Source organism: Rhinatrema bivittatum, chromosome 1 (genome assembly GCF_901001135.1).
Source record: "Rhinatrema bivittatum chromosome 1, aRhiBiv1.1, whole genome shotgun sequence".
NCBI classification, from domain to species: domain Eukaryota; kingdom Metazoa; phylum Chordata; class Amphibia; order Gymnophiona; family Rhinatrematidae; genus Rhinatrema; species Rhinatrema bivittatum.
In genome coordinates, this window is record NC_042615.1 from 830,373,416 (window position 1) to 830,640,915 (window position 267,500).

General features: G+C 46.3%; 1 protein-coding gene and 2 long non-coding RNA genes across 7 annotated transcripts; 1 reads left to right on the forward strand and 2 right to left on the reverse strand.

Annotated features, from left to right (window-relative positions):
- Positions 1-7,227: 7,227 nt before the first annotated feature.
- Positions 7,228-134,904, forward strand: LOC115079368 (leucine-rich repeat and coiled-coil domain-containing protein PF07_0014-like). 4 transcript variants are annotated; one of them, XM_029582893.1, is made up of 14 exons: positions 7,228-7,328; positions 20,318-20,403; positions 39,191-39,214; positions 40,548-40,571; positions 42,790-42,813; positions 46,767-46,790; positions 51,753-51,776; positions 55,967-55,990; positions 76,444-76,470; positions 87,422-87,451; positions 105,013-105,039; positions 115,557-115,583; positions 129,002-129,028; positions 134,703-134,904. In XM_029582893.1, the coding sequence occupies exons 1-13, from the start codon at positions 7,277-7,279 to the stop codon at positions 129,014-129,016; spliced, it is 408 nt and encodes a 135-aa protein (XP_029438753.1). In that variant the 5' UTR covers positions 7,228-7,276; the 3' UTR covers positions 129,017-129,028; positions 134,703-134,904. The 4 variants fall into 4 exon arrangements, with proteins under 4 accessions (XP_029438753.1, XP_029438772.1, XP_029438762.1 ...); XM_029582912.1 differs by lacking the exon at positions 87,422-87,451; XM_029582902.1 differs by lacking the exon at positions 51,753-51,776.
- Positions 42,690-46,476, reverse strand: LOC115079383. The gene is made up of 3 exons (XR_003853275.1): positions 46,431-46,476; positions 45,784-45,787; positions 42,690-42,737 (listed from the first exon to the last, which is right to left on the reverse strand). It is a non-coding gene; the product is annotated as an uncharacterized LOC115079383 (long non-coding RNA).
- A 26,098-nt stretch (positions 134,905-161,002) lies between the features above and the next one.
- On the reverse strand, positions 161,003-247,884 carry LOC115079387. Of its 2 annotated transcripts, none has more exons than XR_003853276.1 (6): positions 247,870-247,884; positions 206,848-207,120; positions 198,430-198,488; positions 182,141-182,164; positions 168,092-168,118; positions 161,003-161,201 (listed from the first exon to the last, which is right to left on the reverse strand). It is a non-coding gene; the product is annotated as an uncharacterized LOC115079387 (long non-coding RNA). The 2 variants fall into 2 exon arrangements; XR_003853277.1 differs by lacking the exon at positions 247,870-247,884 and adding an exon at positions 213,563-213,600.
- Positions 247,885-267,500: the final 19,616 nt, after the last annotated feature.

The following is a 267,500-nucleotide window of genomic DNA, read 5'->3' on the forward strand; positions in this document are numbered from 1 at the left end:
TGCGACTCCGTTCCTGCCTAAGACTTGTGCTCTTCCGTGCTCAAGTCTGCGATTGTCTGGTCTACTTGCGCTAACCTGCTCTGCTTCAGTTCCAGCTTGCTTCCAGGTACCAGTAGCCAGTCCTGCTTCAGTTCCTGTCTGGTTCTAGCAGCCAGTCCTGCTTCAGCTCCTGTCTGGTTCCAGTAGCCAGTCCTGCTTCAGCTCCTGTCTGGTTCCAGTAGCCAGTCCTGCTTCAGTTCCTGTCTGGTTCTAGCAGCCAGTCCTGCTTCAGCTCTTGTCTGGTTCCAGTAGCCAGTCCTGCTTCAGCTCCTGTCTGGTTCCAGTAGCCAGTCCTGCTTCAGCTCCTGTCTGGTTCCAGTAGCCAGTCCTGCTTCAGTTCCTGTCTGGTTCTAGCAGCCAGTCCTGCTTCAGCTCTTGTCTGGTTCCAGTAGCCAGTCCTGCTTCAGCTCCTGTCTGGTTCCAGTAGCCAGTCCTGCTTCAGTTCCTGTCTGGTTCCAGTAGCCAGTCCTGCTTCAGTTCCTGTCTGGTTCTAGCAGCCAGTCCTGCTTCAGCTCCTGTCTGGTTCCAGTAGCCAGTCCTGCTTCAGCTCCTGTCTGGTTCCAGTAACCAGTCCTGCTTCAGTTCCTGTCTGGTTCCAGTAGCCAGTCCTGCTTCAGTTCCTGTCTGGTTCTAGCAGCCAGTCCTGCTTCAGCTCCTGTCTGGTTCCAGTAGCCAGTCCTGCTTCAGTTCCTGTCTGGTTCTAGCAGCCAGTCCTGCTTCAGCTCTTGTCTGGTTCCAGTAGCCAGTCCTGCTTCAGTTCCTGTCTGGTTCCAGTAGCCAGTCCTGCTTCAGTTCCTGTCTGGTTCCAGTAGCCAGTCCTGCTTCAGCTCTTGTCTGGTTCCAGTAGCCAGTCCTGCTTCAGCTCCTGTCTGGTTCCAGTAGCCAGTCCTGCTTCAGTTCCTGTCTGGTTCCAGTAGCCAGTCCTGCTTCAGCTCCTGTCTGGTTCTAGCAGCCAGTCCTGCTTCAGTTCCTGTCTGGTTCCGGTAGCCAGTCCTGCTTCAGTTCCTGTCTGGTTCCAGTAGCCAGTCCTGCTTCAGTTCCTGTCTGGTTCCAGTAGCCAGTCCTGCTTCAGTTCCTGTCTGGTTCCAGTAGCCAGTCCTGCTTCAGTTCCTGTCTGGTTCCAGTAGCCAGTCCTGCTTCAGCTCCTGTCTGGTTCTAGCAGCCAGTCCTGCTTCAGTTCCTGTCTGGTTCTAGCAGCCAGTCCTGCTTCAGTTCCTGTCTGGTTCCGGTAGCCAGTCCTGCTTCAGCTCCTGTCTGGTTCCGGTAGCCAGTCCTGCCTCAGCTCCTGTCTGGTTCTAGTAGCCAGTCCTGCTTCCACTCCTGTCCGGTTCCAGTAGCCAGTCCTGCTTCAGCTCCTGTCTGGTTCCGGTAGCCAGTCCTGCCTCAGCTCCTGTCTGGTTCTAGTAGCCAGTCCTGCTTCCACTCCTGTCCGGTTCCAGTAGCCAGCTCTGCTCCAGTCCATGCTTGCTGCAGTCCTAGCCTGCTTCAGTCCCCGCCTGCCTTCTGACTCCTGCTTGTCTGCTCCAGCCTCAGTTCCGTGATCTCCTAAGTCCCAGTGGCCGGGCTCCTAAGGGATCCTCCCGGGGGAGTGCCGGCTTCCAGGGTGAATCACCTAAGTCCCAGTGGCTGGGCTCCTACGGGCTCCTTCCGGGGTAGTACCAGCTTCCAAGGTGAATCACCTAAGTCCCAGCGGCTGGGCTCCTACGGGCTCCTCCCAGGGGAGTACCGGCTTCCAGGGTGAAGCTCACCTCCAGCTCCTGCCTGGTATCCACCTCCCGACCTGTTCCTCTCGAGAGACTATAGTACACCTCTCCCCAGTCTCTCACAGGTCGGCCTAAGGGTCCAGTAAACGCTTCACTCACAATAGAGAATGCAGGATGTTCTTGCTTCTAGAAGACACCACAGCTGGGATGTCCCAATTAATATCCAGCAGATATTTCTCCTTTCATAGCAATCCTGTGAATATCCTCCATTAATACGCTATCCACCTCCTCTATCTGTTTTGGAGGTCTGTATATTACAATAATATCAACTAGGGATGTGAATCGTTTTTTCACGATTTAAAAAAAATCGTCCGATATTTTTTAAATCGTCAAAAATCATTAGAGTGCGCGATACAATAGAAATTCCCCCGATTTATCTTGAAAAATCGTTAATGGGTTAGTGTCCACTAACGGGAGTTATTTGGGAGGAGGGCGGGAAAACCGGCATACCAAAACAACCCCTAAATCCACCCCGACCCTTTAAAACTAAACCCTTACCTTCCCCCACCCTCCCGAACCCCCTCAAAACCTTTTACGAGTACCTGGTGGTCCAGTGGAAGCCCCGGGACCGATCTCCCGCTCTCGGGCCATCGGCGCCATTTTGGCTGCCACTAATAAAAATGGCGCCTATGGCCCGATAAAAAAAAACAAAACCACCGACCCTTTAAAAATGATCCCTTTGCTTCCCCCCCCCCCCCCCAAACCATTTTAAAATTACCTGGTGGTCCAGTGAGGGCATGGGGAGCGATTTCCCGCTCTCGGGCCGTCGGCTGCCACTAATAAAAATGGCGCCGATGGCCCTTTGCCCTTACCATGTGACAGGGTATCCGTGCCATTGGCCGGCCCCTGTCACATGGTAGGAGCACTGGATGGCCGGCGCCATCTTTAAAAATGGCGCTGGCAAAAGGCCATTGGTACCATTTTTATTAGCGCAGCCGATGGCCTGAGAGCGGGAGATCGCTCCCCGCGCCCCCACTGGACCACTAGGTAATTTTAAAATGGTTTTGGGGGGGTTCAGGAAGCAAAGGGGTCATTTTTAAAGGGTCGAGTTGGGTTTTTTGTTTATCGGCTCGGGCGCAGCCGATAAACAAAAAACCAATCGTGCCGGACTATAAAAATTGTAAGATTTGAATCGGAACCGGAACCGAACCGATTCTGGTTCCGATTCACATCTCCTTACCTTTAAGTCCTGTAATTCTGTTGCTTTAATACTATATTTTATATATAATTCTACACCTCATACTTTCCTTCCTTTCCAGTCCTTCCTGAATAGATAGTAACCCAAAATAACTATATTCCAGTCATAGTTTTCTGTATACCAAGTCTCGGGTACATCCACTATATCTAAATCAGCTTTTTCAATTACTATCTCTAGATCCGGGACTTTATTTTCCATACTATGATCACTAGTATAGATAGCTTTCCAGATTTTACTTATTATTCCATTTCTATACAATTGTTTAATGCTTTACTTACCTTAGGGTTTTGTTCACCCATCCCCGATGATTCTAGTTTAAAGCCCTCCTCAGTAGGTTTGCTGTCTGTGCAGAAAAAGGCTGTGCTCCCAGATCTAGCTCTTCTGTCATGCTAAGAATTTCTCCCCCAGTACTGCATCTCTTCCTTGGATTTTGCAGCCTAAATGCAATAATGCATGAAGCTTTGCTAGGATAGGAGCATCATCAGAATTACTGTAATTATTTGCCAAAGCATTTGTTCCTGGAACTATTTTAGTGACTAGAAAGGAGTGAGTGAGAGTTTATCCCTCCGAATCCTCTCAGCCCCCTCTTTTCAACAGAAGATCATTCATTTACTTTGCAGCACCCCTGAATCTTCAGAGGGTATCAGAGGGTATATTCCCTATTATGGATGCAAGTAGTTGAGTGCCAAATCTTCAGTGGAACAAGGTTTTGCTGAGCTGTTTCAACCCTCAACTACTGGTGAAAGAGAGACTGCTTGAGTTCTCAGCAGGGCCACTGGTGGCAGGAGATGATGTCTGTGCAAGGCCCGAGGAGAGAGCTGATTCCCAGGCAGACTCCGCTGAGCCCACTGGGGTTGTGACTGTGTTGCCACTGCAAGAAAGTGAGTGACAGGGAGAAACTGAAGGAGAGCTAATCTTGCTTTGGTGGAGAAAGGATCAGACAGCTCTGGGATATCGTTGGCTTCATAGCTTCAGGTCTTGGTTCCTTTAACGGCTCAAAAATCAGTTTCTGAGATGATTAAACCTACAGTGGTTATCCTTGGCACTATTTGGAGTGTACTGGTGAGATGAGATGCATCCTTGCATAACTGCTCCATGCAAAATAATACTTTCTCTGAAAATCTGAAAAATGTTGCTTCTAATCAGTGTTAGGATTCATGTGTTTCGTGGACTCTTGGCCTGAGTTGAGGGTTGATACCATGTGTGGGGAGAAGCCGCACAGTTCCTCACCATCGAAAGGTGAGGGCAGCTGCAGCAGGAGATAGAAGTAGTGGTAGAGGAGCAGAGCATCCTGCATCAGAGCCACGTGATCGCAGGAACTGGTAGAGAGAGTACTGTGGGGGATCCCGAGGAGCGGGGTAAGAGACACAGTCCAGAGAGAGAACCCACAGTACACAGGCAGGACTGGAGAATCAAGTACCAGAGCAGGAACCTCTGAGAGAGAAGCACTAGGCAGGCCCCAAGGAGCGGGGAGCGCGAGACAGGAACTTCTGGAGGTACACAGCAGAGACTGTCCCAAGAGGTGGGGATGCATAGCAAGAGAGGCTCTGGTGTGATGACATGGGCTGTCCCATGGAGAAGGGAAGCCCGAGTCAAATCTCTGAAGTAGTGACACCAGCAACCCCGAGGAGTGGGGCTGCACGTGAAGGAGTCTCTGACAGAGAAGCAGAGGCACTGCACAGAGGAGCAGGGAGATGCGGAGTACAGTCACTTGATGTAGAACGTAGGCACTGCCCCGAGGAGCAGGGAAGCACAGGTACAGTCACTGGTGTAGAACGTAGGCACTGCCCCGAGGAGCAGGGAAGCACAGGTACAGTCACTGGTGTAGAACGTAGGCACTGTCCTGAGAAGCGGGAAGCACAGAGTACAGTCACTGGCATAGGCACTGCTCCAAGGAACGAGGAAGCACAGAGTCGAGTCTCCAAAGCAGTAAGGCAGTTCTGAGGGACTACCCCGAGGAGTAGGGATGCCGGCAGGTAGGACCTCTTGAAGGCGCAGGGCTAGTCTGAGGAGCAGGGGTCTCCAACTGGAGCGCAAGCAGACCCCTTAGGAGCGGGTACCCGAGCCAGAGTCCAGAGTCAAAGGTAGAACCGATACAGGAAGGAACTTGTTGCCAAGTCAGCTAGCAAAAGGTGAAGGCAGTGCTTAAGAATCCCAACCTTGTGATGTCATCAGTCGGGGATACCCCTGAGGTTTCCGCCATTGGGCCTTCAAAGGAAGGAGTAAGGCCCGGAGTTGGCATGGGTGGCGACGGCGTTCCGGCTGCCATGAGGAGTCTTGAGAACCCTGAGGTATGCCGCGAGTAGGCCTGGAGAGGAGAGCAGGGCAGCACATGACATGAGTTGAATCGGTCGCAGCTGTCTGTGACCGATGGTCAATACAGTACCCCTCCTCTTAAGGCCCCTCCGGGGGTTTGGGTTTTCAAGGATGTGTGGCATGGAACTGCCTGATAAGGCCTTTGTCCAGGATATTGGTGGCAGGTTCCCAACTGTTCTGCTCAGGTCCAAAGCCCTCCCAAGAAAGGAGATATTCCCACTTTCTATCACGGTTCCTACGTCTAGGACATCTTGGACTTGATAAGTGATGTCTGCTTCAGATGACAGTGGATGAGGCTCCGGTGGTTTTTTAGAGAAGCCAGACAGTACCAAGGGTTTTAGTAATGAAATGTGGAAGGCGTTGTGGATTTTGAGAGAGGAAGGCCCGGAGTCGGCGTGGGTGGTGGTGGTGGCAGCATCCTGGCCGCCATGAGGAACCTTGAGAACCCAGAGGTATGCGGCAGTAGTGGTTAGCCCCAGCCGCGAGTAGGCCCGGAGAGGAGAGCAGGGCAGCACATGATGTGAGTTGAATCAATCGCAGCCGACTGGGATCGACGGTCATAACAATCAGAAAGTTATTAACAAAGTCTTCAGACAGATTAGACACTTTAGAGAAGGATGTCAGGGATAGTAAGACCTTCAGTGTAGCGATTGCTTAGGATAAAATTAGTCTTCATAGAAAACTGGAGCAGATGGAGAACCAAGCAAGTTATTTCAACCTTTGAGTAATAAATTTCCCTAAAACCTCTGGTGTGGAGCTTCGGGAAGCTTGGTAGAAATACCTTGTGAAGGTTCTTGGAGTCTCCTCAGAAGCAATTCCTCCTTCGAATAAAAAATATTATCCAATTGGGAAGAAACTCAAGAGCCTTGAGGGGCAGGCCAATTACTGGGGTACAGCTTGGATGTAAAATCTTTTTTTGAATAGTAAATGGAGAAAGAATGTAATAGGGCCACCTTGTTAGTCCCTTTCATTTTTCATCAAGATTTCATTTTGGAAACTCTTCAAAAAATTTTTTGGGTCAGAAAATATGGATGTCCCCTGATTTAGCTAAATATACACAAGAGACAAGAAAATGGTCCCTAGCTTTGTGCCAGGAGGTGTGAGACCTTGGTGCTACATTTTCCTTCTATACCCATATAAATGTTTTGTATTCTGGTGTGAGTTATATATTTTTTGATGCAGAACAAATGATATCTTTTCTAGTAGCAAAATGTCAAGCCAGTTCTACTCCATTAGCTGTTAGAAGGGATTGATATTTGGTCTTTATATTTAAGTAGTTCAAGGTTATTCATGCCTAGTTGCTTTTTCTTATCAGCGCCTGATGGGTCTATAATAATCATTGGAGAATTTCCATGTATGTGTAACCCTTGGGCTGAGGTCCTCACTGTACAGTCCATGGGACACCCTCAGATATTCAAACTGCGCTGCCTCCCCCAGATGTTCAGTGAGTGCTCGGCGTGTACACAGGCACTTAGGGAGGGAGCCTGCTAACTCAGAGCCTCATTATAGCCACACTGTGGCTGGAAACTCCACAATATAGAGCCCACATTCCTTTATAAGCTCAATGGCCCCAGAAGATACTGAGAACACTCAAGTAGGTCCAAGATTGGGGGTTCAAAACCTTGACACATTGGGGTCATCCCTGTAAAGTTTCCAGTTATGTTCATCTGTCACCTGTTAAAAATCAGGGCAGAGAATTTCATGTGATTTATACACGTGTCCTTCCTTGGATTAATAATGAGCAAGTGACAGTTAGAGCACTTAGGGATGTTGGCACATGTACAAGGCTTGAAGCTTGGACTCCCAAGATGTCACAGATGACGGCACCAGGTGAGCTGTCACCTGAGATCCTGGGCGGAGTAAGAGGGACACTCAGTGTATAAATGAGCTCCCAGCACTTTCTCTGCTCAGACTCCTCTGAATATTGTGGCTCAAGACTCAATATACAGCCAACGCAACCATGAAGATCACAATTGCCTTTCTGGTGGTGGCTCTAGTCTGCTTCTGTCAGGGTAAGAAACCTTTAAATTAGTAAAGAATATTGAGCAGAAATCTCCATATTTACTGAAATTTGACCTTTCATGCTTTAGGATGCAGAGAATTCCTGAGTGAACGCTTGATATTCTCTTTTGCATGCAAATATCCAGGATGGTTTGAGTCTGGTATCCGTGCCCTGAGAGCAGGGAGTATGGGGCAGGCAGATTAGCTGAGAAGGTACTGGAAGTCAAACTTTAGCAGGATGCCCTCTGAATATTTATAGCACTGAACAGGATGGCCAGATTTCTAGTTTTGAGATGGAAATTCCTCCTATCAAAAGCCCAGTTCAGGTGTCTGGCACTCTCCTGACTCCCTTCCCCATCCTCCCCCACCGCTGCACTGTCAAGCAAAAAAAACAAACAAAAAACATTAACATAAAATTACAGACAAATCTCTGGTTCTGGGTCTGGTCCGTATTATTCCTGGTCAGAATTCATTTCTGGTCTGTGACTTGGAACTGGGATTTGAGTCTTGCAATGCGAAGGGCCTTGAAGGTTTGCTTTCCTGCTGCTCAGGGAGCCCTGATATTTTAACATTATGGGTACATCCAGCCCAGGGTTTACACACTTAGAATAATTGTTTTCTCCTATACATTCCTGTCCCTTTCTGCTTTGTTGCCCAAATGCAAGACTCTGTAATAAATCTTAGCTGGCAGATTTTAAAGCATTTCCCAAGCTTCACTAGATCCTCGTGTTTTCTACACCTTCCTGAGACTCTACCCTGTTGCTGATTTTGTTATAATTCACAAAAGTCAAAACTTTCCCAATAGCCCTTCTGCAATATCGCTTATGAAAACTTTGGAAAGAAGGTGTCCAAGGTTAGAAACACCATCAGTGTGGATAATATGTTGAAATGAAATCTTCTGCTCATTGTTCAGTGTGGCTAAGATAACAAATAAAATGGCTATGAACGATTAAGAAGGGAATGGAAAATAAAACAGAGAATATCATAATGCCTCTGTCACTGCATGGTGAGGCTGCACCTTGAGTATTGTGTGCAGTTCTGGTAACTGCAGCTTAAAAAGACAGAGCATGGCCGCCGAGCTGTAAGGGCGTGAAGGCTGCTGTCTCTGGCTGTCGTCGAATTTTTTTCTTGAGCTTCCTTATTTCCTTTCTCTTTTTTTTTTTTTGGGGGGGGGGGGAGGAAAGACCATGCCACATACTAAAAGGAAAGCCTGAATACGAGATATTACCTCAACCCCGGAACGGGACATTCGACAGCCGAGGATTGATGAAGCTTTCACCAAAACGCCGATAGTCAACCCGGATACTGAAGTCGCTGCAGCCGGTAAGGAGCAGCTACTAAGCCCCTTGACTCTGGAAATATCGCTAAGCCCGGGTGTACCAATAATACTGGACCCACCCCGGGGAATTACCATGTTTGGAACGGCTGTGCAAGCTGCGAGAAAATCCTATAGACAATTCTTTAATCGCAGCTGGCATCCAGAGAAGAGAGGAGAGTTACTCCGACTCTTCGGTAAACCATGGGAGACCGGGTTCCAGGAGCCATAAGAACCGGGAGAAAGAGCAATGCCCAGAACAATAGGGAAAAAGTGGTGAAGGCCTTATGGAGTCAGGAACTGTGAGTAATAATAATATTACCCTTTACATCGTTACTCCAGCTCTCGCGCCTTCCTTAGAAGAAATAAGGAATATTTTGATTTCTATGCAGAAGTCGATTAACACACTAACTGTTACTGTCCAAGAAACTATTACCAAAATGCAGGTAGTAGAAAAAAAAGTGGTGAAGGTGGAGAAACAAATAGAAGTAATGCATGGGAAAGTAAAAGAGATTGAAAACTGTTATGTTCAGGCTTGTGAACCCTTGGACCGATGGGAGGATGGTATACCTTAGGAGGTGGATCTGTAGGTTCTCCCATCGGGTTGCGAGGCAGAACAGAAGATGCGACCAGTGGACCCTCGGCACAGGAGACTGAGATGGCTGTGGAGGCAGACGAGGAGATGTGACATTGAGGAAACCACTGAGTCTTCGCCACTGGAAGCCCGCGGTCCCCCTGGAGGAGCCCGTAGGGACCCGGGCCGCTGGGACTTGGGTGGGCCCTTGGAGACGATGGTCCAGAGGAAGTCAGAAGTCAAGTGCCAGAGGGTCGTCACTTACCAGGCCGAGGTCGCACACCAAGGGATCGCCGCTTGCCAGTCCGAAGTCACACACCAGGAATCACTGCTTGCCAATCCGAAGTCGGGAACCAGGAAATACTAAGACTATACAGGAACCAAGAGGCAAGGGTCCAAGGCACAAGAAGACTCACCGAAGCAAGCAGAGACAAAGAACGCTGGAAGGACGTTGGCAAGTCAAGGAATGAGCAGAGGAAGCCTCCTTTTATACTTCCTCTGCTCTGGCTCATTGGAAACAGCTGTAGGTAGTTAAAGGGACCTGGTCCCTTTAAATCTGGTGAGGAGGCGCGGCCTCGCATCTAAGATGGCAGCGGCCATCTTGGATTTTGGCCGCGGAGGAGAAGCTGCCTGATGCCGCACGGGAGGAGCAGGAATGGCTCCCAGCCCGGCAGTCAACCCGGAGGCCCATGCCGGTGCATGGGAACAACGGACACCGGATCAAGGCTTCTCTCCCCAATGCTGCCGCGGCGGGTCGCCGGCATGGTCAGGAAGGGGGGCGCGACCACGGTCGTCCGCGGCCCGCGGAACACAACAGTACCCCCCCTCTCTAGGGCACCTCCCTGGAGGCCTGGGTTTAGACGGATGGAATCTGTGGAATTGCTTAAGCAAGTCCCAGTCTAGTATGTTGGCCAACAGCTCCCAGGTGTTTTCTTCAGGGCCGAACCCCTCCCAGGCTAACAGGTACTCCCATTTCTTTCTATGCTTCCGTACGTCCAATACCTCCTGGACTTGATAGGTGAGGTCGTCTTCGGAGGCAATAGGTTGGGGAGTCGGAGGCATACTGGAAGGCCAAGATAACACCAGGGGCTTCAAGAGGGAGACATGGAACGTGTTGTGTATCTTGAGTGAAGGCGGTAGACGAAGCTGATATGATACCGCACCAACCTGTTGAATGATGGGAAATGGCCCAATAAATCGAGGGGCCAATCGCGCTGATGGTAGCTTCAGGCGGATGAACCGGGTGCTCAGCCATACCTTTTGACCCGGCCTCAGAGGCGGGTATGACCTTCGTCGCTGATCGGCATATCCTTTTGCCACCTGACTTGCTTTGATCAATGCGCGCCGTGTGGAAATCCACAGGCAGTGTAGCTCGTCTGCAGAGAGTTGGGCTACCGGGGACGTGACTGAAATGGGAACTGGCAGCGGCAGGCGTGGCTGCTTCCATAGACTATCCAGAATGGCGAGGATCCAGAAGCCGTGGAAAGATGAGAATTGAGTACAAATTCTGCCCATGGCAGCAGACTTGCCCAGTCATCCTGTTTCTCATTTACGTAGATACGGAGGAACTCCTTTAAAGTTTGGTTCGTTCTCTCCGCTAGACCGTTGGTCTGCGGGTGGTAAGCAGAAGTGTAGCCCAGGGTGATGTCGAACTTCTGGCAGAGAGCCCTCCAGAATCTGGCAGTAAATTGAGGGCCTCGGTCTGAGAGGATACTTCGTGGTAGACCATGTAGTCTAAAAATGTGCTGGACGAACAGTTGGGCCAGCTGTGGTGTGGACGGCAACCCTGGGAGTGGCACGAAGTGTGACATTTTACTAAATCGGTCGATGACCACCCATATGACCGTGTTCCCACTGGATGATGGCAGATCGACCACAAAGTCCGTTGCAAGATGTGTCCATGGTTCCTAATGAGCTGGTAAAGGCTGAAGCAAGCCTGGGGTCGAACCTGGAATCCTCTTATGATGAGCAAATGACTGGCAGGACTCTACATATGACCGGACATCTTGGCTGACCTTAGGGCACCAATAGTATCGGCGGAGTGTCTGTAAGGTCCGAGATTGTCCCGGATGACCAGAGCAATGGGAGTCATAAGCCCATGCCAGGACTTGTTTCCGCAAGTGCGGCAGAACCAGAGTTTTCCCGGGAGGGACTGTCGTGGTGGCGGACAGTAGGACACGTGACAGCTCGATGATGAACTGAGGGTCATCAGAAGTCTCAGTATCCTCGAAGACACATGACAAGGCATCAGCCTTGAGATTCTTCCCGGCAGGTCTATAGCGGAGGATAAAGTTAAATCAGGAGAAGAATAACGCACAACGTGCCTGTCGAGGGTTGAGTCATTGTGCCCAATGCAGGTACTCAAGATTTTTATGGTCTGTATAGACCGTAAACTGGTGTTGTGCCCCCTCTAGCCAAGGACGCCATTCTTCTAGGGCCACCTTTATGGCTAAGAGCTCCTTGTTGCCAATGGCGTAGTTCTGCTCTGCAGGAGAGAACTGACGGGAGAGGAAGGCACACGGGCGTAACTTGTGAGTTTTGGAAGTCTTGCTCAGAACGGCCCCTACGCCTTCTGAGGATGCATCCACTTCGATGACATATGGCCGTTGCGGATCCGGATGGCGTAGGCACGGCTGTTGCAGTAACGCCTCTTTGAGGCGATGGAAGGTGGCCTCTGCTCCCAGAGGCCAGTTCTTAGGATCCGCACCTTTCCAGGTCAAGGCTGTCATCGGGCAACGATGGACACATAAGGAGGAATAAAGGAGTGGTAATAGTTGGTGAAACCCAAAAACCGTTGGAGTGCCTTCAGTCCGGACGGCTGCGGCCATTCCCGAATGGCTTTTAGCTTCTGGGGGTCATAAGAACATAAGATAAGAACATAAGAAAATGCCATACTGGGTCAGACCAAGGGTCCATCAAGCCCAGCATCCTGCTTCCAACAGTGGCCAATCCAGGCCACAAAAACCTGGTAAGTACCCAAAAACTAAGTCTATTCCATGTTACCATTGCTAATGGCAGTGGCTATTCTCTAGGTGAACTTAATAGCAGGTCCATACGGAATACTTAATAGCAGGTCTATACGGAATCCCTCACTGGAGACAATATACCCCAGGAAAGGAAGGGACTCCTGCTCAAAAAGGCACTTTTCAAGTTTCACATACAGTCTATGTTCTCTTAGACGTTGCAATACTTAGACGACGTGCTGGCGGTGAGTGGTCAGAGAGTCCGAGAATATCAAAATGTCATCCAGGTACACGACCACACACCAATACAAGAGATCACGGAGTATCTCGTTCATGGTGTTCTCAAACACCACTGGAGCATTACAGAGCCCGAACGGCATCACCAGATACTCATAGTGGCCGTCTCGGGTGTTGAAGGCCGTATTCCATTCGTCACCCTCCTTGATGTGGATCAGATTATAGGCCCCTTGGAGATCCAACTTGGTGAAAACCCTCGCACCTTGCATCCGATCGAAGAGCTCGAGATGAGGGGCAAGGGGGTAGTGGTCCTTGACCGTTATTGCATTCAGGCCCCGGTAATCGATGCAAGGGCGAAGAGTTCCGTCCTTCTTCCCAACGAAGAAGAACCCAGCCCCCGCTGGGGACATTGACTTCCGAATGAAGCCCCTCTCCAGGTTCTCTTTGATGTACTGAGTCATGGCTTGCATCTCTGCAGGTGAAAGGGCATAGGTGCGCCCCCAAGGGGGCGCAGTGCCAGGAAGGAGGTTGATGGTGCAATCGAATGGTCGATGAGGCGGCAGTATCTCGGCCTTTTGCTTTGAGAAGACATCCGCGTATGAGGCATAGGAGACCGGCAGGCCCTGAAGACTGGTGAGGGCGCTGGAGCATGAGACTGGAATCACTGATTGGAGGCAATTGCCGTGACAATTCGGCCTCCAGTGGGATAATTGAAAAGTCTTCCAGTCGAGCTGAGGACCGTGTTCCTGGAACCAGGGAAGACCCAGAACGACAGGGTGTATGGAATGCTCCAAGATATGGAAGGACATCCGCTCACAATGTAGGAGTCCAACCCTCAACTGGACGGGTTCTGTGATGTGTGTCACACATCCCGGGAGGGGTTTCCCTTGGATCGATGAGATAACCAATGGAGCTGGAACACGGATCTGTGGGATCTTCAAGTGCTCCACCAGGCTCTTCATACTGAAATTGCCGCCAGCGCCAGAGACTACCAGAGCTAACGTGTGGAACTCACCAGCTGCCGACGTTAGCGCCACTGGTAGAGTTAGTGGAGGTGCAGGTGAGGTTAGGCCCAGGAAGAGACCTCCTTCAGGTCCTAGGCCCGGGAGTTTCCCGGCTGCACTGGGCATGCGGCTATTTGATGACCTGCCGCGCTCTTGCGTGGAAAGTCTCCCACTGTCCCAATTCCATGGGCTCTTCGGCTGGTGTTCGGGGGGTTCTCGATTCCTTCTTGGGAGACAGCGAGGACCTCCTTCCTGCCTTCCCTTCAGGAAGACGAACCCGCATGCGACGATCCACTCAATTGGCCAGGTCTATCATGCCATTAAGATCATCTGGGAGTTCCCTCGCTGCTAGTCCATCCTGGAGGCACGGGGCTAGCCCTTGCAGGAAGATTCCATGGAGGCAATCCTTCCTCCAGTTTAGCTCTGCGGCCAAGGTACGGAATTCTGTCGCATACTCGGCCACTGTCCGAGTACCCTGTCGCAACCGGAGTAGTAGTTCCGAAACAGCAGTAGGTTTACGGACAGGCTGATTAAAAATCTGTCGAAAGGCAGACAGAAACTGGTCCAGATTTCCAAACACCGGGTCTCTTCTTTCCCATAGGTGAGAGGCCCAGATCAAGGGCTTCCCATTGAGCAGGGACATAACATAACTAGTCTTGACCCGGTCGTTAGGGAATTGAGCGGGCAACAAGGAAAAACGGACCTGGCACTGGCTAAGGAATCCCCGACACAACTTCACGTCTCCGGCGTATCGAGAGGGCGCCTGGGAGTTGCGTGGGAATTACCTGCCCAAGATCGCCCATGGTAACCTGCACGGGGCCCTGACGAGTAGAGAGGCCCCTGGAGCTGCAGGCGGGGTCGGCAGAGTGGGGTTCATGGGCCCTAACACCTCGAGGCATTGGTTCAGGCCCTCCACTGCAGAGACATGGGCATCCAGGGTCTTTTGCTGGTCCATCAGATGCTGGGCCATTCCTGGAATGCCTGGCGGGCAGATACCTCCGCCGGGTCCATGGACTTGGAAATCTGTTATGCTCAGGCTTGTGAACCCTTGGATCAATGGGAGGATGGTATACCTTAGGAGATGGATCCGTAGGTTCTCCCATTGAGTGGCAAGTCAGAACAGAAGATGCGACCAGCGGACCCTCGGCGCAGGAGACTGAGGTCGCTGTGGAGGCAGACGAGGAGATGTGACGTCGAGGAGACAACTGAGTCTTCGCCACTGGAAGACTGCGGTCCCCCCTGGAGGAGCCCATAGGAACCCGGGCCGCTGGGACTTAGGTGGACCTTTGAGAAGTCAAAAAGTCATGAGGTCGGTGCAAGGACTAACTGGAGCTTCACCCCTGGAAGCCCGCCGTCCCCCCCGGGAGGAGCCCGTAGGGACCCAGGCCGCTGGGACTTAGGTGGGCCCTTGGAGACGATGGTCCAGAGGAAGTCCGGTCAAGTGCCAGAGGGTCGTCGCTTACCAGGCCGAGGTCACACACCAAGGGATCGCTGCTTGCCAGTCCGAAGTCACACACCAGGATTTACCGCTTGCCAATCCGAAGTCGAGAACCAGGAAACACTAAGATGAGACAGGAATCAAGAGGCAAGGGTCCAAGGCACAAGAAGACTCACCAAAGCAAGCAGACTCAAAGAATGCTGGAAGGACGTTGCCAAGTCAAGGAATGAGCAGAAGAAGCCTCCTTTTATACTTCCTCTGCTCTGGCTCATTGGAAACAGCTGTGGGTAGTTAAAGGGACCCGGTCCCTTTAAATCTGGTGAAGAGGTGCGGCCTCGCACCTAAGATGGCAGTGGCCATCTGGATTTTGACCGCAGAGGAGAAGCTGCCTGATGCAGTGTGGGAGGAGCAGGAACGGCTCCCAGCCCGGCGGTCAACCCGGAGGCCCGCACCGGTGCGCGGGAACAACGGGCACCCGACCAAGGCTTCTATCCCGATGTTTCCGCGGCGGGTTGTCATCACGGTCAGGTAGGGGGGCGCAACCGCGGTGATCCATGGCCGCGGAACACAACAAAAACATCCAATTTAACCTGATAAAGTCTGATAAAATGATTGAAAATAAGATGGAAAATCTTGAAAATCTATCAAAGAGAGCAAATTTGAGGATTCTAAATTTTCCTAAGAGAAAATTATTGTCCCCAATGGAATTATTTAAAAGTTATCTTTTAAATATACTGAAATATTCATCAGATGCACTACCTGAAATATCAACTATGTATTACGTGCCAACAAGACAACCAGTGGGTGGAAGTATACCACAACAGGAAAATCAAGAAGAATTAAATTTGAACTTAACTGATTTTCTGGAAAAATCTTTTGAGGCGGACATAAAGTCAAGAGCAGTGTTATTGTGCAGTTTTCTTTTCTAACTGAAAGGGATAATGTAATGAGACATTATTTCAGGTTTCAAAAGTTAAAATTCTATGGGCAAACAAACCAAATTTTCCCAGAAATTGCGAGGACGACACAGTTAAAGAGGAGGAAATTTCTCATGATGAGGCGGGAGTTGATCGATAGAGGAGTAAAATTTATGTTACATTTTCCATGTCAATGTATATTGCTTTGTGGGGATACTAAGTATATTTTTAACGATCCAGAACAGCTTTATTCCTATTTGGATGCTAGTCCATGTTCCTGAGATCCTCCCTAAGGTATTGGTAAAAGGAAAGATTGGCGAGGCCCTACAGCTGTGAGTGTTGCAGTTGGACACTGCTGGAGAGATAGTGGACCCTTGGGCCGGCCTACCTAGGGTGACAGGGCAGGCCGGGGGGCGGAGCCACAAGCAGGAGGTGTTCACCCAGGAACCAGGGACCCCCCGGGAGGAGCTTGGATTAGAGGCAGAAAGTCCAGGGGCTGAGATAGGCTTATACCGGGACCAGAGCAAACAGGAAGGATAGGAAGTCCAAGGTGCCCGGGAAGCAGGGGACCGGCTGTACAGGACCGAGGGCCGGCTGAAGGCAGGGCAGTGGGCGGCAGCGGAGTCTGTAGCAAACTAGAGGCTGAAGCAGGCTGTAGGCTGAAGCGGAGTCGGTAGCAAACAGGAGGCTGAAGCAGGCTGTAGGCTGAAGCGGAGTCGGTAGCAAACCGGAGGCTGAAGCAGGCTGTAGGCTGAAGCGGAGTCGGTAGCAAACCGGAGGCTGAAGCAGGCTGTAGGCTGAAGCGGAATCAGGCCGGGGTCAGAGGCTGGCTGCAGGCTGAAGCGGAGTCAGAGGCAAACCGGAGTAGGAGGCAGGCAGCAGGCAGAAGCGGAGTCAGAGGCAACCGGAGTCAGAGGCAGGCAGCAGGCAGAAGCGGAGTCAGAGGCAAACCGGGGTTGGATGCAGGCAGCAGGCTGAAGCGGAAGTCATAAGCAAACTGGAGTCAGAGGCAGGCAGCAGGCTGAAGCGGAGTCGGAAGCAAACCGGAGTCAGAAGCAGGAAACGTGGAGATCACCAGGAACGCAACTAAGAACAACTATGGAGTTGTGAACCTCGTTGCAAGGCGATGAGAGAGAGTTTGAGAGCCAGTTATATCGGGGCTTGGGCATGACGTCAGCAGCATGGGCGGGGCCAGGCTTCTGGGAGTTGAGCGCTCAAGACGGGCGTCCTCGTGCGCGCGCGCGAGACTGACGAGAAGCAGGCACGTAATGGCGGCCGCCACGTGGAGTGAGAGAAGCCCCCAGGGTCCAGAGCGGGTGGAATGCGGTGATTCCTGAAGAGGAGGTAGGCGGGTTTGAGCCCTAAGCGGAGGGAAGTGGTAGAGACCGCAACAGTGAGCATGTTAGGAAATATTTATTTCCTTAAGTATTCTGCTATAATTTATTTTTCTTGGTCTCCACTGTTTCTTTATTAGATTCAATGGGGTAGATTTTAAAAGCCCTGCGCGCCTATTTTGCATAGGCCGCCGGCGCGCGCAAAGCCCCGGGACGCACGTAAGTCCCGGGGCTTTCTAAAATGGGCGGTCCGGGAGGGGCATGTCTGCAGTCCGGGGACGTGTCTGGGGGCGTGTCTGCAGTCCGGGGCGGTCTGGGGGCGTGGCCGAGTGCCCCGACACAGCGGCCTGTGTCGGGGCCTGGCCAGCCGGCGCGCGCAAGTTACACCTGCCAGCGGCAGGTGTAACTCCAACGAACAAGGTGGGGGGGGGGATTTAGGTAGGGCCAGGGGGGTTGGGTTAGATAGGAGAAGGGAGGGAAAGGTGGGGGGGGGACAAAAAAAAAGTTCCCTCTGAGGCTGCTCCGATTTCGGAGCGGCCTCGGAGGGAACGGAGGCAGGCTACGCGGCTGGGCGTGTGCAGGCTGCCGATTTTGTGCAGCCTTGCACGCGCTGACCCCGGATTTTAAAAGATACGCGCAGCTACACGCGTATCTTTTAAAATCCGGCGTACTTTTCTTCGCACCGGTTGCGCGAACAAAAAATACGCATCGCGCGGTTTTTTTAAAATGTGCCCCAATGAGTTTTGCATTCAGATTATGATAATTGGAATTGTCAAGAATTCATATATTGATGGAAAGTTATTTTCTCAATCTGTTTTTTTGTATATCACATTGTTAAGATTCCTGTATAAACGAAAAAAAATGTAATAAAGTATAAATTAAAAAAAAAAAAGAGCAGAATTAGAAAAGTTTCACAATGACACTTTTGCACATTCTTCTATCCGTAACATATCTAAAAATAGTTGTACTCTGAATGAAACGTCACTGTGTTCTAATAAAAAATATCACTGACCATTTTAGCTACCTTCTGGTTTGAATTTATCTAGTTATTTTTCTTTTGAAGGCATGGACTCCAGAATATATTATTCCAATTGAGGTTCCACTGGGGACTTATGGACAATATTCTCTCTTTTTTTTCTTCTGACCACTCCTTTCCCTATGCACCCTTCTGAATTTTGCCTTATCCACTTGTTTGGCAATCTTAAGATCATCAAGTATGATCACCCCAGATCCTGGTCTCGTTTCATTCTTAGGTAAAGACCTCTTTGGTTTTCTATCAGTGTAAAATGAAACCACTTTTTGTTCTGAGAGAAAAGGTGCAACTACAAAGGTTAAGAGTACAACAGGCATGGGCATTGTTTAAAAATACCATCTTAGAAACCCAATCCAGATGTATTCCTTGCATTAAAAAAGGTAGAAAGAAGGCTATATGACTACAGGAATGGTTAAAAAGTGAGCTGAAAGAGGCCATTTTAGCCAAAAGAACTTCCTTCAAAAATTAGAAGAAGGATCCATTTAAAGAAAATAGGAAAAATCATAAGCATTTGCAAGTTAAATGTAAGACATTGATAAGAAGAACTAAGAGAGAATTTGAAAAGAAGCTGGATATAGATTGAAAAAATTTATAATAAAAACATTTAAAAATATATCTGATGCAGGAAGCCTGTGAGGGAGTCACTTGGACAGTGAGAGGACAGAGGGGTTAAAGGGGCACTTAGAGAAGATAAGGCCATTACAGAAAGTCTAACTGAATTCCTTGCTTCGATGTTTGCTGATGAGGATGTTAGGAGATACCTCTTACTGAAACACTTTTCAAGGGTGATGATTCAGATTAACTGAACCAAATTATGGTGAACCTAAGAGATGCAGTAGGGCAGATGGACAAACTGAAGAGTAGCAAATCTTCTGGACCAGATGGTTTACATCCCAGGGTTCTGAAAGAATTAAAAAATGAAATTTAAGATCTATTACTAGTAATTTCTAACCTTTCATTAAAAATATTCATTATACCTGTTGACTGAAGGGTGGCCAATATAACCCTGATATTTAAAAAGGGTAGATATTCAAAAGCCATTTAGATGAATAACTCACAAGTTATGCATCTAAAAGGGTCATAGGGCATATTGAGCCGGATGTAAAAGGGGCGTTTTGCTGGCGTTCAGGGCGGGGTCCTGTTATCCGGCCTTGTGTGAGCAGATACCTTCAGACTTAACTGGATATAGGCACCATTTAAAAAAACACCTCAGACTGCCTGTGCCCCACCTCCCTCCCACCGAGTTGGAAATGCCGTATAGGGCCAAACTTACCACCCTCCCAAAACAGCCCGTCTATTGTTAAAATAGACCAGGATTCCCAGGGCCAGGATTCCCCTCTTCTGCATACCCTGCTCCTATCTCCCCTTAGAATTAAAAACTAACATATTGTGGGATCCAGACCCCCCCCCCCTCCCCCAAATGCCCACCCCAACCTTTTCCCTTTTACCCCCTGCCCCGTACCTTTATCTGAAGTTACTCTCCAGGATTGCAGTAGCTGCCGCTCACTCCCCCACCCTTGCCTTTCATTATAAATCTTTAACCAACAGCAACACATCCCAAACAAAATATGTGACTTACTGTACCGTTGACCCTTTACATCCTGGAGGTCCCAAAACACAATAAAGAGTGCCCTTCCTGCCAGATTGACCTAGGTTTTATGCCTCCAAGGCTACTCCCCCACCAATCAGATCCCAGTACCTATTTAAGGGTAAATCCACAGCAAACATAACCCTAACAACATCCAGGTTACAACATCTCAGGACAGCCCATTGTTCGACATGAGGACACCTGCCCTCCAGTGGTCACTTAGGGGTACTGCTAGCACAATATACTTTCCTCTGTAACACTCAGACCAAGGATATCCCGGGGTCTCCCCCACACAAATCTCCCATGTACAACAAAGTGAGATGGGGACACAACTAGTGAATCCTCCCCCCAACACACACACATGTAAAACTGTCGTGCCAGCAAAGTTATCTGAGTATGAGACGTCCATTACTGTGAAATGCTGCATCTCTAATCTTAAAATAAGTTCCTTTCTTACTGATGATTCATCGTATCCATACTTTCTGTAGCTAAATTATTTCAGTGACAACAAATGTAAGAAGTGTCTGTGAACATGCAATCTTCAGTTACACAACTTGTTTTCTCTTTCTCATCCACATGTGACTGCCGACACTGTAGGAGCTACTGCGGCTGCTATTACTGCTGCTATTACGGCTGCTGTCACTGAAAATGGAGAACCTAATGACAGTGTGACCAACGCTTCGGTAAGTGTGCGTGAGTAACATTAAAACAGGGCAGGTAAAGAAACGCGTGGTTTTAAGTTCCCTTTTTTCTTGCTATTATTACAAACAAAGCTCAGGCTGTAAAGATTTAACAAGGGGAGCTCCCATCCCCAAGGCATCAATCCACACTCCCTACCACCATGGCCTCGATTCACCACTGAACCCCTCGAACCCCTACCTCTACCTCCTCCGGGCCGCCTCTTCTTCTCACCCCCAATGCTCCTCTGTCACTTGTTGCCTGCTCATGGTGCTCTCTAAGGAGGGCATGTACAGCTGTTACCTGTGCATACTTACTTCTGCCATTTATTTATTTATTTATTTATTTATTTTTAACTTTTGTATACCGATCTTCTTGCATGAGATACAAATCAAATCGGTTTACAGTGAAACAATAACCTTGCATGAGAGCGTTACATAGAACTTGAAAAAACATCACAATAAAACTTTGAGTAACCTAGCATGAGAGTTAAATAACGTCGAAACAGTTTTGAATAAAAAAACATTAAAGTTAAAATAACAATCGAATAACATTAATCAGTTTGGGCTTAGTTGCAAAAAAAGGGTGAGCGGAAGATAGAAAGACATAGAAAAGGGGTGAGCTGTGTGAAACGGCAATAAGGGTCAGTGGAAGAAAGAGGAGGTGCATAGGGCTTGAATGAAAGAAAGACATGGAAACAATACCAGAGGGTATATGCGCCATTATCACGGGAGAAAAAGGTGCCTAGAGAAATTGAGAGCAAAGTATGATGTACCATACTTGCGAGTAGAAAAAGAAGTATAATCAACCATACTTGCAAGAAGAAAAAGAAAGGATTTGGGGAAACTATGTTGAAAATGGATTAGCTAACATGCGGGTTCAGGAAACACTAGGCTGAATAGCCATGTTTTGAGTTTTTTCTTGAAGGAAATTGGGCAGGGGTCTTGTCGGAGGTGTGGTGGGAGACTGTTCCATTGTGTAGGACCTGCCGTAGAAAGGCCCCTATTCCTTAGAGATGTTTTAGTTTGAGGGACGAAAAGAGTGCCTTGGTATGCTTTTCTAATCGGTCTGGTTGAGTTGTGAGTGCGCAGCTGGAAAGTGAGCTCAGTTGGGACAAGGTTGTTTAAGGCTTTGTGCATGATAGTCAGGACTTTGACTATCAAGGGTTTCTTGTTAATTTATCAGGTGTAAGTGTGAAAAGAGCTCTTTATACACCAAGCAAAAGGATGTGCCCCATGAAATTTAGTTCCAGGAAGTGAACTATATCATAAAGTCTTCACAATTCAAAAGGTTTTTTAAATTTACAAGAGCATAAAACAGGTTCACATTATAAGTTCAAGGAACACTAGGTTGGATATGCTCCTCTCATAATTTTATTTTATCATATAACGACTCAGCTGTCTCTTCTCCAAGTGGGCCCACAAAACAAAAAGGTAGGTGATCTATAAAAGCCGTGAGGAAGTAAAAAAAAGAAACAGATGCCTGACGTCCGTCAATTAACATTTATTTCAAAGGAGACAATAATAATAGAGATGTGAATCGTGTCCTCGATCGTCTTAACGATCGATTTCGGCTGGGAGGGGGAGGGAATTGTATCGTCGCCATTTGGGTGTTTAGAGTATCGTGAAAATCGTTAAAATCGTGAACCGGCACACTAAAACCCCCTAAAACCCACCCACGACCCCTTTAAATTAAATCCCCCACCCTCCCGAACCCCCCCCCCAAATGCCTTAAATTACCTGGGGGTCCAGCGGCGGTCCGTAGCTAAATCGGGGGAAGGGGGAGGGCAGGAAAACCGGCACACTAAAACACCCTAAAACCCACCCCCGACCCTTTAAATTAAATCCCCCACCCTCCTGAACCCCCCCCAAATGCCTTAAATTACCTGGGGGTCCAGCGGGGGTCCGGAATGGCCTCCTGCAATTGAATTGTGTTGTCTTCAGACGGCGCCATTCTGCGCCGCCATTTTACAAAATGGCGGCGCAAAATGGCGGCGGCCATAGACCAACACGATTCGACTGCAGGAGGTCGTTCCGGACCCCCGCTGGACTTTTGGCAAGTCTTGTGGGGGTCAGGAGGCCCCCCCAAGCTGGCCAAAAGTCCCTGGGGGTCCAGCGGGGGTCCGGGAGCGATTTCCTGCCGCGAACCGTTTTCCATACGGAAAATGGCGCCGGCAGGAGATCGACTGCAGGAGGTCGTTCAGCGGTCATTCCGGACCCCCCTGAACGACCTCCTGCAGTCGATCTCCTGCCGGCGCCATTTTCCGTACGGAAAACGATTTGCGGCAGGAAATCGCTCCCGGACCCCCGCTGGACCCCCAGGGACTTTTGGCCAGCTTGGGGGGCCTCCTGACCCCCACAAGACTTGCCAAAGTCCAGCGGGGGTCCGGAACGACCTCCTGCAGTCGAATCGTGTTGGTCTATGGCCGCCGCCATTTTGCGCCGCCATTTTGCAAAATGGTGACGCAGAATGGCGCCGGCTGAAGACAACACGATTCAATTGCAGGAGGCCGTTCCGGACCGCCGCTGGACCCCCAGGCAATTTAAGGCATTTTGGGGGGGGGGTTCGGGAGGGTGGGGGATTTAATTTAAAGGGTCGGGGGTGGGTTTTAGGGTGTTTTAGTGTGCCGGTTTTCCTGCCCTCCCCCTTCCCCCGATTTACGATTTTTTGACGATAAATCGGGGGAATTGGTATTGTATCGTGGCCCTAACGATTTTTGACGATTTAAAATATATCGGATGATATTTTTAATCGTCAAAAAACGATTCACATCCCTAAATAATAAAACACTTTAAAAAGCCCGACTCTGGCCAAGTTTTGCTCCTGTCTTGGAGCTGCTTCAGGGGCTTAATGTGCTTTATATGAGTTACACTGTTCAGCTAGAGGGAATAGGAAGGATGGCACTTTTTCCTCAATCAGATTTGCAGAGTCATCGGATGCGATGTCTAGGAACAGCTGATATTAGAAAAAGAGCATTAATCAGCATGGGTCGTAATGCGCAGCTTAATGAAGTAGGATGCTCTTACTCTCAGTTTTACAGTATCGGATGAGCTGTGCAACATGGTGAGATATTTTTCAATAAAACCGGGTTGTATGTCAATGATGAACTGTCCGTAGTTATTTCTTTGATAAAACCGACCAACGTTTTCCGTGGAGACTAAGCACAGCACGTCGGATATCTGGAAGCAGCATAGGTCCAGCGGGAGCTTATAGCAGCTGATACCTGGTTGGTTTTATCAAAGAAATAACTACGGACAATTCATCATTGGCATATAACCAGTTTTATTTAAAAATATATCACCTCATGTTGCACAGCTCATCCAATACTGTAAAAGATTTTTCAAGGGGGTTAATCAACATGTGGATAGAGGTGAAGAAGCAGATTTAGTGTATTTGGATTTTCTGAAGGGTTTGACAAAGAAACCCATGAGATACTTCTAAGAAAATGAACAAATCAAGGGATAGGATTCAATGTCCTTTTATGGATTGCAAGTTGGTTAAAGATAGGTGGAACCCAACCGCTTTTTTGATTACCATTAAGCCCTGGGATTGATTAGATTAATGGATGGGGAAGGGACCCATTCAGATCCAGTCCCTCCCTTTGAGGGACCTGGGAATCACTTTCCCCCTAGAAGGCTTTATTACGGATCTCTCCTGAAGGTCTGGAGGCAGCCTTGCATAATCTCTGGAGAGCTAGGAGGTAGCACATGCTTACATTTTGCTGAATTTTCAGGCTAACCTAGGCTGGGAGCAGGGAGCAGGGACCAGGGACAGGAGGGCAGGCTACTCCCTAGCTGGATTACATACCCCGCCAAGTTATTTTTGAGATATACCTATTTATTTATTTATTTGGGTGTTTTATATGCCGTCATTCCAAGATAAGATCACAATGGTTTACAAAGTCATCGTTTGGTTTCTGGGTCAACATTCCCATTTTAGGTCAGCATTCATATTCTGGGTTAATACATAGTCAAGGTCATATGCACCTGTTATCTAGTTTTTTGCCTTATCTAGTATTTTACAATTATAAATACTAATTCTATGTCAACATAACAGCATCACGTATGTGTTAATTAAGGTGCTATTTAATTTCATTGTCCTAAGTGCCTGTTACGGTCCTGGTCGCGTGTGCCACAACCAGGCCCTTACCTCCATGTTCATGGTCCCGCTCCTGGTTCAGCTGGCGGAGTTTGCGGCCTGTGTGGCGGCGTCCCCGCGGGGGCGACGCCGGTGGGAGATCTTCGGTGGACGCCCTGTCCCTAGACGTGCGCGCACGCAAGAAGGACACTTTTGTAGGCCTGTTCCCGCCATTCAAAGCTCCGCCCGCTTCCTGACGTCAGACGCCGCGGCCTATGTAAGCCGGCCGCGGACCCTCAGTCTTTGCCTTGCAACGGGGTTAGTTTGCGGTTCCCAGTTGCTCCGTGCCCCAGAGTGTGTTACTACTTGCCGGTAGTTGCTCCGTTCCAGTCTGGTTCCTGCTTCAGACTTTGCTCCAGTTCCCTGCCTGGTTCCAGTTCCCAAGCCTGCTTGTTCCTGATCCAGCTACAGTACTCGCCTAAGTCCCAGTGGCTGGGCTCCTATGGGCTCCTCCTGGGGGAGCACTGGCTTCCAGGGTGAAGATCATCGTTTGCATCCTGCCTGATATCCGCCTCCCGGCCTGCTTGTACACTGAGACTATAGTCCACCTCTTCCCAGTCTCCTGCAGGCCGGCCCAAGGGTCCACTAAAACCGTTAATCCATAACAGTGCCAAACTCAGAATGTAGTCTTTTACATTTTATATCGTTCAATTATTTTTTTCTCAATTTACTAATATTGTTTAAAGATTTGATAGTGATGTTGTCAGATTTTGACCTTTTCTTGGAAGGAGCCTTGTTGGACACCAGGGCCTTTCCTGGATTCAGGAAATGGGGAACCCTGTGCTCAGGATGCCCGGGTTTATGCAAGAGCTGCCCAGCTGAGGTGGTGACCCCCTGCAAGGGAAAGCTCTGGTGGTATCCTCGGTTAATGGAAAAGACTATTAAGTTAGATGTTCTTCTGCTGCCCCTTCCTACCTGCAGAGGAGCAGGGTAATAAGAGCTGCTTCAGGGGATCCCCCCATTGGCGTCCCGAAGAGAGTCAGAGACTGAGATAAATCTAAAGAAATGATAGAGCCTGCTAGCCGTGAGAAACAGAACTGTGAGGATCCTAGAGGACGCCCATCAGGAGGCTTCAGCCCCTGGGGGGAGAGAAAAGTGCCCTCTGTGTGAAGCAGGATCTTTGGCCATTAGTCAAAAAGGGTTTCCTGAGCAGCTACAAGGTTACCCTGTCCATCAGGACCTCCATCCCACCTAATCCAGGAGGTAGCACTGGCTAGGATCCCTTGCCTATTGAAAGATTTCTGCACAGATAGAGGTGAATCTTGTAAACAAGAGAAGAGAGACTGGGGTGCTGGAAACATATTTAATGTGCCACCTGCAATTATTTCATTTAGTGCACATAAGTTTGGACACTAATACAGTGCATCCAGTGTGTTCATTAGGAAACAGCACTCAAAAAGCAGACAAGTGACCTCTCTCCCAGGTTTACCTACATGGATGGTCAGCTATCCCTGCACTGAGCCCTGAAAGGACACCTCCCCACGCCAATCAAAAGGCTCCATACCCTGCAGAAGGGGCAACAGAGAAGAGGTACTCAGGGGTCCTGCTCCAAAGAACTTACAAATATTTTTTATGGCCCAGCCATGCTTGGCACACTTGCTGGGGTGTGGGAAACAGAGAGTAGGATTAAATGGTCAATTTTCTCAGTGGAAAAGGGTAAACAGTGGAGTGCCTCTGGGACCCGGTGCTTTTTTATCATCACCCTTGAAAAATGTTTCCAGAATCAGTATCTCCCCAATATCCTCATTAGTAAACACCGAAGAAAAGAATTAATTTAAGGGCGGATTTTGGAAGCATTACGCACATGGTCGGGCCTTGCGAGCGCCAGGTGAATCTTCTTTATAAAATCTACCCCTTAGTCTTTCCACGATGTCTTTCTCTTCCCTAAGATCCCCTTTAATCCCTCAATCAATCATCTAATGGACCAATCGACTCCCTCACTGGCTTCCATCTATATTCTGAGTTTTTGCCTCTACAGCCAACTTCATTTCACATTCTCTCTTCGCCTGTGTTATCAATGTTTACACTTAACTTGACAATGCTTATGTTTTATCCTATTTTCTTCAGATGGATCCTTCTTCCAATTTTTGAAGGATGTTTTTTGGCTAAAATAGCCTCTTTCACCTCACCTTTTAACCATGACAGTAATCGTTTTGTCTTCCTTCCACATTTCTTAATGCGCGGAATTTGAAATGACAGGCACCAGGAAGTGGATCCCAACTTTAACCAAAGAAAACCTAAAAACCTAAAATCCCCTCCTCCCGAAGCGACTGGACATGTAAAATATGTAAAATTTAAAATCCCCTCCTCCCGAAGCGACTCGACATGTAAAATATGTGAATAAGTATAACCAACTTACTTTTTGTTTCTTTCTCAGCCCTTTCAGCCTTCTCTGCCGTCCTCCGGAGGAGGCAGCCGGCGGGGGCAGCCGGCGGCAAAAGCAATTTCCAGCGGCCCCCACCGGCGAAGACGGACAAACGCACGCCCATAGTGCACGGGCGTTTAAGCCAGCGAAAGCACATGGACAGGCATGCATGACTTACGCCGTGACGTCACGCACGTGTGTTCATGTGTTTTAATTGCCTTGAGCGCCCGTCAATTTGGGCGCTCTAGCCAGCGAAGCGCATGACTTCACGGCGTACGCTTCGCTGGCTAGAGCGCCCAAATTGACGGGCGCTCAAGCCAGCGAAAGCACATGGACGGGCGTGCGTGACGTAAGCCGTGACGTCACGCACGCCCGTCCATGTGCTTTCGCTGGCTTGAGCGCCAGTGCACTACGGCGTGCGTTCGTCCGTCTTCGCTGGCGGGGGCCGCTGGAAGCCGCTTTCGCCGCCGGCTGCCTCCTCCGGAGGACGGCAGAGAAGGCTGAAAGGGCTGAAAAAGAAACAAAAAGTAAGTTCACATATTTTACATGTCGAGTCGCTTCGGGAGGAGGGGATTTTAGGTTTTACATATTTTACATGTCGAGTCGCTTCGGGAGGAGGGGATTTTAGGTTTTTAGGTTTTACATATTTTTCATGTCCAGTAGCTTCGGGAGGAGGGGATTTTAGGTTTTACATATTTTACATGTCCAGTCGCTTCGGGAGGAGGGGATTTTAGGTTTTTAGGTTTTCTTTTGGGGGAAAGTTTGCCGTCTACCCTTACCCCTGCCTCTAACGCATGGGTAGGGGTAGGCGGTAAATTAGCAGGTTAAACGTGTGGCTAAACTGCAGGTTAAAAAGGCGATAGTCGGGGCGCACGTTACTGAATGGGGGGGAATAGCTAATCCGATCGTTTACATCTCATATACATGCCGCGGGCGGAAAGGGGTACCCGTTGATTTAAAGAAGCGGTAAGGATGGTTAAAAGGGATAGTGAATCGCGGGTTGGGCTAACGTGGCCAAATTGTGAGTAGAAAGTGAGTTAGAAGCAGGGTAACCGTGACCACACTTTACTGTATCAGCCTGATAAAGTGCCATCTCACTCCCACCACCACCAAGTAGATCCTACCTAAGTGATATAATTTGCACCCTGCTATAAGTGTCCCATTTGTTATCCTCCTAGTAGGTCTCTGAGATGCCAATTGTGTCTACCTCTTCGTTCAGTGCTGTACACTCTAACTCTCCCAACGTATTTATTTATTTATTTATTTAGAAATTTGTATATACCACAACAATAAGACATTTGCATATCCGTCTAGGCGGTTTACAAATATACATACATAATATTAAAACAAAAATGACACAATATAAATTTAAACAAATAAAAGTCTGTTGGATTTAACAAATCGATAACAAGATGAATTTGAAAGCATTGTTAGCCGCACTACAAAGGACTGTTTCCACAAACTCCAAGTGTTGAAATGGATAAAACCGCTTTTCCATTTTCATGACTTTAGAACAATACTACAAGCAATAATCTTCGCAAAGTTAGATTACTACAACGCTATCCTACTAGGACTCCCATCCTCATATACTAAACCTCTGCAGATGGTCCAAAACGCAGCGGCAAGAATACTCACGAATACCAGAAGAAGAGACCACATCTCACTCATCTTAAAAGATCTCCATTGGCTCCCTATTCACTTCAGAATCATCTACAAATGCATTACCATCATATACGTCCATCCACCACCTTACGTCACTTGACTTTCAATACCAGCTCAGCCCACACAACTCCCTTAGATCGACCAGAGAAGCCTACAGAGGATCCCTCCAGATACCCAATACGAAATTCACGCGGCACATAACCTCAAGAGAATGGGCTTTCTCAACAGCCGGACCATCACTCTGGAACTCCATCCCCACGAACCTTCACCAGGAGCCTTGCCTGCCAACCTTCCGAAAAAGATTGAAAACTTGCCTATTCAAACAAGCCTTCCCTGACCACACCTGAATCACAACCTATATACTCAAAGAACGTAGCCACTCCGGTTCTGTAAATAATTATTAATTTAAGATGTTAACCTTCTTCTGCTTTTTTCTCTCCTGTCCCAGTTCTATTACCCCTGTTTCATTGTAACTGCAACTCCTCTGCACTAGATTCAGTTATTGTATTTTCTGCACACCTTGTTCGAATGTAAACCGGCATGATGTGATTTTATCATGAATGCCGGTATATAAAAAAACCTAAATAAATAAATAAAATAAATAAATTATTAAAGTTGTGTTATACTGTATGCATCATTAAATAAGTATGTTTTTAACATTTTTTTACATTCTTTGCGGTTTGATATAAGTCGAAGGCTTTCGGGAAGAGAGTTCCATAAGATTGGTCCTGCTACTGAAAAAGTTATTTTTCGGATTAAGGCTAGGCTAACAGTTTTGACTGTTGGTATTTCTAATAGACATTTGTTCATAGATCTTTATTGTCTTGGGGGTTTATATATACGTAACATGGAGCAAAGCCATACTGAGTCAACATTGTAGAGTAGGTTATGGATGGTAGACAAAATTTTATATCTAATACGGTGAGTTATGGGAAGCCAATGTAAATGTTGTAAAGTAGGTGTTATGTGTTCTTTGCGAGGTAAATTATATATTATTCTTGCAGTGGCATTTTGCACGAGTTGTAATGGATGAATTGAAGATAGTAGTAAACCTAGGTATAATGTGTTGCAGTAGTCTAAATTTGTCAATATCAGAGCTTGAACAATTGTCCGGAAGTCAGATGGTATTAGAAGTGGTTTAAGCTTTTTAAGCATATGCAGTTTGAAAAAAGATTTTTTAACAGTCTCAGATATGTGCTTGGAGAGGGATAGAATCGAATCAATGGTTATTCCTAAATTCCTTGCATAGGATTTTATGGGTATTTGTTGATTATCAAATGAAAAGGTTTGAGGAGGTTGATGAGTGGAATCTGGTACTGTTGAGAGATAGACTAGCTCAGTTTTGGCTGCATTTAGTTTTAATTTATTATGAGATAGCCAAGTTTTTATAGCTGTTAGATATATTTGCAACAAGAAAAATGTTTTAGACCAGGAATCGGAAAAAGGTATGATGAATTGAATGTCGTCGGCATATATTTTGAAATTTATGTTAAGATCGTCAAGAAGGTGGCATAATGGTAAAAATATATATTGAAAAGAAGTGCAGAAAGTGATGATCCTTGTGGAACTCCTGTTTTGGTAACATACCACTCTGATTTGCATTTTCCTAGAGTAATTCTTTGCGGCCTATTAGATAGAAATGTAGTGAACCATTGGAGAGCTGTCTTAGTAATACCAATTTGTTGGAGATTGGCTAATAGAATGGTATGATTTAAAGTATCGAATGCTGCAGATATATCTATCAGAACAAGTATATAGTTTGTATTAGAGTCAAATCCTCCTTCTGGCATTGGCATACAGACATTTCAAAATGTGTTTTTTGTTTGGATTAACAACCTGCTTATCAGTCGACAAGGATAATTTGTAATCTTTTAACTCAGGTGGTTCTTCACTTATAGCACATGGGTTACTTTTACTTTTATTGAAACCTTTCTAATTCTTCTGTTTCATTAGTATCCTTCTAAGATATACCTTATCTTTTTATTGTTTTTTTTTTATCTTATATTGAATTTAGTCATCACCCATATCCTGGGCGATGTACATAAAAACAAACACAGCAGTAAACACAGCAGTGAAACAAAATAAAAAAATTCAAAAGATGGCAAGACAACAAAGACCATCTGTGGACTTAGTAAAAAGCTTGTCTAAACAGCCAAGTTTTTAGCTGGGTCTTAAAAGCCTTAAAACTGTCGGCTGTGTGAAGGGCTTCTGCGAGAGAAGTCCAAATAATCAGAGTGGCCACAGAGCAGACACAGTCTCTGGTTATGCTCAGCCTGGCATGCAAGGGAGAAGGTACGTCTAGCAGGCCTCATTTTCGCGCACTGGTTAGTACCGGTAATAAGTGGCACTGCGGCATTTAGCAGTAATTGGAGAGGTTCAAGTATAACTGCAGGGAGGCCTAGGAGTGTGGAGTTACAATACTCTATCAATAGTAGAATGGAGGTCTGTACCTCCCTCCGAACCATGCACTGCTGAGCGACTGTCGTCTTTCCCCTCTGTTCTAGTTTAAAAGCCGCTCTATCTCCTTTTTTTTTTTTTTTTTAATTCTTTATTTCTTGATTTTCACTTTTCAAATATACAGAAACATTTTACTTATATATCCTTGTAAACCTTGTTATCTCAAAGAAAAAAGAGATACAAATTATACATTGTATATCTGAAATTCAAAGATATCTAATCATTAACAGAGAAAACAATAGAGGCTAATTAAGGAATAGGATCCTTCGGAGATATACATAAGGAAATCATTATAATTAACAAGCTTTACATATTCAAGCTGGGTTACTATTTAATACAGCCACATGACATCACTCAATACTCTGTAACAACTCTCCAGATATGTTTAAATTAGGAAGGGGTGTAGATGCAGTAGGTTGTTGAGCCTCTAGAAACTGATTCAATTGTTCAATTTAAAAAAAAAACATTCATATTCCCCTTTTTTGATCTCGCATCTACAAGGATAGCGCAAAAAGAAAGTAAAACCTAAAGAAATTATTTTTGATCTTAACAGGAGAAACTCTTTGCGTCTAGTCCTTGTTATGGGAGCCAAGTCTGGGTACATTTTAACTATCTGACCGTGAAATGTGGTTGGAAATTTTTGGAAATATTTTTTCATTATGTTACTTATATCTTTGGCTATTATAAAAGAAATAAGTAAGGTATTTCTATGAATCACATCCAATGTTGAGTCTTCCAAAAAATTTGTTAAATTTGTAGGTACTGGAGACCTTTTTAGGAAAAATTGACAAACATTAATAGATGGAATTTCTTCCTCTGAAAAAGCCAGTACATCTTTAAGATACCTTTTAAAAGATGTAAGATGTACCGTTTCAAGAATCCATAAGCGAATCCTTGCAACGCTGGGAATCCTGCCTTACCACCATAAGCACCTTGTTATCTGAACTCCATCTAGCTTTAAACACCTCTAAAACAGAATTACTTATCATCTCCAACCAACCTGAACATTTCACCCTCCCCATGCAACAGAACACTCCTCAAAATACAACCACAACCCTCTCCCAGACCCAGTCTGTAAGAGACCTGGGCGTCTTCATAGATCAGCACCTAAGTTTTAAACCCCACATCAAAACTCTACTTAAGGGGGGTTTCTATAAACTTAACATCCTAAAAAAACTCAAACCCCTCCTCCACACCAATGATTTCCGCACAGTCGTACAGACCACCATGCTCACGAAATTAGACTACTGCAACTCCCTGCTACTAGGACTCCCCGCCACCACCATCAAACCCCTTCAGATTCTACAAAACTCCATGGCCAGAGTCATAACCGGTACGCGCAAAAGGGACCACATCACCCCCATACTAAAGGACCTACACTGGTTGCCCATCTCCTTCCGCTCACAATACAAAACCCTCACCATCCTCCACAACACCCTACATAAACACAACCACACCTGGCTCGATGAAATGCCTCATTACCGCTCCTCCAACTGCCCCACTAGAACAACCCATACAGGCACTCTCCACATCCCATCCCTCAAAGCAGCACACTCAACTCACACCAGAGGGAGAGCCTTCTCTGTCGCAGGCCCCACCCTCTGGAACTCCCTCCCCACCCTCCTACGCCAAGAGACATCCCTTCACAAATTTAAGAAAGGAGTCAAGACATGGCTTTTCCGACAGGCCTACCCCGACACAAACCAAACTTAATATCCCCTTTAGCCCCCCTGCTCTACCTTATACTCCTTGCCCCCTCTTTTCCCAGGTCATTCCACTGAAGAAAACTTTTTACCCCAGTGAATACCGCCTGCTTCACCTCTTCCATAATCCTACTTAATTAAGCGATTCCATGTGCATTAGCCATCTGTACATAGTATTCCCTCTTTTCTGCCTTTCTCTCCCCTTATTTCTTCAAACAAGTCTTTTCTCCCCCTCCCTTCCTTTCCCCTTCCTCTTCCCCTATTTCCTCAATCTATACCTTCTTCTCCCTTACTTATCCCCCTTTTCCCACCCCCTCCTACCCTCTACCCCTTACCCTCCCCCCCCTCGCCCTACCCCCTGCCTACCCTCCCCCCCCCCCCTCTCCCTCATCTACCCTTCTTTCAAACCTCCACTCCTCGTTTTCCTTTAACATTGTTTATTTTGTTGTATTTTGCCTTTTGGTTTTTCTGTTTGTTGCTTCTCGTTTTTAGTAACATCCTATTGTTTCAATGTCATTTTGTTATATTGTTATACTGTATCTCCCAATTGAGTTCTTTGTAAACCGGCATGATGTGCTTCACGAATGTCGGTAAATAAAAGTTAATAAATAAATAAATAAAATAAAGAGGAGACTCACCCAAAACCTGGGGAAAGTTTGTAATTCTAATGTTCAAATGGCGAGCTCTATTTTCCAATAGTTCTAAGCGATGCGAAGATGATAATTGGTCCTTAATGACCATTAAATTAATTTTCTGCAAAGCTTGTACATTATTTTCATTTTCATTTACTTTCCTAGAGATTTCATCATATTTAACCTGATTAGTTTGAACATTTTTTTGAAAGTCCAGAGACATTAAATCTACCTTTTTTTCCAACCTTATTACAGCACTGCTCATACCTTTAACCGCATCCCAAATAGCCTCAAGGGTAACTTTTTCTGGTCTTGTTGTCAACTGCTCCAGCTCTTGCAAATTCAAGGAAGAGGCACCCTCCTGCCGTACTTCCTGCTCATTATCTAGAGCAGGTAGTTGGGCTGACTTTTCCTCATTGGAGCGTTGGACCGGAGGAGGTCTGGTGTCCGGGCTGAGGGAAGCCTCTTCCAGGGAGCTTCTTGTATCTCCTACCAACGAAGCTCCAACGGGTTCATTGACGTCCTTTTTCCCCAGCTGAGTCAAAAACTTCTGAATTTCCTGCTGCGTTGAGGTAGAGGGCATCGGTTCCGGAGGGAATACCCGGATCTTCCCCTTTCTCTTAGCAGGCATGATGGTGTCATAGGGATGTGAATCGTTTTTTGACGATTTAAAATATCGTCCGATATATTTTAAATCGTCAAAAATCGCTAGGGCCATGATACAATACCAATTCCCCCGATTTATCGTCAAAAAATCGTAAATCGGGGGAAGGGGGAGGGCAGGAAAACCGGCATACTAAAACCCCCTAAAACCCACCCCGACCCTTTAAATTAAATCCCCCACCCTCCCGAACCCCCCCCCCAAATGCTTTAAATTACCTGGGGATCCAGCGGTGGTCTGGAACGGCGGCGGTCTGGAACGGCCCCCTCAATTGAATCGTGTTGTCTTCAGCCGGCGCCATTTTGCAAAATGGCCGCCGCAAAATGGCGGCGGCCATAGACCAAAACGATTCGACTGCAGGAGGTCCTTTCGGACCCCCGCTAGACTTTTGGCAAGTCTTGTGGGGGTCAGGAGGCCCCCCCAAGCTGGCCAAAAGTTCCTGGGGGTCCAGCGGGGTTCCGGGAGCGATTTCCTGCCGCAAATCGTTTTCCGTACGGAAAATGGCGCCGGCAGGAGATCGACTGCAGGAGGTCGTTCAGCGGCAGTCCGGAACCCCCGCTGAACGACCTCCTGCAGTCGATCTCCTGCCGGCGCCATTTTCCGTACGGAAAACGATTCGTGGCAGGAAATCGCTCCCGGAACCCCGCTGGACCCCCAGGAACTTTTGGCCAGCTTGGGGGGGCTTCCTGACCCCCACAAGACTTGCCAAAAGTCCAGCGGGGGTCCGGAACGACCACCTGCGTCGAATCGTTTTGGTCTATGGCCGCCGCCATTTTGCGGCGGCCATTTTGCAAAATGGCTCCGGCTGAAGACAACACGATTCAATTGAGGGGGCCATTCCGGACCGCCGCCGTTCCGGACCACCGCTGGATCCCCAGGTAATTTAAAGCATTTGGGGGGGTTCGGGAGGGTGGGGGATTTAATTTAAAGGGTCGGGGTGGGTTTTAGGGGGTTTTAGTGTGCCGGCTCACGATTTTAATGATTTTCACGATAGTTTACACACCCAAACGGCAACAATACGATTCCCTCCGCCTCCCAGCCGAAATCGATCGTTAAGACGATCGAGGACACGATTCACATCTCTAGTGTCAGATATTCAGAAAATCTTTGCTCTATGTTGCAATTCCTTAACCCCAAAATTTAGGATAAATTTTTCAGGGGGTCAATCAAATCAATCGAAGTCAGGCGAAGTTGGGCAAAGCCGCGCGCGCCCAAGGGGCGCGCCGGTTCGGCGACACACCTCAAGGATATCGCAATTTATATCAGTTCTTCCGGTGCCTCCTTGTGACGTCGGGGGAACCCGGCGTCCGACTTTCCCACCACAAAGGAGAAAGAAAAAGATCTTTACCGCCAATAGTCCCAGGTAATATTCGGGGTAGCCTCTCTCTATCTCCTTTTTAAAGGGTAGCGCCATCAGTCTGGTTCCACCCTGGTTAAGGTGGAGCCCATCCCTTCGGAAGAGACTTCCCCTTCCCCAAAAGGTTCCCCAGTTCCTAACAAAACTGTATCCCTCTTCCTTGCACCATCGTCTCATCCACGCATTGAGACTCCGGAGCTCTGCCTGCCTCTTTGGACCTGCGCGTGGAACAGGGAGCATTTCAGAGAATGCTACCCTGGAGGTTCTGGATTTAAGCTTTCTACCTAAGAGCCTAAATTTGGCTTCCAGAAGCTCCCTCCCACATTCTCCTATGTCATTGGTGCCCACATGTACCAAAACAGATTTGGAAGTGAATCCTGTACTATGGTCACATCATTTTCTCATCTCTTTTAGCTTTTCTGTCCCTTTGGATTTAAACAAACCGATTAGAAAATGTAAGATTTCTCTAACTGGGTGAATGGCTTATAATACTGAAAGATTATGATAGAATTTATTGCAAATCTGTATTCAGAGACATCTGCATGACACTGCATGACATCGGGACAGAGCCCTGTCCCGATGTCATGCAGTGCATGATGCTATTCATGTTCTTGTGTCTTGCCTCCTCGTCTCTTTGGTGATTCCTTGTTTCTTCATTGCCTTGTCCTTTAGTTGCCCTGCTCCTTGTCTAGTTCTGAACATTTGTCTCTGCCAGTCTCCTGGCTCTGACCTCAACCTCAAACCCTGACTACTCTCTTGCCTGCTGCCTGATAAGGACCTCTGCTACAGAATTCAGCTGCTCCTTGGACTTTTGTCTGCCCTGACCTCGGTCTGCCAGCCCTGACCACTGCCCATATCTGTACTCTGTTTGACCGCTCCTTATTGGAAACTCGCCTAAGCCCTGCTGGCACTTGGAACCCGAGGGTTCAACCTTCGTGAACAGGGCTGGAATAGGTGAAGACCCAGCTCCAGTCCCAGTAAGGGAGTGTCCACCAGCTGTCAGTGTGGGCCTAGTAGGTTCACCTATTAGGCCACATCCACCATGCCACCACCCAAGGGCTCACTCCCATGATAGAAAGGTTAAGAACATAACATAAGATTTGCCATACTGGGTCAGACCACAGGTTCATCAAGCCCAGTATCCTGTTTCCAACAGTGTTTGATCCAGATCACAAGTACCTGGCAGGATGCCAAGGGGTAGAGAGATTCCATGCTGCATATCCAGGAATAATCAGTGGATATCTGCAGCTCCACCTTAATAATGGTTTCTTTATGGATTTTCCTCCAGGAACCTAGCTTGATGGACTCTCCACGTGGGTAACATCAAGCTAGGTGGAGAGAACATTGCCCAAATCTCATCTTGGAGTGAGTTTCCTCACGCCGAAGGCCATCAAATCTTCACAAGAGACCACTGTTCTGTTCGTACGTCTCACGTAGAATGTCAAAGTGGCCCCTAACCCCCTACACTAATACCTAAACCCCACCTCGAGTTACTAGGTGGGCCTCCCATAGGGATACAAATACCTACCTATGGGGATGACATTATGGCCAGGTGCTCTCTCTCTCTCTCTGACTCTGACTTTCAATTCCCCTGAAATAGGCCTAACAGGAGACATCACAAACAGTGATGAAACCTTACCACATGGATTCAAAGAGGTGTAGTTAAAATCAGCATTATGGCTGTGTGATAGCTCTTCACAGACAGGCTAACCCAGTCCACCCCTAACTCCTCCTATTTTCTGAATTTGCATCGCACCATACGATATGGTGCGATCGCATGCGTTAAACATGATTTTGCATGAACGCATGCGAAAACACCTTATAGCACTTTGATAAATGAGGGGGTAAGTTTGTTAGAATCAGTGCTTGTGTGACTGTACAGAAATCGGATGATAATAACAGAGGTTTGAGTTTTTTGAGCATGTGTATCTTAAAAAAAGATTTTTTAACTGTTTCAGAGATGTGATTAGTCATTGATAATTTTGAATCTATGATCATATCTAAATTTTTTGCATGATGTTTTAAGGGTATGTGTTGTCCATCGAATATGAAAGTTTGCGGGGGTTGGTGATTAGAATCTGGTACTGTAGATAAATAAATTAATTCAGTTTTCGCTGCATTTAATTTCAGTCTGTTGTATGATAACCAAGTTTTTATTGTCATTAAGTAAATTTGTAGTAAAGAGAAAGTTTTGACCCAGGAATCAGAGAAAGGGCTTCAGCTTGAGCAACCAGAAACAGGCAGATGTCTTGGCACAGGTACTTTCCCTTCATTGCTGGGAGGGGCAAGGGTGATATCTCGGGCATTGTCAGATGTTGTTTTCCCTTCGCCCAACCCTTCCTTAGCCTCTTTTGCAGGCCACTTTAACCAGGCAAAGCCTGAATATGCAAGAGAACTCATGAATAGTAAAGCAATGGGATAGAAGGGTTCATATTTCCTCCAGATGGCTGGTCCCCTCTTTTTATCAGGGGGTGCACTGCTCCTGCTGCGTAGAGACTCAGACAAGGTCTAGAGTTCTTTCACATTTTGACTACTGGGAATCCAGTGGGAGCACCGAGAGGAGAGGATTACCTTGCAGGTGGCTGAAAGAATCAGTACGTACTTCTTGGAGAAATGTTCAAAACTCAAAATTATTGGGGAGAACTAAACTATAGGGGCATATTATTTTGTTTGTTTATGTGTTTTGATTTAAATAGGTAATCAGAAAGGCAGGCAACAAAAAGAAGTTTGAGTATTTTATTTTAAATAGGTAGTCAAACTCAGGCAACAAACAGAAGTTTGGGTGTTTGTTTTTCCCAACCCTCCCACCTGCCCCAGCTCATAAAAAATAAAATAAAATAAATCATCCTTTTATTTTAAACTCATAAATTACCCATAACTTATAAAGAGTTTGATCACTACCTTGTAGGTTACTACCAGATATACAGGTCGATACAGTAAGGCCGCGTTAGAAAGAGTGCGGCAGTGCCGGGCGCACCCTCGTTTGCCCCACGCACTGTTCTGATCACATACCGCTCGATACTCTATTTAAATTGCATGCAAATGCAAGCCACGTATGCAAAGCATTAGGCGAAGCGTTAGGCCCGCGCAACCCATTTTACTGTATAGGCGCTTAATACAGCGCCTATACAGTATCCTGGGTGCGCTGGTGCCTGTCATTTCAAATGTCAGGCACCAGGAAGTGGATCCCAACTTTAACCCAGGAAAACCTAAAAACCGAAAATCCCCTCCTCCCAAAGCGGCTCGTCATGTGCCAACTTACCTTTTGTTGCTTTTCAGCCCCTTCCCTTCTCTGCCGCACTCCGGAGGGGGCAGCCAGCGGCGAAAGCGGTTCGCAGCGGTCCCCTCCCGCGCAGGTCCCGGTTCTCCTGGCTCGGCGTGAAGTGCCCTCTCCGGCACGAGCAAAGCGAAGCGTTCTTTCGTTGGCCGGTGCGCTTTTTTACTACAGAACGGGACCCAGAATCCAAATGATGATAGGAAAACCAGGAGAGGGTGAGAGCATCTGCTGCGGATCTTGGGGTTTTACTTCTGATCCTCAGATCTGGGTCTGATATCTCCTGATGTGGGACGTTACTTTTACATGGAGATCACATCGTGTCATGCACTGTAACACAGATCCCACTGTGACTCTCTCACCCGGAGGCTCTAATCAGGAAGGTTTTAATGCAAAAGCAAATCCTCAGACTGGGCAGAAGTCTCCTGGTGATCAGGAGTTTGTTTCTCACCCTGGGGTCTCCCCTATAAAGTGACTTTGCTATTCTGTGACCTTCCCGGGAGAGTTTCTTCCCTAATATCACTGCTCTCTTTCTTTTATTTAGGACGATACAAGCAATACTACTCAGGTAAGCCTAAAGCTTAGCTCCTGGTAATTATTCACATTAATTGCTGTGAGGTTTAAATTTCTGTTTCTGTCTCAGAAAATGTATTTTTCTAACCTCTGTTTCTATTCTCTCCTGTCCGTTGGCAATTAAACACCAAAATGGCTGGTAAAACCAACTTTTTGATTTTACTAATTTTAAAAGTTTGTATTCATTACAAATATTTCTGTGCTGAAATAATAAATATAGCAGGTAAGGATCATTGCCCCCATCCCCCCTTCTCAGCTCTGATTCTCTGCCATTTTATTTTTATTAAGGTGATCATAAAACTTCTCACTCACAAACCAGCACTGGCTTTAAATCTCCAAATGTTACTGCAGGGAGTGGCAACTACTACCCTTAGCAGTAACATGGGTGTAATCTGCACAGAACAGCAGTTATTACCTTTAATAGTAACACATGGGTAACCTGCCCAGAGCAGCAGTTATTACCCTTAATAATAACATGGGTGGAACCTGCACAGAGCAGCAGTTATTACCCTTAATAATAACATGGGTGGAACCTGCACAGAGCAGCAGTTATTACCCTTAATAGTAACACATGGGTAACCTGCCCAGAGCAGCAGTTATTACCCTTAACAGAAACATGGGGGTAACCTGCCCAGAGCAGCAGTTACTTCCCTTAACAGTAACATGGGGGTAACCTGCACAGAGCAGCAGTTACTTCCCTTAACAGTAACATGGGGGTAACCTGCCCAGAGCAGCAGTTACTTCCCTTAACAGAAACATGGGGGTAACCTGCACAGAGCAGCAGTTACTTCCCTTAACAGAAACATGGGGGTAACCTGCAGGGAACAGGAGTTATTACCCTTAAATGTAACATGGGGGTAATATACAGGGAGAGGTAGTTACCACCCTTAAGAGAAGGCATTGGGATGAGGATAGGATGGAAACAGAGGGTCTTATACCTGAGGCAATGAAGGAGAACTGACGCCCAACATCTCGAGGAGCAGGCACTAGGATATGAAGGTTGGATTGCCCGGTTTGTAGCCAAGTACTCTAACCACTAGGCTACTGTTCCAGTATAAAGATGGCTGTTCACGGCTCCAGGCTACTTTAGTACAGATATTTACACACTTAAAACCTAGTTATGTGCAATGCATATGCTTAAACGAACTGATTAATAGGATATTTTACTACAGATATTTGCACATACAAACTAGGGATCTGAATCGTGTGCCCGGTGATCAGGAGTTTGTTTCTCACCCTGGGGTCTCCCCTATAAAGTGACTTTGCTATTCTGTGACCTTCCCAGGAGAGATTCCCCCTAATCTCACTGCTCTCTTTCTTTTATTTAGGACGATACAAGCAATACTACTCAGGTAAGCCTAAAGCTTAGCTCCTGGTAATTATTCACATTAATTGCTGTGAGGTTTAAATTTCTGTTTCTGTCTCAGAAAATGTATTTTTCTAACCTCTGTTTCTATTCTCTCCTGTCCTTTGGCAATTAAACACCAAAATGGCTGGTAAACTCAATTTCTTGATTTTACTAATTTTAAAAGTTTGTATTCATTACAAATATTTCTGTGCTGAAATAATAAATATAGCAGGTAAGGATCATTGCCCCCATCCCCCTTGTCAGCTCTGATTCTCTGCCATTTTGGATAGGTGATCATAAAACTTCTCACTCACAAACCAGCACTGGCTTTAAATCTCCAAATGTTACTGCAGGGAGTGGCAACTACTACCCTTAGCAGTAACATGGGTGTAATCTGCACAGAACAGCAGTTACTACCCTTAAGAGTAACATGGGGTAACCTGCACAGAGCAGCAGTTACTTCCCTTAATAATAACATGGGGGTAACCTGCACAGAGCAGCAGTTACTACCCTTAACAATAACATGGGGGTAACCTGCACAGAGCAGCAGTTACTACCCTTAATAATAACATGGGTGGAACCTGCACAGAGCAGCAGTTACTTCCCTTAACAGTAACATGGGGGTAACCTGCACAGAGCAGCAGTTATTACCCTTAACAGTAACATGGGGGTAACCTGCCCAGAGCAGCAGTTACTTCCCTTAACAGAAACATGGGGGTAACCTGCACAGAGCAGCAGTTACTTCCCTTAACAGAAACATGGGGGAAACCTGCACAGAGCAGCAGTTATTACCCTTAACAGTAACATGGGGGTAACCTGCCCAGAGCAGCAGTTACTTCCCTTAACAGAAACATGGGGGTAACCTGCACAGAGCAGCAGTTACTTCCCTTAACAGTAACATGGGGGTAACCTGCACAGAGCAGCAGTTACTTCCCTTAACAGTAACATGGGGGTAACCTGCACAGAGCAGCAGTTACTTCCCTTAACAGAAACATGGGGGTAACCTGCACAGAGCAGCAGTTACTTCCCTTAACAGAAACATGGGGGAAACCTGCACAGAGCAGCAGTTACTTCCCTTAACAGAAACATGGGGGTAACCTGCACAGAGCAGCAGTTATTACCCTTAACAGTAACATGGGGGTAACCTGCCCAGAGCAGCAGTTACTTCCCTTAACAGAAACATGGGGGTAACCTGCACAGAGCAGCATTTACTTCCCTTAACAGAAACATGGGGGTAACCTGCACAGAGCAGCAGTTACTTCCCTTAACAGAAACATGGGGGAAACCTGCACAGAGCAGCAGTTACTTCCCTTAACAGAAACATGGGGGTAACCTGCACAGAGCAGCAGTTATTACCCTTAACAGTAACATGGGGGTAACCTGCCCAGAGCAGCAGTTACTTCCCTTAACAGTAACATGGGGGTAACCTGCACAGCGCAGCAGTTACTACCCTTAACAGTAACATGGGGGTAACCTGCACAGCGCAGCAGTTACTACCCTTAACAGTAACATGGGGGTAACCTGCCCAGAGCAGCAGTTATTACCCTTAAATGTAACATGGGGGTAACCTGCAGGGAACAGGAGTTATTACCCTTAACAGAAACATGGGGGTAACCTGCCCAGAGCAGCAGTTATTACCCTTAAATGTAACATGGGGGTAACCTGCAGGGAACAGGAGTTATTACCCTTAAATGTAACATGGGGGTAACCTGCAGGGAACAGGAGTTATTACCCTTAAATGTAACATGGGGGTAACATACAGGGAGAGGTAGTTGCCACCCTTAAGAGAAGGCAGGGGATGAGGATAGGATGGGAACAGAGGGTCTTATACCTGAGGCAATGAAGGAGAACTGACGCCCAACATCTCGAGGAGCAGGCACTGGGATCTGAAGGTAGGATTGCCCGGTTTGTAGCCAAGTACTCTAACCACTAGGCTTCTGTTCCAGTATAAAGATGGCTGTTCACGGCTCCAGGCTACTTTAGTACAGATATTTACACACTTAAAACCTAGTTATGTGCAATGCATATGCTTAAACGAACTGATTAATAGGATATTTTACTACAGATATTTGCACATACAAACTAGGGATGTGAATCGTGTGCCCGGTGATCAGGAGTTTGTTTCTCACCCTGGGGTCTCCCCTATAAAGTGACTTTGCTATTCTGTGACCTTCCCAGGAGAGTTTCTTCCCTAATATCACTGCTCTCTTTCTTTTATTTAGGACGATACAAGCAATACTACTCAGGTAATCCTAAACCTTAGCTCCTGGTAATTATTCACATTAATTGCTGTGAGGTTTAAATTTCTGTTTCTGTCTCAGAAAAAGTATTTTTCTAACCTCTGTTACTATTCTCTCCTGTCCTTTGGCAATTAAACACCAAAATGGCTGGTAAACTCAATTTCTTGATTTTACTAATTTTAAAAGTTTGTATTCATTACAAATATTTCTGTGCTGAAATAATAAATATAGCAGGTAAGGATCATTGCCCCCATCCCCCTTGTCAGCTCTGATTCTCTGCCATTTTGGATAGGTGATCATAAAACTTCTCACTCACAAACCAGCACTGGCTTTAAATCTCCAAACGTTAGTGCAGGGAGTGGCAGCTACTACCCTTAGCAGTAAGATGTGGGAAACCTGCAGAGAGCAGCAGTTATTACACTTAAGAGTAACACGAGGGTAACCTGCACAGAGCAGCAGTTATTTCCCTTAATAGTAACAAGGGGTAACCTGCACAGAGCAGCATTTATTACCCTTAATAGTAACGTGGGGTAACACGCACAGAGCAGCAGTTACTACCTTTAACAGTAACATGGGGTAACCTGCACAGAGCAGCAGTTATTACTAGGGGTGTGCATTCGTTTTCAACGCACGTGTAAAACGCAACGTAATTTTTTTTTTAACTTAAAAAAGTGATGAGGCGAAAACGATCGGATTTCCAACGTATTCAACATAGATATGTTGAATACGTTGGAAATCGCGATTGTTGATCCTAAATAAAAATTTAAACCCCTCACCCTCCTTAATCCCCTCCCAAGACTTACCAAAACTCCCCAAGCTGGCCAAAAGTTCCGTTTGGGTCCAACGATAAGTCCGGGAGCGGACGCGTGGGGAATCACGTGACGTCGGCGTCACTCCGACGTGACGCCGACGTCACGTGGTCCACCGCGTAAGTCCCGGGGTTTGGCGAGGGGGCGTGTCGGGGGCGTGTCGGGGGCGGGCCCGGCCGGCGTGGCGTTTTGGGGGCGGGTCCGGGGGCGTGGTTACGGCCCGGGGCGGTCCGGGGGCGTGGCCGCGCCCTCCGTACCCGCCCCCAGGTTGCGTCCCGGGGCGCTAGTGGCCCGCTGGCGCGCGGGGATTTACATCTCCCTCCGGGAGGCGTAAATCCCCCGACAAAGGTAAGGATGGGGTTTAGACAGGGCCGGGTGGGTGGGTTAGGTAGGGGAAGGGAGGGGAAGGTGAGGGGAGGGCAAAAGAAAGTTCCCTCCGAGGCTGCTCCGATTTTGGAGCAGCCTCGGAGGGAACGGGGGTAGGCTGCGCGGCTCGGCGCGCGCCGGCTATACGTAATCGATAGCCTTGTGCGCGCCGATCCAGGATTTTAGCGGATACGCGCGTATCTACTAAAATCCCGCGTACTTTTGCTGGCGCCTGATGCGCCAGCAAAAGTACACGAACGCGCCGTTTTTGAAAATCTACCCCAAAGTATAATTGATTAATAGCCATTAATGGACTTCTCCTCCAAGAACTTATCCAAACCTTTTTTGAACCCAGCTACACTAACTGCACTAACCACATCCTCTGGCAACAAATTCCAGAGCTTTATTGTGCGTTGAGTGAAAAAGAATTTTCTCAGATTAGTCTTAAATGTGTTACTTGCTAACTTCATGGAATGCCCCCTAGTCCTTCTATTATTCGAAAGTGTAAATAACCGATTCACATCTACTCGTTCAAGACCTCTCATGATCTTAAAGACCTCTATCATATCCCCCCTCAGCTGTCTCTTCTCCAAGCTGAACAGCCCTAACCTCTTCAGCCTTTCCTCATAGGGGAGCTGTTCCATCCCCTTTATCATTTTGGTTGCCCTTCTCTGTACCTTCTCCATCACAACTATATCTTTTGTGAGATGTGGTGACCAGAATTGTACACAGTATTCAAGGTGCGGTCTCACCATGGAGCGATACAGAGGCATTATGACATTTTCCGTTCTATTAACCATTCCCTTCCTAATAATTCCTAACATTCTGTTTGCTTTTTTGACTGTCGCAGCTCACTGAACCAATGATTTCAATGAGTTATCCATTATGATGCCTAGATCTCTTTCTTGGGTGGTAGATCCTAATACGGAACCTAACATTGTAGCATGGGTTATTTTTCCCTATATGCATTATCTTGCACTTATCCACATTATATTTCATCTGCTATTTGGATGCCCAATTTTACATTTCTCACAAGGTCTTCCTTTTTTGAGATGCGGCGACCAGAATTGTACACAGTATTCAAGGTGCGGTCTCACCATGGAGCGATACAGAGGCATTATGACATTTTCCGTTCTATTAACCATTCCCTTCCTAATAATTCCTAACATTCTATTTGCTTTTTTGACTGCTGCGGCACACTGAGCCGACAATTTTAAAGTATTATCCACTATGATGCCTAGATCTTTTTCCTGGGTGGTAGCTCCTAATATGGAACCTAACATCGTGTAACTACAGCAAGGGTTATTTTTCCCTATGTGCAACACCTTGCACTTGTCCACATTAAATTTCATCTGCCATTTGGATGCCCAATCTTCCAGTCTTGCAAGGTCCTCCTGTAATGTATCACAGTCTGCCTGTGATTTAACTACTCTGAATAATTTTGTATCATCCGCAAATTTGGTAACCTCACTCGTCGTATTCCTTTCCAGATCATTTATATATATATTGAAAAGCACCGGTCCCAAAACAGATCCCTGAGGTACTCCACTGTTTACCCTTTTTCCACTGAGAATATTGACCATTTAATCCTACTCTCTGTTTCCTGTCTTTTAAACAGTTTGTAATCCACGAAAGGACATTGCCTCCTGTCCCATGACTTTTTAGTTTTCATAGAAGCCTCTCATGAGGGACTATGTCAAACACCTTCTGAAAATCCAAATACACTACATCTACCGGTTCACCTTTATCCACATGTTTATTAACCCCTTCAAAAAAATGAAGCAGATTTGTTAGGCAAGACTTCCCTTGGGTAAATCCATGTTGACTATGTTCCATTAAACCATGTCTTTCTATATGCTCTACGATTTTGATCTTGAGAATAGTTTCCACTATTTTTCCCGTCACTGAAGTCAGGCTCACTGGTCTATAATTACCCGGATCGCCCCTGGGGCCTTTTTTAAATATTGGGGTTACATTGGCCACCCTCCATCGGCGCCATTTTTGAGTGCAGCCAAAATGGCGCCGATGGCCCGAGAGCGGGAGATCGGTCCCCGCGCCCCCACTGGACCACCAGGTACTCGTAAAAAGTTTTGGGAGGGTTTGGGGGGGGGGTGTGGGAAGGTAAGGGATTCAATTTTATAGGGTCGGGGTGGGTTTAGGGGTTGTTTTCGTGTGCCGGTTTTCCCGCCCTCCCCCCAAATAACTCCCGTTAGTGGACACTAACGGGAGTAACGATTTTTCACGATAAATCGGTAAAATTTCTATTGTATCGCACACTCTAACAATTTTTGACGATTTAAAAAATATCAGATGATTTTTTAAATCGTCAAAAAAGATTCACATCCCTAATACAAACTCAGGTTACAAACAAACATTTACACAAACACAGCCCCAGTCTTTTTTACTACAGAATGGGACCCAGAATCCAAAGGATGATGAAAGGAAAACCAGGAGAGGGTGAGAGCGTCTGCTGCGGATCTTGGGGGTTTTTACTTCTGATGCTCAGATCTGGGTCTGATATCTCCTGATGTGGGATGTTACTTTTACATGGAGATCACATCGTGTCATGCACTGTAACACAGATCCCACTGTGACTCTCTCACCCGGAGGCTCTAATCAGGAAGGATTTAATGCAAAAGCAAATCCTCAGAGTGGGCAGAAGTCTCCTGGTGATCAGGAGTTTGTTTCTCACCCTGGGGGCTCCCCTATAAAGTGACTTTGCTATTCTGTGACCTTCCCGGGAGAGATTCTCCCTAATCTCACTGCTCTCTTTCTTTCATTTAGGACGATACAAGCAATACTACTCAGGTAAGCCTAAAGCTTAGCTCCTGGTAATTATTCACATTAATTGCTGTGAGGTTTAAATTTCTGTTTCTGTCTCAGAAAATGTATTTTTCTAACCTCTGTTACTATTCTCTCCTGTCCGTTGGCAATTAAACACCAAAATGGCTGGTAAAACCAACTTCTTGATTTTAATAATTTTAAAAGTTTGTATTCATTACAAATATTTCTGTGCTGAAATAATAAATATGGGAGGTAAGGATCATTGCCCCCATCCCCCTTGTCAGCTCTGATTCTCTGCCATTTTGGATAGATGATCATAAAACGTCTCACTCACAAACCAGCACTGGCTTTAAATCTCCAAACGTCACTGCAGGGAGTGGCAGCTACTACCCTTAGCAGTAACATGGGGTAACCTGCACAGAGCAGCAGTTACTACCCTTAATAGTAACATGAGGGTAACCTGTACAGAGCAACAGTTATTACCCTTAATAGTAACATGGGGTAACATGCACAGAGCGGCAGTTACTACCCTTAACAGTAACATGGGGTAACCTGTACAGAGCAGCAGTTATTACCCTTAAGAGAAAAATGTGGGTAACCTGCACAGAGCAGCAGTTATTACCCTTAACAGTAACACATGGGTAACCTGCACAGAGCAGCAGTCATTACCCTTAACAGTAACATGGGGTACCCTACACAGAGCAGCAGGTATTACCCTTAACAGTAACATGTGAGTAAACTGCACAAAGCAGCAGTTATTACCCTTAACAGTAACATGGGGTAATCTGCACAGAGCAGCAATTACTACCCTTAACAATAACATGGGGTAACCTGCACAGAGCAGCAGTTATTACCATTATCATTAAGACGTGTGTAACCTGCACAGAACAACAGTTATTACCCTTAACAGTAACATAGGGTAACCTGCACAGAGCAGCAATTACTACGCTTAATAGTAAACTGGGGGTTACCTGCAGAGAGCAGCAGTTACTACCCTTAACAATAACATGGGGTAACCTGCACAGAGCAGCAGTTATTACCATTATCATTAAGATGTGTGTAACCTGCACAGAGCAGCAGTTATTACCATTATCATTAAGACGTGGGTAACCTGCACAGAGCAGCAGATATTATCTTTAGAAGTAACACAAGGGTAACCTGCACAGAGCAGTAGCTATTACCCTCAATAGTAGCATGGGATAAACTGCACGGAGCAGCAGGTATTACCCTTAACAGTAATATGGGGTAACCTGCACGGAGCAGCAGTTATTACCCTTAATAGAAACATGGGGTAACCTGCACAGAGCAGCAGTTATTACCATTAACAGTAACACGTGGGTAACCTGCACAGAGCAGCAGTTATTACCCTTAATAGTAACACGTGGGTAACCTGCACAGAGCAGCTGTTATTACCCTTAATAGTAGCATGGATTAACCTGCACAGAGCAGCAGGTATTACCCTTAACAGTAACACGTGGGTAACCTGCACAGAGCAGCAATTATTACCCTTAACAGTAACATGGGGGTAACCTGCACAGAGCAACAGTTATTACCCTTAACAGTAACACATGAGTAACCTGCACAGAGCAGCAGTTACTACCCTTAACAGTAACATGGGGGTAACCTACACGGAGTTGCAGTTACTTCCCTTAACAGAAATATGGGGGTAACCTGCATGGAGCAGCAATTATAACCCTTAAAAGTAACATGCGGCTAATCTACAGGGGCTGGAACTTACTACCCTTAACAGAAACATAGGGGTAACCTGCAGGGAACAGGAGTTATTACCCTTAACTGTAACATGGGGATAATCAAAAGGGACCAGCAGTTATTACCCTTATCCGAAACATAGGGGTAGCATACAGGGAGAGGTAGTTTCCACCCTTAAGAGAAGGCATGGGGATGAGGATAGGATGGAAGCAGAGGGTCTTATACCTGAGGCAATGAAAGAGAACTGACGCCCAACATCTCGAGGAGCAGGCACTGGGATCTGAAGGTAGGATTGCCCGGTTTGTAGCCAAGTACTCTAACCACTAGGCTTCTGTTCCAGTATAAAGATGGCTGTTCACGGCTCCAGGCTACTTTAGTACAGATATTTACACACTTAAAACCTAGTTATGTGCATATATATTTAAACAAACTGATTAACAGGCTATTTTACTACAGATATTTGCACATACAAACTCAGGTTACAAACAAACATTTACACAAACACAGCCCCAGGCTTTTTTACTACAGAATTATTTATTTATTTTATTTTACTTTTTTTTTTTTTATACCAATATTCTTGTAAACATGTTACAAATCACTTCGGTTTACATTGAAACAAAAAAACAGACCATAAGTTATCATTATGCATTACATTAAACAAGGAAGAGCAAACTTGGAAAAATAACAAAAAAGTAACAACCAGGGAGAAAATTTGAGAGCCATAACTGGAGAGCTGGAGAAAGGAACAGGATATAGTAAGTGCCTAATTGAGTGGTAAAATAAAATGAATTCGAAGGTACAGGGTTTAGCAGGAGTCTGAAAGAGGGGTAATATAGCATAAACTCGATTGCAAAAAGGTGGGAGATGTGGACTAGCACATTAGAGTTCTTCTAAAGCATCATCTAAGTAGAAAACAGGTCAAGAGGATTGCGAGAAGGCCTGATTAAACAACCATGTTTTGAGTCTCTTTTTGAAGGTGATTGGGCATTTTTCACGTCTGAGATCTGGAGGTAGAGAGTTCCAGTGTAATGGGCCAGCAGAGGAGAGGGCTCTCTTTCTTAATGAAGTTTTGATGGAGGGGGCCTGGAGGGTGTCTTTGTACACAGATCTTATCGATCTGGAAGGTAAGCGAGGACGAAGAGGGATCTTAAGTTCCAGAGGGGTGATGTTGTAAAAGGCTTTGTGGATGATAGTTAGAACTTTGTACAAGATTCTGAATTTGATTGGGAGCCAATGCAGACTGATCAAGATGGGTGTAATGTGGTCCCCTTTTTTGGACTTGGTCAGAATCCTAGCTGAGGCATTTTGCAGCATCTGCAAGGGTTTAATGGTATTGGCGGGCAGGCCGAGCAGAAGTGAGTTGCTGTAATCTATCTTTGAGAAGATGATTGCCTGTAGCACTGTACGGAAGTCCTGGAAGTGGAGGAGAGGTCTCAATCGTTTTAAGACTTGAAGTTTGTAAAAGCAGTCCTTTGTAGTGTTGTTGATGAAGCATTTGCAATTTAATTGATTATCCATGATGACGCCTAAATTTCTGACTTGTGGGGAGAAAACTGGAAGGCTAATGGTAGAAGAATTGGGCAGCGGGTAGTTTCCTTCTTGAGTGATCAGAAGGAGTTCCGTCTTGCTTGTGTTCAGGATAAGGTTGAGGCTTGTTAGCAGGCTGTTTATAGATTGCAGGCAGGAGTTCCAGTAGTCCAAGGTTTCTTCTAATGATTCAGTGATTGGTAATAGAATTTGTACATTTCCAGCGTATAAATAAAAGATTAGATTTAATTTGGCGAGAAGGTGGCAGAGAGGGAGCAAATAGATATTGAAGAGGGTAGGGGACAAAGAGGATCCTTGAGGGACTCCCACAGTAGAACAGACTGGATGTGACTCTTTATTGTTGATTTTGACTTTATAAAACCTGTTTTGGAGGAAGGATTTGAACCAGCTGAGAACTGAGCCTTTGATGCCTATGTCTGATAATCGATCTATGAGACAGTCGTGGTTCACCGTGTCGAAAGCCGCTGAAAGGTCCAGGAGAATGAGCAGACATGGTTGTTTTCTGTCTAGATTCAAAAGGATCGTATTTGTTAAAGTGATTAGTAGGGATTCAGTGTTTCTGGATTTCCGGAAGCCGAACTGTGACGAGGAGAGGATATTGTTGTTGTCTAAGAATTCCGTGAGTTGCCCATTTACAATTCTTTCCAAGATTTTGGAGATGAACGGCAGGTTTGCTATTGGGTGGACGTTGGATGGGTCGTCGGGCGAAAGATTTGGTTTTTTAAGAAGTGGTTTTATGATAGCAAGCTTAATGGGGTCAGGGACAATGCCCTGAGATAAGGAGCAGTTTACGATCTCTGCGATCGGCTTGGCGATGGTTTTCGGTATGGCCTTGAGAAGATTAGATGGGATTGTGTCCATAGGGTGAGAAGCCGGTTTGAGCTTCCTGAGGATGTTCTTGATTTCTAATGAGGAGGTTGGCTCGAACCTTTCCCAATTTGTGGTCTGATGTGTCGGAGAGGAGGCGGGGGATGGAGGCATACGGGCCTTGCTATCCTTGAGAGGAGCAATGAGTTTTGAGATTTTATTATTTTGCTAGTTCAGCAGCTTTGCTTGCAGATTGATCATCCGGAATAGTTGTAGGGGATGGATTGGTGAGAGACGAGACAAGAGAGAATAAGGCTTTCGGGTCGAAGATGAAGTAATGAATTTTTTGTGCGAAGAAATCTTTCTTTGTGCGGAGTATGGAGATCCTGTAGTGGTGCATGATGGATTTGTACGCTGCTAGGTTTGTTGAGGACTGGTTCTTGCGCCAAGTGTGTTCTCTGCTTCTGAGTTCTCGCTTGATGGTTTTAAGTTCTGGTGTGTACCAAGGTTTTCTGTTGTCAATATTAGATTGCAGGACTTTAGTGGAATGGGACCCATAGTCCAAATGATGATGACAGGAAAACCAGGAGAGGGTGAGAGCATCTGCTTCGGATCTTGGCGGTTTTTACTTCTGATCCTCTGATCTGGGTCTGATATCTCCTGATGTGGGATGTTACTTTTACATGGAGATCACATCATGTCATGCACTGTAACACAGATCCCACTGTGACTCTCTCACCCGGAGGCACTAACCAGGAAAGATTTAATGCAAAAGCAAATCCTCAGACTGGACAGAAGTCTCCTGGTGATCAGGAGTTTGTTTCTCACCCTGGGGTCTCCCCTATAAAGTGACCTTGCTATTCTGTGACCTTCCCGGGAGAGTTTCTTCCCTAATCTCACTGCTCTCTTTCTTTTATTTAGGACGATACAAGCAATACTACTCAGGTAGGCCTAAACCTTAGCTCCTTGTAATTATTCACATTAATTGCTGTGAGGTTTAAATTTCTGTTTCTGTCTCAGAAAATGTATTTTTCTAACCTCTGTTACTATTCTCTCCTGTCCGTTGGCAATTAAACACCAAAATGGCTGGTAAAACCAACTTCTTGATTTTAATAATTTAAAATGTTTGTATTCATTACAAATATTTCTGTGCTGAAATAATAAATATGGGAGGTAAGGATCATTGCCCCCATCCCCCCTTTTCAGCTCTGATTCTCTGCCATTTTGGATAGATGATCATAAAACTTCTCACTCACAAATCAGCACTGGCTTTGAATCTCCAAACATTACTGCAGGGAGTGGCAGCTACTACCCCTAGCAGTAACATGGGGGTAACCTGCACAGAACAGCAGTTATTACTCTTAATAGTAACATGGAGGTAACCTGCACAGAGCAGCAGTTATTACCCTTAACAATAATACATGGGTATCCTGCACAGAGCAGCAGTTATTACCCGAAACAGTAACACATGGGTAACCTGCACAGAGTAACAGTTATTACCCTTAACAGTAACATGGGGTAACTTACAAACAGCTGCAGTTATTACCCTTAACAGTAATATGGGGTAACCTGCACAGAGCAGCAGTTACTACCCTTAGCAGTAACATGGGGGTAACCTGCACAGAGCGGCAGTTACTCCCCTTAATAGTAACAAGGGGTAACCTGCACAAAACAGCAGTTATTACCCTTAACAGTAACATGGGGTAAACTGCACATAGCAGCAGTTATTACCCTTAACAGTAACATGTGGGTAACCTGCACAGAGCTGCAGTTATTGCCCTTAACAGTAACATGGGTAAACTGCACAGAGTAACAGTTATTACCCTTAACAGTAACATGTGAGTAAACTGCACAAAGCAGCAGTTATTACATTTAACAGTAACATGGGGTAACTTACAAACAGCTGCAGTTATTACCCTTAACAGTAATTTGGGGTAACCTGCACAGAGCAGCAGTTATTACCCTTAAACGTAACATGGGGGTAACCTGCACAGAGCGGAAGTTACTACCCTTAGCAGTAACATGGGGGTAACCTGACAGAGCGGCAGTTACTACCCTTAATAGTAACAAGGGGTAACCTGCACAAAACAGCAGTTATTACCCTTAACAGTAACATGGGGTAAACTGCACAGAGCAGCAGTTACTACCCTTAATAGTAACATGGGGGTAACCTGCACAGAGCAGCAGTTATGACCCTAAACAGTAAGGTGGTGTAAACTGCACATAGCAGCAGTTATTACCCTTAACAGTAACATGTGGGTAACCTGCACAGAGCTGCAGTTATTGCCCTTAACAGTAACATGGGTAACCTGCACAAAGCTGCAGTTATTGCCCTTAACAGTAACATGGGGTAACCTGCACAGAGCAGCAGTTATTACCCTTAACAGTAACATGTGGGTAACCCTCACAGTGTAGCAGTTATTACCCTTAACAGTAACATGGGGGTAACCTGCACAGAGCAGCTGTTATTACCCTTAATAGTAACATGGGGTAAACTGCACAGAGCAGCAGTTATTGCCCTTAACAGTAACATGGGGTCACCTGCACAGAGCAGCAGTTTCTACCCTTAATAGTAACATTGGGGTAACCTGCACGGAGCTGCAGTTATTACCCTTAACAGTAACATGGGGGTAACCTGCACAGAGCAACAGTTATTACCCTTAACATTAACACATGGGTAGCCTGCACAGAGCAGCAGTTACTGTCCTTAATAGTAACATTGGGGTAACCTGCACAGAGAAGCAGTTATTACACTTAAGAGTAACAAGTGGGTAACCTGCACAGAGCAGCAGTTATTACCCTTAACAGTAAATGTGGGTAAAATGCACATAGCAGCAGTTATTACCCTTTACAGTAACATGGGGTAACCTGCACAGAGCAGCAGTTATTACCCTTTACAGTAACATGGGGTAACCTGCACAGAGCAGCAGTTATTACCCTTAACAGTAAATGTGGGTAAAATGCACATAGCAGCAGTTATTACCCTTTACAGTAACATGGGGTAACCTGCACAGAGCAGCAGTTACTACCCTTAACAGTAACATGGGGGTAACCTACTCGGAATTGCAGTTACAACCCTTAACAGAAATATGGGGGTAACCTGCAGGGAGCAACAGTTACTACCCTTATCAGTAACATTGGGGTAACCTGCATGGAGCAGCAATTATTACCCTTAAAAGTAACAAGGGGCTAATCTACAGTGACCAGAACTTACTACCCTTAACAGAAACATAGGGGTAACCTGCAGGGACCAGCAGTTATTACCCTTAGCAGAAACATGGGGGTAACATACAGGGAGAGGTAGTTGCCACCCTTAAGAGAAGGCATTGGGATGAGGATAGGATGGGAACAGAGGGTCTTATACCTGAGGCAATGAAGGAGAACTGACGCCCAACATCTCGAGGAGCAGGCACTAGGATATGAAGGTTGGATTGCCCGGTTTGTAGCCAAGTACTCTAACCACTAGGCTACTGTTCCAGTATAAAGATGGCTGTTCACGGCTCCAGGCTACTTTAGTACAGATATTTACACACTTAAAACCTAGTTATGTGCATATGTTTAAACAAACTGATTAACAGGCTATTTTACTACAGATATTTGCACATACAAACTCAGGTTACAAACAAACATTTACACAAACACAGCCCCAGGCTTTTTTACTACAGAATGGGACCCAGAAGCCGAGCGATGATGATAGGAAAACCAGGAGAGGGTGAGAGTGTCTGCTGCGGATCTTGGGGGTTTTTACTTCTGATCCTCAGATCTGGGTCTGATATCTCCTGATGTGGGATGTTACTTTACATGGAGATCACATCATGTCATGCAGTGTAACACAGATCTAGGGATGTGAATCGTTTTTTGACAATTTAAAATATTGTCCGATATATTTTAAATCGTCAAAAATCGTTAGGGCCACGATACAATACCAATTCCCCCGATTTATCGTTAAAAAATCGTAAATCGGGGGAAGGGGGAGGGCAGGAAAACCGGCACACTAAAACCCCCTAAAACCCACCCCCGACCCTTTAAATTAAATCCCCCACCCTCCCGGAAACCCCCCCCCAAATGCTTTAAATTACCTGGGGATCCAGCGGTGGTCCAGAACGGCAGCAGTCCGGAACGGCCCCCTCAATAGAATCGTGTTGTCTTCAGCCGGCGCCATTTTGCAAAATGGCCACCGCAAAATGGCGGCGGCCATGGACCAAAACGATTCGACGCAGGAGGTCGTTCCGGACCTCCGCTGGACTTTTGGCAAGTCTTGTGGGGGTCAGGAGGCCCCCCCAAGCTGGCCAAAAGTTCCTGGGAGTCCAGCGGGGTTCCGGGAGCGATTTCTTGCCGCGAATCGTTTTCGTACGGAAAATGGCGCCGGCAGGAGATCGACTGCAGGAGGTCGTTCAGCGGTGGTCCAGAACCCCCGCTGAACGACCTCCTGCAGTCAATCTGCCGGCGCCATTTTCCGTATGAAAACGATTCGCGGCAAGAAATCGCTCCCGGAACCCCGCTGGACTCCCAGGAACTTTTGGCCAGCTTGGGGGGGCCTCCTGACCCCCACAAGACTTGCCAAAAGTCCAGCGGAGGTCCGGAACGACCTCCTGCGTTGAATCGTTTTGGTCCATGGCCGCCGCCATTTTGCGGTGGCCATTTTGCAAAATGTCGCCGGCTGAAGACAACACGATTCTATTGAGGGGGCCGTTCCGGACCGCCGCCGTTCTGGACCACTGCTGGATCCCCAGGTAATTTAAAGCATTTGGGGGGGGGGGTTTAATTTAAAGGGTTGGGGGTGGGTTTTAGGGGGTTTTAGTGTGCCGGCTCACGATTTTAACGATTTTTCACGATAGTTTACACACCCAAACGGCAACAATACGATTCCCTCCCCCTCCCAGCCGAAATCGATCGTTAAGACGATTGAGGACACGATTCACATCTCTACACAGATCCCACTGTGACTCTCTCACCCGGAGGCTCTAATCAGGAAGGATTTAATGCAAAAGCAAATCCTCAGACTGGACAGAAGTCTCCTGGTGATCAGGAGTTTGTTTCTCACCCTGGGGTCTCCCTATAAAGTGACTTTGCTATTCTTTGACCTTCCCGGGAGAGATTCTCCCTAATCTCACTGCTCTCTTTCTTTCATTTAGGATTATGGTTTAGGTGGTTATGAGGTAAGCCAAAACTTTAGCTCCTAATAACTATTCACATTAATTGCTGTGAGGTATAAAACTCTGTTACTGTCTCAGAAATTTAATTTTCTAACCTCTGTTTCTATTCTCTCCTGTCCGTTGGCAATTTAACACAAAAATGGCTGGTAAAACCAACTTTTTGATTGTAATAATTTAAAATGTTTGTATTTATTACAAATATTTCTGTGCTGAAATAATAAATATGGGAGGTAAGGATCATTGCCCCCATCCCCCCTTGTCAGCTCTGATTCTCTGCCATTTTGGATAGATGATCATAAAACTTCTCACTCACAAACCAGCACTGGCTTTGTATCTCCAAATGTTACTGCAGGGAGTGGCAGCTACTACCCTTAGCAGTAACATGGGGGTAACCTGCACAGAGCAGCAGTTACTACCCTTAATAGTAACATGGGGGTAACCTGCACAGAGCAGCATATACTACCCTTAATAGTAACATGGGGGTAACCTGCACAGAGCAGCAGTTACTACCCTTAATAGTAACATGGGGGTAACCTGCACAGAGCAGCATATACTACCCTTAATAGTAACATGGGGGTAACCTGCACAGAGAAGCAGTTACTACCCTTAATAGTAACATGGGGGTAACCTGCACAGAGCAGCATATACTACCCTTAATAGTAACATGGGGGTAACCTGCACAGAGCAGCATATACTACCCTTAATAGTAACATGGGGCAACATGCACAGAGAAGCAGTTACTACCCTTAATAGTAACATGGGGGTAACCTGCACAGAACAGCAGTTACTACCCTTAATAGTAACATGGGTGTAACCTGTACAGAACAGCAGTTACTACCCTTAATAGTAACATGGGGGTAACCTGTACAAAGCAGCAGTAAATACCCTTAATAGTAACATTGGGGTAACCTGCATGGAGCAGCAGTTACTACCCTTAACAGAAATATGGGCGTAATCTGCATGGAGCAGCAGATACTACCCATAACAGTAACATGGGGATAAGCTACAGGGAGTGACAGTTATTACCCTTAACAGAAACATGGGGGTAACATACAGGGAGAGGTAGTTGCCACCCTTAAGTGAAGGCATGGGGTTAACCTGCATGGAGCGGCAGTTACTACCTTTAACAGAAACGTGGAGGTAAACAGCAGGGAGTGGAAGTTACTAACCTTAACAGAAACATGGGTGTAACATGCAGGGAGCAGCAGTTACTACGTTTAACTGAAACATGCGGGGAAGCTGCACGGAACAATAGTTACTACCCTTAACAGTAGCCACAGGGATAACCTGCTCAGAGCAGCAGTTATTTTCCTTAACAGAAACATGGGGGTAATATTCAAGGAGCAGTGGTTACTATGCTTAACAGTTACATGGTATGGGGGTAATATGCAAGGAGTGGCAGTTACAACTCTTAACAGAAGGCATAGGGATAATATGCATGGAGAAAGAGTTACAACCCTTAACAGAATGATTATTGGAACCTGCAAACAGCAGCAGTTACTGTCCTTAACAGACACATAGGGAATACCTACAGGGAGTGGCAATTACTACCTTTAACAGTAACATGAGTGTAACCTGCAGGGAATGGCAACTACTGCTACGCTTAACAATAGCATGGGGTAACCTGCAAGGAACGGAAATTACTACCCTTAAAATTAACGTAGGGATAAACTGAAGCAAGCAGCAGTTACTACCCTTAACAGTAACATCGGTGTAATCTGCAGGGAATGGCAGTTACTACTCATAACAGCAATGTTTAATGCATAGGGAGCGGCAGTTACTACCCTTAACAGTAGCTTGGGGGTACCCTGCAGGGAACTTCAATTACTACCCTTAACAGAAACATGGGGATTACCTGCAGGGTGTGGCAGTTACTACCCTTAAAGGAACATAGAGGTAAGCTGCAGGAAGCAAGTATTACTACCCTTAATATTAACATGGTGGAAACCTACATTGTGCTGTAGTTAGTACCCTTAACAATAAAATGGGGTAACCTGCATGGAGTAGCAATTACAACCATTAAAAGTCATCATGTGGCAGTGACGCCCCTTAACATAAAGATGGGAGTAATCCTCATGGAGTGGCAATTGCTACCAATAACAGAAAGATGGGTGTCAATTGCCCAGAGCAGCACTTACACAGGACTGGATGGAGAAAGTAGGAAGATGTGGGTAAGCTGCAGGAATTGGCAGTTATAACCCTTTATAGTACCATGGGGTCATCTTCTGGGAGTGGCAGTTACTACCCTTAGAAGTCATAAGAACATAAGAACATGCCATACTGGGTCAGACCAAGGGTCCATCAAGCCCAGCATCCTGTTTCCAACAGTGGCCAATCCAGGCCACAAGAACCTGTCAATTACCCAAAAACTAAGCCTATTTATTTATTTATTTGTTTATTTAAAGGCATTTATATACTGTTTTATAAAAATAAATTTGTCAAAACGGTTTACAAAAAATAAAATAAAACTGAAACAAAACTAAAATTAAAATTTAATATATACATAAAATTTCATGTCACCGCTGCTAGGAATAGCAGTGGCTATTTTCTAAGTCAACTTAATTAATAGCAGGCAATGGACTTCTACGCCAAGAACTTATCCAGTCCTTTTTCAAACCCAGCTACACTAACTGCACTAACCACATCCTCTGGCAACAAATTCCAGAGTTTGATTGTGCGTTGAGTGAAAAAGAACTTTCTCTGATTAGTTTTAAATGTGCCACATGCTAAAATCATGAAGTGCCCCCTAGTCTTTCTATTATCTGAAAGAGTAAATTACCGATTTCCATCTACCTGTTCTAGACCTCTCATGATTTTAAACTCCTCCATAATATCCCCCCTCAGTCGTCTCTTCTCCAAGCTGAAAAGTCCTAACCTCTTTAGTCTTTCCTCATAGGGGAGCTGTTCCATCTCCTTTATCATTTTGGTGGCCCTTCCCTGTACTTTCTCCATCATAATTAAATCTTTTTTGAGATGCGGCGACCAGAATTGTACACAATAGAGTTGTGAATCATGTGCCCGATCGTTTTAACGATCAGGTTCGGATGGAGGGAGGAAAAAATTGGATCGTTAGAGATGTGAATTGGAATCGGTTCCGATTCCAATTCACATCTCTGCACTAACCACATAGTTATTTCTGCATTAACCACATAGTTCTCTGCACTAACCACATAGTTATTTCTCCTTGTTTTTTGTAACTTTCTCACATCCTAAATATTGTTATAATATTTTTTAAGTTTCATACTATATTTGAAGTTGAATTGGGAATGTTGATTACTAAGTTACTCTCTGCCTTTACACACATTGTTAATTGTAAACCGGGTTGATGTGATTCCAATCATGAAACTCGGTATAATAAAAATAATAAATAAATAAATCCTCTGGCAACAAATTCCAGAGTTTAATTGTGTGTTGAGTAAAAAAGAACTTTCTCCGATTAGTTTTAAATGTGCCCCATGCTAACTTCATGGGGTGTCCCCTAGTCCTTCTACTATCCGAAAGAGTAAATAACCGATTCACATCTACCCGTTCTAGACCTCTCAGGATTTTAACAGAAACATGGCTGTAATGTGTAGGGAGCAGCAGTTGCTCTCCTTAACCGTAAACTGGAGGTACCCTGTAGGGATGTGCAGAGGGTACGGATTCCTCCGATTCAGTATTCGTATTAGTCGGCGGGCAAATACATTGCATTCGTTCAGTGGCACCTCCCGATACATTGATATGTGCATTCATTTTCCGGTTCCCATTAAAGTCAATGGGGGAAGTATTTGCAGCCTATTTTTGGCTGCAGAATTGGAGTTTTATTATCAATTTTGATGAAACTTCTGGGGAGCAATCATCAGAACAACAAAACAGCTCCTTTGTAGGACCATTAGACTGTAGCAAAGTGGCATGAATAGTCTAAGGTACTTTAAAGGGGCAAAGGGGTACCAGGAGTGGCAAGAATGCTTTAATAGAGGCACAAAGCAGCAGCGAGAGTGTCAAAAACACACCACAGCTTCAAAAGAGAGCACCGATAACAGATGTATGAGCCCTCGAAGGCAGCACGACAGGAAAAAGTGGCAAGACAACTGGCACTGACATCCTACAGCACAATGAAGGGGGAACATAGCAAGCAGAAAGACTAGCACCAACACACTGAGGAACCATGAGAGTGGCAAGAACACCACAAGGAGTTGAGTGAGTCATCTGGTGTATGGCAGCAAGGTACAGAGGCAGAGGGTAGATACAGGCTGGCTACACCCGGGAGAGTTCCCTTTCCTTTGTGCAGGAAAGGGCTCCCTAGAATGGGTTGGCATCTAGAGTGGGGTGTTTCTGTTGGCTTATAGTGAGCTCTTGCTGGTCTTTTAAAATCTGGTGGAGTTAGCAGATATTCAAATGAGAATTGTCAAGGCCGAGGCAGAGGAGGTTACCATGTAAACAGCGGTTCAACATGGGTCAGAGGATAGATACAGGCTGGCTATACCCAGGGAGAGTTCCCTTTCCTTTGAGCTGGGAAGGGCTCCCCGGAATGGGTTGGCCCCTAGAGGGGAGCACGAGCCTTCAAAGCGTGACGACCTGGAGCAGGGTCTCACTGTGAGCATGGTCTCACTCTGTTTGCCACAGTCTAAGTACTTGGAGCTCTTTTCTCATTCTGAACATGGGTCAACAGGTGCTAAGAGATTGGCTGCAACAACAGGGAGAGTTCCCTTTCCTTTGAGCAGGAAAGGGCTCTCTGGAATGGGCTGGCTCAGAGAGTGTATAATGGTACAAATTGTTAGGATTTAAGCATTTGCAAACAGATCATGACTTCATAAGCAAGACGGAGGAAGTTCTCTTCTCTGCCCTGAAACTAAAGAAAACTGTTTGTTTTATTTAAGGATCCATGCTATGAAGGATTACTAGTTTGAATTGCAGAGACTGAGGTTTCCCTTTGCAAGAAGGGTTCAGCCATTAGGACTGGACATAAGGCCTGGACGGACAGGCACAGCAGTCGAGGACAGAGGTCAATCCCACCTAGGGACATAAAGCCTGGATGGACAGGCAAAGCAATTGAGGTCAAACCCTTGTAGGGACATAATGCCTGGACGGTCAGGCACAGCATTTTAAGACAGGGGGCAATCCCACCTAGGGACATAACGTCTGAACGGACAGGCAAAGCAATCGAGGTCAAACCCTTGTAGGGACATAAGGCCTGGATGGTCAGGCACAGCATTTGAAGACAGGGGGCAATCCCACTGAAGGTCATAATGCCTGAAAGGACAGGCACAGCAGTCGAAGTTAAACCCTTGTAGGGACATAAGGCCTGGACGAACAGGCACAGCAGTCAAGGTCAAACCCTTGTAAAGACATAAGGCCTGGAAGGACAGGCATAGAATTTTTTATGTATTTATTTATTTATTTTTAATACGCTTTTCCTGCTTTTACAGCACTTCAAAGTGGATTACATTCAGGTACTGTAGGTATTTCCCTATCCCCAGAGGGCTTTCAATAAGTCAAACCCTTGTAGGGATATAAGGCCTGGACGGACAGGCACACCAATGGAGGACAGAGGTCATTCCCACCTAGGGTCATAATGCTTGGATTGGCAGCCACAGCAGTTGAGGTCAAGCTCATGAAGGGACATAAGGCCTGGACGAACAGGCACAGAAGTCGAGGTCAAACCCTTATAGGGACATAAGGCCTGGATGGACAGGCACAGCATTCAAGGACAGAGATCAATCCAACCTTGGGTCAAAAGGCCTGGAAGACCAGGCACAGCAGTAGATGTCAAACCCTTTTAGGGACATAAGGCCTGGACGGTGAGGCAAAGCAAACATTTGTAGTGACATAAGGCCTGGACGGACATGCACAGCATTCAAGGACAAAGGGCAATCCCACCTAGGGACATAAGGCTTGGATGGACAGGCACAGCAATTGAGGACAGAGGCCAACCATCTAGGGTCATAAGGCCTGGACGGACAGGCACAGCAGTCGAGGACAGATGTCAATCCCACCTAGGGACATAATGCCTGGAAGGACAGGTACAGCAAACGAGGACAGAGGCCAAGCCGATGTAGGGACATAAGGCCTGGACGAACAGGCACAGCAGTCAAGGTCAAACCCTTGAGGGATTTAAGGCCTGGACAGACAGGCACAACAATCAAGGACAGAGGTCAAGCCCACGTAGGGACATAAGGCCTGGATGAATAGGCACAGCAGTCGAGATCAAACCCTTGTAGGGACATAATGCCTGCACGGATAGGCACAGCATGCGAGGACAGAGGTCAATCCCAACAAGGGACATAAGGCTTCGAAGGACAGGGTAGCAGTCAAGGTCAAACCCTTGTAGGGACATAAGGCCTGGATGGAAAGGAACAGCACTCAAGGACAGAGGGCAATCCCACCTAGTGACATAAGGCCTATACAGATAGCCACATCAATCGAAGTAAGAGGTCAATCCCACCTAGGGTCATAAGGTCTGGAAGGACAGGCACAGCAGTTGAGGACAGAGGTCAATCCCACCTAGGGACATAAGACCTGGACGAACAAGCACAGTAGTCGGGGTCAAACCCTTCTAGGGACATAAGGCCTGGACGGACAGGAAAGCAATTGAGGTCAAACCTTGTAGGGACATGAGGCCTGGATGAACAGGAGCAGCAGTCGAGGTCAAACCCTTGTAGGGACATAAGGCCTGGAAGGACAGGTACAGCAATTTATTTATTTTTAATTTATTTATATTCTGCATTTCACACTTTTCCAGCAATTCAAAGTGGATTACATTCAGGTACTTTAGGTATTTCCCTATCCACAGAGAGCTTACAATCTAAGTCAAACCCTTTTAGGGACATAAGGACTGGACGGACAGGCACAGCATTCGAGGACAGAGGGAAATCACAGCTAGGGACATAAGGCTTAGACGGACAGGCACAGCAATCGAGGACAGAGACCAACCACCTAGGTTCATAAGGCCTGTATGGACAGGCACAGCAGTCGAAGTTAAACCCTTGTAGGGACATAAGGCCTGGACGAACAGGTATAGCAGTCGAGGTCAAACCCTTGTAGCTACATAAGGCCAGGATGGACAGGCAAAGCAATCGAGGTCAAACACTTGAAGGGACATAAGGCCTGGACGAACAGGCACAACAGTTGAGGACAGAGGGCAATCCCACTTAAGGACATAAGGCCTGGAAGGACAGACACAGCAAACAAGGACAGAGGTCAATCCAATGTAGGGTCATAAGGCCTGGACAAACAGGCACAGCAGTCGAAGTCAAACCCTTGCAGGGATTTAAGGCTTGGACAGACAGGCACAGCAATCGAGGACAGAGGTCAAGCCCACGTAGGTACATAAGGCCTGGATGAATAGGCATAGCATTAAAGGACAGAGGGCGATCCCACCTAGGGACATAAGGCCTAGACGGATAGCCACATCAATCGAGGTCAAAGTTCACTCCCACCTAGGGTCATAAGGCCTGGAAGGACAGGCACAGCAGTCGAGGACAGAGGTCAATCCCACCTAGGATCATAAGGCCAGAACGAACAAGCACAGCAGTCGGGGTCAAACCCTTGTTGGGCCATAAGGCCTAGATGAACAGGCACAGCAGTCGAGGTCAAACCCTTGTAGGGACATAAGACCTGGAAGGATAGGTACAGCAATTTTTTATTTATTTATTTTCTGCTATTCACACTTTTCCAGCACTTCAAAGGGGATTACGTTCAGGTATTGTAGGTTTTTCCCTATACCCATAGGGCTTCCAATCTAAGTCAAACCCTAGTGGGGACATAAGGCCTGGCCGGACAGGCACAAAAATCGAGATCCAACCCTTTAGGGACACAAGGCCTGGACGGACAGGCACAGTAGTCGAGTTCAAACCCTTGTAGGGACATAATGCCTGGATGGACAGGCACAGCATTCGAGGACAGAGGTCAATACCACCTAGAGACATAAGGCCTGGACGGACAGGCAGAGTAATCAAGTTCAGAGGGCAATCCCAACTAGGGACATAAGGCCTGCACAGACAGGCACAGCAATCGAGGAAAGAGGGCAATATGAGCCAGGGACATAAGGCCTGGATGGACAGGCAGACCAGTCGAGGACAGGCAAAGCAATCGAGGTCAAACCCTTGTAGGGACATAAGGTCTGGACGGAAAGGCACAGCATTTGAGGACAGAGGTCAATCCCCCCTAGGGACATAATGCCTGGAAGGAAAGGCAGAGCAATTGAGGACAGATTTCAAGCCGACGTAGGGACATAAGGCCTGGAAGAACAGGCACAGCAGTCAAGGTCAAACCCTTGTAGGGATATAAGGCCTGGACAGACAGGCACAGCAATCGAGGACAGAGGTCAAGCCCACGCAGGGAAATAAGGTGTGGATGAGCAGGCACAGCAGTCGAGGTCAAACCCTTGTAGGGACTTAAGGCCCTGACGGACAGGCACATCATACGAGGACAGAGGTCAATTCCTCCTAAGCACATAAGGCCTGGACAAATAGGCACAGCAGTCGAGGTCAAACCCTTGTAGGGAAATAAGGCCTGGATGAACAGGCACAGCTGTCAAGTTCAAACCATTGTAGGGACATAAGGCCTGGAATGACAGGCACAGCAATTTTTTTTTATTTATGTATATTCCGCTTTTCACGCTTTTCCAGCACTTCAAAGTGGATTACATTCAGGTACTGTAGGTATTTCCCTATCCCCAGAAGGCTTACAATCTGTCCAACCCTTGTAGGGACATAAGGCCTGGGGAAACAGGCATAGCAGTCAAGTTCAAACCCTTGTAGGCACATAAGGCCTGGAAGGACAGGCACAGCAATTTTGTTTTTTAATTTATTTATATTCTGCTTTTCACGCTTTTCTAGCACTTAAAAGTGGATTACATTCAGGTAATGTGGGTATTTCCCTATACCCCTAAATCCAACCCATGTAGGGACATAAGACCTAGATGAATAGCCATATCAATCGAGGTCAGAGGTCAATCCCACCAAGGATCATAAGGCCTGGAAAGACAAGCACAGCAGTCGGGGTCAAACCCTTGTAGGGACATAAGTCCTGGATGAACAGGCACAGTAGTTGAGTTCAAACCTTTGTAGGGACATAACGCCTGGATGGACAGGCACAGCATTCGAGAACAGAGGTCAATCCCACATAGAGACATAAGGTCTGGATGGACAGGCACAGCATTCGAAGTCAGAATAAAATCCTAGCTAGGGTAATAAGGCATGGACAGAGAGGCACAGCAATTGAGGAAAGAGGTCAATCCCAACTAGGGACATAAGGCCTGAATGGACAGGAACAGCAATCGAGGACAGAGGTCAAGCCCACATAGGGACATATGGCCTGGACAAACAGGAAAAGCAGTCCAGGACAGAGGTCAATCCCACCTAGGGACATAAGGCCTGGATGGACAGGCAGAGCAGTCGAGGTCAAACCCTTGTAAGGACATAAGGCCTGGACAGACAGGCACAGCAGTCAAGCTGAAACCATTTAAGGGACATAAGGGCTGGACAGAAAGGCACAGCAGTCGAGGACAGAAGTCAAGCATACCAAGGGACATAAGTCCTGGACAAACAGGAGCAACAGTGGAGGTCAAACCCTTGTAAGGACATAAGGCCTGGATGGACAGGCACAGCAATCGAGGACAGAGGTCAATCCCACCTAGGGACATGCCTTGACGGACAGGCACAGCAATCGAGGACAGAGGGCAATCCCAGCTAGGGACATAAAGCCTGGATGAACAGGCACAGCAGTCGAGGACAGAGGTCAATCCCAACTAGGTACATACGGCCTGGACAAACAGGCAGAGCAGTCGAGGACAGAGGTCAATCCTACTTAGGGACATAAGGCCTAGACAAACAGGCACAGCAGTCGAGGTCAAACCCTTGTAGGGACATAAGCCTAGACGGGCAGGCACAGCAGTCAAGGTCAAACCCTTGTAGGGACATAAGCCTAGACGGGCAGGCACAGCAGTCAAGGACAGAGGTCAAGCACACCAAGGACATAAGTCCTGGATAAACAGGTATAGCAGTCAAGGTCAACCCTTTGTAGGGATATAAAGCCTGGATGGAGAGGCATAGCATTCGAGGACAGAGGTCAGTCCCACCTAGGGACAATGCCTGGATGGACAGGAACAGCAATCTAGGACAGAGGTCAAGCCGATGTAGGGACATAAGGCCTGGACGAACAGGCACAGCAGTCAAGGTCAAACCCTTGTAGAGACATAAGGCCTGGTCAGACAGGCACAGCAGTCGAGCTCAAACCCTTGTAGGGACATAAGGCCTGGACGGACAGGCACAGCAAACAAGGAGAGAGGTCAATCCCACCTAGGGACATGATGCCTAGACAGACAGGCACAGAAATCGAGGACAGAGGTCAAACCCATGTAGGGATATACGGCCTGGAAAAACAGGCACAACAGTCGAGGGCAAACCCTTGTATCGACATAAGGAATGGATGGACAGGCAAAGCAATCGAGGTCAAGCCCTTGTAGGGACAAAAGGCCTGGACGAACAGGCACAGCCGTTGAGGTTAATCCCTTGTAGGGACATAAGGCCTGGACAGACTGGCACAGCATTTGAGGTCAAACCTCTGTAGGAGTATAAGGCCTGGACAGACAGGCAAAGCAATCGAGGTCAAACGCTTGTAGGGACATAAGGCCTGGATGGACAGGCACAGCAGTCAAGCTCAAACCCTTGTAGGGACATAAGGCCTGGACGGACAGGCACTGCAGTCGAGCTCAAACCCTTGTAGGTAAATAAGGCCTGGATGGACAGGCACAGGAGTCAAGAACAGATGTAAAGCACTCCTAGGGACATAAGGCTTGGACGAACAGGCACAGGAGTCAACGTCAAACCCTTGTAGGGGTATAAGGCCTAAACGGACAGGCAAAGCAATTGAGTTCAAATGCTTGTAGGGACATAAGGCCTGGACGGACAGGCAAAGCAATTGAGGTCAAACCCTTGTAGGGACATAAGGCCTGGACGGACAGGCACAGTAGTCGAGCTCCAACCCTTGTAGGGACATAAGGCCTGGATGGACAGGCACAGCAGTTGAGGACATAGGTAAAACACACCAAGGTACACAAGAACTGGAAGAACAGGCACAGCAGCCGAGGTCAAACCCTTGTAGGGACATAAGGCCTTGACGGACAGGCACAGCATTTGAGGACAGAGGTCAATCCCATTCTAGGGACATAATGCCTCGATGGACAGGCATAGCAATCGAGGACAGAGGTCAAGCCCACTTAGGATTTTAGGCCTGGAAGAACAAGCACTGCAGTTGAGGTCAAACCCTTGAAGGGACATAAGCCTGGACGGACAGGAAAGCAATTGAGGACAAACCCCTGTAGGGACATATGGCCTGGGTGAACAGGCACAGCAGTAAAGTTCAAACCCTTCTAGGGACATAAGGCCTGGAATGACAGGCACAGCAATTTTGTTTTTTAATTTATTTATATTCCGCTTTTCACGCTTTTCCAGCATTTCAAAGTCGATTACATTCAGGTACTGTAGGTATTTCCCTATCGCCAGAGGGCTTACAATCTAAGTCCAACTCTTGTAGGGACATAAGGCCTTGAAGGACAGGCACAGCAATTTTTTTTTTTTAATTTATTTATATTCCACTTTTCACGCTTTTCCAGACCTTCAAAGTGGATTACATTCAGCTACTGTAGGTATTTCCCTATCCCCAGAGGGCTTACAATCTAAGTCCAACCCTTGTAGGGACATAAGGACTGAAAGGACAAGCAAAGCAATCGAGGACAGAGGTCAATCCTACCTAGGAACAATGCCTTGACAGACAGGTACAGCAATCGAGGAGAGAGGGCAATCCCAGCTATTCACATAAGGCCTGGACGAACAGGCACATCAGTCGAGGACAGAGGTCAATCCCACCTAGGAACAATGCCTGGATGGACAGGCACAGCAATCAAGGGCAGAGGTCAAGCTAACGTAGGGACATAATGCCTGGACGAACAGGCACAGCAGTCGATGTCAAACCCTTGTAGGGACATAAGGCCTGGACAGACAGGCACTGCAATCGAGGACAGAGGTCAAGCCCACGAAGGGACATAAGACGTGGACAAACAGGCACAGCAGTCGAGGTCAAACCCTTGTTGGGACATAAGGCCTTGATGGACAGGTAGAGTAGTCGAGGTCAAACCCTTGTAGGGACATAAGCCTGGACATACCTGCACAGCAGTCGAGATCAAACCCTTGTAGGGACATAAAGCCTGGATGGACAGGCACAGCAGTCGAGGACAAGCACACCTAGGGACATAAGGCCTGGATGAACAGGGACAGCAGTCGAGGTCAGACCCTTGTAGTGGCATAAGGCTTGGACGGACAGGCAAAGCAATCAAGGTCAAATACTTTAGGGACATAAGGCCTGGACGAACAGGCACAGCAGTCGAGGTCAAAGCCTTGTAGGGACATAAGGCCTGGACGGACAGGTACAGCATTCAAGGACAGAGTGCAATCCCACATAGGGACTAGGCCTCGATGAACAGGCACAGCAGTTGAGGACAGAGGGCAATCCCTGCTAGGGACATAAGACCTGGATGTACAGGCACAGCAATCGAGGACAGAGGTCAATCCCACCAAGGGTCATGAGGCCTGGATGGACATAAACAGCAATCTAGGACAGACGTCTAGGCCACATAGGGACATACGGCCTGGAAGAACAGGCAAAGCAGTCGTGGACAGAGGTCAATCCCACCTAGGGACATAAGGCCTGGATGGACAGGCAGAGCAGTTGAGGACAGAGATCAATCCCAACTAGGGACATAAGGCCTCCACAAACAGGCAGAGCAGTCGATGTCAAACATTTGTAGGGACATAAGGCCTGGAGGGACAGGCAAAGCATTTGAGGTCAAACCCTTGCAGGGACATAAGGCCTGGACGAACAGGCACACCAGTCAAGGTCAAACCCTTGTAGGTACATAAGGCCTGGCAGGACAGGCACAGCAGTCTAGCTCAAACCCTTGTAGGGACATAAGGCCTGGATGGACAGGCACAGCAGTCGAGGACAGATATCAAGCATACCAATGGATATAATTCCTGGACGAACAGGCACAGCAGTCAACATCAAACCCTTGTAGGGACATAAGGCCTGGACAGACAGGCACAGCAATCGAGGACAGAGGTCAAATCTATGTAGAGACATAATGCCTGTTTGACAAGGCACAGCAGTCAGGTCAAACCCTTGTAGGGGCTTAAGGCCCTGACTGATAGGCACATCATTCGAGGACAGAGGTCAATTCCACCTAGGCACATAAGGCCTGGATGAACAGGCACAGCAGTCAAGGTGAAACCCTTGTTGGACATAAGGCCTGGACGGACAGTTAAGCAATTGAGGTCAAACCCTTGTAGGGACATAAGGCCTGGATGAACAGGCACAGCAGTTGAGGTCAAACCCTTGTAGGGACATAAGGTCTGGATGGACAGGCAAAGCAGTCATGGTCCAACATTTGTAGGGACATAAGGCCTGGACGAACAGGCACAGCAGTCAAGTTCAAACCCTTGTAGGGATATAGGGCCTGGAATAAGAGGCACAGCAATTTTTTTTTTAATTTAAATTTATTCCACTTTTCACGCTTTTCCATCACTTCAAAGTAGATTATATTCAGGTACTATAGGTATTTCCCTATCCCCAGAGTTCTTACAATCTAAGTCAAACACTTGTGGGGACATAATACCTGGACGGACAGACACAGCAATCGAGGTCCAACCTTTGTAAGGACATAAGGCCTGGACGAACAGGCACAGCAATTGAGCTCAAACACTTGTAGGAACATAAGTCCTGGATTGACAGGCACAGCATTCAAGGACAGAGTTGTATTCCACTTTGGGACATAAGGCTTGGACGAACAGGCACAGCAGTCGATGTCAAACCCTTGTAGGGACATAAGGCCTGGACAGACAGGCACTGCAATCGAGGACAGAGGTCAAAGCCCACGAAGGGACATAAGGCGTGGACGAACAGGCACAGCAGTCGAGGTCAAACCCACGTAGGGACTTAAGGTCCTGACGGACTGGCACATTATTCGAGGACAGAGGTCAATTCCACCTAAGCACATAAGGCCTGGATGAACAGGCACAGCAGTCGCAGTCAAACCCTTATAGGGACATAAGGCCTGGACTGACAGGAAAGCAATTGGGCGAAACTCGGCCTGAGTCGGGCGCCGTTACATTTTAGTCTTCAATTAAAGATCGGAATTTGGACATATTGGCTTCTAATCTTTCTTTTGTTGCCCCAACGGCTTTGTTAGACAGCCTTCATAAGAACATAAGAACATAAGAAAATGCCATACTGGGTCAGACCAAGGGTCCATCAAGCCCAGCATCCTGTTTCCAACAGAGGCCAAACCAGGCCACAAGAACCTGGCAATTACCCAAACACTAAGAAGATCCCATGCTACTGATGCAATTAATAGCAGTGGCTATTCCCTAAGTATAATTGATTAATAGCCATTAATGGACTTCTCCTCCAAGAACTTATCCAATCCTTTTTTAAACACAGCTATACTAACTGCACTAACCATTATATCTTTTTTGAAATGGGGTAACCAGAACTACACATGATATGCACAGTGGGGACACACCATGTATCAAGAGACATTATGATATTCTCATTTTTAATCTCCATTTCTTTCTGAATAATTCTTAACTTTTGATTTACTTTTTTGACCATCGTCTAAGACTAAAGTGAGGATTTTAATATACTATTAACCCCAACAAGAAGTACAGTGACAATCAAAATAACTGTACAAAAATGTTGGACAGTGAGCTAAGAAAACAGGAGAGGCAAGGTATTAGAAAGGAGTTGAATATAGAGCAGTTGACAAGAAAAGAAGTAGCATTTTGGATTTCAGAGGACGGAAATAAGATAAAAAATCCCTAGGCCTTTTTGGTGGGGGAAAGAGGGAGTGAACTAAGGTGCAGGCAGAGAAATGGTCTGTAAAGCTGGAGAAGAAAACATAGCTACGGAAATGTGGGAGGTCAGACCACATATATGTTTGTAAGTACAAGTTAGAAGCTTGTGCATGAATCAGCATGTGACAGGAAAACTGCATCGGAAGCACATTATTTTTTTTTTATTTATTTAGCATATTTTATATACCGAAGTATAGCGGAGTTGCCTTCACTCCGGTTTACAGTTACAACAACTTGATACATTTAAAGTGAATTAACAGCAAACACTGTAAACACTGTAAAAACTGGTATGGAACATTAGCATAACAGTAATATATGGTGTAATATAGGAATAGTGAGGGAGACAGCGAAGACAGTGAGCAGCAGTGTTTCATAAAAGTTGCAGTGGGTAGAGTACAGAATCAGGGAGGCCAGAGTAGAGAGCTGCAGCACTTCAAATGTTAGAAAAGCAGAGCATGAGGGAAGTATCTAAAATAAATTGAAGATGAGAAAGCTCAATTTAGCAGGTGTTGTAAAGCTAGCAGTAGAGGACTGTATAGAGGGAGCTGAAGGGCAAGGACAGAGCTCGGGGGTTAAGCCCAGACCTTTACCATTGTTCAAAAAGACAGGAGTAAAATCAATTGCGAGAAACCCACTGAAAGGATGAGGGTCTTCAGGAGTAGCAGGAATAGACTGACAGGCTAATGAATTCTGGAATTTCAGTAGTTTTTAAATACAGTATTTGAGGGATAGAGTGGGATCTCACACAATATCAGTACAGGCAATTTGGGAGGTGTCAAATGGGGTTTCTGTTGCTTTCTCAACCCATACTTTGTGGGGACATAAGGCCTGGACGGACAGGCATACCATTCGAAGACAGAGGTCAATCCCACCTAGGGACATAAGTCTTGGATTGACAGGCAAATCAATCGAGGTCAAACCCTTGTAGCGACATAAGGCCTGGACGGACAGGCATACCATTCAAGGACAGAGGTCAATCCCACCTAGGGACATAAGTCTTGGATTGACAGGCAAATCAATCGAGGTCAAACCCTTCTAGGGACATAAGGCTTGGAAGAACAGGCACAGCAATCGAGATCAAACCCTTGTAGGAACATAACGCCTGGATGCACAGGCGCAGCAGTTGAGGACAGAGCTCAAGCACGCCTTGGGACATAAGGCCTGGACGAACAGGCACAGCAGTCGAGGTCAAACCCTTGTTGGGACATAAATCCTGGATGGACAGGCAGAGCACTCGCGGACAGAGGTCAATCCCACCAGGGACATAAGGCCTGGACGGACATGCACAGCAGTTGAAGTCAAACCCTTGTAGGGGCATAAGGCCTGGATGGACAGGTACAGTAGTCGCGGTCAAACCCTTGTAGGGACATAAGGCCTGGACGTACTGGCACAGCAGTCGAGATCAAACTCTTGTAGGGACATAAGGTCTGGATGGACAGGCACAGCAGTCGAGGACAAGCACACCTAGGGACATAAGGCCTGGACGAACAGGGACAGCAGTCAAGGTCAGACCCTTGTAGTGGCATAAGGCTTGGACGGACAGGCAAAGCAATCAAGGTCAAATACTTTAGGGACATAAGCCCTGGATGAACAGGCACAGCAGTCGAGGTCAAAGCCTTGTAGGGACATAAGGCCTGGATGGACAGGTACAGCATTCAAGGACAGAGGGCAATCCCGCATAGGGACATAAGGCCTCGATGAACAGGCACAGCAGTTGAGGACAGAAAGCAATCCCAGCTAGGGACATAAGACCTGGATGTACAGGCACAGCAATCGAGGACAGAGATAAATCCCACCTAGGGTCATGAGGCCTGGATGGACATAAACAGCAATCTAGGACAGATGTCTAGGCCACATAGGGACATATGGCCTGGAAGAACAGGCAAAGCAGTCACGGACAGAGGTCAATCCCACCTAGGGACATAAGGCCTGGATGGACAGGCAGAGCAGTTGAGATCAATCCCAACTAGGGACATAAGGCCTCCACAAACAGGCAGAGCAGTCGATGTCAAACATTTGTAGGAACATAAGGCCTGGAGGGATAGGCAAAGCATTTGAGGTCAAACCCTTGCAGGGACATAAGGCCTGGACAAACAGGCACACCAGTCAAGGTCAAACCCTTGTAGGGACATAAGGCCTGGACGGACAGGCAAGCAGTCGAGGACAGATATCAAGCATACCAATGGATATAAGTCCTGGACGAACAGGCACAGCAGTCAAGGTGAAACCCTTGTAGGGACATATGGCCTGGATGGACAGGCACAGCATTCGAGGACAGAGATCAATCCCACCTAGTGACATAATGTCTGGACGGGCAGGCACAGCAATTGAGGATAGATGTAAAGCCAACATAGGGACATAAGTCCTGGACGAACAGGCACAGCAGTCGACATCAAACCCTTGTAGGGACATAAGGCCTGGACAGACAGGCACAGCAATCGAGGACAGAGGTCAAATCCATGTAGAGACATAATGCCTGGTTGACAAGGCACAGCAGTCAGGTCAAACCCTTGTAGGGGCTTAAGGCCCTGACTGATTGGCACAAAAGAGGCAGACTGGGGATTTCACTGCACAGACCGTCCCAATAATAAAGTTCAATCTGTGAAACTACCCATTGCCCACTGTCACGGTGCCTTGCAATGCACTAATGTAATGTGTGTGGTGTGCCTACACACGCAGCTTGCTTGTAAGCACAAAAGAGGCAGACTGGGGATTTCACTGCACAGACCGTCCCAATAATAAAGTTCAGTCTGTGAAACTACCCATTGCCCACTGTCACTAATGTAACGTGTGTGGTGTGCCTACACACGCAGCTTGCTTGTAAGCACAAAAGAGGCAGACTGGGGATTTCACTGCACAGACCGTCCCAATAATAAAGTTCAGTCTGTGAAACTACCCATTGCCCACTGTCACTAATGTAACGTGTGTGGTGTGCGCACACACACGCAGCTTGCTTGTAAGCACCAAAGAGGCAGACTGGGGATTTCACTGCACAGACCGTCCCAATAATAAAGTTCAGTCTGTGAAACTACGCACTGCCCACTGAAGTGCAGTGCACAAACTCAGTTTAAAAAAGCTGGAATGGTTTGCATAGCAGGAAAATGGATGAAATATATTTTACAATGCAAATATCTCTCCCAGCCACAGCACCCAAATCGTGCTTGCTTGCAGCATAGCCCAGAGAATGAATGAAAAAAAAATGGCACTGCTAGCAGCTTCTCTCCCTGGCACACAGAGACCGTCTCAGATCACCTAAATAATAAACTGCTTAAATGAAACACAAACAGGGCTAACTGGCACAGGCACTGCAGCCAAATTAAGAATAAAAAGCTTTTTTTCTCTTTCCTAACTAGCCAAAATTGCTCTTAGTGCAGCCTCCTTCCACAAAGCCCATCTCCCCAGACCACCCCTGCTAAGAAAGTGCGTGGCACGCCTCGTGCTCAAGTATATATAGTGCTGGGTCATCAGTAAAATCGTCACAGAGCACTGAATGACAGCACGATTGGCTGTCATTCAGTGTATTTCACAAAATGTCAGCGCTGACCCTTTCCTTTGAGTATGAGTGCTGACATTTTGTGAAATATAGCGAAATGGCGGTGAAAAAAAGTGCGTGCCGTGCAACGTATTAAACGGATGATAATTTATATTCATGGGGAGTCGCGATGCATTTCACCTCCCCACGAATATAACGAATATTGACATATACGTTGCGGATCGCAGATACGGCGAAAACGAATGCACACCCCTAGTAGTTTCCAGCCTTAAGAGAAAGCATGGGGGTAATATGCATGGAATAAGAGTTACAACCCTTAACAGAAAGACTTTTGTAAGTTGCAAACAGTGGCAGTTACAACCCTTAACAGAATCATGGGGGTATTCAGTATGAAGTAGCAGTCACTACGCTTAACAAAAGCATGGGGTAATCTGCATGGATTGGCAGTTACTGCATTAACAGTAGCATGGGGTATCATGACCAAAGTGGCAAATTACCATCCGAAGATTGGTGAAGAGACTGGATGGACCATTTTGTCCTTTTCTGCCATTATTTCCATGTCACTATGTATGTTACACAGGCACATACCTGCAGCCTCCTTCATTATAGCTGATTTTCTCTTATTCTAATCAGAGGTCAAGAACACGACCGGTCTTCATTAGAGAAGTATTGTGTAGAAGAAAGGGGTCATTAAAGAGAGATGGTATGGAAGTGCAATAAATATTAATAACCTAGTAGTGTCATTGGCAATAAGCAGCCAATCAGAAAGCTTCTGCAGTGCAGCCAGAGCCAATAAGGAATCAGGACACTCCCCGAGTGCAAGCAGAGGAATCTAGCAGTGAGATGGCTTCTCACATAGTTCCTTTGGGTCACCTCCTTGGCTGGTAGTGACCCTTTCAGAAGGATTATCCACATTTATACACGTCACCTGCTTATATGCATTCATTTATACATACTAAGCCCCAGGTTACTTGAGTGCAGACTACAGATGTGTAGGGAAAATACATTTTTTTTTTGTTTTCAGTTCATTTTCAGGAGGTTTTTCCCCCCAAAATTTTGGTTCATGGAATGTTTGATTTGTTCCATTTTTGTGAAAAAAAAAAAATCTAATCATAGTCTTAGTCTTCCTGCCTGTGTTTTCTTTTTATTTGCTTTTCCCTTTAAGCTTTGTTTTGGAATTCCCTAATGTTGGAGGATGCCACTTATAGAAACAGATGCATTATTTCTTTTAATTTCCCTATATTTCATCTTCTTGTTCAATTATCTCTCTATATATTGTTTTCAAGGTGTTGCATGTAATTTAATTTAAATGCATAAATTAAAAAAAAAAAATCAAATCAAACATTAAAAAATAAAAGCCCCGAAAAACAGCCAAAATAAAGAAAATGGGACCTCGCACACTGCTGGCCAAATGGCGGGCGAGGATCTCCCCGGCCCCCCACTCAGCCTGTCTGGGGGAGATGCACTGGTGAGGCCAGGGCCCAGTCCCACCCCTCTGCCTCTGCCTCGTACAGAGACTGGATCCAGACCCCAATGCCCTGTCTCAGCAGGGAGGCCGGCTCCCAACCTGGGGGCATCAAAGGGGACTCGGCATAGAGACTGTGTCTGCCTCCTGGGTCTCGACTTAGCATGGAACCTGGACCCTCACCCAATACAGAGTTCTGGCCCTGAGGCTGGCTCAAGGCTTTGGGGCCTTTGCCCAAATGGGACCCAGAATCCAAAGGATGATGATAGGAAAACCAGGAGAGGGTGAGAGCGTCTGCTGCGGATCTTGGGGGATTTTACTTCTGATCCTCAGATCTGGGTCTGATATCTCCCGATGTGGGATGTTACTTTTACATGGAGATCACATCATGTCATGCAGTGTAACAGATCCCACTGTGACTCTCTCACCCGGAGGCTCTAATCAGGAAGGTTTTAATGCAAAAGCAAATCCTCAGACTGGACAGAAGTCTCCTGGTGATCAGGAGTTTGTTTCTCACCCTGGGGTCTCCTCTATAAAGTGACTTTGCTATTCTGTGACCTTCCCGGGAGAGATTCTTCCCTAATCTCACTGCTCTCTTTCTTTCATTTAGGATGAATATGACCCTGACGAAGGTTGGGTAAGCCTAAACTTTAGCTCCTGATAAATATTCACATTAATTTGAGCGAGATTTAAATTTGTGTTTCTTTCTGTCCTCTCTGTTGACAATTTCACTGAAAAATGCCCTGTAAAACCCAAACTTCCTGTATTTACAAATTACAAAAGCTTGTATTCCGTACAATATTTATGTGGGGAAATCACAAATAAGGGCAGGTAAGGATCAATGCCCCCAAAACCCCCCTTGTCTGTCCTATTCAGATTTTAATTCTCTGATTTTCTTCCACTTTGATTACATGAGCACAAATCTTATGAGTCTCAAACCGGATCCAGCTTTGTATCTACAATCATTACCTCAGGAAGTGGCAGTTATTACCCTTAATGGACACATGGGGATAGCCTGCATGGAGCAGCAGTTACTACCCTTAATGGACACATGGGGATAGCCTGCATGGAGCAGCAGTTACTACCCTTAATGGACACATGGGGATAGCCTGCATGGAGCAGCAGTTACTACCCTTAATGGACACATGGGGATAGCCTGCATGGAGCAGCAGTTACTACCCCTAATGGACACATGGGGATAGCCTGCATGGAGCAGCAGTTACTACCCCTAATGGACACATGGGAATAGCCTGCATGGAGCAGCAGTTACTACCCCTAATGGACACATGGGGATAGCCTGCATGGAGCAGCAGTTACTACCCCTAATGGACACATGGGGATAGCCTGCATGGAGCAGCAGTTACTACCCTTAATGGACACATGGGAATAGCCTGCATGGAGCAGCAGTTACTACCCTTAATGGACACATGGGGATAGCCTGCATGGAGCAGCAGTTACTACCCTTAATGGACACATGGGGATAGCCTGCATGGAGCAGCAGTTACTACCCCTAATGGACACATGGGGATAGCCTGCATGGAGCAGCAGTTACTACCCCTAATGGACACATGGGGATAGCCTGCATGCAGCAGCAGTTACTACCCTTAATGGACACATGGGGATAGCCTGCATGGAGCAGCAGTTACTACCCTTAATGGACACATGGGGATAGCCTGCATGGAGCAGCAGTTACTACCCTTAATGGACACATGGGGATAGCCTGCCTGGAGCAGCAGTTACTACCCTTAATGGACACATGGGGATAGCCTGCCTGGAGCAGCAGTTACTACCCTTAATGGTCACATGGGGATAACCTGCCTGCAGCAGCAGTTACTACCCTTAATGGTCACCTGGGGATAACCTGCCTGGAGCAGCAGTTACTACCCTTAATGGACACATGGGGATAGCCTGCCTGGAGCAGCAGTTACTACCCTTAATGGTCACATGGGGATAACCTGCCTGCAGCAGCAGTTACTACCCTTAATGGTCACCTGGGGATAACCTGCCTGGAGCAGCAGTTACTACCCTTAATGGTCACATGGGGATAACCTGCATGGAGCAGCAGTTACTATCCTTAATGGACACATGGGGATAGCCTGCATGGAGCAGCAGTTACTACCCTTAATGGTCACATGGGGATAACCTGCCTGGAGCAGCAGTTACTACCCTTAATGGACACATGGGGATAGCCTGCATGGAGCAGCAGTTACTACCCTTAATGGTCACATGGGGATAACCTGCCTGCAGCAGCAGTTACTACCCTTAATGGACACATGGGGATAGCTTGCATGGAGCAGCAGTTACTACCCTTAATGGTCACATGGGGATAACCTGCCTGCAGCAGCAGTTACTACCCTTAATGGACACATGGGGATAGCCTGCATGGAGCAGCAGTTACTACCCTTAATGGTCACATGGGGATAACCTGCCTGCAGCAGCAGTTACTACCCTTAATGGACACATGGGGATAGCCTGCATGGAGCAGCAGTTACTACCCTTAATGGACACATGGGGATAGTGTGCATGGAGCAGCAGTTACTACCCTTAATGGACACATGGGGATAGTGTGCATGGAGCAGCAGTTACTACCCTTAATGGACACATGGGGATAGTGTGCATGGAGCAGCAGTTACTACCCTTAATGGACACATGGGGATAGCCTGCATAGAACAGCAGTTACTACCCTTAATGGACACATGGGGATAGCCTGCATGGAGCAGCAGTTACTACCCTTAATGGACACATGGGGATAGCCTGCATAGAACAGCAGTTACTACCCTTAATGGACACATGGGGATAGTGTGCATGGAGCAGCAGTTACTACCCTTAATGGACACATGGGGATAGCCTGCATAGAACAGCAGTTACTACCCTTAATGGACACATGGGGATCACCTGCATGGAGCAGCAGTTACTACCCTTAATGGACACATGGGGATAGTGTGCATGGAGCAGCAGTTACTACCCTTAATGGACACATGGGGATAGCCTGCATAGAACAGCAGTTACTACCCTTAATGTACACATGGGGATAGTCTGCATGGAGCAGCAGTTACTACCCTTAATGGACACATGGGGTAGCCTGCATAGAACAGCAGTTACTACCCTTAATGGACACATGGGGATAGCCTGCATGGAGCAGCAGTTACTATCCTTAATGTACACATGGGGATAGTCTGCATGGAGCAGCAGTTACTACCCTTAATGGACACATGGGGATCACCTGCATGGAGCAGCAGTTACTACCCTTAATGGACACATGGGGATAGTGTGCATGGAGCAGCAGTTACTACCCTTAATGGACACATGGGGATAGCCTGCATAGAACAGCAGTTACTACCCTTAATGTACACATGGGGATAGTCTGCATGGAGCAGCAGTTACTACCCTTAATGGACACATGGGGATAGCCTGCATAGAACAGCAGTTACTACCCTTAATGGACACATGGGGATAGCCTGCATGGAGCAGCAGTTACTATCCTTAATGTACACATGGGGATAGTCTGCATGGAGCAGCAGTTACTACCCTTAATGGACACATGGGGATCACCTGCATGGAGCAGCAGTTACTACCCTTAATGGACACATGGGGATAGCTTGCATGGAGCAGCAGTTACTACCCTTAATGGACACATGGGGATAGCCTGCATGGAGCAGCAGTTACTAGGGGTGTGCATCCGTTTTCCACGTATTTGTAATCCGCAACTTATTTTTTGCAATCTGAAAAATACGTGGGGAGGAGAAACGCATCGCGGCTCCCCACGTATTCAACAGATATCCGTTGTATTCGGCCTCCTAAATAAACATTTAAACTCCCCACCCTCCTGACCCCCCCAAGACTTACGAAAACTCCCTGGTGGTCCAGCGGGGAGTCAGGAAGCCATCCCTGCACTCGTTTGCGGTTTCCTTACGGCGCCGATAGCCTGTGTCAAAGGGGCTGCCGGTGCCATTGGTCAGCCCCTGTCACATGGTCACCGGCGCCATCTTGTGCTCCTACCACGTGACAGGTAGGTCATGTGGCAGGAGGTCGCTCCGGGACCCTCGTTGGACCCAACCGGAACTTTTGGCCAGCTTGGGGGGGCCTCCTGACCCCCACAAGACTTGCCAAAAGTCCAGCGGGGGTCCGGGAGCGACCTCCTTTCACGCCGTCCGTCCGATCCCAATACTCAAAATGGCGCCGATCGGCGCCATTTTGAGTATTGGGATCGGACAGACTTTTTACAAGTACCTGGTGGTCCAGGGAAGTCCTGGGAGTGATCTCCCGCTCTCGGGCCGTCGGCTGCCACTAATAAAAATGACGCCGATGGCCCTTTGCCCTTACCATGTGACAGGGTATCCGTGCCATTGGCCGGCTCCTGTCACATGGTAGAAGTAATGGACGGCCGGCGCCATCTTTAAAAATGGCACGGGCCATCCAGTGCTCCTACCATGTGACAGGGGCCGGCCAATGGCACGGATACCCTGTCACATGGTAAGGGCAAAGGGCCATCGGCGTCATTTTTATTAGTGGCAGCCGACGGCCCGAGAGCGGGAGATCACTCCCAGGACTTCCCTGGACCACCAGGTACTTGTAAAAAGTTTTTGAGGGGTTTGGGAGGGTGGGGGAAGCTAAGGGATCAGTTTTAAAGGGTCGGGGTGGGTTTAGGGATTGTTTTGGTGTGCCATTTTTCCCGCCCTCCCCCAAAATGATAAGAGAACCCCACAAACAATTTTGTGGGGTTTTCCTATCGGTTTTGGGGAACCCCCGATTTCTGACGACTTTGAAAATATCGTACGATATTTTCAATCGTCAGAAGCAGAATTAACATCCCTATTCTACAGTATTAAATTGGTTTGATAGTTTCCTTAATGATCGCTCCTCTCAAGTTAACATCGGCTCCTGTTTTTCTCCATTTTATTCTCAATCAACAGGTGTAACTCAAGGCTCCTCATTATCACCAATATTATTCAAATATATCTTTTACCATTGTGTCACATCCTGTCTTCTTTAAATGTGTAATACAAAATCTATGCAGATGACATCCAGCTTTTTGTACCTTATAAATCATCTTGGTCGGAAACTTTTTCTATGATTCAACTTTATATTAAAACAATTGAACAATGGATGGCCCATAATCGATTAAAACTTAACAAAAAAAACCCTGAAAATGTATATCTCAGTTTCATATTGAACTCCTGTAATGCTCCCCCTACCAATATAATGCTGGAAAAAGACGTTATTCAAGTCTCAAAAATAGTACGGAACCTGGGAATATGGATTGACTCCAATTTATCTCTAACGCAGCATATAGCCAAAGTAGTAAAAAACTCATTCTTTAAACTTCATGTGTTAAAGCGTTTATGGCCTTTATTATTTTCTCATGACTATAGATCAGTCTTACAAGCTTTGATCTTCTCAGGAACAGATTATTGCAATGGATTATATCTGGGTCTCCCTGAATCGACTATCAGACTTTTTCAGTTAATCCAAAACTTAGCAGCTAGGCTTCTTACAGCAACGCCCATTAAACATCACATTACCCCTATTTTGTTGAGATTACACTGGTTACCAGTTAAATATAGAATATGGTATAAAATGGTTATTCATTCTCCGTTAAATAATAAGAAACATAAGAAACATGAGAAATTGCCATGCTGGGCCAGACCAAGGGTCCATCAAGCCCAGCATCCTATTTCCAACAGAGGCCAAACCAGGCCACAAGAACCTGGCAAGTATCCAAACACTAAGAAGATCCCATGCTACTGATGCAATCAATAGCAATGGCTATTCCCTAAGTAAAATTGATTAATAGCCATTAATGGACTTCTCCTCCAAGAACTTATCCAAACCTTTTTTGAACCCAGCTACACTAACTGCACTAACCACATCCTCTGGCAACAAATTCCAGAGCTTTATTGTGCGTTGAGTGAAAAAGAATTTTCTCCGATTAGTCTTAAATGTACTACATGCTAACTTCATGGAATGCCCCCTAGTCCTTCTATTATTCGAAAGTGTAAATAACCGAGTCACATCCACTTGTTCAAGACCTCTCATGATCTTAAAGACCTCTATCATATCCCCCCCTCAGCCTTCTCTTCTCCAAGCTGAACAGCCCTAACCTCTTCATCCTTTTCTCATGGGGAGCTGTTCCATACCATTTATCATTTTGGTTGCCCTTCTCTGTACCTTCTCCATCACAATTATATCTTTTTTGAGATGTGGCAACCAGAATTGTACACAGTATTCAAGGTGCGGTCTCACCATGGAGCGATACAGAGGCATTATGACATTTTCCGTTTTATTAACCATTCCCTTCCTAATAATTCCTAACATTCTGTTTGCTTTTTTGACTGCTGCAGTACACTGAGCCGACAATTTTAAAGTATTAACCACTATGATACCTAGATATTTTTCCTGGGTGCTAGCTCCTAATATAGAACCTACCTTTATCAGAAAAGTTACTACTGCCTCCAGGCAGTAGTAACTTACGTGCGCCGGCGCGGCAGGCCCCAACACAGGCCGCTGTGTCGGGGCACTCGGCCACACCACCGGACCATCCATACACCCCCGAACACGCCCCCTATATGCAACACCTTGCACTTGTCCACATTAAATTTCATCTGCCAATTGGATGCCCAATCTTCCAGTCTTGCAAGGTTCTTCTGTAATGTATTAGTCTGCTTGTGATTTAACTACTCTGAATAATTTTGTATCATCCGCAAATTTGATAACCTCACTCTTCGTATTCCTTTCCAGATCATTTATATATATATTGAAAAGCACCAGTCCAAGCACAGATCCCTGAGGCACTCCACTGTTTACCCTTTTCCACTGAGAAAATTGACCATTTAATCCTACTCTCTGTTTCCTGTCTTTTAACCAGTTTGTAATCCATGAAAGGACATCACCTCCTATTCCATGACTATTTAGTTTTCGTAGAAGCCTCTCATGAGGGACTTTGTCAAACGCCTTCTGAAAATCCAAATACACTATATCTACCAGTTCACCTTTATCCACATGTTTATTAACCCCTTCAAAAAAATGAAGCAGATTTTTTAGGCAAGACATCCCTTGGGTAAATCCGTGTTGATTGTGTTCCATTAAATCATGTCTTTCTATATGCTCTACGATTTTGATCTTGAGAATAGTTTCCACTATTTTTCCTGGCACTGAAGTTAGGCTCACTGGTCTATAGTTACCAGGATCACCCCTGGAACCTTTTTTATATATTGGTGTTACATTCCTTCCACCTTTCTTAATGCGTGGAATACATATGTACTGCCCCTCTAAGATTATATTTTTAAACAATGTCCAAGCCTGTTGAGCACTTTTAACCTTTGCAGCTGCACCTTTCAGTTTTTTTCTAATTATTTTCCTCATTTTATCAAAGTTTCCCTTTTGAAAGTTTAGTGTTAGAGCCGCAGATTTACTTATTGTCCCCCTTCCAGTTATTAGTTTAAATTTGATCGTGTTATGATCACTGCTGCCAAGTGGCCCCACCACAGTTACCTCTCTCACCAAATCCTGCATTCCACTAAGAATTAAATCTAAAATAGCTCCCTCTCTTGTTGGTTCCTGAACCAATTGCTCCATTAAGCAATCATTTATTACATCCAGGAACCATATGTCTCTAGCAAGTCCTGATGTTACATTTACCCAGTCAATATTGGGGTAATTGAAATCTCCCATTATTGTTGCACTGCCAAATTGGTTAGCTTTCCTGATTTCTCTTAGCATTTCATCATCTGTCTGACCATTTTGTCCAGGTGGCAGTAGTATACTCCTGTCACTATACTCTTACCCAACACACATGGGATTTCTACCCATATAGATTCTACTGAGCATTTACTCTCTTGTATGATCTTTATCCTGTTGGACTCTATACCCTCCTGGACATAAAGTGCCACACCCCCACCAAGTTGATCCTCCCTATGATTACGATATAATTTGTACCCTGATATAGCACTGTCCCATTGGTTATCCTCCTTCCACCAAGTCTCTGTGATGCCAATTATGTCAGTCTCATCATTTGCTGCTATACACTCTAACTCTCCCATCTTACTTCTTAGACTTCTGGCATTGGCATACAGACATTTCAAAGTGTGTTTTTTATTTGTTTTAACAACCTACTTTTTAGTTGTTTGGGATAATTTGGAAATCATTAGCTTTGGTGATTTTTTACATATAGGTATATGAACTATGTTTGCATTTAATGGAACCTCTCTGTTGGGATGCCCTGACTCTCCTGTTTCATTAGTATCCTTCAAGGAAACATTTCTCCGAACCATGCACTGCTGAGTGACTGTCGGCTTTCCCCCTTGTTCTAGTTTAAAAGCTGCTCTATCTCCTTTTTGAAAGTTAGTGCCAGCAGCTTGGTTCCACTCTGGTTAAGGTGGAGCCTATCCTTTCGGAAGAGACTCCCCTTTCCCCAAAAGTTTCCACAGTTCCTTACAAAGCTGAATCCCTCTTCCCTGCACCATCGTCTCATCCACTCATTGAGACTCCGGAGCTCTGCCTGCCTCTGGGGACCTGCATGTGGAACAGGAAGCATTTCAGAGAATGCTACCCTGGAGGTTCTGGATTTCAGCTTCCTACCTAAAATCCTAAATTTGGCTTCCAGAACCTCTCTCCCACATTTTCCTATGTTGTTCGTGCCCATATGTACCATGACAGCCGGCTCCTCCCCAGATCTGTCTATAATCCTATCTAGGTGAAGTGTGAGGTCTGCCACCTTCTCACCAGGCACACAAGTTACCAGGCAGTCCTCACGTCCACCAGCCACCCTGCTATCTACATTTCTAATAATCGAATCACCAACTATGATGGCCGGCCTAACCCTTCCCTCCTGGGCAGTAGCCCTGGGAGACTTGTCCTCAGTGCGAGAGGACAATACATCACCTGGAGAGCATGTCCTTGCTACAGGATCAATTCCTGTTACACCAGGGTGATGTTCTCCTACTGGGAGACCTTTCTGATCCTAGGCAGCACTAGGGCTGCCAGACTGGATTTGGCTACTATGTCCCTGAAGGTCTCATCTATATATCTCTCTGTCTCCCTCAGCTCCTCCAAGTCTGCTACTCTAGCCTCCAGAGATCTGATTCTTTCCCTGAGAGCCAGGAGCTCTTTGCACTGAGTGCACACATACAATCTCTCACCGGCGGGTAAAAAATCATACATGTGACACTCAATGCAAAAGACTGGAAAGCCCCCCTCTTGCTGCTGGACTGCTGCCTTCATCTTAGTTTTATTGAGTTCCTAGTTAAGTTTAGGATACTAAGGGAGTTGGAATGTGAATAGTTTAAATGTACAGGTGAATTTACTAATTAATCAGCTAGTGTCCTACAAGGGGATGATTAAATTTTCAATAAGGGCTGGTACAATAGTATGATTTAGATAAGACCCTGATTGGTTTTTAATGAGAAAGTGTCTCATGCCTAAAAATCAAGGGTTGAGTGGGTGGGAAAGACAGACATTAGAATTAATTATCTCTGGCTTGCTTATTACCTCAGACACACACAAACTCTAAATAATATATCCCTTAATTTCACCTTTCACCAAACTTTTATAAGGCCAAAAATTTCTGAAAGCTATACTTACCAATCCTCTTTAACTACAGTGGCGCGTGCTTCAGTCCTCCTCTACTGCAAAGGGGGCAGGGCCTCTGGAAGCTGGAGCTATGGACGTCAATCCCTGGATCGCTTGCGGTGACTTCTGGACTGTACTACTGGACTCCTCTCCATTTGGCTATGCTCTACATTACGAGTCTACAAACTCTCAAGAGACCTTAGATCAGCTGGAAAAAATTTACTAGAAGTTTCCACAGTAAAAATGGCAGCCCTTAATGTAACAAGACAAAGAGCCTTTTCAGTGGCCGGTCCTATCATTTGCAATGCTCTGCCAGACTCCTTGAGACAAATACAAAACAGAAAGGAATTCAAAAAAGCTATAAAAACCCATCTGTTCAAGCAAGCTTTTGAGAGTTTAGAATTTTCTCAATAGTAGAAAACTTCAGGGAGTTTTAAGTCAGTTATGTGCTATATTTACCTACTTTAGGTTTCTTAAATCTTAAATCTTTATGGTTCTTTCTTTTGGTTTTATAACATAACAGTGAGTGCTGATTTTTACTCTATCATAGTTTGCAATTTTATTCTATCTTTATTTCACACTATTTTTGTTTTTTTATAGATTTTATTTTTAGTTTTATTATTGTAAACCACTTTGTTCAATCCTTGTATTGGTAAAATGGTATATAAATATGTTAAATAAAATAAATAAATAAATACCTGGGCCTGACCCTTGGCCGATACTGGGACATCGGACCAGGCATCCAGTTTATGTCCCTTCATTGGCCTGGGATGAGGCTCAGGTGTTGAGATCCGGTTTTCAGACTAGGTCCTAGCATCGGGACTGGGAATGGGCCGAAGCCTCAGAACCTGGACACTGGACTAGGTCCATGCATTGGGTCTAGGCAGAGATCCCGGTGTTGGTTACTGTCCTCCAGACCAGGTCACAGTGCCAGGCTTGAGTCTGGGCTCTGAGCTATGCCAGCTTCCAGGCATTGACACCTGGCGTGGCCTGCTCATCAGATACCATAGATATTAGGTAAATAATTGTTCCCATGGGGGAGGGCTTGGGCCCAGCTTCAGCCTGGACACTGCCCAAGACTCAGGCATCATGCTGGGATGTGACCAGGCCTAGGCCTTGGACTGAAGTATCCCTTTGAAGCAAATGAATGAAAAAGGTCCATTTCATTTTGGTGACCCCCAATTCATTTCAGGGCTCCTTAAATTAAAGCATTGCCCTAATACATTACATTTTTGAAATGTGTTTGAAAAGAATGCAGGCAATTACCCAGACAAAATCAGGTGATGTGCATACATTTACAGATACAGAGCCCCGGGCTCTCAAGCACATCATATTAGTGTCGTGTATATTAGAGTTCAATTGGGTGAATTGTTCCAGCTTCTATTTGAATTTCCATGGTTCTTCCACCAAGCCCAAGAGCCAAATAAATACAGGTCAAAACCGCAAAATCTGAGACAGGGACATCCTTTCTCTATGTTCCTGAGATACGTTAGCACAGCTCATTTAAAATTAATATTACAGTCTGCTATGCGTCCATTACCTTGATTAATAGCACCAAGCACTGTTTGCATCTTATGATACTTCAGGTTGCCATTGGTAAATGTGCTGAAGATTTCTTTCTGATCCCACAGTATAATGCTAAAACAGAATGGGACCCAGAATCCAAAGGATGATGATAGGAAAACCAGGAGAGGGTGAGAGCGTCTGCTGTGGATCTTGGGGGTTTTTACTTCTGATCCTCAGATCTGGGTCTGATATCTCCTGATGTGGGATGTTACTTTTACATGGAGATCACATCATGTCATGCAGTGTAACACAGACCCCACTGTGACTCTCTCACCCGGAGGCTCTAATCAGGAAGGATTTAATGCAAAAGCAAATCCTCAGACTGGGCAGAAGTCTCCTGGTGATCAGGAGTTTGTTTCTCACCCTGGTGTCTCCCCTATAAAGTGACTTTGCTATTCTGTCACCTTCCCAGGAGAGATTCTCCCTAATCTCACTGCTCTCTTTCTTTCATTTAGGATTATTATCTACATGTTTATTTTCCTGAGGTAAGCCTAAACTTTAGCTCCTGATAATTATTCACATTAATTGTTGTGAGGTTTAAATTTTCTGTTTCTGTCTCAGGAAATTACTTTTTCTAATCTCTGTTTCTTTTCGCTGCTGTCTGTTGAAAATTTGTGTTGCGATCCCCCCTGTTGCTGCGCTACAGGTGGTCTCTCACCTTCCTCCGGAGGCCGCTCCGAAGCCAGGGCCTCACCTGTGTTCCATCCGGGACTTGCTCCAGGGCCTGAGAGGCCTAGCTGTGCCTGTGGCTTGCTTGCCAGCGTTTGGACTTCCTGTCTGGCGACGCCCTTCTCCTAGGGGCCGGCCCGCAGCTCTCCTCCTTATTTATGTTAAAACATTTTTATTAAAGTTTCACAAGATACACAATAACAAACGTCTGGGTGCAGGTTAACTCTGCTCCCGCTCCCAGCAACACTGAAATCAACTTTGCTGGAACAAGAAAAACAGAACCCTCTCCCCCCTTTGCCCTCCCACCCCCCTATCCACCCATCCGCTTCTCCGTCCAGTCTTCAACATAGCTCTCTCATATAAAGCAACCTGATCGGCCCGAGAGCCAAAGTGTCCACAGCACCACCAATATGCAAAGTCTGAGGAGATCCAGTAGACACTGCACCTCGACGTCATGCAGTGAGGATTCTACTCCGGGCTCTGTGAGGAAGCGCCTGTAGGTACGGTTCCCAGACGTCCAAGAACCTAGTCCACAACCGGGGCGTCCCCCGCGAATAGAGGGATTCCATGTGCATCATAGTATATAAGAAGTTTCTCCACACCCAAAAAGAGGGTGGTTCCACCTCTCGCCATTGCAATAATATAACACGTTTCCCCACGACCCCAGCCTTTTGAATGAAGAGACGGGTGCCCAGATCTCGAATGCGCAGCGCGGGAATATAACCAAAAAGCAGCCAAGTGGGTGCAATTGGAATGGAAACCCCCAATATCTCCGCCAAAAACTTAGCAATACAGGTCCAAAATTGCAAGACCCCCGGGCACGACCAAAAAGCATGGGTCAAAGTGCCAACACACCCCGGGCAGCGCAGACAACAGTCCGACGTCACTAATCTCTGCTGGAATGCCCTTTGGGGGGAAATATATGCCCGTCCCAGGAACTTATACTGCATTTCCCGATAAACGCTATTACTCGAGATCTTGGACACCCCCCTAAAACAAACACGTATCAGAGAATCAGTAACGTGTATCTCCCCATCAACATTCCATCGAGCAGTCAGATGTGCAAAGATCTCTCTACTGTTGTCTTTAATTAAAGATCGATAATAATAGGATATAGAGGGCGCCCTAGTACCAGTCAATTGCAGTACCTCCTCGAGTTTCTGGTACATGGTAAGCTGCAGGAAGGCCGAAGGCAACGATTTCAAATAATGGTCCATTTGCAAAAACGAGAACACATCTTTACCCCCCACCTCATACCGCTCCCGGAGCTCCGGCCAAGTAAGCCTACGCCCCTCCGGATGGAAAAAATGACCTAAATAAATGAGGCCCTTGGTTCTCCACCGCTGAAAAACCCGGGATTGCGTGCCTGGGGTAAAGTCAGGGTTCCCCCCCCACCGGCAATAGATAGGCGCAAATCCGGGGCAGATGCAACCACTTGGTCAGCGCCACCCAAGCATTTCGAATCGGACACAGATTGGCTGAGTGAACAAAGATGTAAGGCAAATTTGCGTGTTCTGCCTGCATTGCATAGGTAAGGGCAACCGAGGCGATCAACGCCTTGTCCGCCGCAAGAGCAGTAAAGGTAGCCTCGTCCAGCACCCATTCCCTAATAATACGCATATTACACGCTAAGTTATATAGATATAAATTGGGCACTCCCAGGCCCCCGTCACCCCACCGCCGTTGCAACCATGCCAAGGGCACACGTGCCCGCTTTCCCTTCCAAAGAAAATTACCCAGGGCGCGGTCCAAGGAGAGCCGGTCAGCACGCTTAAGGTGTAGGGGCAAATTCTGCAGAAGATAAAGCCACTTAGGTAGCACCACCATTTTATAAAGATGCACCCGACCACTTAGAGATAGAGGGAGGGGGGCCCAGCGGCGCAACGTTGCCTGCGTCTGCTGCAGAAGCGGGGGTACATTTGCTGCATACACCTGATCTGGGTGCAACGGAATATTTACTCCCAAATACCGGATAGTCTGCACTGCCCATTGTAGGGGGAATTCCCCAGTCCAACCTTCCCGTAGTGTATCAGGGTAAGCTAACGCCGTGGATTTACCCCGATTCAGTTTAAACCCTGAAAATTCCCCAAAGGCTCCCATTCGATCCAACAGAACTGGGAGAGACGTCTGCGGACAAGTTAGAAAGACTAGAAGGTCGTCCGCAAACGCTACGCTTTTAAAAATCATATCATTTAAACGTATCCCCCGAATTCCAGGGGCACGGCGTATCGCGAGAAGGAGAGGTTCCAACTGCAAAACAAATAATAAGGGAGAGAGGGGACATCCCTGACGTGTGCCTCTCTTAATATCAAACGGAACCGAGCGGTCTCCATTAACCAATATAGACGCCTGCGGGTCTGCATACAGCAACTGTATAGTCTGTAAAAAGAAACCGTCCATTCCCATTCGCCGTAATATATAAACGAGATAAGGCCACTCCACCCGATCAAACGCTTTTTCCGCGTCAAAACTAATCGTTAGGGAAGGAGTCTGCGTATAATGACATAAGTCTAGGGCTGTAAGAATCTTTCGAACATTGGTCAACCCGTACCTCCTCCTCACGAAACCAACCTGATGGTCTCCTACCAACGCAGGGAGTACCCGCGCCAGCCTATCTGCAAGAATTTTTGCCAGTAACTTCTGGTCATAATTTATCAAAGAAATAGGGTGATACGAGTCCACTCGTTGAGGGTCTTTCCCCGGCTTAGCAATTAATGTAATATGCGCAGTATTCATCTGGGACGGGTATCTTCCTTTGGCAATCAAATCTAAAAAAAACTCTCTCAGCGGGCCACAGACTTTATCGACCACACACCTATAAAACTCACCGGTGTATCCATCAGGGCCAGGAGCCTTTAACTTTTTGGACTGTAAAATCCCCCCCTTGATTTCAAGATCTGTTATAGGAGCGTTAAGCAGTTGCCGCTGTTCCAAGGTAAGGACTGGGATAGGCAAGGAATCACAAAAGAGGCCACATTTCTCCTCCGACCATTCCCCTGCACTATATAAGTTTTCATAGTATGTCCGGAAAAGACGCAAAATAGTAGTGTTGCAAGTTTCAATCTGACCCGATTCATTCTTTAAGCCCGCCACATATCGATTTCCCCTGGCTGAGCGGATTAAGTGGGACATCATTCTCCCAGCTTTATTACCATAGCGGTACAGTTGATATTGATAATACAGTATACTTTTTTGTGCCCGAGAATGTAGAACTGTATTCAAAGTACACTGTATAGAATGATATTGCTCCCGATTCTGAGCCGTATTGCTCCGTAACAACTGGCGCTTGGCCCGTCGCAACTGATCATTTAGTAATATAATTTGAGCGTTAATAGACTTCCGGCGATGAGCCACATAAGAAATGATGTCCCCCCTTATCACCGCTTTAGCGGTATACCAAAATAAGGATGGATCAGTTGTATGCTCCGCATTGAGTGTAGCGTAATCCGACCACCGCTCCCGCAGAAATTCCTGAAAAGCTTGATCTTCCGCCAAATAATACGGAAACCGCCAGGAACGAGCACCAGTGCTGGGAGACGCAAGCTGTAAGTCTACCCACACCGGGGCATGATCAGAAATAAGAACCGTTTCGATTCCCGCCTCAGCCACCAGGGGAAAGGCACTGCCACTGAGCATAATGTAATCTATACGGGCATAGGTAGCATGCGCTCTGGACAGGTGGGTAAACTCCCGGACCTCGGGGTTAAGCAGGCGCCAAACATCTACCAAATGCAGCGTGGAGGCTAGCATCCCAGGGCCCTTCCCCATACCATGTTCCCGACGTCCTAGTTGAGAAGTATCTACCTTAGGGTCCCGAATGGTGTTGAAGTCGCCCCCCACAATAATAGTGTTGGCCAGGTAAGGCAGCAAGTGCCCATATATCGTTTGAAAAAATTGGGCATCGTACTTATTGGGGGCATAGAGATTACAAAACACAATCTGACGATGAAATAGTTCTGCTACCACTATGACGAAACGGCCCTCCGGGTCCTTAATTTCCCCACGAATCTGGAGCGGTAGACTTTTATGAAACAAAATCGCCACCCCCGCGGACCTAGAGGTCGCCGACGCAGAGACCACCCGTCCCACCCACAATCGACATAGCTTAAGATGTTCAGCATCAGTGAGGTGGGTTTCCTGAAGAAAACCGACCATCGCCTCCTTCCGCTTCAAATGAGTCAAGATCTTGGTGCGCTTTATAGGGGAATGTATCCCGCCAACATTCCAGGATATTAAACGCGTAAGGTTACTAGAGATATATATAGAGACCAAGCATACATTGTAAAAGTAATACATTTAAACAAATCCGAACTCTCCCAGCCGGAGTCCAGACTTGAGTCTGACATCCACAAATCCCGATACCCAGATAAACAGGCCTCGCAGCCGAACTAGACCACTTGCGAGACCAAACAGAGAAGCCCCTCCCCCCTTCCCCCCTATCACCCCCATCCCCTCCCCACCCCCCCCCCCCCTCGTTCCTGTCCCACTGAAAGCACAGCCCCCATTAGGGGTATCCTCCCGTGGGCTATGCAAATGAAGATCACTGAACCCCTCCCCACCAGCGTGTGAGCACCCCTCACCCCCCCGCCCCCCCCTCCACCCCCAGCAGCCAATACCTCCACTAAACTAAGGCAGCCTTCAGATTTATAAAGTAGCATACCCAACTCCCTTCCCACCCAAGATAAAATAACAATACTCCATACAACGGCAACCCATTACCAGCAGCCTGTACATACATCTCGGTAACCAGAAGGGTACTGTATATATATATATATATATATATATATAAAAAACAAACTAAGAAAAATAAAAAAAAAACTAATAAAGTAAAGTAGGAAGACAAACAGAAGAAAAAAAAAACCAAAATGGGAGAAAGCAACAAAAATAAAAACCAAAATATAAAAACTTGTAAATAAAATAATAAAAAAACCTCAGGAACACCCCCCCCCCCCCCCCTGTTAGACGTTGCACAGGGGGAGAGAGAAGGAAGGAAAATGAGAGAGAAAAGAAAAAAAAAAAAAAACCCCACTAGGAGAATAGCTGACGATTGAACAACATCGCCCGCAGTCCGTGGAGCGTTACTCACACAATGTCAGTTCACTCGATGTACCGACCAAAAAGGAAAATACAAAATTAACAGCCCTATTTGAACAATGGACGATTAAACACCATCGCCCGCTGTCTGTGGAGCACTATGCGCTCACAATGTCATGTCCCACGATGCCTCGATCACAAAGGAAAAAAAAAAAAAAAAAAAAAAACCACGTTGTAGGCATCGTACGGATAGAAAATTCAAAAGACCCCAACGAGAATGGGAGAAAAGAAAAAGAAAAAAATAAAATAGAAAGAAGAGAAGAAAAAAAAAACCCAATCAGGAAAAGTAGCTTTAAAACAAAAGAAAAATAAGTAAAAAAAAATACAAAGGCTCAAAACATTTGTCCGAGAGCCAGGCATTCTAGGGGGGACATACTACACAGTGTTCCCTGCCTGCCAGAGTAAAAAAAAAAAAAAAAAAACACCAAGGTCCCCAATTTGAAAAAGAAGAAAAAAGTAGGTTTGCACTAGGGGGAAAGGAATAGAAAAAAAAACCAGGATCAGAAGCCGACACGCGCCACATGTCGCCATAACCGGACTCCGCACTGCGTCTCCCTGCAGACACAAGTCTTCACCACGAACTCACGATTTCGCCGTATTTGTCACCACAGTTTCCTCCACAAAGATCTTAGCCTGCTCAGGTGTCTCAAACCATCGAGGGCCTCCAGCAGTCGCCACCCGCAAGCGCGCCGGATAAACAAGGGTCGCGCGGAGGCCCAGATTAATCAGTTGCGAGCAATGCGGGGCCATAGCACGTCGTTGCTGGGATACTCCCGCTGAAAAATCCTGGAAGAGCAAAATTTTTTGTCCCTCCAACTGGAGACTACGCCCGCCTCGCAGTGCCCGAAGGATGTCAATTTTGTGAGCGTAGTTGAGCAGTTTAACGATGACTGGCCGCGGCCGCATGGCTTCCCTCTGTCGCTGGCCCAATCTGTGAGCGCGCTCGATGCGCAACGGACCATTCGTCTGGGGGAGAGACAACTGCTCCGATATCCACTTTTCCAAATAAGCTGGTAAGTCGGAGTCCTTCAGCGACTCCGGTACTCCGATCAATCTAAGGTTCGAGCGGCGCGAACGATTTTCAAGGTCTTCGAGTTTTGCGGCCTGTTGCGAGACCGAGGCCTTAAGAGCAGCAATATCAGTCCGCGCCGTCTCGAGATCGTCGTGCGCCTCCGACATCCGCGATTCCAACTCTACAATACGGGGTTCAAATCCCTGCAGGGATTGCTTTACCTCGGCAATCTGTTCCGCTATCGCCTTGAGGTCGGGACCAAGCGCCGCCACCACCGCCGTCTTTATATGTTCTAGCTCAATACCCGGCGCCAACTGGCTTGGCGGCGGGCGATCTGGCGAAGATGGCGGATCCGCTTCCTTAGGCCTCTCTCTTTCCTTCTCCTTGCGGATGGTCCGTGTCGCCATATTTCCACCTTCTGGAGACGTATCCACAATGTGCAAGAGTTAGGGAATAAAATTAAGAGGTGCCGATAGAATGTAGGCTGGGGATGGGCCCAGATAGGGAGACGGGACCCGGAGCTAAGGGTTCCACATCCGCTGTCCCCGCTGGCTCACGTGATCTCCCTCCTCCTTATTTATAGGGCCAGCGGTGGGCGGTCCTGGCAAGCTCCTCCCAGGGAGTTGCCTTCTACCTCCAGTATATAAGGACTTCCTTTTCTTTTGCAACTGGCCTGCGGATCGGGTTCTACAGTCGTCTGTAACCTTGCCGATCCAGGTCCACCGTGGTCTGCCTTGTGTTGATGGCTCCTTGTCCTGTCTCTGTCCGGATGTTTGCTTCCTGATGTTCGCCTTGATGTGTTCCTGATGTCCTGATCCAGTTCTGCTCGCTTCTGCCCTACGTCCTGTCTGGTTCCTGAGCCTTCTGTCCTGTTGGGCCCTGGAGTGGCCAACAGGAGGGATTCGTCCCACGGGCTCTTGAGCTTCCCTGCCTGCCAGCCAAAGGGGCTTTGGATGTCAGTATCCCAGCATCGGAGTTCCTGTTCGCCTGGATCTTCCGCTTTGTCTTCCCTGCACCCTCCTTTCTCAGAGTGGTCTGCGACCAGCCTTCCTGGGCTGTGTAGGGCGCGTCTGGGACGGGGTGGTCCGTGACTCAGTCCCACGGGTGGGCTGAGTAGGGCGCCCTGATGGACAGTGCCATGTTTCCTTCCAGCCCTCCTCTTCAACGTCTTGCTTCAGCCTGTCTTAGATGTCTGCTTCAGCCCCCGTCTGACGTCTTCTATGTAAGGACTCTGTCTGCCCTCGCCTCTGTCCGGCCTGCTGCCCATTGCCGTTCCCTGCGGCAGGTCCGAAAGGGCCGGGAACAGTCTGAGGACCGTTCATCAGTCAACTTCCCCGTTGACTACCATGGGCATGCAGGTCCGGCTGAGGGTCGGACTCCCTGCTTCTGTACCCGCCTGGCTCACCATGCCTGCTCAGCTCACCTCCCACGGTGTGGCTGGGGGCTCCTCCTTGAGTCCTGCTGTGGCCCAAGGGCTCACCACCAGCTCGAGACGACCGCGCCCACGCGCGCTCGTAACAATTTGAGTAAAAAATGGTGGGTAAAACCAATTTCCTGATTTTACTAATTTTAAAAGTTTGTTTTCATTACAAATACATCTGTCCTGAAATATGGTAACAAATAATGGCAGAGAAAACCAAAAATGGTCCATTTAGTGAGCCCTGCAGGCTTCCAAGATAGTAACCGCCGCTCCGTGCAGGAGACTCCCAAGCTTTTTTATTCATTCCCATCCTCTAGCCTTTAGGGATCTACAGTGTTTATCCCATGCCCCTATGAAATCATACACAGTTTTAGTCTTCACCACTGCCTCCGGAAGGGCATGCCAGGCATCCACCAGCTTCTTCGTGAAGAAGAAATAATTCCTGACATTGACTCTTTCCTCCCTGGAGTTTCAAATCGTGACCCCTAGTTCTACTAAATTGTTTCCAAAGGAAAAGGATTGTTGACGACCATAGATCATTAAAACCTTTCAAGTATCTGAATAGTAAACATTAAATAAGGGCAGGTAAGGATCAATGCCCATAACACTCACTTTTCCACTCTATTGAGATTATTCTTCTCTGATATTCTGCCACTATGGATAGAGGAGCACTAAACTTCTCACTCAAAACAACACCGGCTTTGAATCTCCACTCATTACTGCAGGGAGCAGCAGTAACTAACCTTAACACAAACATGGGGGTAACCTGTAGGGAGCAGCAGTAACTAACCTTATCACAAACATGGGGGTAACCTGCAGGGAGCAGCAGTAACTAACCTTATCACAAACATGGGGGTAACCTGCAGGGAGCAGCAGTAACTAACCTTAACACAAACATGGAGGTAACCTGCAGGGAGCAGCAGTAACGAACCTTAACACAAACATGGGGGTAACCTGCAGGGATCATCAGTACATAACCTTAACATAGTTACTACCCTTTTTTTTTTTTTTTTTTTAATGTTTTAATTTATTATTTATTCGATCTGTAATATTGTTTACAATGAAATCATTCATGCATTTAAAGAAACATCATATACAATAATACATGCATACTACACCACCTATATATTTAATTTAGCCCACATCATCACTTTTTTATTTTGCACCATTACTTTACTGAACTATAGCCTTGTCCCTAATAAATTGCTGTAAATGTAGAGGATCATAGAACACAAACTTATTATTATGATAAGTTACCAAACATTTACAAGGATATTGAAGGAAGAGACTGACACCTATATCTAGAACCCTTTCCTTGTATGCAAGGACAGGTTTCCTGCGTGCCTGTGCGGCCCTGGAAACGTCTGGAAAAACCCGAGTTTTCAGTCCGCAGAAAATCAGATGTTTATTCTGAAAGCATTTAGAGAACACCAAATCCTTATCACATTTTAGAGAAAATGATGCTAACAATGCGGCTCCGGTGGTTGTATTATCAATAGGTGCCAGGGCTTCCTTGCACATCCTCACCCCCCCCCCCGTCCTGCTTTACTATTTGCTTTCCTGTGGGAAATATAATACGTTTTTGACAAGAGTGGAGTCTTGTCCTCCTCAAAAGACAAAATTTCAGCCATGTGTTTTCTAAATAATTCTCTTGGGGGAAAATCTAGTTAAAGGGAAATTTTAAAAAAACACAAATTACTGGACCTCATTTCGTTTTCTAATATTTCAATTTGATTATAAAGGAATAGTTTATCCTTTATAAAAGATGTAATCACTACCTGCAATGGAGCTAAATGAGCGTTGAAAGTAGAAATCGGGGCCTCCATATCTCTTAGTGTGATGTCTAACTCCTCAGTTTTAGCTCTAGTTTGAACAGAAAAATTACGTATTTGGGATATGGAACTACTTTCTTATCCACCTTAGCAAGGAATCCCCACACATCCATTAGAGAAACACTCTCTGGTTCTATATCACTTCCAGGTAAATCCCTCACTTCTGGAATTATAGAGGGAAAAGGCAACATTGATAAATTATTATCTTTAACCACTGAGGATTTGGCAATAGAACCCAAATGCTTCTCCTCCCCAGAATTTCCCTCTGCAGATAGACACTGTGGGGTAGATTTTAATAAAGTATGCTGGATCCTTTAAAATCCGGGGCGGCGTGCGCAAGGCTGTGCAAAATCAGCAGCCTGTGCGCGCTGAGCAGCGCAGCCTGCCTCCGTTCCATTCCCCCCGCACCTTCCCCTCCCTTCCCCTACCTAACCCACCCCCCCAGCTCTATCTAAACCCCCCTAATTTTGTTTGAAGAGTCACGCGTGCCCAAGGCAGGCGTAACTCGCGCGCGCCAGCTGCGCGATTCCCCAGCGTGGGAGCAGATTCAGAGGCCTCGACCATGCCCCCGAAATGCCCCCGGTCCGGAACCACGTCCATGGCCCTGCCCCCGAACAATGCACCACCGCGATACGCCCCCCCGACACGCCCCTCAAGGAAATCCCCGGGACTTACACATGTCCCGGGGCTTGTGCGCGCCGCCGAGCCTATTAAACATAGGCTCGGGGCGCGCTTGAGGAACTTGGGGCAGGTTTTCGGGAGGTTCACACGAATCTTACGCGCGTACCCCTTTGAAAATCTGCCCTTGTGAGTTTACACGGGAGGTCCCCATAGTCATCCCAGCTAATGTCCCAGTATCCAATTGTAATATTACAGATTGAAGAGGCAGTTGCTGGGGCCCGGGACTCGAGATCCCCAAGGGTGAATTAACTATTATGACCACCGGCCGCGGCAAACCGCGACCGGGGCCGGTCACTCACCTTAACACCAGGGCCAAACGCCGACGCTGAGGCCAGCGTCGACGGTTTCCTCTTTAGCAGCAGCTGCTGCACCAACATGGCCGCGGTATCTTCCCCGCTCGGCCAAGCTCCGCCCCCTGAGGTTCCCTAGGGCCACGCGGGCAACTATTGCCTGGATTTAAAGGAAGTAGGACGGTTCCTTCCTGCCAGCCCCCATCTTCTGGGACCTATTTAAGGCAAGGTCTAAGCCTTCAGACCTTGCCTTGGCTTCTTGGCTCCTGTGTTTGTTTCTGATCTAGATTCCTGCTTGTCTCCTCCGTGCTTGATCTTGGACTGGCTGCTGAACTCTCTGGCTCTCGACCCCTGGACTGACTGCGGAACTCCCTGGCTCTCGACCCCTGGACTGGCTGCGGAACTCTCTGGTTCTCGACCCCTGGACTGGCTGCGGAACTCTCTGGTTCTCGACCCCCGGACTGGCTGCGGAACTTTCTGGCTCCTGATTCCTGGCTGCTGAGCGCTCCTTGGTCCTGGCTCTTTGACCTGCTGAAGGCGTCAGCATCTGCTTTCTCGACCCGCTGGAGGCGCCAGCTATCTGGAGAACACAACCTGCAGGAGGTGCCTGCATCCAGATCTTCTTCAACCCTACAAGCAATTCTGTGGACAGGCCTCGCCTACTGGCGGTGGGCCTAACAGACATCGCCGGACCAAGGATCCACTCCTATAGTCATAACAGTAAGCCAAGGCCATGGATCCGGCAGAGGCCTCAGCACTGCGTGCCATTCCCGGCCTGGCCCAGAAAATCATGGAGGAACAGAATATGCTCGAATCCATGGCAGAATCCATGGAGCGGCTCAATGCTCGACTAGATGCAGTAGTTGCTACTCAGCCCAGTATGTCAGCCGCAACTCCCCCGGTCGCATCAGTTCCGCCTGCAGCACTGAGCAGTCCCCGTCCGGTTCTCCCGCTTCCAGCACCAATACGATACGCCGGAGATCCCCGTCTCTGCCTGGGTTTCCTGGACCCGTGCACGATGCATTTTCGCCTACAATCACCCTTCTTTCCAGATGACATCACCAAAACCACATACATTTTATCTTTATTGGAAGGCAAAGCCCTCACCTGGGCCTCTCCACTATGGCAATGCTCAGATCCAGTTTTACAGGACTATTCTCAGTTTATTGAACTATTCCGGACTACCTTCGAGGAACCTGGAAAACAAGCTGCCGCCGCCACTGACCTACTTCATCTCCGTCAAGGCGCTCTCTCATGGACTATAATATCGCTTTCCGTACCTTAGCTAACGAACTCCATTGGGAGGAGAGTGTTCTTCGGACTATTTATCTAGAAGGATTGTCTGTGAAAATCAAGGATGAGCTGGCCGCTCGGGAACTTCCATCCTCCTTAAATGGCATCATTGAATTGGCAACCAGAATCGACCGCCGGCTGCAAGAAAGGGCCCGAGAGGGTGGAAACTGGAGGAGACGGTCTGCAATATCCCAGGTTCATCAGTCCGCCATTACGACTCCTCGTGAAACCTCCACCAGTGAAGGGCCGGTAGAGGAACCTATGCAGCTTGGAAGGGGTCCTTTGTCACCGGAGGAACGCTTGAGACGTCGCAGATCATGTCTTTGCTTGTACTGTGGTGATTCCAGACATCGTCTAGCAAACTGCCCTATTCGTCCAGGAAACGTCAAAGCCTAGGAACTTTGGGGGGTGTTTCCCTAGGCCTTACATCTCCAAAACCCCCACTCACCCTACCTGTGACCCTTCGTACTAATGGACTGGAATTTACCACCCTGGCATTGGTGGATTCAGGAGCCGGAGGAGATTTCATCTTACAAGAACTAGTGGATAAACTTCAAATCCCAGTCCGACTGTCAGAAACCCTTAGTCATTTCTTCCATTCACGGGGAACCTTTACCTGGAAGAATTACGCATCATACGGAACCTCTGGACTGTTACATTGCACCGGACCACTCAGAACAAATTACTTTTTATGTCCTCGAGAGAGCCATTCATCCTGTGGTGTTGGGTATACCTTGGTTGCAACGCCATAACCCCCAATTTGATTGGTCTTCCCTACGTCTGACACAATGGGGACATGAATGCCCTAGGACTTGTTTGAAGGGTACTGCTTCTGCTTCCAACTACATCTGCACCTCGGTCCTGAGGGAATTACCCAGTCCAAACAAACAATTTGCAGATGTATTTTCCAAGAAAGCGGCTGATACCTTGCCACCACATCGTGCTTTTGACTGCGCTATCAAGTTGGTTCCTGGATCCACACCCCCGCGTGGACGTGTTTACCCTTTGTCTGCTGAGCCATGTCTGCTGAGCCATGTCAGAATATATTCAGGACAATCTACAAAGGATTTATCCGGCGATCCACCTCACCTGCGGGGGCTGGATTTTTTTTCGTGGAGAAAAAAAGATGGGACATTACGCCCTTGCATCGATTATAACTAACTAGTCGCTTAGACTTTGCCTTAACATGGTAATTAACTCCACCTCATCAGGGCAATTCATTAATGCTACAAATGCATTGATTGGCATATATGTTCTCTCTATAAAAACCCCAGCTTCTTTTCTCTGTTCCAAGTTGTATTACTCCCTTGTTTTATTGTAACTGCAACCCTTAGCCTTCACTTGTTTAATGTTTACTATTACTATTATTATTAGGATCAATGTTATTTATTACCTTTTTTGTTCCCTCTCCACTTGTTAATTGTAAACCGACATGATGCGATATTTATCGCGAATGCCGGTATAGAAAAACTTAAAAATAAATAAATTATCGTGGACTTAATGCTATTACAATCAAGGATTGATATCCTTTGCCTCTTATTGCGGAATTGTTTGATCGTCTGCAAGGAGCCCAAATTTTTTCCAAGCTGGACCTCCGTGGCGCTTATAATTTGGTACGTATTCAAGAGGGGGATGAGTGGAAGACCGCTTTCAACACCAGAGATGGACACTATGAGTACTTGGTAATGCCGTTTGGTTTAACTAATGCTCCTGCGGTCTTTCAAAATTTCGTTAACGAAATCTTTAGAGACCTGTTGTATATCTGTGTTGTGGTATATCTTGATGATATTTTGATTTTCTCAAAGGATCTACAAACTCATCGCCAACACGTTCTACAAGTATTACAACGACTAAGGGAACACCAGTTGTATGCCAAACTAGAGAAATGTGTTTTTGAAACAGAATCCTTACCCTTCCTGGGTTACATTATTTCAAAACAGGGTTTCCAAATAGATCCGATTAAAATAAAATGCATACAAGAGTGGTCTTGACCGAAGGTTCTAAGAGCATTGCAGAGATTTCTCGGATTTGTCAATTACTACCGACATTTCATTAAGGACTTTTCCAAGTTATCAACACCACTCACCGCACTCACACGAAAAGGAGCTAATATCACCAATTGGTCTGCAGCTGCGGAGGAAGCATTTCAAGCTCTCAAGGACTCCTTCTTACAACAGCCCTATCTCCGCCATCCTGACCTGAGACGCCCATTTACTGTGGAAGTCGATGAATCCACCGAGGGGGTAGGAGCTATGTTAAGTCAGAACGATGTAAAAGGTATGTCTCATCCTTGCTCCTATTTTTCGAGAAAGTTTTCTTCTGCAGAACGCAACTATTCTATTGGCGACAAAGAATTATTAGCCATTAAACTCACCTTGGAGGAATGGCGACAATAGTTGAAGGGGGCCCAGCACAGAATCACTGTCTTTACAGATCACAAGAACCTGATTTATCTACAGCAAGCTCAACGTCTAAATCTGCGTCAAGCCCATTGGGCATTATTCTTTTCACGTTTTGACTTTGAACTAAGGTATCGACCAGCAAACAAAAATATTAAGGCTGATGCATTATCTCGTTCATTTGTCTGTGAAGATGGAGAAGAGCCCTTGCAGAACATCATTGATCCAGCCCGTATCATCCTTTCTGCTACCTTTTCGGTTCCGATCGGGAAAACCATGGTTCCCAGCAGACTCCGCAACAGGGTACTAAAATGGGGACACGATTCTCAGTTCGCTGGGCATCCAGGACGTAAGCGAACACAGGACCTCCTTCAACGATTCTACTGGTGGCTGGGGATGTGCAAAGACATTTGTGCTTATGTAGATACTTGCCCTGTTTGCGCCCAACATAAGAATCCGATGGGGAGACTGTGGGGACAGCTACAACCACTTCCGGCACCGACTAAACCCATGGACTCACATCTCCACCGACTTTGTGGTTGATTTACCTGCTTCTGAAGAAAATACTGTTATCTGGGTGGTGGTTGATCGTTTCTCAAAAATGGCTCATTTTACACCCCTGCCCGCCCTCCCCTCTGCTCCCTGCCACAGGAACAACGGTGCTCAAGGATATCCAGGATAGGAAGTTAGAGGCGTAGCTCAAACGGATTTTTGAGGTCTCAGCCATGGGAGTCTGGGCGGCTATTTGTAGTAATTTTGCTATGTGAGCCGGGCTTCGCTGGGTGCAGCAATTACAGGCCAATGTAGTCTTCTCGGCTGAGGAAGCTGCCCAGGAGAACCATTTGGAATCCTCAGTGGCTTAATGTGCTGATGCATTTCATGACCTCCTCTGGACGTCCGCCAGGTTCATGGTGTCGGCGGTCGCGGCTCGTCAGCTTTTGTGGTTGCTCAACTGGTCGGCGGATGTGCTTCTAAGGCCCAATTGGGGTCCTTGCCCTTTAAGGGTAAGTTACTTTTTTGGTAAAATCTCGGACGACATGATTCAGTCGCTGGATGAGAATAAGGTGCATCGCCTGCCGGAAGACAGACCTCGCTCATGCGGTTCCTTCTCTTCTCGAGCCAGATTTAGAGGTAATCGTCTAAATCTGCGTCAAGCCCATTGGGCATTATTCCTTTCACGTTTTGACTTTGAACTAAGGTATCGACCAGCAAACAAAAATATTAAGGCTGATGCATTATCTCGTTCATTTGTCTGTGAAGATGGAGAAGAGCCCTTGCAGAACATCATTGATCCAGCCTGTATCATCCTTTCTGCTACCTTTTCGGTTCCGATCAGGAAAACCGTGGTTCCCAGCAGACTCCGCAACAGGGTGTGAGGCGCCCTTTGAGCCTTTAGGAGGTCGACTCTGAAGGATCTTACATTGAAGGGGATTTTTTCTAGTTGCTATCACTTCAGCTCGGCTGATGTCAGAAATCCAAGCTCTTTCTTGCAGGGAACTTTTCTTGCAGATTTCCGATTCTGGCATTTCCATCTGTACGGTTCCTTCCTTTCTCCCGAAGGTGGTATCTTCTTTTCATGTCAATCAATCAGTGGAGCTTCCAGCCTTTGGGGATCTGGATTTGAGGAAGCTGGATGTTTGTAGAGCTTTTCTATGCTACTTGGAAGTCACCAATGATTTTCACATGTCTGACCATCTTTTTGTACTCTGGAATGGTCCCCGGTGGGGTCACATGGCTTCAAAACCACTATTGCTTGTTGGATAAAGGAAGCTATCAGCTCCGCTTACCTGCTAAAGGGCCGAGTTCTTCCGGTGGACCCAAGCAGCGTCTTGGGCGGAGGCTCATTTCGTGTCTCCACAAGAGATCTGTCGGGCGGCGACATGGAAATCACTGCATACTTTCACGCGTCATTATCGGTTGGATGTGCAGGCTACTAATTCGGACGTATTCAGAGAAGGTGTGCTTCGAGCGGGCCTCTCTGGATCCCACCCCAGATAGATATAGCTCTGGTACATCCCAGCAGTCTGGACTGATCCTGGTATGTACAGGGAAAGGAAAATTAGTTTCTTACCTGATAATTTTTGTTCCTGTAGTACCACGGATCAGTCCAGACGCCCGCCCTGTCAGAGTGGCTCAAATGGGGGGAGAGTCCGCTTGCTTTCGCATTCTTTTCTGCAGATTTTTTTGAATTCCTTTTTGGCCTGCGTGGTTCTATAGGTTCCGATCTTACAAGGGTTTGGTGACCAGTTTGGTACTGTTTCCCTTTTTCTTGTTCAGGTGTTAGTGTATATAGTTATGGTGTCTTATGGGAGCTATCTTGCTTTGTCATTACGAAATACTGGCGGACTGTAGGTGGCACTCTCCTATATAAGGTGGAGCTTTGTTTTTAAAACATCTCTGTCTCTATCTGCTGGGAGGGGGGGGGGGGGGGCAAAACCCAGCAGTCTGGACTGATCCGTGGTACTACAGGAACGAAAATTATCAGGTAAGAAACTATTTTTCCTTTCCAATGGCTAGGGCTCGAGCCCGGATTCAGAGTGGAAACTGGCCAAGACTCAGGTGTCATGCTGGGTCCTAGGCTATGGCCCCTGCTTTGAGCCGAGGCCTAGGACCGAAGCATTCCTTTCAAACAAATGAACAGGCTCTCAAGCACATCATGTTAGTGCCATGAATAATATAGTTTGATTGGGTGAATTATTCCAGCTCCACTCTGAACTCCCATGGTTCCTCCACCAGGCCCAAGGGCCACAGTGATACACGTCAAACCTCCAAAATCTGAAACAGGGATATGCTTTCTCTATGTTCCTGAGATATGATAGCACAGCTTACTTAAAATTAATTACAATCTGCTTTACATGCATTACATGGAGATTTACCAAGAAGCACTGTTACCAAGTTATTCTACTAGAGGTTTTCATAGATAAATGTGCAGGAGATTTCTCTTCCTTATATTTCTCATCCCTCAATAAAATGCTAAAACAGGATGGGACCCAGAATCCAAAGGATGATGATAGGAAAACCAGGAGAGGGTGAGAGCGTCTGCTGGGGATCTTGGGGGTTCTTACTTCTGATGCTCAGATCTGGGTCTGATATCTCCTGATGTGGGATGTTACTTTTACATGGAGATCACATCATGTCATGCACTGTAACACAGATCCCACTGTGACTCTCTCACCCGGAGGCTCTAATCAGGAAGGTTTTAATGCAAAAGCAAATCCTCAGACTGGGCAGAAGTCTCCTGGTGATCAGGAGTTTGTTTCTCACCCTGGTGTCTCCCCTATAAAGTGACTTTGCTATTCTGTGACCTTCCCAGGGGAGATTCTCCCTAATCTCACTGCTCTCTTTCTTTCATTTAGGATTACGGTTACGAAAATACTGTTGAGGTAAGCCTAAACTTTGGCTCCTGATAATTATTCACATTAATTGTTGTGAGGTTTAAAATTCTGTTTCTGTCTCAAAAAATGTATTTTTCTAACCTCTATTTCTTTCTACTCTCCTGTCTGTTGGTAATTTAACTCAAAAATGGCGGGTAAAACCAACTTCCTGATAGTACTGATTTTAAAAGTTTGTATTCATTACAAATATTTCTGTGGGGAAATAGTAAATAAGGGCAGTTAAGAATCACTGCCCCCTATCCTCTCTTGTATGCCCTATTGAGATTATACTTCTCTGATTTTCTGTCATTTTGAATAGATGAGCACAAAATTTATCACTTACATAAGAACATAAGAAATTGCCATGCTGGGTCAGACCAAGGGTCCATCAAGCCCAGCATCCTGTTTCCAACAGAGGCCAAACCAGGCCACAAGAACCTGGCAATTATCCAAACACTAAGAAGAAAAAACCAGCACTAGCTTTGTATCTCCAATCATTACTGCAGGGAGCAGCATTAAATAACCTTAACATAAACATGGGGGTAACCTGCAGGGAGCAGCAGTAACTAATCTTAACTCAAACATAGGGGTAACATGCAGGGAGCAGCAGTAACTAACCTTAACACAAACATAGGGGTAACCTGCAGGGAGCATCAGTAACTAACCTTAACACAAACATGGGGATAACCTGCATGGAGCAGCAGTAACTAACCTTAACACAAACATGGGGGTAACCTGCAGGGAGCAGCAGTAACTAACCTTAACACAAACATGGGGTAACCTGCAGGGAGCAGCAGTAACTAACCTTAACACAAACATGGGGGTAACCTGCAGGGAGCAGCAGTAACTAACCTTAACACAAACATGGGGGTAACCTGCAGGGAGCAGCAGTAACTAACCTTAACACAAACATGGGGGTAACCTGCAGGGTGCAGCAGTAACTAACCTTAACACAAACATGGGGGTAACCTGCAGGGAGCAGCAGTAACTAACCTTAACACAAACATAGGGGTAACATGCAGGGAGCTGCAGTAACTAATCTTAACACAAACATGGGGGTAACCTGCAGGGAGCGGCAGTAACTGGTTGATGAATAGAAGACAACAGGTGATGGTAAATGGAACCTACTCTAAAGAGAGAATGGTGTTAAGTGGAGTTCCACAGGGATCGGTATTGAGATGGTATTTAAGGAAGCTGGAAGAGTGGTCGAAGATATGCCAAGAAATGCAGAGTCATGCACCTGGGTTGTGGTAACCCGAAAGAACTATATGCATTGGTGGGTGAAGGGCTGATGTGCACGTAGCAGGAGAGAGACCTTGGGGTGATAGTGTCTAACGACCTGAAGTCGACAAAGCAATGCGACATAGCAATAGCCAAAGACAGAAGAATGCTGGGCTGCATAGACAGAGGAATATCTAATAAGAAAAGGGAAGTGGTAATCCCCTTGTACAAGTCCTTGGTGAGGCCTCACCTGGAGTACTATGATCTGGAGACTGTATCTCAAAGGAGACAGAGACAGGATGGAGACGGTTCAAAGAAGGGTGACCAAAATGGTGAGTGGTCTCCATCGAATGACTTATGAGAAGAGGTTGAAGAACCTGAATATGTATACTCTGGAGGAGAGGAGGTGCAGGGGTGATATGATAGAGACCTTCAGATACTAGAAAGGTTTTAATGACCCATGGTCATCAACAAACCTTTTCCATTGGAAACAATTTAGTAGAACTAGGGGTCACGATTTGAAACTCCAGAGAGGAAGACTTAACCAATGTCAGGAAATATTTCTTCACTGAGAAGGTGGTAGATGCCTGGAATGCCCTTCTGGAGGAAGTAGTGAAGACTAAAACTGTGAAGGATTTCAAAGGGGCATGGGACAAACATTGTGGATCCCTAAAGGCTAGAGGATGGGAATAAATAAAAAATCTAAACCGGCAGGGAGCGACAGTTACTACCATTAAGAGAAATATGGGGGTAACCTGCATGGAGCGGCAGTTACTACCCTCAAGAGAAACATGGGGGTAACCTGTACGTAGCAGCAGTTACTACCCTTATGAGAAATGTGGGGATAGCCTTCACGGAGAGGAAGTTACTACCTTGGGGGGTATTTCTGGGCAGACTGGATGGACCATTTTGGTCTTTTTCTGCCGTCATTACTATGTTACTATGTTGCTACCCTAAACAGAAACATAGGGATAACCTGCAGGGAGCAGCAGTTACTACCTGTAACATATATAAATGAGAGTAACATGCAGAGAGCCACAGTTACTAAACAATAAAATCAAGAGGGTAACATGCATGGAACGGTTATTCCTACCCTTAACAGAAGATATGTGGATAACCTGCATGGATTGGCGCTTGCTACGCTTAACAGAAACATGGGGGAAAACTGCACAGAGCGGCAATTACTACCCCTAACAGAGAGATTTTTTAAACCTACAGAGAGCGGGTTTCACTACCCTTAACAGAAACATGGTGGTAACCTGCATGGGGAGGTAGTTATTACCCTTCACAGAATGTTGGATTCGTGGACCCTTGGGCCGATCGGAGCCGGAGGAAGAACTGCTGTAGGTGATTGCAGCAGCGACCCCGACCGGGAGGCGGCGAGGACAGACTGGAGACTGGCTGAAGGTGGAACTCTGGGAGCCCTATGCGACCAAGAGCTCTGGCGAGGAAGGTGGTGATGGTGGTGCTGGCACTGTGTGGAGAGAACCTTCGCCCTGGAAGCCGATCCTCCCCCGAGAGGAGCTCGTAGGAGTTCGGCCGCTGGGACTTAGGAGATTCACCCTGGAAGCCGGAGTCCCCCCAGGAGGAGCTCGTAGGGACCCGGCCGCTGGGACTTAGGAGGGCCCGCGGGGGCCTGGTCAGCTGTAGTCCAAGGTTGAGTGCCGAAGGGTCGTTGCTCGCCAGTCCAGAGTCAGGAACCAATGAATCTCCGTAAGCCAGTCCAAGGTCAGAAGCCAGAGGGTCAACGCAAGCCGGTCCGAGGTCAGAAGCCAGAGGGTCAACGCAAGCCGGTCCGAGGTCAGAAGCCAGAGAGTACCAAAAGCCAGTCCGGGGTCGGAAGCCAAGAATAAACGTAAGCCAATCCGGGGTCAGGAGCCAAGTAGGAGACAACAAGCAAGAACGCAGCAACTGGAGACAGGAAGAAACCTGGGAACCTCGTTGCAAGGCACTGGAGAGAAGCAACTGCAGGGCTTAAGTAGCCCTGCAGCGTCTGACGTCACCGGAGGCTCTCATTCGAATTTCCCGCGCTGGCCCCTTTAAATTATAGGCAGAGACGCGCGCGCGCGTCTAGGAGGCGGGGCCAGACGCCGAAGGACGCCGGCTGCTCCGGCGAGGCGGACACGAGGCAGCAGAGGGCCCTGCAGGCCCGGGAGAGGCTGCCCGACGTCGGGGCTGCGGCAGCGGGGGTCCCCGGAGGCCTGGGGGACACGGGCTGACGCCGGAGCCGCGGTCAGGTAGGCGGCGATCCCGGGGCCGACCCAGGATCGCAACACAGAAGGCATGGGGGTAACCTGCTTGGAGTGTCAGTTACTACTCTTAACAGAAACATGGGGGTAACCTGCAAGGAGCAGCAGTTACTGCCCTAAACAAAAGGCATGGAGGCAACCTGCAGGGATCTTCAGTTAGTACCCTTAACAGAAGGCATGGGGGTAACCTGCATGGAGCGGCAGTTACTACCCTTCACAGAAGGCATGGGGGTAACCTGCATGGAGCGGCAGTTACTCCCCTTAACAGAAGGCATGGAGTAGCCTGCATGGAGCGGCAGTTACTCCCCTTAACAGAAGGCATGGAGTAGCCTGCATGGAGCGGCAGTTACTACCCTTAACAGAAGGCATGGGGGTAACCTGCATGGAGCGGCAGTTACTACCCTTCACAGAAGGCATGGGGGTAACCTGCATGGAGCTGCAGTTACTTCCCTTAACAGAAGGCATGGGGGTAACCTGCATGGAGCTGCAGTTACTTCCCTTAACAGAAGGCATGGAGTAGCCTGCATGGAGCGGCAGTTACTACCCTTAACAGAAGGCATGGAGGTAACCTGCATGGAGCGACAGTTACTGCCCTTAACAAAAGGCATGGGGATAACCTGCACGGAGCGGCAGTTACTACCCTTAACAGAAGGCATGGGGGTAACCTGCACCGAGCGGCAGTTACTTTCCTTAACAGAAGGCATGGGGGTAACCTGCACGGAGCGGCAGTTACTACCCTTAACAGAAGGCATGGGGGTAACCTGCATGGAGAGGCAGTTACTGCCCTTAACAGAAGGCATGTGGGTAACCTGCATGGAGCGGCAGTTACTGCCCTTAACAGAAAGCATGGGGTAATCTGCATGGAGCGGCAGTTACTACCCTTAACAAAAACATGGGGATAATCTGCATGGATCGGCAGTTACTACCCTAAACAAAAGGCATGGAGGCAACCTGCAGGGATCTTCAGTTAGTACCCTTAACAGAAGGCATGGAGTAGCCTGCATGGAGCGGCAGTTACTACCCTTCACAGAAGGCATGGGGTAACCTGCATGGAGCTGCAGTTACTTCCCTTAACAGAAGGCATGGGGGTAACCTGCATGGAGCTGCAGTTACTTCCCTTAACAGAAGGCATGGAGTAGCCTGCATGGAGCGGCAGTTACTACCCTTAACAGAAGGCATGGAGGTAACCTGCATGGAGCGACAGTTACTGCCCTTAACAAAAGGCATGGGGATAACCTGCACGGAGCGGCAGTTACTACCCTTAACAGAAGGCATGGGGGTAACCTGCACCGAGCGGCAGTTACTTTCCTTAACAGAAGGCATGGGGGTAACCTGCACGGAGCGGCAGTTACTACCCTTAACAGAAGGCATGGGGGTAACCTGCATGGAGAGGCAGTTACTGCCCTTAACAGAAGGCATGTGGGTAACCTGCATGGAGCGGCAGTTACTGCCCTTAACAGAAAGCATGGGGTAATCTGCATGGAGCGGCAGTTACTACCCTTAACAAAAACATGGGGATAATCTGCATGGATCGGCAGTTACTACCCTAAACAAAAGGCATGGAGGCAACCTGCAGGGATCTTCAGTTAGTACCCTTAACAGAAGGCATGGAGTAGCCTGCATGGAGCGGCAGTTACTACCCTTCACAGAAGGCATGGGGGTAACCTGCATGGAGTGGCAGTTACTACCCTTAAAAGACGGCATGGGGTAACCTGCATGGAGCGTCAGTTTCTACCCTTAACAGAAGGCATGGGGTAACCTGCATGGAGCGACAGTTACTGCCCTTAACAGAAGGCATGGGGTAACCTGCATGGAGCGGCAGTTACTAACCTTCACAGAAGGCATGGGGGTAACCTGCATGGAGCTGCAGTTTCTACCCTTAACAGAAGGCATGGGGTAACCTGCATGGAGCGACAGTTACTGCCCTTAACAGAAGGCATGGGGTAACCTGCATGGAGCGGCAGTTACTAACCTTCACAGAAGGCATGGGGGTAACCTGCATGGAGCTGCAGTTACTACCCTTAACAGAAGGCATAGGGGTAACCTGCATGGAGCGGCAGTTACTACCCTTAACAGAAAGCATGGGGTAATCTGCATGGAGCGGCAGTTACTACCCTTAACAAAACATGGGGATAATCTGCATGGAGCGGTAGTTACTACCCTTAACAGAAGGCATGGGGGTAACCTGCATGGAGCGGCAGTTACTACCCTTAACAGAAGGCATGGGGGTAACCTGCATGGAGCGGCAGTTACTACCCTTAACAGAAGGCATGGGGGTAACCTGCATGGAGCGGCAGTTACTATCCTTAACAGAAGGCATGGGGGTAACTTGCACAGAGCGGCAGTTACTACATTAACAGTAACATGGGGTAACCTGAACAGAGTGGCAACTACTAGCATCCGAAGATTGGTGGAGAGACTGGATGGACCATTTTGTCCTTTTCTGCCATTATTTCCATGTCGCTATGTATGTTACACAAGCACATACCTCCAGCCTCCTTCCTTACACCTGAAGTCCTCTAGGTTTTCTCTTATTCTAATCAGGGAGCAGGAATGGGACCGGTCTTCATTAGAGAAGTATTGTGTGGAAGAAAGGGGTCATTAAAGAGAGATGGTATGGAAGTGCAATAAATATTAATAACCTGGTAGTGTCAATGGCAATAAGCAGCCAATCAGAAAGCTTCTGCAGTGCAGCCAGAGCCAATAAGTAATCAGGACTCTCCCATAGTAGCCGCTCCCCATAGTGCAGCGAGTTAGCTTCTCCCCATGGTGCCCTCGGATGTCCTCTTTGGCTTACATTGACTTTTTCAAAAGGATTATGCAAATGTATGCACATAATCTGGTTACATGGGTTCATTTATATAAACTGATACCCAGGCTATTTTAGTGCAGACTACAGATGTGCAGGGAAAAAAAAAATTTTTTTTCTTTTTAAGTTCATTTTCAGGAGGTTTTTTCCCCCAAAAGTTTGGTTCATGGAATGTTGGATTTGTTCCATTTTTGTGAAAAGAATCTAATCATAGTCTTAGTCTTCCTGCCTGTGTTTTCTTTTTATTTGCTTTTCCCTTTAAGCTTTGTTTTGGAATTCCCTAATGTTGGAGGATGTCACTTATAGAAACAGATGCATTATTTCTTTTAATTTCCCTATATTTCTTCTTCTTGTTCAATTATCTCTCTATATATTGTTTTCAAGGTGTTGCATGTAATTTAATTTAAATGCATAAATTAAAAAATAAATCTAATCAAACATTAAAAAATAAAACCCCCGAAAAACAGCCAAAATAAAGAAAATGGGACCTCGCACACTGCTGGCCAAATGGCGGGCGAGGATCTCCCCGGCCCCCACTCAGCCTGTCTGGGGGAGATGCACTGGTGAGGCCAGGGCCCAGTCCCACCCCTCTGCCTCTGCCTTGTACAGAGACTGGATCCAGACCCCAATGCCCTGTCTCAGCAGGGAGGCCGGCTCCCAACCTGGGGGCATCAAAGGGGACTCGGCATAGAGACTGTGTCTGCCTCCTGGGTCTCGGCTTAGCATGGAGCCTGGACCCTCACCCAATACAGAGTTCTGGCCCTGATATTACAGAATGTTTCCATGAAATTGGATTCAGTGACTTTAGGTCACCAGCGAATTCTTTCCGAGCAGTGCACTCAAATTCAATCCTTGGAGGGGGACGTAAAGGGATTGAAAGCGTTAGCTACTGTTCTAACTCGAGAGAGATTACTTGCAACAAGGAAAATGAAATACCTTGAGAATACAATTAAACATCTTAACGTGCGTGTGTTACATTTTCCAAAAGTAAAAGAGGAGAAGCGACTAATTACCTTGAAGAAATATCTGGGGGGGGGGGGGGGGGGGGGGGGGGATTTAAAAATCTCACCAGAAAACATTCCTGAAATGAAGAAATGAATTGAGTTGCATTTCAAACAAGGCTTTACCAGGAATAACGTCTCAAGCAATTCCATTGATTTCCAAAACGTAACCCGCTATTATTTAGAGGAATCTCACACGGAGATCCAGCAGCATATTTACACTTCTGGTAATTTTTCAAACTCAACAAGATTTGAATTATGTAACATGGATGTGTTATTCCTGGGCGGGAAGGTAAGAATTTATGCTGACCTCGCCATGAATACCCAGATTCGACGTAGGGCATTTCCTTTTGTTGAAACCTGAATGTATTGGCATTAGGTGCTGTATAGGGTTATAAAATATCCCTGTAAATGTGCACTGAGACTGCATGGAACAATATTTATTTTCTTTGAAGCTAATCAATTATAAGAGTTTTGAGTGCAAGAAGACAGGTCTCCATTAATGAAAATGAGAATAGAGGTGATGAGATTAATAGTAGGGACCTTTCATAGACATTCTATATAGTAAGCTTTATAGTTTCTTAAATTGATCCTGATTTGCAAGTTAAACATCTCCTGCATATTGCCTCTTTAATGTGTAGTCTTAGACATGTGTAAGTAATAATGATAGAGGGTGTTTTTTTATTATAATTCTAATGGATAGTAGATATTAACATGTCTAATTCTATGCTATTTCATTTGCAAAGTTTTGCGTCTTTGTAAAAATTTTGAAAAAAGCAAGAAAGAATAAATTTAAAAAAAAACACATCTCTAGATGTAAAGGATCTGTAAACATACATTTCTTTGCCTGAAGTGTAACATAGCACACCCAAGAAAACTTCAAGAAGAAAGTGGCTCCAATTGCCACAGTTTTACACTTCAGAGAAAGAAAATGCGTTCTACCAGCTTGTGTAGCCCTAGAGACATCTGGATACATTTGAACTTCCTTATATTTCACAACTGTGGCGATGATGGTGCCCCTGGTGGCAGGTCCTCAGCGGTGACTTCGGGCTGAGGGCTAATTATCAAGGACGGCTTCCACAAAGTCCTTTATAGCAGATCCCTCCCTGAAGTTTCTCTCGCCAGACAGGAGTAGGAGGATAACCATAAGGCAAGGAGGCTATGGGTTAGCACCACTTGTAAGGGAAGGCCCTCTTACAACCAGGCCCCTGAGACCAAACTTCCTTCATTCTCCACTAGAGTAAGGGTCACCTCCCTGGCAGCCCTTTAAAACAACATATTACATCCAGGCAGAAGCTTCTTATGCATTGAAGTTTATTCATTAAACCAAACTCCACCGAAAGGAAAAACACTCAACATAAACAGTATTACCAGACCTGCATTACCAAGCATTCCCAGATCTGGATTAAATTCTCCACCCATCAGCATAAACACAAAAGTTAGTGAACTGTAACAAAAACCCACTAACTTCACACGCAGTGACAACATATTATTATACTTCACTACAATTCATATTTGGTCAATCTTTCCTACCCATCTATATTTTATAATTTTATACATATTTATTAATTGATACAGTTGGCTAAAATGTTAATATTCTCTCTTTAATTTCCTCCCCTTTCAGATCCTAGTTATTTTTCCTTGTTTTTTGTAACTTCCTCACATCCTAAATATTGTTACAATGTTTTTATTTGTTAAGTTTCTTATTATATTTGATGTCGAATTGGGAAATGTTTCTACCATGTTACTCTCTGCAGTTATTCACATTGTTAATTGTAAACCGGGTTGATGTGATTCATATCATGAAACTCGGTATAATAAAAATAATAAATAAATAAATAAATAAATAAATAAGTAAGTAAGTAAGTAAGCAGTAACTGGGAGCTTGCGAGTTTGACACCCTTTAAGCCCTGATGCACTAATCCCCAAAACACCAAGCTTCTCACTCTGAGTTTCTAGTACACGTTCCCCTGCACCACATGTGGGCAAGGTAGGTTTTTCCCCCAGTACCTTCTACTTCCCCCAAGCATAACCTAGTACTGACACCCTCCCCCACTGCAGGAAGGTCTCCTCAGGCCCGCTGCCAGGTCCCAATTACCTCCTTTCCTCCAGCTGCCTTCATTTAGTAGAACAACTCTTTCCCCTGCAACAAGCTCCCCGGGCTTGTACAGTCCTAAAACCATTTTGTATTCTTCCTTTTTAGCTCATACTTGGTTCCAAACCCCACAATAAGCATTGCCCACATTAACATAAGCCTCCCTACCTCGACTTCTTCAACGCCACAGGAGCTAATCCCTCTAATTAACCCTCAAGGCACTGCTGAAGATACTTATGCATACCCCTTGTTACACAGCCCTTAAAAGTGAGGGAACTCTGTTAGAGCTGACTTAGCTTTTAGTGGAAAAGGTCTGCCTGGGCACCATCCCCCCAGCCTCAGGCTTTGGATCTTACTTGCCTTCCCTCCAGCTCTCCTCTCCTCTCTCTCCTTTGGAGGGCTACTCTCTTTATGTTAGATAGAGTGCCCCTCCCTAGGAAGAAACCGCCCCTGTGTTTCCCTGCCCCCAACCCTTCCTGAGGCTGACTACCAGGGCACCTGGGAAATGTAGTTTCCTTCCTGCAAAGTAACCGTCCCCTTGAGGAAAACACCTCAAAGTTTTACAGCACAGAGACTCCGCTCTGGCTCAACTCATCACACACCTTCCCCCTTAAAAAGTCTCTGTGCGCGATATACAGTGTTTCCCCCTTGAACACAAAGCCACTTTTTGAGAAGAGAGTATACTATCCCTTCTTCAAAACCTCTTAAAGTGTTACAGTGCAGAGACTCCTCTCTGGTTCAAATTACCACACAACCTACAATAAAATGCTAATACAGAACGGGACCCAGAATCCGAGGGATGATGATAGGAAAACCAGGACAGGGTGAGAGCGTCTGCTGCGGATCTTGGGGGTTTTTACTTCTGATCCTCAGATCTGGGTCTGATAACTCCTGATGTGGGATGTTACTTTTACATGGAGATCACATCATGTCATGCACTGTAACACAGATCCCACTGTGACTCTCTCACCCGGAGGCTCTAATCAGGAAAGTTTTAATGCAAAAGCAAATCCTCAGACTGGGCAGAAGTCTCCTGGTGATCAGGAGTTTGTTTCTCACCCTGGTGTCTCCCCTATAAAGTGACTTTGCTATTCTGTGACCTTCCCAGGAGAGATTCTCCCTAATCTCACTGCTCTCTTTCTTTCATTTAGGGTGGTGATTATTTAAATCCTGTTGAGGTAAGCCTAAACTTTAGCTCCTGATAATTATTCACATTAATTGCTGTGAGGTTTAAATTTCTGTTTCTGTCTCAGAAAATGTATTTTTCTAAACTCTGTATCTATTTTCTCCTCTCTGTTGGCAATTTGACTCAAAAATGGCCTGTAAAACCAGCATCCTGGTTTTACTTATTTTTAAAGTTTGTATTCATCTATATAAATAAAAATGTAAATGTTTGTTCAAAATCTTAAATCTCCGAAAGTTCTTCACCGATTGCTTTGAAATTTTGACACAACATTGCATTCGAATACGTGCATGTTTATACATACCTATATTATATAGATGTCACACCTGTGACAGGTAAAAACATGCTTTTTGGGAAAAACAGCGCCATCTGTTGGACGTAAAAGCAACACACGCTATCTACAATATAAATGGGCTCTGACCGACGGACCACAAATGCGCAGTACAGAGCAGCTCTACCGCGCATAGAGCTCTGCGCTACATGCTGGGTGTCACAGAGGGGAGGAGGAAAGGGCAGACGAGTCGCCGCTCCAAGAAACAGCTCAGCTTATTCCTCCACCGCTGGGGAAAGGAGGAGGGAGTAGTGCCGGACAGTTACACACAAGAGGAGGAAAGGGTAGAAGAGTCGCCGAGCCAGTCCGTCCACCGCCGGGGAAGGGGGAGAGGGACGGCCGGAGAGGGGGGAGAGGGGGAGAGGGGGAGAGGGACGGCCGGAGCAGAGCAGCAAAAGACTGCTTCTATAAACTCCAGGTTTTGAAGAGGATAAGACCTCTTTTCCATACTCAAGACTTCAGAACAATCCTCCAAGCAGTCATCTTTTCAAAAATAGACTATTGCAATTCCCTATTGCTAGGTCTGCCCTCATCCTATCTCAAACCTTTACAGATGGTACAAAATTCAGCAGCCCGATTACTAACAGGCACAAGAAAGAGAGACCACATATCTCCCATTCTGAAAGAGCTTCATTGGCTACCCGTACACTTCCGTATCATGTATAAAGCCTTATGTATCATCTTCAAAACTATTCATCAACGCATCTCCCTCGATCTTCAAATCCCCCTCCAAGTATACAACTCGACAAGACCTACCAGAGATGTCTACAGAGGCGCCCTCAAAGTTCCCCCTGCGAAAATGACCAGACACATCACCTTAAGAGATCGTGCCACCTCCACAGCCGGCCCTTCCCTGTGGAATTCCATTCCTACAGATCTCAGACTGGAACCCTGCCTCTTAACTTTTAGGAAAAGACTTAAGACTTGGTTATTCAAGCAAGCTTTCCCAGACACATCACAATGACACAAGCCAAAGACACAAACCAAGGATTCCTCATAACATTCAGCCATTAATCATGCCATTTGTACATAGCATTTAATTTAATTTTCTGTATACCGTTAACCGTTTATTCTTTCCTATCTCTTCCTCCTTCTCCAAGTTCTTCTACCCTCGTTATTTGTAACTATTCCTTCGGTCACAACAGTTCCTAGTTGATGTATTTAATGCACTCCCGTTTCATGTAAACCAGCAAGATATGTTCTCATGATTGCCGGTATATAAAAACCTTAAATAAATAAATAAAATAAATAAATGTAGTAGAAAGCGGCTGTGAAGAGATCACAAGCAGCTGCAGCCTGCAGCAGCCAAAGCGAAAGAGCTGAACAGAGAACAGCTCACTTAAACATATTAGAAATGTGCGCTTTCTCTTTTCTTTCTTTTCCCTTTTAACCAGACTGAGCCACAGCAACATGTGGCCGGGTACAGCTAGTTACAAATATTTCTGTGGGGAAATAGTAAATAAGGGCAGGTAAGGATCACTGCCCCCTATCCTCTCTTGTCTGCCCTATTGAGATTATTCTGCTCTGATTTTCTGCCACTTTGAATAGATGAGCACTAAACTTCTCACTCACAAACCAGCATCAGCTTTGTATCTCCACTCATTACTGCAGGCAGTGGCAATAACTATCCTTAACAGAAGGCATGGGGGTAACCTGCACGGAGCGGCAGTTGCTATCCTTAACAGAAGGCATTGTGGTAACCTGCATGGAGCAGCAGTTACTATCCTTAACAGAAAGCTTGGAGGTAACCTGCATGTAGCAGCAGTTACTACCCTTAACTGAAGTCATGGGGGGTAACCTGCATAGAGCGGCAGTTACTACCCTTAACAAAAACATGGATTACCGTTCAGGGAGCAGCAGTTACTAACCTTAACAGAAATATGGGGGTGTCCTGCAAGGAGCAGCATATACTACCCTTAAGAGTAAAATGGGGGTAAGCTGCATGGAGTGGCAGTTACTACTCTTAAGAGAAACCTGGAGATAAAATGCAGGGAGTGGCAGATAGTACCATTAACAGAATCATGGGGGTAACCTGCAGTCTTGGCCACCCATGGCTTCCTGGTATGTCTGTGTCAGTCGGCCAAACACGTGAATTGCTACATAATAAAACTGAGACATGGGTTCCAAAGTGGGAATCTGGCCACACCAGCATCAAAGTTTCTAGCTGCTGGGCTCCCCCAGTAAGATGTTGGGGAAACTCCACTGTCACCACCATAGAGCGCTCATAGGGATAACTATGGTTATTTACGCCCCTCAGCTCCAGTCCCTGCAATGGCTGGAGTGGGATGTGAGACAGCCTAGCATCATAGAAGCTCCGGTATACAAAGGAGACTTGGGGCCCTCTATCCAATAAAGCCTGGATGGCCACACCTTCAATTCAGATTGGGACAGTTGTTTTGGGCCCCTGCCATAGGATCTACTGCCCAATTGCATGGGTTCCGGGGTAACTGAGCGCTATCAATATATAGAACTCCCAGGTGCTCTCCCTCTCTGGATCCTCCATGGCTCCTCTGATTTTGGGAGGTCCCTACCCCTCCCCATGTTGCCAGGGGGAACCTACCTTCTCTCTTGTAGTGCCCTGGTTTCCCACACCTGTGGCACACACCAGAATGCTTTGTGTTTCTTCCTGATGCAAGCGCATTATTTCTGGATTGTCTGGGCAGTTCCTCTGGAGGGAGAATCCCTCATTGGAGAGTCAACTCTAGCCCGAAGGGCCTCCAACCTTGACTCCAACTCATAGATTCTAGTCTGGTATTCCTTCTCTAGGGTTGATGTGGATTCATGCCAGTGCCCTGCTCGATGCCTTTGTTCCTGTGGATTCTGAACGATAGCAGGGGTTGTAACCTCTGGTGCTATTCTCCCTTCCATTTTGAGGTGGGATCCCTCTCTGTTGAGGTGACTTAGAGAGGTCCTCATAGCCTCTCGGTCTTTTTCTTCCCTGATCCCCCTCATTACAATTTCAAATGGAGGAGGGTCCCTCTTCTTTTATGCTAACCCAACTTTCATCACAGTCACATGTGAACATAAGGTCCCCCTGACTATCTGTTCCAATTGAGCCCTGTCCATGTCTTGTGCCATGATTGCCCCTTCCTTTCAGTTTTAAGCAGACTCGCTCTAGATGCGATGCATATTGGGAAAGCTTTTCCCCAGGCCTCTGCATGGTAGTTTTGAAGTGGATAAAGCAATCCATACATGCCTTCTAAAATGTCCAACAATCCTGGGCAGTACAATCAGGCTTGGAAAGGGTCAAAGACATCACTGCGTCAAGGGTAGGGACACACAAATACTTATCCACCCTCTTCTTTTTCTCCAACAGTGCATTGCCATTCTTGTAGCATCTGACGGGCCAAGACCAGTGGTTAAATTCTTCCTCTCCTGGTGGGGTGGGAATAACTTCTGAGAATACTATCAACCTCCTGTATGGGCAGTAATCATAATTTATTTTATTTATTTATTTATTAACATATTTCAATACCGGACTTCATGAAAAGGATTCATATCAGGCCGGTTTACATGGAACTTGGGGATTAACAAGTGTAACCAAACAAGAAAGCCGAAGCAAAGTTACATATAACAAGGGGATAGAACTTGGGGGCTATAGTAGCCAGGAAGTAGACAGAAAGGAATTTAATTACATGTAAATAATATATGGGATTAGTAAACGTCCCATTCCTTGGGCTGAGTCTGAAGTGACATTTTTGAATTAGGGGAAGGCTTGGAGGAAAAGCCACGTCTTAAGTTTTCTTCGAAAGGTAAGAAGGCAGGGTTCCAGTCTTAGGCTTTTTATGGACTTCAGGCAATTTTCCCAGTAGTCAAGCGTTTTTGGCAGGGATTCTTTTATGGGGATCAAGATCTGAACATCATCTGCATAGAGGTAGTGTGTTAATTTTAGGTTTGTGAGCAGATGGCAGAGGGGCAGTAAGTAGATATTGAAGAGGGTCGGGGATAAAGAAGAGCCTTGTGGGACGCCTAGCGTTGATTTATAACTTGGTGATTCTTTGTTGTTGACTCTAACCTTATAGCTTCTATTGTTGAGGAAAGAGTTGAACCATCTGAGGGCGAGTCCAGCGATTCCAATGTCTGATAGACGGTTTAGCAGGATGGCATGGTTTATCATATCGAAAGCCGCTGAGATATCTAGGAGGACCAGTAGGTATGAAAGCCCTTTGTCAAGACCCATGAGGATGTGGTCTGATAGGGCGATGAGAAGGGTTTCTGTACTGGAGGATTTCCGGAAACCGTACTGTGAAGGGTATAGTATTTTATGTTCTTCAAGGTAGTCAGAGAGTTGTGTGTTCACAACTTTCTCTGTGAGCTTCGCTAGAAACGGAAGGTTGGATATGGGTCTGAAATTGGAGAGTTCTTTTGTATCCAGGTTGGGTTTCTTCAAGAGGGGTTTGAGAGATGCAGTTTTTAGCTCATCCAGGTAGATTCCTTGGGCTAGGGAACAGTTTATGATGTTGGTCAGTGATCTAGAGATGGTGCTGGGGATGAGGAGCAGAAGTTTAGTTGGGATGTGGTCCATCGGATGGCTGGAAGGTTTCATTTTCTTAATGGTGGATTCTATCTCCAGGGTGGTAGTTGGTTCGAAGGAGTCAAGGGTGGCTCTAAGGCGATGGGTGGGATTAGAGTTGAGGGCTGGGGGCATTGGGTTAGTGGGGAGAAGTGCAAGTGTGTTTGTAATTTTATCCTGAAAGAAGCGTGCTAGTTCATTGGTTTTTGATTGAGCCTGTTCATCAGGGATGGTGGGGGCAGAGGGTTTTGTGAGTTGGGATACGAAGGAAAACAGAGCCCTGGCATCATATTGTATATTGTGGATTCTGCTTCCATAAAAATCTTTTTTAGTCTGTAGAAGAGAGATCTTGTAGAGATGGAGGGTAAGTTTGTAATCCGATAGTGTTGTGGTGTTGGGGTTCTTACGCCATGTGCCTTCTTTGTGTCTGAGATCTAGCTTCAACCGTTTGAGTTCTGGGGAGAACCAGGGTTGTTTCTTTTTTTGTGACCAATTGATGATTTCCGTCATTTTAGGGCAAAGTTTATTGGCTATTGATTCCGTGATACTGCTCCAAGAGAGAAGGGCAGAGTTGGGGTTGGAGATATCCAAATTAGGAAGATCTTTAGTTAGATGATCACTAAGAGTGTCGGAGGGACATACTTTCCAGAAGTGGATGGTAGAGTGAGGTTGAATTTTAATAGGATTTACTTTAGTAGTGAGAGTGGTTGATATCAGGGAGTGGTCAGACCAGGGAACAGGGGTGCAGTCTGGGGAATTATTGTAAGACAGGTTTGAGTTAATGAAAATGAGGTCGAGCGTGTGTCCTGCTTTGTGGGTTGGTTTATTGATGATTTGTTCAAAACCCATAGCTCTGAGAGTGGAGAGGAAGGATTCACAGTTAGGAGAGAGTGGTGAGGCGTCAACATGTAGATTGAAATCCCCCAATATCATAGCCGGTGAGTCTGTATTGATGTATTTGGCGATAGTTTCTATGAGAGGGGAGGCTTCGGTGTCGAGTAATCCTGGTGGAGCATAAACCAGAAGAATTTGGATATGTTTTGACTTGAACAGACCTAGTTCCAGTTTTTTTGAGGAGGTCTTGACTGGTTGCTGTGTGAGATGGAGTTCTTTCTTGGTGGCTAGTAGAAGCCCTCCTCCTCTTTTTTTGTGTCTTGGGATAGAGAAGAGGTCGTAGAGGTGTATCGGTAGTTGGTTTATCAGGGGAGTGTCAGAACTTTTTAACCAGGTTTCTGTGATGGCACAGACGTCTGGTTTGGAATCTAGCAGGTAGTCATTGAGGATGTGGATTTTCTTTGTGAGGGATTGGGCGTTGAAGAGTGTCAGAGAAAATAATGTGAGTCCTAATAGCTGGGTGAGAGGTGAAATCATGATAGGGATGAGTGATCTCTTAGTGTGGCTCAGGGTTCGTTGTAGAAGTCTCAAGTGGTGAGGGTGACGATGAATGATGGGTGTGGGGAAGGTTAGCATGTTGACTCCGCAGATAATGGGGCTGCAGGCACTTCTCTAGCACTTTCCCCATGGTACCAATCAGAGTATTGGGGAATAAGTTGGCTGTCCTGCCTGGGGTAGAATCCCTGCTACATTCTGCAGAGTTTTTCCCTCACTTCTTAACATAGCATGTAATTTTTCCTGCCAACCACAAGAAGGCAGGTATAGAACATCCACCCTCCCACTAGGCTTAAGGGGAACAGACACTTTACGCCCCATAGTGATTAAGGGAACAGATACCTCTTCACCTCTTTATCTGCCACTGGAGTCCCCTTGCTGAAGGGGGACTCAGGGTCACCTCCTGATCTGCTCCTGTGGTCTACTTCCTCATGGGGGAATGCTTGATCTGCTGCTAGGGTCCCCTTGTTCAAGGGGAACCCAGGGTCACCTCCCGACCTGCCGCTGTCCATCAGTACTTGGTAAGAGGGTTTTCCCTGGCTTGCAGCCTCCCCTCCACAAGGGGAACCCAGTGAGCAGACACCACAGGCTGACCAAGCTACACCCTCTTGCTTGCACCACACCCAGACTCCAACCTTACTTAAACCTGTTTGTCCCTTTCCCCAATGCCTTGCCATTAAGCCTACTTGATTTCCTACTTGGGCCTGTCCTGCCATGGACTGCGCTCTGGCCTCTGGGCCTTCCTGTTTGTGTAGCCTTGTCTTCTGGCCTACTCAGGCCTTACATTCTAGCTTTGATGTGTGGCCTCTCAAGCATTTTTTTTCCTAGACTTGTCTCCCTTTGTGGCCATCAGGCATTTAGCTATCTGCCTTGCCCTGTGGCCTTAGGGCCTTCTGGTTTCTTCATGATCTCAGCCTACACCTGAACTCTATCCCACCCAGGCCTTGCTTGCTCTGTGGCCTCTCTAGGTCTCTCTATGTTCATGCCTTTCGAGGTCTCCCTGTACTGCTGCTTAAAAAATGATGCAGGCCATCCATAGCTCCTACCATGTGACAGGGGCCGATCAATGGCACCAGTAGCCCCTGTCACATGGTAAGGGCAAAGGGCCATCAACTCCATTTTGATTAGTGGCAGCTGATGGCCCGAGAGGGGGAGATTGCTCCCGGACCCCGTTGGACCACCAGGGACTTTCGGTAAGTCTTGTGGGGGTTCGGGGAAGTCTTGGGGGGTCGCGAGGGTGGGGGGTTGGAATTAATTAAATTTGAAGGGTTGGGGGGTTAAGGTTTGTTTTTTTTTAATGTGCCCTTACCCCCCCCCCCCCCCAGAAATACGATAAGAAAACCACACGAGATTTTGTGGGTTTTCTTATCATTTCGTCACCTTCCTGACATGCACATAAATAGGAAATATCTCTATTTCCTATTTCGTTGCAAACGAATGCACATCCTTAACATTTACACACATAAAACCAGGTTACATGCATACATTTACACAAACTGAGCCCCAGGCTATTTTAGTACAGACATTTACACACATAAACCATGTTACATGCATACATTTACACAAACTGAGCCCCAGGCTATTTTAGTACAGACATTTACACACATAAAACCAGGTTACATGCATACATTTACACAAACTGAGCCCCAGGCTATTTTAGTACAAACATTTACACACATAAAACCAGGTTACATGCACACATTTACACAAACTGAGCCCCAGGCTATTTTAGTACAAACATTTACACACATAAAACCAGGTTACATGCAGACATTTACACAAACTGAGCCCCAGGCTATTTTAGTACAGACATTTACACACATAAAACCAGGTTACCTGCATACATTTACACAAACTGAGCCCCAGGCTATTTTAGTACAGACATTTACTTACATAAAACCAGGTTACATGCAGACATTTACACAAACTGAGCCCAGGCTATTTCAGTACAGACATTTACTCACATAAAACCAGGTTACATGCATACATTTATACAAACTGAGCCCCAGGCTATTTTAGTACAGACATTTACATACATAAAACCAGGTTACATGCACACATTTACACAAACTGAGCCCCAGGCTATTTTAGTACACACATTTACACACATAAAACCAGGTTACATGCATACATTTACACACACTGAGCCCCAGGCTATTTTAGTACAGACATTTACACACATAAAACCAAGTTACATGCATACATTTACACAAACTGAGCCCCAGACTATTTTAGTACAGACATTTACACACATAAAACCAGGTTACATGCATACATTTACACAAACTGACCCCCAGGCTATTTTAGTACAGACATTTACACACATAAAACCAGGTTACATGCACACATTTACACAAACTGACCCCCAGGCTATTTTAGTACAGACATTTACACACATAAAACCAGGTTACATGCATACATTTACACAAACTGACCCCCAGGCTATTTTAGTACAGACATTTACACACATAAAACCAGGTTACATGCACACATTTATACAATCTGAGCCCCAGGATATTTTAGTACAGACATTTACACACATAAAACCAGGTTACGTGCAGACATTTACACAAACTGAGCCCCAGGATATTTTAGTACAGACATTTACACACACAAAACCAGGTTACATGCATACATTTACACAAACTGAGCCCCAGGCTATTTTAGTACAGACATTTACACACATAAAACCAGGTTACATGCATACATTTATACAAACTGAGCCCCAGGCTATTTTAGTACAGACATTTACACACATAAAACCAGGTTACATGCACACATTTATACAAACTGAGCCCCAGGCTATTTTAGTACAGACATTTACACACATAAAACCAGGTTACGTGCATACATTTACACAAACGGAGACCCAAGTGCAAAGTGATGCCTATAGGGGAAAAATAATCAATGCTATAATTACACAATGTTAAGTTCAATATTAGGAACTACAAACCAGGAAAGAGATCTAGGCATCAAAGTGGAAAATACTTTGAAATCGTCGGTACAGTGTGCTGCAGCAGTCAAAAAAGCAAACAGAATGTTGGAAATTATTAGGAAGGAAATGGTGAATAAAACGGAAAATGTCATAATGCCTCTGTATCGCTCCATAGTGAGACTGCACCTTGAATACTGTGTACAATTCTGGTCACCACATCTCAAAAAAGTTATAGTTTATTTATTTATTTATTTATATAATTTATATACCGGAGGTTCCTGTATAATATACATATCACCCCGGTTTACAAGGAACATAACTATCGCTACATTTAGCGGTTTACATAGAACAGAATTAGGAAAAACGTTTTTACAATTGAACAAATGAAGTAAGCAAGTTTTTCCATTGAACAAACGAAGTGAACAAGTTTTAACATATAACAAAAACTAATCAAAGTAAGCAAATAGTGAATAATATTATTATTAGTTGCGATGGAGAAGGTACAGAGAAGGGCAACCAAAATGATAAAGGGTATTGTTGTGCTCGGGGGGGGGGGACCCTTGTCCTGGAGCAGTGGAGAACGGCTCCCTGGTAGGGACCAGGAAGCACCTGCCCCCAGGGGGTGGAGCACTGGAGGAAACAGAGGCTTGGATGAGCTTCACCACTGCGCATTACTAGCAGAACTAGGAATCATTCAACTTCTTCCTATATACAGATGACATCAATTCTACATTCCATTCAACAAATCATTTGAAAACATTGCTTAGCCCTGTCAGAATACATGAAGGCAATACAACAAAAACTATCTCAGCTGAAATTAACACTAAACACAAAAATACCTGAAATCATATGGCTAAGGAGAAACTCCACAATAATCAAACCACCAACCCTAGACCTAGGAAATGTTAACATTATACCATCAGTAAAGTATGGGACCTAGGAATACAGATCGATGAGAACTTTTCAATGAAAAAGCATTTAAGCAAATTAATTAAAACAGTACATTGGCTGAAACCATTACTAATAATACAGGGACTTCTGCACTGTTTTACAAACACTAATATTTTCAAACATAGATTACTGCAACTCTCTATTATTAGGATTACCCTCTGGACTAATAAAACCACTACAGTTACTACAAAATGCCTCAGCCAGAATCCTACCAGAGGCAAGGAAATTTGAGCACATCACCCCCTAGCTGATAGCACTGCACTAGCTTCCTGTACAATCCAGAATTCATTATAAAGTATTAACTCTACTCTTTAATATCATCAACAACATTAACCCATGCCTATTAGAAACATAGAAACATAAAAGTGACGGCAGAAGAAGACCAAACGGTCCATCCAGTCTACCCAGCAAGCTTTCACAGTTATTTTTCTCCTACTTATCTGTTACTCTGACCGCTGAAGTCAGGACCCTTATTGGTAACTTTTTGGTTCTAATTTTCCTTCCACCCCTGCCATTGATGTAGAGAGCAGTGCTGGAAATGCATAAAAGTGAAATATCAAGCCTAATTGGTTAGGGGTAGTAACCAGTATAATAAGCAAGTTACTCGCACGCTTATTTGTTTACCCAGCCTGTGCAATTTAGTCCTTGTTGGTTGTCTTAATATAAATCCTCCTTTCTTCATTCCCCCCTGCCGTTGAAGCCATGAGCTGCTCTGTATATGTATTCAAAGTGAAGTATTGGTTCGGGGAAGTAACCACCACAACAAGCAAGCTACTCCCATGCTTATTTGTTTACCTAGACTATGGGCCTCATTTTCCAAGCACTTTACCGCGTGCGATAAATTCGCAAATCGCGTTAACAGCTGTTAACGCGAATGCAAATTAGTAATTTGGTATTCAGGGGGCGGAGTTGGGGCGGAGCATATGTAAAGCAGGAACCTGTTTATCGTGTGCGGCGAAACAGCCGCAGTGTTAGCGCGGCTAATAACTACAACCTCAAATTTGCGTTATGGACTGCGCTACGGGCCAGAAAAGGATTATCGCCATCCACGATAGTTCCAGACAGCCTGTTTCAGGCAGAGAGAGAGAGAGAGAGAACCTTACTATAGTGCCTATGCCCTAGACAGGTATTTGAATCCCTATGGGAGGGCCACCTACTAACTCGGGGTGGGGATTAGGTATGAGCGTCGGGGGTTGGGGGCCACTTTCGCATTCCACATGAGACCTACGGACAGAACAGTGGTCTCTAGTGCAGATTTGCTGGCCGTCGGAGTGAGGACGCTCACTCCAAGAGGAGATTTGGGCAACATTCTCTCCACCTAGCATGTTGTTGCCCAGGTAGACTGTCCATCAAGCTAGGTAGAGAGAACGTTGCCCAAACCACTTCTTGGAGTGAGCGTCCTCACTCCGACGGCCAGCAAATCTGCACTAGAGACCACTGTTCTGTCCGTAGGTCTCATGTGGAATGCGAAAGTGGCCCCCAACCCCCGACGCTCATACCTAATCCCCACCCCGAGTTAGTAGGTGGCCCTCCCATAGGGATTCAAATACCTGTCTAGGGCATAGGCACTATAGTAAGGTTCTCTCTCTCTCTCTCTCTCTCTCTCTCTCTCTCTCTCTCTCTCTCTCTCTCTCTCTCTCTCTCTCTCTCTCTCTCTCTCTCTCTCTCTCTCCCCACGAGCCTGAAACAGGCTGTCTGGGACTATCGTGGCCCGCAATGATTGAAGTCCAAAAACCGGCAAATATCGTGCACCGTGATAAATTTGCAAATGGTGAAAACATCGCCGCACGTGATGTTTCCCCACTGCACAAAAGAAGCCTCATTTGCATTGGTAACGCCCCCTACTGCATTACCAATGTGATATTGGAAAATGAGGCCCTATGTGACCCTTCAACCATACACCACACAGATAGCCCTAAGATTGCAAAACAAAGGACTCATAAAGGTGCCTACAACATAGAGCACACAGTTAACATAAATAAGAGACCGAATGTGCTCCATAGTGGGTCTCAAGTTGTGGAACTGTTTTCCAAAGTCACTACATCAATAACAGAAAGAAAGAGTTTTAAATGAGAACTGAAAACATGGCTCTTTCAAAATGCATATGACCTAATGGAAAATACCAATACACCAATAACATCACTGTCAGAACATATGATTATGATAATAGTTTGAGCAATTAGATTGACCAATGTAAAGTGTAACAAGACACTATCATGAAGGAGAATTGAAAATCATAGGTTACAATCCATTATAGCACCCTACTTAACTTGTACTCGATATTAATATGTCATCAACCTAGGATATGTATTTGATATTATGATGACCTGCATTATGTAAAAATATGACCTTGAATATGTATTTGACGTTGTACTGACCTAGAATATAAATGTTGACCCAGAATCTGAACACTGATTTTGTAAACTTTTGTGATCTCATTTTGGAAGAATGGCACATAAAATGTATAAATACATAAATAGATTGAATTAAATAAATATGTTTACAGAATCTGAGACCAGGCCTATTTCAGTATTGATATTTACACACATTGAAACAGGTTATAGGCATACATTTACATGCATTGAGCCCTGAACATCATGTTCATCATGTCAGTGCAGTGTATAATAGACTAGAGTATCATTGGGAGGATTGTTCCAGCTGCCATCTGAACTTCCAATGATCCTCTTCCATGCATGAGGGCCACACAAATACGCATTGAAATCCCAAAATCTGAGAGTAGGGCATGAGATGTAACCAGACTTTACCTGTGTTCATTCTTTCATTCTGCTATGTCTATTATATTGAATAATACCACCAAAAACTGTTGCCATATTAAGCTTCAACAAGTTTCCTTTGGTAAATATGCTGGAGATTTCTTTTCCTTATATTTCTCATCCCACAATATAATGCTAAAACACAATAGGACCTAAAATCCAATGGGATAAGAATGGGAAAACCAGGTGAGGGTAAGAGCGTCTGCTGCGGATCTTGGGGGCTTTTACTTCTGATGCTCAGATCTGGGTCTGATATCTCCTGATGGTGGATGTTACTTTTACATGGAGATCACATCATGTCATGCACTGTAACACAGATCCCACTGTGACTCTCTCACCCGGAGGCTCTAATCAGGAAGGTTTTAATGCAAAAGCAAATCCTCAGACTGGGCAGAAGTCTCCTGGTGATCAGGAGTTTGTTTATCACCCTGGGGTCTCCCCTATAAAGTGATTTTGCTATTCTGTGACCTTCCTGGGTGAGTTTGTTCCCTAATCTCACTGCTCTCTTTCTTTCATTTAGGGGTATTCTTACTAGAATACTATTGAGGTAAGCCTAAACTTTAGCTCCTGATAAATATTCACATTAATTGTTGTGAGATATGAATGTGTGTTACTGTGTCACAAAGTTCCTTTCTGTTCACTCCCTTAGGATGACTCTGGTAAAGGCGTTTACTATCAGCTGCTAAAGATAACTTCATGTTCTTACTAATATTAAGAGTTTGCACGAATGCTCCAGTGCTGAAATAGTAAATGACTGCTTCCCCAGTCTGCTCAGTGAGATTCTTCCTCTCTGGTTTTCTGCTTCTTTCCGTAGATGAGCATAAAACGTCCACTCACAAACCAACACCTGCTCCCCATCTCCCCTCCTTCCCTTCACCCACATTGTCGAAAGTACATGATATTTCAAGGAGAACTTTCGATAGTGTTCCTTGATATCACAATAACAAGGGAAGGCGATTTTTTTAAAACAACGCTGTACCGGAAGGAGACAGATCGAAATCATTTCCTAAAATGCTCCAGTTGTCATCTTAAAAAATTACGAGATAGCCTGCCAATTAGTCAATTTTTGAGATTGAGGAAGCTGTGTTCTACTCATTCTGAATTTAAAATCTAATCAGAGGATATGAAGTCACGGTTTTTGGAATGGGGTTATCCCCACTTTGTGATTAAAAAAGCTTTCAAACAGGCACTTTTTTCCAAACAGGGAGCTACTCTTGGGCTATAAAGCAAACCATGAAAATGATGGGCTGACTGTGTTCTACGGTACAGCAATCGTGTAAAAGACATCATTGATATTCTTCAAAAACCTTGGAACATGCTATCCCTTCACCAAGGTTTGGACAAGTTTCCCCGGTTTGCCTTTTCTAGGAACCACAATCTTTGGGTTAAGATTGTGAGGGCCTGTCTGAAACCTAACGTAGAAGATCAGATTGATGGACCTGAGCAAGGGAATTTCCCTTGTGGCAAATGTGAAATGTGTGGGTTGGCTTTGGTTGGAGCAGAGTGGCATCATCCTGGTTCAAGACATTAGGGATGTGAATCATTTTTTGACGATTTAAAACAATCATCAGATATATTTTAAATCGTCAAAAATCGTTAGAGCCGTGTTACAATAACAGTTCCCCCGATTTATCATCAAAAAATCGTAAATCGGGGGAGGGGGGAGGGCGGGAAAACCGGCACACCAAAACAACCCTAAAACCCACCCCGACCCTTTAAAACAAATCCCCCACCCTCCTGAACCCCCCCAAAATGTTTTAAATTACCTGGGATCCAGTGGGGGGGTCCCGGCGCGATTTCTCGCGATCTTCCGCTCTCGGGTCACGGCTGCGTTAATAGAAATGGCTCCAGTGGCCCTTTGCCCTTACCATATGACAGGGCAAAGGTAGCGCTGGCGCCATTTTGGTTCCTGTCACCCGACGTCACGAGTGCAGGAGATCGCTCCCGGACCCCCGCTGGACCCCCAGGGACTTTTGGCCAGCTTGGGGGGCCTCCTGACCCCCACAAGACTTGCCAAAAGTCCAGCGGGGGTCCGGGAGCGACCTCCTGCACTCGCGCCGTATTGCCAATATTCAAAATGGCACCGGCGCTACCTTTGCCCTCACTATGTCATACGACCCTTATGACATAGTGAGGGCAGCGGGGGTCCGGGAGCGATCTCCTGCACTCGTGACGTCGGGTGACAGGAACCAAAATGGCGCCGGCGCTACCTTTTTTTACGATTGTGCAGCAGCACCTCGAGGAGCGGGGTGGTGCTGCACAATCATGAAGTGAGGCAAGCGCTGCCCCGAGGAGTGGAGAATGAATGTGTAGCAGGAAGAAGAACGCTGTCCTGAGGAGCGGGAGAAGTGTGGCACAGTCTTAGTTCACTTAGTCCAGGCAATGGTCCGCATAGTGGGGTACGCCAGTGAAGGTCACAGGAAGCAGAGCGTTGAGTCCATGGGCTTCGGGGCGGGGCCCATCCAAGTTGGTCTCCACAGCAGAGTGAATGGCAATGGTCTGCAGAGCAGGGTACACCGAGGTGAACTCACAGTAGAATAGAATGGCAATGGTCCGCAGTGCGAGGTCCACCGAGGTGGAGACTCACAGTAGAGTGCTTCCTGCACCTTCAAGTTATATGTAAAACGATGTAAATCGAACACCGGTATATAAAAACAAACAAACAAACAAACAAATAAATAAATAAATAGATACATAAATAGAGTAGAATGGCAATGGTCCGCAGTGCGAGGTCCACCGAGGTGGAGACTCACAGTAGAGTGCTTCCTGCACCTTCAAGTTATATGTAAAACGATAAAAATCAAACACCGGTATATAAAAACAAACAAACAAACAAATAAATAAATAAATAGATACATAAATAGAGTAGAATGGCAATGGTCCGCAGCGCAGGGTACACCGAGGTGGAGACTCACAGTAGAGTGCTTCCTGCACCTTCAAGTTATATGTAAAACGATGTAAATCGAACACCGGTATATAAAAACAAACAAATAAATAAATAAATAGATACATAAATAGAGTAGAATGGCAATGGTCCGCAGCGCAGGGTACACCGAGGTGGAGACTCACAGTAGAGTGCTTCCTGCATCTTCAAGTTATATGTAAAACGATGTAAATCGAACACCGGTATATAAAAACAAACAAACAAATAAATAAATAAATAGTTAGATAAATAGAGTAGAAAGGCAATGGTCTGCAGCGCAGGGTACACCGAGGTAGCGAGTCACTGATGAGAAGTTCCTGGACTATCCCAGTGGGACGGGAGTAGTAGGCAGACAGCGAAGAGGCGTAGGGCCCTCCGAGGAGCGGATAATCAGAGACAAGAACAAAGCCCCTGAGGAGCGGGTACTGGAGAGTGTCTCACACCAGCTGTAGCAGGAAGCAGGGATCACATCCGTAGTGACAAGAGCAAGATTCAGCAAGGAGGGAATTCATTTCCAAGTCGATTTGAGCAAGGCCCCAATGATGCTTAAAAGTCCAGGGCTAGTGATGTCATCAAGGGGAGATGCCCCTGAGGTTCCTGCCCTGGCGTCCTTAAAGGAGGGACCTGTAGCGCGTGCGCACTCCTAGTGAGGCCCGGGAGAGACCTGGCGGTCGGCGGCGTCCTCGTCACCCTGGAGATTCCTGGAACGAGGCCCAGAGGGTCAGAAGCGGCTACCTACAGCCACAAGTCTTCCCAAAGGAGAGAGGGCAGTGACACAAAAAGTGAGTAATAGCAGTCGCTGCCATCTGCAACAATGGTCATAACAGTAAAAGAAGCAATTACAAAAGCAACAAATCTATATGCTAGAAAAGTAAACAAAAGTAAGAGAAATAAGAATCCAATCTGGTTCACAAAGAGGTGGCTGATGTAATAAAAGCAAAAGAAGTAGCTTTAAGAAATATAAAGGATGTATTATCGGGGCATGCTAGAGAGATAACGTTCCTGGATGAAATAAATGATAGCTTTATGGAGCAATTGGTTCAGGAACCGACGAGAGAGGGAGCAATTTTAGATCTAATTCTCAGTGGAGCACAGGACTTGGTGAGAGAGGTAACAGTGGCTGGGCAGCTTGGCAATAGTGATCATAATATGATCAAATCTGAATTAATGACAGGAATGGGGACAGTAAGCAAATCCACGGCTCTCGTGCTAAACTTTCAAAAGGGAAACTTTGATAAAATGAGAAAAATTGTTAGAAAAAAACTGGAAGGAGCAGCTACAAAAGTAAAAAGTGTGCAAGAGGCGTGGTCATTGTTAAAAAATGAATAAACAAAAAGCACCTCTTTTTTATTATTATTCAACGTGGCTCGAACAGTATCTAAAAAATAGCAAAAGTACTGTTTCATATGCGAGCAAGTGAATATCGAAAACATTTTTGAGAGTACCACATCAGCAAGCCTGTCAAGGTATTCAATCCGACGGAACTGAACCGTTCGGTCTTCTCATCATCTGCCGCTCTTTGCGGCTGTATAGCCCATGAATAATGGACGGCTGTATCGCCTGTGGTGGTGTTTAAAAGTACCAGAATGAAGATCTTCTAAGCTCCGTCTAGAGCGGCACTGAGGCTTGTAATCCGGGTGTCACGGCTAGAAAAGCCTGTGGCAATTTTGAACAGTTTCTGCGTCTGTCCCAAATGTACAGTCAAAGAAGCTGTGAAGCTAAAAAATGATTCCTTAATATATTGTCTGTTAGTGAATCACAGCTCAATAGGCCTATAGCAATGACATGTAGAAACATAGAAACATAGAAATGACGGCAGAAGAAGACCAAACGGCCCATCCAGTCTGCCCAGCAAGCTTCACATTTTTTTTTCTCATACTTATCTGTTTCTCTTAGCTCTTTGGTTCTATTTCCCTTCCACCCCCACCCCTTCCACCCTCACCATTAATTTGTATTAATTAATTATTAATTAATAATTAAAATTTATATTCATTTTTATTAATTTTTATTAATAATTATTTTAAGTAATATTTTTTATTAATTTATATTGATAATTATTAATTATTAATTCAAATCATTAATTAATTATTAATAATTAATTAATGATTTGACGAACAAATCATCCGTGTGCCCCGACTGTACAATGTTAACCAACCCGACAGCGGCCGGTGTTTCGATGCTGGGCTGCAGCTTCGTCAGGGGTGAATTATCTAAGGAGCAAACATGATAAGGCCGAAATTAGATGAGTAATTGAGAAAAAATCACTTAACTTAGTGGTGTGAGTGAGCCAACCTCTTTCTTGTGAATGCCAGGACTAATGATGATTCTCTCTAGAAGCACAGTCCAGATGTATTCCACACATTAAGAAAGGTGGAAAGAAGGCAAAACGATTACCGGCATGGTTAAAAGGGGAGGTGAAAGAAGCTATTTTAGCCAAAAGATCTTCATTCAAAAAGTTTTTGGGTACTTGCCAGTGGCCTGGATTGGCCACTGTTGGAAACAGGATGCTGGGCTTGATGGACCCTTGGTCTGACCCAGTATGGCATTTTCTTATGTTCTTATCAGACAATCATACATTCCTGTGGGGAAAGATTGGGGAGGGGAGAAAACGTGGCTCGTCAGCTTGTATAGCAAGGGGTGAGTGGGGAAAGTGGAATTGGATTCAGACCACAACAATCACGAGCTCTGACTTTTATAGTCTGAGGAACTGATACGCAGACATAATGGAAAAGGCACAGAACTGCTTCTACAGCTGAGTCTATAAGCAAAGTACATCAAGCAGCTCATCAACCAGTAGAAATGTTCCTAGCAGTAATTCTTTATGGGTTATCATAAGGCTTTGTGATTACTGTGGGAAAAGATTGGGGAGCAGAGCAAACATGGCTCTTACTCCAACAAATAGCTGCCGCCTTATTACTTACAGTTGGAGTCCTCTAGGTTTTCTGTTTTATTAATCTGAGAGCAGGAACGGGACTGATCTTCATTAGAGAAATATTGTATGGATGAAATCAAGCATGGAAATATAGAAAGTAGCAATGTGCAGTAGAAGTTAATAATCCGGTAGAGTCAGTGCCAATAAGCAGCCAATCAGAAAGCTTCTGCAGTGCAGCCAGAGCCAATAAGTAATCAGGACACTCCCATAGTGGAAACAGAGCAAATGAGTAGCGAGTTAGCTTCTCCCCGTGGTTCCCTTGGATCATCTCCCTCATTAATAGAGCTCCACTCTCACTGATCCCGTCAGAAGATTTTGTATGTTTCTGTCTCAGGCTGAATTTATTGCTTTTATTTTCTCTTTCAGTGAGCCTATAGTTCATACCTGAATATCAGCCGATGGATCTGCAAAGTGATGGCTGACGGCTGAATCCTCTCTGCTCCTTCCTGCTCAGTACAAGGGATCTTCTTCCATTTCTGCTGGCACACGAAGCATCTTCTCCTCCAGAGACTTCTCATGATTCTGCTCTCCCTTGTATCGCTTCTTCAATAAATCAAAAGCATTGACATTCCTGATTCTTCTAATTTGTTGCTATTTTCCCAGCAAGGTTATTTTTCGTCATCTTTAGGAACAAATACAGAAGTAAATTCAATGACTATTTACAAGATGGTTGTCTCTTTTATCAATTTGTGAGCGTTTTTTGGAAGATATCAGCAAAGAAATTTCACTCTGCACATTTTCAGTTCCCTGAAACAGAAGTTAAAATCTTGAAATGCTGCACTGTGGATTTTTTGTGAACCTGTTTTCAATATATGTTGAGGTATGAATGGGAGATACCAATCAATTCCCTACTTTCATTCACAGAAGGCACCAGGTGGGTTAAAGGGGCACTTAGGGAAGATTAGGCCATTGCAAAAAAGAATAAAGGAATTATTTGCTTCTATGTTTACTAATGAGGATGTTGGGGAGATACTGGTTCTGGAGATGGTTTTCAAGGGTTATGAGTCAGATGAGCTGAACCAAATTACTGTGAATCTAGAAGATGTGGTAGGCCAGATTGACAAACTAAAGAGTAGCAAATCACCTGGACCAGATGGTATGCATCCTAGGGTTCTGGAGGAACTAAAAAATAAAATTACAGATCTATTAGTTAAAATTTGTAACCTATCATTAAAATCATCCATTGTACCTGAAGACTGGAGGATGGCCAATATAACCCCAATACTTAAAAAGGGGGAGATCCAGGAAACTACAGACCAGTGAGTCTGACTTTAGTGCCAGCAAAAATAGTGGAAACTATTCTAAAGATCAAAATCGTAGAGCATATAGAAAGACATGGTTTAATGGAACAAAGTCAGCATGGATTTACCCAAGGGAAGTCTTGCCTAACAAATCTGTTCATTTTTTTGAAGGTGTTAATAAACATGTGGATAAAGGTGAACCGGTAGATGTAGTGTATTTGGATTTTCAGAAGGCATTTGACGATGTGGATAAAGGTGAACCGGTAGATGTAGTGTATTTGGATTTTCAGAAGGCATTTGACAAAGTCCCTCATGAGAGGCTTCTAAGACAACTAAAAAGTCACGGGATAGGAGATGATGTCCTTTCATGGATTACAAACTGGTTAAAAGACAGGAAACAGAGAGTAGGATTAAATGGTCAATTTTCTCAGTGGAAAAGGGTAAACAGTGGAGTGCCTCAGGGATCTGTACTTGGACCGGTACTTTTCAATATATTTAAAAATGTTCTGGAAAAGAACACGACAAGTGAGGTTATCAAATTTGCGGATGATACAAAATTATTCAGAGTGGTTAAATCACAAGCAGATTTTGATACATTACAGGAGGAACTTGCAAGACTGGAAGATTGGGCATCCAAATGGCAGATGAAATTTAATGTGGACAAGTGCAAGGTGAGGATATTAGAGATGTGCTTCGGGTAAGAATGTTGTGTCTGGCTTCGTTTCGGCCCCCCACCCGTGGGAATTTAGTTTTTCCCGTGATTCAGGGTTTGTTTGTTTTTTCGGGGGCCCGATTTTCGGGTTAGTGCACACTAACTCAAAAATGAATTTTTTTCTGAAATTTTGGAAAAAAATTCAATTGTTTTTCGGTTCTCCGAACATTCCAAATTAGACAATTTAATTGACATTGCCTAATTCAGGAAAAATGATTGCACATCCCTACTGAATATAGGGAAAAATAACCCTTGCTGTAGTTACACGATGTTAGGTTCCATATGAGGAGCTACCACCCAGGAAAAAGATCTAAACAACATAGTGGATAAACCTTTAAAATTGTCTGCTGAGTGTGCTGCATCAGTCAAAAAAGCAAACAGAATGTTAGGAATTATTAGGAAGGGAATGGTTAATAGAACGGAAAATGTCATAATGCCTCTGTATCGCTCCATGTATGATCTTTATCCTGTTGGACTCTATAACCTCCTGGACATAAAGTGCCACACCCCCACCAAGTTGATCCTCCCTATCATTGCCATATAATTTGTACCCTGATACAGCAGTGTCCCATTGGTTATCCTCCTTCCATCAAGTCTCTGTGATGCCAATTATGTCAATCTCATCATTTGCTACTATACACTCTAACTCTCCCATCTTACTTGTTAGACTTCTGGCATTGGCATACAGACATTTCAAAGTGTGTTTTTTGTTTGTCATGTATTAACAACCTGCTTTTCAGTTGTTAGGGATAATTTGGCAATCATTTGCTTCGGTGATTTTTTACATATAGGCACATGGACTATGTTTGCTTTTATGGAACCTCTCTGTTGGGATGCCTTAACTCTCCTGTTTCATTAGTATCCTTCAAGGTTACATTTCTCTGAACCATGCACTGCTGAGTGACTGTCGGCTTTCCCCCTTGTTCTAGTTTAAAAGCTGCTCTATCTCCTTTTTGAAAGTTAGTGCCAGCAGATTGGTTCCACTCTGGTTAAGGTGGAGCCTATCCTTTCGGAAGAGACTCCCCTTTCCCCAAAAGTTTCCCCAGTTCCTTACAAAGCTGAATCCCTCTTCCCTGCACCATCGTCTCATCCACGCATTGAAACTCTGGAGCTCTGCCTGCCTCTGGTGACCTGCGCGTGGAACAGGGAGCATTTCAGAGAATGACACCCTGGAGGTTCTGGATTTCAACTTCCTACCTAAAACCCTAAATATGGCTTCCAGAACCTCTGTCCCACATTTTTCTATGTCATTGGTGCCCACATGTACCACGACAGCTGGCTCCTCCCCAGCACTGTTTATAATCCTATCTAGGTGACGTGTGAGGTCTGTCACCTTTGCACCAGTCAGGCAAGTTACCAGGCAGCCCTCACGCCCACCAGCCACCCTGCTATCTAAATTTCTATTAATTGAATCACCAACTAAGGCTTGCCTAACCCTTCCCTCCTGGGCAGTAACCCTGGGAGACACATCCTCAGTGTGAGAGGGGAATACACCACCTGGAGAGCAGGTCCTTGCTGTAGGATCCTTTCCTGCTGCACCAGGTTGATGCTCTCCAATCATGAGACCTTCCAACTCCAAGGAAGCACCAGGGCTGCCAGTCTAAAGTTGGGACTTGGCTACTATGTCCCTGAAGGTCTCATCTATATACCTCTCTGTCTGTCTCAGCTCCTCCAAGTCTAGCCTCCAGAGATCCGACTCATTCCCTGAAGGCCAGGAGCTCTTTGCACCGAGTGCACACATACAATCTCTCACCGGCGGGTAAAAAATCATACATGTGACACTCAATGCAAAAGACTGGGAAGCACCCCCCCCCCCCCCTCTTGCTGCTGGACTGCTGCCTTCATCTTAGTTTTATTGAGTTCCTAGTTACGCTTAGGATACTAAGGGAGTTGGAATTTGAGTACTTTATATTTACAAGTGAATTTACCAATTAATCAGCTAGTGTCCTACAAGGGGATGATTAAACTTTCAATAAGGGCTGGTTCAATAGTATGATTTAGATAAGAGCCTGATTGATTTTTAATGAGAAAGTGTCTCTTGCCTAAAAATCAAGGGTTGAGTGGGTGGGAAAAACAGACAATAGAATTAGCTATCTCTGGCTTGCTGGTTACCTCAGACAGACACACACAATCTAAAGAATATATCCCACTATTTCACCTTTCTCCAAATTTTTACAAGTCCAAAGATTTCCCAAAGCTATTCTTGCCAATCCTGTTTAACTACCATTAAATTGATCTTCACTCAAATAATTGAAGAGTTTGAGTTTCGCACACTGGGGTAGATTTTCAGAGCCCTGCTCGCCTAAATCCGCCCAAAACCGGGCGGATTTAGGCGAGCAGGGCCCTGCGCGCCGGGAAGCCTATTTTACATAGGCCTCCCGGCGCGCGCAGAGCCCCGGGACTCGCGTAAGTCCCGGGGTTCTCGGAGGGGGGCGTGTCGGGGGCGTGTCGGGGGGCGGGCCCGGTCGTCGCGGCGTTCCGGGGGCGTGTCGGCAGCGTTTTGGGGGCGGGTACGGGGGCGTGGCTACGGCCCGGGGGCGTGGCCGCGCCCTCTGTACCCGCCCCCAGGTCGCGGCCCGGCGCGCAGCAGGCCCGCTGGCGCGCGGGGATTTACGTCTCCCTCCGGGAGGCGTAAATCCCCCGACAACGGTAAGGGGGGGGTGTAGACAGGGCCGGGTGGGTGGGTTAGGTAGGGGAAGGGAGGGTAAGGTGAGGGGAGGGCAAAGGAAAGTTCCCTCCGAGGCCGCTCCGATTTCGGAGCGGCCTTGGAGGGAACGGGGGGAGGCAGCGCGGCTCGGCGCGCGCAGGCTATACAAAATCGATAGCCTTGCGCGCGCCGATCCAGGATTTTAGTGGATACGCGCGGCTCCGCGCGTATCTACTAAAATCCAGCGTACTTTTGCTTGAGTCTGATGCGCAAGCAAAAGTAGGCTGTTCGCGCGCCTCTTAAAATCTACCCCACTATTAGGCGCACGCTTCCGGTTCTCTTCTACTGCAAGGGGTGCGGGGCCTCTGGAAGCTGGGACTGTGGAATTCAATCCTTGGATCACTTGCAGTGACCTCTGGAGTCCTCTCCCGGGGGATGCTGGGAGCAGTATGGTAAACAATACAGGAGTCCTCTGGTTAAACAAATCTACAAATGGGCTTCTCTTCTGTGTAACAATTGTGGTGTCTTGATCTTAAGGCCTTCATCTGCCTGCAATAGGAAGGGAGCTGAATCAACTCAAACAGGAATTGTCTTTGCTTAGAAGCCGCCTGGAGGAGCGACAGCTGAGAAGGGAGGAGGAGAAGCGTGGAGCCTACCCTGGTCAGGAAGAGCTCGCGCTGTTGTTTGATTGTTGGCAATGACCTCCCCGATCTTGCGCACGCATGTTATAAAATTAGGCACACATGTGTGCGCGCTGGGTAGCATGCGTACATATATGCACGAGTGTATGTTTTAAAATGTACCCCTTAATGAGATTGCACGGAGGTCTCTTTTAAGGGAACTGGTCTTGGTCAGTGAACAAGGGTAACTTTTATGCCCTTGGCTATGGGGGTCACGATGACCATTCTGGCACAATGCCATTTCATGAGGTTTGCAACCTTCCGGCCTTACCTGGGACCCCTGCCCTCCTGAGCTGAAGTGAAGTCAGTATAAACATGCAATCACATAAAAAACAGCTTAAATACATTTAGGTAATCAAAATCCTGGCTCCTTTAAGCCCTGTACCAGTTTGAGCAAAAAATATTGCGAATACTTGGATTCTTTGACGATGTTAAACTTTTATAAGCAAACTGTCATTCCTAATCAATAAACAGTGTTTGAATGTAAAGCACTTCGATGAAATTAAGCTGTAATGTACTTGGCCCAGCTTTACAGTGAAAGGAAAAGGAATTTACAAAGCAGAAGCACTGATTGCCAAGTTAAAGAAATGATTAAGAAACATCAAAGGGGCACTTTTCCATGCTTCAAGCTGAGTTCCCAGTTCTGAGATGAGATATAAGGCCATACCTGACTGTATAGAGCTACAATCAAACTGAATAAAAAATATGCAAAATCCAACAATTTTGATGCAGTGCTTATGAAATGGAAGAAATTGACCTCTACAGTAAGGGGCAGATTTTTAAAAAGTACGTGCAACCGGCGCAAACAAAAGTACGCCGGAATTTAAAAGATACGCGCGTAGCCGCACGTATCTTTTTAAATCCAGGGTCAGCGCAAGACTGCGCAAAATCGGCAGCCTGCGCGCGCCGAGCCGCGCAGCCTGCCTCCGTTCCCTCCGAGGCCGCTCCGCTTCCGCTTCCCCCCACCTTCCCCTCCCTTCCCCTATCTAACCCACCCCTCAGCCCTACCTAAATCCCCCCCCCCCACACACCTTTATTGTACAAGTTACGCCTACCCGAGGCAGGCGTAACTTGCACATGCCAGCTCGCCATCCCCCGGCACAGGCCGCAGTGCCGGAGGACTCGGGACCGCCCCCTGGCCTGCCCCTTAACCGTCGCCACGCCCCCGGACCCGCCCCGGACCAGTCCTGACCCCGGACACGCCCCCGGACACACTCCCGGACTGCCGACACCCCCCCCGGACACGCCCCCTCCCACCCCTTTTACGAAGCCCTGGGACTTACGCGCATCCCGGGGCTTTGGGCGCGCCGGCAGCCCATGCAAAATAGGCGCGCCGGCGCGCAAGTGCCCTGCGCGCGTAAATCCAGCAGGATTTACGCTCACAGGGCTTTTAAAATCTACCCTTAAGTATACGAACAGACATGAATTCGACTTTAGAGATTATAAAAAAGGAATGCACTAGGGAGAAAAATGCTCTGATTAGAGTAAAAAAATGGGGAACATATTTGATCCTTGGCCCTTACATATTCGGAAAAATGGCAATGCTATCTGTTGAAGACCTAGTTAAGCTCTGAAGTGAAAAAAAAGGCTAAGAAGAAATGAGAACAGCCTGTGTTACTATACGGGTGTTACGTTATTAATGCATCAGAAGAACTACTGAAACATTGTATGTATATTACTCCGTGGCCTCAGAGCAATTCCCTCTGACCTGCACTATGACAAAGCGAATGGATCATAGCCACAGGCCACAGCATTCTGCAGGTACAGATTCCTTTCTATGCAGAATTCTCCGCCAGGTTTGTTGCAGCAGAATTCTACACTCTGCATGCTCATTAATATGCAACCATTTAAAAAGCAATTCACGGGTGAAAATTTGAATAAAAATATGCATGATGTATGATTGAAAACTTGATAACTTTTGCTTTCAGCCAATTTTCAAAACATTCTGAAAATACTTCCTGTCTTATCATCATTAAACAAAATCAAAAAGTTTGGAGTCTATCTATCTACCGCTTGGGAACCTGCCAATTACGTGTGACCTGGCTTGGCCACTGTTGGAAGCAGGATACTGAGCTTGATGGACCCTTGGTCTGACCCAGCATGGCCATTTCTTATGTTCTGAATGTGAGATTTTTCTAATGAGCTGAAATGGAAATTTAATGTAACATAGTTGAGTGTGGATTGTTTATATTGCGTTGATTTTTGATGAGAACTTTACTGTCATGCACACTACAGTTTTAAACAATTCAGCTTCTAGATTCGCTGCCTGACTTTATACCCAGGATTTGGTCAGGGGAGATCATAAAAGGTCAATGAAATGTTAAGATTTTACGCACTCAAAGCTTTCTGACATTTTCTCCGTAGGCTCATGCACAGGTGTAATGTCTGTATTGTAACACGTGTGGTTTTCACTTTTTACTTTCTTCTCAGAGCTTAACTGTACCTGCAACAAATATGACAGGCGGCTTTCCTAATCTGAAGATTTTAAGTGCTTAGTTAAATGGCAGAGGATCAAATATATTCACCTTTTTTTGCACTAATTGGAACATTTTTCTCACTATTTTTAAAATGTTTGTTTGCTATAACATAATTGGTGACTTGTTTATTTGTTGGTTAACATGATTATTTTCTGATTATCTATTTATTTTGGTATTGTAATTTTCTGTAAGCCACTCTGGACATTGAGGTAGAAGAGTGGCAATAAATAATTATAAAACATTTCTGTAACACTGCCAGATGTACACAGCACTCTACAAAGATATATAAGAGACAGTCTCTGCTCCATGGAGCTTACAAAGTAGTCGGGACACACAGACAAAACAAGTAAGAGATGTCAGGAAGTTTATTATAGTGAACATGATTAAATTGAGAAGGGAGAGTAAAGGTTTGAGATTTAAAAATTGGAATTTTAGGAGGAAGTTAAATATAGACTGAGAGAGATCATGATGCAGCAGCTCAGGAAGCTTGTCCCAGGCACACGACCCCTTGAATACTAGGGTTGGCAATTGGTGGAGGACACAGATAAGTTCAGGTGGCCTGATGAACAGAGCTCATGAAGAGGGGTGTAGGTGGAGATAAGTGAGGAGAGGCAATGAGGAGCTGAAAAGAGAAGCAACTTGCAGGTGAGTAAATGACAGTAACCTTAACGCCATCAGTGATCATTCCTTCACTGAAATATGAGAACTCCCACTCAGAGCATTCAACCGCAATCTCTACAGTCACCATTAGATGGCGGCAGTACTCTGTGTCTCCCAACCACTATCTGGATGACAAGCCAGCAGCAGTGAGGGACTAACAAGGAAAATAGACGTTAGTCATCACAAAACTCAGTGTATCTCCCCCTCCCAGGAATTAAGGCACCTAACACTGGAGCAGACTGGCCCATCTGGTACTCCACTAACCTACAACACCTTCATCCCCAAAATCAGGTTTCAACGGAAACTCTTGGAAGCTGCCAGAACTCTGCTGGTGCCACCTGACTCAGCCTGCATTGGATGGGAAGAAGAGTGTGGGGGCAGGAGCTGGCATTGCCTCAGCCTCCATGAGCAAAGGAGGAAGGAGCAGTGGTGGAGGAGGGAACTACCATTGACTCGTGCTTCAGCAGTTGCAGCTGAACAGGTGGGCAGACCTGGGAACCTCTGAGTTCTGCTCACCCTCAGATTGGTATGGATTAACCAGGGTGCGATTGGGTAGATTCACACAAATTTTCTCTTCCCTCCTTCGGACTCAATTTAGCATGAAATAGCAAGGGAGGGGGACAATTTTTTCATTGCTCTACCAGGGATACGGTCTGATGGTGTGGATTGACTCACAATACAGTGCACAATACAGTGCACTCAGCCGAGCGCACTATTTAACCTGCAGTTGGATGTAGGTTGTGAAGGCTCATCCACAGCCCCTTATGCTATAAGGGGATTAGCGCCTCCACAAGTGCATCCAATGCGCCAGGAAACTAATAGCACTCATCACATGCAAATGCATGTCAATGAGGCTATTAGTTATTTACTCCACATGCAATAAAAAAATTGTGTCCAATACGCAGAATTTTACACTTAGAAATTAATGCCTACTCAAAGCAGGTGTTAATTTCTGAGCACCCCAAAAGGTTGTACAGAAAAGCAGAAAATACTGCTTTTCTGTACATCCTCTGACATGGCGGTATTAAGTCGGAGGAACGAAAGATTTTTAAAAAATTGTTTTTTAAGTGCCGGCAGTTAGGTTCAGGAAATGGATGCTCAATTAACCATCATCTATTTTTGGAACCCATGGTTGCACGCCAATTAGGAAAATGGACGCCAATAAATTAACCATCCGTTTGCTTAACCGGCGGCCAGCCATGGCCAGCTGACCAGTCCTGGGCGCCAGCAGTCAAAGGAAGCGATAGGGGCAAGCAATCGACCCCCAATGTAAAAAAGAAAAATAGAAATCACAGCAGAAAAAGAACAAACAGTCCATCCAGTCTGCCCAGCAAGCTTCTTATGGTAGTAACTGCCGCTCTGTGCAGGCTACCCTCAAGCTTTATGTTAATTACTGCTAGGGATGTGCATTCATTTTCAACGAATGTGCAATCCGCTACGAATAGGTCCCTGTTTGTTTGATTCATGGGCCCGCGAAATGCATAGCTATCCCCCACGAATGAAACATATCATATTAGTTTCATTCTTTTGGTTCACAGTAATTTCTAAGCAGCCGTTTGAAATAGGAGAAGGCCATGTGGGAGTATCCACAGCAACAACCAGCCCTTTCCTGTGAGTCATAAGTGACCTCGCAGCCCTGTCATACAGTGGGTCAGACAGGTTGGCAAGGAGACCAGAATACCAATGTATCAGAGCAAAGCATTTTTCTAATTCCCTATGAGGAAAGACTAAAGAGGTTAGGACTTTTCAGCTTGGAGAAGAGACGGCTGAGGGGGGATATGATAGAGATGTTTAAAATCATGAGAGGTCTAGAACGGGTAGATGTGAATCGGTTATTTACTCTTTCGGAGAATAGAAAGACTAGGGGGCACTCCATGAAGTTAGCATGGGGCACATTTAAAACTAATCGGAGAAAGTTCTTTTTCACTCAACGCACAATTAAACTCTGGAATTTGTTGCCGGAGGATGTGGTTAGTGCAGTTAGTATAGCTGTGTTTAAAAAAGGATTGGATAGGTTCTTGGAGGAGAAGTCCATTACCTGCTATTAATTAAGTTGACTTAGAAAATAGCCACTGCTATTACTAGCAACGGTAACATGGAATAGACTTAGTTTTTGGGTACTTGCCAGGTTCTTATGGCCTGGATTGGCCACTGTTGGAAACAGGATGCTGGGCTTGATGGACCCTTGGTCTGACCCAGTCTGGCATGTTCTTATGTTCTTAATTCAGACAATCGCTGCTCTCAGTGCTCTGTGATGCTGTTCCTGCTGTATTTCTACCTTAAGCAAGCATAGCATGCAGCGCACCATGCAGGCACTTTCTTCTTGGCTTTTGTCTGAGGAGGTTGCTGCTCTTTGAGCTCTCTCCAAGTGTCTCAAATCTGTATTCATTTACTATTGTTTGCCACTTTGATAGAATTTTCCATTGCTGAAAAATATATTTGTTCATTTTTGCTGCTATGCCTGCCAGGCCTTTTTTACTGCACTTTTTTTTTTTTAAATTCAGACTGTCTCTCTGTCTCTATCACTCAGACAAGCTGCCAGCAGTTGCATATTGCTGCTGATCTTACCCCCCTGTGGTAGGTTGTAGGCAGGGTTTGGGTGATGTGGATGGGAGATAGTGTGCACTCGAATTGTGTTGCCGTATGGCAATATGGCCATTTGCCCTGTCATATGACAGGGCAAAGGTAGCGCCGGCGCCATTTTCTATCAACGCACTCGTGGCCCGAGAGTGGAAGATCACAATGGGACCCCCCCCATTGGACCCCAGGTAATTTAAGACATTTTGGGGGGTTCGGGAGGGTGGGGAATTTATTTTAAAGGGTCGGGGTGGGTTTTAGGGATGTTTTAGTGTGCCGGTTTTCCCACCCTCCCCCTCCCCTCCCGCTTCCCCCAATTTATTATTTTTGACGATAAATCAGGGGAATTCCTATTAAATATCGCCTCTAACGATTTTTGACGATTTAAAATATATCGGATGATATTTTAAATCGTCAAAAAACGATTCACATCCGTAACTCTTACCTCTCCCTGACAGCACACTGGTGGGACCTGGCTGAGGCAGGGGCAGGCATCAGCTCTATTAGTGGACAACTATCAGGGTGGAGGTGGGCTTTACTACACACCCACCTGACGGACGATGCCCATTCCTCATCCAATATTCTAACATGCATTAGACAGATGCTGGCAGGCTGGCAGCTACACCAGTGAGACAGGAATCCTCAGGCAGGGTTCTTTGTCACAGACAATGGTGCAAACATGTTTTAGGCAATAAACGACGGGCACTTTAAGAACATCCGATGTTTTGCACACACTCTGCACCTGGTAGTGAAGTCAGCTCTGGGATTGGAGTCCAAGCACCAAGAGAATGAATACCTGCATAGGTTAATACAGAAGTGCAAGAACATAGCAGCACACTTCCACAGAAGTGTCAGGGCGGGGCAAGTTCTCCGACAAAAACAGACTGATTTGGAGATGCCTCACAAGCGTCTCATTCTAGACATTGCCACCCGGTGGAATTCCACCTTTATGATGCTGGAGAGGTTACTGGAGCTGCAGACACCCCTTCATGAACTTTCTGGTTCAATGGACATAGGTGTGCAGAATCCCTAGGGCATCACGATTGGTTAGTCAGGAGTCAGCTGGTAAAAATCCTGCAACCCTTCAAGGATGTCACGGAGGAGCTGAGTTCCAGAAGTTCCACCTTGGCTGACATCATCCCTATTAGAGATGTGAATCATGTGCCCGATCATCTTAACGATCGAGTTTGGCTAGAGGGGGGAAAAAATCTGATCGTGGGTGATGTGAAGCGGAATTGGTTCCGATTCACATTGTTATTTTTTTTGTAGTGAGGCCCGACCCTTTAAAATTAACCCCTTACCTTCCCCCACCCTCCCGAACCCCCCCCAAAACTTTTTACGATTACCTGGTGGTCCAGTGGGGGTGCGGGGACCGATTTCCCACTCTCGGGCCATCGGCGCTATTTTGGCTGCCACTCAAAAATGGTGCCGATGGCCCGATAAAAAAAAAACCCACCCGACCCTTTAAAAATGACCCCTTAGCTTCCCCCACCCTCCCGAGCCCCCCAAAACATACCTGGTGGTCTAGTGGTGGTCCCAGGAGTGATCTCCCATTCTCAGGCCGTCGGCTGCCACTCATAAAGATGGCGCCGATGGCCCTTTGCCCTTACCATATTACAGGGTATCCGTGCCATTGGCCGGCTCCTGTCACATGGTAGGAGCACTGGATGCCCGGCACCATCTTTAAAGATGGTGGCGGCCATCTTTACGATGGTGGCGGCCATATTTAAATACGGCGGCAGCCTTCTTTACGAAGGCGGCGGCCATCTTTAAAGATGGCGCCGACCAGCCAGTGCTCCTACCATGTGACAGGGGCCGGCCAATGGCACGGATACCCTGTCATATGGTAAGGGCAAAGTTCCATCGGCGCCATCTTTATGAGTGGCAGCCGACGGCCTGAGAACGGGAGATCATTCCCGGGACCACCACTAGACCACCAGGAGCACTAGATGGCCTGCGCCACTTTACTCATCAGCCCCTATTATAATAGGGGCTGATGAGTAAAGTGGCCGGCGCCATCTTTAAAGATGGCGCCGGCCATCCAGTGCTCCTACCATGTGACAGGGGCTGGCCAATGGCACGGATACCCTGTCACATGGTAAGGGCAAAGGGGCATCGGCGCCATTTTTTTTTTTTTTTAGAACAGCTGATGCCGCGAAATCTCTCCCCCGAGGCCCCCCTGGATCTCTCCTCTCCCCGAGGCCCCCCCTGGATCTCTCCCTGAGGCCCCCCTGGACCACCAGGTAATTTTAAAATGTTTTGGGGGGGTCAGGAGGGGGGTCGATTTAAAGGGTCGGGTGTTTTTTGGGTTTTTTTTAGCGGCGCGGGCCTCCCTAGCAATGTGAATTGGATCGGGAGGGTGGGGGGTCGATTTAAAGGGTCGGGCCTCCCTAGCGATGTGAATTGGATCGGGAGGGTCGGTTTAAAGGGTCGGGTGGGTTTGTTTTTTTTTATCGGGCCATCGGCACCATTTTAATTAGTGGCAGCCAAAATGGCGCCGATGGCCCGAGAGCGGGAGATCGCGCCGGGATCCCCCCCCCCCCCCCCCACCACTGGTCCACCAGGTAACTTAACATTTTGGGGGGTTCGGGAGGGTGGGGGAGGGTAAGGAATTGGTTTTAAAGGGTCGGGGGGTGGGTTTTAGGGGTGTTTTGGTGTGCCGGTTTTCCCGTCCTCCCCCAAATAATTCCCGTGCCCTATTTAACGATACAATACAAATGCCCCGGACGATAAATCGGGGGCATTTGTATTGTATCGTGCACTCTAACGATTTTGGACGATTTTAAAATTATCTGACGATAATTTTAATTGTTCAAAAACGATTCACATCCCTAATATACATGTCTCCCTTTTTTGCAAATGTCATGCAGTGGTCAAAATACATTGATGATATCTTCTTCATATGGACTAACACTGAATCTCAGTTACACATTTTTCACGCATGGTTGAATCAATCTCATCCTAATTTTAAATTTACGCTTTCATACCATCAAGAAAGTATTTCTTTCTTAGATATTTATATACATAAACACGGGTCCGTGTTGCAAACCACATTGTATAGAAAACCAACTAATAGGAACAAACTACTACAATTTGACAGTCATCATCCACGCAGGTTCAAAGAAGACCTCCCTGTAGGCCAATATTTCCGGATTCGAAGGATTTGTTCTGATAAAGAAGAGTTTCATTGCCAAGCCACCAGGTTGAAATTGCGATTTCAGGAAAGAGGATATCCTACACAGGTCATTAACCACGCATACAAAAGAGCTACATTTTCTGACAGAAAATCGTTATTACAATACAGTCAAAAACCCATCACACCTAATCTGATTTGTGTGTTACAGCACTCTCAACTCATGCAACAGATAAGACAAATATTACTTAAGTATTGGCACATACTTAGTCCCCATTCTGTGTTTCAAGAGGTACCTATGTTTGCTTATTCCAGAGGACTAAACATAAAACAACATGTTGTGAGAGCAGTATTGTCAGATCCTAAAGCCAACACCGGGACAGGACAAACGATATGTGGCAGATGTACTTTTTGTTCTCAAGTCCAGCAAGGCTCTGTTTGGCAACATCCTCTCACTGGATACAGAGTGAGATGGTCCAATGATGTCAATTGCAACACTGATCATGTTGTATATGTACTCCAGTGTCCGTGTCCCAAAATTTATATAGGGCACACTAAACGCAAAATCAGGTCATGCCTCACTGAACATAAGTGCTGCATTAATAATAAAGATGTTAAGGCACCTATACTGCATCGATAAAGCATCGATAAAGCACTGCATCGATAAAGCACATACTTTTGAGAACTTGCAATGGGCTATTATAGAACATGTTCCCGTTTCGTGTAGAGGAGGTGATAGAGCCTCCACTTTTAACTACAAAGATCACACATGGATTCACCGGCTTCAATCTTTAGAACCATTGGGGCTCAATGACAAAATTGAATGGTTCTCCTTGATATGAGACATTTCATTTGCACAACACAGATTGCATATTCCTTGGTCTTTTTCAGTGTACGTCTTCCCCAGCCAGTGACGCCATGCTACATCACTTCCGGTTGTCAAATTTGACAGCCGGAGGGATTCCCTTAAAAATGGCGCCTCTCTCGGCATTTTCACGCCAGCATAGGGTTCTGAACCTCTCTCGCGCTGGTAGCCGTTGGCACTTCAAATTGTAAGTACTGGTAGTTTTTTTCAAAAAAAAGTGCCTTCTCCTGTTAGAGTATTATGTGAGACCATGCTTCTTTTTAAACTCAAATTTTGTTTTCAGCACGAGCAATAGCTAATTGCACCGCTAAAAACGTGTTGTCAGTAGATGGCTGTCTTTCCGCTTCTGGCACTTCAACAACGCAAGTATATGTTTCTTCCATTTCACAATAGCCATATTATTTAATTGTGGATACAACATTTAAAGGATGTTCTCATCTTTATATTGTGCAGACTGTCCACCTATCAACCACCAACATTAACGCCGAGTCCATGAAGAAGGGGTTTACATGCTCCGAAATATTGCGATGCCGGCAGCTGTATTAATCAACAAGAGTGGATTTAAATCAAGATAAGTGTGACATACGGATAGCTTCTCTGGAAGAATCCCACATAATATTATCAAGTCACCTAATGATTATAAAGCCTTTCAATTTGTGGGGGCTTATCAGCACGATAACCAACACATTGGTACCGTATGAAGGTTGACTTGTTCATCCAATGAGAATTCCTAATATAGCAAGTTTAATATATATGTGTTTCTAATACATGCTATACGTTTGGGTCTTTTTTTGAAGGATAAATCTATAGTGACATAGATGTTGGCAGAAAAAGACCCAAGTTGTCCATCCAGTCTTCCCAGAAAAGATTTCCCTTCCTCTTCAAGTTATTGTTGCTCTGTTCAGGTTACCCCAGTCAACACAGGTTATCCTTTTCTTCATTTCCATCATTTAGCTGCTAGGAGTCATCTGTGCTTATCCTATGCCCTTTCAGAATTTGATTACCATCCTTATCCTTGCTATTTCTTCTGGGAGGGTGCTCCATGCATCCACCACTCTTTCTATGAAGAAATACTTCCTGACCCCCTTGGAGCTTCATACTATGACCCCCCTTGCTCTACATTTTTCTTTCCATCAAAAAAAGGTTTGGTTCTGGTGCATTATTTACACCTGCATCATGCCACCCCAGTCTCTCCTCTCCTCCACTTCAGTGGATACTTATTTAGTTCATTTAATCTCTTCTCATAACTCTTTTGAGGTAGACCCCACAACATTATGCCTGGTGGGCCTCCACTAAAGAGCCTGACCCTTTTTGTGGCCCTTAGTGGACACTGGGCTCTGGGAGAGGGACTATGTGCAAAGGTTCATTACATGAGTTTTGACTTTCACACACTTAGGGACATCAGATTGTGTAGATAATGGGAATGCAAGGTGTATGGATACTAGAAGTCTTAACCCCTTTCAGGACGAGAAAACACAATACAATAGGCTCACTGACAAATATATTCGGGGTAGATCGGAAAGGGTTAATGATGGTGTGTGCATTCCATCATTAAAGCAACTTAGATCTGATGAAAAGAGCCTTTATTTTATGTACAAAGGTCAGCCAATTGGAATAGAAAATATTAAACTCCAAACTTTTTTTTTTAATTTAATTTTTATTGCATTTTAAACATATTACAAGAATACTTTCTTGTGAGTATAAATGAGGATTACAGAAATATTTTTTTAACATAAACTTAACCTTTAACAATACTAGAATACCCCATCTTTTCATAGGTAAATGAGGGAGGACATGGAAATAATGGAGCAAATTTGAAACAATGAAAAATACAGTGAAACACTGGGCCCCCTGATAAAAGTCCGTTTAGTTGTTCCAGGTCAGAAAAGACATATCTTTCATTCTTATAATTCACCAGTCACCTACATGGGTACTTTAAAGTGAAAGTTCCCCCCTTAGATAATAATTCCGGTCTTAAAGCTAAGAATTTTTTCCTGCAGATTTGTGTGTTCCTTGCAAGGTCGGGTACAACCAAACATTTTGTCCATAAAATGTAGCCAATTTTGATCGAAAGAAGAATCTCATTATATTGTCTCTTACAAATTTGAAAGCAAAGGTTATCAAGTATCTCTCTTTTTTTTACTTCTAATTCTTGAGAACTTTGGAGTATTTCAGAGATGTTCAACGAAGCTTGGTTTATGGAATTCTGTTCGTCCATATTTCCCTGGTTTTTTATTTGACATTTCTTAGATCTTATTGTTCTGGATCAGGCAGACATCCGAGTTTGCCATCCAGGCAGCTAAACTTTTTCTCCAATCAGTCCTCAAGACAAAGATTCTTTAAGTTTGAAATTATTTATTGTACAGGTAAATTCTACTTACAATTGTTGCAACTCAAACGTGAGCCCCATGGCAAAGATTTTTGGTAAATGGAGACAGGTTAGCAGGAGAGATAAGGGAGTCTTTTATGTTGCTGGAGTTGGTTTATGGTAAAGGTAGGAAGCATGAGGGATATGAGGCTGATTTAGTCTCAGAAGAAGGCAGTAAGAGAAAAGGTAAAAACTCGATCATTTCAGGGAGTTTTACAGAGCGCTGTGGGCTCAGAAAGAAGCATGGGGTGAACTGAACTCTCGTCAAGAGCTGCTAAAGGAAACTCCTCCACAAGCTGGGGGCAGGGGGCAAGGTCCAATGGCAGCAAGCCTAAGAACCATGTGACACAGGGGGAGCATGAAGGGCAATCCCTTGAGCCTATAAGGCACCTAGGAAGACTCAAGTTAGATTGAGGAGAATTCAAGCTCTTCCGATAGTGAGAGAAAGTGGAGGGGGAGGGAGCTTCACTTAAGGGCAAAGGCTCCTCTTAAAAACAAGGCTCACAGACTTTTATCATGGGTTACAAAAAGTGTTTCAGTGTCAAGAATCCTCAGAAGGGAGGACTGCACTAAACACAGTTAAACTACCGTATATACAGATACAAACATGTACCCACTGCTGGGGACAGAACACTTATATAATACGCTTTAACAATAGCAGGAATACATGCTGATGGAATTTTCAGAGTATGTATCATATATTCTTTGAAAAGGTCAATCAGGGAAGGTTGGTCCACCACAGGAAAATTAATCACTCTCAGGTTCAATGCACAGGTTGCCTTTTCAACATTTTCAAGATTTTTCAATAAATCCCCTTCTGTTTGTATTTGGTATTGTTGGATCTTTTCTACTTTAATCAAACGTAATTTTCTTTTCTTGTTCTTTCAAATTATCAGTATTGATATTTAAAGATTTATTTGTCTCAGTCACAGCTTCTGTTGCACTTGGAGGTGGACCCTTGTCCTGGAGCAGTGTAGGAAGCACCTACCCCCAGGGAGCGGAGCATAGGAGGAGACAGAAGCTAGGATGAGCTTCACCACTGGAAGCCCACGGTCCCCCCAGGTGGAGCCCTTAGGGACCCTGGCCACTTGGACTTAGGTGGGCCTCACTGGGTCTCCCGGAGAGGTAGTAGAGAGGCGTGCCCATGAACAGCAAGGGAGTGCAGTCGGTAACTAGGCTGTAGGCCTGAAGGATCAATATAAGAACATAAGAACATGCCATACTGGGTCAGACCAAGGGTCCATCAAGCCCAGCATCCTGTTTCCAACAGTGGCCAATCCAGGCCATAAGAACCTGGCAAGTACCCAAAAACTAAGTCTATTCCATGTTACCATTGCTAGTAATAGCAGTGACCAGTGGCCAGTACAGCGTAGATGATGACAAGGCAAGGGACAAAGCCAGAATCAAGAGTCGTGGTCAATGGCAGCCGGGGTCAGATTCCAAGGATCAGTCCGAGGAGTAGTCAACGAAGCAGGGATCAGATACCTGGAATCAGTCTGAGAGTAGTCAACGAAGCAGGGGTCAGGTTCCAGAAGTCAGACGAGATCACAAGGTAGGCAGAGGTCAAGATCCAGGCAGTGAGCAGAATGGTCAAGGAGCAGGCAGAGGTCAGTACCAGAGAGTCAGTCCGAAGGTACTACCTGGGGAGACAGGACAGACAGACGCTGGAACAGAAGAACACTGGAACAGGAGGACGCTGGACAAGGCTGGAACAGTAGGATGCTGAAACAGTAGAATGCTGGAACAGTAGGAGGCTGGAACAAGACTGGAGCAAGACTGGAACAAGACTGTGAATGCGGAGGCAAACTAGTATACTTACAGTGCCGACCTGATTGCCAAGGTAAGTGCAAGCAGGAACTTCCTTATGTAGTACGTTCAATCAGGGCACACCGCGGAGCTAGGACCCACCCCTGGCCCTAAGAGAGGCCAGGTGGTCCACACGCACATGCGAAGGGGCGTGTCAACTCCACTGAGGACACCGAACTCCGGCGTGAGGCCTGTGCACAGTGGAAGGCCCGGCGACTGCCGCCGCAGGACGCTGAGGCCTGGAGGAGCTCGCGGCTGCCGCTGGGGAGGCCGACCCATGACTTGCAGAGGAGTTAGAGAGGTGAGCAGGCCTGTGCACGCGCCGAGCGCGGACAGGGCACGCAACAGCTTCTGTTAATGTTTTTATTGATGTTTGGGCGAAAGTTGGCCGGGATATCTGGTGAAAGATTAGGTTTTTTTAGGAGTGCCCTAATTCTAATGCATCATTAGTATCCTTTAAAGATACCTCTCTCCGAACCATGCGCTGCTGAGCGACTGTCGGCTTTCCCCTTTGTTCTAGTTTAAAAGCTGCTCTATCTCCTTTTTAAAGGTGAGCGCCAGCAGTCTGGTTCCACCCTGGTTAAGGTGGAGCCCATCCCTTCGGAAGAGACTCCCCCTTCCCCAAAAGGTTCCCCAGTTCCTAACAAAACTGAATCCCTCTTCCTTGCACCATCGTCTCATCCACGCATTGAGACTCCGGAGCTCTGCCTGCCTCTGGGGACCTGCGCGTGGAACAGGGAGCATTTCAGAGAAAGCTACCCTGGAGGTTCTGGATTTAATCTTTCTACCTAAGAGCCTAAATTTGCCTTCCAGAACCTCCCTCCCACATTTTCCTATGTCGTTGGTGCCCACATGTACCACGACAGCCGGCTCCTCCCCAGCACTGTCTAAAATGCTATCTAGGTGACGCATGAGGTCGCGTGAAATGTTAAAGGGAAATGTACCTATTTTATTGAAAATTGCTACAGTGAGGCCATTAGTGAAAGATGAAACATTAGCACTGGGGGCTTTGACAAATTATAGACCCATATCTAACTTTCCAACCCTTGCTGAAGTAATTGAAAAGTGTGTTCTACTACAGTTGGATAAATGTTTGGACAAATATCAGATATTGGATGAAAATCCATTTGGTTGTCAAAAAGACCATGGTACAGAGTTATTACTGTTATCATTCATGGATAAACTGTATCAGTAATTATATCAGGGGCTCAGGTGTCCTAGAAACATAGATAGACCATATGGCTGAACTATTCTGCCCCATCCATCCAAGTTATGTAACCCTTACTATTTCCATCACTTCCTCAAAGATCTCCTGTATTTATCCCACGCTCTCTTGAATTCAAATACCCTTTTGTTTATACCACCTACACTGGGAGGCAGTTCCATGCATCTACCACCCTCTCTGTAAAGAAATATGTCGTAAGATTTCTCCTGAATCTACCCCCATTCACTCTCATCCCATGACTCCTCATTCTGGAGCCTCCTTTACATTCAAAAAGGCTCACCCCCCTGTGCATGGAAATATTTGAGATATTTGAATGTCTCAATCGTGTCTCCCCTATCTCGCCTTTCCTCTAGGATATACATTGTTACGACCTTGGCTGCTATGCTGCCGCCTCACCACCAGAGGTCCCCCATGAGAATGCTCTCCTGGCTGGCCCAGTCCACTCTCCTTGTCTACTCTATGTTCTGGACTTCCTTTATAACCCTGCCTAGCACATCCCTCGGTGCTTCGGCATCGAGCTCGTTTGGGCTCCCTGCTCTAGACTCCCTTCTGCCTTGCCCTGCTGCCTTTGGGCTTCTGCCTTGCCCTGCTGCCTACGGGCCTCTGCCTTGCCCTGTTGCCTACGGGCCTCTGCCTTGCTCTGTGACCTTCAGACTCCTGCTTTGCTGCCTTCAGGCTTGTGTGTTTTATGTTCAGTGTTAGTATGGTTTGGGTTAGTCTGTCTAGTCTTTGTCAGTCTTGTTTCCCTGGGTTCCATTAGTCCAGTCACTCATACCTGCAGTCAGTATCACCCTTACCTGCACGCTACCCTGAGTCCATCCTTACCAGCACCCAGTCCCGGTATTCTGATCACCTTTACCTGCATTCACTTTCACACGTACCTCCATGCTGTTCCTGTGTACCAAGCTCACCCTTACCCCCACGCACCTTGTATTAGATCCCTCCAGCCAGCTCCCACCATCACAGGCATCCCCTGCATAACCCTCAGTTTCACAAAGCTCCAGACAGTATCCACACATTCCTGCCTGCACCAGTATCAGAGGCTCTACCTCTAGTCCTGCTTCTCTCCACCATAAGTCACTCCTGCAGGTGGTGTTCACTACACCTGACCAGTGCCCATTCGTAACAGCATGCCGAAGCCATCCACCTCCAGAGAGAGAGAGAAAGGACTTTGTATCCAGCCGGTGAGTCTCCACGGTTTTTTTTTTACCTGCACCTCTTGTCAGACCCTGAACTATTTAACTTACCAGAACTGTCTAGCCTGTCAGCTCCCAGATCAGGAACATTGGGCATGCAGCAACTGTCACAAAAGGAATGCATCTGCTTACCAGGAATGTTTAAATTGTTATACTCCTAGACCAGGATGGTGGAACTGCTCCTGTATCCCAAGCCTATTACCCCCAGGCAGACCTTGCCCCCGTTGCACAGCTACCGGACCAGCTGTTTCAGAAGAAAGAACAGCCAGTTCTATTACCCTGCGTTCTGCTTCTGACCCAACTGATAAGGTTATTACTACTGACAGTTTGTGGATAGAGAATTCCAGCACATCATTTCAGAAAACCCCTCACAAAAAAACAAGCCGTTTCCCAGAAAACCGTAGAACTCACCTGGGCAAGAAGACTCCTGTGACTTCCACGCTAGCGCCTCTGAAACAGGATTCTCTAAAAGCAAGAGAACTAAGTAACCCCAGCAGAGCTCTGCCTCCCACAGCTGCAGGTCAGTCACGACTAACGAGCGGTGTTCCCAGACGATGCAGAGCTGCCTGTGCTTTCACTAAGCTTCAAGCCCACACCTCAGAACTAGGGAACCATAATCTGGAGCTCAAGAGGCTGTCTCGAGGTACCAAGTCCTCAGCAGTTCAATCTTTATCCTCCTTTCACACCACAACAGACTTCATTACCCTACCATTTGAGCCTGTCATAGTACCCCAGGAGGGGTCTGAGCCTGCCCTGCCACCCCAGGATGGGGTTGAATTTTTTGCATTACCCCAGGAGGGGTCTGAGCCGGCCCTGCTGCCCCAGGAGGGGTCTGAGCCGGCCCTGCTGCCCCAGGATGGGGTTGAATTTTTTGCATTAACCCTGGAGGGGTCTGAGCCTGCCCTGCCACCCCAGGAGGGGTCTGAGCCTGCCCTGCCACCCCAGGAGAGATCTGAGCCAGCCCTGCCACCCCAGGAGGGGTCTGAGCTGGCCCTGCCACCCCAGGATGGGGTTGAATTTTTTGCATTAACCCTGGAGGGGTCTGAGCCTGTTTCACCACCCAGGAAGGGGTTGATTTGTCACACCATCTCAGGAGGAGTTTGGATTTGCCATCATGCAATGTCCCCTGCAGAGTTGGGAACCAGGTGGAGGAGGAGGCCTTAAGGAGGGGGGTAGTGTTACGACTATGGCTGCTATGCAGCCACCTCACCAGCAGAGGTCCCCCCATGAGCATGCTCTCCTGGCTGGTCCAGTCCACCCTCCTTGTCTACTCTATGTTCTGGACTTCCTTTATAACCCTGCATAGCACATCCCTCGGTGCTTCGGCATTGAGCTCATTTGGGCTCCCTGCTCTAGCCTGTCCTCTGCCTTGCCCTGCTGCCTATGGGCCTCTGCCTTGCCCGGTTGCCTTCGGGCCTCTGCCTTGCTCTGTGACCTTCAGACTGCTGCTTTGCTGCCTTCGGGCTTGTGTGTTTTATGTTCAGTGTTAGTAATGTGTGGTTAGTAGGGATGTGCAGAGCAAAAGTTTATGTTCATAAGTCCATAAGTCGAAAGGGGGGGTCATTTGCGGTCAATATGGACATATGGAGAATTCCATAAGTTGAGTCTATGTCCATATGTGCAAATAAAAATGTAAACCCCTCACCCTCCTTAATCCCCCCCCCCCCAAGACTTACCAAAACTCCCTGGTGGTCCAGCGGGGTCAGGACGCCATTTCTGATTCCTTTGCAAGGAGCACGTGACGTCGGTGTCACGTCGGAGTGACGCGGCGTCACGTGATTCCCCGCGGGTTCGCTCCGGCACCCTCGTTGGGCCCAAAAGGAACTTTTGGCCAGCTTGGGGGGCCTCCTGACCCCCCCAAGCTGGCCAAAAGTTCCTTTTGGGCCGAATGAGCGTTCCGGCGTGAACCCGCGGGGAATCACGTGACGCCGCGTCACTCCGACGTGGCGCCGACGTCATGTGCTCCTCGCAAAGAATTTCAGAAATGGCGTCCTGACTCCTGCTGGATCACCAGGGAGTTGTGGTAAGTCTTTGGGGGGGGGGATTAAGGAAGGTGAGGGGTTTAAATTTTTATTTTGGATCAACAATCGCGATTTCCAACGTATTCAACATAGCTATGTTGAATAAGTTGGAAATCCGATCGTTTTCACCTCATCACTTTTTTAAGTTAAAAAAAAAATTAAGTAGCGTTTTACATTTAAGTTCAAAACGAATGCACACCCCTAGTGGTTAGTCTGTCTAGTCTTTGTTAGTCTTGTTTCCCCGGGTTCTATTAGTCCTATCACTCATACCTATAGTCAGTATCACCCTTACCTGCACGCTATCCTGAGTCCATCCTTACCAGCACCCAGTCCCGGTATTCTGATCACCTTTACCTGCGTTCACTTTCACACGTACCTCCATGCTGTTCCTGTGTACCAAGCTCACCCTTACCTCCACACACCTTGTATTAGATCCCTCCAGCCAGCTCCCACCACCACAGGCATCCCCTGCATAACCCTCAGTTTCACAAAGCTCCAGACAGTATCCACACATCCCTGCCTGCACCAGCCAGTATCAGAGGCTCTACCTCTAGTCCTGCTTCTCTCCACCATAAGTCACTCCTGCAGGTGGTGTTCACTACACCTAACCAGTGCGCATTCGTAACAAACACATTTAGATCTTTGTCTCTCCCCATGTGCTTTAGAATGAAGACAACTGACCAGCCTAGAAGCCACTCTATGGACTGACTCCATCCTGTTTCTATCCTTGTGAAGGTGGGGTCTCCAGAACTGTACTCAGTGTTCCCAGTGAGGTCTCACAAGGGACCTATACAGGGGCAGTGTCACCTCCCTTTTTCTGCTGACCAGTCCTCTCCTTATGCAGGAAAGCATCTATCTGGTTTTTGTTGTCATTTTATCTACCTGTTTGGCCTCCTTAAGTTTATCAGATACAATTACCCCTAGATTCTGTTCTTCCATTGTGCATAGACAAATTTTACCTCCAATACTATATCATTCCCTTGGGTTTTTGCATCTTAAATGCATCCCTCTGCATTTTTTAGCATTAACTCTTAGCTGTCAGACCTTAGACCATTCCTTCAGCATTGCTAGATCCCGTCTCAGTTTTTCCACACCTTCCTGAGTGCCTACCCTGTTGCATATTTTGGTATCATTGGCCAAAAGACAAGCTTTTCCTAACAATCCTTCTGCTATATTGCTCACAAAAATGTTGAAAAGATCCAGTCCCAGGACTGATCCTGAGGCACATGATTAGAAATGCCCCCTCCTCTGAGTAGATTCCATTTATTATTGCCCTTTATCACTTCCCAACCAGTTTCCAACCCATTCAGTCACTCTAGGTGCCATACCAATGGTGCTGAATTTATTTCTAAGTCTTCTGTGCGGAACCATGTCAAAGGCCTTCCTGAAATCCAAGTATTCTACATCTAACGCTCTTCTTTATTCCAAGTTTCTGATCAACTAGATATTGTGTCTGCATGAGATCTTAATTTTTCGACAAAAAGGGCATTGGTATGGGGAGCAGCCCTTGTCCGGTTTAGTTCATGTTTGAGGGACTTGAAAACAATGGGCCCATGCAGGAACCACCTGTTCCACATGGAGAACACCTTCAGTTGGGGTGCCACATATATCTGTCATCCTTAAGTACTCTGATTAAGTTGTTGAGGGATAACATATATTTATGCAGATGACATATGCATATATATTCCTTGAGCTGTTTTTAGTGCAGGAGAACCTTGATAAGACCAGGGGCTTGATTGAGTAATAATGGGCTCCTACTGAATGTCCAGAAGACAAAAATATTGTGGTTGGGTAAACACTCGCCATAGGATGGCATGTGAGCATTTCTTATGATAAGATGTCACTAGCTTTCCTTACTGGTCCAGGATTGGGTTTGCACTTAGACTACCAATTAATGTTCAGTTCTCATATTCACTACTCAATGAAGGACTCAATTTGTAGGCTGTTGAAACCACTTAGGCATATTCTTATTCTTGAATTGTTTTGGACTGTACTACAAGCTTTAGTGTTAAGATAGTTAAGATTACTACTAGTTGGTCTTCTGGTGAAATCACTATGTGCATTACAACTAGTACAACATGCTGCTGCTAGGTTGATCAGTGGAATTAGATATCATGAGCACATTACAGCAGTTCTGCATTTCTTAGACTGGATACCAGTGAAATGGGAGACTCCGTTTAGAATGCTGGTTATCATTCATAAGTTGTTGTATTCTGATTCAAACTGGATTGTGGCCCACACTCTACACTAGCATGAGCCAGTCCATACATTGTGATCCTCAGATGCTAGTTGTTGAAACTTCCAGCTGCCAGTATATATAATATGTGGATCTGCAGTTGTGGAATGCATTTGCAGCAGATTTGAGGGCTGAGTGAGAGATCAAATGGTTCAAAAAGAGAGTGAAGACATTTGTTTTAGTATGGCATTTTATAATTTTAAGTGTATATTTTACTGTCTTTGTTGTATGTTTATTATAATTATTGTTTTATTATTGTATTTGATGTTTTTTATGGTTGTGTTCTATGGAACCTGCACTGGACATGCCAGAGGGAAGATGTAGAATACAAGATTGTTTAAATAAACAGTACTTGATTTGCCTCTTTAGTAAATATCATTTAGAAGGTACTGTTGTAACTGTACATTGGGCTAAAGACTATTCGTGCCTTTGAAATTCAGACTTTCATGTTCATTTTCAAAGTGACCTTTTGGGTAATTGGCTTGGAACATACACAGACTAACTTGCATAAAGTTATACCTGTTCTTGGAGGGTGTAACTTGTTCAGGTTGATTTAGATGCACACTTCTTAAAATCCAAATGTATGTGCAGAAGTCCAATCTCTGCCTCCTAGAATCCCTCCTTCCCAGGGGTTCTCATCAAAGTATGTGTGAAACTGGGTTACGAGCACACTTGTATGCAAACTGAGCGTGGGCTATTTTATGAGAACTATCTATGTGCATAAGCCCTAGAAACCAGGGGGAAAGGGGAAGGCTGAATCCCCTGGGCCCTCAAGAAGCCTGTTTTACCTGTTGAAAAAGAAGAGCAAAGTAGAAGAACCAGGAATGTCAATGCTTTTACTTTATTGAAGAAGCGATACAAGGGATTAGCAGAATCATGAGAAGTCTCTGGAGGGGAAGATGCTTCGTGTGCCAGCAGAAATGGAAGAAGATCCCTTGTACTGAGCAGGAAGGAGCAGAGAGGATTCAGCCGTCAGCCATCACTTTGCAGATCCATCGGCTGATATTCAGTCTTGGGCTTCCTGAAAGAGAGAATAAGACCAATAAATACAGAACAGGGTCAATCTGGGACAGAAAAATACTACATTTTTCTGAAACAGAAACTGTCAGTCGAGCACCATTAATGAGGGAACTGATCCAAGGGCACCATGGGGAGAAGCTAACTCGCTGCTCGTTTCCTCTGGTTGCACTATGGGAGAGTCCTGATTACTTATTGGCTCTGACTGCACTGCAGAAGCTTTCTGATTGGCTGCTTATTGGCTTTGACTGTACCTGCTTATTATCTTTTATTGTTTTTCATTGCTACTTTCCATATTTTCATGTTCCTTGTCTTCCATACCAGTGCTGTGTGGTAACACAGAGCAGGGGATTTGGTCTCACCTCCCGCCCACCCTGAGTCACCAACCCTCTTCCCACCTATATCCCCTTCCTCTGCCTGCCTGCCTGCAGCCTCACTCCCTCAATACCTTCTCCCCATGACACAGAAGATATTTGGAACCTATATGGAATTAAACCCATTTTGAACCTCTGAAAAGAGTAGAGATCAAAGATAAATCCACAATAGTGCAGGTGTCAGAAAAGGTACATCTACAGGCACAGGAGCCGTACTGTAGTAGTTAAAGGTTTTTATTCAATCAATGTGAATGAACAGGCATATTGGAGTAATGGAGCAAATTATTGTGATCACATTGTAAGTATCGGGGATAGGTTCTCTTTTAGAACTCCTCTCGAAATTTGTCGATAAATTTTTACAACTGATTGTCCTTGACATGCCTTCACTTATTTGTGATTCTGGCCATTCCATCACCACCACACAGAATTTTCAGCTTCCTTCTCATGACTTCTGTCTGGTAACTTTAAATATATACCCCAAGACCGAACCCTCCTATTGACTGAATCAACTCTTAACAAACAACCATCCAATCAATGCATTCCAACATCATTTTTACTTCAATTGGCTACATTAGCACTCACTGAAAACTTCTTTAGTTTTCAAGGCACCTTCTACAAAACAAATCAAAGGCACAGCGATGGGGGCCATGATGGCCCATGACTTTGCTTGCCTTTATGTTTCTCAATTCAAAGCTGACTGGATTTACAACAATGTTTTTCATCAATTCATTCCGATCTGACTCCGGTTTATTAATGACATTTTTCTCATATGGACTGGCATGGATATCCACGTCTTCATGTTTTTTGACTGGCTCAACACTCTTTGCCTAATTTCCATTTTTTGTATGCTATTGATTCAACCAGATATTTCTGTACATAGTGGTTTCAGTTAATGATGGCTCACTTTCAACTTCTATTTTTCAAAAATCAACCGATCGTAACACCTTGCTACATTATGATAGTAACCATCACCGCATGCTCAGAGACAACATCCCTACTGGTCAATTTTTAAGGCTACGGAGATTATGTAATTCATGGTCTGACTTCATCACACAGGCACACGTTATGAAGCAACGGTTTTTGGATAGAGGATATCCAGTGCACATTATTAAGAGAGCGTATAAACCTGCTTTCTATGTCAATAGAGATCTTTTATTTTTATCAATTATCCCAGACTCCTCGGACAGACTCACAAGCATACTTCCCTATTCCAGTCATATTGGGGAAGTTTGCATAATTACCTAATGACATCTGCCTGGACTTTCACCACATTCTGTTTTTCAAGAACTTCCAAGGTTTGCCTTCCGGAGAGGTAAAAATCTCTGTGATATACTTGTTAATGCAGATTTTTGTAATAAGGCTTTTCCAGCTACCCTACCTGCAGGCCTCACCCCATGTGGGTCCTGCATTGTTTGTCATCTCTTTGAATCTTTCAATACCTTTTCTCACCCCCACAAGTCAAAACAATATCCCCTCCAGCATACTTCCAATTGCAACTCCATTGGCATTGTCCTCATTATCACTTGTCCCTGCTCCATGATTTATGTTGGCAAAACCACCAGAAACACTAAAACAAGAATCATCGAGCACTGTTCCTGGATATGACTATCCAAGAGTGAAGCACCACTTGCTGCACATTGGATCTCTGCATAGCACTGCATCTCTGATTTGCAGTTTTTTGTTATCGAAATCCTTCATCCTCCCCCACAGGATGGTGATTTTTCTAATTGTTTGACATGCTGCAAACAGCACTGGATTTTTGAATTAGGTTTGCTTCCCCCCACTGGTCTCAATGACGAGACTGAATGGTCTGTGTTCTACCTATTGTTTTATTTTTTTTGGTCAATAAGTCTCTGATTCTTCTCTTCCCACTATTCTCTCTGTATCTTTCCCCTTAGTTTTGTTCTTTTGTATCCTGTGATCGTATTATAATTTGTAGGTCTCTTTGTGTCCAACATAATTTAATCCAAAGTTGTAAATATATTATTTAGCCTGGTTTTTTATACATGTAGTTTGTGTAAATGTATGCATGTAACCTGGTTTTATGTGTGTAAATGTCTGTACTAAAATAGCCTGGGGCTCAGTTTGTGTAAATGTATGCATGTAACCTGGTTTTATGTTTGTAAATGTCTGTACTAAAATAGCCTGGGGCTCAGTTTGTGTAAATGTTTGCATGTAACCTGGTTTTATGTGTGTAAATCTCTTTTCTAAAATAGTCTGGGGCTCAGTTTGTGTAAATGACTGCATGTAACCTGGTTTTATGTGTGTAAATGTCTGTTCTAAAATAGTCTGGGGCTCAGTGTGTGTAAATGTGTGCATGTAACCTGGTTTTATGTGTGTAAATGTCTGTACTAAAATAGCCTGGGGCTCAGTTTGTGTAAATTTGTGCATGTAACCTGGTTTTATGTGAGTAAATGTCTGTACTAAAATAGCCTGGGGCTCAGTGTGTGTAAATCTATGCATGTTACCTGGTTTTATGTGTGTAAATGTCTGTACTAAAATAGCCTGGGGCTCAGTTTGTGTAAATGTCTGCATGTAACCTGGTTTTATGTGTGTAAATGTCTGTTCTAAAATAGTCTGGGGCTCAGTTTGTGTAAATGTATGCATGTAACCTGGCTTTATGTGAGTAAATGTCTGTACTAAAATAGCCTGGGGCTCAGTTTGTGTAAATGTATGCATGTAACCTGGTTTTATGTGTGTAAATGTCTGTTCTAAAATAGTCTGGGGCTCAGTTTGTGTAAATGTGTGCATGTAACCTGGTTTTATGTGAGTAAATGTCTGTACTAAAATAGCCTGGGGCTCAGTGTGTGTAAATGTATGCATGTAACCTGGTTTTATGTGTGTAAATGTCTGTACTAATATAGCCTGGGGCTCAGTTTGTGTAAATGTGTGCATGTAACCTGGTTTTATGTGAGTAAATGTCTGTTCTAAAATAGTCTGGGGCTCAGTTTGTGTAAATGTATTCATGTAACCTGGCTTTATGTGAGTAAATGTCTGTACTGAAATAGCCTGGGGCTCAGTTTGTGTAAATGTGTGCATGTAACCTGGTTTTATGTGTGTAAATGTCTGTACTAAAATAGTCTGGGGCTCAGTGTGTGTAAATGTATGCATGTAACCTGGTTTTATGTGTGTAAATGTCTGTACTAAAATAGCCTGGGGCTCAGTTTGTGTAAATATTGCATGTAACCTGGTTTTATGTGTGTAAATGTCTGTACTAAAATAGCCTGGGGCTCAGTTTGTGTAAATGTATGCATATAACCTGGTTTTATGTGTGTAAATGTCTGTTCTAAAATAGTCTGGGCTCAGTTTGTGTAAATGTGTGCATGTAACCTGGTTTTATGTGAGTAAATGTCTGTACTAAAATAGCCTGGGGCTCAGTTTGTGTAAATGTGTGCATGTAACCTGGTTTTATGTGAGTAAATGTCTGTACTAAAATAGCCTGGGGCTCAGTTTGTGTAAATGTATGCATGTAACCTGGTTTTATGTGTGTAAATGTCTGTACTAAAATAGCCTGGGGCTCAGTTTGTGTAAATGTATGCATGTAACCTGGTTTTATGTGAGTACATGTCTGTTCTAAAATAGTCTGGGGCTCAGTTTGTGTAAATGTATGCATGTAACCTGGTTTTATGTGTGTAAATGTCTGTACTAAAATAGCCTGGGGCTCAGTATGTGTAAATGTATGCATGTAACCTGGTTTTATGTGTGTAAATGTCTGTACTAAAATAGTCTGGGGCTCAGTTTGTGTAAATGTATGCATGTAACCTGGTTTTATGTGTGTAAATGTCTGTACTAAAATACCCTGGGGCTCAGTATGTGTAAATGTATGCATGTAACCTGGTTTTATGTGTGTAAATGTCTATACTAAAATAGTCTGGGGCTCAGTTTGTGTAAATGTATGCATGTAACCTGGTTTTATGTGAGTAAATGTCTGTACAAAAATAGCCTGGTGCTCAGTGTTTGTAAATGTATGCATGTAACCTGGTTTTATGTGTATAAATGTCTGTACTAAAATAGCCTGGGGCTCAGTTTGTGTAAATGACTGCATGTAACCTGGTTTTATGTGAGTAAATGTCTGTACTAAAATAGCCTGGGGCTCAGTGTGTGTAAATGTATGCATGTAACCTGGTTTTATGTGTGTAAATGTCTGTACTAAAATAGTCTGGGGCTCAGTTTGTGTAAATGTATGCATGCAACCTGGTTTTATGTGTGTAAATGTCTGTACTAAAATAGCCTGGGGCTCAGTTTGTGTAAATGTATGCATGTAACCTGGTTTTATGTGAGTAAATGTCTGTACAAAAATAGCCTGGTGCTCAGTGGGGCGGATTTTCAGAGCTCTGCTCGCGTAAATCCGCCCAAAACTGGGCGGATTTACGCGAGCAGGGCCCTGCGCGCCGGGAAGCCTATTTTACATAGGCCTCCCGGCGCGCGCAGAGCCCCGGGACTCGCGTAAGTCCCGGGGTTCTCGGAGGGTGGCGTGTCGGGGGCGTGTCGGGGGGCGGGCCCGGTCGTCGCGGCGTTTCGGGGGCGTGTCGGCAGTGTTTGGGGGCGGGTACGGGGGCGTGGCTACGGCCCGGGGGTGTGGCCGCGCCCTCCGTACCCGCCCCCAGGTCGCGGCCCGGCGCGCAGGAGTCCCGCTCGCGCGCGGGGATTTACGCCTCCCTCCGGGAGGCGTAAATCCCCCGACAAAGGTAGGATGGGGGTTTAGACAGGGCCGGGCGGGTGGGTTAGGTAGGGGAAGGGAGGGGAAGGTGAGGGGAGGACAAAGGAAAGTTCCCTTCTAGGCCGCTCCGATTTCGGTGCGGCCTAGGAGGGAACGGGGGTAGGCTGCGCGGCTCGGCGCGCGCAGGCTATACGAAATCGATAGCCTTGCGCGCGCCGATCCAGGATTTTAGCCGATACGCGCGACTACGCACGTATCTACTAAAATCCAGCGTACTTTTGTTTGCGCCTGGAGCGCAAACAAAAGTAGGCTATTCGCGCTCGTCTGAAAATCTACCCCAGTGTTTGTAAATGTATGCATGTAACCTGGTTTTATGTGAGTACATGTCTGTTCTAAAATAGTCTGGGGCTCAGTTTGTGTAAATGTATGCATGTAACCTGGTTTTATGTGTGTAAATGTCTGTACTAAAATAGGCTGGGGCTCAGTTTGTGTAAATGTATGCATGTAACCTGATTTTATGTGAGTAAATGTCTGTACTAAAATAGCCTGGGGCTCAGTGTGTGTAAATGTATGCATGTAACCTGGTTTTATGTGAGTAAATGTCTGTACAAAAATAGCCTGGTGCTCAGTGTTTGTAAATGTATGCATGTAACCTGGTTTTATGTGAGTACATGTCTGTTCTAAAATAGTCTGGGTCTCAGTGTGTGTAAATGTATGCAGGTATCCTGGTTTTATGTGTGTAAATGTCTGTACTAAAATAGTCTGGGGCTCAGTTTGTGTAAATGTATGCATGCAACCTGGTTTTATGTGTGTAAATGTCTATACTAAAATAGTCTGGGGCTCAGTTTGTGTAAATGTATGCATGTAACCTGGTTTTATGTGTGTAAATGTCTGTACTAAAATAGCCTGGGGCTCAGTGTGTGTAAATGTATGCATGCAACCTGGTTTTATGTGTGTAAATGTCTGTACTAAAATAGCCTGGGGCTCAGTGTGTGTAAATGTATGCATGTAACCTGGTTTTATGTGTATAAATGTCTGTACTAAAATAGCCTGGGGCTCAGTGTGTGTAAATGTATGCATGTAACCTGGTTTTATGTGTATAAATGTCTGTACTAAAATAGCCTGGGGCTCAGTTTGTGTAAATGACTGCATGTAACCTGGTTTTATGTGTGTAAATGTCTGTACTAAAATAGCCTGGGGCTCAGTTTGTGTAAATGTATGCATGTAACCTGGTTTTATGTGTGTAAATGTCTGTACTAAAATAGCCTGGGGCTCAGTGTGTGTAAATGTATGCATGTAACCTGGTTTTATGTGTGTAAATGTCTGTATTAAAATAGTCTGGGGCTCAGTTTGTGTAAATGTATGCATGTAACCTGGTTTTATGTGTGTAAATGTCTGTACTAAAATAGCCTGGGGCTCAGTGTGTGTAAATGTATGCATGTAACCTGGTTTTATGTGTGTAAATGTCTGTATTAAAATAGTCTGGGGCTCAGTGTGTGTAAATGTATGCATGTAACCTGGTTTTATGTGTGTAAATGTCTGTACTAAAATAGTCTGGGGCTCAGTGTGTGTAAATGTATGCATGTAACCTGGTTTTATGTGTGTAAATGTCTGTACTAAAATAGTCTGGGGCTCAGTGTTTGTAAATGTATGCATGTAACCTACTTCAGCACCGGAGCATTCGTGCAAACTCTTAATATTAATAAGAACAGGAAGTTGGTTTTACCTGCAGTTAGTGAGGGCCTTTGCCAGCCTACAGGAGACATTACTAAGAGGACCTGTCTGTGTCTGTAACACAAACCTTTACACATTAACAACAGTTAATGTGAATATTTATCAGGAGCCAAGGTTTAGGCTTACCTTATGAACCAGATTCTCAGGTTTACCCTAAATGAAAGAAAGAGAGCAGTGAGATTAGGGGGAATCTCTCCCGGGAAGGTCACAGAATAGCAAAGTCACTTTATAGGGAGACACCAGGGTGAGAAACAAACTCCTGATCACCAGGAGACTTCTGCCCAGTCTGAGGATTTGCTTTTGCATTAAATCCTTCCTGATTAGAGCCTCCGGGTGAGAGAGTCACAGTGGGGTATGTGTTACAGTGCATGACATGATGTGATCTCCATGTAAAAGTAACATCCCACATCAGGAGATATCAGACCCAGATCTGAGGATCCGCAGCAGACGCTCTCACCCTCTCCTGGGAAGTCACAGAATAGCAAAGTCACTTTATAGGGGAGACCCCAGGGTGAGAAACAAACTCCTGATCACCAGGAGACTTCTGCCCAGTCTGAGGATTTGCTTTTGCATTAAATCCTTCCTGATTAGAGCCTCCGGGTGAGAGAGTCACAGTGGGATCTGTGTTACACTGCATGACATGTGGTTTACCCATAAACGTTATAAAACATATCCAAACAGTATAAATCTAAAAGGTGTAGGATGCTTGTAGAAATGCGGAGATTCAAAACACGATCAGTAAGAAGTGTCGCCAAATGCTTTAGTCAAAGTCGCTGGAGATTTCGGTCCCCTGACATGGACCATGTTTCGCCACAAGGGCTGCAGAGGGACTGAAGCAGAAAGCTCCTCCTCCTTTTCCCTCCTGTCCCCCCGCCTTTATCACTGATATATTTGTTAAATTATCAAACTGTTGTATTCAGTATTCTTATGTCTAGTTTTTTTCACCATTGTTTTAAGTTGAGTTTAAAGTCCTACATTTCACTGTTGTATGTTTGTGTTATATTTGTGTTCTATCATACTGTTGAGATTTTGTGTGTAGTATGCACGTGTTCATAAGAACATGCCATACCGGGTCAGACCAAGGGTCCATCAAGCCCAGCATCCTGTCTCCAACAGTGGCCAATCCAGGCCATAAGAACCTGGCAAGTACCCAAAAACTAAGTCTATTCCATGTAACCATTGCTAATGGCAGTGGCTATTCTCTAAGTGAACTTAATAGCAGGTAATGGACTTCTCCTCCAAGAACTTATCCAATCCTTTTTTAAACACAGCTATACTAACTGCACTAACCACATCCTCTGGCAACAAATTCCAGAGTTTAATTGTGCGTTGAGTGAAAAAGAACTTTCTCCGATTAATTTTAAATGTGCCCCATGCTAACTTCATGGAGTGCCCCCTAGTCTTTCTACTATCCGAAAGAGTAAATAACCGATTCACATCTACCCGTTCTAGACCTCTCATGATTTTAAACACCTCTATCATATCCCCCCTCAGTCGTCTCTTCTCCAAGCTGAAAAGTCCTAACCTCTTCAGCTTTCCTCATAAGGGAGCTGTTCCATTCCCTTTATCATTTTGGTTGCCCTACTCTGTACCTTCTCCATCGCAATTATATCTTTTTTGAGATGTGGCCACCAGAATTGTACACAGTATTCAAGGTGCGGTCTCACCATGGAGCGATACAGAGGCATTATGACATTTTCCGTTTTATTCACCATTCCTTTTCTAATAATTCCCAACATTCTGTTTGCTTTTTTGACTGCCGCAACACACTGAACCGATGATTTCAATGTGTTATCCACTATGACACCTAGATGTCTTTCTTGGGTTGTAGCACCTAATATGGAACCCAACATTGTGTAATTATAGCATGGGTTATTTTTCCCTATATGCATCACCTTGCACTTATCCACATTAAATTTCATCTGCCATTTGGATGCCTAATTTTCCAGTCTCACAAGGTCTTCCTGCAATTTATCACAATCTGCTTGTGATTTAACTACTCTGAACAATTTTGTGTCATCTGCAAATTTGATTATCTCACTCGTCGTATTTCTTTCCAGATCATTTATAAATATATTGAACAGTAAGGGTCCCAATACAGATCCCTGAGGCACTCCACTGTCCACTCCCTTCCACTGAGAAAATTGCCCATTTAATCCTACTCTCTGTTTCCTGTCTTTAACCAGTTTGCAATCCACGAAAGGACATCGCCACCTATCCCATGACTTTTTACTTTTCCTAGAAGCCTCTCATGAGGAACTTTGTCAAACGCCTTCTGAAAATCCAAGTACACTGCATCTACCACTTCACCTTTATCCACATGTTTATTAACTCCTTCAAAAAAGTGAAGCAGATTTGTGAGGCAAGACTTGCCTTGGGTAAAGCCTTGCTGACTTTGTTCCATTAAACCATGTCTTTCTATATGTTCTGTGATTTTGATGTTTAGAACACTTTCCACTATTTTTCCTGGCACTGAAGTCAGGCTAACCGGTCTGTAGTTTCCCGGATCGCCCCTGGAGCCCTTTCTAAATATTGGGGTTACATTTGCTATCCTCCAGTCTTCAGGTACAATGGATGATTTTAATGATAAGTTACAAATTTTTACTAATAGGTCTGAAATTTCTTTTTTTTAGTTCCTTCAGAACCATGGGGTGTATACCATCTGTGTTGCGGTCCTGCCCGCGCTCCTCGCGGGCAGGCTCCTTGCCTCTCGTGGCCGAGTTGGGCCGTTGATGCTGCTGCCTCCGCGGCAGGTGGGACCCCCTGCTGACCCCTCCTTGGGAGTTGTCCTCATCAGCCCTACAAAAGGGCTCAGCGTCCAGTCTAACTTTGCCTTTGCAAGGAGTTGGTCTCTCCTGGGATCCTGCTATCCTTCGCTCCAGGAGTCATCCATGTTCCAGCACTTCTGCTGTACATTCTACTGTACATTCAAAGTAAAAAGCCTGCAAGGGAGTCAATTGGATAAAGTTTTACAACCTTTGGTTCCTTTCCATCTGCATCATTGTTTTAAAGATCGATTCAAAGTCTTCCATTTCTGTACAGTTTCTATGTAGCTTATTTTCACTGTTCATTCATGTTTCTGATTTTATTTTTGTTTTGCGCTTGTTGTTGTATGTTTGTGATGCTACTTTACATTCTTGCTTGCCTTTTCTCTGTTCACAGCTTTGGGCTTCAGTCTTGTGGCGAAACACAGTTCATTTTCAGGGACAGAAATGTACAGCGTCTTTGACTGAAGCATTTGGATACATTTCTTACTGATTGTGTTTTGAATCTCACCATTTCTAAAAGGATCCTGCACCTTTTAGCGCTATACTGTCTGCATATGGTTTGTCACCAGTGTGTATATCGCTCATCTTCTCCACGCTATTATTTTCTGAGTTACACATAAAAGTAAGATTCGACATCAGGCAATATCAGACACAGATCTGAGGATCAAATGTAAAACCCCCCAAGTTTTTCCTATTATTTTCCCATTGGAATCTTTCTCGGTCCCATGTGGTTTTTTAATTCTGTCTTGGGTTGAAAAGATATTCTGCATTATATGATAGGATGAAAAACAATAGCAGAAGAAATCTTCTGCACATTTACCAATGACAACCTGTGTCAGCACAATGAGGTAACAGTACTTGGATGTTTAACACAATATAATGCATACATGTAGCAGAATAGTGTGACAAATGCTCTAATGAGCACAAAGTATAATCACAGACTCATGCCCCTGTCTGAGATATCTGGGGAATGGTGGAGGATCCAGGGGAGTTTAGATGGTACCTGGGACATTTCACCTAATCCTACTCTATTATACACTGCACAAACATTAAGTCCTTGAGGACAAGTCTTCTCATTTTCAGAAGTATGCAGCTCATAAAAATTAGCACCCACACCCGCAAATAGCACACATTCACATAAATGTTATTTTATAAACATTCACATGCAATGGGTGGGCCTGGGTGTTCCAAGGTTTGGACAACATTTGCGTGCACAGCATGCTAACCATAGAAAGCAGTTAGGAAAAACTGAAAGGAGAAACTGCAAAGGTTAAGGGTTTAGCTCAGGCATGGATGTTGTTTAAAAATACCATCTTGGAAGCCCAGACCAGATGTATTCCACGCATTAGAGAAGGTGGAAAGAAGGCTAAATGACTACCAGCAGGGTTGAAAGGTGAAGAAAGAGAGGCTATAATATCTAAAAGCACATCTTTCAAGAAATGGAAAAGAGATCCGAGTGAAGAAAGCAGGAAACAGCATAAGCACTGGCATGTCAGTTGCAAAGCATTGATAAGGAAGGGGAAAAGAACATTTGAAAAGAAACTTGCCGTGGAAAGAAAATCTCATAATAAAAACTTTTTCAGGTACATTCAAAGTAAAAAGCCTGCAAGGGAGTCAATTGGATAATTAGATGATCAAAGGGGTAAAAGGAACACTTAGGGATGACAAAGCCACAGCAGAGAGAGACTAAATGATTCCTTTGCTTCAGTATTCACTGAGGAAGGTGTAAGAGATATTCCCATGCCATAAATGATATTCAAAATTGATGATTCAGAGGAACTGAAACAAATCTCAGTGAACCTGGAAGATGTACTTGTTATGATATTGAGGTGTTCGGTGGATTCTCAGGGGCAACAGTGATGTTATCTCCTACAGGGAGGAGCCCTGTAGGGAGACTGATGCACCGGGCTATTTATTTATTTATTTATTTATTTATTTTAAAACTCTTCTATGCCGTCATTAAGTTAATTCACCATCACAACGGTTTACAGAAAGGCACAATAAGAAAATAATATAATTGGTATAGATTACAAATTAAACATGTGCCAACATAGAACGGTAACATATTTTAATAATAGAGACTATGGGGCGGATTTTAAAAGGCCCGCGCGCGCCGGCGCACCTATTTTGCAGAGGCCACCGGCGCGCGTAAAGCCCCGGGACGCGCGTAAGTCCCGGGGCTTTCAAAAAGGGGAGGGAGGGGGCGTGTCCGGGGGCGTTCCCAAAATGACACGGCGTTTTGGGGGTGTGCCGTGGCGTTTCGGGGGTGGGCCCGGGGGCGTGGCGCCGGCCCGGTGGCGTGGTCGAGGCCTCCGGACCAGCCCCCGGGTCCGGAGGATGGAGCTCGGCTGCCGGCCAATGCGCGCAAAGTTAGGGGGGGGGGTTAGATAGGGCCGGGGGGGTGGGTTAGGTAGGGGAAGGGAGGGGAAGGTGGGGGGAGGGAACAGGCAGTCCGCGCTGGGCTCGGCGCGCGCAGGTTGCACAAATGTGCACCTCCTTGCGCGCGCCGACCCCGGATTTTATAAAGCTGATTGCTCAGTGCATCCTTATCTATCGACTGTTTTCCTCCTTCTCTTTGTTTTTCAAGAAAGCTTGTTTAAAAAGCCATGTTTTCAGCTTTGTTTTAAATAGATTCAAATTTGCCTGCAGCCTTATTTCGAGTGGCATGGAGTTCCATAGTACAGGTCCAGCCAGTGACAGTGCTCTCTCCCTTACTTGAGTGAGATGTGCTGATTTAACCGAGGGGACAGTTAGTAGAGCTTTATTAGCAGATCTCAGGTTTCTGTGCGGAACATGTACGCGCAGTGCTGTGTTAAGCCAGTCGGCCTTTTCATCATGGATTAGTTTGTGAATTATACACAGTGCCTTGTATTGTATTCTTTGTTCGATTGGAAGCCAGTGTAGTTCCGCAAGTGTTCCTGTGATGTGGTCTATTTTCTTTTTGCCTGTCAAAATTCTAACTGCAGAGTTTTGCAATATTTGGAGTGGTCTAATGATAACTTGAGGTAGCCCTAATAGCAGAGAGTTACAGTAGTCTGTGCTCGCGAATATCTTTGCCTGTAGCACTGTGTGAAAATTGTTCAGCATTAGCAGGGGTTTTAGCCTTCTGAGTACCAATAGTTTGGTGTAACCTTCTTTTAATTTCTGTGAAATGTGTTGTTTCATGGTTAGCTCTGGGTCAATTACTACCCCTAGATTCCGTACTTTTATTGCTAACTCTACGGTTTATTTTTGATTGCAATTGTAGGTTATGTAGGGTGTATATTTTTTCGTTCTAGGTGTAAGAATTCAGTTTTATCAATGTTTATTACCAGTTCCATTTGATTTAGGAGTTGTTTGATTATTTCAAGATACATATTGGCTAGCATCATTGTTTCCTCAATATTGTTTACGATGGGAAATAGTATTTATTTATTTATTTCGAGGCTTTTATATACCGAAGTATAGTGGATTGCCTTCACTCCGGTTTACAAGATAACAACTTAATACAATTTGATAATGCTGGAACAACTTAATATACTGTGAACGGAGTAAGGGTCGTAGGAATAAGAGGAGCAATGATTACAAACTGAAAAGAACATATTACAACAAACGATAAAATCATTTACAAAAAGGGGGGGAAGTAGGGCAGAGCTCATAGATAGTAGTTGTATATCGTCTGCGTGTACGTAATGTATGATTCCAAGTCCTGCGAGTAGGTGACATACTGGGAGGAGGTAAATGTTGAACAGTGTTGTGGACAGGGATGATCCCTGTGAGACTCCTGTTTGTAGTTTCACTTTGTCTGATAGTGTGTTTTTGATTTGTACTTGGAAACATCTATTGCTTAAGTATGACTCGAACCAGTTTATTATTTTGTTATTGAGCCCTATTTCTTTTAGTCTATTGTTTAGTCTATTGATTAGTATTACAGTGTCAAAAGCTTCAGAGAGATCCAATAGTACCAGAATGTAATATGTTCCTGTATCAAAGCCTCTTAAGATATTATTGATAGGGCCGGTAGTAATGTCTCAGTACTGTAACGTTTGCAGAATCCATGTTGTGCCGGATATAATATGTTATTACTTTCTAACGTGCTGATACAGTAAAAATTGCGAGAGAGTGGGCAAGCACCCGCTCTCCCAGTGCACGCACAGGACACTCTCCTGTGCACGCGATGCAGTAAATTAATTTATATAAATTAGGCCCGGTGGTAAAAAGAGGTGCTAGGTACACTAGCGCATCCCTAGTGCCTCTTTTCGGACAGGAGCGGCGGCTGTCAGGGGTAAAGCTGTCAGGGGTAAAGCTAGCACGTCTAAAACGCGCGTCCAATCGTGGGTTAACAGTGCACTCCGCCGGAGCACATTGTACTGTATCGGCCTGCTAGTGGCTAGACTCAATAGCACAGACACAAAAATAGTTTCTTTTATTGTAGAGAGCAGGTTAGCTGGTAGCAGTCTGTAATCCTTGGCGAGGGAGACCCATCCCACAATGGTGGTGTAAGGCCCTGATGCAGATGTCCAATAAGGCACTGTAGGAGAGACAGACTGGCAGATGTTAAACATACTCCAGTAGCTGAGTAGAGAGAATCCCAATGAGCAGTAGAGAGGATAGGTGTTAGCAGTCCCTGTGGTCCTCGGCAGAGGAGACCCGTTCCACAATTGTGGTGTAGGGTCTGATGCAGAGAGGTAGCAAGGAACTGATGAGATACAGACTGGAAGAAGTTATACTCACTCTCTGTAGCTGATAGAATGGAGCACACACCAGGAAAAACACACAGGCCCTCGAGAAGAGAGTACCTGTAAGAGGATAGGCACCTGTAAATAAGCAGAGGGCCCCCAAGAGTGGGTACCCAGGTTAGAGAACCCCGAAGGATAAAGATAGCTTCCAGTGGATAGAAGTGGCAGAGTAGCTTCAGACAAGGATATACCGATCCTTGCTAACTCGGCAAGAGTCAGCAAATGGGCAACCTTAAAAATGGGGAAGCAGTGATGTCACTCGAGGGGGACGCCCCTGAGGTTCGCGCCAACACTGCTACAAAAGTGGGGATGCGCACTCGCGGATGCCCTAGGAGGCCTCGGGTCAAGATGGCCGAACGCCGCACCAGAGCCGCTCCGGGGAAGCTGGTGGGTGCATCAAGGAGATGAAACAGATGCCACACTCCCGAGGCTGGTGGAGAAATCTGAGAGAAAGGTGAGGCATGTCGAGCAAAGTCATCTGAGCCTGACGGACGCAACAATACTAGGGCAAATTGACAAACTAAAGAGTAGCAAATCACCTGGAGCAGATGGTATACATCCCAGAGTGCTGAAATAATTAAGAAATGAAATTGTGGACCTGTTATTGGTAATTTGTAAACCATCAATAAAATCATCTATGGAATCTGAAGACTGGAAGATTGCCAACATAATGCCAATTTTTAAAAAGGGATCAAGGGGTGACCAGGAAACTACAGACCAGAGAGTCTGACATCTGTGCCAGGCAAAATGGTAGAAACTATCATAAAAAACAAAATACCTGAATGAATAGATAAGCATAGTTTAATGGGATAAAGCCAACATGGATTTAGCAAATCAAAGTCTTCCCTCACAAATATGCTACATTTTTTTAGGGCATAAATACATACAACACAAGTGCAGAAGAATTTCTGATGGTCCAATGATTTTCATTAATAAAGGTTTATTATCTTGATAAACAGCAACTCCACTAAATTACAGGAAACTGTTTAAAGGGTCCCCCTTTAAACAGGCTGTGTCAGGAAGGACCAAACTTTTATAACAAACTTTTATAACAAATTTTAATGGACCATACATAAATGCTGCAAGCCGAAAATAAAACAGGGAGAACACATAGAAGAAAAACATACCAGTATTATTGATGATGAAAATTGAAAGGGAGCACACAAGTTAATGGCACAGCGGGGATTTAAACACTAATACGTTTTGGTGTGAAAGTTCGGACCAATCAGTGAAGCAGAAAAGAATAGCCAACCAGATCACAGCAGGGAAGAGTCAAGTAAAAAAAATCTCCATTCCAACTCATTATTCAGCCCCTTAGGTGCAACAGTATCTAAAATATAAATCCATTTTTGTTCCTTCCTAATCAGGATGTCAGAGTAGTTACCCCCCCCCCCCCCCCCACTGTAAGGGGGGACGGACTACATCAAGAACAAAAAATTTTAGATCTAACAAGGAATGGGATGACTGGGACCAATGATCAACCAGGGGGGGCATTTTCCCGATAGTTCATAATGTTAGAGCGATGTTCTATGATCCGAGTTTTAATCATTCGAGATGTCTTGCCGACATATAATTTCGGACATGGACTACTAATTACATAGACCAGCCCTGAGGATGTACAGTCCAAAGAACCATATAACAAAAATGTTCTCTTTGAGGTCGTGTGTGTAAAGGATGACATAGTGGATGTTAGAGGCCACACAGAGCAATGGCCACAGGGCTTATGTCCTCCTACAGCTTGGGGTTATGTGCTATCAGGTCGGTGTCCAGAGTGGGCCCACATATCCTAGAGGTTTCTGCCTCTACGGTAGGTAAACCGAAGTGAGCTATTAAATGTGTTACTGAGTGAGAGGGAAACCCAATGCTTGCGTATAATGTTGGTAATTGTGCCACTCAAGGTGGAAAAAGGAAGAATACAATTAACAGAGTTGTCCATAGAGTGGGTCTGTGTTAAAAAAAAGCAAGTCCTGATTCACATATAATGCACGTTTAAAAGCTTTCCTCAAAACTTTTGAAGGGTACCCTCTTTCACTAAACTGAGCAGTCATCTTCTTCGCTTGTAGTATGAACTCCGTCTTAGAGGAACACAGCCGGCACAATCTTAAGAACTGACCTGTGGTGATATTGTTCTTGAAGTGCCACGGGTGACAGCTGTGAAACGGATATATTACAGTCTGTTTCTTTACGGTAAATAGAAGTAAAGAAACCTTCACTGTCAAGAGAAATTGAAATATCAAGAAAGGAAATCTGATTGCGGTGAATGTTGAAATTAAATGAAGGTTGATGTTGCAATTGTTAAGCCAATCCAGGAACGGAAAAAATTGTACATCAGTCCCCAGCCAGATTAGAAAACGTCATCTATGTACCTTAGCCAAAGATGTATAAATGTGGACCAGTCTAAGGGATAGACTCAGTTTTCTTCAAACATTGCTATGTACAGGCCAGGCTAGGGGCCATGGTAGCACCCATAGCCATGACCTTAATTTGTTGGTAAAAATTCAGATTAAAAGTGAAGTAATTTTTAGTCAAGACCATACGAGCCAGATCCAACAAAAAGGAGGTAGGAACGTGAATGTGACCGGTATGGAGATTTAGTGTGTCTTCAATAACCATCAGAGCCTCCTCCTGAGGAATGTTCAAATATAGTGACACTATATCTAATGTGACTAGATAACACGACCCTGATGGAATAGTTAGATCATTTAGGATAAAGATCAGATGTGTAGTGTCCTTTACAAAGCATTTGCTCATGGTTACAAAAGGTCTCCAAATTTAGACAATGTTTCTAGTGGTTCTAATAGTGACCTGATCCATGACACTATGGGGTGGCCTGGTGGATTTTGAAGAGACTTATGGATCTTAGGCAGGATGCAAACACCGGGATCACTGGAAATTCAGCCACTAAAAATTGGGCTTCTCGGGTAGTAATATATTTACGATCAACTGCCTCTTGTATCAGTGATTTGATAGTGTTCTTTAGCGTACTTGTGGGATCATGGGGTAAGGGGCAGTAGAATGAAATATCACTCAGTTGGCGTGTGACTTCCTCCTCATAATATGATTTATTCAAAATCACAATGCCCCCACCCTTATCTGCAGGCTTAATTACTATGTTTGGATCATCTGCCAGCGATCTTATGGCTATCCTTTCCTCCCTAGATAAGTTATGAAAAATATAGCCCTGATCAGATCTTAAGTTTTCAATTTCAGAACCAAATTTTCAAATACAACTACAGACGGGTCCGCAGGGCCCGGAGGGATTCATCTGGATTTAGTGTAAACCAATGAACCATCTTGGGACGTAAGAGCATCAGAAAAGAAAGCCTTAAGTTTCAATATCCTGAAGAATCGGTATAGATGAACGTGTACATCAAAGTCATTATATGTCACTGTAGGGACAAAAAAAAGTGTCCCTTTTCCAACACCCTGACTTCAATAGCTGATAAGGGTCGGGATGACAAATTAAACACAAAATCAGATTAATAAAATTTACTGCCACGGATCTTGCTGTTGGCGTGTGGCCCGTATGACTCATTGTGACTGCTGGGATACAGTCCGTCCCCGTGATTAAGAATTTCGAAAGTTACGATGTGACTGAACTGGGTCTAAATTGTCTTCATACGACTCATCAGGGGAGGAAGGGGGTCCCTCATAAACCGGGAAGAACGGACAGTGTCTACAGCATTACTTCCACCTGGAAACCTTGTTCCATCTACAATGTCATCTTATTCATCTGCGCCTCCCTCTTTTTTAGACCCAGTTCAGTCGCATAGAAACTTTTGAAATCTTCGATTACATGGTTAGACTGTACCCCAATAGTCACAACGAGTCACACGGGCCACATGCCAACAGCAAGATCCATGGCAGTAAATTTTGTTAAACCTGATATTGTATTTAATTTGTCATCCCGACCCTTATCAGCTATTGAAGTCAGGGTGTTGGAAAAGGGACTCTCTTTTGTCCCTACAGTGACATATAATGACTTTGATTAACAAGTTCATCTATATTAATTCTTCAGGATGTTTAAACTTAAGGCTTTCTTTTCAGTTTCTCTTTGCAGTGAAGGTTTCTTTACTTCTATTTACTGTAAAGAAACAGACCGTAATACCCTTTTGACAGCTGTCACCCGCGGCACCTCAAGAACAATATCACCACAGATATCGCTGCCTGTGTTCCTCTAGGACGGAGTTCATACTATAAGCTAAGCAAATGACTGCTTGGTTTAGTGAAAGTGGGTACCCTTCAAAAGTTTTGAGGAAAGCTTTTAAACGTGCGTTATATGTGAATCGAGACCTGCTTTTTTTTTTTACCACAGAACCACTCTATGGACAATTCTGTTAATTGTATTCTTCCTTTTTCCACTTTGAGCGGCACAATTACCAATATACGTGAGCATTGGGTTTCCCTCTCACTCACTAACACATTTAATAGCTCACTTCGGTTTACCTACCATAGAGGCAAAAACCTCTGGGATATGTGGGTCCACTCTGGACACCGACCTGATAGCACATAACCTCAAGCTGTAGGAGGACATAAGCCCTGTGGCCATTGCTCTGTGTGGCCTCTGACATCCACTATGTCGTCCTTTACACACCCGACCTCAAAGAGAACATTTTTGTTATATGGTTCTTCAGACTGTACATCCTCAGGGCTGGTCTATGTAATTAGTAGCCCATGTCCGAAATTATATGTCGGCAAGACATCTCGAATGATTAAAACTCGGATCATAGAGCATCGCTCTAACATTAAGAACCATCGGGAAAATGCCCCCCTGCTTGATCATTGGTGCCAGTCATCCCATTCCTTGTTAGATCTAAAATATTTTGTTCTTGATGTAGTCCGTCCCCCCTTGCGGAGGGGTAACTACTCTGACATCCTGATTAGGAAGGAACAAAAATGGATTTATATTTTAGATACTGTTGCACCTAAGGGGCTGAATAATGAGTTGGAATGGAGATTTTTTTACTTGACTCTTCCCTGCTGCGATCTGGTTGGCTATTCTTTATTGTGCGTTGAGTGAAAAAGAATTTTCTCTGATTAGTCTTAAATGTGCTACTTGCTAACTTCATGGAATGCCCCCTAGTCCTTCTATTATTCGAAAGTGTAAATAACCGAGTCACATCTACTCGTTCAAGACCTCTCATGATCTTAAAGACCTCTATCATATCCCCCTCAGCCGTCTCTTCTCCAAGCTGAACAGCCCTAACCCCTTCAGCCTTTCCTCATAGGGGAGCTGTTCCATTCCCCTTATCATTTTGGTCACCCTTCTCTGTACCTTCTCCATCGCAACTATATCTTTTTTGAGATGTGGCGACCAGAATTGTACACAGTATTCAAGGTGCTGTCTCACCATGGAGCGATATGGAGGTATTATGACATTTTCCATTCTATTAACCATTCCCTTCCTAATAATTCCTAACATTCTGTTTGCTTTTTTGACTGCCGCAGCACACTGAGCCGACGATTTTAAAGTATTATCCACTATGATGCCTAGATCTTTTTCCTGGGTGATAGCTCCTAATAAGGAACCTAACATCGTGTAACTACAGCAAGGTTTATTTTTCCCTTCATGCAACACCTTGCACTTGTCCACATAAATTTCATCTGCCATTTGGATGCCCAATCTTCCAGTCTTGCAAGATCCTCCTGTAATTTATCACAATCCACTTGTGATTTAACTACTCTGAACAATTTTGTATCATCCGCAAATTTGATTACCTCACTCGTCGTATTCCTTTCCAGATCATTTATAAATATATTGAAAAGTAAGGGTCCCAGTACAGATCCCTGAGGCACTCCACTGTTTACCCTTTTCCACTGAGAAAATTGACCAGATGTTTAAATACCTCCAAGGTTTCCATGAACAGGAGGCGAGCCTCTTTCATTGGAATGGAGGCTCCTGGCATGAGGTGGTAGATTCAGGAGTAATTTAAGGACTTAGTTCTATACAGAGAGGATAATGGATGCATGGAATGGCCTCCCTGAGGAGGTGGTGGAGACTAGAATTCAGGAAAGCACAGGAGAATTCTGATGGAGTGGTAGGAATTGTAAAACTGAATCAGTTGGTGTGGATGGCTGTAGGCTCTTTTTTCTGCCATCACATTTCTGTATTTTTCTAAATGGTGGTACTAAAATAGTCTGGAGCTCACTTTGTGTAAACGCAGATCAGAATCCTGTTTCACGTTCACTGAACCCTGTACATACATACGTGGGGCTCAGTTTGTGGAAATGAATGCAGGTAGAGCAGATTACACATACTGCAGAGTGGGGTTCCTGAAGGCAGAGTTGGAATTTATACATGGGTGTTTTGATTTAAAAAGTGTGCCTGTAAGTAAATCTACAAGCTCATGTTGCATTCTGCCATGTGCATTGTAAAAGGGGTGTACTCGGTCAATATTTTTAAAGGGAATTTCTGGATGTATATTTGCTTTAAAAAATACCCAGTAAAGTCTGCAGGTACAACCTGCATGCAGACTTTACCACTGTGTGAGGTGTTATAAAATCTGCCCCTTAATATATATCTAGAGAGCTAGGGAAAGACAAAGCAGAGATCAATGAACACACCGACACGTACACAGACATGCACAAGCACATTTAGCACGAATAACACAAAAAAACGAATGTTATGCTTGTGTTTAACTCATACCACAGTTTCTGAAACGATTTGTCATATAGTAAATTGTTCTTACCTCACCTTTAATTTCAATGGAACGCTGAAAGAAATAGAAACGGAAATGATTAAAATGAACAACTTGAGCCACCCTTGGGTTGTGCCTTCAGCTCTCCAGGTTGTCTGGGGCTCGGGAAGCTGCACAGGCAGGGGAAAGGGTGGAGAGGAAAGGTCCATTCTTCAAGTGACCCCGGGTCTCATACTGCCGCTTGACCCCTTGTGGCCGGATTTTAATGTCCATCATTGCTGGGTCCCCGAAGGAGCCCGGGTGCAAGGTCTCGGGCCAGGACTTCCTCTGCAGTGATAACACTGGATGTGATGAGGAGCACAGCAGGGGTTGGGGATTATAAAACAGAGGAAGATCCTGGGGTAATTGTGAATGAGGGCTCATGGCATCAGGAGTCCCTCCCTGCTTCCAACTGAGCGGGAGACCCAATGGAGCAGGAGGAAACTGCAGGGTAAGAGAAAAATGTACATCTCAGAGTTCCCCCAAATTACCAAACCAGGATATAGCAGGATAAATATAAAACTAATACCCAAACACAGACAGACTTTATCATCTCTAAATCATTCCAGGCCTGAATCCTGAGGGCAATTTCAAATGATTTTACGGACCCTTTAGCTGGGTAAAAGTGGGGGCTGACATTTGCCTCCCCCTCTGTGGGTAAGAGAAGCTGCATCCTGCGATGGCAAACAGAGCAGACAATTTTGTGTTTTCCATTTAAAATCTACTTCAGTAAGAAAATGTGTAAGTTACATCTAAAGAAACAAGGAGGACCCCCTCCCATAAAATATAAACTAATAGGAAATCTCTGACCCTCACAGAGTTACACTCTGACTTATTTATATAGTCCCTCAATTCAAAACCTACTTTATTAAGAAAATGTGTAAGTAATAATTACAGAAACAAGGAGGACCCCCTCTGAACCCCAGGCTGAGAATCATTCACTGTCTGTACAGTAATGCTCAGCACTCCCAGCCCAGCCTGTCCCATTACTCTGACCCCCAGACTGAGAATCATTCACTGTCTGTACAGTAATGCTCAGCACTCCCAGCCCAGCCTGTCCCATTACTCTGACCCCAGACTGAGAATCATTCACTGTCTGTACAGTAATGCACAGCACTCCCAGCCCAGCCTGTCCCATTACTCTGACCCCCAGGCTGAGAATCATTCACTGTCTGTACAGTAATGCACAGCACTCCCAGCCCAGCCTGTCCCATTACTCTGACCCCCAGACTGAGAATCATTCACTGTCTGTACAGTAATGCTCAGCACTCCCAGCCCAGCCTGTCCCATTACTCTGACCCCCAGACTGAGAATCATTCACTGTCTGTACAGTAATGCTCAGCACTCCCAGCCCAGCCTGTCCCATTACTCTGACCCCCAGGCTGAGAATCATTCACTGTCTGTACAGTAATGCACAGCACTCCCAGCCCAGCCTGTCCCATTACTCTGACCCCAGGCTGAGAATCATTCACTGTCTGTACAGTAATGCTCAGCACTCCCAGCCCAGCCTGTCCCATTACTCTGACCCCCAGACTGAGAATCATTCACTGTCTGTACAGTAATGCTCAGCACTCCCAGCCCAGCCTGTCCCATTACTCTGACCCCCAGACTGAGAATCATTCACTGTCTGTACAGTAATGCTCAGCACTCCCAGCCCAGCCTGTCCCATTACTCTGACCCCCAGGCTGAGAATCATTCACTGTCTGTACAGTAATGCTCAGCACTCCCAGCCCAGCCTGTCCCATTACTCTGACCCCCAGACTGAGAATCATTCACTGTCTGTACAGTAATGCACAGCACTCCCAGCCCAGCCTGTCCCATTACTCTGACCCCCAGGCTGAGAATCATTCACTGTCTGTACAGTAATGCACAGCACTCCCAGCCCAGCCTGTCCCATTACTCTGACCCCAGACTGAGAATCATTCACTGTCTGTACAGTAATGCTCAGCACTCCCAGCCCAGCCTGTCCCATTACTCTGACCCCCAGACTGAGAATCATTCACTGTCTGTACAGTAATGCTCAGCACTCCCAGCCCAGCCTGTCCCATTACTCTGACCCCCAGACTGAGAATCATTCACTGTCTGTACAGTAATGCTCAGCACTCCCAGCCCAGCCTGTCCCATTACTCTGACCCCCAGACTGAGAATCATTCACTGTCTGTACAGTAATGCTCAGCACTCCCAGCCCAGCCTGTCCCATTACTCTGACCCCCAGACTGAGAATCATTCACTGTCTGTACAGTAATGCTCAGCACTCCCAGCCCAGCCTGTCCCATTACTGTGACCCCCAGACTGAGAATCATTCACTGTCTGTACAGTAATGCACAGCACTCCCAGCCCAGCCTGTCCCATTACTCTGACCCCCAGGCTGAGAATCATTCACTGTCTGTACAGTAATGCTCAGCACTCCCAGCCCAGCCTGTCCCATTACTGTGACCCCCAGGCTGAGAATCATTCACTGTCTGTACAGTAATGCACAGCACTCCCAGCACAGCCTGTCCCATTACTCTGACCCCCAGGCTGAGAATCATTCACTGTCTGTACAGTAATGCACAGCACTCCCAGCCCAGCCTGTCCCATTACTCTGACCCCCAGACTGAGAATCATTCACTGTCTGTACAGTAATGCACAGCACTCCCAGCACAGCCTGTCCCATTACTCTGCCCCCCAGCCTGAGAATCATTCACTGTCTGTACGGTAATGCTCAGCACTCCCAGCCCAGCCTGTCCCATTACTCTGACCCCCAGGCTGAGAATCATTCACTGTCTGTACAGTAATGCACAGCACTCCCAGCCCAGCCTGTCCCATTACTCTGACCCCAGGCTGAGAATCATTCACTGTCTGTACAGTAATGCTCAGCACTCCCAGCCCAGCCTGTCCCATTACTCTGACCCCAGACTGAGAATCATTCACTGTCTGTACAGTAATGCACAGCACTCCCAGCCCAGCCTGTCCCATTACTCTGACCCCCAGACTGAGAATCATTCACTGTCTGTACAGTAATGCACAGCACTCCCAGCCCAGCCTGTCCCATTACTCTGACCCCCAGGCTGAGAATCATTCACTGTCTGTACAGTAATGCTCAGCACTCCCAGCCCAGCCTGTCCCATTACTCTGACCCCCAGACTGAGAATCATTCACTGTCTGTACAGTAATGCACAGCACTCCCAGCCCAGCCTGTCCCATTACTCTGACCCCCAGGCTGAGAATCATTCACTGTCTGTACAGTAATGCACAGCACTCCCAGCCCAGCCTGTCCCATTACTCTGACCCCCAGACTGAGAATCATTCACTGTCTGTACAGTAATGCACAGCACTCCCAGCCCAGCCTGTCCCATTACTCTGACCCCAGACTGAGAATCATTCACTGTCTGTACAGTAATGCTCAGCACTCCCAGCCCAGCCTGTCCCATTACTCTGACCCCAGACTGAGAATCATTCACTGTCTGTACAGTAATGCACAGCACTCCCAGCCCAGCCTGTCCCATTACTCTGACCCCCAGGCTGAGAATCATTCACTGTCTGTACAGTAATGCTCAGCACTCCCAGCCCAGCCTGTCCCATTACTCTGACCCCCAGGCTGAGAATCATTCACTGTCTGTACAGTAATGCACAGCACTCCCAGCCCAGACTGTCCCATTACTCTGACCCCCAGGCTGAGAATCATTCACTGTCTGTACAGTAATGCTCAGCACTCCCAGCCCAGCCTGTCCCATTACTCTGACCCCCAGGCTGAGAATCATTCACTGTCTGTACAGTAATGCTCAGCACTCCCAGCCCAGCCTGTCCCATTACTCTGACCCCCAGGCTGAGAATCATTCACTGTCTGTACAGTAATGCACAGCACTCCCAGCCCAGCCTGTCCCATTACTCTGACCCCCAGGCTGAGAATCATTCACTGTCTGTACAGTAATGCTCAGCACTCCCAGCCCGTCCCATTACTCTGACCCCCAGGCTGAGAATCATTCACTGTCTGTACAGTAATGCACAGCACTCCCAGCCCAGACTGTCCCATTACTCTGACCCCAGACTGAGAATCATTCACTGTCTGTACAGTAATGCTCAGCACTCCCAGCCCAGCCTGTCCCATTACTCTGACCCCCAGGCTGAGAATCATTCACTGTCTGTACAGTAATGCTCAGCACTCCCAGCCCAGCCTGTCCCATTACTCTGACCCCCAGGCTGAGAATCATTCACTGTCTGTACAGTAATGCACAGCACTCCCAGCCCAGCCTGTCCCATTACTCTGACCCCCAGACTGAGAATCATTCACTGTCTGTACAGTAATGCACAGCACTCCCAGCCCAGCCTGTCCCATTACTCTGACCCCCAGACTGAGAATCATTCACTGTCTGTACAGTAATGCACAGCACTCCCAGCCCAGCCTGTCCCATCACTCTGACCCCAGGCTGAGAATCATTCACTGTCTGTACAGTAATGCTCAGCACTCCCAGCCCAGCCTGTCCCATTACTCTGACCCCCAGACTGAGAATCATTCACTGTCTGTACAGTAATGCACAGCACTCCCAGCCCAGCCTGTCCCATTACTCTGACCCCCAGGCTGAGAATCATTCACTGTCTGTACAGTAATGCACAGCACTCCCAGCCCAGCCTGTCCCATTACTCTGACCCCCAGACTGAGAATCATTCACTGTCTGTACAGTAATGCTCAGCACTCCCAGCCCAGCCTGTCCCATTACTCTGACCCCCAGGCTGAGAATCATTCACTGTCTGTATAGTAATGCTCAGCACTCCCAGCCCAGCCTGTCCCATTACTCTGACCCCCAGGCTGAGAATCATTCACTGTCTGTACAGTAATGCTCAGCACTCCCAGCCCAGCCTGTCCCATTACTCTGACCCCCAGACTGAGAATCATTCACTGTCTGTACAGTAATGCACAGCACTCCCAGCCCAGCCTGTCCCATTACTCTGACCCCCAGACTGAGAATCATTCACTGTCTGTACAGTAATGCTCAGCACTCCCAGCCCAGCCTGTCCCATTACTCTGACCTCCAGGCTGAGAATCATTCACTGTCTGTACAGTAATGCACAGCACTCCCAGCCCAGCCTGTCCCATTACTCTGACCCCAGGCTGAGAATCATTCACTGTCTGTACAGTAATGCACAGCACTCCCAGCCCAGCCTGTCCCATTACTCTGACCCCCAGACTGAGAATCATTCACTGTCTGTACAGTAATGCTCAGCACTCCCAGCCCAGCCTGTCCCATTACTCTGACCCCAGACTGAGAATCATTCACTGTCTGTACAGTAATGCACAGCACTCCCAGCCCAGCCTGTCCCATTACTCTGACCCCCAGGCTGAGAATCATTCACTGTCTGTACAGTAATGCACAGCACTCCCAGCCCAGCCTGTCCCATTACTCTGACCCCCAGGCTGAGAATCATTCACTGTCTGTACAGTAATGCACAGCACTCCCAGCCCAGCCTGTCCCATTACTCTGACCCCCCAGACTGAGAATCATTCACTGTCTGTACAGTAATGCTCAGCACTCCCAGCCCAGCCTGTCCCATTACTCTGACCCCCAGGCTGAGAATCATTCACTGTCTGTACAGTAATGCACAGCACTCCCAGCCCAGCCTGTCCCATTACTCTGACCCCCAGACTGAGAATCATTCACTGTCTGTACAGTAATGCTCAGCACTCCCAGCCCAGCCTGTCCCATTACTCTGACCCCAGACTGAGAATCATTCACTGTCTGTACAGTAATGCACAGCACTCCCAGCCCAGCCTGTCCCATTACTCTGACCCCCAGGCTGAGAATCATTCACTGTCTGTACAGTAATGCACAGCACTCCCAGCCCAGCCTGTCCCATTACTCTGACCCCCAGGCTGAGAATCATTCACTGTCTGTACAGTAATGCACAGCACTCCCAGCCCAGCCTGTCCCATTACTCTGACCCCCAGACTGAGAATCATTCACTGTCTGTACAGTAATGCTCAGCACTCCCAGCCCAGCCTGTCCCATTACTCTGACCCCCAGGCTGAGAATCATTCACTGTCTGTACAGTAATGCTCAGCACTCCCAGCCCAGCCTGTCCCATTACTCTGACCCCCAGGCTGAGAATCATTCACTGTCTGTACAGTAATGCACAGCACTCCCAGCCCAGCCTGTCCCATTACTCTGACCCCCAGACTGAGAATCATTCACTGTCTGTACAGTAATGCTCAGCACTCCCAGCCCAGCCTGTCCCATTACTCTGACCCCAGACTGAGAATCATTCACTGTCTGTACAGTAATGCTCAGCACTCCCAGCCCAGCCTGTCCCATTACTCTGACCCCCAGGCTGAGAATCATTCACTGTCTGTACAGTAATGCACAGCACTCCCAGCCCAGCCTGTCCCATTACTCTGACCCCAGGCTGAGAATCATTCACTGTCTGTACAGTAATGCACAGCACTCCCAGCCCAGACTGTCCCATTACTCTGACCCCCAGGCTGAGAATCATTCACTGTCTGTACAGTAATGCTCAGCACTCCCAGCCCAGCCTGTCCCATTACTCTGACCCCCAGGCTGAGAATCATTCACTGTCTGTACAGTAATGCTCAGCACTCCCAGCCCAGCCTGTCCCATTACTCTGACCCCCAGGCTGAGAATCATTCACTGTCTGTACAGTAATGCACAGCACTCCCAGCCCAGCCTGTCCCATTACTCTGACCCCCAGGCTGAGAATCATTCACTGTCTGTACAGTAATGCTCAGCACTCCCAGCCCGTCCCATTACTCTGACCCCCAGGCTGAGAATCATTCACTGTCTGTACAGTAATGCACAGCACTCCCAGCCCAGACTGTCCCATTACTCTGACCCCAGACTGAGAATCATTCACTGTCTGTACAGTAATGCACAGCACTCCCAGCCCAGCCTGTCCCATTACTCTGACCCCCAGGCTGAGAATCATTCACTGTCTGTACAGTAATGCTCAGCACTCCCAGCCCAGCCTGTCCCATTACTCTGACCCCCAGGCTGAGAATCATTCACTGTCTGTACAGTAATGCACAGCACTCCCAGCCCAGCCTGTCCCATTACTCTGACCCCCAGACTGAGAATCATTCACTGTCTGTACAGTAATGCACAGCACTCCCAGCCCAGCCTGTCCCATTACTCTGACCCCCAGACTGAGAATCATTCACTGTCTGTACAGTAATGCACAGCACTCCCAGCCCAGCCTGTCCCATTACTCTGACCCCAGGCTGAGAATCATTCACTGTCTGTACAGTAATGCTCAGCACTCCCAGCCCAGCCTGTCCCATTACTCTGACCCCCAGACTGAGAATCATTCACTGTCTGTACAGTAATGCACAGCACTCCCAGCCCAGCCTGTCCCATTACTCTGACCCCCAGGCTGAGAATCATTCACTGTCTGTACAGTAATGCACAGCACTCCCAGCCCAGCCTGTCCCATTACTCTGACCCCCAGACTGAGAATCATTCACTGTCTGTACAGTAATGCTCAGCACTCCCAGCCCAGCCTGTCCCATTACTCTGACCCCCAGGCTGAGAATCATTCACTGTCTGTATAGTAATGCTCAGCACTCCCAGCCCAGCCTGTCCCATTACTCTGACCCCCAGGCTGAGAATCATTCACTGTCTGTACAGTAATGCTCAGCACTCCCAGCCCAGCCTGTCCCATTACTCTGACCCCCAGACTGAGAATCATTCACTGTCTGTACAGTAATGCACAGCACTCCCAGCCCAGCCTGTCCCATTACTCTGACCCCCAGACTGAGAATCATTCACTGTCTGTACAGTAATGCTCAGCACTCCCAGCCCAGCCTGTCCCATTACTCTGACCCCCAGGCTGAGAATCATTCACTGTCTGTACAGTAATGCACAGCACTCCCAGCCCAGCCTGTCCCATTACTCTGACCCCAGGCTGAGAATCATTCACTGTCTGTACAGTAATGCACAGCACTCCCAGCCCAGCCTGTCCCATTACTCTGACCCCCAGACTGAGAATCATTCACTGTCTGTACAGTAATGCTCAGCACTCCCAGCCCAGCCTGTCCCATTACTCTGACCCCAGACTGAGAATCATTCACTGTCTGTACAGTAATGCACAGCACTCCCAGCCCAGCCTGTCCCATTACTCTGACCCCCAGGCTGAGAATCATTCACTGTCTGTACAGTAATGCACAGCACTCCCAGCCCAGCCTGTCCCATTACTCTGACCCCCAGGCTGAGAATCATTCACTGTCTGTACAGTAATGCACAGCACTCCCAGCCCAGCCTGTCCCATTACTCTGACCCCCAGACTGAGAATCATTCACTGTCTGTACAGTAATGCTCAGCACTCCCAGCCCAGCCTGTCCCATTACTCTGACCCCCAGGCTGAGAATCATTCACTGTCTGTACAGTAATGCACAGCACTCCCAGCCCAGCCTGTCCCATTACTCTGACCCCCAGACTGAGAATCATTCACTGTCTGTACAGTAATGCTCAGCACTCCCAGCCCAGCCTGTCCCATTACTCTGACCCCAGACTGAGAATCATTCACTGTCTGTACAGTAATGCACAGCACTCCCAGCCCAGCCTGTCCCATTACTCTGACCCCCAGGCTGAGAATCATTCACTGTCTGTACAGTAATGCACAGCACTCCCAGCCCAGCCTGTCCCATTACTCTGACCCCCAGGCTGAGAATCATTCACTGTCTGTACAGTAATGCACAGCACTCCCAGCCCAGCCTGTCCCATTACTCTGACCCCCAGACTGAGAATCATTCACTGTCTGTACAGTAATGCTCAGCACTCCCAGCCCAGCCTGTCCCATTACTCTGACCCCCAGGCTGAGAATCATTCACTGTCTGTACAGTAATGCTCAGCACTCCCAGCCCAGCCTGTCCCATTACTCTGACCCCCAGGCTGAGAATCATTCACTGTCTGTACAGTAATGCACAGCACTCCCAGCCCAGCCTGTCCCATTACTCTGACCCCCAGACTGAGAATCATTCACTGTCTGTACAGTAATGCTCAGCACTCCCAGCCCAGCCTGTCCCATTACTCTGACCCCAGGCTGAGAATCATTCACTGTCTGTACAGTAATGCACAGCACTCCCAGCCCAGCCTGTCCCATTACTCTGACCCCCAGGCTGAGAATCATTCACTGTCTGTACAGTAATGCACAGCACTCCCAGCCCAGCCTGTCCCATTACTCTGACCCCAGGCTGAGCATCATTCACTGTCTGTACAGTAATGCTCAGCACTCCCAGCCCAGCCTGTCCCATTACTCTGACCCCCAGGCTGAGAATCATTCACTGTCTGTACAGTAATGCACAGCACTCCCAGCCCAGCCTGTCCCATTACTCTGACCCCAGACTGAGAATCATTCACTGTCTGTACAGTAATGCACAGCACTCCCAGCCCAGCCTGTCCCATTACTCTGACCCCCAGACTGAGAATCATTCACTGTCTGTACAGTAATGCACAGCACTCCCAGCCCAGCCTGTCCCATTACTCTGACCCCCAGACTGAGAATCATTCACTGTCTGTACAGTAATGCACAGCACTCCCAGCCCAGCCTGTCCCATTACTCTGACCCCCAGGCTGAGAATCATTCACTGTCTGTACAGTAATGCACAGCACTCCCAGCCCAGCCTGTCCCATTACTCTGACCCCCAGGCTGAGAATCATTCACTGTCTGTACAGTAATGCACAGCACTCCCAGCCCAGCCTGTCCCATTACTCTGACCCCCAGGCTGAGAATCATTCACTGTCTGTACAGTAATGCTCAGCACTCCCAGCCCAGCCTGTCCCATTACTCTGACCCCCAGGCTGAGAATCATTCACTGTCTGTACAGTAATGCACAGCACTCCCAGCCCAGCCTGTCCCATTACTCTGACCCCAGACTGAGAATCATTCACTGTCTGTACAGTAATGCTCAGCACTCCCAGCCCAGCCTGTCCCATTACTCTGACCCCCAGACTGAGAATCATTCACTGTCTGTACAGTAATGCACAGCACTCCCAGCCCAGCCTGTCCCATTACTCTGACCCCAGACTGAGAATCATTCACTGTCTGTACAGTAATGCTCAGCACTCCCAGCCCAGCCTGTCCCATTACTCTGACCCCAGACTGAGAATCATTCACTGTCTGTACAGTAATGCACAGCACTCCCAGCCCAGCCTGTCCCATTACTCTGACCCCAGGCTGAGCATCATTCACTGTCTGTACAGTAATGCTCAGCACTCCCAGCCCAGCCTGTCCCATTACTCTGACCCCCAGACTGAGAATCATTCACTGTCTGTACAGTAATGCTCAGCACTCCCAGCCCAGCCTGTCCCATTACTCTGACCCCCAGACTGAGAATCATTCACTGTCTGTACAGTAATGCTCAGCACTCCCAGCCCAGCCTGTCCCATTACTCTGACCCCCAGACTGAGAATCATTCACTGTCTGTACAGTAATGCACAGCACTCCCAGCCCAGCCTGTCCCATTACTCTGACCCCCAGACTGAGAATCATTCACTGTCTGTACAGTAATGCTCAGCACTCCCAGCCCAGCCTGTCCCCTTACTCTGACCCCCAGACTGAGAATCATTCACTGTCTGTACAGTAATGCTCAGCACTCCCAGCCCAGCCTGTCCCATTACTCTGACCCCAGGCTGAGCATCATTCACTGTCTGTACAGTAATGCTCAGCACTCCCAGCCCAGCCTGTCCCATTACTCTGACCCCCAGACTGAGAATCATTCACTGTCTGTACAGTAATGCTCAGCACTCCCAGCCCAGCCTGTCCCATTACTCTGACCCCCAGACTGAGAATCATTCACTGTCTGTACAGTAATGCACAGCACTCCCAGCCCAGCCTGTCCCATTACTGTGACCCCCAGACTGAGAATCATTCACTGTCTGTACAGTAATGCTCAGCACTCCCAGCCCAGCCTGTCCCATTACTCTGACCCCCAGGCTGAGAATCATTCACTGTCTGTACAGTAATGCACAGCACTCCCAGCCCAGCCTGTCCCATTACTCTGACCCCCAGGCTGAGAATCATTCACTGTCTGTACAGTAATGCTCAGCACTCCCAGCCCAGCCTGTCCCATTACTCTGACCCCAGACTGAGAATCATTCACTGTCTGTACAGTAATGCACAGCACTCCCAGCCCAGCCTGTCCCATTACTCTGACCCCCAGACTGAGAATCATTCACTGTCTGTACAGTAATGCTCAGCACTCCCAGCCCAGCCTGTCCCATTACTCTGACCCCCAGACTGAGAATCATTCACTGTCTGTACAGTAATGCTCAGCACTCCCAGCCCAGCCTGTCCCATTACTCTGACCCCCAGACTGAGAATCATTCACTGTCTGTACAGTAATGCACAGCACTCCCAGCCCAGCCTGTCCCATTACTCTGACCCCCAGACTGAGAATCATTCACTGTCTGTACAGTAATGCTCAGCACTCCCAGCCCAGCCTGTCCCATTACTCTGACCCCCAGACTGAGAATCATTCACTGTCTGTACAGTAATGCACAGCACTCCCAGCCCAGCCTGTCCCATTACTCTGACCCCCAGACTGAGAATCATTCACTGTCTGTACAGTAATGCTCAGCACTCCCAGCCCAGCCTGTCCCATTACTCTGACCCCAGACTGAGAATCATTCACTGTCTGTACCGTAATGCACAGCACTCCCAGCCCAGCCTGTCCCATTACTCTGACCCCCAGACTGAGAATCATTCACTGTCTGTACAGTAATGCTCAGCACTCCCAGCCCAGCCTGTCCCATTACTCTGACCCCCAGACTGAGAATCATTCACTGTCTGTACAGTAATGCTCAGCACTCCCAGCCCAGCCTGTCCCATTACTCTGACCCCCAGACTGAGAATCATTCACTGTCTGTACAGTAATGCACAGCACTCCCAGCCCAGCCTGTCCCATTACTCTGACCCCCAGACTGAGAATCATTCACTGTCTGTACAGTAATGCTCAGCACTCCCAGCCCAGCCTGTCCCATTACTCTGACCCCCGACTGAGAATCATTCACTGTCTGTACAGTAATGCACAGCACTCCCAGCCCAGCCTGTCCCATTACTCTGACCCCCAGGCTGAGAATCATTCACTGTCTGTACAGTAATGCACAGCACTCCCAGCCCAGCCTGTCCCATTACTCTGACCCCCAGGCTGAGAATCATTCACTGTCTGTACAGTAATGCACAGCACTCCCAGCCCAGCCTGTCCCATTACTCTGACCCCCAGACTGAGAATCATTCACTGTCTGTACAGTAATGCACAGCCCTCCCAGCCCAGCCTGTCCCATTACTCTGACCCCCAGGCTGAGAATCATTCACTGTCTGTACAGTAATGCACAGCACTCCCAGCCCAGCCTGTCCCATTACTCTGACCCCCAGGCTGAGAATCATTCACTGTCTGTACAGTAATGCTCAGCACTCCCAGCCCAGCCTGTCCCATTACTCTGACCCCCAGACTGAGAATCATTCACTGTCTGTACAGTAATGCTCAGCACTCCCAGCCCAGCCTGTCCCATTACTCTGACCCCCAGACTGAGAATCATTCACTGTCTGTACAGTAATGCACAGCACTCCCAGCCCAGCCTGTCCCATTACTCTGACCCCCAGGCTGAGAATCATTCACTGTCTGTACAGTAATGCACAGCACTCCCAGCCCAGCCTGTCCCATTACTCTGACCCCAGACTGAGAATCATTCACTGTCTGTACAGTAATGCACAGCACTCCCAGCCCAGCCTGTCCCATTACTCTGACCCCCAGGCTGAGAATCATTCACTGTCTGTACAGTAATGCACAGCACTCCCAGCCCAGCCTGTCCCATTACTCTGACCCCAGACTGAGAATCATTCACTGTCTGTACAGTAATGCACAGCACTCCCAGCCCAGCCTGTCCCATTACTCTGACCCCAGACTGAGAATCATTCACTGTCTGTACAGTAATGCACAGCACTCCCAGCCCAGCCTGTCCCATAGCTAAGGGACATCTCAGGCTCTCCACTGACACCAATGAGCTTTTGAAGGTAGCGGGTTCTGGGGGGAGTCCAGGGTGGGGGCCACTAGGCCACCATGGTGGCTTTTTTGGCGTTGGGACAGTCCCTACTTGGGTTAACTATTATTGAGAAGGCAGGGATAATGGGCTGAGGGGCAGATATTTGGAGTGAGGGATTTAGATAAAGGGGGCTGTTTTGGACCAGGGATGGGGAATTTTAAATCAAGGGGGGGGGGGAGAGTTGCCACATGATGCCTTTTATCTTTTTTTAACTTTTCACTGCAGGACAGGTGCGGGAATAGGAGCGGAACCGCAGGAACTGGGACGAGCTGGAGAAGGCAGGGACACAGAGGCGGAGTCAGGAACAGCAACCAGCCTCTCCGGAGAGTTGACCTGTTGCCAAGGCAAAGCAGAGTGGTCTGACGTGGCCTTATATAGGCCTCTGCGGGTGATGTCAGGTTTGGGCACGGGCCGAGGTTCCCCACCGTGGCGCACCTAAGGGGTGGAGTCCCCTGAAGAGATCGGAGGCGTCTCCCTCGTGGGGAGAACGCTGCGGGAAGACCCAGACGCGGATCGGGTCGGCAGGGGGGGAAGCCAGCGGAAAGCACCAGTTTCTGCTCGTAAGAGAGGGGGGACCCGGCCGTGGCTATCTGCGGCTGGGTTTTCCAACACATGCGCTGGGAGTTGCCATCGTGCATTTTGCAGCCTCGGCCATGTTCTTTTGTCACACAGACTTTTTCCGTGAGACAAAAAGAGCATGCCGATAGCTCTGCGACATTTTGTCCGGGAGGGGATACATATCACATGACCATCCCCCTTCCTGGTGATTTCGGCCCTCCCACAATATAACATTTTGGCTTAGTAATTCCAGGCCTTATTGCATTAATGACACATTACTCAACCCAAGGTATTAAGGCCAACTGTATGTGTCTCCACCCCCAGAATTTCCCCGATGCCTTCTGGTATTTGTATTCCTCTTTTCTGATTAGAAAGTAGAACTGTAAATTCAGAGCCATAAAAGGATAGGAGATCGGTATTGTGAGAGGATGACCACAGCCAGCCCCATCAGAAGTCCATGCATAAGGGCTCATGGATGTCCACGGATATCCATGACTTGATGAGGCTGCTCCCGAATACACCAGAAGATAGAAAACCACAGGACACATCCACTGCTTCCTGGAGCCTTTACATTGATAACCAGCAGGAGACGTTTTCAAGGGGATTTAAATATCCAAAAAGATTCTCTAATTTCACCCACACTCATAAAATTCAGTCTTAACTTTGGAAGTATTACTCTACACCACAAAACCCAAGGCCAAGGAAAGTGGAAGAATCCCCTCTGCCGAGTGACGTCCGTGCCTACAGGAAAATCAGTGCAAATCATCCGCCTCAGTTTGTGCCATTATATGGGGCTTAGGTGATGTTTTCTTACTATTTCCAAGATAGCCTTGCATCAGACTGCACGGATCAGTAGAAGGGATACAGAGCCCTCTAATCCCAGCCTCTCCTCCCCACTGCCTTTTTAATTCTTGAATCAGGAGCCTGTCCAAGATCCGATCATAGCAGCAGTGGTAGATTTTGTTGTGTGCTCCTCTCCGAGGCCCCTTCCCTACCCTCGCCTGGCATGCGTGTAGGAGGTGGAGCCTGGGAGAGAATCATGCAATGACTCAATCGCTGGCCCTATGGGGCCTTCATAAAATAAATCTGCAACCACTGCCATTGGGTGTCAGTCAGGTGCTGATAGAAGAATAGAAGTCCTGCGGATCAGAGAGAGGGAAATCCATGCCTCTCTCTTGTTTAAACTGGGTTGGTTTATGTGCGGCGAGGCTGTTGGAGTTAAGGGGAATGGGAGCTCAGTTGTTCAGTTTGAGCATGAAGTATCTTTAACGCCTGCCCCCCCCCCCCCACCCTAGTACCGGGCTATGAGAGATTCTGTAACTCAATGGGAGAGCGGACACCAGCGGATGGACCTTGGAATCTGCTCAGCTGATTTGGGGGCCACATTGCAACAGAGTCCAAGATCAACAAGCTTGTGGGACTGAAAGAAAAATTCAGATTATGTCAGTGGAGTCTGGGGCTGAATGGAAACATTTGATGTGGAAAGACGAGTTCCTGTAAGGATACTGGACCTTTGTGCTCTGGCATGATGGATGCAGCCCAGCAGGAGAGCCCACTAGGCCCACACCAGCAGCAGACGAATGCCCCTTGGACTGGGGCTAGACTGGAGCTTCACCTATACCAGCCCCCTTTCCCACAGGTTGAGCCTTTGGGTTCCTGGAGTGGACAGGAAGAGAGAGGCCGGGGCAAGGCCAAGGTCAGGACGGGACAGAGGATGAGGAGGCAGCAAACGAACGAAGACAGATAAGGGACAGGGGGCAGCAGGCAAGAGAGGAGCAAAATGGGCTGGACTGGGCAAGGCATGCAGGAGAAAGCAGGAGAGACTGGACAAAGCCTGAAGGAGCTAAACCAGGAGCAGGAACAGGGGCAGGAGCAACAGGCACTACAACCAAGCAGGAGGACCTGGTGTTGAGTTAATTCTATGGAGCGCAGCTGTATGACATCATCGATGCGCACCAGCAGCCGGGCTTCCTGCCACGAGTCCTTCATAAGGTGCCACGCCATGCGTGTATGTGTGCCTAGGGGAACACGGGGATCAATGGCACTGATGGCGTCATGGCAGCGTTCCTGTCTCTTCCAAGGCCGTTGGCATCCTGGGGTGAGTGCTGCCAGTTGCGGGATTACTATGCAACCAGCAAACATTATAGTGGCCTCTTGTGATGGGCTAACTTACTTCAGTAGAATCTAGAGAGGACAGTCTCCGCCTGCTAAAGCCTCCAGTAGTCACCTTGGACTCATTATGGAACATTCTGGAATGAACTATTTCCAAGTATCCTCTGAAATTGCTACTTTATCTAATTTTGTTGAGCTTTTGTCGCAGCAGCAGGGATATATGTCTCTGCAATATAAAGGATACATTGGGAAATGATGACCACCCTGTGCAGGGCAGGGAGGAGGCAGGTACATTTGGATTGCAGGCACAGGGCCCTCCTTAGAGAGCACCATGAGCAGGCAACAAGGGACAGAGGAGCATTGGGGGTGAGAAGAAGAGGCGGCCCGGAGGAGGTAGAGGTAGAGGTTCGAGGGGTTCAGTGGTGAATCAAGGCCATGGTGGCAGGGAGTGTGGATCGATGCCTCGGGGATGGGATCTTCCCTTGTTAAATGTTTACAGCCTGAGCTTTGCTTGTAATAATAATAGCAAGAAAAAAGGGATCTTAAAACCACGCGTTTCTCTACCTGCTCCGTTTTTTAATGCTGCTCACGTACACTTACCCCCTCTTCGTTGTTGTCATTAGATGGTTCATTTTTAGCGGCAGCAGCAGCAGTACCAGCTACAGTGTCGAGGATGGCAGTCGCATGTGGATGACAAAGAGAAAACAAGTTGTGTAACTGAAGATTGCATTTTCACAGACACTTCTTACATTTTTTGTCACTGAAATAATTTTTCTACAAAAAAAATGAGGTTTTTGATCCCCCAGGATGTTAAGGAAGGAGAGGGGGTGCTTGACGCTCTTCACAGGGTTTCAAGAGAAGATTGATTAGTGTCTTGGATGGGCCTCTGCTCATCACTTTTTGCAGTTGGACATTGATGGGTTTCTGAATACGATTTTTGGATTTTGAAATTGACCAGTCTGAAAGGAAGGGGCTACCCTTCTATCCCAGAGGATTTGGGGCAAAGATTCTTGTTGCATGAGCAATCCAGAGAAGGAAGAGTAAGAAGAAATTGTGACATTTTAATAGAAGGACTCAAGGGGCTAACCCCTATTGAGAATTTTCCCAGTTGAGGAAGAATTTGAAGACTTTTGACCACAGTTGAGTTTTGGATGTTTTTTGCACTTTTTGACTGTTACCCTGCAGTTTTTATATCTGGGGATCTTTTCCTACCTTTTGATTACCATTTTGCTGGAACCCCATTCCAAGTATCCCACACTGCATAGGTAAGATATTTTCTCCATGGAATTTGGTGCAAGAGAAGGGAGCTAGCACTCAAGATGGACAAAATAATGATAATCTTCATTGCCATTATATATTGATGTTCTTTTGATTTTTGAAATTGTGGCTTGGATCATCCTTTTTAAGTTATTTATTTATTTATTTAAATTCTTTTCTATCCCGTCGCTAAGTTAAATACCATCACAACGGTTTACATGTAGGCACATAAATTAATGTAGGTGGATGTGTACTATAGTACATTCTATCAGGTGCCACAAAAGGTTCAGTTACAATAAATCGTTAGACAATCGATTTTTAGGGAAGTAGGTCATGACCAAGTGTACCCGTAAGGTACGGTTCACGGGTAAAAATCATATTTATAGTGTTCACAATTACGTTTATTGTGATGTAGAGTTCATAGATTATTAAAATGCATATTCTTAGAATAGTGCTGGGTGCTGGTATTCTGCCTATTCCTGTATATTTTCATTCTCCAGTCTCTTTATAAAATGCTTGTTTAAAAAGCCGTTACCGTAAAGACTTTCATTTGAACACCATCTCTAGACTCCAAGTAAATTATTGTCTAATGGATGTTCCTCCCGTGATTGAATTGTATGGCTGGACACTGGTGCGAGTCACTCTCCCTACCTTCACCATGCTTAGTGGCTTCTTTGCTCCTTCTCTGGACAGTTTGGCACTTCATGGAGGTCCTCCACCTCAATTGTAAGCTTGGAGTGTGAAGCATGGTTTGAAATGACAGGGAGCCCAGAAGAGAAATCTTCTTCTTCTTCTGGGCCTGAACCCGGACCCATAGCACTACTAGTCAAAGATAAAGCACCAAAATGGGGGAATAGCTGCACAGTGTACTTGGATTTCAGTAAGGCCGATGCACACTTCCATTGCATCGGCCTTACTGAAATAGATTTTTTCAAGCCAAGGGGGCTCGAAAAAATTGAGCCCCCTTGGCTCGGGTCAGAAACAGGTTGAATGGCAGGCAGAAGGATTGTTCCTTGGACAGGTTCTTTTCAAAAATGTCATAAGCAATACTGCAGAGGGAATATTGGGAAAAGTTTGAATTTTTTATGGATGATACTAAACTCATCAACAGGGTAGGCTCTCAGGAAGGGGTCGAAAACATAAAAAGTGAATTTCAAAAGCTTGCTGCACACATTAATTAGGGGATGCATGAATATGTCGAGCTCACGTGCGCCCAGGGCATTTTCAAAACTGACCAGATTGGCGCGTAAATGCTGCAGCGCGCTCATTTTGGAAGTTTTCAAAAAGGCGCAGGGTGTGGCTGTGGTCACATTTTGGGGGGCGTGAAGCTGAGACGTGTGCGTGCCGATGCCTCCTGCCATGTAAGTTATTCCGATCAGCAGGGTTTAAGGGTCGGGGATAAACGGGGGGAGTGAAGGCTAGAAATCCTGAGGGGTCTGGAACTGGGGAGGAAGTGGTAAAATCTGAGATGGAGTCCCCTGATTTTCGCAGTAGAAGCGGCATTTGCATGCACTTGCATCCACCCTTTTAAAATTTAGTGCAACCAGGCTATTTTATAACATCCGCACACATGCACACGTAAATTATAAAATAGCCGAGTCCCTGGGCGCGGGAGAAGGAAGGTGCACACATGTGTGCCCGCGCGCCAGTTTTAAAGTTTACCATCCCAGGATCTAGTGAAGCTTGAGGAATGATCTAGAGTCTGCCAGCTAAGATTTAATGCAAACTGTGGGCCGGATTTTAAAAGCCCTGCGCACGTAAATCTGGCCGGATTTACGCGCGCAGGGCACTCGCGCGCCGGCGCACCTATTTTGCATAGGCCGCCGGTGCGCGCACAGCCCCGGGACGCGCGTAAGTCCTGGGGATTCGTAAAAGGAGCGGGGAGGGGGCGTGTCCGGGGTCAGGGGGTGGTTCGGGGCGGGACCGGGGGCGTGGCGCCGGTCCCGCCCCTGGTCCGCGCTGGCGCGTGCAGATTTGCGCCTGGTGCGCGAACAAAAGTACGCGCTTGCGTAAATTTATAAAATCTACCCCAGAATGCGGAGTCATGCATTTGAGCAACAAAAGCACAAGGGAATAGATCAATGTAGAAAATAAAATTATTCTAAGCATTAAATAAGAGTGGGATCTGGGGATGATTGCATCTGATGATCTTAATCTTGCCAAACAGGCTGCTTAGGTGCGTTAACATGATCAGAGGGCTTTCCCTTGCGGAAAGGGGGTCCATGTCAAATGTATCGAGTGTGTTCGATAAACTGGGTCATGCAGATGGCGGCGTGGACCCTTTTAGAATTCTCTCCCTCCTTCCTGGCTGGTAAAGTGGGGCATCGCGCGCCTTTATCCTCCCCTGCAGGAACCTGGCCCCCTATTTCTCCACTGGTGCAGGCATCAATAAAGTCTCAAAACCACATCACTCACAGACTCAGCCAAAACACCTTTTTCTGGGTCTTCCAGCCAGCAATGTACCTGGTAGTAGAGGGTAAAATATGAAATGGTGAATAATCAGAGTCAGTGGGATACCGAGTCAGAATCGAGCTTACCTCATACACCAGAGGAACCTACCAGAACTCTCTTCCACATGAGAGAGCTATACACCCACACCATTGTTCGTACATTGTCTCCCAGAACAAACATGAGACTGAATCCTATACTTCTAGGGAGCCACGGGGGTCTCTATGTAAGCATGAAACAAGAGCTGGATCTGGGGGAGATCATATCTGTTGATTTTAAGGTGGTCAAGCAGGTAGATTAGGCAAAAGCCAGAAGAATAATTGGGTGCATAAGGAGAGGAGTGGTCAGATGAAAAAAGGAGGGGATCCTGTCCACTATAAGTCCCCAGTGCAATTTCAACTGGAATTTGTACTCTGGAAATCAACCAGATAGAGTCGATCCATTAAAATGGTAAATGGTCTTTGTTATAAAGCATATGGGGATAGACAAAGATTTAAACATGTATACCCTAGAGATAAGGCACAAAAAGGGAGATATGGTATCAATGTGCAGGAGGCAGGAAATAATTTAGAGAGAAATTGGTGGGTGAATAGAGCAGCCTCTCAGTGGAGGTGGTGAACACAAGGACAATATCTGAATTCAAGAATGCATGGGACAGGCACAGAGGATCTCTGAAGGGCTGGTAGGAATTGAAGAGATAAGAAGTTATAGATGGGCAGACCAAAATGATCAAGGGGAATGGAACAGCTCCCCTATGACAAAAGACTAAAGAGGTTAGGACTTTTCAGCTTGGAGAAGAGACGGCTGAGGGGGGATATGATAGAGGTGTTTAAAATCATGAGAGGTCTAGAACGGGTAGATGTGAATCAGTTATGCATTCCATGAAGTTATCATGTGGCACATTTAAAACTAATCGGAGAAAGTTCTTTTTCACTCAACGCACAATTAAACTGGAATTTGTTGCCAGAGGATGTGGTTAGTGCAGTTAGTGTAGCTGGGTTTAAAAAAGGTTTGGATAAGTTCTTGGAGGAGAAGTCCATTAATGGCTATTAATCAAGTTGAGTTAGGGAATAGCCACTGCTATTAATTGCATCAGTAGCATGGGATCTTCTTAGTGTTTGGGTACTTGCCAGGTACTTGTAGCCTGGATTGGCCACTGTTGGACACAGGATGCTGGGCTTGATGGACCCTTGGTCTGACCCAGTATGGCAATTTCTTATGATATATGGTCTTTCTACTGTCACGTGTTTTGTTTCTAACAATTTGAGTGCATACTTTTTAAAATCAGGATGTATGTCTGTAAGTCTCAGCTCCACCATGACTCCACCACTGTAATGTCTCTCCACTATGCACATAAAAGTACACACATCACTGCCTGCAGTTTTACTCCTGTATGAGTCACACAAATTTCTAAAGGGCCACTTCTGAAAATTACCTCCAAAGTGATTAAAATGAAAAGGAAAACCACAGAGTAATAATGACAGTAAAGTTACAGCTACGACATGCACATTCCCAGTCTGACACATACACACTTTCTTCTGCTGGTTGCTGTGCTGCTTTAATGCTCTCTCAGAAAGGGACCACATCCCACCCCCCCCCCCCCCTCCGGCTTCCTGTCAGCCAGCCCTACCCTAATGTGCAGCAGCTCCATCCTCCCTGAGCACTCAGCAGCTCAGCTTGGCCCCCTCTGATCATTATCAGCCTGTGGCCTCACACAAAGTAATCACCAGGACCTCTGGCTGCTCTCAGTCGAATTATGCTGTAACACACCTGAGCATTAAAGAGAGCAATACCACAGTCATAGCTGTCAGATCGCAGCCAGATGCAGATATCAGCACCCGATGCTTCACGCCAAATCCTTCACAGACTCCCACCAAGGTTCATACGGGGACAGCAAAGCAACGCAAATTATCAGACCTCCATAGAAAGGGCCAGCAGTAAACCTCAAAGGCTTTCCTGACTAAGGAACTAGTTACACACAGACCAAGCCGTTATAGTCAGAAACGCGACTTTCCAAGGAACGGCCAAGATTTGTAACCACCAAAGCAGAAATTAAAAAAGAGATCAAGAAAAACGCATCAAAGAGAGCCTGGTTTCAAAAGGAAAGTTAAAAGTAAGACAAACTTTAGACAACTCTCAAACAAAAAGCACTCAGATTTACAGAGCACCTGCCTTCACAGTCTTAGAGATTACAAAGCAACACTAAAACAGAAGAAAATTTGAAAATATGAAGAAAAAATTGTCAGAAATAAGGGAGGTCACAGGTAATTCCTTCTGGGACATGCAGAAGGAGCTTAAACCCCAAACCAAACTGGAGTTCAGAATTCAAAACTGAATATTTCCAGCTCAGGATCTCCAGCTACAGAAAGGAGCGAGGAGTGAGGCGTGAGACAGGGATGTAGCCTGAGCCTCTCTCTTTTCAATATCTACATAGATGACCTCCCCACCGTACTGGAGAGACCCCCCCAGTTTCAGACAAGTGAGGAGTGAGACAGGGATGTAGCCTGAGGCCCTCTCTCTTCAATATCTACATTGATGATCTGTCCATGGTACTGAAGAGACCCCCAGCTTCAGACAGGAGTGAGGAGTGAGACAGGGATGTAGCCTGAGCCTCTCTCTCTTCAATATTTACATTGATGATCTGTCCATGGTACTGAAGAGACCCCCAGCTTCAGATAGGAGTGAGGAGAGAGACAGGGATGTTGCCTGAGCCTCTCTCTTTTCAATATCTACATTGATGACCTCCCCAACATAATGGCGAGACCCCCAGTTTCAGACAGGAGTGAGGAGTGAGACAGGGATGTAGCCTGAGCCCCTCTCTCTTCAATATCTACATTGATGATCTGTCCATGGTACTGAAGAGACCCCCAGCTTCAGAAAGGAGTGAGGAGTGAGACAGGGATGTAGCCTGAGCCTCTCTCTCTCTTCAATATCTACATTGATGATCTGTCCATGGTACTGGAGAGACCCCCCAGTTTCAGACAAGAGTGAGGAATGAGACAGGGATGTAGCCTGAGCCCCTCTCTCTTCAATATCTACATCGATGATCTGTCCATGGTACTGAAGAGACCCCCAGCTTCAGACAGGAGTGAGAGTGAGACAGGGATGTAGCCTGAGCCTCTCGCTCTTCAATATTTACATTGATGATCTGTCCATGGTATTGGAGAGACCCCCCAGTTTCAGACAAGAGTGAGGAATGAGACAGGGATGTAGCCTGAGCCCCTCTCTCTTCAATATTTACATTGATGATCTGTCCATGGTACTGAAGAGACCCCCAGCTTCAGATAGGAGTGAGGAGAGAGACAGGGATGTAGCCTGAGCCTCTCTCTTTTCAATATCTACATTGATGACCTCCCCAACATAATGGAGAGACCCCCAGTTTCAGACAGGAGTGAGGAGTGAGACAGGGATGTAACCTGAGCCTCTCTCTTTTCAGTATCTAAATTGATGACCTCCCCAACATAATGGAGAGACCCCCAGTTTCAGACAGGAGTGAGGAGCGAGACAGGGATGTAGCCTGAGCCCCTCTCTCATCAATATCTACATTGATGATCTCCCCACTGTACTGGAGAGACCCCCAGCTTCAGATAGGAGCGAGGAGTGAGACAGGGATGTAGCCTGATCCCTTCTCTCTTCAATATCTACATTGATGATCTGCCCATGGTACTGAAGAGACCCCCAGCTTCAGACAGGAGTGAGGAGTGAGACAGGGATGTAGCCTGAGCCCCTCCCTCTTCGATATCTACATTGATGATTTCCCCACAATAGGAGTAAATCTGGTGTCTATCATTATCCGCAAACTATACAGAATGAGAAGGCACCCCAAGAAAAATCCTACACCTCCAATTCTGCACACAGAATCTCAGCCTCACCAGAAACTCCCCTTTATTGGGTGCAGAGCAGAATCAGGATGCCTTCCTTTACTTTCCATTCTAGTGTCCCTTCAATAACAGAGACACAAACTCTCTTCATTACAGGAACTCAAAATGCTGGAAAAAACACACGAGGACATATGTAGGAATCCTGCAATATCAACCCATCTATATCCTGAGCTCAAACTGCAAGCAGCCTATGAAATGGCGGGCAAATAAATATTCTAATGTGCCCTATCATATTAATAGACCTCATATTGGGAGATGCAAATAGGAAAACAGAACTGCTGCAGAGCCACATACAAAAAATACACACATTATGTGAATACCTCACCTCAGTCACAAATGTAAAAAAAAACAGGCAAAGCCAGGGCAAGGCAGGATAAGTGATCACGGATTAGAGCCAGAAAGATGCTGACAAAAAGTGAACTGGAAACCCCAAGGAGACAGACTGTGTATGCAGGGGAACAACGGAGAAACAGAAATGCATTCCCTCCTGCCCTGTGCGAAATACAAACGCATCAGAAGCCCATTTCCCCCAAGCTGGCAGAGGAAATGAAAGGCTTCCCAGGAAATACTGTGCAACAGGAGAAACTCAGTACAATCCTGGGGGAAAGAGGAGAAGCAGCGGCGAGAGCAGCAAAACCAGTGGCTTCCTCCTTTCACAAGGTGAGAGAGGGAACCTGGGGCTAGTCCTGAAATTTTACTTTCAGGTTATTATTATTTTGTTTTGGGGTTTGTTTGCCAGACTGTGGGGAGCAGAAGAAGAATGCCGGACTCCTGGTCTGGGCAAAGATAGGAGGCAGTTAGTGTAATTAGGATTTAAAAAGGTTTGGATAAGTTCCTAGAGAAAAAAAAATCCATAAACTGCTAATACGGTAATTAATAAGCAATAGAAGCTTGTGATCTATCTAATGTTTGGGTACCTGCCAGGTACTTGTGACTTGGATTGGCCTCTGTTGGAAACAGGATGCTGGGCGTGATGGACCCTCGGTCTGATCCAAGGGTCTGACCTTTTATATATTGACGTTTGGAACTGGCCTTCACAACGGTTTTCAGGTATAACAACAAGGTACAAAAGAATTTTACAATCGTAGAACCAATAAAAGCGGTTAACTGAACTAAAAATATAACATAATAGGGTTATCTTCTGTTCTTATGACTTTCCATCTGAAAATTAGAAATCTGGCCATCCTGTGGGCATCCTGTGGGCATCCTGCTAGAGACCAGCTTCCAATACCTTCCCAGCTCATCTGCCGGCCCCCTATACCCTGCTCTCAGGGCATGGATGGGACCCTCAAGCCAATCTGGATATTTCAGGCAAAAGAGGACATCAAATATCCATTTGGGAATTCTCTGCATCCTATACTGTGAAAGGTCAGAATTCAGTAAATATGGAGATTTATGCTTCTTATTCTGTGATAAATTAAAGGTTGCTTACCCTGATGGCAGCAGATCAGAGCCACAACCAGAAAGGCAATTGCGATCTTCATGGCTGGCTTGGCTGTATATTGAGTCTTGAGCTAGAATGCACAGAGGAGTCTGAGTCCAGAAGTCAGTGCTGGGAGCTCATATATTCACTGAACATCCCTCTTACTCCGCCCAGGATCTCAGGAGACAGCTCACCTGGTGTCATCACCTGTGAGATCTTGGGAGTCCGTCCAAGCTTCAAGCCTTGTACGAGTGCCAGTATTCTGCATCCGATCGTGACTTCCTTTGAGAAAAGAACACAGTGATTCCTTATTTAGCATGTGTTCATTATTAATCCGAGCACGGACACGTGTATAAATCTATGAAATTCCCTGCTCTGATTATTAACGTGAGACACAGGTGAACTTTACAGTGGAAACTCCAAAGGTTTGATCTCAGTGTGTCCATAGTTTTGAAGGCCAAGTTTGAAATCATGTGAGAGTTCCCAGCAATTTATGGGGCCACTGAGCTGAAAATAAGAATGTGGATTCTGTTGCCCTGCAGTTTTCAGCCACAGTGCGCCTACAATGAGGCCTTGAAGTAGCAAGGTCCCTCCCTAAGTGTCTGTGTACACAAGTATAATATGTGAGTAAAAAAAAAAAGGATTACAAATGTATATACAGACATTGAATTACCTGAAGGGACTTCTGAAGGCTCCAGAAAGCTTGCAATGCTAATAGGGCATTGTAGGACTGTCAGAGCCCATAGAAGGGACTTTTATGTAAAAGGTGTGGGAGTGTTGCTGGGAAAGGTGGTTATTCACCCTTGGTGCAGCAAGATAGCCATAGGAACGTTGTGCTTCCTGTCATGGGTGATTGGGGAAGGCAGAGCTTGAGGCGATTACCTTGGCAAGGAGACAGACCACCATGGTATGGTTTCTATTTGCAGCAGCAGCCTTGGGAACACCGCTGCTGCCTGGGGAAGATGTCGCTCGGCGTTGAGGGCTCCGGGAAAGCCCCTGGCATAACTAGGAATTGCGGGCTGTCTGGCCGGATCTTACTGCTGACATCACATCTGGATTCGCAGGTGAACTGAGACCGGATAGCAAGGGTTTTTTTTATTAATTAGGAAGTAATTGAAAGAAAATGATTAAAAGCACCCAAATTCAGGTAGGAGAGGTTATAGGAAGTCCCCATTGAAATTAGGAGCTCCATCACTCATGCTGGTGAACCCGGCACCACCACATTAAAAAACATAAAAAATAATCTAAATTAAATAAACATAAATATAGGAAACAAGTAAGGAAAATTCCGTAATCCCTAATTTGGCATCAAGTGGGGTTTTTGAGAGTTTAAAACTGTCAAAACGGCAGTGTTTTAAAATATCAGAAAAAAGGGGTTAAAAACAATTTAAAAGGAAGAAACAAATCATAAACAAAACAAGAGAACATCTGATAGAGCATTGGAGATTCCAATAATAGTTTTTAATTTATAAAATTATATGGGGAAAGTTAACATAGTAACATAGCAAAAAGGAATTTGATGGTAGAAAAAGGCCAAATGGTCCATCTACTCCACCCAGCAATTTTCCTATGCTAGCAACCTCTGCTCCGTGCAGAGTAAGGGTAGTAACTGACGCTCCATGCAGGTTACCCCCATGCCTTCTGTTAAGGGCAGTAACTGCCGCTCCGTGCAGGTTACCCCCATGCCTTCTGTTAAGGGTAGTAACTGCCGCTCCGTGCAGGTTACCCCCATGCCTTCTGTTAAGGGTAGTAACTGCCGCTCCGTGCAGGTTACCCCCATGCCTTCTGTTAAGGGTAGTAACTGCCGCTCCGTGCAGGTTACCCCCATGCCTTCTGTTAAGGGTAGTAACTGCCGCTCCGTGCAGGTTACCCCCATGCCTTCTGTTAAGGGTAGTAACTGCCGCTCCGTGCAGGTTACCCCCATGCCTTCTGTTAAGGGTAGTAACTGCCGCTCCGTGCAGGTTACCCCCATGCCTTCTGTTAAGGGCAGTAACTGCCGCTCCGTGCAGGTTACCCCCATGCCTTCTGTTAAGGGCAGTAACTGCCGCTCCGTGCAGGTTACCCCCATGCCTTCTGTTAAGGGCAGTAACTGCCGCTCCGTGCAGGTTACCCCCATGCCTTCTGTTAAGGGTAGTAACTGCCGCTCCGTGCAGGTTACCCCCATGCCTTCTGTTGAGGGTAGTAACTGCCGCTCCGTGCAGGTTACCCCCATGCCTTCTGTTGAGGGTAGTAACTGCCGCTCCGTGCAGGTTACCCCCATGCCTTCTGTTGAGGGCAGTAACTGCTGCTCCGTGCAGGTTACCCCCATGCCTTCTGTTAAGGGTAGTAAGTGCCGCTCCGTGCAGGTTACCCCCATGCCTTCTGTTAAGGGCAGTAACTGCTGCTCCGTGCAGGTTACCCCCATGCCTTCTGTTAAGGGTAGTAACTGCCGCTCCATGCAGGTTACCCCCATGCCTTCTGTTAAGGGTGGTAACTGCCGCTCCATGCAGGTTACCCCCATGCCTTCTGTTAAGGGTAGTAACTGCCACTCCCTGCAGGTTACCCCCATGCCTTCTGTTAAGGGTAGTAACTGCCGCTCCATGCAGGTTATCCCCATGCCTTCTGTTAAGGGCAGTAACTGCCGCTCCATGCAGGTTACCCCCATGCCTTCTGTTAAGGGTAGTAACTGACGCTCCGAGCAGGTTACCTCATGTCCATGTTAAGGGTAGAAACTGACGCTCCGTGCAGGTTACCCTCCATGCCTTCTGTTAAGGGTAGTAACTGACGCTCCGTGCAGGTTACCCCCATGCCTTCTGTTAAGGGTAGTAACTGACGCTCTGTGCAGGTTACCCTCATGTCCATGTTAAGGGTAGTAACTGACGCTCTGTGCAGGTTACCCCCATGCCTTCTGTTAAGGGTAGTAACTGACGCTCCATGCAGGTTACCCCCATGCCTTCTGTTAAGGGTAGTAACTGACGCTCCGTGCAGGTTACCTCATGTCCATGTTAAGGGTAGAAACTGACGCTCCGTGCAGGTTACCCTCCATGCCTTCTGTTAAGGGTAGTAACTGACGCTCTGTGCAGGTTACCCTCATGTCCATGTTAAGGGTAGTAACTGACGCTCCGTGCAGGTTACCCCCATGCCTTCTGTTAAGGGTAGTAACTGACGCTCCATGCAGGTTACCCCCATGCCTTCTGTTAAGGGTAGTAACTGACGCTCCGTGCAGGTTACCCCCATGCCTTCTGTTAAGGGTAGTAACTGATGCTCCGTGCAGGTTACCCCCATGCCTTCTGTTAAGGGTAGTAACTGCCGCTCTGTGCAGGTTACCCCCATGCCTTCTGTTAAGGGTAGTAACTGCCGCTCCGTGCAGGTTACACCCAAGCCTTCTGTTAAGGGTAGTAACTGCCACTCCCTGCAGGTTACCCCCATGCCTTCTGTTAAGGGTAGTAACTGCCAGTCCCTGCAGGTTACCCCCATGCCTTCTGTTAAGGGTAGTAACTGCCGCTCCATGCAGGTTACACCCAAGCCTTCTGTTAAGGGTAGTAACTGCCGCTCTGTGCAGGTTACACCCAAGCCTTCTGTTAAGGGTAGTAACTGCCGCTCTGTGCAGGTTACCTCATGTCCATGTTAAGGGTAGTAACTGCTAGGGGTGTGCATTCGTATTGAACATAAATGTAAAACGCTACTTTTTTTTTTTTTTAACTTAAAAAAGTGATAAGACATAAACGATCGGATTTCCAACTTATTCAATATAGCTATGTTGAATAAGTTGGAAATCGCGATTGTTGATCCAAAATAAAAATTGAAACCCCTCACCTTCCTTAATCCCCCCCAAAGACTTACCACAACTCCCTGGTGATCCAGCGAGGAGTGAGGACGCCATTTCTGAAAGCCTTTCCGAGGAGCAAGTGACGTCGGCGCCACGTCGGAGTGACGCGGCGTCACGTGATTCCCCGCGGGTTCGCGCCGGAACGCTCGTTCGGCCCAAAAGGAACTTTTGGCCAGCTTGGGGGGGTCAGGAGGCCCCCCCAAGCTGGCCAAAAGTTCCTTTTGGGCCGAACGAGGGTGCCGGAGGGAACTCTCGGGGAATCACGTGACGCCGCGTCACGCCGACGTCACGTGATTCCCCACGGGGTCGCTTCCGGGATCCTCGTTCGGCCCAAAAGGAACTTTTGGCCAGCTTGGGGGGGGGGCCTCCTGACACCAAGGCATCCACCACCCTCTCCTTGAAGAAGTATTTTCTGACATTAGTTCTGAGTTGCACCCCTCTCACCCCCGCCTGAGTTTCATATCATGACCCTTAATCCTACTGTTTCCTTTCCAGCAGAAAAGGTTGGAAGTGCATACACCATAAGAACATAAGAACATAAGAAAATGCCATACTGGGTCAGACCAAGGGTCCATCAAGCCCAGCATCCTGTTTCCAACAGTGGCCAATCCAGGCCATAAGAACCTGGCAAGTACCCAAAAACTAAGTCTATTCCATGTAACCATTGCTAATGGCAGTGGCTATTCTCTAAGTGAACCTAATAGCAGGTAATGGACTTCTCCTCCAAGAACTTATCCAATCCTTTTTTAAACACAGCTATACTACCTGCACGAACCACATTCTCTGGCAACAAATTCCAGAGTTTAATTGTGCGTTGAGTAAAAAAGAACTTTCTCCGATTAGTTTTAAATGTGCCCCATGCTAACTTCATGGAGTGTCCCCTAGTCCTTCTACTATCTGAAAGAGTAAATAACCGATTCACATCTACCCGTTCTAGACCTCTCATGATTTTAAACACCTCTATCATATCCCCCCTCAGTCGTCTCTTCTCCAAGCTGAAAAGTCCTAATCTCTTTAGTCTTTCCTCATAGGGGAGTTGTTCCATTCCCCTTATCATTTTGGTAGCCCTTCTCTGTACCTTCTCCATCGCAATTATATCTTTTTTGAGATGCGGCGACCAGAATTGTACACAGTATTCAAGGTGCGGTCTCACCATGGAGCGATACAGAGGCATTATGACATTTTCCGTTTTATTCATCATTCCTTTTCTAATAATTCCCAACATTCTGTTTGCTTTTTTGACTGCCGCAGCACACTGAACCGACGATTTCAATGTGTTATCCACTATGACACCTAGATCTCTTTCTTGGGTTGTAGCACCTAATATGGAACCCAACATCGTGTAATTATAGCATGGGTTATTTTTCCCTATATGCATCACCTTGCACTTTTCCACATTAAATTTCATCTGCCATTTGGATGCCCAATTTTCCAGTCTCACAAGGTCTTCCTGCAATTTATCACAATCTGCTTGTGATTTAACTACTCTGCACAATTTTGTGTCATCTGCAAATTTGATTATCTCACTCGTCGTATTTCTTTCCAGATCATTTATAAATATATTGAACAGTAAGGGTCCCAATACAGATCCCTGAGGCACTCCACTGTCCACTCCCTTCCACTGAGAAAATTGCCCATTTAATCCTACTCTCTGTTTCCTGTCTTTTAGCCAGTTTGCAATCCACGAAAGGACATCGCCACCTATCCCATGACTTTTTACTTTTCCTAGAAGCCTCTCATGAGGAACTTTGTCAAACGCCTTCTGAAAATCCAAGTATACTATATCTACCGGTTCACCTTTATCCACATGTTTATTAACTCCTTCAAAAAGTGAAGCAGATTTGTGAGGCAAGACTTGCCCTGGGTAAAGCCATGCTGACTTTGTTCCATTAAACCATGTCTTTCTATATGTTCTGTGATTTTGATGTTTAGAACACTTTCCACTATTTTTCCTGGCACTGAAGTCAGGCTAACCGGTCTGTAGTTTCCCGGATCGCCCCTGGAGCCCTTTTTAAATATTGGGGTTACATTTGCTATCCTCCAGTCTTCAGGTACAATGGATGATTTTAATGATAAGTTACAAATTTTTACTAATAGGTCTGAAATTTCATTTTTTAGTTCCTTCAGAACTCTGGGGTGTATACCATCCGGTCCAGGTGATTTACTACTCTTCAGTTTGTCAATCAGGCCTACCACATCTTCTAGGTTCACCGTGATTTGATTCAGTCCATCTGAATCATTACCCATGAAAACCTTCTCCATTACGGGTACCTCCCCAACATCCTCTTCAGTAAACACCGAAGCAAAGAAATCATTTAATCTTTCCGCGATGGCCTTATCTTCTCTAAGTGCCCCTTTAACCCCTCGATCATCTAACGGTCCAACTGACTCCCTCACAGGCTTTCTGCTTCGGATATATTTAAAAAAGTTTTTACTGTGAGTTTTTGCCTCTACAGCCAACTTCTTTTCAAATTCTCTCTTAGCCTGTCTTATCAATGTCTTACATTTAACTTGCCAATGTTTATGCTTTATCCTATTTTCTTCTGTTGGATCCTTCTTCCAATTTTTGAATGAAGATCTTTTGGCTAAAATAGCTTCTTTCACCTCCCCTTTTAACCATGCCGGTAATCGTTTTGCCTTCTTTCCACCTTTCTTAATGTGTGGAATACATCTGGACTGTGCTTCTAGAATGGTATTTTTTAACAATGACCACGCCTCTTGGACATTTTTTACTTTTGTAGCTGCTCCTTTCAGTTTTTTTCTAACAATTTTTCTCATTTTATCAAAGTTTCCCTTTTGAAAGTTTAGCACGAGAGCTTTGGATTTGCACACTGTTCCTTTTCCAGTCATTAAATCAAATCTGATCATATTATGATCACTATTGCCAAGCGGCCCCACCACCGTTACCTCTCTCACCAAGTCCTGTGCTCCACTGAGAATTAGATCTAAAATTGCTCCCTCTCTCGTCGGTTCCTGAACCATTTGCTCCATAAAGCTATCATTTATTCCATCCAGGAACGTTATCTCTCTAGCGTGACCCGATGATACATTTACCCAGTCTATATTGGGGTAATTGAAGTCTCCCATTATTACTGCACTACCAATTTGGTTGGCTTCCCTAATTTCTCTTAGCATTTCACTGTCCATCTCACCATCTTGACCAGGTGGACGGTAGTATACCCCTATCACTGTAGTCTTCCCTGATACACAAGGGATTTCTACCCATAAAGATTCAATTTTGTATTTAGTCTCATGCAGGATGTTTATCCTGTTGGACTCTATGCCATCCCGGACATAAAGCGCCACACCTCCTCCCGACTGCTCCCGAGGAACCTTTCTGAAGGTCTGGCTCATATCTCCCCTGCACCTCCTCTCTTTCAGGGTATACACGTCATACCGCGGTCATGCTCCGCTCGCCACTCCTGGCTAGCCGCCACCGCCGCGTTCCTCCTGGCTCTCGAGACTCCATGTGGCGGCTGGGAACCTGCCCACCTACACTCCGACTCTGGGCCGAATTAGGCGTGGGCGCGCGCGTGCCACCGGGCCTCCCTTTAAAGGCCCAATGGCGGGAACTCCAGGGGCGTCCCCGGCTGATGACATCACAAGCCTGAGATATTTAAGCACCTGCTTTGGCCTACGCTAACCGACTTGGCAACGAGTTCCCTGAGCTCCTCTGGTGCTTGTTCCTGTTCTCCGGATCTGCTGTTCCTGCTTTGGATCTCTGCTCTACAACCTTGGACTCTGGCTCTGGGTACCTGCTCCTCGGGGGCCTGCTCTACACTTCCCATTCCGGGACTCTGTCTTGTGCTGCCCCACTCCTCAGGGTAGCCTCAGCGCTACCTCACCAGAGATCCTGTCTCTATGCTTCCCTGCTCCTCGGGGCAGCCTCAGTGTTACCACACCAGAGATCCTGTCTCTACGCTTCCCTGCTCCTCAGGGCAGCCTCAGTGTTACCACACCAGAGATCCTGTCTCTATGCTTCCCTGCTCCTCGGGGCAGCCTCAGTGTTACCACACCAGAGATCCTGTCTCTACGCTTCTCCGTTCCTCGGGATAGCCTCAGCATTACCACACCAGAGATCCTGTCTCTACGCTTCCCTGCTCCTCGGGGCAGCCTCAGTGTTACCACACCAGAGATCCTGTCTCTACGCTTCCCTGCTCCTCAGGGCAGCCTCAGCGCTACCACACCAGAGATCCTGTCTCTATGCTTCCCTGCTCCTCGGGGCAGCCTCAGTGTTACCACACCGGAGTTCCTGTCTCTACGCTTCTCCGTTCCTCGGGATAGCCTCAGTGTTACCTCACCGGAGTTCCTGTCTCTACGCTTCCCCGCTCCATGGGATAGCCCCAGCGTTACCACACCAGAGTTCCTGTCTCTATGCTTCTCCGTTCCTCGGGATAGCCTCAGCGTTACCACACCAGAGATCCTGTCTCTACGCTTCCCTGCTCCTCGGGGCAGCCTCAGTGTTACCACACCAGAGATCCTGTCTCTACGCTTCCCTGCTCCTCGGGGCAGCCTCAGAATTACTACATCGGAGATCCTGTCTCTATGCTTCCCCGCTCCATGGGATAGCCCCAGCGTTACCACACCAGAGTTCCTGTCTCTATGCTTCTCCGTTCCTCGGGATAGCCTCAGCGTTACCACACCAGAGTTCCTGTCTCTATGCTTCTCCGTTCCTCGGGATAGCCTCAGCGTTACCACACCAGAGATCCTGTCTCTACGCTTCCCTGCTCCTCGGGGCAGCCTCAGTGTTACCACACCAGAGATCCTGTCTCTACGCTTCCCTGCTCCTCGGGGCAGCCTCAGTGTTACCACACCAGAGATCCTGTCTCTACGCTTCCCTGCTCCTCGGGGCAGCCTCAGTGTTACCACACCAGAGATCCTGTCTCTACGCTTCCCTGCTCCTCGGGGCAGCCTCAGTGTTACCACACCAGAGATCCTGTCTCTGCGCTTCCCCACTCCTCGTGATAGCCTCAGCATTACCACACCAGAGTTCCTGCCTCTACGCTTCCCCGCTCCTTGGGGTAGCCTCAGCATTACCACACCAGAGATCCTGTCTCTACGCTTCCCTGCTCCTCGGGGCAGCCTCAGTGTTACCACACCAGAGTTCCTGCCTCTACGCTTCCCCGCTCCTTGGGGTAGCCTCAGCATTACCACACCAGAGATCCTGCCTCTCCGCTTCCCCGCTCCTTGGGGTAGCCTCAGCATTACCACACCGGAGTTCCTGCCTCTACGCTTCCCCGCTCCTTGGGGTAGCCTCAGCATTACCACACTGGAGTTCTTGTCTCTACGCTTCCCCGCTCCTCGGGCCTGCTCTGTGCGCCTCTACCTTGAAGATCCTTCCTCTGGTTTATTCTATGTCCTGTCCTACCCTGCACTGCGATACCTTGGAACTGTTTCTCTCAGACCCCGCTCCTCGGGGCACCCCACAGTATTGCCACCGTGCAGGTGTTGTGATCACGTGGCTGTGACGCAGACAGCTCGGCTACGCCTCCTTTCTCCTGGGCCACAGCCGTGGTCCAGTTGCCTGTGTTTCCATTCCACCTCGCCTCCTGACGGTGGGGCCCTGTGGGGCTCAACCCCTTAGGGAGAGTCAACTCCCATCTCAGGCCAAGGGTCCTCGAAACCTACAAAACCTAACATTCAGATCCTTCAGCCTCTCCTCATAAGACTTCTCATACAGACCCCCAAAAAGGGGGTCAAGAGCCATACTATTCTAACAAAAGCCAATGTCCACACCAGGTGAATTGCTTTCAACTTGCTAAATTTATTTGGCAAGATGTTATTATGCTAATGTATTTAATCGTTAGGTAAAATGCCCTCATTTTGACTTAAAAATGGGATTAATAATGCAATAAATTCAAAGACCTCGTCGAACAACTTAGAATAATATAAAGAATAATTTCTGAGGAAAAAAAAATATTTCAAAAGCAAAATTTAATTTATAAGTTTAGCTCTGATCCACTGAAATCTCACCAGTCCAGTCCAGGAATTTAGTTTCACAGATTAGAGCAGTGCTCAGGAAAGATTTGACCTGCTACAGTATGTAAACGAATTGTTTCTTAGATACCAGAACCATCTCATGAGGCTGGCTAAGGAAAGTGCATTAATGAGGCAGGCATAAGAATACATTTCATGAAGATTAATTCATCTGCAAAGCATGAAGTTGTTTGAAGGACCTCAAAATCTCCAAAAGTTCTGCCTATTTTCTCATCATAAGGAGGGGGGGGTGGGGAATGTAAAAAATTATTAAATCACCCTAACACCCAGAGGGAATTAAATTAGACATATTAGAATGTTAACGTATGAGTAAAGTGTTTGAGAATTTATATAGTTTTTAATCTAAGAAACCAAAGGTAAGATTCAGAGTAGCCTCAGTTAAATATAAAATGCAGATGAACTGCAATTTTCTTATTCAGCTTTATAGGGGAAAAAGAGGGTATAAAATAATAAAATGTGAAAAGAAGTCATGTGGTTACACATCCAATAAGAATAACATAACTGATTACCCAATATATGTGTTTGATTAATTTTCCTGGTTTAATTTGTTGGAAAGAATCTTTGTTTAAATAACTCCAACACTGAGCTTTGACAGCGGTGAAAATACAAATATCAAATAGCTATGAAATTTTAATTTGGGGCTGATAGAGTTTTAAAAAATTCCTTACTGAAGCAAGCTGTAAAGGAACAATAGGGATATATAAGTTGAGAAAACTCAGGGAAAACAAGCGCTGACTTGATAAGAAAGTCGTAGGGAGTTAATGCTAGTGGCCATTGTTAAAAAAAAACTTCATCCTAGAAGCGCAGTCCAGATGTATTCCATGCATTTAGAAAGGTGGAAGGAAGGAAAAACCCCCCCACAAATAAATAAATAAAATAAATAAGGTCAAACAATTGCCAGCATGGCTAAAAAGTGAGATGAAAGAGGCTATTTTAGCCAAAAGATCCTCAGAAGAAAATAGGATGAAGCATAAGAACTGGCAAGTTAAATGTAAGACATTGATAAGACAGGGTTAAGTGCCCTGCACAGCCGGGCCGCCTCACCTTGACAGGCAGAAGGCCCACTCCTGTCCCCGATGTCAGTTCCTGCCTTCGCGGCCTGCCGCAGCCCTTGCCACGTCTCTTGACAATGATGCCGCTCCCTACGGGCCCTCTAGGCGCGCGCATGCACCACTCTCTTCTATTTAAAGGGCCAACGGTGGGAATGCTCCCCACGGCCCGGGATGACTACGTCAGGCAAGGCATTTATAAATACCCTGCCTTTCCATCCCTTCCTCGCCTCAGCAACAGGTCCTGCTCTGTCCAGAGTGCAAGTTGCTCAGTGTTCCTGCTCCTGGTCCTGCTTCTGTTCCTGGTTCCTGGATCCTGTTCCTGCTCCTGGTCCTGTTCCAGCTCCTCGTCCCCTCGGATTGCTCTTATGATTTTGACTTGGTACATTTCCGGATTTTGCCTTGTCCACCGCCTGTCCTGAGCACCTTCCTGCTCACCGTATCTTAAGAACATAAGAACATAAGAACATAAGAAATTGCCATGCTGGGTCAGATCAAGGGTCCATCAAGCCCAGCATCCTGTTTCCAACAGAGGCCAAAACCAGGCCACAAGAACCTGGCAATTACCCAAACACTAAGAAGATCCCATGCTACTGATGTAATTAATAGCAGTGGCTATTCCCTAAGTAAAATTGATTAATAGCCATTAATGGACTTCTCCTCCAAGAACTTATCCCAACCTTTTTTGAACCCAGCTACACTAACTGCACTAACCACATCCTCTGGCAACAAATTCCAGAGCTTTATTGTGCGTTGAGTGAAAAAGAATTTTCTCCGATTAGTCTTAAATGTGCTACTTGCTAACTTCATGGAATGCCCCCTAGTCCTTCTATTATTCGAAAGTGAAAATAACCGAGTCACATCTACTCGTTCAAGACCTCTCATGATCTTAAAGACCTCTATCATATCCCCCCTCAGCCATCTCTTCTCCAAGCTGAACAGCCCTAATCTCTTCAGCCTTTCCTCATAGGGAAGCTGTTCCATCCCCTTTATCATTTTGGTTGCCCTTCTCTGTACCTTCTCCATCGCAACTATATCTTTTTTGAGAAGCAGTGACCAGAATTGTACACAGTATTCAAGGTGTGGTCTCACCATGGAACGATATAGAGGCATTATGACATTTTCCGTTCTATTAACCATTCCCTTCCTAATACTTCCTAACATTCTATTGGCTTTTTTGACTGCTGCAGCACACTGAGCTGACGATTTTAAAGTATTATCCACTATGATGCCTAGATCTTTTTCCTGGGTGGTAACTCCTAATATGGAACCTAACATCGTGTAACTACAGCAACGGTTATTTTTCCCTATATGCAACACCTTGCACTTGTCCACATTAAATTTCATCTGCCATTTGGATGCCCAATCCTCCAGTCTTGCAAGGTCTTCCTGTAATGTATCACAGTCTGCTTGTGAATTAACTACTCTGAATAATTTTGTATCATCTGCAAATTTGATAACCTCACTCGTCGTATTCCTTTCCAGATCATTTATATATATATTGAACAGTAAGGGTCCCAATACAGATCCCTGAGGCACTCCACTGTTTACCAAAATAAGGGGAATGGAACAACTCCCCTATGAGGAAAGACTAAAGAGGTTAGGACTTTTCAGCTTGGAGAAGAGACGACTGAGGGGGGATATGATAGAGGTGTTTAAAATCATGAGAGGTCTAGAACGGGTAGATGTGAATCGGTTATTTACTCTTTCGGATAGTAGAAAGACTAGGGGACACTCCATGAAGTTAGCATGGGGCACATATAAAACTAATCGGAGAAAGTTATTTTTTACTCAACGCACAATTAAACTCTGGAATTTGTTGCCAGAGAATGTGGTTCGTGCAGTTAGTATAGCTGTGTTTAAAAAAGGATTGGATAAGTTCTTGGAGGAGAAGTCCATTACCTGCTATTAAGTTCACTTAGAGAATAGCCACTGCCATTAGCAATGGTTACATGGAATAGACTTAGTTTTTGGGTACTTGCCAGGTTCTTATGGCCTGGATTGGCCTCTGTTGGAAACAGGATGCTGGGCTTGATGGACCCTTGGTCTGACCCAGCTCTCTGCTTCAACAGCAGGGGAGAAGTAAAACTGATACTTCACGCATATCCAGCATAGCTCTCTGCTTCAATGGCAGGGGAGAAGTAAAAATAATACTTCACGCATATCCAGCACAGCTCTCTGCTTCAACGGCAGGGGAGAAGTAAAACTGATACTTCACGCATATCCAGCATAGCTCTCTGCTTCAATGGCAGGGGAGAAGTAAAAATAATACTTCACGCATATCCAGCACAGCTCTCTGCTTCAACGGCAGGGGAGAAGTAAAACTGATACTACTCTCTGTTTCCTGTCTTTTAACCAACTTGTAATCCACGAAAGGACATCGCCTCCTATCCCATGACTTTTTAGTTTTTGTAGAAGCCTCTCATGAGGGACTTTGTCAAACGCCTTCTGAAAATCCAAATACACTACATCTACCGGTTCACCTTTATCCACATGATTATTAACCCCTTCAAAAAAATGAAGCTGATTTGTGAGGCAGGACTTCCCTTGGGTAAATCCATGTTGACTATGTTCCATTAAATCATGTCTTTCTATATGCTTTACAATTTTGTTCTTGAGAATAGTTTCCACTATTTTTCCCGGCACTGAAGTCAGGCTCACTGGTCTATAGTTACCTGGATCACCCCTGGAGCCTTTTTTAAATATTGGGGTTACATTGGCTACCCTCCAGTCTTCAGGTACAATGGATGATTTTAATGATAGGTTACAAATTTTAACTAATAGATCAGAAATTTCATTTTTTAGTTCCTTCAGGACCCTAGGATGCATACCATCCGGTCCAGGTGATTTGCTACTCTTTAGTTTGTCAATCTGGCCTTCTACATCTTCCAGGTTCACAGTGATTTCATTCAGTTCTTCTGACTCATCACCCCTGAAAACCATCTCCGGAACTGGTATCTCCCCAACATCCTCATTTGTAAACACGGAGGCATAGAATTCACTTAGTCTTTCTGCAATGGCCTTATCTTCCCTAAGAGCTCCTTCAACCCCTCTGTCATCTAATGGTCCAACCGACTCCCTCACAGGTTTCTTGCTTTGGATATATTTTTAAAAGTTTTTATTATGTTTTTGCCTCTATGGCCAATTTCATTTCAAATTCTCTCTTCGCCTGTCTTATCAATGTTTTACACTTAGCTTGACAATGCTTATGTTTTATCCTATTTTCTTCAGATGGATCCATCTTCCAGTTTTTGAAGGATGTTTTTTTGGCTAAAATAGCCTCTTTCACCTCACCTTTTAACCATGACTGTAATCGTTTTTCCATACTTCCACCTTTCTTAATGCGTGGAATACATATGTACTGCGCCTCTAGGATTGTATTTTTAAACAATGTCCATGCCTGTTGAACACTTTTAACCTTTGCAGCTGCACCTTTCAGTTTTTTTCTATTTTTCTCATTTTATCAAAGTTTCCCTTTTTAAAATTTAGTGTTAGAGCTGCAGATTTACTTATTGTCCCCCTTCCAGTTATTAGTTTAAATTTGATCATGTTATGATCACTGTTGCCAAGTGGCCCCACCACCGTTACTTCTCTCACCAAATCTTGCATTTCACTAAGAATTAAATCTAAAATAGCTCCCTCTCTTGTTGGTTCCTGAACCAATTGCCCATGAAGCAATCATTTATTACATCCAGGAACTTTATGTCTCTTGCAAGTCCTGATGTTACATTTACCCAGTCAATATTGGGGTAATTGAAATCTCCCATTATTACTGCACTGCCGAATTGGTTAGCTTCCCTGATTTCTCTTAGCATTTCATCATCTGTCTGACCATTTTGCCCAGGTGGATGGTAGTATACTCCTATCACTATACTCTTACCCAACACACATGGGATTTCTACCCATATAGATTCTACTGAGTATTTACTCTCTTGTATGATCTTTATCATGTTAGCTGCCTGCCCTGACCTCCGGCCTGTCCCTGGATTACCTTGGCTGCTGCTGGTCCCGACCTCTGGTACATCTGACTTTGCTTCTGCCTTCTGCCTTCAAGGAATTGTCTTTTTCTGAAGACCCGCACCTAAGTCCTGCTGGCCCCCATACCCAAGGGCTCAATCCTTCCTAATAATTCATAACATTCTGCTTGCTTTTTTGACTAAAGCTGATGATTTCAATGTATTATTTTCTATGATGCCTAGATCTCTTTTCTGGGTGATACTCCTAATATGGAACCCAACATCTCAAAAAAGATATAGTTGCACTGGAGAAAGTGCAGAGAAGGGCAACCAAAATGATAAAGCGGATGGAACAGCTCCCCTATGAGGAAAGGCTGAAGAGGTTAGGGCTGAGGTGGGATATGCTAGATGTCTACAAAATCTTGAAAGGACTTGAACAGGTTAATGTAAATCAGTTATTTACTCTCTCTCATAAAATAGAAAAGTAGGAGGCACTCCACAAATTTAGCAAGGAGCTCATTTAAAACAAATTGAAGACAATTCTTTTTCACTCAGAGCATAGTTAAGCTCTGGAATTCATTGCCAGAGGATGTGGTTGCAGCAGTTAGTGTAACTGGGTTTAAAAAAGGTTTAGATAAGTTCCTAGAGAAAAAAATCAATAAACTGCTATTAATTAATAAGCAATAGTAACCTGAGATTTATTGAATGTTTGGGTACTTGCCAGGTACTTTGACTTGGATTGGTGACTTTTGGACACAGGATACTGCGCTTGAGGGACCCTTGGTCTGACCCAGCACGGCAATTTCTTATGTTCTTATGACTTATTTATTTATTTGTTTTATTTTATTTCTTATGCTCTTGTTTGGTTATATTCTTTCTTAACGTGTGGAATACATATGGATTGTACTTCTAATATTGTATTTTTAAATAATGTCCAGGCCTGTTGTACATCCTTAACCTTTGCGGCTGCACCTTTCACTTTTTTTCTCTTTCCTCATTTTGTCAATGTTTCCATTGTGAAAGTTTAATGTAAAAGCTGTAGATTTATATATTGTCCCCCTTCCAGTCATGACTTCAAATTTGATCACATTATTGTTACGCCCCGTGGTTGCCGGTGCCTGCGACTCCTGTTGCTCACCACCTTCTATTCAACTTTGGCTCCCCTGGGGGAACTCGCGGCCGCTGCCAGCCCTCGTCAGCCCTCCTCCCTCCGTCCCTGGGTGTCCCAAGGCAGCGTGGACGCTGCTGACCTCCATCTTGGCCTTGGGGTTCGCTAGGCGCATGCGCGCGCTCCCGGGCCAACTTTAACTTCGTCATGGCGCGAACCTCGGGGGTGTCCCCCTCAGATGTCATTCAACTCGGGTATTTAAACCCGCAGCTACTGAGCACCTACGACTTGGCAACGAGTTCATTCTATGGAATCCTTTCCATCTTGGATGTCATTCTGGGTCCTGCTTCCGTGGCGTGAGACTTCCAGGGTACCCGCTCCTCGGGGACATCTCTTGTCTCTTGGCTCTCCGCTCCTCAGAGGACCTTTGCCTGCATTCCTGCCACCTTTTTTCCTGAGGTCTTTCTTGGAACCTTCCTGTATTCTACAGCCTGTGAGTACTTCTTCCGTGCCCACGCTGAGGGCACTCTTCCGGTGTACCCTGCTTGCGGACCACTACCGTGACAATGCAGGGGACTCTCCCCGGTGTACCCCGCTTGTGGACCACTACCGTGACACCACTGAGAACTCACTACACTGTATCCTGCTCCGTGGACCACTACAGTGACTTCACCTTGCCTCGCTGACCATTCAGTCCCATGGACTTCACTGCACAGAGACTGTATTTAATTGGGCATTCCCCGCTCCTTGGGTATTGCCATCACCTACTATTGCCAGCTCCTGAGCTGGTGTTCCCTGGCCCGCCTCCAGGGGACGCTCTCTCTCTTTCTCTCTCTCACACATTCTCCTGCTGTATCTCATCCTGCAGTTGAGACCTTGATTCCCCAATGGTGAGGCTCAGTGGGGCTCCACCCCATGGGCTAATCCATCTCTCATCTTGGCCAAAGGATCCACATACACACAGACATACACAAATCCTAACAGACTGCCATGTCCATGGACCCGGCACAGCTCTCGGCTCTCCAGGCCATCCCTGGCCTAGCCCAGCGAATTACAGATCAGCAGAAAATGCCATAGAATTTGGCTAGCGCCATTAACCTTCTAAATAACCGGCTGGACATTGCCTCTACGTCTGTCAAGCTGAACTCCACACCACAAACGCCATCGTTCCGGCTACCAGTGCCCTTGCCGGCACCCCTTCGTTTCTCAGGGGACCCCTTGTCCTGTAGGGGCTTCCTGAATCAGTGCAACATGCACTTCTCCTTACAACCAGTATACTTTCCGGACGAAGTTTCTAACATGACATGCATCCTATTCCTTCTTGAAGGATGGACGCTGGTATGGGCCTCACCCCTTTGGGAGCATGCAGATCTGATCTTCCATGATCTTCCAGGCTTCCTTGCCCTATTCTGCTCCATCTTTGATGACCCCGCTCGCAAGACCATTGCTGGCTCCACCCTCTTGCATCTACACCAAGGTTCCAGAGCTTTTACTGACTACGTCAGCGAGTTCAGAACCCTTGCATCAGAGTTACACTGGGACCTGGGTTGCCTGCATGCCATCTTCCTCAAGGGGCTGAGTCCATGCATCAAAGATGACACCTTTGATGCTCTTGTGGATTTCATCGGCAGCATTGATCGCCGTCTTCGTGAACACTCGCACGAGACCCAAGAATGCAAAAGGGTGATGCCAAGGGCCTCCCGCATCCCAGTACCATCTAGCAAGACTTCTGCTCCCCAAGATAGAGGAAGAGGAACCCATGAAGATGGGCCGTAGTCACCTATCATCTAAGGAGAAGCGTCACCGTCTACATTCTGGACTATGTATGTACTGCGGCCAACTCAGGCATGCGCTACCTTCCTGCCCTATTTGTCCGGGAAACTCTCAGGCCTAGGTTTTGCCGGAGGACTTTTCCTAGGCCTGACTTCACCTTCTCCATTAACATTACCTGTCTCCATTAACTCAGGTACTCTCAAATTCCACACCTTAGCCCTAGTGGACTCCGGGGATGGTGGAAATTTTATCCTTTGACAGCTGGTGGAGCATCTCTGTATTCCCACAGTTCGCAGCCCAATGCCATTACTGCTCTCCTCCCTCCACGGAGAGCCATTATCTGGCGAGGGTACCTGTTCCACGGTACCCATTTGCCTGCACACCGGATCGATGCACACGGAGACCATCTTGTTCTTAGTAATAGACAAGGCCTTCCACTCGGTGGTTCTTGGGCTACCTTGGCTAAAACAACATACCCCACAATTCGACTGGAGCACCTTACAACTCTCACAATGGGGTAGCTCTTGTCATAAGGAATATTTGGAGGTCGTGTCACCTATGCCTTGCCTGACTACCATGACTTCTATTCCAGGACTCCCGCAGCAGTACTCCATGTATGCTGATGTATTTTCTAAGAAGGCTGCAGATACGTTACCACCTCATCGCTCCTTTGACTGTGTGATTAATTTGCTTCCTAACTCTGAGCCTCCTCGTGGAAAGGTGTACCCGCTTTCGCTAACTGAGACTAAGGCCATGTCGGCCTATATACAAGAAGACTTGGCGAAAGGCTTCATTCGGCCTTCTAAGTCTCCCGCTGGAGTGGAATTCTTCTTTGTGGGGAAAAAGGATGATTCCCTCTGGCCGTGCATAGATTATCGTGGCTTAAATTAGATTACCCAGAAGGACTGCTATCCTTTTTACCTCTAATCTCGGAACTTTTTCATAGGCTCCAGGGGGCCAAAATATTATCTAAATTGGACCTGAGGGGGTGCACAATTTGGTGGGATATGACAGGGCGATGAGTGGAAGACCCCTTTTAACACCCGTGATGGCCATTTTGAATACCTGGTCATGCCCTTCGGCCTTTGCAATGTCCCAGCAGTGTTTCAAAACATGATGAACAAAGTATTTAGACACATGCTCTATCACTGCATGGTAGTCTACCTGGATGACATCCTGGTCTTTTCTCGAGACATCCAGAGTCACTGCTGAGACATCTGTAATGTCCTTCAGCACCTAAGAGACAATCGCTTGTATGCCAAGCTAGAGAAATGTTCTTTTGAACAGGAGACTGTCCCTTTTCTAGGCTATGTGGTCTCGAGCCAGGGATTTCAGATGGACCAGCAGAAGACCAAGAGCATCCAGGAATGGCCCCAACCCATGGGCCTCAAGGCCCTCCATCGATTCCTGGGGTTCACTAATTACTACCAATTGTTCATCCCACATTACTCTACACTGACCGCACCACTCACAACCATGACTCGCAAGGGAGCCAACCCCTCACAGTGGTCGTCCGAGGCCATCTTGGCCTTTCAGAAACTCAAAGAGGCATTCCTCAAAAAACCTTGCCTTCATTATCCAGACCCTCAACGACCCTTCACGTCGAAGTTGACGCTTCGGATGTCGGTGTTGGGGCAGTACTCAGCCAACATTCCAGCAATCACACCCTGCAACCCTGCTCATTCTTCTCGCAACGCTTCTTACCCGCAGAGCATAATTATGGAATTGGGGATAAGGAATTGTTGGCAATAAAATTCGCCTTTGAGGAGTGGTGTCCCTGGCTCGAGGGGGCTCAACACCAGATCACGGTGTATACAGACCGCAAGAACCTTGAATACTTGCTCCATGCGCAACGCCTTAACCACCGATAGGCTTGCTGGTTTCCTTTTTTTACATGGTTCAGTTTCCTGCTCCAGTACCGACCAGCCAATAAGAACACTTGAGCCAACGCCCTCATTTGATCCTTCAAGAGAGGGCGTTGGCTCCACATCATTGACCCAACCAAGGTTCTTCTCTCTGCCACGTTCACAGTACCTTCTGGAAGACAGTGGTTCCCCGTCCTCTTCACAGAAAAATCATCTGATGGGCACACAACTCCTTACTGGCAGGTCACCCTGGTCAAGCTAGAACTCTTTCTATACTCCAGAGGTTCTACTAGTGGCCAACCATGAAAAAGACGCTGAAGCATATGTAGAGTCATGCCCCACCTGTGCTCGGCAGAAGCACAGGTGGGGCATGACTCCACCCATTGGCACTTCCTGCATTGGGTGAACAATGGATGCACATAGCCACGGACTTCATAGTGGATCTTCCCTCTTCATGTGACAATAACACCATTTGGGTCACGGTGGACCGCTTCTCAAAAATAGCACACTTTGTGGCTCTACCTGGCCTTCCTTCTGTGCTGGAATTGGCGAGACTATTCATCCGCCTTATCTTCCGCCTTCACAAACTCCCAATACACATACTCTTAGATCGAGGAGTACAATTTACGGCCAGGTTGTGGAGAGCCTTATGCAAAACATTTGACATCTCCTTGGACCTCACATCGGTCTTCACTCGCAGGCCAATGGGCAGACTGAAAGGACAAAATGGACCTTGAAACAATTTCTCCGAGCGTACGTCAATTCTCGTCAAAACGACTGGTCCAAGTTACTCCCTTGGGCAGAGTTTGCCCTAAACTCCCATGTGTCCACATCGACTGGATCTTCTCCCTTCCAAATTGTGTACGGATGACAACCTCTGCCTCCACTTCTGTTACCTCTGTCAGTGTCATCGCCCGTGGCGCAGGCCTCCGCCCAGGAGTTGCACCAACTCTGGGAGGACACCAAACGACTCCTACAAGTAGCTGCCCAAAGGGCGAAGAAAGGCTATGATCTCCATTATTGGGCTGCTCTTCAACTCAATCCTGGTGACAAGGTATGGTTGAGTACCCGCTTTATTCACCTGAAGCTGCCTTCTGCCCTCTTTACTCCCAGAAACATCGGGCCTTTCCCCATACTTCGTCGCCTAGGTCCAGTTATGTACAGTCTGCGCCTCCCTACATCGCTCAAGATCCATAATGCCATCCATGTTTCTTTGTTAAAGCCACTCGTCCTCTCTGAATTCTCCAAAAAGCCACCTGAACCCCAACAACTGGCGTCAGAGGAGGTTATCACCTATAAAGTTCAGGATGAGCTGGACGTGCTTAAGCGTGGAAGATGATGGGAATATCTGATTTTGTGGGTGTGTTTTGGGCCCGAAGAGAATAGCTGGGAGCCTGCAGTTAATATTCTCGATAAGGAACTGATCAAGTAGTTTCACAAGTCTCATCCTAGGAAACCCAAACCTCCGAGGTGGGGGGAGGGGCCTAAGAAGGGGGATACTGTTGCGCCCCGTGGTCACCGGTGCCTGCAACCCCTGTTGCTCACCTCTTTCTATTCATCTTTGGCTCCGCCTCTACGGCCAACTTCTTTTCAAATTCTCTCTTAGCCTGTCTTATCAACGTCTTACATTTAACTTGCCAACGTTTATGCTTTATCCTATTTTCTTCTGTTGGATCCTTCTTCCAATTTTTGAATGAAGATCTTTTGGCTAAAATAGCTTCTTTCACCTCCCCTTTTAACCATGCCCTGTAATCGTTTTGCCTTCTTTCCACCTTTCTTAATGTGTGGAATACACCTGGACTGTGCTTCTAGAATGGTATTTTTTAACAATGACCACACCTCTTGGACATTTTTTACTTTTGTAGCTGCTCCTTTCAGTTTTTTTCTAACAATTTTCCCCATTTTGTCAAAGTTTCCCTTTTGAAAGTTTAGCACGAGAGCCTTGGATTTGCACACTGTTCCTCTTCCAGTCATTAAATCAAATTTGATCATATTATGATCACTATTGCCAAGCGGCCCCACCACCGTTACCTCTCTCACCAAGTCCTGTGCTCCACTGAGAATTAGATCTAAAATTGCTTCCTCTCTTGTCAGTTCCTGAACCAATTGCTCCATAAAAATGTAATTTATTCCATCCAGGAACTTTATCTCTCTAGCATGACCTGAAATGGTAAAAATATGCAAATAAATTACAGCAATTTTCAAAGTGAATTTAAACGCATGAGAGGACTTTGAAAATTACCCCACCAAATTTACGCAAAGAAGTCACACCTGTTATTTGGTGCAAAGAAACTTTCCTGAAAATGTACACACATATGGTTGAATTTTAGAAAGTCAGTGCATAAATCCAAACCCCACCCTTGTTCTACCCCCAGGGACACCTCCACTCAGCCCAGGAAAACTCCCACATGAACATGACTTCCACACATAAACTTACCTGCAGATTGGGTGGAAAAAATGCTATTTTACTACAAAAGTCCTTTGAAAATTATTCCCTTAAAAGTTAGGGATTGCTCATTGTGTTAATTGTTTAATCTAACATTGAGCTAGTAAAATGTTTTGGATGAAATCAATAACTTAATAACTAAAACATAATAAGATTTCCTAGGGCATTAATTAAAACTACAGCAGAAATATTTAAGTTTAAAAAGGCAGACTACAATAAAATGAGAAAATCAGATTAAAAAAACTAAAAGGTTACAAAGGTTAAGACTTGCATGATGCTTGGATATTGTTGAAAAATATCATAATGGAAGTCCAGATTGTTGCACTGGAGGTTGACCCTTGGCCTGGCGCAGGATTGGTACAGCCCCCTGAGCGAACCCAGGGAGCGCCTGCCACCAGGAGGCGGAGCACACAAGGAGACAGAGGCTAGCTGGAGCTTCACCAATAACAGCCTGGGGTCTCCGCAGGTTGAGCACTTGGATGCCCGGGCTGCCTGGGCTTAGGTAGGCCTCGAGGGATCTCCTGGTGAGGTAGCGGAGAGGTGTGCCCACCAAGAGTAGAGGCGTGTGGCTATAGGGGAACAGGCGATCTAGACCGGAACAAGGAGTACTGGAGACCATGGGTACAGTCCAGGAACAGAAGGTCCTCCAGGCAGGATAGGCAGCGCCTAATGGTCTAGCTTATAGAAGGCCACTAGGAGCGTCGAGGTAGGTAGACCTGGCAGTCACAGGAGGAGCAAATAGAGTGTCCGATTGGAGCGCAAGGGTCAAAGCCAGGGTATCCATCCAAGCGTAGTCAGGCAAGACAGAGGTCAGTTCCAGGTATCAGTCCAAGCATGGTCAGGGAAAGCAGAGGTCAGTTCCAGGTATCAGTCCAAGCGTGGTCAGGGAAAGCAGAGGTCAGTTCCAGGAGTGGTTAGAAGCAAGCCGAGGTCAGTACCGAGAATCAGTCCAAGAAGGTACAACCTGGGTAGATGAAGGAACATAGGAAGGACCATGGGAACACAGGAACAAACGGAGGAACTCATGAACACCGGAACAAGCGGAGGAACTCAGGAACACTGGAACAAGCTAGGAACCCTGGAACAGGCAAGGAACACAGGAACACTGGAACAAGGGAGGAACACTGGAACAAGCAAGGAACACAGGAACGCAGGAACAAGGACGGCAACTAGCTCACACTGAGTGTGACGACCCAATTGCCAAGGCGAGGAACTGAGGGCCGAGCCCTCGCATTAAATACAGAAGCTAGGTGACATCATCTGTGCTCGCTGCAGAGCAGTTTCCCACCCTTGGCCCTTTAAAGAGTCGGGCGGTCCGCGCGCCCGCACCTAGGGACGGGCCTGATGCAGTGGAGGATGCCGAGCCCTGGCATGGAGCGAGCTGGGAGGTCGAAGGCCCCGGGGATGCCGCCATGGAACTCCGCAGGCGCAGGGTACTGGCAGCGGCTACGGGAGAGGTCGTCCCGGGCCCCGCTGGAGCGAGAGCAAGGCGAGCAGGCCTGGGCGCAGGCCTAGCATGGCCGGGACGCGCAACACAGATAAAACATATTCCACCCATTAAAAGGAATGAAAAAAAGTCCAACCGATTGCTGGCATGGTTGAATAGTGAGATGGAAGAGGCTTTTAAGGCCAAAAGAACATCTTTCATGGAATGGAAAACAGACATAAATGAGGAAGCTAGAAAAGAACCTGTACCCTGGCAAGTTAGATATAAAAATTTCCAATAAGGTAGACCCAAGAGAGTATTTGGGAAGACACTTTCCATAGAGGTAAAAACTAATAAAAACATTTTTAAGTATATTGGGAACATGGAGCCTATGAGGGAATCAGTGGACCTCTAGTCTAAATGACAAGGGGATAAAAGGGAAGGACAAGTCCATAGCAGAACAAACTAAACTGTTTACTTCAGTTATTACCGAGGAGGATATTGAGGCAATACCACAATGGAAATGTTCTTTAATTCAGAGAAGCTAAAGCAAATCACTGCACCCGACGAAGTGGACTCTGTCCTTTATAAATTGGTTGGTCTATAAGGTGCCACCTGCTTCTGGTCATTGTTGCCACACCAGTCTCACATGGCTATCTCTTTCAAAAAACTGTGAAACTTAAAGATGTAATAGTGTAAATTGCTGAATTAAAGAACAGCGAGTCACCAGGACTGGATAGTATTCACTCCAGAGTTTTGAAAGAACTCAAATATGAAACTGGAGCCCTGTTACCAGTAATCTGTAAGCTATCATTAAGGATTGCCCTAGCATCTGAAAACTGGAGGGTGGCCAGTTAGAAACAAGGGTTTCCAGGGGCGTTTTGGAAAATCATTGACTGGTGAGCAGCCTGACGTTGGTGCCAGATAAAATGATAGAAATTATTTAAAAAAAAATTACTAGTCATACTTCTAGACATGGTTTAATGGGGAAGATTCAACATGGATACCTCACAAATCCAGAAGATATGTTTGAAGGTGTAAATAAACATGATGATAGGGGCAAGATAGTCAATGTGGTTCATCTGAATTTTCAGAGGGCATCTGGTAAAGTGTCACATGAGAGACTCGTCAGGAAATTAAAAAGTCATGGGATAGAATTTTATAACTGATTGGAAGACAGGAAACAGAGAGGAGTACTAAGCATCTTCCATATTACAAAATTAGCTTTGGATGCCAGTTTTATCTTCTATTAAATTTAATATGCTATGTCTAGTGTTATATGCCCTTCATCAGCCAATGTACTTTTCTAAACTTTTGGTCCCTCACTGTCCCCCACAAGATTTAAATTGCGAATTTGGATTTATTAAAATGTATATCCCACACTTTCACAAGCATCTAGTGTTCAAGGCAGCCTCTATGTGTGTTCAGACTCCCTTCATCTAGTGACAATCCATTCATTCAGTTTTCGAGGGCCTTTCCTGTGGAGTGCGTTACCTGCTGACATAGTTACATTGAGGTCTATGTTCAGCTGCTGTACTGCTTGGCTAGTTAACTGCATAAACTTATCTGGCCAACTTAGCCTATATATTTAGCGATGCAGCCAGATAAACTACTTAATATTAATATTTTTTATTCAACGTACAATCAAGGCGTGGAATTTGTTGATGTTGTAAAAGCACCTAGCATAGCTGGGTTTAAATGGGTTGATATAAGGTCCAGAAGGAAAATTCTATAAACCATTATAATCCAGGTAAACTCGGGAACCCCACCATTTATCCCTGAGAGTGAGGAAGAAGGGATCTGCCGGGTAATTGTGGCCCAGATGGGTCAGTATTGTTGGAGACAGGATTCTGAGCTCGATATTCCTCGGGTCTGACTCATCGTGGCGCATCTTTAATTCCTGTGTTCTAATCTTGCTCAAATCTTAGGACACCACTGAACTATGTCACTCCCAGCCAAGGCTAGGCTTCCTGGGATAGGAGAGATGGCAGACGGCAATGCCCTTTCCTGTCTGCAGACCTTCCAGATGTTCCAGATGATTTCGGATTCTCCGATTTCCCTCCTGGTCCTGACATACAGGCGGATACAGCCCGCGTTTGGCTGCGCATTTTCAACGCGCTATTTTTACCCCTTATTTGTTTATACCCCTTATAGTGAGGGGTAATAGCGCATCGAAAACGTGCGGCCAACCCCCCCCCCCCCCCCAAAAAAAAAAAAACTAATAGCGACCGCAACATGCAAATGCACGTTGATGGCGCTATTAGTTATTCCTGCCCGATACAGAAAGTAAAATGTGCAGCCACGCTGCACATTTTACTTCCAGAAATTAACGCCTGCCCAAAGGCTGGCGTTAATTTCTGCCGGCACCGGGAAAGTGCACAGAAATAGCGATATTAAGCCAGAGGCCCCAAAATGTAAAAAAAAAAATCAAAAATTAAAAAAAAAAGTTTTAAATCGGCCGGCGGCCCGCGGGTCAGAAGACGGACGCTCAATTATGCCGGCATCTGTTTTCCAAACCCGTGACTGTCAGCGGGTTTGAGAACCGACGCCGGTAAAATTGAGCGGCGGCTGTCAAACCCGCTGACAGCCGCCGCTCCTGTCAAAAAGGAGGCGCCAGGGATGCGCTAGTGTCCCTGGCGCCTCCTTTTACCGCGGTGCCTCATTTGCATACTCAATCGCGCGCCTGGGAGAGTGGCCTGGGAGCGCGTCGGGAGAGCAGGCGCTCGCCTCGGAGCGCCGGCTCTCCCGCGAATTTTACTGCATCGTCCCGATAGTAAGTTCCATACTTCATATCCTGAGTGGTTTGCCACTTTGTATAATACACATAGATAACATAGTAACATAGTAAATTCAGCAGATAAACACCCAAATGGTGCATCCTGCCTGCTCAGGAAAATGTTTAGGGTTGTAATTGATGCACCTTGCAGTTTACCTCCATGCAGAAACGTTACACTAAAATCACCACAGGTTACCCCATTTCTTCATTTCCATCCTCTAACCACTAGGGGGGGGGTTCTCTGTGTTTATCCCATGTCCATGGGCTCTGTGTATCTCAAACCCAGAAAGGCAGCTACTAATGGTTAAAGGCAGCTACCTCCTGGGATGACCTGGGGGAAAGCAGGGGCAGGATGTGTAATGCACGCATTTAGAAAAATAAACAAGGAGCACTTACATGACGATTAAAGGATTTCATAAGTGTCTGGACGATGTTGGAGATGAGGGAGGTGCTCCTGGCACCAGCCCTGAGGGTCTGAGATCAAAGGACAGAATGTAAGTTTCTCTTCCAATGTCTACAAATGTAATTAAAGTACATTTCAAAGGTAAATAATCCTGTGCATATAGAATCTGCACTGTTTAATTTCGCAATTCACTTTATCTTGCATTTAATTTTATTTTCAGAAGGTAGTAAAACGCTCTATTAAGTCAAGGAAAATATTTCTCTCTTTTTTTTATTATTACAGCATTATTATTACCTATAAGAAATAAATCACAGGATGAAGAGATTTTTAGTGCAGAGTTTGTCACATTTAAGGACAGGGCCCCAGTACTGCATCTCAGTGAGATAGGATCTCTCTCCCCAGTTCCCACCGCTTCCTCTCTAATCCAACGAAAGCTGCACAAAGCCCCGAGCTCCTGCGTTGCTCTTTAAGCCCCTGCTAAAATCCCCAGGAGCGCGAGCCCCCTTTAGAGACAGAGGGTGGAAATGGAAGGGGAGCTCCAGAGGAGGAGCTGGGCAGGGGGAGGAGGAGGAGGACCCTCTGGAGGTCAGAGGGAGCGAGAAGGGGATATAGAGTAGTGGGGACAGGATGGACTGGGGGTGAGGGTGACGAGGGCAGGGGGTCACATCACGAGACACTTCCCTCACTGAGTAGCTGGGGGAGATTAAAAAGCTCCAGTTTTACTTTACTTGGATTTGAGATCTCATTACTCAGCTTTCCAAATCTAAGCTCAGGCACAGGAGGCTTTTAAAACTCTCAGGAAGAAAATAAAGGCGTTGATGTTCACTGAGCCTTATCAGAAGTGTAGCAGAGTAGTAATATTTTGTTTTTCATTTTTACTCTTTAATGATTTTCATGTATGTGAGTATCGTCTTTTATTTTATGGATGTAGATTAGTAAATAAATAGAAGGAATATAAATATTTTAAAATAAAGTAAGATAAAGCCCTTTTTGCAAGAAAACTGTGCTTTGAAACCAGGTGACTTGCCAGATCCTCTACCTTGCGTGTTTGCTCAGTTATTTGAGAAAAAGATCCTGCATTTACGGCGTTCCTTGGATGTAGGGGAGACCGTTTTATGGTTGTACTGTGAGACGGTAACTTTCAATCCGGCGCGCGGGTGCTCTTTCACGTGTGCATACGTGCGCACACGTTATAAAATCGCCTGACCGCGTGCCTCTGTGTGCCCCCAGTTTTAAGGGGGGCAATGCCTGTGCACGTAGATTGCGCTTCGAGCGAGGGAGTTTAAAAGGTGCGCGTGAACACGCCATTGCCGGTTTCACCAGTTCATCCCACCAGTTCACCCAGTTAACATTTAGGTCCTCTAGTTTAATAACCTTTATTCCCTCCAGCACCATGGGCAGGCAGGGGATAAGGGCAAAGGGCATCCTCTTCCCCATCCGGCCCACAAAACACAAGGCTCAAAACTGGGAATTTCCAGGGCCATAGTTTAGTAGCAAATTCGTAACTCGAGCCTTAACAAACAAAACCATAACCCCCACCCCCAATTTCCTTCAAAACTATATGCCACCCCTCCCCCACTGTATTCACAACCAGCGGCCTCCCCGCCACAAACCAGCAGGAAGAACCTGCAGCCCACTCAGTGACCACTGCACGACTGCCACATATAGCAGCCCCCTCCAGCTACGAGTGCTCCCCCCCGTGCAAGACATAGTCCTACAATCAGCAAACTTAGGCACAGGTTTACTGCCACAAACAAGGTCTACCTGGAGTCCCTTACATGAAAATCCTCTCAAGTGCCTCCTGGAGCGCGTTGTTAAACAAGTCAACGCCCACATCGGACACATGTATTCTGTCCTAACTGTAAAGTCCCGAGCCATGGCCCAGTCGTGCCTGATCCAAAAGCCTTCTTGATCCTCCACCCACCTGCCCACCTATTTGTTAACTCTTTTAACCCTGTGCTTCCATCATGGCTGATCCTGTGACTTCCACCTGACCACACTACCCGAACACCTGAAATGCAAGCTTGGCATCATCTTCATTAAAGTCCCAAGATCCTTCCAGACCGCTGTAATATTTCTGTACGTATCCATGGCCCCAAGTCGTTACACCCTTCACCACCACCACCACCACCACCCAGTGTACAACGAGGACTTCAGAACAAAGCACAACGATTCTTCACTAGTTCCATGACGACAGGCAATAGTTAGTTCCATTTCATCCCTCGCTGTCCGAACCAGCAAATTCACCAGCTCTCTGATGCCAAGCCTAGATGCTCACCATAAGTTCTCACCAACGCCCTTCTGTAAGCCCAGTGAACGAATGAGTGTCCCATGACCTGGGCACACCTGTGTTCGATGCCACCCTGGAAGAAACAAACACAGCCAAAGTTAACAACTCGTCCCCCATGTATAAGCCCCTTTAAACAGGAATTAACCAGCCCATTCTAATGTATGAAGCAAATGCCTTGGACCCTCACCATCCAATAATCCAAATCTGCTCCTCTGACATCCCTGTCTCCACTGCACTAGTGGCTGTACCTATGCAAAAGAAATGTGTCCTATACAAACTGCCATCCCATCCCACATTAACTATGACCAAGCGCAACACCTTGGAAAATTGATAATGTGTCTTGGGAGATCCATCAACATAGACCAAGAAATGACCTTCCCTCAAAGCTTACTCACATTGGACTGGGCAAATGAATGGATCAGCCGCTTGCCCCAGCCAAAGCATCTGCCCCCTGCCTATCTGGTCTGTTTTTGCCTGTGAATGTGAAAACTCACCAGTTGTGCTGATACTCGCACATGTTTATTCAACAATCCCCCACCCCCCTGGATGCACCGCCAACTCCGCCACTAACTCCCTCACCCTCATAGCACCGAAGAAGGCAAACATGAAAGTCACTCAGAAAAGCAATATCTCATACTGGAACCAACATATCCTTGACAATTCGCTAAACTTTCAAAAGGAAACGTTGATAAAATGAGAAAAATAGTTAGGAAAAAACTGAAAGGAGCAGCTACAAAGGTAAAAAGTGTGCAAAAGGTGTGGACATTGTTAACAAATACCATCCTAGAAGCACAGTCCGGATGTTTTCCACACATTAAGAAAGGTGGAAAGAAGGCAAAACGATTACCAGCATGGTTAAAAGGGGAGGTGAAAGATAATATTTTAGCCAAAAGATCTTCATTCAAAAATTGGAAGAAGGATCCAACAGAAGAAAATAGGATAAAGCATAAGCACTGGCAAGTTAAATGTAAGACATTGATAAGACAGGCTAAGAGAGAATTTGAAAAAAAGTTGGCCAAAGAGGCAAAAACTCACAGTAAAAATGTTTTAAAATATATCCAGAAAGCCTGAGAGGGAGTCAGTTGGACCGTTAGATGATCGAGGGGTTAAAGGGGCACTTAGAGAAGATAAGGCCATTGCAAAAAGATTAAATGATTTCTTTGCTTCAGTGTTTACTGAAGAGGATGTTGGGGAAGTACCCGTAATGGAGAAGGTTTTCATGGGTAGTGATTCAGATGGACTGAATCAAATCACGGTGAACCTAGAAGATGTGGTAGGCCTGATTGACAAACTGAAGAATAATAAATCACCTGGACTATGTAGTATATATTATATTTGATTATATTATGATCACTATTGCCAAGTGGCCCCCACCACAGTTACCTCTCTCACCAAATCTTGCATTCCACTAAGAATTAGGTCTAAAATTGTTCCCTCTCTCATTGGTTCCTGAATCAATTGCTCTATACAATTATCTTTTATTCCATCCAGGAACTTTATCTCTCTAGCATGCCCTGATGTTTCACTTACCCAGTCAATATTGGGGTAATTGAAATCTCTGATTATTACTGCACTACCAGTTTGGTTAGCTTTCCTAATTTCTCTTAGCATTTCACTGTCCATCTCACCATCTTGACCAGGTGGACGGTAGTATACCCCTATCACTATAGTCTTCCCCGACATACAAGGGATTTCTACCCATAAAGATTCAATTGTGCATTTAGTCTCATGCAGGATGTTTATTCTGTTGGACTCTATGCCATCCCAGACATAAAGCACCACACTGCCTCCCGGGGGCTCCTCTCTGTCATTGCGATATAATTTGTACCTCAGTATAGCACTGTCCCATTGGTTATCCTCCTTCCACCATGACTCTGAGATGCCAATTAAGTCTGTGTCATCATTCACTGCTATACATTCTAATTCTCCCATCTTACTTCTTAGACTTTTGGCATTAGCATACAAACAATTCAAAGTTTGTTTTTTGTTTGTATTTACATTCTACACAGATACAGTACCCATGGAGAAGGACTCCCCTGCTTGTGGGTTGCTATACTTTCAGGGTATGCTGGATCTGGATGTTGCAGGGCATTATATTCCGAATTCCCTTACTCTCCTGGGGAGATCAAGGAATTTGATGCAATGATGAAATCTCGTCCCTGTGACAAGGGCAGAGTGAGATACGTTATGTCATTACAAGCTTGCCCTTCTCCATAGTGGGTGGTCATTCCAAGCGTAGCTGGAGGGCCACTGGTGAATCTGCCTGGGAAGAAATCAGTAGAACTAAGGATCACGAAATGAAACTTCAGGGGGAACGGCTCAGAACCTACACCAGAAAATATTTCTTCACGGAGAGGATAGCTGATGCCTGGAATGCCCTTCTGGAGGAGAAGGTGAAGATAAAAACAGTCAAAAAATTGTAAGTGGCATGGGATAAACACTGTGGATCCCTAAAAGCTAGAGAATGGAAATGAAACAAAGGGTGCATGGGGGTAACTTGTGGGTGCAGCGATTACTACTCTTAACCAATAAGCCTTGAGACGTTTTATGCAACTGCAGCTTCACTCTCTGCTTTCTAAGCACTTCCTATGGGAAGGAGCATTGAACTAATTTCATTCTCCATAATCTGAGGAATTTGAGTAAGTGTAGAGCAAGAGAGAGTTATATAGAGACTGAGGAGGTGTTTAAGCAGAAAGATCCATCTCTAATTCTTTCTATGTGCCCCACGGCGTCAATGAAGGAACCGTCCTGCCCAGGGTGTTACATCAGTCTCTCTGTGTTTATTTTAAAGCCCAGTGAATCTGGTTTCTCTAGTCAGAGATGCAGCATTGTTATGTTTGTAACTCAGCAAGCTCTTTGGGGAAGATACTTATGCTATCATTATTATTAGTATTATTATTATACTATCATTATTATCGTCATCATTATTATTATACTATCATTATTATACGATCATTATGATGATTATTATTATTATTATACTATCATTGTTAGAATGTACAAACTGCCTTTTCATCTCACTTCATGCTTCTCCATTTTGCTACCTCCCCAGTCTGGTATCTCCCATCACATTGCTGTCTCGCAGCTCCTGCTGGCCAACAGCTCTGCTGCCAGATATTTTCAGGTCTTATGCACTAAGACACATCTGGGGAAGGATGAGGGGGAAGTGGGATAATGGTGACAATTGAGCTCTGTAACGGCCGCCCCAAAAAGCTTACATAGCAATCGCTGTAAATACAAGAAATGGTGTCAGTTGTTCTAAGTGACTCTTGGGTTTCCACCAATTAGCCAGGAAGTACACATCAAGGAATTACCCCAGGCCAGTAGAGTTTTCTCTTCCTTTGCTTCCTATGGCTCCACTACAGTATATCTACACTCCCTGATGTTAATCCTCCCCTATCTTATTCCCTGCTGCAGTGCAAACCACTGCTAGCATCAAGTCTACTGTCCCCATTCTTGACGTTCTTCACCTCACCTGCTATTCTGTCTTCTTTCTTGTCCACTGCTCTTGAGTTTAAAGGTTTTCTTCCTCTCCTCCAGCCATCTCCACTCTCCTTGATTGGATCTCATTCTTCTCACTGTCTTCTCCCTCCACCTCTCTTCTTTGTATTCTCCTCCTACTCTCAGCTGGGGATATCATTCCCAATCCTGGCCTTAAAAGCAATTTTCACCTTGACGGTGCACATAAAACTATTGCCCACCCAAGCTTTTCTCGATTTCCCTCCTTGCTCCCTGTGTAATGCCCACTCGATGTCCAGGAAGCTTTGCCTATATTCCTGACCTCTTTACTTCTCACCTTCACGTTCCTGCCCTGCCTGAGGCCTGCCTGTCACCTGAGAACTCTGTCATCCAGGTTATCTTTTCTCCCAATACAGGAAGGCTGCAGTGGTGGCGCTGCACTTCTGCCCTCCCCCTTCAGTAAGTTTCAGGAATGGTTTAGGGACTGTCAGCTAAACGTAATGCTAAAAAATGCAGAGTCATGCATTTAGGGGATAAAAGCCCAAGAGAGAGGTGCAGTATTGGAGGTGGGATCTGAGTGGCATCGTATCTGATGTTATTAAGGTGGCCAAACAGGTGGATAAAAAAGTGACGGCAAAATTCGGGAAGATGCTCAGGGAGAGGAATTTTTAAGTCCATTGGTCGTAGACCTTTGTTGCTCACCTCTTTTTTTTCCCAGCACCAGCGATTCTGGCAAAGATGGCGACCTCTGCCTCCAAACACTGACCTCCCTGGCATCCCCGGGATGGTGTGGGCGATCCCGTTTGCCATCTTGAATCAGGGATTACTTAGGGCACGCGCGCGCCAGTCTCCCTCAAATACACGTCATGGCGGGAACCTCGGGGGCATCCCCTCCGCATGACCTCACCTGCCTGTGTGTATTTAAACCCTCTGGACCTTCCTTCCTTCCTGCTGAATTCCACTGCCTCGGAGATGTTTCGCTTCTCACCACTTGCTCCTGTGTTCCTATTCAATGCCTCAGGTACCCGCTCCTCGCGTTCCAGCCGTGCGCTCCTCAGAGGGCCTTCCTATTTGCTGTCTCCATCCACTCGCTACTGGGACTCGGCTTCTCAGCCTTGTGAGTACTCTCGCTACTTTCACATCTTGCTGACGGTCCCTCCGGTGTATCCCGGACCCCGGGCCATTACCGCGCTTACCGTAGCTGACCAGCTTCTACACTTCGCAGTGACTACCAAGCTATATCCAGCTCAACTACCCTTCTACGCTGCTCTTCCATCTACTGAGCAGATTCTCGGCATACCCCGCGCTGCGGGCCACTACCAGATCTGTTCACCGAGGTGTGTCATCTGAAGAAGGGATTCCCCCTGGCATTCCCCGCTCCACGGGCCACTACCTGGGTTTTCTACACTGGCCTATTTTACTACTCTGCACTATGCCTTACTTCCCACGCTGTGGGAACTCTCCTCCATTGCTGTATAATAAAGTACCCCAAACCAAATATCCAAATTACCACCTCCACCTTCCTCTATTCCTGATGCCTTTCAACTAGCTTGATCACTTCATTCTTATACTTCACTTTCAATGCATATCCAGCATAGTTCTCTGCTTCAACAGCAGGGGAAAAGAAAAACTGTTACTTCACACATCCAGCAGAGCTCTCTGCTTAAACGGCAGGGGAGAAGAAAAAAGGGTTCGCACTCACAAAGCGGGGAGTAGCTGGCTTGTTACGGCGGTTACTACCCCAAACCAAATGTGCCTGATACTTCACTTTCAATGCATATACAGCATAGCTCTCTGCTTCAATGACAGGGGAGAAGAATAACTGATACTTCACACATCCAGCAGAGCTCTCTGCTACAACGGCAAAGGAGAAGAAAAAGGGTTCGCACTCACAAAGCGGGGAGTAGCTGGCTTGTTACGGCGGTTACTACCCCTAACCAAATGTACCTGATACTTCACTCTCGACGCATATCCAGCATGGCTCTCTGCTTCAACGGCATGGGAGAAAGACTGATACATCACGAATTTCCAGCATAGCTCTCTGCTTCAACGGCAGGGGAAAAGAAAAACTGATACTTCACACATATCCAGCATAACTTCAACGGCAGGGGAGAAGAAAAAAGGATTCACACTCACAAAGCGGGGAGTAGCTGGCTTGTTACGGCGGTTACTACCCCAAACCAAATGTGCCTGATACTTCACTTTCGATGCATATCCAGCATAGCTCTCTGCTTCAACGGCAGGGGAGAAGAAAAAAACTGATACCTCACGCATATCCAGCATAGCTCCCTGCTTCAACGGCAGGGGAGAAGATAAACAACCAATAAGGGCTGTATAACATAATCTGGGTAAAAACAAATAAGCATGGGTGTAGCTTGCTTATTGCGGCGGTTACTACCCCTACTACCTCTAACTAATCAAGCTAGATATTTCACTTGGATGCAGCTCCATCACTGCTTTCTACATTAATGGTGGGGGTGGAAAGGAAATAGAACCAAGAGCTAAGAGAAACAGATAAGTATGAGAGAAGAAATGAGGGAAGCTTGCTGGGCAGACTGGATGGACCATTTGGTCTTCTTCTGCCGTCATTTCTATGTTTCTATGTTTCTATCTCATCTCTCTGTGTCCTTCCCTGCTGAGGCCACGCCTATCGTGGTGAGTCCCAATAGGGCTACTCCCTGTATGTGGAGTCATCAAGATCCAGGGTTCACAACCAAGTCAAATTATAACAGGAATGGTCAGCAGAAAAAGGAAGGGGATATTGCCCCTGTATAGGTCCCTGGAGAGACCTCACTGGGAATACTGAGTACAGTTCTGGAGACCCCACCTTCACAAGGATAGAGTCAGGACAGAGGGAGGCTACTAAAATGGGCAGTGGTTTTTGGTCTAAAGCACATGGGGAGAGAAAGATCTAAAGATGAATATGAAATAGAGGAGATATGATAGATATCTCAGCAATATCAATGCACAGGGGGTGAGTCTCTTTCGATGGAAAAGAGGCTCTAGAACAAAGGATCATGAGAAGAGGGTGAAAGGGGGAGGCTCAGGAGTAATTTTAGGAAATGTTTCTTTACAGAGAGGGTGGCGGATGTGTGGAACGCCCTCCCAGTGGTGGTGGTGGAGACATAAACGGTGCCTGAATTGAAGAAAACCTAGGACAAGCGCAGGGGATCTCTGTGGGAGTGATGGGCGTTGTAAAACTAAATAAGCTGGGTGGATTGGCCATATGGTTCTTTTTCTGACATCATGTTCCTATGTTTGTCCCTCCCCATGACCAGCATGACCATTGCCTTGACCTAGTCCTTTCCCTCATACTTCCCCACACATAATTTTCCCCCTTCTCAATCTTCTTTTGATAACTTTCACCTAAACAACCCCTGTCCCCTTTATCCCTTCCAGGAGGTTCCCCAGACTCAAAAGGCAGGAGGATTCTCACTCGCTTCTGCCCTGCCTCCCAGGACTTTAAAAAGTAGCACTGGAAGCCCTGAGTTTGGATGTCGGCCTCAAGGCTGGATGGAGTCATTAAATTGTCGAGGCGTGGCCACATGGCCATACAATGAGACAGCGCTGGCCTCCAGGCCGCTGGTGCCATTTTTAAAGGTCCGTGAGACGCCCAGGAATGAGGGGGCCTTCATTTCTGCCTTTTCATCCGGGGGCCTCCGTGGAAGGGGTATGTAAGGGTGAGGGGGTTTCCTTGCCCTGGCAACATTTTCAGAGGTGGCAGGAGGGTTTCAGGGGGTAAACAAGGTTCAGCACAGCCAGCTGGGTAGGCTTGGTCCTCTGAGGGGGATTGGAGAGGCTGAGGAAACCCCAGCTTAGCTTGGCCAGGACCCCACTGCTTCCTTGAGGAGGAAGAGAAGGATTGAAAGGCCTCATTGAGCTCCATTTTGGGGGTTTTGTTTGTTTTTTAATGTTTATTTCCGTTCTGGAAATGAACCAAACTGAAATAAAGATGAACTGAAAAAAATAGAAAAAAAAATCCACCAAAATGAAAAAAAAACAGAGCAAAACAAAAACCATGGTCCTTCATAAGCCTGGCACCTGATATGAGACGTAGAGTCCTGGAGAGGCACAGATGAGCTCTGCAGCAGCTATCGTCCTCCACGCTAGAGGAAGAGCAGTTTGCAGGCCTTGCTATTCATCTTACCCTTCTGACGAGCAGCACAGCAAGAGCGCAGTCCCTGAGGCGGAGAACCATGGTCCTTCATAAGCCTGGCACCTGATATGAGACGTAGAGTCCTGGAGAGGCGCAGATGAGCTCTGCAGCAGCTATCGTCCTCCACCTTCATTTGCGCCAAGCTAGAGGAAGAGCAGTTTGTAGGCCTTGCTATTCATCTTACCCTTCTGACGAGCAGCACAGCAAGAGCGCAGTCCCTGAGGCGGAGAACCATGGTCCTTCATAAGCCTGGCACCTGATATGAGACGTAGAGTCCTGGAGAGGCGCAGATGAGCTCTGCAGCAGCTATCGTCCTCCACGCTAGAGGAAGAGCAGTTTGCAGGCCTTGCTATTCATCTTACCCTTCTGACGAGCAGCACTGCAAGAGCGCAGTCCCTGAGGCGGAGAAGTGCAGCCCCCGCAGATACGTGCAATGCCAAGGGGGGCCCAGAGGTACAGATCCTAATTCTCATGGGCGCTTTGCATACAACGTAAGCTACCCAGGATTTGATTTCATCTTTGCTCTCAGGCCATTCTCTTACTTATTCTTTTACCCTGCACAGACGTTCCCTCTTCACCTTTATGGAGGTATGAAAGGGAGAGGATCATCAATTCCTGTCTTTTAATCACAGAAGGGCACCCAGTGAGCCCCTTTTGCCCTGCTTCTTTCCTATGGCTGCAGCCATAGGATTTTTAGATAATTTATCTACCTTGTTGTTCCAGTAAGTTCCTTTCTCTTGATTCTTTTCGTTTGCCTTTACCTGTCTGAGATGTAAAATTCCCACGTTTCTTTTGGCCGCTTGTATGGACACTGCTATTGTGATCGCTGGGCTGAATCATTTCCCGTTACAGTTTTTTTAAGTCACTTTCTGGCCCAGTCTAACCTCCAGTACGGTAATGCCTTTGCTACATAGTCACTGCCAGGGTAAATGCACACTGCGGGAGGAGGATTTGGATAGGATTTGCAGAACTGGTTTGATTGCTTGCACTAAAGCATTCTGAGCAGATTCGTTTGCGTCTAACTTTCCTGTTATCTCAGCTTCAGCTAGGGTTTTTTGTTGCGTTCTGACTGTTTTATCTCATTATCCTCTCTGCCATCAGTGTCCATCTCAGCTATAAGAGGGCTTATTTTACATCAAGAGAAGTTCATGTTCCCTATCTCCCCACAAACACAAGCGTTCCCTTATTCAATACGTGTGTGGGGGAGAGATCATGTTTATTTACTATTTAACTGGTGACTTCATGTTTATTTACTATTTAACTGGTGACATCTCTGTTTAACATAATTACATTGTGCCAGTCTGGCTCCTGAAACTTTGCATCCTATTAGTTTATTAAGAAAGGCGGCCCTTGAGCCTGTGATCTCCAGAGCTAGGGACATGGACTGAGAATTATTCCTAAGCTTAGCTGACTCTGGGAACACCTCAGCAGCAATTATCGAGCTGGCTCAGTGGAAGGTACCATGTCCATGAAATCTCTCAACTGGACCTGCACCAGGTGTGTCCTCAGATTGAGGGCCGGGTGACTGTGAGGAGCCCTCACTGACAAACCTTTGGTGGTCAGTCTCCTGAGGGAAATGCTGCATGACTGGCCTGGATTGCTAAAACATAGCGCACACTCCTGATCCTCATTGCATTCCTAACCCATGCTGGACTCCTACTCCACACCGGTTTGCCAACTTGGCCAATGCCTCCTGAAGCCTCAGATCTCCTGGGCCACTCAACCACTACCTGCCGTGGTCAGGTCCAAGCCATGGCCTGCACCTCTGGACTCAACCTGCAGGAAATGGCTGTGCCATCAGGCGAAGAGCCCGTGACAACTTGGACTATGCTGGAGGGGTTTTGTACCTAAAAAGAAATAGTTAAGAAAAGAAAAAAAAATTACAAGTTTGTCCTCCCACCTCACCTCTTTTCTGGTTTTCCACCTTACTGTTTGATTGCACCCCTCTGCAATCCTGGCCACGTTATCCCACCCTGCTTCTTTCTTGGTTGTATTGGGATATTTTGTCCTCAAAATAAAAATGTAAAAAATAAAAATAAAAATTATGAGGTCAATCTTCAAAACCATTTAGACAGATAACTCCCAAGTTCTCTATCTAAATGGCTAGTTTTGAATATTTCCCATGTTTTTCCGGCTAATACTTAGATAAATAAGAAAGGGGGGCATTTCAGGACAGGGCAAAGTTAAGAAAATAACTCTGACGTTCAGAGTTAGTCAGATAGGTTTTTTGGCCTGGTTCTAGTCATGCCCAAGAGCAGGTCTAAACTCTAAAGTTATTCAGGAAAGTGTTCCCGGATAACTTTAGATTTAACCAGCAATATTCAAAAGAATATAGTCTGTTAAATACAGGAATGTTAAAAAAAAACCCGGAGCTAAACCAGTCGCTCATCTCCCTCCACCCAAGCTGCAAAGGCCCTAAACTACCAGGCTGAGCCTGCAGCTTCCTCCCCCAAAGCATTTTCCATATCTTCATGAAAAGAATATTGAGGCCTGAAGTCAGTGCCAGTCTCTCCCCCTTACCCCCTCCCCCGGCTCCTGGGTTCCATCTAATCTGCTTATCTCCAGGTCCCCCCTTCTTCCCCCATCTCATCCCTTACTCTCCCACCCTTATAAACTAACCAAGTTATTAAGGTCTGAGCCTTTGAGGGTCCTTGATGTAGTGTTTGGCAGTCTGAGGTTTCCTTCTGCCAACCCCGGCACTTAAACCTCTCCTTCCAGCGCACCATGACACAGCAGGATACCGATGAATATACCCATGGTAGGGTGCCATTGACACCACCGACATCACCTCCTAGGGCATGTGTGCACCTGACATCCTCATTTTTAAAGGGCCTATGGTGGGAAAACCCAACAGGCACCATCACCCTCTCTGGCCTCTATAAGACCACTGCAGACATACCTCCAACGCTTCAGCAATAGGTCTCCCTATTTCCTTAGTAGTGTGAGTTGCTTCAGTGTTCCTGTCTCTACATTCCCAGTTCTTGTGTTCTTCAGTTCCAGTTTCTCACCTTCACCTTCTGTTCCAGTTCCTTGACTTCACCTTCAGTTCCATTGTCCTTCGTCCTTGTTCTTCAGTTTCTTAGCTTGTTGTCCATGTTCTTCAGTTCTCATGGTCAGTCCTTCAGTTCTTCAGTGTTCCACATCTCTTTGTCTACTCATCTGTTCTGCTCCTATCCTTCCTGCCCTGCCTATCTGTCCTACCTTCCCTTTGGATGATACCCAATATTCATCTCAGCTTGCCTCCAGGACTTCCTTGAACACTGCCTTCTACTGACCACAGCCTGCTCACTGGACATATTTGAATGCCATCTGTCACTGACCACAGTCTGATTACTGTACCTCCTTGAATGCCATCTATCATTGACCCAGACTTCTTCCAGATTAGTGCCATATACACTCTACCCTCGATGGATCTCCATCTCATCATCAGAGGCCCTCACCTAAGACCTGCCAGCCCTGGCACCCATAGGTTCTACCCAAGGGGAACATGGATTGGTATAGGCAAAGCTCCAGTTGGGCCTCCGTCTCATCTGGATCCACCTAACAATGGTGGCGACTTGCACGGATCGCCCATGCAGGTTGCATCAACTCCACCATAAATTAGTTAGTCTATATGGTTCAACTCATCTCTTGGCATTCTTAGTGTCTTGGAGTGCTCTTTCTCCATCTGGTAATATTTACCCTGATGTTTCATTAGCAGGGGTGGTTCTATCGGGAGAGGCAGTCAATTCAGGTGGCAAAACTTTGGGGCTGTAGCAAGTGTCTTCCAGAATACTCCTGCAATGACCACCTTATTTCCTACCAGACAGAAAAAGAAAGCTGTGCAGTGACATAGGTTAATGAAATGCCAGTGCAGATCCAACAACATCGCTGGCAGAAAGAAAAAGCCCTGCGGCAGAGCAGTTTACCACAAAATTTGCTCTTTATGTTATGTTACGTTATACTGATCTACCCCTGTTCGATGTAAACCGACCTGATATGGTATTCAACCTTGAAGGTCGGTATAGAAAAATGTTAAATAAATAAATTAAATAAATCATGCTGGAGGGGTTCCCAATCCCCCTCCAGAAGGAAGAGAATGCCCCATGGAGTCAGCACGGTGTAATAACATGTCAGTGCAGTCTCCACCCTTCCCTGGCAGAAGGAAGACCTGTGCACCAGTGGGGATCCCACCCCCAATCAACAGGAGGCGAGATCCCCTTGGCAATCTGGTGCAATGATGTGCTGGTGGGTCTCCTAACCACCATCAGCAGGACGAAAGACTCACATGTTGGAAAATTCTCACACGCCACCAACAGGAAGAGAGAGTCCCACATTGGCCTAGTGTAATTATGTTCCAATGGGGTTCCCACCACCCACAAGCAGGAGGAAGATGTCCTCACCTGCAGGGTTCCCACTTTCTGCTAACAGGAAGAGAGAGCTCAGTGGTGGTGCAGTTTGACGATTTGTCAGTAAGGTTCCCTTCCCCCAGCAGAAGGAGGCATCCAGCACACTGGATATTTCTATGTGTGCTACTCACCAGTATTTCCTTTCTGTAAATTAGACTGATGGACTGGAGAGCTTCAATCCCTTTCACTCTTTGGTCACTCAGCATGGCTAGCAACTAAGAAGCCAGATGGGTGATGGATTTGAGCCTATTTTCCAGTTGCAGCTGCATGCAGTCCATAAGTAACAACACCTCTGGTTCCAGTCCCCTTTTTCTGCCAGAAACCCTGTAACCTTTTCTCCAGAATATTGACTAAGGTAATGAGCTCACCCAGATTGGCTTTTGTTGAACACAGATCATCTGTGGCTTACTTGAAGGGCTTCAGGACTTTTACCATCTCTGTCATATGTAACCAATCCTGATGACTTAAGGGACAAGCCAAGCCTATCTCATTTTCCAGAGAGAAGTCATGAAGGATTGTCTGTTGCACCACTAACCTCTGCAGCATCAGAGAGGTGGAGAGTTCTACCTGGTGACTATTTCCTGAGCAAGCTTGTGCAGAGATGTCCCCACTGCTTCCCGTTTCTCACAGAGCTGCTACGCAACCTTCTTCACATGTAGATGAAAATCCCCCACTGCTTTCTGGCACCTGTCTATTACTTCCTTGAGGACTAAGCCATTGTATCTCTTGGCCTACATCCCTAGGCATCCATTACTATATCAAGTACTTAAGGGGTGCAAAGAACTGATCCCCTGGTAGCATCCATCTTCATCTCTCTTTATAATATTACTGCCACTATCTGTAACCAAATAAATGCCCCAAAAAACAGGAATCACTGTCAAATCTCTCCTTCTGAGTTGCCAGCCTTCTGCTATCCTCCTTATTGCCGAGGTATGGCTCTGGACCATCACCTAGGTGTGCAGCACAGCCCGCCTGTACCCCGCTGGTCTCCACCCCCCAAGCTGCTGCCTGATCCTGCCTTGTCCACATGCTGAATAGCATTCTGTCTGGTCTCGGTATCAGTGGTGAAATGGATGGAACTCACCTCTAATGTAGCCAGCTGCACCTGGTCCAGGTAAGGCACAGGTAAGTGCCCCTCCAAGACAATGTTTTTCTTAACCAATTGTGCATTCACTAACATAACATTAATATCAAGGGCCAAAACAAGGGCATGGCAAGACCCACATGCTATTGAAATAAGACAAGATGGCTGGCATGTGTCTGAAAAACAATGCACCGAGCCTGCCTTGACCAACAATAAGGTCTGGTTATTCTATTTAAAATGAATAGGAGAAGGATAAGTTACAATGCCGTCAGCCTAGGTGGGCTCATCAGTCTGTTATGTCAGTCGGCCACGGAGCCCGTGACTTGCCTTCCTTACCCGGCGTCACGCCTTCATTCCAGGGGCAGGCCCCGGCTCTCCGGTGATGGGGAGAGGGTGCCCCCCCCCCCCCCCCGGTGCAGCTCTCCACTTCGCAGATCTGCTTGCCACAGCGTGCCTTGGAGCGCGGCGGAGATGCCGCTGCCATCTGCTCCTTGAATCCAGTCCCTTTAGGCGCGCGCTCGCTTCTCTAGTTCTTCTCAAGGGCCCGCGGCAGGCAAGGGCTGCCGGCTCTCCCCGATGATATCATCCCCCTGGGACTATATAAGGCAAACTATGACAGTCAGAACTTGCCTTGGCAACAGGTCTCCGCACTTCCTGTTGTGAGCTTCGTTGCTTATCTCATTCCAATTCCAGAACCTGTTCCAGTTCCTGTTCCAGCGCCTGTTCCAGTTCCAGTACCTGCTCCAGTTCCAGCCTCCTGTTCTTTCTACCCTTTGGATGGATCTCCTTGGCTTTGACCTCTTGCTCGGACCTGGCCTTGTCTCCAGCCGCCTTCCCTGACTCTCTGCTTGGATCTGACTTCATCTCCAGTCGCATGCCTCGACTGTTCCAGACTACGGATCCTTTATCTACCATCTGGGACCCTTCATCTCCACTGCTTCCTGGCACCCTGTCTCTGGACACTCTCTCCAGGATCAACCACACGGAGGCCCACCTAAGTCCAGCCGGCCCCGGTACCCAAGGGCTCAACCTGCAGGAAACGAGGGCTGGTATTGGGGAAGCTCCAGTCGGCCTCCGTTTCCCGCTTGGCCTCGCCTCCCGACAGTGCAGACCCTTGGGGTTTCCCCCATGGGTGGCACCAACACCACCTCGGGCCAAGGGTCCACCGCCGCAATACAGCCCTCATCACGCATGAAAGAGTGTGCAAGTGAGCACCTTTGTAGAGCTCCTTGGTGAGAGGCCTCTGGTGTCCCCCATTAGGTGGGGTGGAGCATAAGTCATGAGCTGTCAGTGGACCTGGCAAGCAATTGAGGGCAGAAGGTGTGAGTTCTTCCACTGAGGGGGGCCAAAGTGGGTATAAGGCCTGGAGTTCTGGTGAAATCAGAGCATGATTTAAGAACAAGGCTGCTCAGGTGAGGATATGAGCTGGTTCTCCAGCAGAAATGACATCAGTACGGAGGCAGGATCCCTGGCTGTCACTGGAGCCAGCAAGCAATTGAGGGCAGAACATAAGAACATAAGAAATTGCCATACTAGGTCAGACCAAGAGTCCATCAAGCCCAGCATCCTGTTTCCAACAGAGGCCAATCCAGGCCATAAGAACCTGGCAAGTACCCAAAAACTAAGAAGATCCCATGCTACTGATAAAATTAATAGCAGTGGCTATTCCCTAAGTAAACTTGATTAATAGCCGTTAATGGACTTCTCCAAGAACTTATCCACATCTTTTTTTAACCCAGGTACACTAACTGCACTAACCACATCCTCTGGCAACAAATTCCAGAGCTTTATGTGTGTTGGGTGAAAAAGAAATTTCTCCGATTAGTCTTAAATGTGCTACTTGCTAACTTCATGGAATGCCCCCTAGTCCTTCTATTATCCGAAAGTGTAAATAACCGCTTCACATCTACTCGTTCAAGACCTCTCATGATTTTAAACACATCTATCATATCCCCCCGAGCTGTAAAGTCCTAACCTCTTTAGTCTTTCCTTATAGGGAAGCCATTCCCCTTATCATTTTGGTCGCCCTTCTCTGTACCTTCTCCATCACAACTCTATTGTTTATAAGATGTGGCGAGCAGAATTGTACACAGTATTCAAGGTGCGGTCTCACCATGGAGCGATACAGAGGCATTATGACATTTTCCGTTTTATTAACCATTCCCTTCCATTGAGGGGTGCACAGCATGATTAACGTCTGATGTTCTGGCAAAATCAAAATCAAAATCAAAGCATGATTTAACAACAAGGCTGCTCAGGAGATGTAAAATTAAACTTGCCTGATCTGAGGGTTTTTTTTTTTGATTGATTCTTAAATTCCACGTTCCCTCGGGTTTCGTTTACTTGGGAGTAAATGTTGTTTCCAATGCTCAGATTCCTTTGAGATACATTTGTTCCTGCTCTTGAGAGTATTAAGCAGGGTCTAATAACAGAGGGAGAGTTATACATATCAAGAACTGGTAGAATCAATTTGTTAATAAGGAATATTGTAGATTTGTATCTGCTAAACGATTGTCGGATCTGCACAGCTGTATCTCCAGCATAACAGGAATCTATCTAAGATCAGACTGAAATAGTACTGCTCCCCAAACAATCTGACACAGGTGGCATTACCAATTTTAGGAAGTTATTGTTTGGGTGCCTGGGCTGAATCGCACTTGGGTGTGGGTGGGCTTTGATGTCGATATTTTAGTGAAAGTTTTCAAGCCATGGATTGTTTACTTGCTGCACTTTCAAATTCTGCTCCCACCTCCCTCACAGCTAGATGCGCTCATATATAGAGAAATATATACTCAGTCCTGGCACACACACTGACGCTAGGACAGTAGACATGTATACAGGCAAGATTTTATTTTTTGTTTGCTTATTCAATTCATAACTCCCTTCCATCATTACATTAATTTCAAACAAAAACGATAAAAAATTATGTTTCTTCATGTCATTTGCTTTTTCATTTCCCATTAACATCAATAGGGGAAGCAACGCAGCCTATTCTGAGCTTCAGATTTGGAGTTTTCTAATCAATTCTAAAGAAACTTGCAGGCAGACGACATCATAAGGGGAAGGCACCAACACTGTGGCAAAAGTGGTATGACTAGCCTACGGTACCGTAAAGGGACAGAGGAGCAGAGCAGCTTCAAGAATGTAAAGAACACTCCAAGGCTACTATAACAGGGCACTGACATCAGTGGCATGAACCCCCAAAGGCAGCGCAAGAGGAGAAAAGTGGCCACCAAGCGAGGCATGAACATCCTAAGGCATCATGAAATGGGAGCAAAGCAGTGAAGGGGCAAGAAAAAATCCCAACAACTGATAGTTGGACAAAGCAGAAGGCTCCAAGGACACCAGGACAAGAGGAAAGCAGACACCCAGGAGGAGCAAGAACACCCCAAGGTGTAGAGTCTGGGGGGATGACAGCAAGGCAGAGTGGCAGCAAGACCTGTGTAAGTTGTAGCAAGAGAGGGACCTTGGAGTGATAGTGTCTAGCGATTCTGAAGATGGAGAAGCAATGTGTACAAGGCAATAGCTAAAGCCAGAAGAATGCTGGGCTGCATAGAGAGAGAAATATCTAGTAAAAGAAAGAAGTGATTAATCTCCTTGTAAGGGCCTTGGTGAGGCCTCACCTGGAGTACTGTGTTCAGTTCTGGAGACCGTGTCTCCAAAGGGACTGAGATAGGATTAGGCTGGAGAGCGCGGTTCAGAGAAGGGCGACCAAAATGTTGTGTGGGGGAGGGTCCTCTATCAACATGACCTACACAAAGAGGTTTGAAGGACCACCATATGTATACTCTGGAGGAGAGGAAGTTTCAGGGGAGATATGATACAGACCCTCAGATACCTGAAAAGTTTCATTATGCACAATCCACAAACCTTTCTCCGTTGGAAAGAAATCAGTAGAAACTAGGGGGTCACGAAACGAAAGTCAGGGAGAAACAACTCAGAAACCAACGTCAGGAAATATTTCTTCCTGGAGAGGGTGGTGAATGCCTGGAATGCCTTCCGGAGGAGGTGGTGAAGGTAAAATGGTGAAAGATTTCAAAAGGGTATGGGATAAACACTGTGGATCCCTAAAGGCAAGGGGATGGGAATGAAGAAAAGAGTGCATGGGGGTAACTTGCTGGTGTGGCAGTTACTGCCCTTGACCAATAAGCCTTCATACACTTGTCTGATGCAACTCCAACATTACTCACTGCTTCAACAGCAAGAGGTAACGAGGAATTGGAATCAGACAGCAACCGTCAAGGGCCCTGACTTTGACTGTTTGGGAAACTAAGTATGGGGGAGACCTGTATGGCACGGCTGATGCTACCATAAGCTTGCTGGGGAGACTGGATGGACCTTTTGGTCCTTTTCTGCTGTCATTTCTGTTTCTATGTTTAATCTTGGGAATGGCAGCAGTACCTGCAAAGTGTAAAGTCTGGATATGGTAGAAATGCTGAGTGGAAGAATGGTCCCTAATGTATAGGATTAGGCGTCGGCGCTGAAGGAGCGCGACAAAGGGACCTGCCCCTTTGTGCGCCCCTTCGTGCGTCCCCCTTCGGGGTCCCGTCTTCACCTCACTAACTGTTCCTCAGCAACGGACTTCCCCCCTCGATACTACTCGCAACCAAATCTGCTCCAGAAACACAGAAAACCACCGACCCAAACCAAGAATCCCAGGACAACAACTCGACCACTCCGAACACCCTGCTGCCGTGGCGACACGTAATACTTACATGTCGCCAAGCCTTAAACGCCAGCCCGAAAATACAGTACTGTGAATGTACCCTGCATTTCCTATGTTAACTAATTTTGTCTATCACCGAGACCAGGTTCTGACTCTGTTTTCCTGACTATTCAACCTTCTCAGCTGCCCCCTCCTTTTTCCCCCACTGCCCTCCCCCCCTCTCTCAGCCAGAACCATGTGCCTATTCTCCATTCCAAGATGACACTGCCCCTCACTACGCAAGCCCCCCCCCAATACGCCCTCACCTCCCCACCCCTCGCAAATTCCTTATACCCATCGCAACCTCACCTCTCACACAACTCCTGGGCCTAACCACCCTAGCCATTTCCCTTTTCAATGCCCAATCCATCCAAAAAAAAGGACCTATACTAAATGACCTGCTCATGGACAACAATCCCAATCTATGTGCCATCACAGAATCCTGGTTAAAAAATACTGACCAGGTTTTCCTAAATCAACTCCCGACAAAGACATACGACTTCCCTCTCCATCCCAAGACCTAAAAAGAGAGGCGGGGGTTTACTCCTAGCGGCCAGAAAAAGCCTCAGCCTCAAACTCCAAACCACTCAACCCCCGCCCAAACTAGAAATTGCGCTATTCACATCCAAATCCCTGCAGATCTGCCTCGTCTATGCCCCCCCAGGCCTAATTGAACAGGATCCCTCACCCATTACTGAATATTTCACGGTCAACATCAAAACAGACCTTCCTACCATTATACTAGGAGATTTCAATCTCCATGTGGATGCCCACCCTGCCACCCCCGCCTGCGAGATTCTACTGGACACCCTCAAAGCCCAGGGTTTCAATCAAATCATCACCGAGCCCACACACAAAGCAGGGCATACCCTCGACCTAATCTTTGTGAATTCTAAACTAACAATCTCTACCCCCCCTGTAGTCACCCCAGTACCGTGGTCCGACCATTTCCTCATAAATGCAAGCCTTACAACCAATTTCCCCACACCCACCACACAAAAACATAGTAAAACCATCTCCTTCCATAAATCCTGCACCACGGAAGAGCTTACCCTAGCTTTCGACAAAGTAACCAACAACCTTGACCTCACCAACCCGGACACCGCACTACACTCCTGGAACAACCTTACCACTACCATAGCCAACGAGCTATGCCCCATCATCCACAAAGAAATACCCCTAGCACAACTTGAAAAAAGGAAACCATGGTTCTCCGCTAATTTAAAAATAATTAAACAAGACCTAAGAGCCAAAGAACGCGCTTGGCGCAAACAACCATCCGCAACACATAAAGCTACATACAATAACACCTTACACACGTACCGTCAAGCGATTACCCAAGCCAAACGAGATTTCCACGCGGCAAAAATCCATGACTATCAATTTAATGCGAATGCCCTTATTCGCATATGTCTCAGAACTCACAAGCTCCAACACTCCAACCCCTCAACGAGACAAACTCCAGTAAGAGATGCGAAGAATTAGCATTGTATTTCAAGAACAAAATCGATAACATTCTGCTCCGCTTCCCTGCCAACCCCTCCCCCCTCGCCCCACTACCCAATGACAAAAGGATCAACCTTGGAACCTTTGACCTCATTACCAATATGGAAGTAGAGGCAATTCTAAAAAAGATGAAACCAGCCACCCACACCTCAGACACCATTCCCTCAAAAACCCTCCTCTCCATTACCTCCACCATTACCAAACCCATTACGGACATAATCAACTGCTCCATCACCGCCGGCAGCATCCCAGACCCACTCAAACTGGCTATAGTCAAACCTCTCCTTAAAAAACCCACACTCGACCCTACTGACCCTGCCAATTACCGACCGATCTCCAATCTGCCATTCTTATCTAAAGTCCTAGAGAGGGTAATAAATAAACAACTGATTGACTTCCTAGAAGACCACAATATCCTCCACCCACTACAGTTTGGTTTCCGTAAAGCCCGCAGTACTGAAACCCTATTACTGACCATGACAGACACCATACTTAAAGGTATGGACCATGGAAATTCGTACTTACTCGCCCTACTAGACATTTCAGCTGCCTATGACACAGTCAACCACCAAATATTAATGACCCATTTGGCAGAAATAGGTATTACTGACACAGCCCTTTCATGGCTCTCCTCCTACCTCACACACAGAGAATACCTAGTAAAAATTGACAAATACGAATCCTCACACATCCCTATCACTCAAGGTGTCCCCCAAGGATCCTCATTATCCTCCACCCTCTTTAATATTTATCTCTTACCACTATGCCACCTTCTCTCCGACCTAGGCCTGAAATTCTTCCTATATGCGGATGACGTGCAGATTCTCATCCCGTTTCAAAAATCTATAAATGAACCCCTACAACACCGGGAATCCTGCCTCGCCACTATAGACGCCTTTCTATCTAAACTCCACCTAGCTCTAAATACATCAAAAACTGAAATACTCGTCATCTCTAATCAGCCTGACCGTTACACACTCCCCACACTACAGAACACTCTCCAGAATAATACCACGGCCCACTCTCAGCCCCTTTTTGTAAGAGACCTAGGTGTGTTTATAGACCAACACTTAAACTTTAAACCCCACATCAAAGCTCTCCTAAAGGGAGGTTTCTATAAACTAAACATCCTTAAAAAACTCAAACCCCTCCTCCACACCCACGATTTCCGCACAGTCATACAGACCACTATGCTCACGAAACTAGATTACTGCAACTCCCTTCTACTAGGCCTGCCTGCCACCACCATCAAACCTCTTCAGATTCTACAAAATTCCATGGCCAGAATCATAACCAGCACTCGTAAAAGGGACCACATCACCCCCATCCTAAAGGACCTACATTGGCTGCCCATCTCCTTCCGCTCACAATACAAGACTCTCACCATCCTTCACAGCTCCTTACATAAGCACAATCACACCTGGCTAGTTGAAATGCCTCATTACCGTTCCTCTGACCGCCCCACAAGAACCGCCCAGACAGGCACTCTCCACACCCCATCCCTCAAATCTGCGCATTTATCGCTTACCAGAGAGAGGGCCTTCTCTATCGCTGGTCCCACCCTTTGGAACTCCCTCCCCACCCTCCTCCGCCTAGAGCCATCACTTCACAATTTCAAGAAAGGAGTCAAGACATGGCTTTTCCGACAGGCTTACTCCGATGCAAACCAAACATAAACTCCCTCCCTTACTCAGCTCCACCATACTCGACCTACTCACTTGCTCCCTCTCCTGTCCTATCCTTCCTCTGCCCCCCACACCCCCCCATACTTCCCCTTATTCCCCCACGCGACCCTAACTAGTTTATATTTAAGAGAACAACCGTCAAATTGATAAAATATTGCTGGTCTTTTAGAGCACCATCTTAGTAATACATAAACTGATTGTAATTGTACATATTTTCAATTGTATATAGTTCATTTATTTATTTTTTCTCAATCTTTACTGCCTCTTCGATCCCCCTCCCTCTCCACTCCCCCCTTCTCTTTTTCCCCCCTCCTCCCCCCTGTCTTACTGTATTATTGTTTTTATTGTTTTATGTTTTATTGTTTTTTGTAATTTTCCTCCTTTAAGGTCACTGGTAAAACCGGCATGATGTTCTTCACGAATGTCGGTAAATAAAAGTTAATAAATAAATAAATATAAATAATAGAGGATAAGGGGTACAGCAGCCAGGAAGATGTTTGTCTTCCTGTGGAAACACTTTGACCTTATCAGATTTTAGTACAAGAGAGCAGTCTCATTGTGTGACATTTGGCTTTTATTATATTACCCTGCTTGAAAATTGATCTTGCTGCTAGGTGGAATTTTAGGTTCTTTTGAAAGTGACTTTATCATTGAAACTTTTGTCACATTCAGAATATAGCAATGGTTTCTTATCAGTGTGGCTTTCCTGCGAATTTGCCATATTTTCTTTATTAAAAAATGATGTTCCCATATTTCTGTAGCTCAACACAATGTCTTTCTTTGTTGATTTTCTGATATGCATTGGTTCTCCTTCCTATTGAGACCTTCCCCACATTCAAAACATGAAAACGGTGTCTCCTGTGCATGTTTTCTATTGTGCCTGCATTTCTTCTTTCTGACTGAGGGTTCGTTATAGTCCATTTATGTACATTGTCAGTCTTCAGTATCAGATCTCTCGAGGGCCGGGACCCTGCTGCTGCTGAGGCCACAGAATGATTTAAAATGAGGCAGCCTCAGACCAGTCCATACCCCCAAGATCCAGACTGATCCTTGGGAGACTCAAAATGGGTTACTGGAAAGGCCCAATGCATAGGCAACTAGATGATTGAGAGAGACCCGCAAGGTGGAAATCTGGAGCATGGCATGTAGGCAGGAGGGGCAGCTATATTTACCACTTCAACCTGCTTGCACCTGCTGTTTGCTCAGCAGCCACAGCCAAAGACTAGAATGGGAAACAGAAATGAAAGAGATTGAAATTTGTTTTTCAGTTGTGGGCATCCTTCCTTCATAAATGAAACCAATATGATGGACTCATTCGTTTCATTTTTACCCCATTAGTTTCAAGCTAATGCACATCCCTATAAGGTAGTTAGCTTGCACATTCCCAAAGATAATTAATGAAGTACTCTCTCTCATTTTGACTTGTGAGAAATAATATCTCACTTTATACCTGCATCCTGGATTTGAGGATATCGTACAACCCTGGGCTTAAGTACATAAAGCAACAGCGAAATTAGATTTCTAAGAAGTCATTATGCAGAGGAAACGACTTAGCCAGCTAGATCACGGACTTTCATAATTGGCAAGGCTTGACTGGCTGCATTTCTCCATCCAAGTCTCACTAAGAAGCTAAATTTACTCGGTCAGATTCTCGGCAGTCCCAGCAATGAAGTCAGATCGGGAGGGTGGAGGCATATTAGGTGTTTAGCACTGATTTTCAGCTCTCGCCCCCTAACTTGATGTGCTAAGGTGGCAGGCCTCAATCTTTCCAATCACATAACTCCCTACCAATCCCCGTCAATTCTTTGAGGGAGCCGCACACTCTCTTCCTCTTTGTTTTATTAATCACTGACTCGCTTTTCACTTTACAGTAGACTCTCCCACTGCGGCATCCTGATTCCCTCCAGTCCCACTCTTTACCTTAAAAGAAAGATCTGGTCCCACGGCCTTCAGAGCGGAGGGTGATTTCTTTTCACGGTAAAGGTGAATAAATGAATGCTAAGAGCCGGCAGGATCCAGCAGCTACGGGGATGGGAACTCTTAAACAGCCGCTCGGGTGCACACGTCTGCCAGCTCACGCCCAGGGACGTTCCATTCTATAACATACACACGCATATGTGCACGCACGGTGTAAAATAGGCTGAACGTGTGCACATGCGCATGCAATTTTTAAAATAGGTGCAAATGCAGCTTCTAGTGCGTAAGTGGGGGGATTTAGTAGAGACACACGCTGACACAATTACCAGTTTTCCCAGTTCATTCCCAGCTCACCCAGGCAAGGGACAGGACTTCCAAACCCCCCCTCCCCCCCAGTTTACTAGCATCCAATCTACCCTGTTAGCCCTGACCTTTAAAACTCCACTGACCTGCGCATTTTTTTTTTTTTTAAATCTCTGACTTACGCGCCATCCATAGCAGAAGTAAAGTTACGTGGCGGGAGACCCCGACGCGCGCTCGTGCACGTATTAGTATGTACGCGCTAGTTTCGTTGTGAAATCCTGGAATGCCCAGGCTGAGTCCAGGCCACGCCCACACCCTGCCCCTCTCACCTACACGGGTGCCTTTTAAAATCTGCTCGGAGCGCGCTGGCCCCACCTTGCTTGTGTTGTCTTCTGGTATTGTCGCGTGCAGAGCTTTCAAAATTCACCGATTAGTCTTCAGAGAGGGTGAGTCTGGGTCCTTCCTCCTCCTCAGTGGGGAAGACTTTCGGGGGGGATTATGTGGAAGGGGGTTGAGAGTCAGAATGAACAGGGTGGGAAAGGGGGCGCCTTAGGGTGCTTCTTTCAGTGGAATAGGGGATCAGGGGACTCCTAAGGGACAGTCCTGTTATGATGTAAAGGTTAAAAGGGGATTGGATGGGAAGAGTGGGGCACTACTGCGGCTCAGTGATTTAAAAGGGGTGAGGAGGGAGGGGATTGGAAGGGAAGAGTGGGGCACTACTGCGGCTCAGTGATTTAAAAGGGGTGAGGAGGGAGGGGATTGGAAGGGAAGAGTGGGGCACTACTGCGGCTCAGTGATTTAAAAGGGGTGAGGAGGGAGGGGAATGGAAGGGAAGAGTGGGGCAATACTGCAGCTCAGTGATCTAAGGGGTGAGGAGGGAGGAGATTGGAAGGGAAGAGTGGGGCACTACTGCGGCTCAGTGATCTAAAAGGGGTGAGGAGGGAGGGGATTGGAAGGGAAGAGTGGGGCACTACTGCGGCTCAGTGATCTAAAAGGGGTGAGGAGGGAGGGGATTGGAAGGGGATGAGTGGGGCACTACTGCGGCTCAGGAGTGAGGCACTACTGCGGCTCAGTGATTTAAAAGGGGTGAGGAGGGAGGGGATTGGAAGGGAAGAGTGGGGCACTACTGCGTGGTGGTCTTTACCTGCCATCCTTCACTCTGCTTGGCATGTTAGAGGCTACAAAAGTGGCGGGGCAATGAAAAGCACATAACCAAATTTACACAAAACTGTAAAAATATCCAGATCTAGGCAAGAGAGCAGACCAGGTTGCAGGCAAATGTGGTCAGATCTAGGCAAGAGAGCAGATCCAGGTTGGCAGGCAAATGTGGTCCGATCTAAGCAAGAGAGCCAGATCCAGGTTGGCAGGCATGTGTGGTCAGATCTAGGCAAGGACAGCGGATCCAGGTGGCCAGGCACATGTGTCAGATCTAGGCAACAGGGCAGATCCAGGTGGCAGGATGTGTGGTCAGACCTAGGCAAGAGAGCAGATCCAGGTGGCAGCATGTGAGGTCAGATCTATGCAAGAGAGCAGATCCAGGGTGGCAGGCATGTGGGTCTGATCTAGGCAAGAGAGCATATCCAGGTGGCAGGCATGTGTGGTCAGATCTAGGCAACAGGGCAGATCCAGGTGGCAGGCATGTGTGGTCAGAGCTAGGCAAGAGAGCAATCCAGGTGGCAGGTCATGTGAGGTCAGATCTAGGCACAGAGAGCAGAATCCAGGTGGCCAGGCATTTGCGGTCAGATCTAGGCAACGAGAGCAGATCCAGGTGGCAGGCATGTGTGGTCAGATCTAGGCAAGAGGGAAGATCCAGGTGGCAGGCATTGTGAGGTCAGATCTAGGCAAGAGAGCAGATCCAGGTGGCAGGCATGTGTGGTCGATATAGGCAAGAGATGCAGATCCCAGGGGCAGGCATGTGTAGATCAGATCTAGGCAAGAGAGCAGCTCCAGGTGGCAGGCATGTGTGGTCAGATCTAGGCAAGAGAGCAGATCCAGGTGGGCAGGCATGTGTGGTCAGATCTAGGCAAGAGAGCAGATCCAGGTGGCAGGCATGTGTGGTCAGATCTAGGCAAGAGAGCAGATCCAGGTGGCAGGCATGTGTGGTCAGATCTAGGCAAGAGAGCTGGTCCTGGTGGCAGGCATGTGTGGTCAGATCTAGGCAAGAGAGCAGATCCAGTTGGCAGGCATTGTGGTCAGATCTAGGCAAGAGAGCAGATCCAGGTGGCAGGCATGTGAGGTCAGATCTAGGCAAGAGAGCAGATCCAGTTGGCAGGCATGTGTGGGTCAGATCTAGGCAAGAGAGCAGATCCAGGTGGCAGGCAAATGTGGTCAGATCTAGGCAAGAGGGCAGGTCCAGGTGACAGGCATGTGTGGTCAGATCTAGGCAAGAGAGCAGATCCAGGTGGCAGGCAAATGTGGTCAGATCTAGGCAAGAGGGCAGAATCCAGGTGGCAGGCATGTGTGGTCAGATCTAGGCAAGAGAGCAGATCCAGTTGGCAGGTAAATGTGGTCAGATCTAGGCAAGAGAGCAGATCCAGGTGGCAGGCATGTGTGGTCAGATCTAGGCAAGAGGGCATTTCCAGGTGGCAGGAAATGTGGTCAGATCTAGGCAAGAGGGCAGATCCAGGTGGCAGGCAAATGTGGTCAATCTAGGCAAGAGAGCAGATCCAGTGGCAGGCAAATGTGGTCAGATCTAGGCAAGAGGGCATTTCCAGGGGCAGGCAAATGTGGTCAAATCTAGGCAAGAGGTTAAGATCTGGAGAAGCAATGAAAGGGTAGAGAAGACACATTAAGGACTCTGGCTGAAGACAAGTAAGGGAGACAAGGGAAGAATGGAAAACAAGGCTGGATGAGGCAAGACAGGAAGGCAAGGCTGGACAAGATAAGGCTGGATGAGGCAAGGCTGGACAAAGCAAAGCTGGAAGGCAATGCACTGCTAGGCAGGAGATCCGGTGCTGAGGTATCTGTTTTTTTATCGGAAGGCTTCTTATATACAGAGGAGCCTGCAATGTCATCAAAGGGCCACTGCGGGGACCTTCCTGCTGTGGGCCCTTTTTAAACCTGGTGTAAGCACCGGCGCTAGGCAAGCTATGCTTTGGCACACTCACTTATGTAGTCCACTGGTTTCAGCTTTAAAGGGGTTTCCTTTTAAAATCATCTAATGAAAATAGCTTAGCAGATGTAAGATGAATTATTTAAAAATAAAGACACCAGTCAAACATTCAAAAATTTTATATATGAATTAAGCTGGCAGTTCTTTTCTTTAATAAACTAAAGCAATTTGCATAACATATTTTGTTTTAACCAAATTTTGCCAACAGGTTATCAAACAACAGAAATACAAGAATCTTAGAAGCATGAAAATTAGAAAACTGTCACATGCGACATCCGTTTTCGCGTGCGATATGCTTACAAAATAACTCCCTTAGCCAGCCTAAGTTATCGGATTAGTTGTGAATATCAGTTAGTTGGTTAACTTAGCCGGCTAACCCAACTCCTCTCTGTTACATCCCTGGAATGCCGTTAACTTAGCAGGCTAAATTTTAGCCATCTATCTTATTAGCGAGCTAGGAATTTAGCCAGATTAGTGCCCAAATACTCATTTAGTTGACTAACTTTTGAGTTAGCGGCCTAAATGCTTTTGATTGTGACCTTTATATGCATAACCTTTGTCTATATGTTTGTCTATCTTTTCTGTTGTGTGTATTCAGATATTGACCTCACTTGCCACTAAACAGTGTATAATTAAATAAATCTGTAAAACATTGGTGTTACTTATCTCTTTTTCACTTAAATAGCTGCTAGGGGGCAGAATTTTGAATGCCAGTAGATAGCGTGGCATTAGGAAGCAGGGAAAATGGGATACCCTAGAGGATGATGAGTGGAGCTGGCCATCACTGCTTGATAATATGCTGTTATGGCCCTCGGCGGCCGCAAGCCGCGACCGGGGCCCGTCTCTTACCGGTGCGGCACACCGCCTCGTCTCTGCTAACAGCGTCCTGCTTCAGCAGGTCTGTTCCACGGCTGTTCGCCACTTCAACATGGCCGCGGCGTCGGCCGTCCTCCTGGGGCTTCTGGCTCCGCCCCCTCTAGGGCTGTACACGGCAGAAGAGGATTTGCTATAGGAGTCATTCCTGTGTTGGGATTGGCTCCTCTCTTTGAGTTCCAGCCATTGGGACTATTTAAAGGCAAGGTCTGGCATCTCAGACCTTGCCTTGACTTCATCTTGGCTCTCGTGGTTTGTTCCTGAGTCCTGTTTCCTGCGTTTGACCCTCCGTGCTTGATTCTTGGACTGCCCTGCATTGTATTCCCTGGCTCTCGACCCCTGGACTGGCTGCGTTGTATTCTCCTGGCTCTCGACCCCTGGACTGGCTGCGTTGTATTCTTCTGGCTCTCGACCCCTGGACCAGCTGTGGAGTATCCTTGGCTCACGACCCCTGGACCGGCCGCGGAGTATTCTTTGGTACTGGACTTTTGGACCGGTTGCGGAGTTTCCCTTGGCTCTGATTTCTGGACTGTGCATACCGATTCCACGACCTGCTGGAGGCGCCAGCTCAGCTCTGTTTCCCCGACCTGCTGGAGGCGCCAGCTCCTGATCCCCCGACCTGCTGGAGGCGCCAGCTCAGCTCTGTTTTCCCCGACCTGCTGGAGGCACCAGCTCCTGATCCCACGACCTGCTGGAGGCGCCAGCTCAGCTCTGTTTCCCTGACCTGCTGGAGACGCCAGCTCCTGATCCAACGACCTGCAGGAGGCGCCAGCTCCTGATCCCACGACCTGCTGAGGGCGCCAGCTCAGCTCTGTTTTCCCCGACCTGCTGGAGGCGCCAGCTCCTGATCCCACGACCTGCTGAGGCGCCAGCTATCTGGACCACACAACCCGCAGGAGGCACCTGCATCCAGATTTCCCTTTCTTCCATCTCTTGTGAGCCTTGAATTGGCCTCGCCTTCCGGCGGGTGGACGCACGTTCATCGCCGGACCAAGGGTCCACCTCCCAAGTCATAACACATGCGCAGGAATTCTGGATCTTCCCTCTTGACCAAGTATTTATTTATTTTATTTATTTATTTGAGGCTTTTATATACTGACATTAGTGTGCAACATCATACCGGTTTACATAGACACTGACAGATGGAAAATACAATGAACAGAAGAGGGGGAGGGGAAAAACTGGTAATTGCAATGAGAACCAGACAGAGCAGAAAGGATGTGGTGCAACTAACAACTAACAATTCTTATGCTGTAATGTAGCAAGAAGATTTGTAATAATTTATGTACAAGGGAAATACAAAATAACGTATATACAAGGGGACTTGCAAGGTTAAAGACAGTGACTTATACCAGAATTGTAAACAAGCGTATATCAGCAGGTTGCATAGGGGAGCGGAGATTGGGGCTAGTCGGGGTAGGCTTGTCGAAAGAGCCAAGTCTTTAGTTTCTTTCTAAATTTAGAGGAGCAAGGTTCAAGTCGGAGCAATGTAGGGAGGGAGTTCCAGTGCTTAGGACCTGCAATGGATATTTCACGATCCCTAGTGGAAGAGAGATGAGCCTTTTTAAGTGAGGATACTTGGAGGGGTCCTTTATTGATGGCCCTGGTGGACCTTGGAGAGAGTATCATCCTTCCTCCTACACTATCTTTGCATAAATTAATTTTTAAAAACTGTCTAACTGTCACTGTCAATCTTTTACAACCTAGTATATCACCCTGGTTGTGTGTCTCTGCTGTCTTATTGTACTTTTTTTCTAGCTACTTAAGAAAACAAAGAATAAATACTTTGTGCATGGCTAAATTACGAACCTCAACAATGCCTCCCTCTATGAGGGTCAATTTCTATAAAAATGGAACTGTCTAACCATATTAAAAGACACCAAAATGGATCCTGCTGATCCTTCACATTACCGTCCGGTTTCTACATTACCATTTCTGGCCCAAAGTCATCAACCACATATGCCAAGGGTTTGATTTGGTTACTAAATATCTCCTAGTCCTACTGGACTTATCATCAGCTTTTGACACTGTGAACCTTGAGATCCTTCTTGACCACTTAAGAGCAATAGGAATAAGTGCATCGGTTCTCTCTTGGTTCTCCACATTTCTTACAAACATACCCTATAGAGTGAAAATCAGAGAAGCCTTCTCTGATTCATATCACCTTCATGCAGAAGTCATTCAAGGTTCTTCACTTTCCCCTATTCTCTTTCATATTTACCTTATTCTCCTCTGCTCACTTCTCTCTAGTCTGAATGTCTCATTCAAACTACGCAAACGACATTTAGTTTTTATTTCCAATTCTGTTGTCAATGGAGTTAGCCTTGGAAAAGGTAAACAAATGCTTGCCTAGGACTGAAGATTAGCTATCAGCCAATAAGCTGGTCCTGAGTGTAAAAAAAAACCAGAAGTGATTCTTCTGTCTCACACTCAAGTGGCCACCGCTTCTCTAAGCATTCCCTTTTAGGGAACTGTTAAGCGCCCTTTCTACCCATAAAGAATCAAGCTCAGAACTCAGGAGTTCAAATATGTTCCTCTCTGTCTCTGAGTCCGCATTTCAGTTCCTTGATCCAGGCATCTTATTATAAGTTACATCCTTGTCTTTAAAGTCCCTCCTTGACCAGGCAGATTTTTGCCTAATAACATAATCTATATTTCCATCTGCACTCGACTATTGTAAGGTCCTTTTCTTGAGTCTCCCCAAGGCATACGTTAACACATTACAATTAATACAGAATTCAGCTGCTAGACTGACCTATGAGTTATCTTTACTGGACCATATTGCCCCTGCTCTTGCTGCTCTGCATTGGCTACCAGTTTCATGGCAGATCAAATTCAAGGCCTTAAATTTGGCATTTAAAGCACAGGTAAATTTGGTCCCACCCCGTATCAAGTCATCCATTCAATCACGGCATCCAAAGTGCCCACTCCTCTCATCTACCCAACATTTGTTGGAGATTCCTCCACTAAGAGAAGTAAGGCTGATAGAAACAGGATGTTTAAATAGCAGGCCCTACCCTGTGGAACAACTTGCCCGAGGATATCAGGGCAGAGAAGGAAGTACTCCATTTCAGGAAAGCTCTGAAAACGTATTTTTTTCACTTTAGCATTCCCTTCCCCTGCCTCTTTCTAAGGCTTAATACAAACTAGGCATCTCTGGTGACACAGGTAGCCACTGGTGGTAATTTATCTTATGTGTGTGTGTATGGTATTGAAATGCTTGTTGATCTATAACTGTATAAGCAGAATTCTGATCCACCAAGATTTGTGGATTGGCGGAGTACAAATTGTTTAAATAAATAAATAAACAATTACTAGGTAGAGTTGAGGATTGAGTGAGGGAAAGGTATTTGGTTCAGCGTATGCGGGAAGCGAGAAAGTCAAGATTCAGAACAGCAGCCCTTCCATTCACACTCTCATTAATTTTTATACAGGCTCAGCTTAGCTTAGCTAAATAGAACAGTTTTTGCGTCTTTCGTTATCTCTCTCAGGATATGTTTTGTTTCTTTGCATTTATTTTATCCAAGGGTAATGTTTCAAAGACAAGAATTGGTATACGTACTTTTGTGCTTAGTTACAACCTTCAGCTGTAATTATTGTTTTAAATATCAGCCTTGAAGCCTAGTTTTCTAATAGCCTCTTTAATAAGTCCTGTCTGCCAAGGTATAACCTTTTCCAAAGAACGGCAAGCTTTATTTACAGGATGTGGAATTTAATTTTTTCAGCTTCACAAGGAAATGCAATGTTTATTGACTGGGGTGTAGTTGAATATAATTAATGTTGTCGTCAACTCAATTTACAAAAAATTCTCTTTCAGTCTTTCCTTTCATTCAACTAACTCCTTAAGCTGATAAACCTTGGCGATTCAAGTGATCATTAATTATTAGCTGACTTAGCTTATTTCTTACATAAGAACATAAGAAATTGCCATGCTGGGTCAGACCAAGGGTCTATTTTCCATAGGCCGCCGGTGCGCGCAGAACCCCGGGACACGCGCGTAGGTCCCGGGGTTTTGGAAGGGGGCGTGTCGGGGGCGGGGCCGAATGATGCGGCGTTTTGTGGGTGGGGCGTGGCGTTTCGGGGGCGGGACCGGGGGCGTGGTGCCGGGGCGTTCCGGGGGCGTGGGAGTGTGGACCCCTTTTCAACCTCCAAAATGTTTGTGGACCCCCCCACATGCTTCCATTTCATTTTTACCTGCATAGAAAAGTTATTAATTATTAATAACAAAGAACTAATTATATGCACACCAGACTCATTTATAATATATAAACCGTTAAATACTGCTTATTGATATAAATGGAACGCATATAAATGCAAAGCACAGCAGTCAGTGTGCAAGAATGTACATATATTCAATAACTTACAAGGTGAAAATATTGGCGGCCACACTGCTGGATCTGGAGCAACTGGGGGAATGGATTGTGGGAGGAAGAGAAAGTGACCAGAATGGCCTGGTGGAGAGACAGAGAGAGAGACTGGCAAGAAAGAGACTGGTGGAGGGGAAAGACACTGTTGGGGATGGACTGGGGGAAGGAGATAGACAGAGTGACCATTGGAGGGGGGAGAGAGAGATCCTG

Excerpts from the sequence above, each read along its gene's own strand:
- LOC115079368 (XM_029582893.1), top strand. The coding sequence starts at position 7,277 with ATGAAGATCACAATTGCCTTTCTGGTGGTGGCTCTAGTCTGCTTCTGT. Across the intron at positions 55,991-76,443 it reads ATGGTTTAGGTGGTTATGAG|GATGAATATGACCCTGACGA; the intron begins GTAAGCCAAAAC and ends TCTTTCATTTAG. Across the intron at positions 87,452-105,012 it reads TACATGTTTATTTTCCTGAG|GATTACGGTTACGAAAATAC; the intron begins GTAAGCCTAAAC and ends TCTTTCATTTAG.